Source organism: Passer domesticus, chromosome 4, assembly GCF_036417665.1.
Source record: "Passer domesticus isolate bPasDom1 chromosome 4, bPasDom1.hap1, whole genome shotgun sequence".
In the NCBI taxonomy this organism is placed as follows: Eukaryota; Metazoa; Chordata; class Aves; order Passeriformes; family Passeridae; genus Passer; species Passer domesticus.
In genome coordinates this window covers 54,427,102-54,715,459 of record NC_087477.1, presented here as the reverse complement: position 1 = coordinate 54,715,459, position 288,358 = coordinate 54,427,102, and the positions used below count along the sequence as shown (strand labels likewise).

The following is a 288,358-nucleotide window of genomic DNA, read 5'->3' as shown; positions in this document are numbered from 1 at the left end:
GCGAAAAACTTTGGGCTGATGAGCCATTTACAAAAAAAATTCCTAAGTATGGGATCCCTGTCAGGCTTCATTGCAAATTTTTTGCATTATACAATAAAATAAACCCAGGCAAGATCTGTTCATCTACATTACTTTGAAAGATCAAGACTTACAAGATTGGCTTTTTCTTTGGCTATTTGTTTTTGTTCTTCTAGTTTCAGCTTCTCACTCAGAGAGTTGTTTTCACTTTTTAGTTCATCGATTTTTTTCTGAAATGTAAATATATTGTATCATTAGGCCAAGAATTCAGTGCACATCTCCAAACTGCTTTTCAAGTTTTAAACTGTTACAATGAACCCAGCCCTTAACAAACCTCCAGCAACTCCTGCTTCTCTTTAAAGGAATCTTCAAGTGACTTCCTTTCCGATTCATGGGTACTCTTGAGCTCTAAAACAAATTATTTTTGCAGATTTTTAATACCACATAAGATGTGAAAATTCTTTTTGAAAAGAAACAGCCTGAAGATCCAGCCTACAAATACATGCTTGGATACAGTTGATGCCAACACAGAACATTTATCATTAGCATTTATGAAGTATCAGATTTATTCCCACTTCAGATTTGCTGATTGTCCCCTCACATATGCATTTCATTAGCCTGTCAGTTTTGGGAGCATTCATCTGCATCCAACAAATGGACTTCCTAAGCACAGGTCACATCTGACAAAAGTTCAGTTTATGTAAGGAAACACAGGAAAAATTGAAATTGTGTCTCTCACAAACTTCTAAAAAAAATTTATTTTCTTACTTCGGATGCCCTGCAGAGAAATTTGCTCTTTGAAAGCAATAGCAGCATGGCCAGTCTTCAAGACAAAAAGTATCACTGAAAATTTAGCTATTATGTGGAGTTGGAAGGAGTATGGAAATCATCATCCCTTAAATCAATGAGATGCAATGTCATTTAAACCTGAGCACGTCTCCACCCCCTCCCTGAAAAACACCTCTGCCACAGTGTACAGCACACAGTGTGTAATATTTAACACATCCATGTTGTTATGGAAAGCACACAACCCTACTCACCCTCATTTTCAGTTTTGAGGTGCTCCTTACAGAACTAGGGGGTGGGAGGAAGTATTCCATCACTTGGGATTTTGAGGGCAATTCAATTCAGTCTTTTATTGCAAGAAAAAGTCACTTTCACTCAAACTGTTTATAAAGTTTCATTCAACTACAATGAGATCATGGTTTTTGCTGTATGTAAAATAAGACTTGTCAGTTCCAATGGAAGGAATTCAGCCAATGTTTTTAAAGATGGCTTACTACAACGAACAGTGAAGTGGATATAATGATCAAAATGCCTGAATACTTTTGTTTGTGACTGGCAGTAGTATAGCATACATACTTAAATACAAAATACTTGCCTGAAAAAGAGGATTCATACTCCTTTTTCAGCTCCTCTACTTTTTCTGAGTGTCTGTTTTCAAGTTCCAGCTTAAAGCTTTCATGTGTGGTATTTAAATTGTCCACCTGCAATATGACAACATGATTTTTCTCCCCTTACATGTATCATCTTAACCCTTGTTTAAAGCATTGTTTCAATGGCTTCATGCACTATGTCAAGTACATTTAAAATGGTCTAGCAGGATTCAAAAGCAGAAGCTAAGCCATGTACAAGACATAAGAAATGAGAATGATGCCTTACAGTTTACCACTACCAACAGGAAAACGTGTGCATCTCTCATACACATGGAGTTGCAAAGCAAGGTCAGAGGACAGGTGTGTTTCTAGAAATCTTAAAACTCAAGCTGACTCAAATACCCCATGGACCTCTAGAAATAACTTAAGCCAGCAGAACACAACCAATCTCCACCACATTTAAACATAAGCTTAAGGTCTGTACAGCTTATTGTGGTAGTATTTTTATTGCTGCAATGAAGTGGAATTTCACTTTAAAGTAACTGTTATTAGCAAAACCCAGGATTCTCTGAAGGCTCATTTGTAGCAGAAAGCACTTGCTAGAGAACTTTTCTACTTTGAGTGTTACAAACCTGCTCCTGGAGTTGGGCTTTGTACTTTTCAGCTTCCTCAATGCAGATACTTCGGAGTTTCTCACATTCTGCAGTGTAAAACTGTTTAAGCTTCTCCTCCACCTCAGCTAAGTCATCATTATGCTTCTGGTTTAACTTCTGCAAATACCCTTCATAAGCAACTTGCAGTTCATTCCTGTCTCTTTCCAATTTCTCACAAGCTGCAGAAGTGGTTACTGAAGATGTCAAAAGAAAAGAAGAAAAGAAAAAGAAAGGAACTGGATCAAGTTCAATACAAAAGTCACATCTTCATTTACAGGTATTAAAAACAGTGAACACATTACACAGCAACATGGTTATATACAAAGACAAATATGATTTATCCATTAAATGTGTGCCTCCAAGGACACATGAAGAGATCTTGACAAAAATATCAAATTCCATGTTTCTTAGGCTGAGAATTAATTGAACCTAGTTAAGCCAGGAGTCCACATAAAAAGCACAAGTGTGACAGATTGACATGACATGGAAGGAGGCATGTCTCATGAGAGACACTGAAGAGCTCCAATAAAAAAAATAATTGCATTTGCTACTTTACCTTATTTGACCCCATTCAGTACAATATTTGTCAGAGTACTTCACTTTTTGACATATAATCCCCTTAGCTAAATTTGAAATTCCTAATTTCCTGAAAACCATATGTTTAATGACACCCATACTCAGATATACAGCAAAGAAGCCTGACATGGACCTGATACAGATCTACCAATCTGAAAGGTACTTTCATGTGTTTATGCCTGAGATATTTAAATATGGAAGACAGAGAATGGTTTTAGGCAAAAAGTGGACAGTATTAAGAAAAGAGAAATGCTGTGCAATTCTCTTTACTTCTTTAACACAGCACAGCATTTAACACAGCATTAACACAGGACTGGTAAGAAGACATCCTAGGTTTGTCTCCCCATATTTGCAACTGCTTGAAATGCAAAACAGAAGTTAGCAACTTGCATTTTTGAGTTTGAAATTTAGCATTCCCAAGTCCAGCCAGCCAGGCCTGAATAGGAGGAGTCATCCTCCTACTGTTAACATGACTGCAGCAAACGCCTTGTGCAGTTCCACTGCACCCAAAGCCTGGAAGCAAGGTGAAACAGCATCTCAGTGTGGTTACTGACCTTGTGCAAAACCGGTTCTATACAGACTCTAGTGCTATGGTTTAAAATAAATTAGTCAGATGAGTGCCTGTTTAAGAGAAAAATCAACTAAAATGTTAACTTGATCCTCAAAGGCAGGAGAAGTCATGCATGCATGCACTTCACAGCAGACTGGCACACTGCCCCAACAGTGTAAATATAAACTCTATGTAAAAGCATGGGAAGAGGCAAGGATTTTGTACAGGCAGTACAGGAAATTCTCATCACAACAGTGTTTGAGCCTTAAGATAAATAAATTACAGTATCCTCAGGGACTGATTCCCAAAGTAGTAATGGGTCAACTGAAGGGAAAGCAGCCTGCCCCAGCAAAGTGCCTCAAGTTACACGTGCCTTACTCTTCTTTGCTATAGCTCATTAAAAGCATGTGAGTAACTTGATGGATGATACTTTCACTCTCTTTTAAGGGAACTGTAAAGAGTCCTGGCCCTGCTACCATCACTGGGAACCTGCAGTGGAACAAGAAAGTGTTAAGAGAGTGAGCTGTCCTGCATGGAAATCAATCTACATGTGTGTCTACCTGAATTAGGCTTAACAGCAAGCTTAGCTATGTCGGGTCTCTGCAAAAGATGTGCTGATCTGGACAGATTTAGGCCAAGCTCTTCATTCCCTGACTGGCAATGATGCAACAGAGGCTCAACTGAAACCTACCACAACATTCTCTGAAACTCAAGCAGATTTCACAGTTTTTACTACTTTCTGCAGCAGCACCAAAATAAGTTTTTGCTCCCCTTTTTATCTTTATTAGAAGTTTCACAAACTTCTCTTAAAACTGCTGTCTTAGGGAAAGGAAAAAAAAAATTAGCTTTCACACATCTACCACACTGCAGGGGCATGAAGTTATTGAATATATATATATATATATATATATATATATATATATATACTCTGCATTACCACGTTTTTGGAGAAGAGGCAACATCATTGTTAGGGGACATTATATTACAATGCCAAGAACCAGGCAGCAAGCCAACTGGAGGTATTACACAGCCAACCACGTGCAGATGGAGCTGACCTTCTACAGCAGAGTAAGGGCATAGCTGAGAGGCAGGCGACTTGCATTGCTCAGCTGAGGTAACTGTAGCAAAATGCTTCAAATGATCCACTTCATTTAAAACCAACAGAGGAAGAAGCATCAAATTATTTATTTGCAAGGCCAGAGCTATTCATTTGCCTCCAGTTAGCCAGAAGAATGTGCTGCCTATCGTTGCCTTATCTTTAAATGTCAGCATGCAGAACTTCAGATGATGCAAAGCACTTCAGAAAAAAAGCAAATAGCAAACCACGCCTTTGTCAAAGAAAAGAGATGCATCAGTTCCCCTTCAGGCAGTTTGCAATTCAGATTTATGAGAGGACTAATGTTACAAAGGCAAACAAAACACTTTTGAAATTGCACTAGCAGTTAAAAGCTGTTACCATAAAGGTAACTCTAGCCTCCACAAAGCTGGAGGCTGCAACGCCTCCTTGCAGATCACAAGCCTGACTTATATCCCTGCCATCCAAAGAAGAAGCAGAATTCCTACACAACCAGTGAGCTTCCAGTATCATGGTGGTGCAAGAAACTGACCATGTTTTTTTCTGACTTCACAAAAAATATCAACTAAAGAATTGTAAATTTGAAATTACGAGATGTCCCATAAACCAAAGCTTGTCTAAATACTTGAGATTGAAATGTGTGCAGCAAGTATTTTGGATAGCCCTATCCATGTGCAGACTGAATCATGTACTTTACAAAGGCTCTGCTTTTTTTAAACAAAATGCCTTTTTCATGATTTGTCACAAATTCCTTAATTTGTTCATTTAGCCACTGACTAACCAAACTGGATTGCTGCTCAGATGAAGAGTATTCTCACTGAACTCATGCTAAACATTGAAGAAAAATTTGTAACTGGAACATGTGCTCTTACAGCAGCAAACACACAAATCTATTTCAACTTCTTGTCCACTTCAGAGATACCTGAAGTGCATACTTCAGAGTTTTTGTACTCTAATACTGTGTTTCCTTTCCCTTCTTGAAGTGCTTTTCTCCACAATTCCGCATCTTTAGACCACAAACCTTGAGCAAAAAAAAAAAAAAAAACCCAACAGGAAACAAATGGTCCAACAGCAGGCAAAAATCAAGCCAAAGAGATGAAAAGATGCACTATTTGTTTGTCTGTGAAGTTTGCTCAATTCTACCTGTAATACTAAACAGTTTTAAGGATGGTGTATACGGAATGCTATACTTGGCAGGCAGAAACAATCTTTTTAGTTCTTTATTCATATAGCATAGCCATTAATTTATTTTTTCCCTGAAAAAATTAATATTTTTTCTCCACTTGGTTGTCCCAGCCTCTCTTCCCAACCATACAACTGTCTCTCCCAATATCAGTACAGCACGGAGCAAGATTAATCAGGGTTTTTAGGCTTCTTAACACTTCTAATTATAAATGAAGAGCCTGGTTCTTTTGGGCCCAACCACAACCTTTAGAAATCATAGGAAGTTTCTGAGATATGGTAACAGCAAATCTTAACAGCAGAAATGCTGGTTTTGACATGTAAAATTACCCTTTATTTGTAGTAGTTAACATCATCCACTTGCATCTTGGGTATTTCACTACAAAGCTTTTTAAGTGCAAAAATCATAAAACAAATGCCTGCAAGAGCAGCATGGAGAACCAGGCACATGGCAACTCCCTGCATAATGCAAACAGAAGCACATCCAAACCACAGCAACAGGGCCTGCAGCTGAAGGAGAGGACTACAAAAGTTGCCTTTGTATCTCCAAAAAAGCTATTTTGTATTTTCATTAAAAGTGATAGCCAAGATATAGGACCTTAAAATTATGCAGCATCTCCTTTCAGTTTTTTTTCTTGTTCTAATTATAAAACCATCATCCAAATCCAGCCCTTATGGCTGAACAGCTTAGATGAAAACATTTTTCAACTTACATTCCCCTAAAAGCTACCATAACCATAGTTCTAAGATAAAATACAATGGATTTTTTGGAACCCTGAATTAAATGGTTTGCAAATGGTAGTTATCTTTATAAAATTGTCCAAGTCACTCACTGGCCTAGTTATGATTTATGAAAAGGCATTAGACTGTCTGAAATTCTAAACCAGAGTTCACTAGGACAGTAAACTGTCAGGATTTTAATAGATGTGGGGGATGTGAAATGGGGATAATTACCACAAAAAAAGCCCAAGTATTTGGTACTACATGATACCACACTGCACTAACACTTAATTGCTCAAACCTTGTATTTCACACTGCAAGCTGTATGTTCACTTGTCCAGTAAATCTGCTACAGACAGGCTCATTTCCTTCTCTATACACCACATATTTTTGTATCTAGATAGTAATTAATTCATGGTATTGGCAGATTCTCAACATTGAAACTTCTTCTACCCAAACATGCTTTCAAGTTTATGACCAGGTTTCTCTTGGTGTTACTTCCATAATGAGACTAATTATACAGGACATTAAACCACATTGCATATTTTTGTTCTTGGGCAAGTTAGACAAGGCAGGTAGCCAAAAAAGCCTGCTTTAAGCAACATTTAAGCAGGTAGGATTGAATAAATAACGTGAAGAACTCACTTCTCTGCTGGGAAGTAAATTCACATCCCCTGTGCTGCAAACTCAAGTGACAGAGTGTTCAAGGAGGCAAACAGGCAGGTCTGTGAAGTGTAACAAGTCAGGCCCTGTCTCAAATAAGTGAAAGAAGCACCTACCTATTATTAAACATTTTTAAGGATCACCTTAACCTGAAAACCAAATCACATTCACTGTAAAACACAGCAGCCTCTTCTATCTGAACTTCCAAAGCATCTTGAAGATAATTTAGTAATAAAAAAAGAACATGAAGGTATTCTGAAGGAAATACAGTTTATCAATTGCCATGCAGCAGCTGGAGGTGAGAGAGAGGGGTTTGGCATTTGGCTGCCTGTCCAGGGTACACACACGGAGAAAGGCTCACGAATCGAAATGTTCAAAGGGCCAAGGTTGGCGCCAGCTGAGTCAACTTTGCACCTGCTATTTTGTAGCAGGACTCAGCTGGATCACATCCAGCATGGTTGCAAGGAGGATCAGAAACAATTTGGAGTGCAATTGATTCAGAGGAATAGTTTCGTACCTCTCAAGAAACATGCAGCCCTTGCAATTTCTACTGACATAATTAAACAAGTAACTAGAAGTTTACACACTAGCTTGCATCTTGAGAAAAGAAAGAGTTGGTCAAGCAGGACATCTGGTTGCTCCAGGCTCCCTGAACTATGGTGCTTACATTCAAACTACAGAGTTTAGTGTTTGTAGCTGGAGATTTTAAGGAAGTCCAAGTTCAGAACCCAACTGTTACCGAATTTGAACTCCCTTTGGAAAAACCCATCCCCAAACACCTATCACTGCTAATCCTTGCCCGTGTTTCCAGCTACTAAGTGTAGAAAGCATTATCTGGTAACCATCATCCCCTGGCTGGCACAGTCACATTTGGGACAGGAATGACTACTTAAACCATTAAACAAAAAGGTGTTTTGGTAGAAATGGTCATTCACAATAATCCAGTAAAACAAACCATCTGACAGCAAGTCAATTTGTTCTTGCAAGGTAAATCAAGGAGCTTGGGAACGTGCACAGATAAACTTCAAAGTAAGAAACTGAGATGTCTAAACTGTACAAGCTTCAGGATACTCTCAAACTCAGCAGCATGCAGGGAACAGGCTCCACTGGGCTGTGCACACCTGATTCCTCTTAGACTGCCTGTCCCCAAACTGCAAATCAACAGTCATTAAAAACGTGGCAGCTGGGACTCCACAAAACATCTACATGGCCAAAATAAGACTCAAACTGCACTTAACTTTCCCAGCAAATGCATGCTTAGATAATACTGAATGGAAATCCACAGTACTTACGTCAAAACAGTCTATGGAAATCTTAAGTACAACTGTATCAATTTAACAGTGTCAACAGAAAGCTGATTAGCAGGTATGTATTTAAGCAGATTATTTTCAGCTAAAGCTACTGTTTTAAGAATGCTTTTCTCACACCTTGTCAACAAATTATTAACTTCAAAAAACCCAAACCAAGTTCTTTTTCAAGGTAGATAGTATTGAAGATGTGGATAGTTTTTCACTTCTGTAATTAAATCCACTCCCTTTACATGCTGAGGAGAGCAGTACAGACAGGCTAGACGTGTGACGTGGTTAAGACAAAGGAGCTGCATGAAGATAAATAAATGCTTCATGAAACCATAATGCTTCCCCTTACAAAGGCAAGTGAGCCCCAGGCTGCCATTCAGATGCTCCTGCAGAACTGACCCAGGAAGGTCAGCTCTGTGAGGGGAACAGCTGACAGCAGCAGCCAGCATCCCTGTCTAAGAGCTCCGGCCATTCAGGTGTCACACATCCATCAGACACAGCTGCATTTGAGGTTTTTTTTCTAGTTATCACCCTACTGAATGGCACATGCTTGCAAAGGGAGTTTCATTTATGAGCTCAGCAGGCTGCTAATCAAAGCAGGAAGATAACAAGTTTATGGAAAGCTCACTTAAGCACGAGGCATCCTTACAAAGAGCTAAGCATTCAAAAAAAAACCCCAAACCCCACCAAAACCCTCAAATGTGGTAACGGGCAAAAGTGTTGGCCAGCTTTTGGTCTACCCATCTAAGCAGAATTTTCCCTTTCTAGATATGTGATAAACATAGTACCTAGGATGATAAAGGAAAAATAATGTTAAAGATGCAAACCTAGAGAAGGAAAGAGACTTCTTTGCTCTGATAACAATCCTTCTGAAGTCATTTCCTTGAGGTAAACAATGGGGTTGCTCAGAGAATCACATTAAGTACATAAATAAAAAGAAATCTGATTTATAAAGTTTATAACACAACTTCTAAGTGATGCAAGAAGGTCTTTTCCACATTAAAACTCCAGTCCTGTTGTCACTTTAGGGTAATAGAAACATCAGTTGCAGCTGATGGGGGACACCACCCTTGCACACTGCTACTCCTCCCTCTTTTTCTGCTCCAGTCCCAGTATTCTTTCAGTCACGTACTGAAGTCAGGGCAGGCAGCTTTGGCAAAACAGCACTACCAGCCAATAGTTTCAGCTGGCTTAGGTCCCCAGGCAGCTCACTGCATTGGTGGGGACATAGCTGCCCCTGCAGCAATGCTGGCACAAGGAGGACAAAGGGATGCAAGGGCAGGGGAAGGCCAGGCTCTTTCAAAGCCAGCCCCTACTGAGACCTGCCTGGATCATCTGCTAAGATCAAATACATTACATGGAGCTACCACTAAATGCAGTTAAATCAAGCTTCAAAGTTGGCAAAACCAGCCCCTGCACATAATAGCTCCATTTTATGTTATAGCCATCCACTAGGATGAGTTCAAAGATTTAATCTCATCAGCCTGAAAGCATTTCCTTCTGTTAATTTTACACTCATTCACCCACAGGTCACTAAGGCAAAAATGCAGATTTTGCACAGTATGTTTTACAGGTTTATGAATTTTTTCCCAGCAAATCTCTAGAAGACAGCATACAAATGAGTTAGGGATCAAGCAGAAGTATGTATGCTGTCAGCTATCCTCCCATTTTTCAGAAGTGAGTGCTTTGGTCATCAGATACATGTTTTGTAAGGAGGCCCTGCAAGGCACAGTCAGATCAGTGCCAGGAATTCGGTGAACCTGGGGTCATGCTGTCAGGGCTCTGCAGCACTTAAAGCATCTGAGCGGAATTCAGTCAGAGAATTAAATGACTGCCATTACAGTACCAGGGCATCTGTCTTCTGCAGATCTCCTTTGCTGCATTTCTGTTCTCATGATCAATGCACAAATAAATTCTTACCTAGTTCTCCTCGAAGGTTAACTAGTTCTTGAGATAACGCTTTCCGCTGCTTCAGTGCTTCTTCCCTCTGCAGAAAAAAGAACAAAAACCCCCAAATGTTTGGTTACTAGTGGTCTGAGCAGGGCACCCTCCAATAATTAACTTCCATGTGTTCTGTAGGAAAAACAAGAGGCAGGAACAAGAAGCCAAGATATGACTCATTTAGGATAACAGTTCAGCTGTTACAATATACACAGATGTTCTTCTGTTGTTAAGGAAGTTATACTTTAAAACAAAGAACAGCTTTTTCCAGGACAGCTCTGCAATTAAAATCCTACTTTGCAGCAATTAATTATATATTTTATGGTGGGTGTAACAACATAAGCCTTCAGAACAAATCAAGTGGTAGATGTCAAGTGCACAGAAGTACAGTGTCTATGTGAAAGAAGCATGCATTAAATATTTATCTTAAGCTTACTCAAACAGAAAACCATCAACTTTGCTAAATGCTTAGTCTTCCATGAAGAAAAGGCACAGCCCTGTTCGAAGTTGAATACAACCCACCCCACCGCTCGCAGTTCCTAATGTTAAGATAGATGGTGTTTCTTATACTGAGAGAATCACAAGGCATGTGTGAACAGACCACAACAAAGCAGAAGCACCCATCTCGCTGCTCTCCCCGGGAGCTGTGCCCTGGCCAGGAGGCGGCGGCCAGGCCGCGGTGCCCCGGAGCCGGGCCGGGCAGAGCCGCTCCGGGCACGGCCGGGCAGAGCCGCTCGGGCCCGGCGGTCACCGCCTCCCGCCACGCGCGGAGGTGACGAGGTCCACGCGCCCGGCCGGCTCCCTGCGAAACAAGCACTCATTACCCTTGCTGCAGCACACTGAGAATAGAGGCACAGCTTGCTGCTAGAGCAGCCCATCTTCCAGCGCCGGCAGCCCCCCGCTCGGCCCCCCGGCCCTCATGGGCGACGCGCGGGTGGCGGCGGCACCACCGAGCCGGGCAGGACTGGCCGGGGCCGAGCGCCAAGGCTGGACCTTGCCTCCGCAGGTTATCCTGCGTCCGCGCCCAGCGCTCCCGACAGCGGCAGATACTGCAGCTTCTGCAATTGGCACAAGCAGCCAGCGATTACTTAAAGCCACAGCCCTTCTTTTATGAAAGGCGAGCCCAGACATTAGATCGATCGATCTCCACTTGCTCCGGCGGCAGCCGGGATCACCGAGGGAACACTGCCCTTCTCTGCAGACAACCGAGCGTATTTTTAGCTGTTTGGAGCTTGCTGTACGCTGCTTTCACACTTAATTTGTTGATGCAAAAATAAGCCACAGGAGGCCTAAACTGAATGGGAGAGCCACAGATAGAGCAGCTTTGCTGCTGTCAATGCCCAGGCTTAGGTTCAATAGCCCTGGTGCACACAAACAGCTTGAAACTCACCCTGCAATCCACAGACTTGGCCACAACTGAGCACAATAGATGAATTTGTAAGAGTGGTCGAGCCACACCCACAGCTGGTTCTCCCCAGGGAGAACCTCACCTTTACAGCAAACTCCCCCTTTGCCCTCAGTCACTCTCACTGCAGCCTGACCACAGGCTTACATCTTAAGAGCATCCTGTCCTGGAGGCAGGGAATAGTCACTGAATGTCTGCAGAACAAATAAAGCAGTAAAATACACCATTCTTAAGAAAAACTCGAAAGAATAAGCACCCAAAGCCCAGTCATGTATTAAGGTCTGACACAAGACTAATCAAAATGAGCAATTTTTATGCTATGCATTCATTTGCAAGTTTTAGGAAATTATTATGCAGCTGTAAAGGCTGGTTAGAAGAAACTGCCAGCCCTTTACCAGAAATATTTGTATTTTTGACCTTGTATGAGAAAGATTCCCCTTTAATCACTCAATTTAAGCAGTCTTAACAATTCCTTGGACACTACACTTTGACAGGTCTATTAAGCAGCTGTGTTGCAGTTTTATATTAAGCACTTAGAGGCTTTTTACAGTGTCAGTGGGCTGAGACTGAAAACCACGCCTCACCTCCACAGTAAATCCTCAGGAGAGCAGAGAGCTCAGTTATTGAAAGGACTTGCCCTGCTCTTCCCCACTTCTCTGCTCGGAAGGGAGAGATGAGTCATCTCACTCCTGTTCAACTTCAGTGCTCCCACTATGGACACAGCATCTGATGATGAAAATGGGAATGCTACAGTGAGTTACTTGAGCTGCATCCTTGTACACTGGGACACAACCTGCTTTTTTCCAGCCCACTTTGTCAGGGAAAGATCTCAAATTCTTCCCAGTGGCTGTACCATGCTGCAGATCCTCTGGACATGCAAACATTTTTGTTTAGTGTTTCCAAATTGGCTTCTTCATGGTCTACACATTTTGTATTTGCTTTCAGTTAAAGAAATTTGATGTGAAAAGGGTATGTACGATCAGCATATACTGAGGACTAACAAGAGGCTAAGACTAAAAATCCAAACCAAAATCAAATAGCACTGCCTTAGTAATCTTCTTCATGTTTCTTGCTGCTCCTAAGCCCTGCTGCTTTTTACTGGTAGTGTTTAACCTGTTGCCTCAGTTCATCTTGCCCATTCATAGTTTAACTAATCAAAAAAATCCAGATGGGTTTGTATCCTCACCTCCTGCTCTTGAATACCTTCAGAAAAAAGGTTAGCCTGAAATAAGAAGACCAAGTTGCTCATATGGATAAGCAGCCATCTAAAGTAGTCAGACTGACTAGCAGTTAACTTAGTACACTTTCATCTAAGTTCTGAGAGAACTGAAGCTGCAGGTATGGGGGTTTCCCCAACAAAACTTTAAAGTTTCCAAAATCTGAAATCTAAAGGCAGTAAAATACCAAAAGTACTTGAATAATCTAGTAAGGGCCTATCTTCAGTATCTAATTTAAGGACAGGTATGCATATGCTTTGGGCTGGAATATCCAGCAACCTTCCAGCTTATGCTTAGCATGATTCTAGTTGAAAAATCCATACCAGAAATTGGAAGAGCAGAACCAAGTTGACGCATACAGGATCGAGCAATTTTGGCATTGTTATCCAGATATTTTGGCATTGTTATCTTCATACCCCTTTACAGTTTCTTCTGGTACAATTTATGAATTTATGTGAGGATCAGGTAGATTATTTGGTACCTATTTTTTTCTTTTTTACATGGAATCTATTGCAGGTCGCACTTTAACCAAAACTCCCCTCTGCCATAAACACAGAAGTTGCGGAAAGAACAAGAAGAGAGTTTAGGGATAAAACATTTGCCACAGGCAACATTAGAGCAGTGCACCTCTGCCATTGAATACTACAAAAAGTTCTCAGCGTAATGAGGGAGACCTGGACATTTCTTGTTCTGAGGAAAATTAGCCAGTTAAAAAATCCTTCACATTTTCAAAATTGGACAAGTTCAGGTAGACATATGCCCCACAGCAAAGACACTTGGGAAGGTGAGGCCCAAGGTAGAAGGTTAAAGAACACAACAGCTTCAAGATGACAAAAACTACCAAGTCAGGAATGGAATAAATTATGAAGTTTGTCATTGTTTGTTTTGTTGGCAGTTATGCAGCCCAATTACAGACTTAAAGTATTTTTCCTGGCAACTAGCTGTTTTTGCTACAGCCTGAGATTCAAACAGACCAGCCTAGGGTCATTTTAGATACAAACAAGAGTGAGGATGTATCACTGTCTGAACAGTTTCCATTGCTCTGCTTTGAAAGCAGGAAGCTCTACAAAAGTCCACATTCCAGATGAGCAAGAGGGATATTTGTACCAAGCACACAAACAAACAGCCTTCCTGGCTACATACCTATATCAAATCTTCACATAAGACAGACCCAAGTTACCTCCAAGACATCAGGTTCTGAGCCACTTGGGCATTCCTCAAGTATGCCACAGCATCTTTGCAGACCACAAATACAAGAGCATGAAGTTTTACAGCAAACTGGCAACTTTGTATTTCCTTGAGAGGATATGCAACTAGCCAGACTAACCATTCCAGGTTTCCCAGCACACTCCTGCTCCTGGCCAGGTGGGGTGATATTGGAATGGGAGCCCCATGCTCTCTGCCTGCAAATCACGGCTTTGAGAGCCATGGTCAAAAAGTCCTAATCACCTTTTGTAAGTTTTTCCTCAATGTTGAAGCTGCAAGTCCTTCAACAGTTACTCAACATAAAAAAAAGCAAATCAGGGCAGAAAACGGGTTTTAAGCATGTGTGTCCAAATAAGCTAACATTGCCCAATCTGGTAGTAATTATCCAAACATTACAGTTCACGTTTTAAACAAGCACATTCCTTTGGGAAACAAAATATGTACTCTTTTGGAGCTGTACTGAAGAAAGAAAAATTCAAAAGAACCAGTAATGAAAAGTTCACATTTGCAAACCAAACTACAATAATTTGCTTTTTAAATTTCAAGCAGCTATACCACACTGATATCTATGTGATAAGCCACCTGCCACAGTTGCCTAGTCTACCCCAGTAACAGATTCAGAAGAAGCATTATAGATTGCTCCAACCAAAAACTGCAAAGCACTGGTACGTTGCGAAGGAAGAGACAACTCACTTTGAGGCCATGAAATACCCCGGGGAATCAGGCCATGTTGTGGGAATCTTCCCATGACACAAATGGAGCAGCCATCCTGGAATGTTCATCTCAGTGCTGGGATGCAAGGTGGTCCCTGCCCAGGGAAGGTGGAGAAGGGCTCTGACAATGCCAGTACCGAGCCCCTGCAGTGTGCAGACAGGACAGGCAGCTCCAGACTCAGGCAGAGCACAGCAACTGAGCCTCTCACTGGTGTGACTGGCAGGTGGGAACATCTCTGACTGGGAAGGCTGTCATCAGCCTCCTAGTTTCTATCAGCAATAAACAAGTAATTTCAAGACTTAGAACTTAAAGGAGTAGAAAATTAAGTGTTAAATATAAAAGCATCTCAATGCTCTTTTCAAAAAGCATTTTATTATAACAGACTAAATAAAATTTGTTCAGAGTGCATAAAACAAATTAATCAATGCAAAGAACGGAAGTACTTAAATATGTTTTACTATCATACACAGGGCCAAATTAATTCTATTCTTGGAAAGAAGAGTCTGGTTTTTGTAAGCCATTTAGTGTCAAACCAAACCACAAGCACTTACTCCTAAAATTAAACTTAGAGACAAATGCTGAGCATTTAAAAAACTTAGTAAATTTGCAAGCACTTCTGTAATATGTACGGTTACACCCTACTGGAGATATGCTGAGGTTGTATGGAAAAAATCATAATTTAAATATTTTTTAATACTGGTACAGTCTCAGTTGTCAACAGGATGTCTTTCTCATCCAAGAAGATATTCCTCTTGGGTATGAAGCATTAGAAATTTATGTCTACTCCATTCTTGTGCTGCTCCAGTCATAAAAACATGATCACCACCATTGGCTGTAGTGTAGAAATTGAGTCACATCTTTGCATAAACTCGAGTCACTCGTGTGTCATCAGCTACAGCCTGGGGATAATTAGGAAGGGACAACAAAAGGGCCATTCATATCCGCTTTGAAGTATGACATTTGACTTGAGGATTTTGGTCCTTATACCACAGTATTTCTACCTGTCCCTGTTCCTTCTTTCCTAGGAAAATCCAGTCCTCTAAGTAAGTCTTCTCATTAGATATTAACAATTTTAGAAATTGATTTCTTATAAACTCACCTACTCTGTACCTCACTTAACACCCCCCTGCAGTGTCAGTTCCTTTGCATCACTCAATGCAAAAGCAAGCTAAAGACATGAGCCAAGGAAGCAGTACAACAAACAGGATTTACACTCTGCTCCATGCATATTTTTGAAAGGAGCAGCAGATTATTACTGTGATAAAATAGAAATGTCATTAACCATCTCAAATCAATAAATATACAGTGAAGTGAATACTTCTGATTTACTCTTGGCCTCATTTGTGTTATGCACTGACTTCTTACCACATGAAATATGCCATCAGTTTTCACCCTGACATACTTCAAGCAGAATTCAGCCTCAGAATACAGCATTTACATGATTAGCTGATAGAGATTTACTGTGATTTCTAGTATTTTACTTCTTTTATCTACTAGGTACATCTATGGAGAATCAGATGGTTTTCCCTGATGTTTAGTGTATGAAACACTAAAGCAGAAAACACTACAGCAGAGAACCAGCCAAACAGGCTTCCTATGAGTCACTATGTATTTAACACATTTACTTGCCGGCTCTTTATGCTTTTGCAAGCTTTACATAGGATCTTAGGCTGGCAGTGATCTTTGTTTTCCAGTTTAGAAGTCATGCCCACCTTCATGCAATAGCTCTGCAAAGATAGGTCCAGATGTAATAATATGGGCTATTTGATTTTACTTCTCTATAACAGACTGTTTGCTACTTTACAGTTTCTGAATGCTAACATTAGTTCTTAATTCTCACACAGAATGACTCCTTCCTTCCCTGTAGAAACTCCAATCTCATAAAAACTAAGTTTACCTCATCTAAGTGATTACTTATTTCTCAGCATTTTGTTACAGCTTTCTGTCTCAGTCCAACTCATCTGAATGACACAGTAGCCACCAGATACCTTATAACTTTGACAAGTTATACTGTCACTATTTTTGTCACAACTATAAAACTGTTATTACCATTATAAAGTTATTCAAAATGTTGTAATAAGAGCCTATGCTTGAGCATAATATGCACTATTAATTTAATTTTTAAGACTGTTTAGATTTTCACCTGAAAAGGTAGTACAAATCAAGAAGGAAACAAGATTGAAACCTGTTGCTTTCTTTCTTCTACTAACTACTCCCTTAAATTTTGCAATAGGTATTCTATTTTGTTCCTGTCATTACTTCTTCAGCTTCTTGAAAAAAAAAAATTACAAGAAATAACAAGGTAGTCATGAAAATCAGGTTCTTTGTGGAAAGCAGCGCTGGTTGCCTGAAACATGAAGTTTGTTTCAGTCAAAGGTGTTTTTTTCCAAGACACCTTTTGCTAGGAGTAGCTACAGCACAGGACTCCCAATTCTCTTCAGCTGTAACCCACTCTGAATACTCAGGTGTACCATTTACATTGCTTAACTGACACATCTTCTAAAAGGTTATTTCCATCAGAGCCTAGTTTCAGAGTAATTAACGGATTAAAATGTTTTTTTCTGGATGTTAGAGCTCACAAATTTTCGATCTGTTGCCAAAACATTCTTGTTCATTCATACCATGTTTTATAGAGACATTGAGAATCATCTGAAACTTCCTTTCTTTCCAACTGCTACCCATCAGAAACAGGCTTCCAGAGCCTAGGTCTTCTGTACAGGGGGAAACTACTGCAGTGTTACTCAAATACTCTGGTACAAAACAGAAAATATCTGCATTCCTCAAAATCAGGATATTACATTTTGACTTCTAACTGATTTTTCTTTTTTTTTTCAAAGTAAGCACAAAAATTATCTCAGTCACATATCCTTATTTTCTCTTGTAAAAAGTTATGTCCATATTTTGGGAAGCCAAAACTGGTATGAAAATTCTAAAGAAAACTGGCTAAGTTTGATGTTAACTTGCAGAAAATCAAAACTAAAAGTTTTCCTCAAAGACAGCTGCTCTAAACAACAGGACATATAGGTCAAAAGATGACTGTTCCAAAACTCTTGGGGTTTAGTGACGCATTGTGTACTTCTGCCCTTAACCTAGATATGCACTTCTCATTTGATAAATATAAACATTTTCTGCTGAACTGCCACAAAGGGCAGGACAAACATTTCTGATAGATGTGCTCATGTATTCCGAAATGGAAAAAAACCCAATTTTAAACTGCTAAGTTCCCAAGGAAACGAGTATCTTGACTCTTACAATCATGCACATGTCAGGAAGTGCCAGTTATAACAGGTCATATACCAATGGTTAATTTCTATTTCCACCTAGAAATGCTGAAGCCTGCTCAGTCACACCATTTCTAGCATATTCCTCATGTTGTTTCCTGTGTCACAACCACAATTAGTGTTACCCACTGCCAAGGCTCTATATCCTCTCAAATGGCTTTTTCCTCTATTAAGGAAACTTCTTAAAGATGGCACCACAACATTCCCGAGTAAAGTCTGACCAGTAAATAGCAGCATTCCCATGACCACAACAAGAAAAGCACAACAGTGAAACTGAGTTCCTTTTCATCTCTATAGCACCCTGTTTCACAGATACAAATTTGAAGCCCATTTCCATATCAGAATCTGGAGAGAATTACTGAGATGCTTAATTTGGATTAATTCATTAAACTATAAAAATAAAAATTGATATTCATAACTAAACATCTTATCATATAAATATTTTAACAGTTTATGTAGTAGTTCTGAATGTAGCAGTTTATGCATTAAATGAGAAAATGAAATATCTATCAATTTACACTTTGAACAAAGATGTTCTAATTACATATTACCCTTTCCTTTGACAGCTAAATCTGCCTTAGACAAATTTGAACCTAGATTTAAAACCAAGCTAGTACCACACTGCTAAAGCAATCACCCTCCATCCCCAAAGACATAAGAGTTTATGCACAGCAGAGAGCTGGAGGTTAGAACAGCTTCAGGGCTCACACAGCCTTGGGGGGCAGCCCTGAGGCAGGGGAAGGGGCTGAACAGCTCTCAGGAGGCAGGAAGCAGAGGCTCAAGCAGGAGCTGCCACAGCCCCAGCCTCATCAGCTGGTGATGTACTGGGATTTTTTGCTTCCCAAAGGAGCAGCTTGCTACTAGCCACAGCTGCAGACCTCTCAGGCACACATTCTCACCCCACCCCAGCACTGGCAGTTCTTCACTTCCACTCCTTCCCACTGTGAAGCACTGCATGGGGACATACCCAAAACACTTTCGAAATGGACAGATCTGTGAAACTAGATCCACAGTAATTTTTTTTACTGGCTTCTCAAAGAAGCCCAAGCATACACAAGGGCTAGGGAAGAGAGGCAAGACTGGCATCCCCAACCTGACTTATCACAGGCATGCTAACCACGTATTTAAAGCATCTCTGAACATATCACTTACTGAAGGGACAATAAATTCAAAATTAATACTAGTGGAAATTAAAAGATAACTCAAATGCAGTAGTGCAGATTTCAGAGCTCAGTGCAGTTGAAGGTTAATGGAAAACTGCTTTCCTTGGCACTTCATGTGCTTATTGTAAATGGCCAATTTCACCATTTCCTCTGTACTGCCACTTTTCATTTCTTGTTTGAACTTAAAAAACAGGAAAGTAGTCACGAAGTAACAGGAATTACCAGGGGATCAGGGGAAGCGCAGTACTCTAGAAAGACTCAACTTGCTTTTGTGATTAGTGTGCAGTTTAACCTGTGTTCCTATCACTGCCAGCACACACACAGCTGTCCAACAATGGAAAAACTCCGTGTTCTCATCAGCCACACTTTTCATTGCCATCAAATATTCTGGATGCCAAGAGGTTTTCCATCTAGCATTAACCCAGTGCAATAATATCTCCTGTGAGGTAGAAATCAGACTTTTAGGATTTTTTAACTCAGAAGAGCCTTGGTAAATGTAGCTAAGCATAGACACCCTCCCCACCCTCCCTAAAGAAACACCAACAGATCAAGTGGGAAGGTTTTATCATCAGAAACAGCTGTTACTATTGACAGCTCCAAGGTAACTCTTGCAACAAACAGGTTTGAGTTCAGGGTTTTTTCAGAGATTGCTGCTCAGCTAGAAACATCAGAGCAGCATTGCTCAATCTCATTTAACCCTTTGACAGAGCCACTCAACCTCACTCCAATGGGCTAGCTGCAGTTTTGACAGAAGTCATTGCCAGCAAGTCCCGATTTTGTTTGCAGCTATCTTCCATTTCAAATGAGCTCATAAGAAATAACTTTAATCTTTTGCGCAGAAACACACTTAGAGCCCTTGGAGCTCTTGGGGGAAGAAAAGAAAAAAAACAGCATGACAGTAAAACCAAACAAATCTAACAGCCAAATCATATCATCACTTCAGCTTTGGAAGTAAAGCTGAGGAGATGCTGCAGCAGATTTTGCCAAGAGGCTCACGCTGGACTGCCCAGCCTTGAAGTGACCCAAGTGCTCACTCCAGTACTTTACTCGATTTGGCCAGGCAGCCTTCACCCCATCTCACCCTCACATTGGCTCTGACCAAAAGTTAGGAAAATCCACGTCACCACCTGGCAAAGAAATGCTCCTTTATTATGCTGGTTTAGCTTTCTGATAGTGGTGGGCTGAATTTGCTTTCTGTAGAGACAGAGCAGCACCAGAGGAGCCAGAGCAAGCTGTTTCTTAGGCTGCATCATGTCACTTCACACTTGCTCCAGTGGGAAGAATGGAAGCACAGCTTTGTTCCTCGTGTAATCAGCTAAGCATAGTTTTTAATTTTTTTTTTAAAGACAAGAGAAGCTGAGGCTACTTTCAGTTGGCTCTGCAGTAGTTAACCTATGAAAACCTACCTCATGAGTTAAAACCTAACTTGAAGTTTTTCCCTGAGTTTATCCGGAGTTTGAAAACTACATCAAAGGGTTCCCCAAATGACACTTCAGGCAAATAATCGTATGGGCAGCTAAGACTGTGAGCTATACCAGACTCCACCCCTCACCATAAAGGAAAAAACTCAAACCAACAAACAAAATTAAAACTACTCTTCACAGTGTTCCCTTGAACAGTGAAATCCTTCAGGATGTTTCCCTCAGCTTACTAACAAGTAGTGCTGAAGTATTCCTTACAGCACCATGGCAGAGGAGTCCTTCTCATCCCTGTGGTACTTCCACAAGAGTAAGGCAATGAGTCTTCAGCATTTGTCTTACCCCAAGAAAGGAGAGAGCAATCTCAAAATCAATAACTATATGAAAATACATCAGTGTGTCATATCTACAGTGTGTCATGTGCTCAAACTTAACTGTCCAAGAATACTAATTTTATATAATTTTACAGATATTTTTTCTTTCCATCTGCAAAAGACTAACAAAGAGGAATAAGGAGCAAAATCACTAGTTTCTTCCATGCAGTTCTCTCTTCACTACTTGAAAATCACTTTTTCCTTAATTAAACCCCTGAATAGTCTTTAAAAAACCCCACATTTAGGCTAAAGCAACCTGTAAAATAGCCTAGAAGAAGCAAATTAGTATGATGGGATTCTTCTTGCTAAACATGACATTTATAAAGTATTTGTGAGTTTTAAAATGTTGCAACAAAAATATTGGAGAGAAGAAACTAGGCCAAGACATAAATTGCAAGAGTTACTGAAAAAAATCATTGTGCTTATTTTACCATGATAAGAAGATTGTGCAGAAATTTAGCGGGGAGAATTTCACTTAAAATTTCGCAATGTCGTGTTAGATGAGAGGCATCCAAAAATCCTGTATCAAATTGCTTTGAAGATCTCAAACTAGTTCCTTAGGCAGAGAAAGGTGTTTCAACAAAGAGTTTAAAAAAACTCAACCAAACCCATCCCAGAAAACTGGCTAAAAGCCACTGCTCTTAGAGTTGAACCAGACTAGGAGATAAATGCAGTATTTTTAGATTAAAGGAAAGCAAGCAGATATTATCCCATGAGAAAGTATTCTGGCAGAAATGTAACAGACAATTTAGTGCTTTTTTGTATACAGACTGTAAAATCACCACATAGCAGAGGAGTTGAAAGGAAATTGATACCAATCTTACAACATTAGTTATAAATGCAAGAGAAACGAATATTAAAACCTGCATCAGCTGTGTAGTATAAATCCATAACTGTAACTGTTATAATTTCCTTTGACTTCACATTTTTTCTTTTCTCAAAAGTTTTCAAAGCAGACCAACAGTTTCTAGTGTAGTATCAAACTGATTAAGTCATTACATATTCCAAACAGATTAGAAAAATTAAGAACAAGCCACATCTGATTCATTCCACTCTATAATTCCAGATAAAATTACTAATAAAAATACAGAAATGTAAGACCCCATCAACAATGTAGGATTCAATAAATAAAACTGTAACAACTCAGACTTTATTCTGAGTAGCTCAAAATCACATCCACCCCTTAAATACTCTTCCATCCAATGTCAGATAACAAAGCAAGGCCATGTAGATTATCTGTTGAAACTAGTCTTTCCTACAGAGGCAGAACTTGAAGTACATACTTGGAAAGCTACTCAGCCCTGAAAGACTCTCTGACTACAAACATTTAAAAACTCTTTTAAAGAGCATGTGAAGCATGCAGAGGCCACAAAGCCCAGTGTCATTGGTCTGATTCTTTTTCTAGCCAACTAATGCTGGAAGTATAACCCCCATAGGAAAACAGAAACCACTGGAATGAAAACACAAAATTTAGTATCAGTATGTTAATATTTTCTGAAGCCCTTACTGAGAAGAGTTCAAACAATTAAAGCCAAAATTGATGAGCTGTAAGTGTTTACCTCAGACTGCAGGTGCTGGATGACAACTGTTAATGCTTCAAACTTCTGGTTACTGGACGTCAGGAATTTTTTCAGCTGCAGGATGATTCCACTTTGGGTCTCACATTTTGTTTTGTACTGTATCAACTCGGCTGCTTTAGTGCCAGGTGAACGTGCATCTGTGGAAGCTTGAGTCCGTACGCATGAGCTCTTGGCACTCCGCTGCTTGCCCTTGTCAACTAAGAAAGCAACAACAATGAATCAATATGCATTTCATGCTGAAATCTCACCACAATGTAAAGGACAGGTGCAAAAGAAAGTAGTTATAAATTCCTACAAACACTTGCTGAAATACTAACTAGGAGAAAGGGTTATTTCAGTAGCATTGCAGAGCAGGTACTATCAATTTGTTAATTCCTAACACCATAACCTTGGATACCATGTTCTGTACTTCATCCTCACCTTCATGTGTTCTGTGGCATACTTTCCAACATACTCTTCACACTGGGCTTTGGAAAAATACTTTTATAAAATGCAAGACATCTGTCCAGCTATCTATTCAGTAACTTATTTCTAACACAAGAGTGGTCCTCTCTTGTGTGCAACACAGAATTCATATTTCCTGCACTCTAACGTACTGCTGAAGACAAAACCATTTTCTCTACATTTCCCTTGTTATCCTTCTTCCTTTTAAAATTTTAATTGCAAAAACTCCCCTCCCTGCAGCTGAGGCCTGAGCTTTATTAACTAGAAGTCTTGCAGCATTTCTTAGTGCTAGCAATTTTCAGTCACAAGGATAAGACTTTAAGAAAGCTCTAAAATGTAATAGATTTCAGTATATATTCACAGTCCTGAAATTACACTATTGATTTAATATTCTTAGTTTTGTGGCAACCTCAATGCTTTCACAGTACACAATCACCTCACATCAGAGGAAAACAGATTACATAAATCAGCACTTGACTCAAACACTGTATTTTCAGGTTTCTCTGCTGCCTTCAGACTGGAATGGGAGTACAGTACTGTTGTGCAGATAGGGCCAGTCTTCCCCCCTTGATCACAAAGGGAATGAGCAAACAGTTTTGCAATGAAAGGCTGATGCAATAGATAAATAACCCTTGGCAATTTAATGAAGACATCTAAGCAGATTACTTTGTACAGTTTTAACTTAACAAGATTTCTTCATGATAGAGTGAAAAAACCTGAGAGGTGAGATCTGGATAAAAGAAAGATAGGAACATGCAGAAAAAAAAACAGGTGACAAACTAAGCAACAAGACTCAATCTTTTCTGAATCTCAAGCACCTGGTTTGAAGATTGTCAAATGACCCTAGAATCATCCCAGCAGTGTAAGGTTCAATCTCACAACTGGAGAAAGTATTAAGAACAAAAGCTTTGATTCTCAGTTACTGTTAGTCTGACTGACATATTGTATTAATACATCAGCCTTCCACAGCCTGCATTTGCTTTTAAAGTCCTTGAAAATGGTTTTCCTGTTCAAAATACTAAGGTCCTCTATGCCATCCTTACTGAGCCTGGTATAAAGTGCCTCGCAGGCCTATTAATTTTCCAGATAAATCCACTCTGGGCAAGAATTTATGCATATTGTGCTTTATAATGTTCAAATGCCATTGTATTCTTGGAGATTTCCCTACACTTCTGCTCAGAGATGCAGACTGTTAAAGACTGTTAAAATTAGAAACATACCATTGTGCAGTTTAATATTAGAGCTATTAAAAGGTGTACCAACCCAAATCAAAATATAAATTTGTAGGACAAAAGAATCGAGCTTGGCTGCCAGTTCCAGTTATTTTTACCACTATTTAACTAACATGATCACTTCTTTTCTCACTGTGTAACAACGTCTTTTAAGTAGACACTTTTACACAAATGCTTGTTCACATCTGAGAGCAACCATGTCAAAATTTCCAGCAATCTTATGGACGATATTGTGTGTAGAAAATTACTGGTTACCTTCTGAAGCTCCTTCAAAAATCACAAGAAATAATAATCAAGGTGGGGAGAAGAGCAGGGACGAGAGAATAAACATATAGAAGTCAGTTCTTCCCTTCCCTACTGCCTTACATACTCCTACTCTCCCATATATTCCACCTCCCTTCCTGAATTCTTCACTTATGACAAATAGAGAACTAGAGCATTATCCTTGATGTAAGAGTATTAGGTAAATTCACTGATACAGATGCTAGTATCATAATTTAATTAAATATTTGAAATCAGTTTTACAACCATCCCTAGGACACTGACAGAGCTGTGTTAAATCTGAACAATTGCAGACAATTTTTACGCTAGGGAAAAATTACATCACACAGTTAGTTACCTAACGAAGAAGTTTCATTTAAATACAGTGATACAACACCTAACCACAAATGACAAAAGGCTCCAAATATCTATTGTTTCCAGTTCAGCCAGCCCTTATCACATTGCCAGTTTCATACCACTGCTTTTATCCTGCTGCCCAGACCACCAAGTATTTTCCAAGAAGCTCATTCAAGCATCCAACCAAGCCAGCCCCTGATACTACACTAAAAAAAGCTGAACAAAAAACATGCATGAAGTGAAACTCAGTGACATTCCTGTTGGCAATTTTATCATAGACGTGTGCTATACACAGCCACTTCAAATGCTGAAAAGCATGAGCCCTCTGTAGCATGAACTGCCTCTACAGATTAACACCACTGACACTACGATGTTTATTTATGGCCTACGTACCTCTGGGCAATGACAGATCGTTTCCAGATTTGTATAGAAGGCATGCTGTGGTGTCAAAACAAAAGCCATGCTTTCATTAAGACAAAAGCATCATGAGTCTGATTACTGACACCACCACATCAATGGCAGAGTCTAATTTAAAGATGGTATTGGTCAACAGCCCAAGCCCTTCTCACTTGGGCCTGGTCACCTGCCACCTCTATACAGTCAGACTTGTAACACAGAACAATTTCCTCCTTTAAATCAGGTTCTAGACACCTCTCCAGCAGGCTCAAAACCCCTTTACCCAATGGAAAGATTGGTAGTTGGAAAGCTTGGCTTTAGAAGACAGAAAATCAGATTTTCAAGTACTGCATGTAGTACAGTAACTGGACAGAATCGCCATCCAAAGTCCTATCCTTCACCAGTAAAGAAAAAAACAATAGCAGTGATTTTGCAAAGACTAAGCCTTTTGATGATTGAATCATTCACTGAAGATGTGATCTAGATCTTGGAAAAGGTCCAGAAATCCTCTCACTCCCCCAACAGCCATTATACGGATGGCACAGCAGTCTCCAGTTCACTGGGGAGAGCATTAGACCCACTCCAAGCTTCTCCATGAAGCAAACTGCTTCTCATACATAGCATCTCTAGTTAACAGCCGTTCAGACGCAAGAAATACACAACTGTCAGTACATAGTGTGTGTTCCATAAAGTTACATTTAGGTGCTGGGGTTCTGCCCAGTACTTGGCACAGTATTTGTCTGGCTGGCTACCTCAGAGCTTGCATTGTGCTACTGGTTTCCTGAGCTTCCTATCTTGTGCATTGTTGCTGGATTACCAGAAAAATCTCTAACACACTTTTTTGAATTGCAGAAACAAATCAAAGCCTTCCTTTGCATATCATGTACTAGGAAGCTATATGTAGTAGTATTAGTATCTACACTAACTACAAATTATTTTAAGCAAGATATTCAATTTCTAAAAACAATTACATTTCTTAAAAGTATCCAAGATAAACAAATTTCTTGACAAGCACAAATAGAAATAACCTCACTTCTCTCCCCACACTTACAGTCACAATTGTCTTACCCCCAAGCACCTTCTTTTCATATTCATCATCCAAACTGTTAACTTCCACAGGTCTTTCAAAACCCATATGCGTCTGGTGTAAGCATTTTTCAAACAAAAATCCTTGCTCAACATTTTCTCTCGTGGGAAGATGCAGGCTAGTAAAAACTTTCTGCCTCTCCTCCATTTTCTGGAAAGCCTTGTCTACACATGTTAAATTGGTGCTCACTTCTTTGATCAGTAACACCAGATCAGCCTGAGTATTTAATCGAGCTTCCATTTCTTCTCTTACTCGCTGGATTTCCTCAAGCACAGCTCTTATATCCAAGTGACTGGACTTCACCTCTGCTTTGAGATCTTCTTTCACCTGTTGCTGGCTCCTCTGCAATGCTAACACAGTTCTGATTTCCTTCTGAGACATTTCCACATCATGCTTTAGTGCCTTCTGCCCAGCCTGCATTGCCTCCTGGCTAGCTTTCACTTCTGCCAACAGAGCAGCAATGCACTCCATCCCGATCCCACGGGAGTCGCAGGACCTCTTCCAGTGTCACAGCTTCCACACAGTCAGGGACATCTGTGAGCCAGTATCAGATTTCCCCTGATGGCAAGTGAGCAAGCACACAGCCCTTGGTATGGTGTCCTACCACAATTTACAGCACCCTGCAGTGAAGGCACTTGGTAAAAGTCTCGTACAAGGTGAGCCAAAGGCACTACATGAAAGACTTCAACAGGCAGGGCTGTAGTCAGAGCTCCTTCTCAGTGCTCAGCCAGAGCACTAATCAGTTTAATTGGCAGATTATGCCACACCTGAATTTTTTAAAATCTTTCGCTGACATCATTGTACGTGGGACGTCACCCCGAAAGCCACTCCCAACAGTCACTTGATCTGTGCATCAATCAAAGTACGGCTGGGCATCAGTAACCAGGTTTGTTGCAATGCAGCCAAACACTCTGTGAGAACGCACTGGCCCTTCCTTTACGACACAAAGGCTCAAAGGAAGCCTGAAGTGCCGGCAGGAGCTGAAAGCCAAGCAGTTCAACAGTGTGTATTTATTTCAATTGTATATTCAACCAGGTGATTATGCACCTATCCTGCTAATGTGAGGTTCAGGTGTACATCTGTGGACATGTTTGATAATACCCCACTCTCACTGAGCGCTCTCCTTATTCACACAGCAAGCAACACCCTTCTGGCAATCTCTGGAAGAACACAGTTCCTGAGGAAACCCTCTAATCCACAAACAATAAAGGCTTATCACAGCAATATGGGGAAAATTACTAATGAGATATTTTTGCCATGTTAAGGAGGCCAAGCCTTTTAGCTACCAGGTCTGAGTGTTAACTTTTCTCTGGAAAAGCTAAGGCTTCTTATTTTTAAGCATGAAACTCTTAATAAGTCTAGGCTCCATGTGAAAACAGATAGATTAATGGCACCAGGCTGTTGGCTGTTGTGTTATACAGCAGTTTAATTAAGCAGTCACTGGATTCAATTTGGAAAAAATGACCAATACCTTGTAGGTCTTGGTCTACAGAAGATGTCAGTCTCTGCTTTCAAAGAGGCGAGAAAGTACTCAGTACAACACCTAGTAGAACAGGACCCAGACAACACAAGCTGGAGCTCAGGAGAACTTATACACCACACCGTTGGCCCTGTCGTGACTCCAGGGTGCTTTAAGAGGCAGTGGTGATCCCAGAGCACAAACCCATGTTATCTGTGAATAACTGCAATAACTCCCCTCAGTATTGTTTTGGGCTGGAAAGCATCACTAGGAACGCCAATAGCCCATGCATGCAGAGATCCACAATTTCCCAATCACCACAGTGTTGCTGGCCAAAAGGCCAATCTGGGGACTCCTGCCTCCAGTGAAAGTTTACTGCTGGTTTGCCAGTGCTCCTCCTACACTAGCCCAGGCACACTAATGGGACCAGGAAGGTATCAGAGATGCACCCTCCGCATAGAGCACCTCATAGCTTGCAGGTATTCCCTGACTCTTTTGCTATGACAGCCCCTGGTAGACACAAAGCTGATGCTGGAGGTTTTTTCCAAGTCACTTTATCACCTGCCAGAAGGCCAGACACGGATTTTCTGATGGGATTTCCCAGCACAGCTACAGGCCACAGGTATAGTTTCTTCCCCTTTTGGCTCCTTGCACCATTCCTAGCTGAATAGCTATCCCAAGAGCTCCCAAGCATTATTATTATTCACAGTCACCACTAAAGACTAGCACATGGCTTGCAGAAGCCCAGTCTGAAGCCTGAATCCACGTAACATGTTTGACAAAAGATTTCTGTAGGTGAAGAGAGCCAAGTAAGAGCAGTAGCAGTACTTCTGCACCCCTTGACCATCAGCTGCAGTAATTCAGTTATGCAGTGTAATTTTCACTCCACTCTTCACCATACCTTAGCGGTTCCTAAAAATCTCACTTGGTGAACCATTTGCAAAGACCTTGTCAGACAGCAAAATCCATATGATATTACTTCCCCTAGTTCTGTTGTAATAAAACTGGAAAACAGGTGAAAGGGAGGGTATTCTCAGACTCATGGATGTAACCTCCAAGATCTAAGTATTCCTAGAAACTTTAGGCAGCTAACATGAATCCTGTGTTTATACCAAGATAAATAGCTCAAGTGCCATCATGCATAATTTCACTTTCTGATTCTTTTAAAGATATAGCTACACAAAGAGTGATTCCATGAAGCAGTGATTTCAGCTGAGTTAACAAAAAACCAAACCAAAAAACCAAAACCAAACCAAAACACCCACAACAAAAACAAGTGTTTGGGGGTAAAAAAAATTCTCCCACTGATACCCCTTGGTCCCTCTGTAGTGGAACAGGTTCCTGCAGACACTGACTTAGAGCAGAATCCTAACTACAACATCAATGAGTGCTTGACAGAAGCCTTTCTCTACATAGGCTACATTGAAAGCCTGGCTGATGAAGCTCAGGTGACTAAATTAGGTGCTGTAATTGTCATTTCTGTCCAACATCACCAAATCCAAAAGCTGCAGCTTGTTTTCTACAAGTGTGAGCACCCACTCTAATTGCCAAATGTTCTCTGCTCTGATGTAATACACTGAAGAAAACCTGTTCTTGGAAGCTGGACTCTTGCTCTATATGAATACATTAATTCTATCCAGAATGCAGTCAATGTGTTTGGTATCTTCCTCACTTAAACTAAGATGGGCTGATTGATCATAAGGAATCTTTGTAAAGATCACCCTCTTGTCACAGATTTCAGACAGATTTCTTTTACTTTTCTCCACTCTGGAAGAAACTCTTTAAAGTCTTATCTAAAATTAAATTTATAGATTAATATTACAAAGCAAATTTTAAGGCCACGGAAGTTGCTGCTACTCTGAAGTTTACAACCTGTCTCTCAATAGGAATACTTGATAGCCAACAACAGATTGAGAACATTTTATGAATGTACAAATTTCAGAACCTAGAATTCATTGTCTCAGAATTACCTATTTCACCTGCTGTACATCAGCTGTCTCTATCTTTGATGCATCTCAAGTGTGTTAACAGTTTTTCCTGTTTAGGAAACTCCTGATTTCATAGACTAACATCAACCTCTGTTGAGGATTTCCTCTCAATTGTACATTAAGAATTAGGGCAGAACAAAAAAGGACTTATTTTATTTAAATTAAATCTGGTGTATTTTGTGTGAGATACATTTGAGGTTTTTTTGGGGGTGTCTTTTGTTTTGTTTTTAAGGGGTTTTTTTTTGCATTACAGAGACACAAAAATCTTTTAGACAATTGCCAACCCGCAAACACAAAGCACCCCTATTTCTACAGCTCTAATTATGCCTTCCTCCCATTACAATGCGTAGAAGTTATTTAAGCAATGCAACAGGAAGACTGATTTGCCATTTAATCTCATGGCTGTAATTTTAAAGTTTGCCTTGTGACAAGCTATGCCCATTAGGAGAAGACAACTTAAGAACATCCATGCAAATAAGGAAGCTGCTGGGTTTATTCTGCAGCAGTACATACATCATGGTTGAGAAGACCTGAAAATTCAGCTAGCTGTAAATTACCACCTTAAATTCTTCCAAAACTCCTGCTCTGGGCTATAATATAAGCCAGGTTGGACAAATACACAAGAATAGCAGTCACAAAACTAAATTAATGGTGTCTGCAGACAGCTTGGCAAGGCTGGACTTGGATGGAAGTCTTCAAACCCCCCAGGCCCTTCACAGCTTGGTCAACTGTAATTTTTGCCTGCATCCATCTTGGCAAGTGGTGAACACACACCTTCCTCCTGTGCCTCTCACAGTCCAGGCTGGTGATTGTACAGACTCCTGAAGAAGTGATGTTTCGTTTCTAAGCTCTGCCTCAGGCCTGTCTGTGTAAGCTGGTGCAGACAGTCCCAACTGGCTCTGTTCACGCTTCAAGCATGACAGTCAGGAGCCAGTTCTAGTTCTCGGCAGAGAGACTTCATTTTTCAGAGCTGTACCTGGATCATCTGCTCACCTAAAATGCTTAAGATGCTGTACCTCAGAAGCTTCTTTATCTGTGGTCTTATCTCAAAACAAATGGGTGAAGAGAAACAACACTTCTTATCTTGCATCTCCCCCTTCATCAACACGATGTGAAGCCCAAGACAATTAAATGCCTCCTAAAGCAGTACAGCAGCTCTCCTTTTCCTCTACTCTAAGCCCTTGAGTTTCCCTTCTTTAATGTCAAGTACTAGCCCATGTCCAGGAACACCAGCTTATTTCAGCTGTCATCAAATCCTTTTCAAGTTGTTCTGAAGAAACCAATCAGCCACCAGAGAGCCTTTTAAGAAAGATGCAAGAACTTAACAAAATTTAACTGCAGGTAGGTGATACCTGACCTAGATGCTTAAACTGACTCAGCAGGAGTAAAACACACAGCAGAAATCTCTCTGCCTTTTTTTTTTCCAGGGGTACAAAGGCTCTTCAGCATGTATTTTTTAAATGCTGTACAGCCTGGAGGGGGAGTGCAGAGCCATCACATATTACTCAGTGCCTGCATCCTGGCATTCAGTTTGAAGTAGTGTTCCGGAAGTCTCTGTCTATCCTCACCCACTGACTTTATTACAGCACTGCCGTGTAGCCTCAGTGCAATATTTTAAATCTACCCCTTTTCATTCCCCGTTTCCAGCCAGAACTGGATATTATCTTTATACACACAATAATGAAAAGGAAAGGGAAACCTCAGAAGTATTTATGTTCTTCTAAAATCTCACTATGGTTCCCACAACATGCACCACAGGTGTGCTTTAACAGAAAACTAGTTTAAACTAGTTGGGCTTTGAACACCTACTACAGAAAATGATTTTGCCTCTGCATTCACAATGTATTTTGTCAAGTTTACAGGAACTGTAATATGTAGAACTGAATTAAGTCTTCATAGCTCAGTTGGTTAGAGCATGGTTCTAATGATAGGGTTGTGGGCTCAATCCCTCTATGGCCATTCACTTGGGAGCTGCAGTCAATGACCCTTGTGAGTCCTTTCCACCTCAGAATATTCTGCATGACTGTGTGATCTAGCTAGTAAATAGCAAGCACAAATATGAGTTGCATGTCTACTACTAAGATAAAAATATTAATAAGCTCACCATACATTCAGAGATGACAACAAACAAAACAAACAAATTTGGAGTGCAATGCAATTCACAGAAAACAACTCTAACATTCACCAGATAGGCTATCAGTGCATCAGGGTTGTCCTGGTTATTTTCCAAACAACCAGGATGATACTGATGCTTGATTTTATTTTTTTTTTAGCTTGTTCTGAACTAGGACAAAGCCTAACACATGTTAGTTACCCATACAGTGCTACATATCACTGTCTGGGGGGGGAAAAGAAAGATGGCAGAACTAGTTTATTGCACTAGAAAGCCTAGAGCATGGGTATTTTGATATTAGAAGGACTGACCATATCTACATTAATGAAACTACTTCATACACCTCAAAAAACCCCCACTGTCATCCATTTTTAATGAAAAAGATGATAACAAGATGGAAAGTAATTGCACGGAGATATTACACTGCGCTGATGCTTTGGCCAATGAAGACTGAACTACATCTCAATGTATTATCCTCAGTTCAGGTATTTGAACTCTGCTACATCAGTTCATCATATACATTACAGACAACCTTAAATCTTTGAATATCCTAACTTTAAAATATACAGTATACTGGAAGCTATTCTTATTTTACATAAGGGGTTTATGTTTCAGTAAGTTTCTAGTTCAGGTATTTCTCTGATTAGGGAAAGAAACACGTGAGCAGTTCTCCTTTTTCTTATAGTTGCAGCTGTGCCTTGTCATCCATGAAGTACACAACTTCCCAAAAAACCAAGCCCAAGCATAGAGTGATGTTGAAGATTGGTGTCTCTCCCTTCTACTCCTATTTCCTCTGAGTCTGTTCTCTCCCCAACTCCTGTACAAAAAGTTGCTCCTTAATGTCTGGTGCCCTCTACTGCTTCATTTCAAGTACAGGATATGCTGCATTTCTGCTCTGTGTTCTGCAGCCTCTGTCCACAAAATCAGAGTCATTGGGGACAGGGGTCCCACCATGATTAGTTCATACTGCTGGCAAACCTTCCCAGATCCAAGGAATTGTCTCCTCAGTACAAATCCTGATCCCTTTGTTTCTCCATATACTCTCTGCATACACTCAGAGAGTGTTTGTGTTATAAACATGTAGAAATCCTCACACAAGACCCGAGAGCAGAATGATGCCAATACAAGCTTCTTCTTCCTGTTTGAGTCTTAGTGAAGATCCCAGCCCTCACACCCTACCATGGGTGAAATGACTGAAACACAGTCAGAAAGGAGGAAGCCATTTAAGCTAAAACAGTTGAATATATTCCTTCTTTAATACTAACATGCTCAGCATCAAGAATACAGGGCTGGAAAAAGCCTCCTGAAACCACTTACATCACTCCTTGTTGAAGCAACTTAAACACTATCTAGATATAAAAGGCATTTCACTGGACTGCTCAATTATTTTACCTCAAAAAGTTTTTTACTGATCAACAGTTTCACCTCAAGTGTTATCACAAAGAAGGTAAGACTTTCTGTATTTTTTTTCATTGTATGTTTTCTTCCACATGAAACCCAACCTGATTTCACATAGATGAAATCACTGACTTGAGTTTTTCTTCAAGCCACATTTCACACAGATGCTAAAAGGCTAGCTGAGTTTTCTCTTCTGCTCTCACACACACAGAGCAGTCTCCTAAGTTCTGGAAAGTCAGATGTGAGACCACCTTAACTGTTTTTCAGCTACTGTTTAATGTGCTTCCTTCTGAAAAAGCTGGAAAGCACTATAAGGTATGCTAGGGATAAACATGAAGTGACTGGAAGAGACACTGTTACTTACAAACCCAAGTAAGAGAAGTTAACAGACTTAATTTTTTGCATCATAAATTAAATTTATATCTACATACAAAACCTGGCTTCAACAAACCAAGAAAGGACTAGGAAGAACTCCAAACAGGACTCTTATAGCATATACAATTAATACTTTAAATTTGCAAACTGCTTTTTGCTGTGTACCATAGAGGTCTACTTTGTTGCAGTAAAGACAAAGAAAACCAGCAAACCAATCAAATCAGAACAAATTTGGAATTTTGACTGAAACACTGAACTTCACTTTGTCAATTGTGCCTGCTTCTAATTCAACATGGTAATTCTTTCTTCACAACCAACATATTAGCTAACACTCAGAACATATATTAGCTCAGACTAATGTTAGATTCAGAACTTGATTTTTTTTTTCTCAAATACTCAAAGTCCTTCAGAGAAGAGCATATGTAAGGCTTAGCAATTTGCAAAGAACCATAATCTTCCCTTGAAAATAACTGTAGAAAGAAGAGACTTGAAAAATACATTTTTGACCACAAGACTAGCACATTAATATGCAACATTTTTCCTTGTGCAGTATCTGCAGCTATCTTGGCTAGAGAGGACATAATGGCTTCCAGTTTGAACTCAGAAGCTATTTATCTAATCACACTAGTGTGAGCTGATGTTATATGACTCTAACAAATGTCACTGACTTAACTATGGCACTGAAATCCTGCCTAAAGGATATTATGGAAGAAAAAGTAGGGCAGACAGTAGGAATTTAGAGAGCCTCCAAAGCCTTGCCTGCATTATTGCCTTTGTACCAAAAACGTTTCTGAAGCTAAAACACATCTTCCTGTGTTCATGAAACTCTACAGCCATTTAAAAGCAAATTCAGATTAAAAATCAAATTTGCTGATAATATTCTTTAAAAAGCAAGGTGACAGCACTTCTAAGCATGTAGGAATCACTATAATGAGGGCTAAATTATCCAATGTAATCATATTTTATCTACCAAAACATCACTGAGGAGTTAAATTCTAAGACTGTCCTCAAAAAATTCATGGCCACAGTTTGCAATATCAAGTTACAAAACAGTTAGCATCCAAATTCTCTTTTTCGGTACATACAGATTCACTTTGTTAGATTAGTCACAAATTTCTGAGTATAAAATAGAGTACAACCCAATTCAGAGACAAAGCTAGTACATGAATTTTTTCCAAGGATTAAAAAAAAAAAAAATCAGCAATGATATAGGCATGATTAATCTTATAGGCTGGAAATGAACTAAGAAAAGTAAAGTTTATAACAACTGATCAAATTCCCAAATCCCTTCAAGAACCAGCACTCTTAGGGGCTATGCAGAAAACACTGCAGTGGTTTCAACATTGTTGACTATGGCATCACTCAATGACTTTGCTCCAATCATTATCTTGACAGGTTCTAATCACAGCCCAAAATGGTAACCCAGCAGGCTGCTCCTCCCCAGCTGCACTGACTTCATTTGACAAGTTCAGGATCAGTCCCAGATTTAGTGTTTTCCCACGACTAAAAAATAACCAAGCAATTACCTTACAAAAAGTGTTAATTTGTACCATAATTTCCTCACAACAGGGCAGAGACAATCCATTACCCTCTTGGCATATGGCTACCTTGGCATGACAAGATCCCATAAGGGAAGTTGCAACAAACTTTTCTGTGTCTAAGTAAAGGATTACCTATTTCTACATTGTTTCACAGCTCAGTTAAGACTCTGAGTTACTCCAGATCAGTACTGATTTTCTAAAGCACTAAAAATGCTTTTTGCACATAATCACTCCTACTGGGCTGGTTCACACAAGTGAATGTCATTTTTCTAATTTGCAGTTTAAGCACTTGTGCTTTTCATCCTTTTGATTACATATATCAGCACAATTAACATTAAGTCTCTGAAGAATAAAAGAAAATTTAAACTATCAAAATTAAACCCACAACTTTAGGAAAATATATTTAAGGAGACAGCAGGATAGCATGTTTTAAGGAATACCAACATAGATGAACATGTGTGTAAAACTAAACTTGAAATGGTACTTTAAAGCTACCCTAGCAGTGAAAAACCATTTGCTGGTCAACAGAATAGAACAGCATCCTAATAGAAGCACTTCAGTTGCTGCTGGTTAAAATCATTCATGTGAATTCAATCTTCCACGCTTCACTGTAAGTTCAAGACAGAAAATATTGCATCACAAACGCCTCATACCAGCTCTAAGTGCTGCTGGAACTCCACATTTTCAAAAGACACAGAAAACGTGCTTATATAGATCTTGGCAGTCACCACATCAAGGACTTATTTGTGTCTTTCCTGTCATGTTAAGCACTTTTCCTGCTATTAAAGCGCAAAGATATCTCCCCAGGGACATGCCTGGGACATTGCACACCATTGTTTCAGGAACGGCCTAAGTGCAACATATTGGAGCCTATTTGAAAACATCTTGCCAAGCTGAAAACAAAATAGAGAACAGGGCAGCATCCAGCACTTTTATTAGCTAAAAATATATCTCCACCCTTTGAAAGGCACGAAGTCCTTCTGCTGCTTGCTGAGCAGTTAAGGGACCTCTCTTTCCAGCCACTCCTAACTAAGCTGCACAACTGAAGACCACTTTGGCAAACTCTGCCTGACAGCTACCAGTACTTCCCTGAAGGGGGGACTGCTTGTCATGCCTGCTGTGGAGACCAAGCAGTTCCTGTGGAAAAGGTTTAAAACATTCTGTGCAGTTTATGTTCCCCTGAGTCTCTTCTGTTCAAGCTAGCAAACTACAAAGATGGCAGACATTTTTGCTTAACTGGGTGGGGCTGGGAGGGAGGGAGGGAGGGAGGGAGGAAAGACAACAAATCTTCTTGAGGAGCTGACACCACAGGTAAGTGTGGCGTTCACTGGGGCATACCCATAACTTACCACAAGGACCAAAACCTATATGTGAGGTCAATCCTCAAGAAAAATCTCCAAATATGAGCACCTTTACTTGTGCCACTAAGAAAGGCAGCAAGAAAAATATTCACTGCACATTACACACACATCTTGCTTTCCTTTACCTTAAATCCTAACTGAGGTCCCTCCTGAAATACAGAAATACAGGTTTAATAGGATTATGCTACTCATTTTGTATCAGGACCTTTTATCTTTTTAATTAGCAAAATGTCCTAACTTGATAAGTGAGTTAAGCAGGTGGCAGATTGTACAGTAATACTTGTGGAAATAAGCAAGCCTTATTATATTTGTTACACAACATAGCCATGTTTAAGGCTAAGAAAAGCAAATTTTTCCTAGTCTTCTGTTTTACTTGGAGTAGAAGAACTGCAACTGTCTTTCTAAGAAAGTTCTCTTCTTCTTTTGCAGAAAACATTTCCAATAATCCTGCTTTACAACTTAAAATAGCTGATAAGGCTTAGTACAAAGCCTATTCTTGTAATAAATACCAACAGAATATTTTTTATAATTTGGATGCTTCTGATATAAGCACTACCTGAGAGTCTAAAATTATTATTACAGAAGTTAAGTAATAAATGAGTACCATTTGTAATACATTTGAGAAAAGAATGGGTTTTCATTAAAAGAATTTTACCACAGATGTTCCCAGCTGTTCTATTTCCTGCCTAACTAGAAGTATTTCCATAACATCACATACAAAGTGTTTACACAAGGATCCTGAGGAAGATCTTTTATTTGCTATTGCATACAAGCAGCACATTACCATGACAAGAAGTAGCAAATATAAATTTAACCAGGAGCTGAACATAGGACCCCAGGTTATTTAATGCCCTAGCTACAATTACTACACATCAGTAAAGATGATACCAATGAAAGGTTTGTAAATAGCAACTGTAAAGCAACATCATGTGGAGATACAATTCAGGTTATTTAAGGTGAGTTATTTCCACATTTGAGTATTTGGACAACTAAATTACATGGAATGTTGTTTTTTACACTATTTGACACTATTTTAAGTATGTAACACTGTAATAAGATGTAAATAACTGTAATAAGATGTAAGTAACACTGCCAATACATTCACTTCTCAGCAGATCAAATGCTATTTTGTTGTCCCCGTAGCAGACAGAACAGAAACCACACTCTGTGATCTGTTGGTGGACATGGTAGAAAGGTGCTGGTGATAGTGCTAACATTTTTAGTTGTTAACAGTAACAGCTTTTAACTTGTTATTGTTTAACTGTAACAACAGTTAGACAATTCTATTCCAGCCAGACTGTTTGACCATTGCAGCCTTCACAGATTTCTTTTCCTAAAAGACAAGCCAGGAGAGATAGAGGGTGTGCCTGCAAATAATTTTCCAAACAAATTAGGTTTTGGCATGATATTGGGCAAAATAGTCAAGAGCTGTAAAGATATCAAATCATCACCAGGTTATTCCTATGCATTGCAATACTGAGAGAATACAATTTTTTAAAATAGTAAAAACATTAGCCATGCTGCTTCAGTACATGATACTAAATTAATAGCAAAATCTCTACAAACAGAAATTGCCATTTCTTGCCATTCATGGCAGTGAGAATGGCAACTGTGGTCCCAATCTACACATTACTTAATGAAATTAACTAGAAATTGAAGAAATTCTATTCTTCGCACATCAGTTTTCTGTGCCAGTAAAGAAAGAAGGATAACACAAGACTGTGAGACAATTGGCTGACACTCAAAATGTTGCATTCTACCACTGAAATGTCATGGTCTGTTCCTCAAAAGAAAGCTATTACTGCATGTTTTAGAAAGTCCAGATTAGAAGAGCTGAACAAGTAGTAAGACTTCATTTGTCTGAATGGTGCAAGCTATTTCTTCTATGGTAACAGTCATCTGCTAAACTGGAAGAAGCAGAATTAGAAGTATAAGCCTTGTTTTACCACACTGGAAATCCCCTGAAGTAATTTAAAAGCTATTCAAGTTTTTAAGTGTAAGTGTAGCTGCCTGTCATTTTGAAACCCTAACCTACTTCACAGCAATAGAACTTGCAGCCAGACCCTATCCACCTATTACATAAGTGGGAAAAAATGCACACTTAGAATATGTAGTAATACTAGTAGAGATTATTTGTTATGTCTTTTATATTTACTCTCCAATTTACTCTCCAATTTTCTTTTATGAGGTTGAGCTTGAAGCAACAATTTTATTTATTTCATATTGGCAAATACTTGGGGCATCCTTCACATATAATTAATATATATAAGTGAAGGAATAACAAAATCCAACATCACTTGTTACAGTGGAGTAGAACACAAGTTGCTATGCATCTGTTTTGCAGTAGCATACCAGTTGTTCTTTCTCAGATTTTTTGGGGCAAAGCTCCCCATTTCAATTCTTTTTCGTACTTTATTAAATAAATGCCTAGGTTAAATGTTAACATCACATATAAGTTACTCTGTTTTGACTCTGGCATGTTTTCTGTTGGGTTGGGGAGTTTCTTTTGTTGTTTAGGGTGTGGGGTTTTGGATGAGCTTGGCAGATCCTTTCTGCTACTGAGGCTACCTTTGAAATTACTAGTGCTATCTTTATTTCATAGCTATTGTAAACACATCCATTGGATGAGACTTGCATAGGGTATAAACTGTACTTAGAAACCCTGAAACACAGAGCCGTCACACCTGAAAATAAGAATCTCCATTCAGTTATCATGTACATGCCTACTGAAGTTATGACCTACTAAGACTGAAATCAGGCACATCAGGCAGGTCATTTAGTACCCCGTCTTGAATAGATTAAGTCAGGAGCAGAATGTCACTGACTTAAACAGGAACATGATTAAATTCAAAATCCCCCATGATGAATGGTTTCCAGCTATTCAACTTCTTTTGCTCAGAACAGATAAGCTGGCTTTACTTCTGAACCATTTCTTTTCCTTGATGGATAACATAAATATTTAACATACTTGTCCTGTATAAAAGTTCTCCAGCAGACTTCTGGATGTAGACTAGGATTCAGTGTTTTGGGTATCTTCCTATGGTGTTGCATTAAACTGTAACGTCAGACATTTAACCAGTACTTCACTTAGTCTCCAGGGGGATGGGAAAAAAGTGATATGAACAGTTAAGCAACTCATGACATCTCAATCTTTCGGAAATCTTTTTTAAGAGCCCTGCTTTGCAACATGCAGAAGTAATTTTATAGCTCCCAATGTGATCAAAGAACAGCTTTGGGAAGAATTCATTGAAAAAGGATGTCAGCTGCCCAAGTAAACACATTTATGATGTTTGCTTGTTATTAGCCAGGGAGCTTTTAAAACTGATATTGCTGAAAAGACATGTTTAGTGAGCAATGGAAGCCACCTGCAAGACAAGAGCACCAAGTACAGTTTGCTTAAGGGAAGGAAAGAAAGAGGAAAAGAAGCAAGAGGCCTTGGATGAAAACATTTTGAGACAAAACAATAAACATTGACAAATTCTCAACAAAAAGCACAAGAGCTTTAACCTCCATTTGCAAAGATAGTTTCTTGTCCAGACTTTTATCTTTATACAAGAGAAAACATTAGCAATTCAAGACTATATTTTGAACCATTCATAAGAGAATGTCTTCCTCTCACAGTTTATAGAGAACTGATGATCTACAGAGAGATGATGATTTACTCTGTCACACCACTGAAGCATGAAGAACATAAGAGCACTTTAGTTACTCTGGTAAAAATCCTAAATGGTTCAATAAAGGGAAGCAAACATAATATTTCACCACTGAAAGACAGTGGTTCCCACTCTCTCTCCCATGTTTATGCAGTTCTGAAGTGTTTAGATTTTTGCAGTTACTTGCTACAAGTAAGTTTTATAAGTCACAGGATGGGAAAATAAATTATTTCCTTAAGGTATCAGGATTCTATTTTGCTGAAGAGGGCACTCATTATATACAGCTAACAATGCAGGTGCTGAGCAAAATGATACTTTGATGAGAGAGAAGAAACTTCTGGATATCCTGACCTTGAAGCAGTGCAGAGCAGAGTCATGGAAGTTAGACACAAGGCAACATGCTGAAACACCTTAAAAAACATTTTAAATATTACATTAAATTTCACCTGGATTTATTCCCTTCCTATGAGAAAAACATCTGATTTTATTTGGCTTCCCCTGAACAGACTGCATGGTTATGCTGCAAGATATCTGAATTACTCTAGGTACTTTGACACCTCCACATGAATGACAATACAAGTAGTGCAAAGATACCCAGCCCAAGGATCCATTTAACCTAACCTAACCTAGAATAACCTAACACCCGTGTAAACAACTCTGTGTAACCTCATGCTTCATGTGTAGAAACTTTATCAGGCGAACTACCCCTGAGTCAGACTGAAAACCCAAGAACAAGTTCCATCCTCTTCCTCCCAACAGCACTTACATTCTAACCTCACCGAGTTACTGCACTGCAATTGTCAAGCAAAATAAGACAACAGAAGAATCCTATCTGACCTGTGCTCTAGATTACTTTAAATTCTACACTTCAACAATTGCTGTAAGTATCTCAAGGATGGTCTATAGTAATAAAGACAGTCGATCTATGCTATGATCAAAGGGACCAAAGAATGAAATTCATGATAATGCTTATTAGAATTGCAATCTACATCAAAACGGGAATTCAGTGTTTACATAACACTCATACATATTCATGTTCCTAGATGGACCCTGAAATTCCTTCTGGCAGTTATCCCTTCCCTTATTTATTGACACCCTCTCTACTGTTTATTGTCCCTACTGCTCATGTGACCTTGGAAAGAAGCCACACGTCATTTTAATCAAATTAAACCACTACAAGAAAAGACAGTCATATTGCTGTTGCAGAACTAAATATGGCTCCTCCTGGCATTTAACAGCAACAGAAAATAACCTTTTATGCTTGTGATATACAGTCATTGCCTCATGTACTGTTGCTGAGTTTTATGAACCTGAAATAATCACTAAGGAGCTTTGATGCATTCTGCTGTTTCAAAACCTGCAGTATTATCTATACATACTTGCATTCTCCCCTACAGACTATGACCTGGTTTTCATATGCCCTACTTTTTTGGTATACTCAGCTCTAGCTAACCACTGGTCAGCTTTCTGCTAACATACTAACTTCCTACAAGACATAAGGACAGCAAAGCAGAACAGGGAAAGAAGGCAAAAAACTCAGAAGCTTTGGAGCTGTATTATTAGTCTGTACATACTGTACATAGAGAAAACACACATTAGGTCCATTCAGCACTTCTTATTTAATGTAGTGCTGCTCAACTAGAACACAGGGCTTGCAATCTACTTTACATCTTGTATTTCACAGAGACCTTCAGGTAGGTTTTGCTTTCACATCCACTCAATGTGAAAAATCACAAAATAAATGAAACCAAAAGCTGATTCTTACAATTGTAGAATTGTCTTGATACACGCACTGACATTTATTTTTCCAAAATTACAGAAATTTCAGTAGCACTTAATGAACATTTGGAAGACTGAACATTATCTCCCTTTATCTTCTCCTTTAGGATTTTTCGTCCTGGAGTATGTGTTATGTTGAAATTCCACATTATTTATATAGTTATATGCACAAAGATATCCTTTACCTTGGCATCAAGGTATTTAAATCCTCATTTAAAGCCAACAAAAGCAACCTGCAAACAGAAGCCTATATTGTACAGTTGGCAGTATTATGTTCATAAACGCATTTATCGTCCCAGAAGAATTTTGAAGCTGGATTTACTTTGGCAAGGATAAGAAATGACAAGGGAAATGGCTTAAGCTGCCGTGTGAAAAGGCAGGACAGTAAGGAAAGCTGACTGGTAGCACTCAACTCCAAGAAAATAAAAGCAGAAAGGGTGGTATTCAAGTGAGAGAGGGAAGTCTTGAAGAGCTTCTGCAAAACTAGCTTATGTAGCTGCTTGCTCCCCTTTAAGTAAAATGAAAGAAAATTGTAAATAGTACAGTGGAGAAAAATACTTATGCAAGATGCTCTTGGGTATCTCTAGACGTCACCCAGCTCAGTTCAAACAAAAATCATCTTCCACCACTCACCCCCAAAATACACATATATGTCATGGAATAAAGCCCACCTTCCATAAACTTGCTTTATTTGCTTCGCCTGACACCGAAAATAAAAATCAGGTCAGATGCAGCTGAGAATTTTGGGGGGGGGGGTTTTGTGTTCTTTTTGGTTTTTGTGTTCTCTGTGTTTGTGTATGAATTAAACACACACACACACACACTTGTCTTCAGTGTCTCAAAACATTGTATCTTTTAGGTTTGTCTGGAAATAAGAGGCACAAAAGTTTGTCTGTTCCACTTGCAAGTAAGATGTATCTAGCACAACTGTGATAACAGATATCTACAGGTAAGTATTCATATATTTCCCACAGACAGAAAACCACACCATGACAGCCTGTATTCATTCCACTTCCCTCCCTGATTCCCTCCTTGCACCCAATCAAGATACAGAAAATACAGTGCTTCCAGCAGATAACCATTAAAATTATTAGATAAATATTTAATAGCACAGACTTCCTGATACTATTTTTGGATTTGTGAAAAGAAAGAGCAAATCTCAATTTGCATTTCACAAACAGAATAACTATCTTCCAAACAAGCAGCTCAGCATACATGCAGAGGCTCAGAATATGAAACTACTTTGCTTGAAAGTCAGACTTCTGTCTGAAATTCAAAAACTTTCATGCCCACTACAGTTCTTACTTGCTAAAAATAAGATGCTGTTGAAGTAAACAAGATACTCACTCAATGCATGCTCTAATCATCATATTAAAAACACACAAACCTGTATGAAATATAACAGTGCTTTTCTTGTAGCCAGAAGGTAGACGAATGTTTCGAAGCAATCCCTTTGCTGTCAGCCTTATGCGCATGTTGGATAAGGAAAATTTCGGGGACCATAACATGTCTTCAGTGAAATTGGAAGACAAACAAGCAAGAAATAGCCTCCATGTACTGTCACATACTATGCTTTTAAATCACTACTGGCAGAAGCGAGCAATTCTTGTTAAAGAAAACAGGCTTGAAGAAATAATCAGGTCTCCATTCCTTTGCTGTTACTCCTTCTGCACAGACAAGCAAAAAATCAGTAAAAGCAGATATCCACAATGTAAATGCTGCTGGCAGCTTCTCCTCACCAGATGTTCTGAAAACAAAGCTTGTCCTCAGAATAAAACCGACTTAGTGATTTCGAAAACCAACAGCCTCTGAATTGCATCACAGCACCAATGCTCGATCTGCTATGGGACTCCGTGGGCTGGGAACTGGAAAAGGAGAAATGGGAGGAGGAGGATGAGGAGGAGGAAGTGGGTGGTCTCGTCAGCTGAATATATCATCCAGCAATGTCACAGTCCGTGTAATTTTTCTTTGGAAACTGTAAGGAACATTATTTGAATATTCCTGGAGGCATTGTTTAGCTTCACTCTCCAAAAATCTTTTCAGGGTGCACTTTTTAAAACTGTTTCTTTCAATCAAATATTATGTCCACATTTAAAGTGCTAACAAATCCAAAGACACATCTATTCTCTAAGAACAATTCAGTATTTGAGAGCTGCTTAAGGGAAATTCTGCTTAGCCTGGCAGCTCAACACTGCAGATGCTTCCATTTATCATCAGAGGAGAAGGATTCGGGCATTAATTCACATTAAAACAGTTCTCTGCCAGCTGGATTTTGAAGGCACCCAAACACTGAGGCAAATAAGCAGTGTTGGAGGAATTCTTACAAAATAGACGTTCTTCCCATAGTTGATTAGCCCTCATATAAAAAATTTCCTCTTACTATTTAAGGAGCCGAAAAGTCTGCATATACTTTGCTGAAGTCCATTGCCATTAGCAAAAATTAAATTAAAAATAAATTTAGAAAATAAAGGAGTAACTATTTTACAGATTAGAAAATATCACATTTTTTACCTGCAGCCATGAATGGACATACATGCACTGGCCACCTTCCTGTGCAAAAAGAAACATTTCACTACTTTTTCTGAGGTCAGCAGCTGCCCTACCAGGCAGCCGCTGCAGCAGGGACCACACAAGTACTCTCAGCCAGTGTTGGAGACCAGACAGTAGCAGTTCATACTTCTTTGGGGTTGTTTGAAAAGTCGGCCTCCACAGACTTTGTCACTCTTTAGAGACAACAAAATTAGGTACTTTCCCATTGATTCTGCACTTCTACCATTTCAGCAAACCGCAGCCAATGTTCTCTAACATCTCTACCTTTGAACAGTTTTTCTACTTCCAGAAACAATTAACTCAGCTTAGTCTGAAGCAGGTATAAGCTGAATCAAATATCACAGTGACAGGTCTCATTTCAGCAGTGCCTTACCTGTCCTCTCTTTACCTCCACAAATCTAACCTTCGTATCTTAATAGCATGTCTTACTTGCTCAAGATGCACTTTAAATTCATAGAGCTTATTTTCCACATCAGCTAGAACTAAAAATAGCATTTTGTTACTGTATCTGGGTATCTCTAAATCACGCAGAGCTTGGTGCAGTGACAGTGAAGCAGATGCTCACTGTATGTAGAGCGGAAGAGCTGCAGCGCAGCACCGAGACAGACCCATCAAGGCAACCTCCACAGCAGACTGTGAGAATACACCAGCATGTTTTCAAAGCAGGTACCAAAGTATTTACTTCCCAGCACACTGATGAAGCACCAACTCTGAAGTACTACAATACATCTTCAGTCCACACAAAGCCATTCAAAATAAGTACAAAGACAGTAAATTGGGGTTTTTTGTTTGGTTCCCAGGGCAGTCTCTGCACACAGCAGGGCATGCATGTCATTACTGCTATAAAACCTCATCTCTTCCATCTAGTCTGAAGAGCTTTGGCACAAGCAACGTGTGTTCATCTATCTTTCCAACAGCCTGCAGTTCCAGACTCTTTCCTAATCCAATACTATTATCAAAGATGTTGCCCCTTTCTGGGCTGCATTATTATGATGCTTGAAAACCACACTGAGCAGTAAACCAGAAGGCTTGTTATAGCACAGTTCAGTAGACTTGTGTATTCACACATACACAGTTTCATTAGCACATCTCATCAAATATTAGGTCATTATTGTCAAATCCTTTCTTAATTAAGGCATTTTGAGATTTTTACTGGGCATACAGCCAGTCTTCAAACACCATTTAGCACCCAGCCACACCAAGTTTTACCCTTTTGTCAGGGCACCCCCAGAAGAACTACCTTTTATTTCCCTCCTATTCCCACATTTCTCCAAGGGAGAAGCTGCCCTATGTAGTAAATATTCTCTCACCTTCCCAATCTGATGCTCTCAAAAAGGTGGAAACAATCCAATCAGGCTAAAAAAAAAAACAAAACAAAAAAACCAAACCACTGCAAACCAACAAAACACATCCAAAAAACAACCCACCACTTCTCCCCATCCTTGCAACAGTGCTTAGGAGAAAGGTAAAGAAGTCCTCATTGGCTGTAAAACCAGAGAAGATGAAACACCCCGCTGAAACATCCTAGGAATAGGAGCTAGAACAAAGAATCTCTACAGGGGAAACATGATGCAATGAACCAGTTTGGAACCTGCAGAAGGAATGAATCACCATACAAAATTTGAGCAGACCAAAGCTCTATATGGACATCAAAATCCTTTTTGGAAAGACCAAAACTACTTATAATACTTTTACTGCCTCTTCTTTCCTGCTCTTTGTTTGGGTCAAAATAGGCCATGAATAAACAGATACATCGTATTACTTGCAAAAACCTTCTAGTTTGACAAAAATGCCTTTCCAGCCTCTAGAGTTTTAATTCTATTAAACCCCAGAAACCTGAAACAAGTCTATGTTATTCAGAAGCAGACCTGACAGCACAAATAAAGAGCAATGGATGCATGTCTCATCTAGTGCCATCTAGTACCCAGTGCTCAGAGTGCTCTGACAGCAGCCAGCAAGAGGACTGCCCACGCCAGTCTGAACAGCTCCCAGGCAAGACTTAACTTGCAGAGAGGCTCCTCCAGTCATCTTTCCAGAGCTCAGTGTCACACCACAGTACAGCCCCACTGTGGTGGCTGTGCATGTGCTAGCATGGTTTCCTTGGCTCAGGAAAACAGCACCTTCCACTCCTGTCTGCACTCCCACGATAGTCATCTAGGGCCTCGTGCTGCCAGACTACAAAGCCAGGGCGTAATCCATGGGATCTTAACAGAGCACGCCAGGAGCATGCACTGTCTACATTTCATGCATAACATGAGGATCACAGACAGGTGTTCCTTGACATTAGAGAAGGGTAACCAAAAACAGCACCAGAAAAGAACAGAATAAAATAGGAAGTAATATACAAAGGACAAAAGGACAAGACAGATTTTATTTACTAGCACCTCACTGCTGGCTTCCCTCTGACTCCAAGGGCAGAACTTCTGATTAACATGGACAAAGGGGCTGTATCCTGTTCTGACTGTGTAATTCAGTCTGGGTTGCTAAATGCATCAGTACCTGATGACACCATCAAACTGATGGAGGGGCCAGCCCCAGCAGATTTGGTATATCTGCCACTCCTGGGAACATCAGCAACATGAAAAAAGGGAGCAAAGTGCACTGGCATGTGTAGGCTCTCAATTCAGCCTCAAGAGGGCAAATCCACAGTGTCTGCGTTTCTGCTATCCCTTTCCCTCTCTCCTCATCCAACAATCTCTAAAAATGCCATTGGAACATAGTTATGTGTCTCACTGTATAAAGGTCTAAATCAGGAGCTAGATATTTAGATCCAAGTAGTCCATGTAAAGGACACTTGGCTTCATGTCACAAGACAGCAAGAGCAGTGCAGAGCAGATGGATTTTACTGGCATGCTTTACTTCAGGAAGAACTGAAGGGTAATTGCTTATGCAAAGAGATGCAAAAAGCAGGAACCTACTAAGAGCCAAAGGGTCATCTGTGTCCTCATTTTTATTTCTGGAAAATGACTGCTCCCACTCCACCTTCCTGTGATCTCCTTGCTCTAGCCAGTGCTCCACTTTGAAAAGCTAATCGTCCTGTAGGCAACAGTACCTGCTGCCACAATGAATGCAAACTGCAGCTTCAAGGCTAAGTTTAAGCTCAAATCCTCTCCTGAAGAAAAAAAGGAAACCTCTTCCTTCCTCAGAGCAGGAACTAAAATCCTAAATAATTTATGTTTCTTCTTTCTGTGCACAGAAGCTTTTAATCATTATGAATTCAGCAGTCTGTCAAACTGAAGGTGATGCCGCAGTGGATTCCCAGGCAAAGTGATAGAGGAATCAGGCTGATCTGTGTCTCTCAGATGCAACAGTGGTATTTACATTACCTTCAGTCTTTTGTTATTGAGAATAGCCGCAAAACACTGCAAGAATAATTTAATTTTTAACTTCTAATTTAAGGGAAGTGCATTTGCAGGACATCCCTTTCAAAATGGTATTTTGGTTAGACTTCCTCAGTCAAAATCCTACAGAGCTACTACTCTACAACACTGTACAATATCACTAAGGTTAGAGTAAAATGCCCTAAAATTTGAAGCTTCAATGATCTGGCCAGATGTGAAAAAAACTCGCAACTACCTCTTTGCTACCATTCAGAAACAGGGTAGGTTGTGAGCTCAAACCTCAAGCAACAGAGGAAAAAGAAATGCTTAAATTAGGCCCACAGCCTACAGATGTATTAATTATTTATTTACACAACACTGATTTATATTCCCCATGCACATGTATTTCATCCATGGCCTCACAATAACACCCAGAGAGCCTCTAATAAAGGTCAATATTGTAAATAAAGTAATTTTGGCAAGTATATGCCCTAAGACATGATAGTAGTTTATCTGGAGAGCACAAAACACGTTCAAGATAGCACACTGTCCTTTGCCTAGCTGTGTGGGCTTTGTACACTCTCCCTTACCCCAGACATGCAGAAAAAAAAGAGAGATGTACAAGTTGTTTAAGCATCTTTGGCACAAGTTTCACATTTCTGTGACAGCTCAATGATGTTTCAAGTATTATGTCCACTGAAGCCCCTAACAGGGTCCAACAAACTCCAGCTCCCAACATGGGAATTTTCTCTATCTATCACTTGGACTGAGCTGATGTAGTATGTAGATGCCCCTTTCAGCTGCCCTCTCTACTCACACAGTGGCTGTCCCAGCCAATATTTAGACAAGTGTGAGCAAAAGCTCTGTGATTTTTTCCTGTGTGGCTTATTATTGTGAAACATCAAAATAAATATCAGGGAAGAGAACCACAGACATTCCTCCCCACAACAGAATAAATACCACAGAAATAAACTACAAATATTCCTGCTGTAGAAAGCCTGCATACTTCTGCATCACCACTTGTTTGGAGTATGGATGTGTGGAGCTGGAGAGCAAGAAGCAACTTCTCACAGAAGTTTGGAACTAAATAATAACAAAGAACTCTGAAATATCTAACTTGTAATCCAGAAAGCAGGTCCTCACTTAAAAGCATTAACAGAAGAAACAGATCTTGTAGTGTGAAAAACATTTTGGTTGGGCTACAAAAGGCCTTAATGAATGATCGTCTGTCATGATAGCAAAACTGATAAAACCCCTACCAAGTCCTCATTGCTGGAATTTTAAATATAATCCCAACATTTTCAGTCCATCGATCTGACAAACTGCCCACACAATACTACTACCACTTGAATTAGATGGCTCCTTTGTTACTCCATAGCAAGCCTTGAGGTTTTGGAATTGCTGGGTTTTTTGTAAAAATATCTGTTGAAGGCACAGGGAACAGTGTTGATTGTTAGCACAGAACAACAGACGACCTTCCTAAATGGTTAACTTTCAGAAGATCAAATTTGAGAAGAACATAAGGAACATGAATGCAAATACACTGATAGACTTCGCTGAAGGGACCAAATCTGGAATATGTTACACATGATGGTGTTGTCACGTACCACTGTTTTTTTTGCATCCTATTGCCTATTCTAACAAACATACTACATCAGGAAAACACCATTTATTTAATTAAAAACAGTTAAACCAAAAAAACCATCTCAAAACAGATTACTTCAGAGTTTAGAGTGGCATTCTCTGAATATCAACACCAGCCATTCCACTTTGAAGACTTCTGGAGCATTCTAGTTCTCACTCAAGAAATTAAATTCTTAGATCAAGTTATTGTACTATACTTTATTTAGTAACAGTGTAAAAATCTGGCCAGGAAGGCAACAGCTATTGTGTTTCAAAGATTATCTCAGGTTTATAGATATTTCTTTAATTCTTCAAAATAAATATCATTATATGTCTCCAATGACTACAATTATTAAGAAACTCCAATTCACACATTTAGATTATATGCATTTATTTATAAAGAAGTGGCAAAACAAATGCCAGTTTTCATAGCTAGTTCACATGCAGTAGCTACTCTACTTAGCTTTGCTGTCTGTTTATAAGAGCATTAGCCTGAAGGTATTCTAATGTTAGATCAGGAGAAAATTGAGTCATTCAGATAGTCCTTACAGTTTATATGAATGAAAAAAACATCTAAAAAAAGACTATAGCCAGCTTTTTATTGCAGCTAGAAAGGCAACAAAATACTCCAGCCACAGTAAAATATCTGCAAAAAGAAGTTTAAGCCTGATGTCTGTTGCTTTTCAAAGGATAAGGTGAAAATATTAATTTACATTGTTCAACTCCCAGAATTTCCAGTGTGTAAAACATTAATTGTATTAAATGAATACAGAATCGAATCTTGTACTAATCTGGTAACCTCAGAACAAGTTCTTCTGCAGGATTTCCTGGCTTTTCTTTTGAGACAGGGACAGAGACAGAAAAACTGATGAACCCAACTTACTTACAAATGCTGAAGCTCTTAACACCAGAGACTGAGATCCAGTCTATCCAATACATCTGTATTGAAATTCCCAGTTAGAGCTAGTCAAAAGTCCCACTTCTGCAATGTGGAAGACTGGACCTCTTGGCTGCCAGGGCATTTATGTTCACATACATATCAAGGCCTTTTCAAATCTCCAAGCAACACCACTGCCTGCACAGTGTCCTCTACACTTGCAAAAGCTCTTAAAAGCAAATACACTCCACTCCCCAGTCAATAACAAACCCCTAAAGATCTTCTAATCAGATACAGAAGGAGAAACAGAGCACGCATGAGTTACTTGAGCAGATATCCCTCATCAGTAGGGGTAATTTGCCATTGCTGATCGCCACAGTCAACTGAAGACCTAAGTATTTGGCACTCATAACAACGTGCATCCCCAATTTTTAAGAAAAATACATATTTTGACACAGTATAGCATATAATTTTAAAACATTAAGTCTTGTTTGTTTTCAAAGCACAATCACAGTGTGATAAACATTAATACTTGTTTTTCAGATGTGGAAAGTGCAAGTATTTTGAAAGTAACCTATTCTATCAAAGAATCTACAACATAAGAGCTGTTTCCTCTCGAGTTTCAACAGGGATGACTAAGACAATGAAAGAAAGGGGTGTAAACTGAACCTTAAAGTATGCCTCCAACTTTTGTCTGAACCAGAGTATTTTGTTAGCATGTTATCCCAGTATAAGGGTTTGAGTGAAGAGCCAGACCCCACCTTAACAACCTGTTCCAAGGGACAACTTCTTAGACTGTTATATTTATACCTTATTTTTCCATTTGAGCTTGATCATCACTATCACTCACTTTTGCAATAAGCCCCCTGACTTAATTTCTTCCTTCTCTCAGTGTTATATTTTCTCACAAATGGTTGAACTAAAACAAACATCCTTTATGTGAGTAAGAAAACAGAACACCATGGTGGAGCATGTACCATTTTCTGATAAAGCTTCTTTGGTTTTCATGGCTTCTGCAGCCTTTAGTAACCAATTCCATGCTGCATCATAGTGCTAAAAGATACAATATAAATCTCACTGTTCATATTTAGTAACACTTTACAGGTGTATCCATCAGTTGTCCTTGCTGTTTTCCTGACAATGGTCTTATGCTGCACATGTAAGTCTAACTTGTTATCCGTAATACATCACAGATCCCTTTCAGGGTCATGGAAAAACAGGCTAAGCCAAATATTCACATGCTTTATTCCCAAACTGATTGCTTTACCTTTGGAACTGCCAAACAGGATATTTGTTTTTGCTTGGCTCATGTGGGTTCAGAGATTACTGTGTTGTAACTTAATGTTTGGCCAGTAACAGAGACCTGAGATGTGAATACCCACTGCATCCACACACACTGCACTGTAATATACTACAGAGGGATTAGACACAGCCAGCTTTTTCTGCAGGGAAGCTAAAGTAAAAAGGAAACAGCACTTACTTTATGCATTTTAGAGGCAGTTTTGCATATAGTTCAAAATTCCATCTCATAAGAGACAACATTTGTATTCATATTTACATTAAGACATTACAGTAAGTGCACATAAACACCTTTACCTGAAGTTAGCAAGTTAAGAAGCATAATAAAGCATTCCCAAGAACATAATTCTGCCTTAGCTTTAAAGCTAGTGCTGAAGAAATATACCACAGAACTTGTAGAACTTATTTGATGCACTGAACATCACCCATGAAAAATACAGAACTCAGAAGCCTTGTGAATGTTTTAACACAAACAAGAAATGAACAGCTGCAAACAGGCAAGTCTGTCCAGTTTTACAGGCACACTAGCAGTACGTTGTGGCTTGCTTCATCAAGCAGATTCTGGCTGTGCATCATTACTGTAAATGAATGGAAAATGGAGAAACAGCACCAATGTTAAGGGAACAGAAGTGTATGTAGAAAAGCCTGCCATTTTTTCATCATTGAAGAAATGTGAAAAGCAGCATGAGCAACAGAGCTAGACACTTAGTTAATACCTTAATATTAGTTCTGATATTAAGAGTTAATATTTTAACTCTTAATTAAGAGTTAATCAATTATCAGAGTTCTGCTGTAACAAATTAGCCCTGGGCACACTGGTGGGAAATAGAAGTGAGGTTGGAACTTCTAACTGGATAAGCCTAAAAACTGTAGACTTAACTATGGCACTGAAATAAAAGAACAAAAGCTTTATACTAGCTGCAGTCATTAGAACAAAGCTTCACTATAATATCAAAGCCAAAAGGAAAAAAAAAAAAAAAAAGATAGTGAGCCTCATTCTACATGGTACTGGCTGGCATTATTTCAGTTCATTTCAAAAAAGATCATTTGTCTTTTCTTAAAATGTAAGACATTGTACTGCAGAATATCCAAGCAGTCACACAGTATTTTTATTCTCCAAGAACTATCTGTAACTGTAAGGATGGAAAAAAACTTCTTTAAAGTTCAAAATACTCCACCAGATAGCTCTGCATTCATAAATGGGATATTATACCAATTCTCTGTACAAATTAGAAATGTATTAAGTTGAATGTCTAGCATCTCCAGTTTTGGAAGCCGACTCAGTACACTAAGCAGTTCAGATTTGTTAAAACAAACACTGAAATACAGTCATTTTATTGGCAAAAGTATGAGTAAAGAGCATTTATTTAAATACTGCTAAATATTATAGTCATTTGGAGTTTATGGCTGTGTTTTTCAAATCCAACACTTCAAAGTTACGTAGCAACAACCATTTTTTCGTCAGAAAAAATGAATCATAAGCAAAGCTCTACTAAACCAGTAAAAAAGGGGAGAGGACACTACTTTTCTGGAAAGTAGAGAGAACGTGTACACTGAATTTTGGGTAATGAAGTTATATTTTGAGACTACCATAAGCAAGCATAAGAGAAATTTACTTTTCTAGTTTCTAGTCCAGACATGGATTTTATTGCTTATTAGGAGTTTCCTCAATTGAGCTGATCAAGACATTATGTTGTCAGCTGAATCATCCCCTACATGACTATACAATAGACTAGGTCTGAGCTCTAGAAACTCAGTGTCAGGTTTTACCTAAACTAGCATTAGTTCAGTCAAATACCATTAAAAGTAACAAACAGAACGAATGTTGGGCAAAGTCTGACAGAAGCCCTGACTCATAACAGAAGATATCAAAGTACTCAGCCAAAATTAATATGAATATACTTGACACCCAAGAGAGTAAAAGACAAAAGCATTAAATGCATGTTATGACTACAGGAAATGTAAAAAATACTGCCACAGTACCAGAGTTACAGGTCAGTACTGATTTGCCTAGTGATTTCAGACTCAAATTTACAACATCTGCTTGGCTACAGCACCTCTTTCAGAAAGACATCTGCTATTCACTCAGGGGGCACAGGGCCTTCCGGTGATCTTCAGTATCTTTCAAAAAGGGCTTTTCAATGAGTAATTAATTACAAGTAGCTTTTAATTCAACAAATACACACTGATTCTCAGGAAACTAATTTAGACTGCCAACTCTCTTGAAAAGACCTGGAAACTGCTGCAAGTAGAAGCATCATCTGAAGACTTTTCAGTCTCTTGGCAGACAGAAACTGGCACCAGGTGTCCTGACTGGCGCAAACACCAAAAACAAACTCAATATGAAGTCCTTAAAACTCTGCCAGATTTTGCAACGCCATCTGCCACTTAATCAGCTGAGATTTCTCCCTCTGCCATATGAGCAGACACACATCAACATGCTCCGGTAATTTCAACTTCTTACACAAACACAGTCTACAGTGATACACAAAAACAGCTCACATCGACAGGGGATCTACAAAGAACGTTCCAGAAAAGGAAGGTTATGCGGGATTCGTCTATTTATTTGGTTTGGGGTTTTTTTAATGCTGCAACATATGAGTTCATTCATTATTTACTTTGGCTAAAAAGTAAAAATTACACCCAAATTTCATTTCCTTTTTTTTTTTTTTTTTGGCCTACTGTTTAAACCTCCTTAGATTTCACTGGAAACAGAAGAACAGAACAGACTGTATAGCCTAAGCTGGGTAGACAGAAGACAGGAAGTAGACAAAACCCAGGAAAATAGGCTTTTTTCCATATTCCTTGAAACTAGAGTCAGTGATAATTTACACAATTATCCATTGTGCTTCTATTCCTCCCAGAAAAGAACCAACATACTAATAGAACATACAAACTTAATTTGAGTTGCACCACAGAAAAATATAAAATGTACTCAGAAAACTCACCAGGACCCAAACAAGATAGGCTTTGGTGTACATTTCTTCCAGGACTACCTTCAGAAAGGAAACAAACAAAAAATTATACTTCAAGCCAGTAAGGGGCAGTAGGCCTGCCTTTTTTTAAGATTCAAGATTCTTTCCACATAAGCTCCTCAAACTTCGCAATTTCAGCTTCTTTCTTCTGATGGCATGATCTACATCAAGATTTAGCATAAGAAACTGTTTGAAAAATGCAGGATGCATTCCCAATTACAATTATATCATTACAATTACTATATTTCATTTAAGTCAGATAGCACTGTTTCACTTCACTCATTCAAAGAGGACCACAGACAATGAAAAACTATCATCTATACTGGTATTACAGCATTTTTTTTCCTTCCGTATGCTACAGTTATTTTATTTGCATAGAGCAGCAATAAATTAACAACATTCTCAAATGTGCTAACAGTCAAGTTAGATATAAATGACAGCACTGAGAAAGTTAACCCACCCTTCCTGTATTACTTAAAAGTTATGCAAAATTGACCTACAAACTTTACTATTTTGAAGGATATTGAATGAAAGCGATCTTTCGGAACACTGTGTGTAAGTGCAAATGTTTTGTGCAGAAGTTCATAAAAGGTCTTTTGACAACACTTCTCTGCAGGCTTTAGGAATAGTGTGGATCCTCTGGCACAGGTTTCCTCAGGAAACAAGCTGCTTTGTATCACCACTGTATTTGTTTTCCCCCCACCTCAGACTTGCAAATAGCGCTTTGCTCCCAAATTGAAAATTTCATCTGACAAACCTTGTCCTAAGGTTTGTATCTGTTCTTTCGATTCACTCTGGCAGAAAGGACTAATTTTAATTCAAAGTTAAAGATAAAACAAACATCTGATACAGAAACATAAAGCGGAGTAAATATCCTCAACAGGCAGAGCTGATCAGCATGTTTTCACAAGAATCTTGCTTAAACTAAACACAAATTTGGCAAAATCTAGTCTACACTGTATCTTGCAAGCATACAACCTTATAAGCAGGTGACAGAACATAATTTAACATACAGATTAATTATGCTGTATTTTTAATCCTTATGGGATTCAAGTTTCAAGCAGACAGTAGACAATGAATGTCCCTAAAGCATTTGCTTTAGGTAAGGTAAGGAACAGAACCTTGCAGACCCAGTGTCCAATCTGGTGAACTGCAAAGAAAATTAGTTAACTATCCCAATTATTTTGAAATCAAAGCATAGCTGCTCCTTCTCAAGAGAGAGAGATCCAAGAAAAAGTGAAAAATTGACTACCCAGCTGGTAATTACCTCTAGTCTCACTGACTTTTCTTGCTAAGTGTAGAGGCCCAGATGATTTTGGTGTGCACTGGCTCAGTGAAGCAGACCTGGTCTTGGATCCTGAAAGTAAAAGCTTAGATGAACTTTAAAGTAGAACTATTTAAAGTTGTAAAGCAATTAAAGACATATCTTACATTTTTACATTTAAGTACAAGATCCACAAATCCATTCAAACACAAAAAGAGAAACCTTCTAGAATGTTTAAGGTGTATTTAAACTTAGCTCTGCTTTGCCAGAACACACCTTGGAAGAAATAAAAAGATAATTCTAAAAGCCTTTTAAGCAGGAGAAAATGTTAGTAAAGATTTCATATTAGCACTAAGATCAAGTTACTGAATCTCAAAACAGCAGCAAATACAATGCAGCTAAGGAAACACTGGCTGGAAGAGACCTCCAGAAGCCAGATATCCACACTCCCATTCAGAGCAGGGTCACCATTAAGACGAGATCAGCTGACCATGCTTTGTCTAGATGTTTCCCGCCAGGAAGGGTGGTTCCACGGCACCACTGGGCAAGGGTGCATCTCCCACTCTACAGTTTGAAAGCATTTCTGATTGCTACATGATCTGGTGCTACTGAGAAGAGTTTGGCACCATGACCTTTATAGCTGTCCTTTTCAAATTATTGACTGCACATGCTCAACTCCCTCTTCTCACTGGACAGAGACCCTACCCATCTTCTTAAATCTCCACTGGATCTTTCCAGTTTCAAAACAACCCTCTTGGTTTGGGAAGGACCCAAAACACAATACCACGGTCCAGGTAACACTGATATGAAGGGGAATGCCAGCTTCCTTTGGCCACACTGCTCCTGCAGGTGCTCAAGGCACACTGCCAGGTCACTGAGGACAATGAGCTATGCATAGTTGTGCTGCATGTGCTGGACCCTGATAGAAAGCATCAGCTTGTTAGAAAGCCATATGATTCATGTTGGTTTCAAAGTGACTTATAATTTGTGGCAAATTCTGTTTCTTTTCACTGTTTACTCTTTTAAAGCATGTCATTACAGCGAGACATTTGGCAGGCATCTCTTATTTATTCTCTATTATGTCAGATACCAGCTTAAAATTTAAGTCTAATGCAGGAGTACAGCATTTAATTAGGTTTATCCAATTACAATAACCAGTTCACCACAAAGATGGTCAGAAGCAAGCTGATTACAGCTAGGACTTAGGAAAGAGACACAGCAAGCTTATTTATCTGCTCCCATTATGTCTTTAATTTTGGTCAGAGAATGACTTGTCAGCTGCTGTTTGTGGCCTGAGTGGACGTTGCACTGTTGGCCAATCAAAATTCCTAGCTTGAACCAAAATAGGAAACTGAACAATCTTTAATATAAAGTCAGGAAATACATTTAATGTTTCTTTTAGCACAAGATGATAAAACACAATTAATTGTCTCATCTCCATTAAAGCTTCTAATTCAGCCCCAGAAGAATACCAAGAAAACGCACATGGAAAAGCTAAGTTTCTGTGACTCTTCCCTTTGAAAGATGGGACAGTGTCATTAATCTACAATAGAAGCTACATTCTAACAATATCTTATTCAGAAATATATCCCCATCCCCCAAGGCCCTTTCAGTCCTGAAAAGGGTGTACATAAAGACAAGAACAACCATACACTCAGGATAAATTCAGGTATGTATATTCTGCAATTACCAGCAGTGACAGAGCCTGTGACCTGAATTTTCCAAAGGAAAAGAACTTTTTAAAACAACACAAACCCCATGCGATGATACCTGCCATGTAGCAAGGTACATTTAGTCCCTGTACCATGCAAACCTGAGCTGTACCACAGCGCAGACCTCTTCATTTCCCTGAAATACCTCCATCAATTATGGAAATACAAAGAATATTTCTGCCTTCCTATGACGTCTTACAACACTTGAAGCACCACTGATGTGATTTTACCTCCTCTGGCTACAACCAGACTCATATACCTTTTGGAGTTGATCTCAATGAGTGCAATCTAGGTCTTGGCAGTGCTTTCACAGGGACAGACCCTGAAGTGCCATTCTGGCAGGCTGGTTTTGAAGGCCATTCTCCATTCCTGATGACTGTGGCACTAGCAGCTGCAAAACAGAATCGCAAAGGAATTTGCTCTAAGCATATATAGTTTAGAGAAAATTAAATCATAAGACAAGTCAGTTTTAGCAGAGACTAAACAACCTTGAAAGAGGTTTGAGTTTATGATCACAACAGAAATTTTTCCTCAAAAAAAAAACCCAGTGAAACTTTTGGAAACATTGTTTCTGTTGTCCAGAAAAATATGTGAAAATATTTCTAAAGTACGTACAGATTGAGTAGACTTTGTCTTGGGGCCTAAAAATTATGTATACTAACATGTTAAAGAGAATTCACACGGCATTTACCAGAGACAAGAAAAAATTAAGTCACTGTGGAATTGTTTGTCACAGCACTGCTTTTCTCTCTAGTCATTGAAAAATAAAAGGGTGGGAGAGGGGGAAGCTTCTGTCATATATTACCAGGTTTGCCTCAGATAAGTATTTTAATGAGACTGGTTTTTTTTAAAGGCAATGTGAACTACATGTTTAATATTGTTCATCAAAAGATGAAGCATACAGTCTTGAGATTATTTTATTGTCTTTAAACAGGCTAGTATAAACCATGTAAGTTAAGTACTTCAAAAAGATGCTTTTGGTCACTAAATATTTTCTACCACAGAAAGAGGATTTCCCTTTAAAAAACACATGCAACTGAAGCCATAATCTTTTTTTTAAAAAAAGGAAGTTGGAGCCTCTCTAAAAACACAAAAGCTAAATATTTGCCAAAAAAAACTATACACGAGGAGCAATTTGCATAACACATCAGCAACACAGTTATCGTGTGGAAATCTGACCCTGATCAACATTATATAATTAAAAGCAATTTGTTTTAGTAAAGCACAAGGTGCGAAGCAGTTCTTAATAGTTTTTGTAAATCACTAAATTAAGGATGTTTGCTCAGAGTTCACTGCAAGCAGTTAACAATTGTCTGCAAACTACTGTTCTACTTCCTCTTCTAAATCACCAGCACACCATGGTAGTAACCCTTTGGGTGTGCGAGCAGCCTTCTGGTGCAGGACTAGTTAGGGAACTGTTCTCTCCTATTAAAAACTCCAGAGTCAGCTAACCAGGCTGTGTGCAGGAATCAAAAAAAAAACAACAAAATGAACCCATGATAACCTCCCAGGTTTACAGACTTTGGTCACTTTTGGATTCAAATTTGGAGCACCTATTGCAATCCTGAATAAAGATGGACAGGTGTGAAGTGATCTCAGCCCAGTAAAGATTTGAAAACTCCACTCATTAGAAGAATTTTAATGAAGTATTGGCTGTACAAAAATGCAGATGCAGGTCAACTGCTAGGATCAGCTTTTTAACTTTTGAAACACTATTTACTATATATACAATTAATATAATGCAATTAAAATCTGGAATCTTTTTTCTTAACATCAGAGTTAAACATTTTGGTATGTTCAAAGGATAACATTTTCAGCTCAGCACTAAAACTGAGATTACTTTAAAAAAAATCTGACTGCATACAAAATATGCTTTTAGTAACAACAGCATTTCAAACCTCGTGATTTTTGAGCTTCTCAAATAAGAAGTCATTTTAGAGAAAAGAATCATAAAGTTCAAGTGTTCATTAGATAAAAAAAACAAGCCCTAATGCTGCCACATGGAATTACCAATCCAAGGACATCCCATAACAAAGGGCTGAGCTGACAAAGCAGCAGAAACACTCTTGCCGTTTTTTTTTCTCTGCTAACAGAAGACAAACTCCTAACAAGCCAAGCACGTTTTTGATTTAATATTGTTGACAGGATCACAGTAGTTTGTCATACATTTCATGACATACACATCATAAGCCTCTCATTCTGATCTTTGTGTGTCCCACCAATCTAATTAAACCACTTAAGCTTCAAAATTTTTTTCCTGAAATTATTACATAGTAGACTGAATAAAAAACAAGAACAGTGCTGTACTTAGCATTAGAATACAAAGAAAATTCCTTACTTCTTTCCAGTTTGATTCAAAGTCATAAAAATTTCATTAACATATGAAGAATTACACAAAATCTTAGGTCATTATACTCACAAAACATTACTATTAGATATAAATAATTCTTATCAAGTGTAAAAAATTCCCTAAAGAAAAATATTACAGTAAATCAGCAGATCAAAACATTGCATATATTTACCAACCTCCACAAAACAAAATACATACTTTAGAATAGAAATAAAAGGAATGCAACCTACTTCTCTTCCCAGTAAACGTGGCTAACAAAGGAACAATACAAAAGCTGTAAGACCCCACTACCAGCAATGTCAGTAAGGTGATATCATAGTGGCTTCCTGAGTCAGTCGGTGGTGTTAGTGTAGAATTGAAGAAAATAATAGGAGAAAAATTAGTTTCTGTGCAACTGCGGAGTCCTCCTGGTATAGTCATTTAAAAAAGATCTAAGCAAGCTTAAAAGTCTACGAGACTGCAGCCATGTTCAACCTCTCATATTGCTCTTGCTTGGTCTTCGTGAATCGGAGTGGAAAAAATTGTAAGCTTGAAGGCAGTGTACAAAACAGATTACAGCAGCTAGCAAATCAGGCTAAATAAGGAGTCATCTGTTTGGATACTTAATCTGAATACACTCCTTTGTTATGAAGCGATGACCCCTTCCTTTGTTACATGAGGGAGCAAAACGAAGAGAGGACAAAGCTGCTTAGCAACTCCAGATACAGTCCTAAACCTGAACAGCAAAAGTCAACATGGCTGTCACAGTATCAGAACAGATCTCACTGCAGAGCAAGATGCACATGCATATTTTATTACACATACTCTTATTCCTTTGAGGAATATATTAGGCTTAGTTTAACGAAGGCAGTACGAGGAGGGGGGAGAAGAATATGAGAAAATGTAGTTATGTGTGCATGCATATGCGCATATATAAACCACAGACGTGTGTTAAATCACAGCTCTCTTTTTCAGTCCATTGAAGACAGATTTAAGTGACATCTGGCACAAATAAAAGGCCTTTGCCTAGTCTTCAAGATATAACAGGCAATTCAAGAGTAGAAGAATATTTTAATGTACTTATTTAAATATGCATAGTTGGGAATACTAATATATCTGATAGTCAGCTGTATGTTATTTTCTTAATATTTTTCCCTCTCAGAATTCCTAAGAACTGCTGTAGAACTTCAAAATAAAGCAAGTCCTGGTATTTTTCTCACTAATTTTAATCAAGCTTCATTTGGTTACACCAATGTTTATGGCTACCTTAGAAATTACAGAAGTCTGCCCACACAAAGGTTTCTCTTCTAAAACAAGTTTAACTTACGTGCCTTTAATTTGATCTACATATTTTGTCCTAAAACTCTGAAAGCAGATATAAACTGGTTCAAAAAAACATTTAGCATCAAAAAACACACTGTAACACACTGTTCCAAATATTATGACAAGTAAACCATTCTGTCCAAACATATTACACTACATGCAAACATTAGGAAACTCTTGCTTAAAAAGACATGCTGATTATGTAGTGTTTAAGGATGGAAGAGAAATTGTACCAAAATCTCTACTCATCAACCCAAAATCCAGGGCTCAGAACATTTTCAGACACTATGTCTCAAAAAGGAAAGTTCCAAGTAAAGAGGCAAAAAGAGTAAGACCTAGAACTAACAAGTAGTACAATCAGAATTAAACACAGGTACTTGTCAGACAGGACTCCCTTCCAAGAGGATTTTTACCAACAAGCAATTGATGTGGGCTATCAATCAGTTAAAACCCATAACCCTCACATATACTTACAATTAGTGCTGAAAAGACTTTGCTCACTCTGAGCACTGCTGACTGATGAGAGGCTAGGTGTTCTCTCAAGCACTGATCTTTTGACAGGCACTTTGGATTTGGCAAGGGATTTACCAATGCTAGTGCACAAGGATGGAGAATTTTTCACTGAGGCATGCCTTTCTCCTGGCAAAGATCCTACACCTGTCAATTAGGGGGGAAAGAGGAGGGAGAAATAAGAACAAAAGGAGTAGAAAAGAAACTTAAATGATTGCTTCTTTTGCACATATGCCTACAAATAAAAATATTTACACAATAAAAATCCATATAAAATGGCTTAATCTACTTCCTACTGACATGGTTATAAGTGCTGTAGATGCAGAAAAACAGTTCCAAGGACTTAAAGCCTTAGAAACAAGTCAAGAGCTTAACAGACTTGCGTTCAGTGCAGACATCTGCACACATTAAAAAGTCTTTCTTTGTATCTTCCTACCTCACCTTATGGATCGTTGTACTGGCAATCCCACAAAAATATAACCTCTACTTCAAAGACAATCTAAGAAAGGATTCTTCTGTTTGTCCCTCCCCAAAACAGATCCACAACCCCACTCCCCTTTGACAGAACACTCTAAAAGTATATAATATCCTTTCAAGGAATAAGACAGCATGAGAGCATCAAATTGCTTTGTACTCATATAATAAATGTCTTGAAAACTGAGTAGTTCTACATAACTAGTTTAACAGCACTTCCAAAACCAACTTCTTAATGGCCAGCTGGTACAGAAATATTTCTGTGTTAAGTCCAGTTTTCATTTGAGCTTGTTGAATACAAACACCCAACAGCTAAGCTAATCAAACAGGAAAAGCACCTACACAAGAGATAAGTGTAGGAGGAGCTCACTCTTGTATTACTAAAAAGCAAATACACTTTCCACAAGAAAAATCTTAGTTTAGACAGATTAAGCTTCTACTTTATTCCCTGAAAAGTGTGCACCCAGATTAAAATTTCAACGCCCCAGAGAAGTTATACACATAGGTTTCTCTTGCCAGCTCTGAGTTTAGTCCTGCCAGCCCCAGTATCAAGATGTTAGTATCAGCTTTCTGAATATGGGTAAGAGCTTTTCATTTTTGTACAAAACCAGAGAAGACAGACTTATATTTTTTAGAAAATATTTTGTTATTTATTATAAGAAATATATCTAAAATATGTTGATTTTTATGTCACTGCCATTTTCAAGGCTGACAGTTTATCTTAATGGAAAAGAAGCAACTACAGTGTCTCAGACTTGACAGAGAACAATCCAATTTCTATTTAAAGGGAATACCCTTCCCTTGAGTCTTGTTACTATTAAAAAAACAATTCAACTTTGCTTAAGCTAGAAAACTGATGAAATATGACAAAACTAGCTAGTAATTTGACCTTAAGCAACACCAGCTTTACTACAGGATTTCTACTCCTAAATACTAATAACCAAGAAACCTGAAATTTGCACCAAACCCAGGAAGTCATGACATTAAGGGGATTGCATTAAATTTTAGACAAGACAAACATGCCCAGTGTCTGCCTTTCAACAGTAGGTGGTGTGACAGGATTAGGCAACTTGTCTCAAAATATCCTGTATCAAGTAGACAAAACCAGGAACAGGACTGGTAAATGAAGGTACGTCCAAGACACTTCCCTCAGTTCAGAACAATTCAGAAACAAAAGAGAAGCTTCACAATATATACTAAACCTGCATTAGCATATTACATACTCCTGGTCACAGAATATAACACACAAGCTTCAATGAGCAATTAAACAAGCTTTGCATCAGATGTCTCTCATAGGTGTACTTTTACTATCTGTCATTACTATGCAGAACTCTGATTCTGTATATAGCTTTACTGTAGCCTGGTATTAAACCTCTGAGACAAAATAATCAGCCATATTTTAGAATTTTTTGAAAGTTACTGAAAGGGACAGCTGAATACATGGAATATGCTAAAAAGCGTACAAGCTTTGTTGTGTTGAGAACACCACAAACCACAAATTCATACTTCTTAAAAACACCTCTGAAACAGCACTCTAGACAATGTAACAGAAATAAATTTATTTCAGTATTTGACAAAAAAAGTTTCTGACCCATTTGCATGTCATAGAACAAACCTGACAGCTTTATAAAACTTTCCACAATGTTTTCTAGATTTTTCATTAACGGGTTAACATACCAGGAAAATAACTAATCCAAACCAGTTAGAATTCCTTTTGTAAATAGCCTCCCAGCAAAACAAGGTACAAACCCAAACAACTGCCCCAAAAAACAAACAGAAAAAAGTGTCACTGTACAAACACTGTGTGTTAAGTTTGTATGACTTAGTGAGTTAAAGTTCTACATTACAAAGGGAGCTAGAGGAACAAATGCATTTTATCAGCTGTATTTGATTACTTAAAGGTGAAGGTAACATGTTTGATTGCTATTGTGCTGGACTTATTCATCCAGTCCAAAACATACAGGAACAAAATCCTGTTTTCTTCACAGGGATTTTCATTCAAGAGGGATCAAAGTAAGCATGTGAAAATCTGAGTCTTGTCTATACAACATATACATACTCTCTATACATGATCTGCAGCAAGTACAACTTCTCTGCAGAGGCTGGAGTGCAGCAGTGCTCTGAACTCAAATCCACCAGTGAGCACAGCAATCTCTAGGATGTCCAGTTTCAAAAACATGTCAAACTTTTTCTAGGCAGATGGTCTTTTCTCTTAGTTTTTCTGCTGCTTTACTTGGTACTTTCCTATAAGGCTTCTATTAAAGTAATTACTCAAGCACTCAAATATATTTTTCAAAAGCCCAGCTCGAGGGAGAATTTAAGTCATGACACAAGATGATTAAGCAACTACTCTAGGTATTACTTCAAATAATGGTTTTTAAGGTTTTTTCAAGTACCATTCCCTAAGAAAGGAGTTACACAGAGGTAAATTCAAAGGTTTTAAAGACAGAATCAGGAAGATATGGAATACAAACAAAAGTATTGGAAATGAGCATAAAAGGAGGATATTTAGTCAACCATTACTATAAACAAAACAAGCAGTAGCATCAAAGTAATGGGCTTTCATCAGTTATTTAATCTAGTCACTGAAGTGGGATACCAGAAATACTGCATTCCTCTACAGTGAACTAATGAGTTGGCAATTCTTTAGAAAAAAGTCTCCATGCAACAACCATGTTACTTGAATGATGTTAAAGTCTCTCTTGTATTGGAAGGGAAATAAGCAAAGACCAAAGCTCATTCTTCAAAAAGCTCTGAAGTCAGCTTTCATATCCTTAGTCAAATAATCATCTTTTCATATCAATCCATCATAGGTTGTTATTGTCCAGAAAAAAGCTAAGGCTTCCTTGAAACAGTACTGGAGCCTAAAAAACCACACATTGACAGAATGTTGACATGAGGCAGACTGTAAAGCCAAATACGTATTCACAAATTCTGAAATTTCATGTCCACTATTTCAAAATACGTCAACATTTTACATCTAGAGCTGAGCACTGAGCAACTGGCATTCACTCAGCTACACGACACCTGGAAATGAGTTGCTGGAAACCTTTTCCAATTACAAATTTAGGGCACACTAAGTGCAAAAGGAGTTTTTTAAAGGACACTGTTTGTTGTTGCTGCTTTTTTTTAAACCTAAAGCTAACATTAATAGTTGTTTTGGCCCTTCAGTGCCTGACCTCTTGAAAATGTTGAATTTTGGATTTTTGCTTAATGCATTTCTGATTTTAAAAAGCCAAACAGCTCTGTTTTAAAAATGCTAAATTTCTTAGCTGGTGAAAAAGCCCTGCCTAAGCCTACCGTACAAGGTCTTGATAAAGCACAGGGAGCAAACCTCCAAGAAAACATGCTTTTTTGGCACCTATTGAAAAGTGCAAGCAAATAATGGATAAAACAAACTGGACTTTGGTATCGTTTCCATCAGACCGATCCTGATATACATGTAAGAGCGCCTACGGCTGCCATTTTAAACAGTGCAAAGCAGTAGCAATATTAACAGTTTTCTGATGGCTGCAAGTTCCCCAGTTTGCCTGATTAGCCATTCAGCATTATTAACTATACTATTATGCTATACATGTATCAGTGCTCCTAAGGAAGGAAGACTGGTTACAGTATGTTTTGCAATTTTAAGGTTTTAAGGTAATGTCTTTCTAATTATACCTCCCTTTTAAAGTCTCAAATTACTACCAAAATTACCAAAAAGGCAGGATACAGTCACATTATGTTGCTATGAATGCTTAAATGTACAACATAAACATGGAGAAAACCAGGGAATTTCAAGTTATTCCTGGGTCTTGAAATATTTATAGGAGAGAAATTTACTTGTTTAGCAAGTAAATTTTAGCTGTTGCTGGTCAGAGAACAGTTTATATACTAAGGCAAGATCCAATTCTGCATTGATACAGACTTGGACAGCATTCTTCCCATTCCCCTACAAACCTCAGACAGGTAGCAAGGAACCAGTAAGCCAGTGCCAAAAATCTAACTAGGGTGTCAGTAGCCATGCAGGTAGGCATTTACTTGTTCTTCCCCTCTCAGCTAAACATTCTTGGACTAAAAGTGCAGAACGGATCATCACTACTATAGAGTATTTATAAGCAGTTACCAGCAACCAAAACACCACTCTTTCTTCCCTCAAATGATCCTACCATCAAAAGAGTGATTGGTGTGTTTTGAGTTAGAGGAAGAGCAGTGTCTCATGCATGCCTACTGTTCAATTTCACTTTTCCCCTCCCTAGGTCCAGTTTTGAAATGTGACAGATTTCCTCCCAATTAAACCCTTCCACAATCAGAGACTTCTCCCTTCCTCATTCTCCTTTCAACCCTCTGCATAATGACCTCTCCAGCACCTATAAACAGCCCTTCTCTACCCTGGCCTCAGGTTTGAACCCACACCTGCTCTCTCACCTCCTGTCTGCCCGTAACGATGCCTGCTGGATTTAGTCCATCTTAGGTTTTTCTTTTTGAAGACTAAACTAGAGCAGACCCATGAGAGACCATGCAGTCTACACAGTCATGCTGCCAACCTCCTATGATTCAAGCAAAGCCTGTCTCTGGACAGCAGATAGTTTTACACCAGCTTCCCAGGCACAGTAGCGGCAAAGCTTGCCCACTCCGGTTTTGCCAGAAGACTCTCACAGGCTGCATGCTGACTTAATCCAATCCCAACCACTAGCTTTAACACAGCTATGGAAAGCTCAGTCTGTTTAGGAGTACTGGGCACAAGAAGTCAAATCAATGTACTGCAAGGTAAGCTGAGGCAAAAGAAAACCACTGGATTGGTGGATGGGGTTCATCCAATCATGCTTTTCATTATTGTCCAGTTCTCCATACCACACATCCTTCATGTTATGCACTGAATTTTGTTTGAATTAGATTGCAGCTTTAAAATTCACATTATCTACAAATCTTAAGTTTTCTGTTGCGGGACTTCATGTGTTTCTTGAATGAAAGAGGAAGCTTGCTGCAGCAAAACAAATACAAATGTCTTCAGGCAGACAATTAGGTGTACTTCCCTCCTCCTTTACACCTACCCTGACAGAATTCAGAACTAAGCAGAACAGGTAAAGAGTTATTTGAAGACACACCAGCATGTCCTTGCAAGTAAATGACTAGGCACCAAGAAATTACCCTGCAGGGAAGTAGTGCACACCTCTCTTCTAAAGGAGAATATTCTTATAGATATATTCACATTTCTGACAGCATCAATATGCTGACTGTTAGAATCAGTCTTGGCAAGTACGATCATGCTTCTTGGTACAGGTACAACATACTAAAACTTCAATGGGGCTAGTCACAAAATTGCCTGTAAGAAGTCTGGGAACACATGTGAAAAATTAATTTTCCTAACTATGGTCACTGATGGCACCTTAAGCAAATCTGACAGGATGAAATGCCCCCTTTTGAAAGCCATATTATCTGAATTACTCATAAACTCAAATACTTCCAACTCCCTCTGCCCCTTCTCCCTCATCTCCTCAGAGAACCAAATTATACAGAGATAAATAAACCAGCTTGCTTTGAAATCATTCACAGCAACAGATCCCATACTACCTCACAAACAAAATCCCTTTCACTTTTACTTGTTTCTCACGGTCAACTTGACTTCCAAAGCTAAATAGGAAGTATTTTATTCCAAAATAATTTTTTATGATGAACCCTGTGAAAGGCTTGCAAAAACACAAGCTGAGCCTCTCCCACCGGAAGAGTTCCTTGTTAATGAAAAGTAACAAAAGAAAATAGGTGTCAAAGTTTTGGTAAGCTTTTCTGATAGTGTGCGTAGTCAAGGCTAAAAGCAAATTGACAAAGCTACATTCAGATTACATCATTTTATGGCTCCTTTCTGGCTTCAAATTGTGAATTGACCATTTTGTAGCTGAATGATCAACACCCGGGGCAGGAATTTAACAGTCAGTACTCAGCACAAGTAAATATATTGCTCCAGGCAGCTTCCAGCAAACCATTCCTGTTGCGGATGTCCCGGAAGTAAGGGCGAAGTAGACTGGAAACATTACCAGGCAAGTCCAACTCAACTGACTGGAGAAACAATAAACAGCAAGGCTCTCAGGCCCTTACAATTAACACTATTTTCTGAACTCTCACAAATTCTTCAACTGGACAAAAGTCCTTTTCGATACACTGAGTAAGTTTTTCCCCAGTTTAGTGAACTGGTTACAGATACAAAATCATTATGCAGAGATGATGTCTGGATTATGATGACCAAAGAAGGATCATAGATAAGCCTTATCGCATACTATGGACTACAGATCTTGTGTTCTGTGGAGACCCATGTATTAGTTTCCTCCTTCCTATACCTCTGAAGGGAAACATGCAAGTTTCAAGTTCACTTTTAACACAGGTTTAAATTAGTACACAGTTTAAATTAGATATATTAAAGAAAATGAGACTGAAACCCACTAATCTCAACTAAGAAGGACAAATTATCTTCTTGGGTAAGCTAGTGTATGAAGAATCTGCTTTTAAGATCCATAAAAGAAGCTGGTTCTGTAAAAGAAAAGCGTAAAAAGACTGACTGAAATGAAATTTTAAGCCTTATTAGTAGACCCTGGTGCATTCCAGACTAGTTCATATAATTATAGAGAAAATATATTAACACCTTTACAAGTGACTGTCTATTCTAGAATTTTGAGTAAAGTCATAACTGTTTCAATCCAGAGAACCTGGAAGTTATGTTGTTAAGTTTTGAAGTTAAGTTTTCAAATACTTTGTTTCCCCTTGGCAGTATGTCAATCCAGCTTTAAAGAGTCATATGGTAGATAACAGGAATGATACAAGCTGAAAAATTATTTTCAGTACTATATTTGGGTTGGCTCCCAGTTCAGTGTCAGAACAAAGACTCAAGGACTGTGGGAATGCTTATTGGAACTAAATTGTTTTGGTCCTGCTCCTGTGTTGTGAAAGGCTGTACCAAGAAGTCCTGAATTACCAAGCTTATATATGTCTCCAGCTGTATGAAAACTGACTGAAACCATTTGGTTTGAATTTTCCATCTGAGGAGCCTTTCTTTGTGCAATAAACAGCAGTAACACTCAGTAACAAAGTGAGTCTTAATCTGCCACTGTCTGTTCTGTTTAACTATGGAAGCTTCTCTCAATCACATATTTAATGTATGATCAAGCCAAAATTCAGCTGCAGGAATTAAGCAATTATGAACTAAAAAGATAATCAGTATTTAAAAGTATCACTAAACCTGCTTACACATGTTTTTTATACCATTTGGGGAATTATTTTTCCCATGCTTCTGGTAGTTGCAGAACACAGGAAAAGTCCTTCAGTATGATCAACTTGTCGTAAGGGAATGGTTTCACTTGTTCAAAAATATCTTTAAGGAAACACAGAATTTATACTTTAAAGCTTCTCTTTATCCAAGCTTTCATTGATCTTGTTAAATGCTATGAAAATACCCTCAAGAGAAAAAGGGAGTGACCACTGCACTAGATTAATGGAAGTTAGAAGTAAAGCACAGGGCCACTATACTGCTGAAGGAATACCAGTGATTTAAATCAGAGACAAAAGGGTACTTGAAATGTCAAAAAACCCCATCACATAACAAGAGACATTTCTGTTACACAGATTATTTACATGGTTTCCATTTATTTCTGCAAGTCTTTTAACCATAAGCAGAGGAATAGTATTACTGATACTTTCAGATTCCCAAAGAGTTTCAACTACATAGAAATCTTGACAGGGCTCTCACCTTGACAGAGCTAAAACATCAACAAGAATGTGAAGTTTCTTACAATGAGAAATAATTTAAAGTAATGGTGTAATTTTAAGACAGAAGTGGAGATGAAGTTATAGCGTATCAGAAGTCTTACTTGCAGGTAAAGCTCCTCTCCCTTACATAATTTCAGGTAGGTTGTAGTTAGAAAAAGAAGGTAAAAAAGGCATTGGTGGGCATATACATTTTCAGATTTACTGCAAATCATTTAGTTTTCTATTTGATGCTGTTCAAATAATTTCCTGTGGCTCAAACTGTCACAGTGCTTTTGTTCAACTGCACAGGTGGTAATACTCAGTTGCTGGGATAGGTGTGATATCAGAAAATCTTGGAGTGATGTTCCATGGGAACACCAAAGCTCCTTGGCTTCTCCAATCCCCTTCAACTCCTCCCTTCAAGTGAGGCAAAGACACGACTCTTCACAACCCATAACACCTCAACTGTTATCAGGCTATCACTCCTCCACACTGGCTAAGATACATCCAAATCAGAAGGCTCTGTGTATTTCATGGGAACAGAAACAAGAGTTGCTTTGATTTTGAAACTAGTTCAAAGTCCTCTACCAGGGCTCCAAAATTATAGATCCCTTCCAGTAGAAATGGGTAAATCAAACATGCTATTCTGTGTCTTGAATTCTAATAAATGTTTTCATTGACAGAAAACAAGCATAGCAAAAGACATACAGCCTGCCACCCAATACTACAGAAACCTACACACACCACCATGGAAAAATTACCCATAGAGAATTAAGATTTTTGTCTTAGAGTGAGAGTGTCATCCCCTCTTATGAAGAAAGACATAAATAGTTACAGAAATAATTTTGAGGCCCCTAGCCTGCAGCAAATCTGGAAATCCGGTCACAGTTGCAGAAATGGGGCTTCATCATTTCCCAAATCACTTTGGTACACTGGATTTGTCTTTTAGAGAACCTATTTCTAATTCAGAAAAAAATTTCAAGTTCCAGCTAAAATACACCAATATTGGTGAACAATGCTCAGTAACCATTTTGAAATAAATAAACCCAGTTCTTTCTAGCTTAATATGCTCTGCAAATAACCTCACAAAAATACAGTGTTTGCGATATGAGTTCTGCTCTCCTTCTGCCGTCTTCTGCTCAGGTGAGAATCAGAAAATTTCCTGAGAAGAAATTCTCTCTGTTGGGGTAGTATGCTACCACTGAGTAATTCAATTTTACAAGTGGAAAAAAAATTACCAAAATCTTAGCTCCTGACAAGTTCCAAGGATCTTGTAACTGTGTTTTGTACAGGGCATTTTTTTCTTTCTTGAACAGCCATTCTATGAACATAACCCTCACAAGCTCTTAATTATTCTAGGAATAATACACACACTAGTACATTTTGGACAGATGCACCACTTCTGTCCCTCACCAGACACATGTGAGAGTTGACACAGAGCTAAACTATCATTTGTTCAGAGTATTTAATGCATGCAACTACATAAACTTCTCTTGTTGCCCAATGATCCAAATACTATCAGTAACTGGATAAGAAATAGCTGCATGTATGTTAGTACCTCAGGAAAAACCAAGTTCATTAGGATTTGGATATTTTTAAAACTCAACTTGACAAACAACTGAACAACCTAGTCTGAATTCAGTAATGACCCAGTTACAGGCAGCTGGGGCTGGACTAGGCGACCTTCAGAAGTCCTTTCCTTTCTGGATTTAGCTAGTCTGTCTGTAGTCTGACAAAATCCTGACAGCAAACAACTGTACAGCTACTGAATGATTTATCTGGGGGCTGGAGTTTAATACCAAAGTGTTCAAATGACTCCACTGGAAAAAACAGTTATTCCCTTCAGGAATGCTTTAGCCTAAAGAGGTAATTGAGTTTGGTTTACAAACTGCCACTTTGTCACAAAAAGTATATGTACAATTTTACTTCAAAAATGTTTAAAACAGCAGTAAGTATGGTTTTACCTGAAAGGTATGGATGCATAATACCGTGGGGCTTTAGCAGCAATCCCAAATAACTCCTACTTTGCCCCATATCCCACTTCATAATCCTATCCTATGATCTGCATCAGTACAAGGTCTGCCAAGGAGCAAGGACACATGTTTAAAAACTCCCTTTGTAAGGGATGGGGAAGTTAACCTGATGCAGTTGAATGCATCAAACCCTACTTTGTAGTGCCAAAACACTGCATAAGCAAGATGAAGGGTAATATGTGCTAGGACCAGTGAAACTGGGAACTGGGCATGGAGAAAACAAATTTCTTCTGCAGCATTAAAGTTCCAGTCTTACTAGATCACGCTACAGATTTGAAATGTTGAAGTGCTGCTTTTTGCTTTTAGTTTAAGCAGCCTTTTTCCTGTAGGAAAGATCTGGAAAATATTCTACTGACTACTGTCATTTCAACATATATCGATTGGCTAAGGAGTGACATGTTTATTTAAAAAAAACAAATGTGGGGAATAAATGCTTTTATTTTCAACAGCAAATGACTTCTGTTTCTTCTGAAAGTAATTTTTTTTTTTCTGAAGGAAAGAAGTTAGTCCTGTAACTCACCTGTGCTTACATTTATTTCTAGTGACAATATCATAAATCCTATCTGGATTAATAACCTAAAGGAAAACTCTATATCTATATCCATCTCTCTTCTTCTAAGGCCATAATTACAGACAGGAAAGGTTTGGGTTGGTATTTAGAGGGGTGATGAGTTCTCCAAGAAACTGGCAGCCTACAGCTTGGTGTCTGGTTCACTGAGCAAGCGCCTCACATGAGCAAGCCTCATGTGGGAGAATAGCCTATACTCACTTTCTTTGAGGGACTCATCCCATAAAGGAATACATATACAGATTTTATCACACTTCACTGCCTGTATATAATTAAGAGGAGTTTTTTTTACTGTTTTATAATCTTAGATTGAGTGGGTTAGGAAAAAAAAAAAGAACAGGTTTTACTGGGTATAGCTGGGTGTGTACCTTCCAAATTACAGTGCATTGTAGTGTAGTCATTCATAGACAGGCTACCTTTGCAACTAGTTAGATTGCCACACTTGGTTAAAAAACCCCAGCACATAACTACCAGAGCACTTCTGAATCCCTATAATACAGTTACAAAATGTAGTTTCTAGTCATGAGATTTGAGCAGCAGCCTACAGACTAGATGAGAGATTCATCCCTGTCCTTGCTATTAATCAGTCTGAGCTTAATTAGCAGCTCAAGCAGCAGTCTCACCTTCAATTATGTTCTCCCTTTTCTAGAAACTACAGTGCTGCACTAAAATTAGGTTGAACAAAATATGTTATGTCCTGAAATAAGTACTCATCCCATTGGGATACCATGTAGTTGCTTATCACAAGAGCATTGCACCTGAGCACTCTATTTTCTCCTCTTGTACGTAATTGTAGTTGTAATTTCACAAAATACTATAATATAACCAAATATAAATAATATTTAATATTGATTTTTCTAATAGCACCACACCCAATTTACAATTTGGACAGTATTGTATTTAATACTGACATAATAGCTCTGTACCACCCTAAAAGTTGAGTCAGAAAGTACATTAAGTATGATACCTTAATTTTAAGAAACTGGTTAAGTGGTAATATTCCAGTGAAAAATTTTCTTACCAGAGCTTGATGACAGAAGAGCTTCTTTGTGAGAAGGTGTTTTAATAGTGCTGATAGTTTTATTTTCACATCCTCTCTTCAAGGTCGACACAGATTGCACCATTTTAACCTTGGGAGTTAATACACTTCGTAGTGTGATTTGGTCTTTCTTTGGTATGTTTTTCCCTTGTGTTGTCCCATCTTTCACAGAAGGCATCTGTTTTAAGGAAAAAAAAACAGAAACCAAAAAGCCAACAATTCAATCCACACACCATCGTGAGAAACTAGAGAACTCCCTCTGCAGCATATGTAATGAAATACTGACCACCCCAGTAGGAAACATGCTTAGTCTTTATCCCATTGTCCACATCTGCAGTTCAGAACCTCAAGAACAATCTCCTGAATGGCCTTCAGCAATGCAAACCTATGAGTTTGAAGCTAATCATTAGTAATGACCAACACACTGAAAAGAGGTTACAGAGGTCATCAGAATTTCTTCCTCTTCCTCCCCAAACTCTAATTAAACCACTTAATTACATGACTACACCTACTCTCAAGATCTTAACCAATGAACTACACATGCTAAGACCCTGGAAAGTTAGTTGTCCTGTACTACCTGAAATGTCACAGTCCTTGTAATTAGTTTCCTGATCTAGGTCTTATGTCACAACAGCTTAAAATCCTTCACATTGGGGTGCCATAGATAAAACATAAGTGCAGAAGTACATCCAGGAAAGGTATAAAATAACTGGTTTATATGTGTGAAACTCGTTTATACATGTTTCACACAGAATTCTTGCTCCAGTTTATACAGCCTTTAGTTCATGGCCACTCCAGTCAAGCCTATGAAGACACACTTTACAGTTCAGCTCTTCACGTGCTCTTCTGTGACTCAAGCTGACTACAGCAATTCGGTCAGAGTACCAAACTTTCTATTTTTTACTACAATCCTCATCTTCAATTTCAGATGTTAATTTGTACTTTTCCACTTAAGAAGACGACCACTTCTTAAATTTAATCCAGCCGATTTGTCTACTGCACATTTTATACAAATTTATCTATTGCTTCTCCAGGTAGAAGCAGAACAATTAAAATCACAAAGTTTTCCTTTTTGGCCAAGGAATGAATTAAAAGTATTCTCTCCAACTCTTTAAACCAAAAGTAAGGCCTGATAAAGAATGCAAACTCTTAAAGACTGTAGAACTAAAACAGACCATCCTTGCTTTCATGCTTACTTAGGTTTTCAAGTTAAATTATTAGTCAAGTAATAGTACTTTTATTACTTTCTTGTGCAATGTTTCGAAAATGTTCTAAGTAGCTTCCCCCATATACTGAGCTTCACTGAATTTTTCTGGCAAATCAGTAAGGCCTGTCAAAAATTCAGGCAACAAGAGTTTTACCAGTAACAGCTGCAGCCTGCATTCACCAATTTAATGTAAGCTATTTAATCCACAAGCCAGCAACAGGAGAGATTCCAAAAAGCACCAAGACTCCAATTCTGTGTTGCTATCACACCTCCTGAAATCCTGGTCAACCCAATCCTGACATTCTTCCCTTCTTTCCCCTTCTCCTTTTCTTTTAACCTTCTTTCAGTGCACTTGAAAGCAGCACATTTCTCCTGACAGGCAGCTGACTCATCCCAAAATATTTCCCAATCAACCAACGCATGCATACCTCCCGGCCAGGAAGTTTGCACCTTCCAGCTGGCTGACTGCCTAAAACCAGGTATATGCCCTCTGAATGAGAAATATTTCCTGACTACTCCCAACTCTTCTAATGAGTCCCAGCTCTACTTCAAACAAATAAACTCCCAAATTATACAAAGGAGACAGTGAAATTAAGATGTTAAAAATAAAAATGTTTCACCAACTTATTGGTCTCTGGACTTTGTGTGACTTAACGTTACTGTTCATATATGCACAACATTTGCACAACTAATTTTAAAAAGTCTACTTTAGTTCTAAAGCGCATTTTGAAAGAAAAGAAAAATTCCAAACCGAGCAATTTATCTCTAATGTCTATCAGAAGTTACAGCACCACTAGAATAATCTTGAAGAAATGTACATTAAAAGCTGTATTTAGAAAACCTCACCAAGTTATGCTAAGCAATTTTACAAGATTGACTAAATTAAGACTTGTTTGCTTTTATTAGACATCTTACAAACTGTATTGTCTTAAAAAAAGACTGTACTAAAAAAAAATTGTGTTATGGAACAAGATGAAGGTGGAGACATTAAATTGCACTTGAAGCCAACTGCAACTAATCTGTAAAACAATACTTCACTGTCTTTACTAAGGCGAGACTTCATGTAGAAATCAACACTACAGTTACATTTGTAGACACCAAACCCATTCCACAATTTTCACACAGTGCAATACTGAATTTCCTTTTTTTGCAAATGTACAAAGCATACAAGTAAGCATGAAAGCAAAAAAACTTACCAAAGGAACAGAGTGCACTTCAAATGTTTCATTTGCCATATCTTTTATCAATGTTGCTTCCAGAAGCACTCCCATGTTGCTGCTTTGCTCTTTTTCACCTTTGGTCAGGTCGATATTTTGAGAGCAAGGTGTCATTTCCATTTTATCGATTAACATCTCTTCTGAGCTCTCTCCAGATGCTGGAAGCGCAGCAGAAGCCAAGGAGCACAACGGATGGGTAGCACTTGCTTTGTCAACCTCTTGCAGACTTAACTTTAACACAGGTGTTTTTGAAACCTTATGGGAAGCATTTCTGGGATGTGTTGTGGCATGACCAACCTGGCTAGTGAAAAGGTGTTTGTTAACATGCAGCTTATGGGGCTTATTTACAGGCAATTCCACTTTAGTATCTTTAGCTGCATCTACTGTTTTTTTCAGCACTTTTATAGAGGATGACAATTGCCTTGGGGAACCAACCCTTGAAGGTGAGGAGAGAGATGATAGTTGAGGGGACTGGGGAGACTTTTTTAATGCTGCACTGTCTCTTGGCTGTGGCACAGGTCTAGACACAACCTTTGGCTTAACATTTTTAAAATTAGGTTTGGGAAAACTAACTATCTCTGATTTCTTTGCTTTGGTTATTGTTGATGCCATCACAGACCTGCATATTTCTTTTCTTGCAGTTTGATCTGAACTAGCTTTAAGCCCCGATCTGTTATGTCCTCCTACAAATGCTTCACTTTGTCTTAGTCTGGAAGACTTGTCTCCAAGTTCTTCCAAAGCTGGAACAGAGAAAGTCCTATTTTTTGATCGTTCTTTAGGAGTTGAAGTACATAGAGATGAATTGCTTTCATCAGCTGTTGGACTGAAGACCAAAAAAGTTGCTTCACATTTCAACTCAGGCATAACCGTCTTATTTAATTTTGGAACACTGCAAGATACAGAAGGAATGTTGTGCATATTCTGAAGAGCAGCATTTCCAGAGATACTTTGTTCTTTGGTTAATGGTTCACTAGTTTTGTTTGATACTTGTTCTCCATCCATTTGATCTACTGGGACAAGGTGCACACTATTTACAACACTATCCATGCATGTTTCAGCACTGGAATTCCCAGTTTTGTCACGGAAAGGAGTAATCTGCAAGGATTTCACTTGGTCATCCTCATTAATATTAATGCATGGTGATAATGCATCTAGCTTATAAGGATCGATACATCCAGCAGATAGTTCTACAGCCTGTGCTTCTGTTTCCTGTGATTCATTATCATCCGTGATAGTGTTTTTTGGATAGTGTTCAACACCTGCAGAGATGAAATTAGGCGTTCTTTCTGAGCTGGTTCTATCAAACTTCTCTGAGATACATACTTCAGAAGAGACCAAAGTTTCCTGCAGATGTGTGTCATCATTTTGATCAGTTCTCAGATTTTCACCTGTAACATTAGTAACATCCAATGTGCTCAGCTGGCAGCATGCCCTGTCATTTTTCAGGGACTGCAAGCTCTGCTCTGAAGCAAGAAGAGTTACTACAGACTTAGAGTCAGTCTGAGTGTAAGGCACTGAGTGTTTGATACTCTGATTTTGTATTTTTGCCATAGCAAAATCACCTTTCACTAAGCTTGTTGTTGCTTCCAAGCCACAGTTCAAAGGACACATACAAGTCTGTTCAGTCACAGAAGACTTGCATGCAGCATCTGTATCTCCCGATGGAACTCCTGTGCAGCTATATTTACCAGGCGTCTTCTGCAGATCAAGTACATCAATACGCTGCTGTTTTAAAAGACTTTTGAAGTCACCCTTATTTTCAAAAATGGTACCATCTTCATGCTCAGCCACTATATTTTGGGCAGTTGAATTACCGTGTATCTTGGTGGCACAATTCTCTGAGGAAGGTGTACCTCTGTCACATGCATAGCTATTTCCATTTTCATCCCTTATAAGTAAAGAAGACTTCAAGCCATTCTTTGCTTTGTCGTCGGACTTCCCAACATTCATTTTGAAAGCTAAATTTTAAACCGTTTTCATTTTATAATTCTTTAAAATCTCAGAGAATGCAGATTCTTCTGAACTTTGCAGGAAAAAAAACTTATTTTCCCTGGAATGTGTCAGTTGTCCTGGAAGATATTTTAAAAGCAGCTCTTTGTTTTCATGTTTCCCAAGAAGATTCAAATGTTCTGGAATTAAAAAGAAATTTTAAAAAGTTAGCCAAACCCAGATTTTAAGACAGTAAGCATTCCCTAGTCTTCAGACATCAGAACAGCAACACAGAAGTAACAACCCCACTGAAGAAAAACTTCAGTCCTCATCCCTTGATGCAGAGCACCTAGAGACTGTTGTTTCTCTGGCCTGAAGGCCTTTTTCCTGCCCTTTGAGGCAGGAATGCATAGCAGAGGCAGCTGAAGATTTCAAAAGGGTTATTTAAGACATCTGAGTTGAAATAGAGAGGAGAGGGAGGTTTGTGATCAGCTCTGGGGCTGCAGCAGTACCCTGTCCCCATGATGGTGAGGCAGCTAACTGTAGATGCACGTGGGACCCCTTCAGAGTCACTGAAATGCAATTCCTTATCAGTTAACTGTCTCCATCTTCTACAAAGATGACACAAGATTAGCCAAATGACAAAACAATTCCAGTGTCCTCTCCAGCAGAGCAGAGCCATATACCCTCAACCAAAACCCAAGAGAAAGGTAAAGGGGTGGGATTGACATGGACTGACGGTGGAGGACAACTTACCACACATGGGGTGGAGTTTCACAAACAAAAAACAGCACAGAACCCTTGCAACATACAGTGACAAGCTCCTAACAAGCACCAAGACTGCACCTAAGTACCAAAACTACAAGGATGTGAATGAAAGAGAAGATCAAACAGTCCAAAGGAGCTGGATGACCTCTGTAGCACTCCATATGAAAGGCTCCTAGTACTAAAAATGAGCCCAGAGGCAGGAAGAACTTCAGAATTATAACATATGGTTGCAGTGGGTGGGGAGTTGGCCAGAAGGGGGCTTCCAAAGCAATTAAAACCTGAACGGGTAGGAAGAAGTTCACTGGATCTGACAAGGGAATCTGGCTGAAGATGCATTCAAAGCTCAGCTTCCCAACTGAAGAAAATGAACACCTGTTGAACACCTTCACCTGTCTGGAATGACAGATTATACTCCAGTCAAAGAGCAGGAAGGACGACACTTGTTGTCAAAAACAATGAGCAAACAAACAGGTCTCTGGTGTTTAAACAAAAATGCAGACATCAGAGCATGGTGTCCCCAAACAAGGACACTGATATAACGATATATTTGAAATATGGTGCAGCAGGACACGTACATCAGGATTAAGTATGGACAGTGGGCAGAATAACTCACAATTCACATAAGAATTATATAAAAGTTCAAAATTATTTCACTGTTTCAACTATGGTGACAATACTGGATACAATACAAGACAGTTGCAACAAGATCAGAAAAGATTATAATAATATTGATAATACTAATATTAGACTTCTGGCATAGCAACGTTGATTAGGTACATGAAGAATAATTCTGTAATCATATTTTTTGTAGAGGAATCAAAGACTTTGGGAAACAAGTTTGTTCTGAGAAGCAACTCTTGATTTGTTCCTTAAGAAGTAAGTTTAAATCCTCACAGAAACCATATAAGCCATTCTGGAAACCACAGCAGGGGAAAGAAAATAAACTCTCATGCACAAATACTTTGGAAAACATAAAATGAAGCCAGCACACTAAGTAGGGTAAGGTAAGTTACTTCTTGCATTATTCAAAATTCACTTTTTTCCTTAAATCTTACTTTCTTCAGCTGGAAGCACAGCTTGAGTGACTACATTCAAAACAAAGCCTCTGTCATACTCATGAAAAGTATAAAGCCGCAGGGCCCATAAACAGTTCTGAGTACAAAACAGTAGTGTCCAAAGACAGACTACTGTAGAACTTCAAGAATTTGTCTGCTCACTATGAACCAAACACAGAGTGGATTCTGGCCCACAACCTTGTCTTTACATGGTACTTTGAACACCTGACTCAGATTGAAGGTAAAAAGACCATGAAAAGGGAAAGAAAAAGATACTGAGATTAGACAGCACACCTTCCTCTGCCCCGCTCCGATCCCCAAGATGAAATGACTTGACTAGCTAAAACATCTCCTGGTTCTTCAAGGCTGATCTAGATCTTTTGCTTACCGACTATTATTCAATCCCTGAAGAAACATAAACAACTGTAGTACCCTCATTTTCACCTTTAATTAGGAAACTTAAGGCAGATTGAAGAGTTCTTTAAAAAAAAGTCTTCCCTGAAGGCAGGGCAAGAATCTGTTCTGAATAATTTTCCATTAGTTTAAGTCAATCACAAAATCAACTGCTGAAAAATATTTGCAAACTTTGCTTTCACTGTTGTTTTGACACATTGAAACTTGTTTCTGCTTGTCTGGATACTAGCCCTTGACACAGCTTGCTCACCTAGTCATGCAACAAAAGTTGATTCCATTTTGATTCAGCAGTAGCTCAAATCAAACCAGAAGTCTTACCTTTTCCAAGAGCTTTCATTCTGCAGAAAATAGGCAACTTCAAGACTCAGCAAGAATAAAACTGAAATAATTTAAAGAATGGTGCATTACCTTACAATATATGTAGCTAATAATGCCATAATTTGAAACAGCACAGGTAGCTAAGTGAAGTTTATTTCAACTGATGCAGAAGTAGCTCCAAAAAAATAAAAGCAGGTTTGTTACTGAGTAGAGAAATGAGGAAGCACATTAAAGTTGCACATACCAAGGTGGACATATACATATATAAGTTTGTTACTCAGTACTCTGGACTTTAACATAGCCAGAGCATCTGTAGAAATAAATTATTAATTCAACTATTTTTAAAGCAAATCATCACTACAGTAATCATTACTTTCATGAACAAGTAGAGCAGTTTAAAATACAGCTTCACATCTATATTTAGAGTCCTGAAAGCATCCTGCATAGAAAGAGAGGTATTCCTGAGGATCTGCTATGCTATTTAAAAATCTGTAATCTAGATGAACATTACTCCTTAAAGAATTGACATTCCATAACTTTCCATATAACAATATGTTCATTAAGCTTATGAAAACACTTCCTGGTGATGAGAAATTCATTAGTTTTAGATTTGCCATAGAAGGCTGAATGAAAAATTAACCTCAGCCCAGCATCTCCTCCATGGGGGGGGGGGGGGGGTCAGTAGCAGAAACACAGACACAACAGATGCTCTCGCTGAGAACACACTGTTCCTGGCAACTAGTGACTGGAGGAATTCTCTAAACTAAATACTAATAAATTTGCTTTGACTTGGTCTTACATCAAGCATTATGAATGCCTGGCCTCCACAACACACTACAGTGCAGTGCAAAACAGTCCAGCTGGTTTTGCCTTCAGTAAAGCTCAGCTTACCAAATTTTAGTTGGTACCTCCAGTGCTTACACACAGCAGAAAAAGTCTTCAGTACCTGAGCTCTACGTTTCCCCCTTCCTCAACTGAAATTAGAGATTGGGGTAACAGCAGTACCACTTGGAAAACAACAACAAAACAATCAAACCAAACCAAAACCAAACAAATACAAACATCAACAACAACAAAACCACAAAAGAAGCTTGACAAGTAGACTCTCCTAAAAAAGAGGAGGGATTGACTGCCAACAGCCCCAGATCCAGCAGAAATACACTAAATACACTACAACATAAGAACTGGGCTCAGAGCAAGATCTTGTCACTTCCACTAATCAGCAAGAGGTGTCCAAGGGTGTGCTGTTAAAGGGCAGGGGGACAGTCATTGTTCAGTGTGAGGTAAACAGGAATCAAAACCAGATAATTACAATACATTATTCATCTCACAGGTTGACAAATTACTACAAGAATTCCAGTTAGTTTGTGTTAGTGTCACAATGCAGACATTAATAATTTTTCACTTTTCCTGGTACTCCATCTGGAACTTGATTCTTTCAAGCAAATCATCACAGAGTATTTACGCAAACCCATCAGCTGTTTTGTGAAGCCTGTATGAAGGGGGGACATGGGGTGGGGAATAAATCTGAAAGGAGAGGGCGTGCCCAGACATGCAGGGAGGCTGTCTAGAGGGCTCTAATTAACTGAACATGTTTTGATACCAGGTAAAATGCAGCATCAGCATTTCCCCACAAAAATGCAGTATATGGTCATGATTACCTGAAATTAAAAACCATGCAAAGCATTTCATATGTTAATGTATTACACTACAACCAGTTTACTTGTCCATGTCCTGGAACACAACATAATGACAGAAGTATGACTTTTTCAGCACATATACCTGAAGGCAGAGATGGCATCATCCACAGCAACCAGGCATCCCTCCCAACATACTGTTCAGTGTTGCTTGAATATGCCCCATAAGAAAGCACCAGGAAAACACAAAATGGTTCAGGTAATGTTGCATTTACACAGAACTGAATATTTCAGAGCTCTCTCTGCTGCCTCACTAATGTCATATTCTAATGTAAACCAGTCTATTGCCAAGCTAATTCAAACTATTCTAGCGAGGACTAAGTTAAGCTCCTGTAACAACTGCACACAAACATTTATAACATTACAAGGACAATCTACTCCTAAGAGTGGATTACATTAAGTTCTCATATGCTCATGGCATTGATTGCTTCAGAATACACAGTATCACCAGTAAGTGTACTGTGAAGAGGTTTATAAAAGAACAAAAAAACCCAACAAACTACCAAATCAAAAACAAACCCACCCCATAGGGTAGCTAAGCAATATCTGTACACTTCAGTCAAAGACATTTTATAAGTCAAAAACCATGTTAGACAATTGATACACTAAGCAGAAATAATGTACAAGTTATGTTTGCAAGCAATCAGACAGGCATTTTTGATTGAAGAGTACTAACACTTCCAAAGGCATAAACTATCAGGTTTTGCCTTCTACTGGGCTATTTGCTAGGCTGTTTAAAGACTGAAGGAGCAGCAAAATCTGAAAGTTACGGTTATCAAGGAGCATTAATTTTAATCAGTTACATCTTGGCTCTAAGATATGGAAGAAATAAAGTAGAACAGCAGTTCCACTGCAGAAATGAGACATCCTGAAGCTTTGCAAGAGATTTTGACTTCCCATAAGATGTTCAAACCATGACACTACCATCAGACTACCCCAAAATGTGACAACTGATCCTAACAAGTACGCTGACCCGTGTAGTTTGTCCTAGTAGTAAGTGGTTGCTTGAGAGAGCAATGCTAGCACTTTTCCCAAAATCTCAGCCTCCAGTGATTCACTCCTGAGAGTGTTGGTTCAATTGTAAGTTTAATCAGCTTTCAAACCCTTCTTTTCCTTGCCCATAGTCATTGCTTTGCTAAGATGAAAAGTCCTTACCTATTTAATTACTTATAATCTCTGACCATCCTTGTTGTCCTATCTTGAAGGATATTGTGCTGTTCACTCCATCTTCAATTTCAGACTATTTGTAAGCACATAAGACACAGAGATACTCCAGCAGATTTATACAGTGTCTTAATAACACTGTTCTTCCTTTAATAATTGACAACTTTTGAATTTTAATGTTAGGTAAGTTTTAGGAGAACTCTGTATTCAGTAGTGGAACACTATTTCAGTAATTTTTTTTAAAGAATAAAGCCCATATTTTACTTAAATAACCAAGATACTTAATAACATTGTCTAGAAATGAAATCCAGCATTCTAGGGAGGTACATGCAACCTCCTAGACCTGTGTGTTCTGCAAATGCGTATGTCTTTCTCCACTCTGTTCTACAGCAACTGCCAGGATGAAAGTCACATAAGTAAGAGCTAAACAAACACCAGCTACTAACACTGTAAGTAAGGAAGTGTATTTTATTGTCTGAGATTAAGTGCATGATCAAACAAAACCAAAGTTTGCACATCTGAATGTGCAAATGAGAATAGCAATAAGCCCCTCATATGAATAGTCCAGCACACACTCATAACTTAATCTAACTCTCATTCTGCAGCTTCATTAAGAGAGCATTCATTACTAAAAGTGTCGGACTACTCACAAGGTTTTTAATTTCACACATGGTCAGTTATATACTTAGTTATAATTAGTTTATCCATTGCCATCATCAACAAAGCCTGTGCATGGTTTTCCAGATCAATACTCAGTCTGTTCCTCTTCAGGAACTTGCAAGAATGCCATTAAGTTCTTCCTTAATGGTAAATTAGACATTACCTTTTCAGAAAGAGACTTTGGGGGATTTTTTTGTGCTATTTTATCACAACTAAAATATTTAGCAAGATCATATGCTATTGTACAAGGAAGGATAAACTTTCAGGTCAGAATGAAAGTAAGGAGCTGCAACTGGAAAAAACAAACAGTACATTTACTATGGCACTTCCTTGCAAGGTCAAGGTTCAGGTACTTGTTTTTGAAAGACTTGACTGAATAGGTAAACAGAAACAAGCCTGAGACTGTCAGAGCTCAGTGTTCAACAATCCTCACCAGTGTTCAAGTTATTTGACTAGATAGGGATTACAAATCAGATCACCTTCTCTGTTTCCTGGAATTCTGCTAAACTGGTTTTGTCCACTGCTACCATTTAAAGGGTACATTCATACATTTTGGTATCTTGAAGCTATGAAACAGTGGGCCAGGATTATTCACAGAAATTTCCCCTCTGATTGAAATATTAATCCCTACTGATGGAAATACTACCAGTATAGGAAGAAAGGCAATAATGTATTATGCAGAACAAAAATATTTTGTGAACTCTTGCTAGGTCTATCTGCTCACATAGACCAAAGAAGGTTTGTGCTCTTCAAGAGTGTCTTCAATTTTCAACCTAGTCTTCAGATATCCAGCAATTTTCCTGACCCCTCTCATCATACATTCTTGATCATAATTTCTCATTCTCTGACAAAATTCCATCCATCCATCAAGGACCCTTGATGGTCCTTTAAATCAACTTCAAACAGTCAAAATAGAAGTTGTTCCAAACTAACAGGTCATTCCTCCCACCAACCTTTCTAACCTGCATTATATTTCTCTTCTTTTACAGACTTGTCAATCCTCTTAACTTGCCCCATGTTCTTTTCTCATCCTAGCTAAGTCAAATCTAGTAGAGAAGCAGGTACACAAGGAAGCGGGAATAGTCATAACACCCTGGATTCTCAAGACAAATGGCAAAGTGTTTTTGCTGGCGGCTTTATGGTGGTTTGTTTTGGCTGTTTTTTTCCTTTGTTTGAATGTGATTTTTAAAATTTGGGTTTTTGATATCCTGATTATTTAATAATATTTAAGCGAAGACTATCTGCTGTTAATCTCCTCCTGCCTGACAAGTACAAATCTTTCACAAAAGCAGAAATACTCTGCAGCAGCAGCACAACATTGCAAGAGTAGCTAAAATGCCAGTTGTAACCTTTGGAGGAAAAAAAAAAAGGTGGTAGCTTCCTAAGAATGAACCACGACTTGGCAGGTGAGAGTAGAAATGGCTTTAACCATTACCACAATGTGCCAGGCAGCATACACTGAGAGTTCTTAAGGTTATGTGCTAGCTTGAAGCTTTTAATGTCCCTGAACCTTTTACAAAGCATCAGTGCCCACAGCCCTAGTGTGAGTACTACAAACTTGGAGCTGACATTAGCAGTACTCGCTAATGGACTGTATGGACTGTATCAATGGAATCAGACCGCTAAAGACAGAGAAAGATTCATCTGCTGTCATGCATCTCATGTCCTTCAGATCTTCACCTACAACTGAGAAGCCTTTCAGCATTTGGCTATATTTAACACAGACATACGATATGAACTAGTTTACAGAGCAGTTGGAATACTCTCAACCTGTAGTGAAGACACTCTAAGTACAGCAGTATTACTTAGTTCCAATGGAATATTCTGTGCAATAAATCTATAACTTCATTAATTTCTATGAAAAAGCAGACCAAAATGGTAACTAATGACTGAAAGTGCAGCACCTTCTCCATGATATTGCTTTGCAGTAGAAATTGAAGAATTAATCAATATTCTTAGGACTTCTCATATTAACCAAGTCAGAAATTTAACCAGCTTGCAGTTTTTGCAGACTCAAAAGTTTTTTGCTGTGCAGAAATGGTCATTTATTCAGTAAAGACTACTGCCAGCCAAAAACAGTTTCCACTGACACATCAAGTTCTACCACTGAGTTAGGACTGCACTTTTGCACAGCAACATCATCACAGCAGAATTTAATTCTGAAGATGGTGAATTTGACAATTAAAGAACAGTGCTTTTAAACTTAAAAATTACTTAGGCTATTGATTCTACACAGTGGAAAAAAAATCTTACAAAACTGCAATAAACTGGTTACAGGAAATAATATTCTGGCAGCCAAATAGGAAGCAGCACTGACCCAATGATTAGAAGTCCTAAAGGTTGTTAAAGATTTTCAGTAAGTATTGCTGGATAGCAGTTTAAATCCTAACAGTTATGCCAGTATTTCACCTGCAGCGTTGCACAACTGAGATCTGGAGCAAAGATGCAATTCACAGAATCACAGAATAATGAGGTTGGAAGAGACCTCTAAGATCATCAAGTCCAACCTATGCCCTAACATCTCAACTAGACTATAGCACCAAGTGCCATGTCCAGTCTTTTTTAAAACACATCCAGAGATGGTGATTCCACCACCTCCCTGGGAAGACAATTCCAGTGCTTTATTATTCTTTCAGGGAAAAATTTTTTCCTAATATCTAACCTATACCTTCCCTGACGTAGCTTCACAACCATCATTTCAAATGTTGTAGTCTCAGGCAAAAAAAAAAAAAACAAAACAAAACACATTTGGTTTTCGAAATAAAACCTTGTTATTTTTTCTACAAAGGAAACAACACTTTTACACCTTCTACATTTTTTGGTTGTTTCTCTTTGAACCCAGGAGACAGAAGTCCCCAAATCCAAAGCTCTGAGAAGCTACATACAGCACTGTACCTCTGCAACAGACAAATGGCAAGAAATATGCTGTGGCAGTTTTCCACAGCTGGTTAAAAAAAAAAAAAAAAAAAAAAAGCTTGATTTATGCAATGCTATTGGGTTGGAGGCTGATGCCCTCTGGAAAGCGTGAGCTCCCCATGCTGCTTGACACAGCTGACGACAGGCTGCTCGCACAAGGGCTGAAATTCCACCACGACCTTGAGAGTGAAGGACTGGAGAGAAGGGCAAGCTGGGCACATGTTGCTTGAAAGGCTGCCAGGGCAAGGTTACCCAAGGGACCCCCTGAGAGAGATCCAGACATGCAGGCTTGCTGGTTATGCCCTGCAATTTCCCCTTGGCTCCTGGGATAGGGCTCCATTTGAGCCCTCAGCAGCAGCACTCCCAGAAAAGGAGTGCATCTGCAGGGCAACAGCAGAGCTGTACAGAAATCATCCTGTCAGTCCATCTGAGATCCCACAAGAATGCTGTAGTCTAGCAAAGAATTATAAATTTCTTCCTTAAAATTCAAGTGGTAAAAATTAGTTTTTAGATATTTTTTCTTTAATCAATTTGCTTGAAGTCAAGCATAAAATCCAAATGGTGCTTGTTATAGACTACATATTGTTTTACAGTATAGTCAAGCCTCTTCCAAAACTTCCTTCAGCGAGCTGGATGTTATAACTGCAAATGTAAACTCCTCAGAAAGTTCTCCCCATTAAACTAATAGCTGACTTGCTAACTTCCCACAAGAGTAAAGTGTATATACATCATCACATCATTGCAGATATGCTGAACCTACAGTGATATGTTATATGGGAACATTAGCATTGATTTCAACTCAAAACTGACTAAAATAAATGCCACAGGCAGTGACAGAAGTGTTACACATGCAGTGCCACTTTCATACTTGATGTTCCCCAGTGAATTTCATCTTCTGTACAGACTTCCATTAGAAGAGAGATATGCACAGCTAGACGACATTGCACATTCTGGCACCGTCTTTGTCCTAACAAGTGAAAAGGCAACCCTCTGATTTTACAATAAATTAGTTCGTAACCCTTGAATAACTGACAACCTAATTGAGTCTCATGATTAACATGCAAAAACTGCCTCTCTCTTGCTCTGGCTGGTTTTTTCAGAGTCAGCTTTTTTTTTTTTTGCAAGGACTGATCACACATTAAGTTGTGCCATATAGTAGCCTCAGTCAGGCAATCCACTCATATACATGGATTGGTCCTCTGCAGTCTTTAGGACTTGCTCACCCCACATTTAACCTTTTTGGCTTTCACTTCACTGGCTGTAGAAGCCTGATGGAGTGAAACTGCATACAGGCAGTGACAGCAGCACGATGATTTAGAAGTCATCACTCTGATCTGGTACACTTTCAAGCAGTCATTCTACCATCAAATATTTAGTCTTCTTAGCAGCAGCCTACACAATATCATTTATTGGGCTTAAACACATTTAACACATGCAAATCTGCAGCAGTAAATACCTGGAAGAACACAGATAAAGGAGCTTCTCAATACTACTATATAAAAAATGTCTTAGGAGGAAAAAAATTACTGCACGTTCTATAGATTCTGCACAGGGACAGGCAAAGATTCTATTTAAATGATATCTTTATAGTCTTACACTCAAAATTCAAAGCTTCCCTGGCTCAAAACTGTAGAGAACACCAGGGTTTAAAGCATCACTGTGCACAAGCCGTGCTATGCAGGCTGTTCATCCAAGGACATAATACATATCCATCATTAACTGAGACAGAATATTACTTCTTGGATTTATGTGGATCACAAGGTCTTCGTTATTTAGTTCCGCTAAGTCCCAGCACCAAATGGCAGCTTCTGGGTCAAACAGTCACTTAACAGTACAGAAATCTAAGGAACTACCATCCATATCAAAGGCAAGTCAGAAACACTGATAAGGCAAGTATTTCACCACCCTGCAGTGCAGGTGGAAAGCTCCTCCACAGAGCTAACAGGAAGCATACTTGAGTAACTTCATACAGCTGACATTAAGTTTGGAACACAGATAAGGAACTCTGCATTTCAGCTTAAAGAAGCAAGAAAACAATTCTCACACACAGCCATGTATTTGGGCTGCACATTGCATGGGGCGGGGGGGGTGTTAGGGAATGAGGAAGAAAAACTGTTGGAAAAAAATAAACCAAAAACTGATGCTCAGGTATCTAGTAAAAGTTAATTAACCTTGCACAACCAAATACTGTCCTGTGAAGGGTAACCGACTTCCTTTTGAAAACAATCTCAGTTTATTTAAGTTTGCATGACGGAATTACTTCCTCTACCAGCAGCAAGTTCAACAATGTTGCAGTTTCTAAATTTTCATCTAGAAATCCACCAATTCACAGGGCACAAACAAGGATCCTCATGTGCTGTTCAATCAGGACTCTGCATGCACAGCTTGTTGATACAACTCTGGTAAATGAAATCCCAGAATGCTGGAGCAGGCTAAATACAAAAGAGCTGCCGATGTAGGCGTAGTGGGGGGAAAAAACCCCAAGAAAATAAAAAAGCCCAAACCACGAAACACACCCAGTGCTGAGTAATCTTAGAAAATAAATAGGGGGAAAAGTCATTAAGCTTATCCTGGTGGAAAATGCATAGCCCTAACTGCCAAAAAATTGAGGAAAAAAATAGTTAAACTGAGCAGAACATCCAGGAGAATCCACAAGATCCACTGGATCTCTTATTTATGTTTCTCTAAGTTTAGAGACTATTTAAGAGTGCTTTCTTCCTCCATCAGGTGTTGCAGGATATTCCTAGAAGAAGAGGCTGTTTCTACCTTGATGTTTTTCCTTCAAATCCACCACTGGGGTTCTGCTCTCTCTGTGCCAAATTAAACATACCAGAGGTGTTTTCAGAAGCCATTTGGGTAGTATACTGCTGACAAACGTCAACTACAAGCCATTTATGTTGCACTGGGAACTTTCTTCAGAGGAAATTGCCTCACAAGAACTAGGGGTGGAAAGAATTGGCAACTGGAAACCACTTGCTTCCATCCTCTGAAAAGTCCAGCTACAGAAAGCCTTCAGGATTGCAAAGCAATATTTGGTGGTTAGACTTCAGTGTTCAGAAGTTTGCTGAAAGAAGTAACAAGGAACAGTAGTCTGCAAAATAGTTCTAGGAAGAGGATGGTGACAATAAAGTTCCTTGGGCTGAATTTCTTCCAGCCACAAGGAAGTTCCTAATCAAAACGAGGTATGTCAGAAGTCAGAAAGAAGGACAGCACCCAGGAACTGGAACAATTACCACGCAGGAGGCCATGGTTCAATCTGTGGGCAAGTACTAAGTGCTCAAGTTAGTCCTGCTCTTCTGACCTTGCACATGACAGCCTGACTGGTGCACTGAGTCCTTAATTTCTGACCACTGACAAGGGTTTTTAAGAAAAATAAGATTTTTTTTTTTTTAAATGAAAAGGGAGAAAAATGTGTACTCTTAAATGATCCCATGAGAGGTAAACAACCTCTACTGAGGCATACATATTGGTCTCAAAATCACATTCTGCCAATCAAGCCTTCCATGGCAGAAATTGACAGACTGAGTCCTTTGACTCTTTTCTTCACAAATCATTGCAATAACAGAGAATGGCCAGCATGAAAGTTAGCAAATGCAACTGTTTTCAAAGTAGTAACTTGTAGTAAAGTCTTCTGAACTGGTTCACAAAATCTTCCTCTCCCCATCCAAGGCAGAAGCAAGAACAACTGCCTGCTTAAACTTCCAGTTTCTGAAAGTTTTAAGTCCTACCAGTTTACCACCCACCTCTCTCTTAGTAGTCACACCAAAAATGGTGTGTGTTTCTCCCCATCATGTCCTTGAATTCCAAGTTTACATAACAAGATTAATTGAAAACCCAAATTTGACATTCTCATACACATTTCAAATTAAAAGTTAGCTACTAACAATTTTAAGTGCTGTGGACAAGCTACTTTCATTCCTAAAAATTATTTAGGTATTCAAACCTGCATTTCCTGCATGCACAATAAAGAAACTACAATTTCACATAGCAGGTGATAATACAAACTAAATCCAAGGCCAATCACATGTTATAGCAGAGAGGCTGGAAACTCTATGAGAACACTTTTTATATCCAATATACTTGAGGGATTCCCACAGACTCCACTGAAAGAGCAAAGACCCTTATACATAGAGAATAAACTGGCATTCACATACCAACAAGCCAGAGAGCACGTTTTGGTTTAAGCAGAGTAATCTTTACAAACACAAGAATACTGCTACCATCAGTTCTTTCTCCTGTTCAGTTCTGTGCTCAGGCTTAGCAGCCACTTTTTACATCTTCATCCTACAACATGGTTCAGTTATTTTGCATAGAATGGACAGAAAACAAGAAATGCCACTCTTACACTGTGCTTACTTCAAAAAGCTTGCTCAGCATTAGATTCCACATGCAGAAATAAAATGAAATAAAACTCAGTATTCCAGTTTATTTGTATGTCAGTACCTGTATGTTTCCTTATATGACCACACAATGGAAAAGTACATTTTAAAAGCTATTTGACAAAGCAATCACAAGTCTTATCACAACCACGGATTCAGTGCATAATACACTGGAGCTTGCAGTTAGGATAACTTGATGAATCAGATGCCTATCTCTACCTTACTCTTTGATATAAAAAGCAACTTGTTTATAGTGTACAAGGACAAAATACAATTCTAGAATTTAAGTATACCATGTTCACTCTTTCAACAACACAAAATATATTTACTAACATCCCTGTTAAGTTTTCAACATCAAATATATATGTAAATTAACAGTTAGATCAGCAAATAATTTGGATTCCAAACGAACCACAGGTGAATTGATTCTGTTCTGAACCAAACTATGTAATAACAAAGTCAGGCTCTGCTAACTGAAATTACAGCACCAGAACCATGAGCAGAAGCTGGCATTTGCATAGACTCACCCCATGGCCTGGGCAGATCGATCTTGCATGTACCTAGAAGGTCACTATGCTCAAAACGTTAACTATGGAAGGAAAAACCAAGTATCAACTTAGAGAACATTCCTGTGGTCTCACCACCAGGCTTCTTTCAAATTGAGGCTACCAAATTTCATGTCTCTCGTATTACATGAACTACACGAGTCTGACAGCCCTGGCATGACATCCCACCTCTTTGCCAAGATGCACAGAGCCAGCTGAGGTCCAGGAAAGCTGACAGCTTCTCCAACACAAGCGGAACCACTGAGGCATATTTAGCAACCAAGCAGATGCAGTGGCAGCAAACACAACTGCACTCTCACTTGAAGAGTAACAATTGCAAAGAGTATCATCAGGACAATGGGACACCCCAATACCAGACTCTCCTGACTGTAGGCTGCTGCATCTTCCCCATAATCAGAATAAATCCCAACAAGTTTCACAACTTTTGGGAAAAAACCCAAAAGTTCTAGTCCAAGTAGGAAGAAAAGTAAAGGCCCCTTTTGGAAAAGGGTGTCTGAATAAAAGTCTCCACTCAGACAAGAATGGCAAAGCTGGTTTTCTGACTGACTTGGTGGGGGGAGGAGTTAGAGGTGAGTCAGAGTTACAAGAACACATTTTGCCTAACAACGTACCATACGCAGAAAGAAACAAGATGCCAGTACAGGCACACGTATTTAGAAAGAATATATACAGAGAAACACCAGTCACTAGGTGCTTCTGACAGAAGGTACTTTCATGTATTGGTTACGTGCTTTAATGGCAACAGTGTATTTCTTCCACAGAATAAATTCAGCCACTATACTTACACAAATACAAATCACCTGCTTTCACTAACTAAAACCTCATGGGTAAATCAGAGTCAAGTTGAAAGCTGGAAGTCAAGAGGCTTCACTTACAAGACAGGCGGGCACATCTGCTTTACAAGCACATGAATGAGTTGTCACAGAAAGCCTCATCTACAGCAGAGTGACCAGGAACAGGACAAGATGTACAAGAATCATACAATTCCGGCCAGCAATTGGTACTGTGCAATAACCTCAGATCCCTCAGATCATAGTAAGGGAAACAAAGTTCATGGACCCCACTACTGTCTCCACAGCCTGCACTCCCCTTCACTCCATCTGCTGAGGAAATTATCAGTTTTGGAGAGAAATGAAAAGCTGTATGTTAGTGAACCGTGACAATGGTTTCCCTTTCTCAGTTTGAAAAACATACCTGTGCTTACACAGAGAATAGGGTACAGGTCAGAGTCCAGAGCGGTTTTGTTAAACATTTAAGGAGATTCAACTTAATGCACTTTTCCAGACCTTTTGGCTGGAGATGTTAGCTCACTATGTTACAGGCAAAAGCTGCCTGGTTGTGAAGGACACCTTCATACCAAGCACCAGCTTCCACTTTGAGTGCTTAAGTGTTTAGGACACTATTCCTCACATGCACACACTCTTTTGCATGCACTATTCACCTTTCAGCATCAATAAGATAAAGACATTTTATTAAAAAAAAAAATCTTAAGCTTTTTGGAAAAAAACATTGCTACCACTCCTACTTGATGACAACAGAAAGCCATAGGTGAAGAGGTGAGGTATAGAAATGCAGGTACAAAACTAATTCCTCCTCTACTATTTCAGGATTGGAATTTAGAACACTGAAAAAGGATACTATTCTTAAAAGACTGTTAAATAACCTATAAAAGAGAAATGTATATTTAAGATACTGTCACTTCAGTACAATCCTTCAGAAGCTACTTCCAGGATTCATTTAGAAATAATTACTACTTTCATCTAACGGAGACCCATATGCAGACTGCTGCATCCAGCATTTCATCCTGCAGAGTTTGGGGTATTTTACCTTTCTTACTGAAACAATCACAGTTAAGCTACAAGTTAATGCGAAGCCATGGCTAGTTGCTTGTTTGAAAAATCTCTGCACCACCAAAAGACTGAGGCAGCAAGAGGCAGCCAGCCCACTATCACTCAAATTATGAATTTTTACACAGTCACTGATTTGCTTGCCCCTGGTGTGGAACTCTGTGCTTGAGCACAGGATTGTGCTTGTTCATAGGTCAAGTTAGTCCTGCCTACAGAATATTTATTATAATTCAATAATACATTCAAGTCAGTAACTGTGTTGGCTTGAATACATTTTGCAATAGTAATTTCCTCTTTTTTTCCCATTCTAGTTTTAGGTAATCCCGCCTTCCATAAAGAGAAACAAATTACACTTCTTCCTTTATCACCTGTAAAGGTTTGATTGATATTTCCATTTAATTTTGTAACCAAATACTGGCAGATCCTGTTTCAGTATTTTAGCTTAGCTAAAGATAGCAGGATCAGAAAAGATGAGACATAGAAAAGCAATACCTTAGCATGCAAAGATCAATGATTAAAGACCACTTCAAATACTGAGAATAGCAAAAAAAGGCCCACCAAGTAGAGGCCCGTTATCATTCCCAACTGTCCATTTGAAGAACTGGAACTTGACAGTCCTTTCTAAACTTCTAATAGAAAACGGCATATTATACTAGTTTTGCCAACACATCAACCAGCCTTCCAGGAAATAGTGTGTCAGCAACATACTGAAACTACATGAAAGGGGTTTTTTGGCATTTGTCTGTCAGCCTGGTTATGTCTTTAGCCTTAACTACAGAAGCCACTAACACTTCTGGTTTAGCTGTAAAATTTAAAACACAGGGCACATGAAATCAATGATAGTACATGTTTATCATTCAGTACAAGCCACCAAACCTCACTCACAAGTACTACCATCTTCTATGTAATTTTTATAAGAAAAAGGTTTACTTTGAACCACTTTTAAGCAAACAGCCTGAGAAAATGCCAATAATCTTTTCAACCTCTAAGCAGTAAAGAGCAAACTGCAAGTGTCGCATGTTTCTATGTTTATGGAACAGACAACTTAAAGCAATAAACCTGGGAAGTTATGTGGTGTATAACAGCAACTTACACTAGGGCACAGTAGAAAGAAACATACCCCACGAACTACTTACTTAGTCAAAGCACAAGCCTTTCAGAAGAGACAAGTTGAGGCTCAGTTAGATTAGTCATCAAAAGCTCTCTGCAGTGGCATACAGCAGAGTACAAGAAATCAGTAGGAGTAAGGGAAGAAGAACTAAAACAAAACCATAGAAGCCAGATTAGAGAGAGTCCTCTCACAAGATTCCAAGTTTCAAAGATCAGTTCAGCCACGCAGCAATAAAAGACTCAGGCTGAGGAATTTTCCTTAGACACTCTGCCAGCACTGCATCAAAAACTCCCTGCATGCTACCAACACATTCAGCAAGTTTGAGAAGGACTTCACAAGTTTGACAAATGCTATTTGTTCACAGGTCTTTTCTGTCTTTTCTTGGATCATGTTCACACTGAGGGACAAAACCTGTAGCTAACAAAATAAGCACACCTTTGCCTGGGCAGATCTGAAGTAAGAGGCAGATGGATTTACTCAGCTCACTTTTTTTGCGACTGAAGAACTCAGAAGACTTTAACACCACAAACTACTGTTTTTGTAAAGCTGTGGGCTACCACAACTCAAATACAGTCCAGCTACAAAGTTACTTCAGAGCAATTGCTGTGCCCAGGAGTTGCTGCAGCCGAGCGCAATTAGTGCTGTCTGCACAAGGCTCCACAAGGTGCTGGGTGCTGAAAGCATACAGGTGGGGCCATGGTAAAACATTGAGCCTGTGCTCCAGGTCACAGAAAAACACACACACACACAAGCAGGTGTTTCCCCCACTGTCACTGCCCTTCTCCTGTGCATGACAAATTACAACATACAGTTCCCTGGAAGAGAATTTTATACTGAAATGTCTGCAGAGCAGCTTGGATAAACGTAATCTTAGCCTACCTTCAGGCAGCCTGAGAAAAGAACAGTTGTTTTGAAAAGCCATATTGCAACATGTCAAACAATTATACATTTTGCCTCATGGAACTAACAGCTCTCTCTCACCGTTTTTAAGGGACATAAACTGCAGTCTCTTAACTCCTGTCTGCTACATGCAAGTAAAGGTGAAAATGGTGCTTCCAAAAAACTGAAGACTTTCCTTTACTAAATTAATTTAACCACATCATAGAATTAATCTGGAAGTGTATAACTTGCTGCTAAACCTATTACTCTAGGCTTCTAAATTAATTCAAGATTGCAGGAAAAGTGGGAAGAGAAAAAAAAAATAGAATACATTAGTTATGTGAAACAGTGTTAAAATTACTTTCACCCTCTGAAAATATTTCTTTCCTCAGGCCATTAAAAGTGGCCTGAGGAAAATACAAACAAGTACATTTTAACAAAGTAAATTGAAATGTGGAATTACCATAGTTATATTAAACTTCACTGTAACATATTCATAATTTAAATTATGCCATTTGAGTGGTATGTGCTCACTGACACTTTTAAACACAGACAAACCACTATGTTTGGGTACACAGATTAACAGTTGAAGAGTTAAATATTTCAGAGTAATTTCTCTTTTTCAGTGAGAACTTTCTTGCATTCATTTAAATTATTCTGTTCAATGTCTGAGTTTTCAAGCTATAAGGAATGAAGCCAATTGCAATCTCGTAAGAGATCACAAAATTAAACACCTCTTTTTTAAAGCAACAACCTCCAATATTTCAGAAACAAAGTTATGAATCTAAGGTATCCAGTGGACAGTGGGCATCCAGTTGGTGATACAGAAATATTATAAGAAATGATGCAGTTGTAAGTGAGAATTGGTAATGCATCATTATGGAAGAAGGCACAGAGCATCAACTCACTCTTTTGCCTTTAGAGAACAGGTGATAACTATTACATTACTAAGACATTCTTTTAGCAATAGAGGCTAAATGAATAAAATGATTGCTCTTTGAAGAGGAAACAACTCTTTCAGCTATCCCATGTTCTTGGATGACAAGCTCTCTATACCAATGAGCTTTTTAGCAAAGTTCTTCAAGGTGTCAAACTACTTTGGCAAATCCAAGTTTCTCTCTGCCTTGCAAAACTTAAGTGGATGGCAATAGGCTTCAAACTCCATGTAACACACAGCATAATACAGCTCGATAGAGTTACCAGTGGAAGAATACGATACTGGAAGGGCCAAGACTTCGGCACTAGTTTGTCATTCAGATCCCCCCTCACAGCCTCAAATACTGACTACCAGTTCATTGCACATACCATCAGAAAAACACGATGTCAGAAATTTTATAGAAAAATAGAGAGTTGACCACCTACAGAATAGGAACAGCTGTCACCAGGTTGTAATCATCAAGGCTGAGAGAACTGGGATTATTCAGCCTGGAAAAGAAACTTCAGGGTGACTTAATTGCAGCCTTCCACTACCTGAAGGGAGCCTACCAGAAATATGGAAACTATTTACAAGAGCATGTAGTAACAGGCCAAGGGGGAACAGTTACAAACTGAAAGACAGTAGGTTTAGATTAGACATTGGGAAGAAATTATTTACTGTGAGGGTGGTGATGCACAGGTTGAACAGAGATGTTGTGGATGCCTCACCCCTGGAAGTGTTTACTGCCAGGTTGAGGTGAGGCTTTGAGCAACCTGATCTAATTGAACATATTCCTGCTCATGCCAGGGGGTCTAAAACTGGATAAAATTTCCAACCACTCCATGGTTCTGTGATCTCTCAAAGAAAAACAAAAGCAACACACAAAGATGCAGAAAACAGAAGGAACGAAAGCAATCAGTATATAGCTATTGACTAGGAGGATACTAAGGCTGAAGAACCTCACCCTCAGCACCAAAAGCATTCTGCATTCAGAATCACTGGGTGGTGAATCCGGCTGCTGCTCAGCTGGCACAAAGGACAAGGCAGGGTATGTTAACCACAGCCATCTAACAGCCACATGCTAACACCATCCCCAAAATAAAAGCAACACCAGAGGAAGCTTGCACACACAGCCCCTTCCTCCCCTACTGTGCCAAGCCTGCCTCATCTCATCATTACCTGACTTTCCTTGGTTCCTAGTTGAATGTGTTATGGCTTGGTTATGACTTTAAGGATTTCTTAAAAGCTGCTCTTTAAGGTTACTCAATACTGAGCTCTGGACTGATGCTTCTACTTCATTACACCCGTTTTTGCCCATAACAGTCTCTCTCAGGGAGATTAACATACTTTCACTCTATTTAAATACAGTGCAAATATCTCCCTGTAAAAAAAGTGATCACCAACCATCTGCCCTCCTTCTCCTCTCCCCTTCAGAACAGATCCAAATTTATCTTCTCTTTGACCCTTTCATTCATATTTTGTAAACAGATTAAATCTGCAGCCTGCATGCTTTCCTGAACAGGTTTTTCTAATTTCTTGCCTACCACTTTTGACTGCTAGATTCTTTTCCCTAATGAAAAGTTTTCCTATACTAAGGATGCTAAAGAGTGCTGCAGGAGCAAGCTGACTATACATGGCAGCACCAGGCACAAATCACTGTAATCTTTTAAGAGTTAAGCTGACAGTTTGAACATATTGTTCTCCTTCATCTCATTTAACAAGCAAGGGGTAAAAAAGAGCATTTTTCTTCAGAAGTAAGATTTGAAAATTTCATATTAAAAGCTCCTACTGCAAGTTTTCTAGCTGAGGTATTTAATGTGTTGTTTCTTGAATGAAAAACAGATTGTCCTTTTTATACCCATCTATTCAAAAGTAAACTTTTCTTTGTCTTGATCTTCCCTTTACCTCTGAACCACCAGCAGGAAGAGGCTGGTCTATGAAAAGCAGTCTGTCTGTCCTCCCTTCCTGAAATGGCCCATGAAACAGTTAAGTATAAATTTATTTTTCATTTATAAGGAAATCACCAAATACATTAAACTGTGATAAAATTGTATCCAACTACTGACATAGATGATATAGAAGAGTAAGTAGTTAATAACCAGTTTTAGAGTTGCAGCACTCATGTGGAGGATGCTTTTGGTACTGTGCAGATTTCCTAACCATTTATGAGGGGACCCCCTTTTAGTTCACATAAATCACATCATAGTATGTGATGTATGAATTCTGTGCTGGACACTTGCAGTATCATTCCTTTCTCTAGGATGTAAACATGAGCTCAAACAAATACCTAACATTGGCCTAGACAATTTCACTTCTGTGCTGTAGTATAAATACCACACAATCTGAGTTAAGCAAAATACTAGTTTGTCTGGGAAGTTGTTGCAAACTCAAATACTTCTTTCATAGGCTTGGAGTTATGGGATTTCTAATTATTTTGATTAAGAGCTCGGAAACGTGAGGTTTCACATCTATACATGAAAAATTCACATACTTGTTTAACTTGAACATGAGATTTATATAAGAAAGCATGATGAGGAAAGAAAATTGTCTCCCCTGTCCAGCCCAGCTTACTTTAGCATGCCTTGAACACTGCTTCATTCTCTCCACTACAGACAGCATGCAGTCACCAGTGCAGAATGTGAAGAAAATGAGAAAATCCTTGCAATAGTTGGCAGAAAACCTGGGTTTGCATCATTTGGCACGAGAGGCAGGAAACGCTCCCCTGAGTGGGATGCTTTTAGCAAAGTTCTTGGTAAATTTAAGGTCAGAATCTGACTGGATTAGAGACGCAGTCTCAAGGCCAAAGCTCCCACCTCTCTTCCAGGCACTGTAACCCAGCCCTCTGGATTAAGGTAGAGAGCACTGGAGATGTGAAGAATGCCAGGTGCACTTGCTCTTGCCTTTCTTCTTTAAATTCTTCCATTTCAAGTTGTAAGTATCAAGACTCCCAAACTAAGCTTTACAGGCATCAAACCTTTGTTTAACCCTTATGTTCCAACCCAAAGAAAGAGAACTAAAAATAAAGTCATCCGAATTTAGCAAGTTACCCAGTTTTCAACAAGTTTAAAATTACTTCATGCAGATCAGTACCCTACACCAGAACTTGTTTATACTGGACTTTGATCCATAGGTGAGTGCCACCACTTAGCCTAAGAATGTCTGTAAAAAGTTCTGATAACATCTGTAAAAATTGCCCTCAACTAAACAGAAAAAAAAAAAAAAGACAGATATTCCTCCTTTGGGATAACCCTGTTCAGGATTAGGGTTAAACTACAATAATTCAATTTACCAGATCACTGCACTATTGAGTAATTCATTTATTTCTTTGGCTACCCAGGGAACTGTTTGAGTTTCAGGTTAAGCACATTCTGTTCCACTTAAATGGCAACATGCCAAATACATTTAAATATTTAAACATTAACCTCAAAGTCACTGGTTTGCAGAAAGGCAGCCGTTGGCCAGAGAGATTAAATTTTTCTCTAGGCAGTATCATTGAGTACAAAGGCCATTCTGCCTCTTTCTGAAAGTAATTTCTGGAAGAGCTGAAGAGCCTGGAAAACATATTACAGCACTCATAATTGCTTCAATGATAGACTTCTTCGCAAAAGTGGACAGATGCACTGTCTGAAATTTGACATTTTCCCTTTCCAACACTACAGATTCATCTTCTGTGTTTAAAAATGCTACTCTTTTGCTGAATGAAAAAATACAGGGTTGCTACGGTTACTTTTAATAGTTTTATGTTGTATGGGTATCCGGTTATTCAATGTTACTTTGAGGCACAAAGTAAGATGAATTTGCCATCTAAGACTTCTCTACAACAAAAGCAGAAAACAAAACTTATACACTGAAAGACTACTAACAGTTATGAGATTGAAGAACCTGTCTGTAAACTGTTCCAAGTGTTCACTCATAAGTAAATAGAGATGGGATGGACATGAATACTGCATTTTAAAATGTTTTTTGGTTTAGATGTCTGTTGGTTTGTTGTGGGGTTTTTTTGGTGGGTTTTTTTTTGTTTTGGTGTTTTTGGTTTTTTTTGTTTTTTTTGTTTTTTCTGGGGGGGGCAGGTGTGGCTGGGGGGCAGGGGGTGAGACCCTCATTGCAGGAAGTTCAGGGAAGGAGCCAGTCCACCACTTTGCAATTTTGTTGTAAGCCACCTTCTGCTACCTGCAGACCACGATTAGACCTGGAGATTGAGAAATTTAATTCTGTATTAACTGTATTCACATTTGACAACCACAAGCATACTTTTATATGAAGCCATTGGTGGGCAACACAAAACCACCACCCAACCAGTCATCAAGAACACACTGCAACTGATTTTTTTTTTCCTAGAAACCTCTTCCCCCACATTTTTTTAAGAACAAAATTCTAGACTGCCCCTCTATGGGAAGCTTGCATTCTCTGTGTTTATAAATAAGTAAGCAGTTTGTAACAGCAGCTTTATTCTGACACCAATCAGATAAAAACATGCACTAAATATAACTTACGTAGATATTATGGAATGATCTCTACAGAACCAGACATCTTCTATCAGTGATATGCACCCTATTCCAGATTAGAGAACAGAAATATTGATCTCAAGGTTTGCCACACAGTTTCTACATGGCCTTCAATAAGAAAGCAAAACAACTGGAAACATCTGAAAGCCTGTGATGGAGTGACCTTGTAGAACACAAAGCTCTCCTGCTTATTTCACACTGTAAATAGCCCATTGCAGGGGAAAAAAACACCCGCACCACACAGGCTTACTATATTTAGGTGACACCTTACCAACAGGGTAACCCCTAGGAGAGTAAAGGCTGGAGGCATGCCCACATGCCAAGCTACACCACTGAAGTGTCAAATGTTCTGCTGGGAGAGCTGCTTTAACCACTGCAGTTTCTTACCTTCATTCTTCTCAGTTTTGAGTACATTACAGTCGTTCCTTTCAAGGCTCCACAGTGCTTATTTTGTCTAAAAAGTGCGTTTTTTACAAATGTGTGTTTGTGACTACACGTTGTTGTAGAGTGAGGCTAACACACCAGCACAACAGTGCTGTGACCTGTGTGAGGCCAGCAGTTCAGCTTACTGCAATAAAGATAGCTGGGCACCAAGGGGAAGAATTACAGTCCTGATTGTCACTAGGCTGAGACAGGGGGAAAAAGCCAAATGCTGAAAAACATCCAGAGACCCCAACTAACACAGCATGCACCACCACCTCGCGCCTGAGGCACTTGCCAACAGTCATCTGGGCAAGCAGGGAAGTTACTGGTCCAATACAACAACAACAACAAAAAAAACCATGCTCAATACTTTTCTTGTTGAAGTAATAGCTAAAGCTGCAATACATCTTTCAGTAGAGGCAGCTTTTAGCAAGACTTCAGAAGGTCTAATGATACAGCCTCTGCATGCAGGAAACTGAAGACAACTCCTATTCAATTATCACCTTGCAATTAAGATATTAAATGAACTACCAGCTCAAGCTGGCTGAAATTTGGAGTCAGATTTAAACTAACTTCTTCAGTGTTGAGATGAAGCTTGATTAAAACAGAGAAGCATCAATAAATTATATCCAATAAAACTATTATGAAACTTATGAGAAATCTATACCACAGAAGACTGGCTTTATGGTATTTGACTTTGGAGGCCACTTGCTGAGCAGTAGTACACTTTATTACACAAAATCTATGGCACACAAACCAAAACAAGCTCAGGGCAAGGAAAGAAAGGTAAAGATGAGTCTTAACCACATACAGAAACTTCTCAGATATCTTGATCTGTGTGCTTGTGCAATAAAGTGGAAGCAAGCTTTTACCACAAGCAGTATACATAATGAAGTGGATGTCCAAAAGCATGTCCAATCTCCTGAGAAAACTGCCAAGCTCACAAGGTTTGTATTACCTGCTATTACAGTATCAAGGATCTACAGAGCACAAGGAATCCTTAGGTGAAGCAGTGGTCTGCACAGCTCCAAAACAGAACCTGTTCATTACATGAGAGCAGAGCAAGAACATTCATTCTGTTACTATGGATTCAAGCACACGAAAGTAGGTGACCTTCCCAGCTGCTTGGCAAGCCTCTGCCGTCCCTCCAGGCAGATACTGAGAGTGCAAACACCTAAAGGCATCCAGCTGCCCAAGGCCACCAACCTATGCAGACTGCAGAACAGCCTTCATTATCTCCTGGCATCAAGGTTCTGGCTGATTATAATAATGTGTCAGGAGACAACACCCAGACAGTTCAGTTTCATAACACTCAACTATAACAATTCCTCAACAGGCCCTATGAATTGTTTATGACAATGAAACAAAGCAGAGGAAACACAGATGCACTACAGAGAACATCCGTAGTTCTGAGACGCTTCAATACTGAGACACAAGTAAGGATGCAAACAGAGCAAAATATCCAAGGAATTCCTTTCATTTAGGGAAAGCTCGCAAATGAACAACTCCAGCAATCCACCTGTACATACAAAAACTTTCATTACCTAAAACTCAGCAACAAATAAAATTACTTGTACAAAATCAAAAGAAGCATCAAAAAAAGTACACGGTAAGTAAGTAATCTACTATGTGATACAAAAATAATTCTCAGACAATTCTGGCAACAAATTCATTAAATCAAGTCACATGTTATAACATATATGAACTACGAATCATACCAACAGATTTTATTCCAGCACCTTAGGGCTGCTGATGGCAGCTGCTGCTAACAGAGACCTGAAAGGGATGAAATTTCAGACAATAAAAACAGTTGATGTTCCTTCCACACTTCTTGAAAGATAAAGGAGTAAGAATAAAGTTCCATAAGTTTGGCTTGTAACACTAAATGAGGAGCAAATAAAGCATACAAAATAACATTCTCTTTGGTGGAAGCCTGCAGTAAGACTTCAGCTCCTGCAAACTTACACCTGAAGTATTACTGAGATGATACAGCAACATACAGGCTGCCCACTTAAAAGTATCTGGTAGAGAGCACACCTGAAACACAGAGTTGTTCAGATATTACTAACATAAAGAAACACCAAATTTCTGCAAATTTTTGTAGATACTTTCTAGATATCTACTGTGTAATAAAATGGTCAAGTCAGCACCAAGGGCGTCTTGCAGAGGTGAAACTGGCAGACAAGCCATGCAATTAGGTAAGATTGCAACAGTAGAACAGCAATCAATAGGCTTCCCAAGATTAGATAGCAGTCAGCCACAGAGTAATGGTTTAAGAACCTCGACGACTGATGGGAGAACAGCAATAACCAGTGCACACATCAGATGACAGTGCACTGCAAGAGACAGAGACTGTTTACACTGCCAAGAACTGCTAGGCCCGTACATCCAGAAATGGTCTGTATCACACAGCCATCAACCAGCAGCATGAAAGGTGAGCTGTCCTGCAACTCAACATAGACACAGCGGAGGCAGCATCAGTGCTTCACATGCTTAGACAGCATCAACAAAGAAGCCACATGACCATTAGAGCTTCAGCCAGGAGTCAGAAATAATCACGTACATGGCAGAACTGAAAGATTAATGTCCAAAAGGTGGAAAGGAACAGTTCAATACAAGCATTTCTTCTTTTTTTTCCTCCTCAAACGAATAACCAGAAAGAAGTGATGAGTCAAAAGGAGACATACAATAATTCAGTAATGGTTTGAACACCAGCACATTTGCAAAACTAAAAGATGTCAATCCTCTTAGAGGAAATCACAAAGTCCACATGCAATGATGGACAAAGCACCATCTAGTTTCAACCAACGCTTTTACAGAAAAAACCTCAAACCAAAATAACAAAAAAGCAGGACAGGATCACCTTCAGTAAACTGCATTGAGCCTTACATGTTGAACCTGTACTTGGCATCAAAGACAACAGAGGAGGCTTTCTTCAGCACCCTAAGTACAGTTGTCCAATCTCCACAGAAAATTTTCTAATGAGTCAGGCTAGATGTCTGTGCTGAAAAACAGTATGAGAAGACAGTTTCAGTGCTAATTTCAGAGAGGAGCTAAACAAGCCACTCTTTCAGTACAAAATGTTGAGCACAATGTATACTCCCAGGAATTAAGATAGATGATCACTAATAGAAGTTAATTTTTACATTCCACAAAGCGACAACTCCAATACTGCATACACCTTGCTGCAAGAATTAGTTCTTCAAACAACCCATCCTTTCAATCAAGTGGGTTTTGGGTTTATTTAAGCTTTAACATGTTTAATTGTCAGGTCCTTCACCAACCAACGTAAGCTTTCAGACAAATGTGGGCAGCAAATCAAGGCGCAACAGTTTGCTTTTTATTACATTTAGTTCTCCAGTTTCTGGGAAAGTTATACACTGATTTATTGATGGGACTGTGTTTTTTGAAAACTGTGACATTTAAGTTTGCTGACCTCAAAGAGCACAATTTAAGTATGAACAAAACCAATTCAAATCTGCAGAAGGTTTAAAAAAATGTTTAAATAAAGCCAGGTAATGAAGATGTTAGGGAAGTTCATGCTTTGCAAAAGGTAAAACTCCATCAACAGAATACCAGAAGAGTTTAATCTCCATAGTGTCATCACTATGACACTATGTCGTCTCCAGAGTGACATCACTGCAGATCACATGACAGTCCAAAAAGCACTGCCTGTGTCAGAGTGGAGTGTTAAAAGCCTTTCAAACCAAATTTCAAGTTATTCTTCAGGGTTTTTTTCCCAAAAGAACATCACAAAGATTCAAGAGGACAGCATCCTGACACTATTAAAGTTTTATGCTACTTTGTAAGTTAAACAATGAATTAATATTGATACAAATAATCCTAATATTGGGATGCATGCTGCATGTTTGTTTTCTGTATCAACCAGTATCTCCCAAAATGAACACCTACCCAGCTTATTTACAAATATTCATGGTGAATGACTTTGCCATAAGCTATCTTTTTAATTGAGCAACTTAAAGGCCAAGACAGACACAAGCAAACTACCCATACGAAATACAGCCACTACAGAGAAGTGACATTAAATAACACAGAATTAAAGACATCAACAGTAATAAAATAAGCAGGAGAGTGAAAAGCAACTCAGAGTGAAAAACAGATTCAATTTTAACAATTTCCAATCAAACAACCCCTTATATGCCTCTAAAACTGGACACCCAGTTTAAAAGTAACAACAGCTGTGTATTGTTTCTTTTGCTCCAGAGTGGAAGCTGTTCTGACCACTGCAGAGCACAGGTTACCAGAAATCCAAAACTTTTAAATAAAGCTTGCAAAGCCAAACTTCCAGTTTTACACACTGTATATATGCCACTTTTCTACAGAATAATTTTCATCAAGCTATTACTTCTATCTACTAAGCAGTCTTCCAATTATTCACCATTTATCAATCTATCACTAAAAATAGTAAAATTTCATGCTAACTTCACCCAGAAAATTTGGAGATTTTTTCCCCCCTCAAACTAAAAGCAATGCTAAGGACATCTGACACATCAAAACTTCATACAACTGGATGAAATGACAGGCTCACAGGGGAGCATATGAGAATTTCTTACAGCAAGAGGCAGCATTCAGAAAAGGGCAAAACTATAATCTTCTTGCAACTCAGAGCTGTAACAAAGGCTTGGTCCTGCTCAGGGACGGAATTAATCATCTGATCAGCATCATTTCAGAAGCAAGGGCCATCAACAGTTCACTTTAGATCAATTTCCTGGAAGGTCTCAGTGTTTCATCTGAAAGAGTTCAGTACCAAAAGCAGGTACAATTGCCAACTAACTTCTATAACACTTGCCTATAATCCTGTAAATGGCTCACCATCCATCCTAGTTCAAGTTATTTCTTTCCTTACACAAAGTTATTTGCTAGATTACCCAAAACAGGTTACAGAACCTCCAGCTACAGATTTGCAAGACTCAGCTGCACCCTGCCATGTCTGACCTGATTTAGCACAGGCTGTAGTCCTACTTGTTTGGAGGTTGGAAAAAAGTACTTCCCAGGCAAACTGTAATTCTGTAAATTAGAACACCTTTTAAAGAAAAATATAAACCTGAGGAAAATATTATGAAAGTACTTCCTGACTTCCCTTTTAAAGTCACATCATTGGTATTTCAAATACCTCTAATAATAATAGCAAAAAAAAAAAAAATTCTCTGCCACTAAAACATTTGAATCAGATTTAAGAGCAAGCAACTCAGATCTGTCCAAGAACTGATGATTCTTGTAGATTATGCATTAACAGAATGCGCACTGTGCATAAGCCAGCACAGCAGCATCTTCCATTTATATCTCCCATTTAAAAATGGTCTCCCACCATAGTCTTGAAATAGTCCAATGATCTTACCTTTAGCATCCTCAGGTAAGAGTAATTATATTTGGCTCACTAGAAGCATACAGGTAAAGCACCAAGTAAAATAAGAAAGGCAGATCCACATTAATTGTGAGAATGGGCACACAAACCATAGTTCATGGACAACTCATAGTCTTTCTTGTTTAACGGTAGTTTATTCATCAGCTCATAGTCTTTACCACAGTGACCTCAGACTACCCAATGGCATACAGATCCTGAGTTCCCAAACCCTCCTGAAATGATGGTGCAGCAAAATCCTCCTATTTTTTTTTAATTCTTCAGTGAAGATTATTCAGTCTGCTGCAATTCAGCGCTAGAGACATGACAAGGCAGCAGCCTCAGCTACAACGGGATAAATGGAGGCAAAACGCAGTCTCTAACACTTGCGTGTTAGAGACTCTAGCACCAACTACTCACGCTCATCCAAGAGTAGTACAGTCACACTCTTTTAGGAGCCCAGTGATGTTAATAACTTCTTTTTTGGCCAGTCGTATACGTTTACAGCTGATCTCAGAAAGACAAAAGGAGCACCATTTCACAGATCACTCCATCCAGACCTCACTGGTGTCAGATAATGCTATCAAACTGAACTAAGCCCAGAACACACTACATGGACCTCATAGTTGACAGGAGACCAGGGGGAAAAAACCCCATATAATGTATCTACAACCATATTTTTTACAGTAATGCCAATTCCTCCTTCAATACACTTGTTTTGCTTGAAGAAGGCTTGTCCATTTCTTCATTGACATGAATGGAGCCTACACAGCAGAGAAACTGACTCCGGAAGAAAGCTTGTCCTATTTCTTCCTGTTAGACACATTACAGAGCATACAGAGTAAAAGATATTAGCCATACTAGGAATACTAGCCACTAGAATGAAGTGCTACACCACACACATTCCAACTGTTTTACCTCACCTCAGGGATTCTGCCGTACAGCTGATGACCACTGTTACTCTGAGCACACAGACAACTCTGTATGCACACTCACAGGGGTCTGCACTAGAACTAGTTCACCAAAACCCACTGTAGGTTACAATATCTCAACTCCCAGTGCCTTGATTGCACTAGTTTCATTTCCCTGCATAATTACTATATTGCAATATTTAAATCCACATTTATATTAAATTCAAAAATAGGCTAGTTTTAATTTTTAAAAATAGTCATCTAAGATTGCAAAATAAAAAAATGGTGAAATGTTTAAGTATTTGAAGATTGCTGACAGCACACTGGCAACACTTAGCCAAGTTGGAAAGGCCCAAATAAATTCTATGGCAAAGCCAAACAAAATGACAGACATTAAGGGAACCATCTAAAGTGGAATGATAACAGACACTGGGAAGTCAATACAAGTGGGCAATTCACAGATCACATCAAAGTCATCCACTAAGAGCAGCTTCAGTTTTTCTTGACGCAAAAACTAAACAGAGTAGTAACTAAAGCAGCCTGAGTTAACTTAATGTAAAAGGATTAATGCAATTCATTCAAGGGAAGAAGTCCATGAAATAAAACTGAAGTTAATATAGGTGCTAAGGATGGGAAAAAGGAAATTTCCCACTGACATAACTTTTTGGCACTGAAAAAGCCCACTCATGTAGAAAACTATGACTCATAATTAATAGAATAGTTTTACTTGGAGGACTCAAAATTATCAACTAGCACTGACTTTTTTTGTCAGATAATAAAGCATACCTATGCATAGCATACTCTGTGAAATCATCTCCACAACAACAGAGAAAACAGGAAAGGAGAAAAACGTTCTTCCCATGCCTCCATCAGAGCAACTACTGAGTCTAAAAACATCTTCGTACGTAAATCAGGAAAAGAAAAAAACTCCACAGTGCAAGCACTCCCTTAAAAAGAAGTAGGCTGTTATCTTTCTCACTTTAATGTTTGCATAGAGCAAACTGTACAACAGCCAGTTCCATGGCACAAACACTGAAGAAGCCCTAATTCTTGCAATCAAGTAAAGCAGAATAAAGAGCATTAACTTTTCCAGCTTTAACTCCAAACTACTCCATAGAGTGAGCATTTCACGAACTCACCAGGTAATCCTCTAAATTAAAGGGATAAAGGCAACTAAAAATGCTTGATTTTCCAAATTAAACAGTAAATCAGGATACTTCATGAAACTGAATGAATAGAGCAAAATTACTTGAACAGAAATAGAGACTTAGGGCAGGCAATCACTTCAGCAGCTTCTGTTGAATCATGCATACCACACGTGGCACTTCTGATCACATAATCTGATCTCATCATCAAACAATCAAACTACAGCAGTGGTGCACTTTCACATCTTGTATGAATAGGTAATATGCCACACTTTATACAAAACATATACATTTATACATGTACATGGCACATATATATGTATAAAAACATAAATGCATCTTTATTTCTGTAGATTAAAAAAATCAGTCCCACACTATCCAGCTGGCTAATCTGTATTCCACAGTTCCTATTAGAAATCTTAGCAATTATTTTGCTAGATTGTTGAGACCATTAGCTACCCAACATGTTAAATCTCAGCTCAATAGTAAATCCTAGAAGATTAAAAAAAAAAAAGCCTCCTTAGAGTTGACATTTTTGTACAAGATTCTTGGCTCTGCCTAAAAAAGAAACCCACTTCTAACATGTGTGGTTGAAGACAAAAGTTTGAAACCCCAAAATGCAAGACTTAGAAGCTCTAAATGCATTTAGTGTCATTACTCTGTCAAATGTTGACTTTTTCAAGGCCTTGACACTGCACTTCTGCAGTCAGTCGGTTCTCAGATATTGATTTCAGCTGTAAGTAAAACACATGAGAATAAGGAACAATTATGCATCCGGCAGTAAGGCTCTTCCTATTTACTGAATCACAACTGCTTAAAAATATCATAAAACCAAATTAAGGGGTTAGCCACTAAAACTTTAACATTTGTTCAAATATTTTCAACTTATGGAATCTTTACATACAGAAGAATCATGCTTAGTCTGAATGGAAACTCACATTAGGTAAAGTTTTAGTATCAGATTTACCAGATTATGATCACTGTTTCAGCTACAGTTCCAAAGCAGACTGATCTCAGCCAGAAGTCAAAGCTTTGCAATATTTTAAAAGTGACTATATGAATTTTTAGCAGAGCCTTGTTACCACACGTACAATTACTCCATAAAAGCAGAGCTCAAATGCAATCCATTGCTCACCCACGATAATTAGCACTAGGAGAACTAAATTAACCCCAGTGGCTGGTGCGCAGTCACGCGAGCCAGCCGCTACAATGCTGCTCTGCAGTTCCACCAGAGCACGCTGCATGTCACGAGGAATAAACAATTTTTAATACCAATCTTATTTAGCAATCCAGAGAGGGAGATCTATATTAGTTATCACCATGCACTCTGAAAATCTTAGCAATATAAGCGATGATAATGACTTTAGAGAGATGTGTAACTGTGTACCAAATTAATTCAGAAAAAGAAAGAAATTGATTACCCATTAATATATATATTCAACAGCACAGGTATCATCCAATTTGTCAGACTTAGTGTCAACAATATTTTACATTATAGCTACTCTAAGACCTTACAATGCATAGGCAGTGACCAGTAATGATTTTTACCTAAGTGAAAGTCATACATCTGCCAGTATGTGACTTCATCTTTCAGATAATCCCCCAGTGTGGGGTTTAACCAGCGGGACTGTCCATCACATCACAAGCATAAAGCAAACAAGTAATAAAACCAAAGTACAGGCTTAGAACCCATGCAGAACATCACCTACATACCCTAACCAGAAGGGGATGCTCAGTTCTCTGCTTTTAGATCATGCAGTAGAAAAACAGAGAGGGAGGGTGTTTTCACGGGGTTGTTTTCTGGGCATTTCTTTGTTTTGTTTTATTTTAAATACCTGCACTCTCTCGCCTTGGAACAATGGTATCAAGTTAAAGCTCAATGTCCTTTTCAAACTCTAGCTCTCCTCTCCTTGCCAACCTTGCATGGTATAAATAGCAGCAAGTAGAGGAGAGAGCATTAAAAATACTCCTCCAAAATCTCAGGAGTGTTCGTGCTTGTAGTGCAGGACCAAAGCACTCCGGGTGCACGAGAGCGAGCTGTAGCACATTTTACACATATCAAACACGGTGTCAGTGTTCATCTAGCTAGAAGGAAAAAAAAAAAGAAAAAAGAAAAAAAAAGCTGCGACAGGAATATACAATTTCTGTATCTCTCAATATCGAAAACTCCAAACACACAACCTGGGCCCGCCGAAGCTGTGACCCCTCAGCCCAGGGGCACGGCCCCTCGGGGCGAGCCCCGCTGCAGCCGCACCTGCGCTGCGCCCCGAGGCCGCGGCTCAGCCTCACCTCACCGGGGCCGCGGAACGCGGCGGGCGGCAATTGCCAAAGAGCACAGAAGGAAAGTAGGCTGGAGCGGGACGGAACGGCGGCAGCGACCCGCTTCCCCTGGGCAGCCGCGCTCCGCTCCCGTTACCCGGCCACCCCGGGACGCCCTCGCTGAGAGAGCGAGGAGAGAAGGAAAAGGAAGAGAAGAAAGGGGAGCATTCACACTTCTGTAAAAGACAGTAAGTCAGCACTTACGGCGGCACGCACACACTGCCCCTCACTTGTAGATCGGCGCCGCTGCAGAAAACTGCGCCGCGGCCGCTCTCGCCGCCGGCACCGCCCCCCCCTCCGCCCCCGCGGAGGCCCCGGCAGCGCCGCGCCCGCACCAGCCCGCCCGCTCCTCGCCAGCGCCGCCGGCTTGCCGTTCGCGGCTGTCCCGCCCCGGGCTGCGCCCCTTCAGCAGCCCCGCGCCCTCTCCGGGCCGTCCGGTGCCAGGCGCCGCCGCCGTTTCCCGGGCGCACCTGCCCGCAGCTGCCCCCTCACCTGGCGCTGGCCGGGCGGCGGGGCCGGGCCGGCCCTGGGCGGTGCGTTTGTCGGCGGGGGGGCCCGGCCGGGCGGTGAGAGAGGCGCAGGTAGCCGAGCGGGGGAACTGGGTCAGCGGCTAAAAATACCCCACGGGATGGAGCAGGATCCGGCCGCGGCAACCGGGGAAGCGGCCGGATCCTCCTGCGGGCTGTCGGCGGGACCGGGGTGGCGCGGGTCTCGGGGGATGGTGGGCCCTGGCCGAGCCGGGGAAGCAGTGACCTTGCTCCAGCCGGGCAAAGTGCGCTGGTGCAAACTCACAACCGACGGCGACAAAACCTGCCTGGTCTCGTTTCAGTTCCTAAACCGCGTGTGGCTTCACGGCCGGCGCGCGGGGCGAGAAGCCGTGGGATGCCCCGGTGCTGGAGAGCCGGGCTAAATCACCCGCCCGGGGCAGCGCCGGGGCCGGCCGGGCCGCATTCCCGCGGCAGGGCCCTGCCCCCGCCGGGCCCGGCTGCCATCCCTGCCGCCCCGGGCTGCTGCGGGAGGCGGCGGCATCGCTCGCGTGCCCACTGCTGCCGACCCGACTGAGGGAGCGTGGAAAAGAAGTTTATTCCTGCGAAGTTCCTGCAACATACTGCGATGGCCAGGGAGGCAGGGGAGTCGTCGCTCCTGGAGATGCTGAAGAGGCGTCTGGATCCGGTGCCTGGTGATCGGGTTTACTGGTTACAATGGCAGTGCTGGGTTGACAGTTGGACTTGATGATCTTAAAGGTGTCTTCCAACTTCGAAGATTCTGTGAAGCCAACTGAGAGCTACCTTAGCAAAACGGTGTGTAGCAACACTAGGGCAATGTCTATGTTACAACAAGAAGTCTCAGGAGGTTCAGGCATAATTTTCTTGATGGCCTAAGCTGTGCAATGACAGACTTGGGCTAAGTTTGTGTTTATGCAGAGTGATTTATAAACGCAAACCAGATAGCAAGTGTGTGAGTTTAGTGATTGGCCACAACTTCAGACTCTGCCGTAACTCTTTTTAGCATTCTGTCCATGATATTATTTGCTACCACTTCTTGGGGCTCAGCATCTTGGATTTCAGTGGTAGTAGAGCCAGCATTTCCCTCCAGGGTCTGTCCACTCGGAGTTCAGTGGAGAAGGTTCATATTTTGGTAGTCTCCCTGACACAGTGGAGTAGCTGCTGGGCACCTAAGTGTCTTCATGGTGGTGGCATTACTCGTAACGTAAGGCAGAGAGGAAAAATATTCTATTCATTATTGCAAAGCCCTAAGAAGTAAATTATGCCTGTGTGATTTCTGGGGAAGAGAATCTTCCAAATGCCAGCAAGGTTGGAGACGCTTACCTGGCATGTCTGGTGCATGAGGGCACAGCTGCCTTCAGGCTCCCTGTGTGCCAATGTAGGAGTCTGTATCCAGGACAGATTTGGTGACTCCACAGGAAATGCTTTCCTGACATCAAGCTAGTTCCCTGACCTTCCTCTCTGCCCTCCTCTACTATATACAGTTGCTGGCTATTTATATATGTGATGAATATGATTCAGAATTAAACATGCCAGGAAGACACTGCTTCTTTCAACCTAATAATTAGAATAGGAATACAGCATGATTGCTTTGTTTCATCACCACATGAAAGGGAACTATTTATTGTGGTTGGCTTAGTAGTAATAAACAAAATATTTTATTCCCATCCATGAAAAGCAATCTTGTGTGTCTTTATGGGCTTCATCCAAAGTGTGCTGGAGTCAGTACTATTATGTATGGGTTTTCAGTTAGCACGTGATTGCAAATCTAGTAAACTGGATTAGAGCAAGAGTGATTTTGGGCTACAATACTGAGCATTGTACAAAACTTGAGCACCCAGGATCGTCTATATGGTGCTCCAGACCTTGGGAGGCAAACACTCCAGTAGCACAGCTGAAGCAGCCTGGCATGAGTTTGCTGCTGTGGCTGAACGTGTGGAGCAACGGACATAGTGAGATTTTTGTGGTGTCATTAGGTTACTGCTCATGTGAAACTGAGTGATAGATAGTTTACATAGCCAGCCTTTTAGCAAAGTTCACAGGCATGGCTCCAACTGTATGTATCAAGGCTAATCTCAATTACAACTTAAAAATGCCTCTGTCTTTGTCACCGTGGGGATGGTCTGGAAAGTATCGACTGATGGCTACAGCTGAAAGCTTGTGATGTTGATCTTTATCCTGCCAGAGATCACAGTTCATTCAGTGTTTGCTGCAACCATTCCACTCTGATGGCTCTTCAGTTTTTCCTGGTTTTGTTGTTTGTCTAGGCCTTTTATACAGCAGTAATCAAGGAGAAAAATCAAATTGAAAACCAGATACTTAGATTTTTTTTTAAAGAGATAATGACTTTTGCTTCTCTGCCTTTTTTTTTCCTTCCTTACCTCTTCTGGTCCATGCATTTTTGAGCTTTATAAATGTAGGAGGAATACTGCAGGATCATGTCACTGAATGTTGAAATTGGTGGGAAGGAAGTGAGGAAAAAAAGAGGGAAGAAAGATAGAATCACTTAAATAAGGAAGATAATTGAAAGACAGAGGAGGACAAGGGAGAGAGTAGCCTGGATCCCAAAGTAGAATAAAGCATGGGAAAGAACTGGAGACACAAAAGCAAGAGGTGAGTATCACAATAGATGGGAAAGGGAATAAATGAAGTAACAGGTCTTTTTTATATTATTTCCCTGTTTCTTGTCAGTAGGAGTAGTCAGGAGCAGGCTCCACAAATGGCTCTGAAAGATACTTTCACATACATTCATACTCCAAGATGAATGTATGTCTGTCTTTAATAATAGATATGATTGCAGCAGGTATAAATAATTTGAAATAGTACCAGGTAACTTGAGTATCAATAACAGTAAAAATGCAGCAGCACAGGATGGCCCAGTCTGTGTCCTGCTGGTATCCAGGGTAATGGATGGTTTTGAATAGGCTATTAGGGAACTCAGTTTCTGTTCCTGCCTCTTAATAGTTGCTTGTGTACTTTAATATTATATGGTAATTGCCTAGAAAAGCAGTGTTGTAATAGGAATTGAAATTTCAATTTCCCTACTCCCAGCTAGAGACCTTAATTGTTGCATGGCAAAGTGATGCCTTGCTTCCCTGGTCCAATGAATGTGGATTAGATGGTTCAAAATAACAGACTTTTCAGCAGGCACAATGAAAGACATTCCTCCCAGCTAGCCTCTGGCCTGGTGATGAAGGGAATTTCCTGGGAATTGTCAGATAGGACTTCTGACTTTGTCAGATAGGACTGTTGTCCTCATGACCTTCCAGGTCTTACATCTGCCTGTTTAGCTGCTGAGAGAACCTCTCCTTCCTCCTGTCATGTTTTTGAAAAATGCCAAAATCTAGGTGCAGACCCCACTGAAGCCTAACTCACAAATTAAATGCTTTAGATGCCAAGAAAGCTGTAGTTGGAATGTCAGTAATCGACAACTCGAATGCTTCTCACCCTACTTATTGGAGGTTCTGGTCCAAGGTACTGCTGCTTCTGGTGTGGTGGAGAATGGGGGGCATATGGCCCAGGGCTGTGGCTCCTGGGTAGCAAGCTGGTGCCAGAACTTGGGGGCTGCAGCTCTCAACACTCAAAACAGCTTGGCTGTGGTGGATTTATAGTCTGTGGTAAGTCTTACTCTGGCTGTATTTGGGGAAACACCATGTTGTGGATTTGTTTATGTTACACAGCAGTGTGTTCATGGGTGATTCGCTGGCATCAGGAGGCTGACTTGTGTCAGATGAAATCCCTGCAGGCTGGAGGTTAAAACACTCTGTTGTGTTGGTTTGGGTTTTTTGTTGGGATTTTTTAGGGTTTTTTTGTTGGGTTTTTTGTTTTGTTTTTTGAGGTGGAGAGAGGGCCACTAATGACTGTTGATAACTGCATTCAAATTCTTTAGCAAGTGATGAGTACTGTTCCCCATTGCTTATGCAGACTACTTAAATGGTACTATTTAAAGTACTGCATTAATACAAACCAAAACTTTCTGCTGGCCGGTGCCAACTTCGGTTTAACAAATGTATATCACCACAGTTGAACGTTTTCATTATCTTCTGAGGCTCAATTACTAATGACTATTCTTTAATTTTTTTACCACAAACTTCACATTCATATGACTTACTTGAATTAAATTGTATACTGCCTTAACAACATATTGGTGAGGTATGCCAGGGAAAATAATTGAGTGGTGCTGCTGAAAATGTTGAAAATGTCTTTTGATAGTAATTTGGGTTTGATCTTATAATTTTGCTGATTATTTTCTCTGTAATAGCTAAAAGTACCATAATTCTAAGGATCCTTGGTATTTTTCCTCCACAGTTTAGAAAACAATCAGACAGACTGTGTATATGCTCGCAAAAAGTACTGGTGAACAGATCACAGATCTCTCGGCTAAATTAGTTACATGTGTCATTTTTCTTCCATATGCTTTCCAGTAAAGCAAGGTTCAGACCTACTTACAGGCAGCTCTGGTGAAGAACTAGAAAATACTCTGAATGCTTTAACAATTAGACTAATTGTAGTTTACTTGATTCCCTAATGTAATAAACTCTGTCATTCACAGGCCATTATTTGTGGGATAAACCTCTACATTGTACATGTTATTCATTATTTATTCCTTCCATTATTCTTAAAGGGATATTTAAGAATGGGATCACGGTTTCTAGCACAATTCATAAGAACAAATCTATTCAACAATTTTAGAAAGCATTTTCTTATGGCAAATAATATAATTTTCATCTTCTGTGCTGTTAAAATACCTCCTTACTGCTTTATTCCTATTTATATGTCAAGAAATTAATATTGCTTTTTTTCTTTCTGATATTAGTGATTGAAAATATATGTGTGATATTCTTCTAGAGGATTTTAATTACTTATTTTGTAATTAGATAAAAATGGGCTTATTCCCCCCCCCCCTTTGGTGTCATTTCAATGAGTTTCCATAGCCATATGCAGAATGACAACTGTACTGTTCTGTGCCAATTATTACACCTTGGCATTTTCCACGTACACTGTTTCCTAAGCAAACACACTTTCACTGAAGCAGATTTATTAAAAATTATATATATAATAAATCCCAAATATGGCTATTTCTTATTCTGAGAGGAAGTGGGGGGGAAGCTTGCATAGTGAACATGATGAACCAGCAGAGTTATCTGTAACACAATAGCTTCAGTCAAGAATTTAATTGCCTTTGTCAAGTCCACGGGGAAGGGATATTACAGCAAGGAAGATGGGTAAACCTTGGAGAAGTATACTGGCAGAGAGGATGCCTGCTAGGAAAGGTTTAATCACATATCATGTGAAGATGTTTGAGAGAGTCATATATTGCCACAATGTCAATATTTCCAGTCCAACCTGCCCACTTCTTAAGAGAGTAGTGGTGTTCTTTTTAGATGTCAAGAAATGACTGACCAGAAAGAACATTTAGAATCCTGGTTTTCAGTCATGCTGAACTGGAACTGGTACTTAAATAACCAAAAGGACACTGATGTGATGAGTGACTTGGTCAAAGGAGAGAGAAGAGACCTGTAAAAAAAGTGCCAAGAGACGCTAGCTGATGGGGTTATTTGATGTGAGAAAGAGACAATGGTTGACAATAAATTTCTGTGGCACCTGATAACAAATAAGAGGTGACAGTAGAGGGTTTCTTCAAGCAAGATGCTGGCAGATGAGTCAGAAAGCTGGAGAAGTAGGAGATAATCTAGCTGTTAGAGACAGCACAACACATTCTTACCTTTTTTTGTTTTTGGGTTTGGGTGGATCTTTTTGGGGTTGGGTTTTTTTAGTTTTGGTTTTGTTGTTGTTGTTGTTTTGGTTTTTGGGGGTTGTTTGTTTGTTTATTTAAAGGAAACATTTTTTCCTTAAAGTCCTCCTTAAGATCTTTCTGTTAAAGGAACCATCAGTGGCAGAGAAATGAAGGTGAAGAAATAATTCCAAGTGCACAGACCTATGTGAAAGTGTCTTGCCGGAAAACAAGTGGTTCTGAGCCTTTAGGAGCTGTGTCTGTGCAACAGTTCCAAGCCTTCAGCTATGTAACAGTGGTTAACTGGGAGCTGCTGAAGAATGATTAGCACTAAGATTTATTTAAGGGAAATTAATAGAAGGAAAAGATAATACAGGCAGGGGATTTTTTCCTATTTTTCAGTGCTTTCATCACTAGCTCCCTATAGACCTAATGTCTTTAAAAATTTTGCTGAATTCAAAGTAATTTCATTCTTATCTGTAGCAGGTCAGCTGCTTAAATGGTGCTGAATATTACTTGCTTTTGTCACTTTTCTATGATTACAAAACACATAAATAATATTACTATTGCAGCATCTTCCCAGTATGAAGCTTGGATATGAGATTAAGTTAGCAGGATTTAGCAAGTATCATTTGCACCGTGGTGAATGTGGATATGGGGATGAATAGGCTCTTAGCCAGCAGCAAATACAGGGTGATGTGACTCCTTCTGACAGGAGAGGAGACTGAGCAAAGTTGCACAGGGTTTTCCAACAGCAAATGCAAAGTAATACATGCTGACAATTTCTGCAGATCAGCTGATGCACAGTTAATAGGTGCTAACTTGATGGTCCCGAGCTCACAAGACAATGTAATGTTGTGTACCACACTACATCTTTTGCTTAGATCCTGTTCTATCAGTAATGGCTTCTATGGGTATCACATCTCTATGTATGTGAATGTGTCTTTCATTAGACACACAGTACCTTAATATTGCAGTTCACACTGGCTGGAGTAATTAGAACCAACTATGGTAAATGTAAGAGGACAGAAACAACAGGAAAATTGGAGTAATTGTCAAAATGGTGTACTAAACAGAAGCTTGCACCAACAAAATAGAGATGAAAAGCTTGAAAACAGTTCTCTGTGGCAACAAGATGTCCCCTCCTGAGCCTTACTGAGAAAGGACAGAACAAAATGCTGTGGGGAAGCTGTCCTGCAGCAGCCTATGACAGGAGTTAGCACTGATTGCTCTAGGTCAGGTAACTGGGGAATTAAACCCCTTCCTCTTCTCTTCCCATTCCCTCTAACATAGAAAGACGAATTCAAACATTTATGCAAGGATAGCACGTGCTTTTGATTTGGTGATTCAAATTGAGTTATGTTCTCTGTGCATGAAAGGTAACTGAACAGACAGTAAGACATCAGGGAAAAACAAGAAAAAACAAGCCTTTTCTGCCTGCCATTTAAAAAAATGTTATTAATCCACTGGGAGCAAGAAAATGAAAATTAATGTAGTATTTTTTTTCCCTTCTGGGTGGTAAACCACACCACAAGGAAGAAGGTAAGGAAATACAGATGGAATTTAGAGTAAAAATAATCCCATGGGGGGAAAAATGTTTCTTATTTGCACCTGATGTGTTTTAGCCCATGTTTTCTATAGCAGCCTAGATCACTTAGAGATCTTAACATGGACTCATTTCTGAGCCAGTCCTTATTTTCCTTACAACAAGCCTGATGTATTTCTTTTCTTTCCCCCAAAACTTGTAACTGATCAAGGAAGCTTTGCTAGGGAAAAAATCCTAAGTCTGTGGTTCTTGGCATAGTATTAATGGTTGGACAGACTTTACACAGGAAAATTTATCCCTGTCTAGGGTGCAAGCCACTCACCTTTACAAACTGGATAAAATTACTGTTGAATCAGGTGTATCTGAAATAACAACAGCATTATTTTTTTGGAAAATTGCAGATGAATGAGAGAGATCAGGCATGTATGATGTGTCTACAGCACTCTTCACGTGGGATTTAGTATGATTTATCTGTGAAATTATGTGTTGTTGGTATTTCATATTGTAATGACAATGTAAATATAGTTATTAATAAAGCAATAAATGTTGAATTAATATTTTAGATGCCTTATTTTGGTTATTGTGCAGTCTTAAGTGTTAACTGGAAGTATAATGAATTGTAAGAAAAAAGGAAAAGCCAGGCATACAAAGTTACAAAATTATTAGCATTAGCAGTGTTTGGGCAATCTATTTCTTTGGTTGATTTAACTTCAGTTATTTTTTCTGATAGGTCAGTAGTCCTGGACAGTAAGAAGAAAAGTTAAATTTGTAGAGGAACAAACATACTTGTTTTTTTGTGATTAGCTCCTTGGTTTCTTATACCTGAAATTAAGACTGGCACACAGATAAGTCACCAAGATGCAATGTTGGAGTGTTTTGAAGGCACATGTCAGTTAATTTGCACAAGGAATTATAAAAAAACATGTTTTCTGTTGTGATGAGCTTCTGAGTCAGAGCTGGAATGTGCAGCGGAAGAATACTCATCTGTGCTGTCCCACATGGCGCCCTCCTTAACCACAATGTCTTGCTGAACCTCCTATTCATGGGCATTTTTCAGGTTTAATAATTTTCCGTGGTCTGAAATGGAAACTGTGGTAAGAGATAGCATTTTCTAAGCCTAGAATGGCTAGAATTCCCCAAGGAATCCCTGTATACTTGGGGGTTTTTTTCCTACTTTGTATGTATCATAGAAAATTGACTGAAATATCATACTATGCACACTAACTTGTACTTCTGGGTTTCATTTGCCATTTACTATGAGCAGCTTGCAGTGTTTAAAATGGGTCTAACAGGCAGTGCTCTTATTAAGAGTTACTGGTCCTGTATCTGTGAATAGTGGTGGTGCCAACTAGAGCTGATTAGTTCTTCCTCCTCAGTGCTGCTCTCTCCGTGGAAGTCAAAACTGCAGATTTCCTTAATTAATCCTGCCAGCTCAGAAACTGAAGATAATAAAGGCTAAGTACAGTGGAGCCTTTTGGTATAGTCAGCACTGCTGTCTTTTACATACACAGATTGGATGCAAGCTAGCAAAGATAATCTCTCAGGGAGAATGGTGGGCATTTTAATTGTACTCTGGAACACTTTCGCAGTACCTCCCTCCCAGGGACTGAATTAATCATTGTGTAAAATGCTTCTGAGAAGGAACTGTTCTCCTAACATAAACCTGTATGCAAAAGGTACACAAAAGCCTTAATCTCTCTTCTTATCTTGGGTATATTTCAGGAACTGCTGTTAATAAGGTTTTATTCTAGTGAAAAACCTGAAGAATTTTGCTTATAGATGAGGCTCAGACAGAATTATCAGCACAGGCTACTAATAGAATTAAATATAATTCTTGAATTGCATGTTTCCTAAAGAGGTTTCAGTATGCTCTGTAAAATGTTTAAATTATATTTCCCATACATGAGGGTATTATGAAAAAATTCAATTACTTGCTACATGATTCAGAGAATATAAGAAGTCATGGGGAAAAATGTTAATGTTCACTTTTACATCTTCAAATTCTAGGTTTCACTTCTTAAGCTGAAAAAATATATATTTGGGGCTTATTCTTTATATTTAAAAAATGAGATCTATGAGTCAGAAGTTCCAGATGAGTTCCAGAGTTCCATGAGTTCCAGATTTTCCTTGCTTTCAAAATCTCTCCGTCCCAAAGAAGGGATTTTCATTTTGGTCACTTGTTTTCTTAACAATGATTGGATGATAAAATAGGCAGTGAAATAAACACTACTGCAGTACTTTTTCTTTCAGAGAAGAATACAGGCTTTGCTTAAAATAATGTAAGAAGCACATTTGTATCTGAGGATGTATGTCACAGCATTTCCAAGAAGCAGTGTGCTGAAACTTACTTGTTTTTAATGAGTAAGCATAAGCACACTTCAATGAAGGCTTTCTCTGATATCACAGCAGACTTGCTTGCATTTAAATTATTGGGTCAGCAAGAAAGGACAGTGGAACCTTTTATTAGCAGCTGACTTCTCCCAAGTCTCATTTTACGTTTTGGGTTCCAACGCTATTCAGCTGAAAGGAGATCCTGTTAAAAAAATGGAGGTGAATAACAGAGACAACAGCGACAAGGCAGCTGCCAGACATCAGCTTCCACTATGTACTTGAAAAATATCAGTATCCTCACTGATATTACACAGAACCATAATGTGTCATCTGTCCTTGTGAAACAGGCGGTGTTTTGTATTTTCTGGTAAGAGCTTTTCATGAGAGAAGTCTAGGATACAGAGTTGACTATTTATTTTAAAGCTGTCTTATATAAAGAGGCTGCCCATCAAGTAAGAACGAAAAGTAAATACTCATTTAAATTATATTCCACCTGCTGAAACCACTATGGTGGTACTGTTTCCTAAGGAAGTCTGTACTATTTCCCTACAGTCACTGTTTGATGTACCAAAATATCTCAACTGTGAATTTCATAACACTCTTTCTTATTTCAGTCAGGAATTTTTCCTGTGTTGGACAGCCTCATTGCTCATCTTTTCTGATGATGTTCTTTGAAAAGCTGTAGGATGTCTTGATTTCACTTGAATTTTGGGGTTGAGGGTTAATTAGTGTACAAATGACAAAGACACCATGTGACCTCTCTACAGAATATATAGCCTCTTACCACATGGATCAGCAAGTGCATCTGAGATGTTTTGGGCCCTTTCTCCCTTGTCTTCTTGGCTGGAGCTCTTCCGAGCTCTTGCTGTACATACACAGATATTTGTGTTGTTCTAGCAACATGAGAGAAGGTGGTTGATCATTAGTATATGATGAATTACAAAGCACATACAGACCAACAGGGCTGCACTCACTCTAGAATACTAAATAATGAATGTGGTTGATATCTTTTTAATGAGAAAGTAGAATAACAGAAAAGGTCTGTTAAAGCTGTGTTTTCTTTGAGATACAATATAAATGAGCTGCTTGAGAAGCAGATGACATACATAATTAATCCCCAGTGTAACTTTACTGGACTCCATTGATTTGCATGAAATTAATTTTCTTAATTCTTTTGGGAAGAGAAAAAAACATAGCAGGAAATGTGTCCAGTTATTTTCTTATGTATGAAACTTTTATGTCAGATTTAGTAGCTCAAGTGCTTTGGGAAGCTGGGAATGTTAAAGGGAAATAGAAAGTAGAATTTAAAGTTATTATCGTGGATTGCAAATATTTAATGACTATTTTTTCCAAGTTGTATTATTAACGACTTGTTTTATTCAGGTTGTGTAAACATAAGAAGGAAGCCCTTCCCTTCCTTCAGTATCCAAGAGCTTTTTGCTTAAAAAATTTTAGCTTGAGAGGCTTGTATTCTTCCAGATGGGTATGATTTTTCTCTTTTCTTTTTCTCCTACACTGAGTCAGAGGGTTAGTGAAACCAATTCATAAGATATTTAACCCCATGTTAGGAAAACTCACTTAAGAGAAATAGATGAGAACTGTGCTGAGATCTTTCATTAAGCTTGCTGTATAACAGGATTCAGTGACAGAGGACTGGAACAATTTAAAATAGCCTCATTTTAAAAACTTCAATGAGATATTTAAAATTTAATACTCAGAGTTATTAGAAAAATTTTTATAAAGAGATACATTGCAATCATTAAAACCCCTTTTATCACAAGGCAAAGTGACTGCACATCTTGCAAGCATTAACAACTCAAACTTAAATACTACCCTACAGAGTAGGACTTGCAAGATATCTAGCAGTGACATGCAGCATGAATTTTATATTTGCTAAATACCACATGAATAACCTACTGGTTTCTGTAAGGAAGCTTTTCCAGATAGGTCTATGGCATTTTGGCAGGAGATGGATCCCTGTTCTCCCTGCAGTGAATTCAGTATGGCCCAAGTACTTATTTCATCCTGCTTGTGCCACAAGTATTCACATAACCTCAGTTTCTTGGTCAAATGCTGTATTATTTCTGTTGTGATATAAAGATGGGCCTCACTTCAGTGAAGTTGCCTTGAATTTCCTAGTAGTTGACATGTGAAAAATAGAAGATATCCCAGCAGGGAAGACCATAAGAGGAATCACAGCAGGAATGCAGCAGTACAGATAAGTTAGTTCAAGTAGTGTTTGGAATTTACACAATTTTGTTTCTGCTTCATCAGAAGACACAAACTACTATTGTAATGCAAGACTTAAAGAACACAATTTAACTACCCAAGCGAGCTGTATCTCAAGTGAATTAGATGCTTTGAATTTCTAGCATTTAGGTAACCTCAGGTACTCATGTATTATTTCAAAAATTAGTTAAGGACAAAGTTCACCTAAATATTTTTCCCTTATTTTTTATCATTGAATAATTAACTTAATCAGGACAAATGTTGTACTGGTTTACAAATGTAGTATTGCCTAAGAAAACCCACATACAGAGCACCATCTAGTGCAGGATATCACTAACATAAAAAGCATTTTGGCTCATATGCCACTTGCCTGTGTTCAACTAATGTTCTAAGTTCATTTAATATGACCTATCATGTTGCATAAAGTGCCAGACCAGGGCCTCCCATGGCAATATAATTTTGCAATTACAAGACAGACCACGGATTGAAAATTGTGACCTTTTGCAAGGACTACAAAACTGGATGCACTGAAATTCAGGTAATCATTTGTGAGAACCATTTACCTGTAAGAGTAATCTGTTTATCTTCCTAACAGTAGTGTTGGGTGACATATTCATTAAATAATTCAGTCCAGTCTCTTCTCACAACTGCCATTATAGGTGCCTTAAGAACGTTCTTTACCTTCTTGGAGCCTTTGCTCAGGTTCTGCAGAACCTCAGAGCTACCCAGGTTCCTTAAGACAGACAGTCAAAGGTATGCAAAGCACAACTAACAGGTCTTTAATCTGACTGTCATTAAGACAGGAAGAAAAAACCCAGCTTAATTCTGTACAAGAGAATACACAGGTGTTTATGGCTTGTTAAGGAAAGACAGAAAAGTGAGCTACAAGATGGTTTGCTTGTGGTTTTTATGCAAAGGCCATATTTTGCTTCTTCTGCAAGCAAACAAACATGAATTTAGCCCCAAGGTTGCTTATTCACTGTTTGTGTATCAGCATTATGTTTCTGATGCAGTCTGTTAACTATTAGGGTGGGATTAAGAGGAACTGTCCTAGTTAACTAAAGATGTAGCAATGAGAAACTGGATTGCATCCTGCACTAAACAAAAATTAAGAGGACCCTCAGGTGCTTTGAAAAGAAAAAAATTGATGAACACTGTATTCAACAAAAAAAATTTAATTAGGCATCAAAAAAGCCACTATCACTGTAAAGTTTTATACCCTCTTTGAAGAAGCACTTCAACAAAGATTTGAACCTTCCTCTGAGCATGTGGATTTTAGCTAAATGTTTGAAGCATTACCAAATTCGCAATTCTTAGACCTGCTCTGAAGAAACAGCAAGCATACTCACACACATTTTGAAGTACTTCCTGGTTTTGAAAGCTCCATTTTTGCTTTCCAAGTTGGCCATGTCATAAATAATTTAAAAAACCACAAACACAAACTTAACCCCCCCAAAAAAGCCCAAAAAACAAACACCAATCACCAAAAACAAACAAAACCCCCTCCCCACAACCCAGAAATAAGTGCAAATGTTTCTAATTTTTCAAAATTTAGATACAGACTACTGTCAGGGTCGGCTGTTACTCGTCTCTGCCCCAGCACAGGAAAAGGTGGTTCTGGGCAGGCCACACTTTGAAGAAGGAGTCTGGACTCTTGCTTTTCGGTCTTCAGTTGAGTTTATTGTTCCTTATCTACAAAGTTTTTCTGTCTGTCCAGGCAAGGTCTGATCTGCAAGACAGCCAAGGGCACTCTCTCCCGCCCACAGGGCGGTTGTCTCTTTTATAGTAAAACTACATATAAGATATTTACCTTCTATTTCCAATACTGTTCACCCTTGTTGGCAAGTGTACCTTCACCATGAACCAATCCACACATGCCAACATCATCCTGAACATGGATGCCAAGGAGAAGAAAGAAGAAGGACAGGGCACGCCCAAATCCCTCCATCTTGGTACTCCTGACCCTCATGTACAGAATTCCAAACCCCCCTGTACAAGGTTCAAAACCCCCTGTACAGTGCTCCAAAATTTTTCGCTTCACCCTGTGATTCCTACTACTATGCTACTTAAACTTTTGTGACCTGTAATTCTTCATATCAGGTTGGCAATTTGCTCCATGAATTAAGATCAAATTTCCAGGTGTCTTTGGCTTCCTGACAGGGTCTTTGAGCCCCTGCCAGGGCTTTGAGACATCCAGAGAGATGTCCTGGGTTCTGACAGACTACTTCCCTGGATACTTCTGCTCTTTCTATCTCTGTTACAACTGCCAAAGAGAACTTACTGCTGAAGGAAAATGAGAAAAAAATTAGCTTGTTCTTCTGAGATGAGAAGTGAACTAAAGGAACATGATAGGAATGTTCACGGACTGGGCAACCTGTGGTTCAAATCCCCTTTCTGTGTGTACCATTTCAACAGCAAGAAGAAGGAGCTCTAACAGAACAAAATGTTATACTTACAAAAGGCATTCAGATATTTGTGTGAGGAGTAACAGTTTTGGGAATGGTGAGGAGAGGTAGACTGTAGAAAGGCAGTAGAGCGAAGAGAAGAATCTCCAATGGAAAGCCAAAGACCAGACCGTGGTACCTCAACTCTATCCATGCATTCTACATATTCTAGGGAAAACAAATGCTGTAACATAAAAGGCTCTGTTACTGCTCATTTAATTCATCTGTGATTATGGTTTCCATTCTTTTACTCCCCAATATGTTGAGGAAATGCAAGAACAGAGACATAGAAATAAAATACAAGAGTGTTTCCCTTGAACAGATACTACAAAAATATATATTTTTGATTCCACATTACTGGTAGATATCATTATGTCCCTTATTAACATGACTAACAAAACATTTTCCTTGTTATTTTCTCAATTCTTATTTTTCTTCTTCTGGGTTATATGATTTCTATGAAATAGACTGTATTAATTTTCAGCTGTTTGGGAACAATGTTCTGCCTAACACCAGAACAAATAAACTGTTCTGCTATCTTGTGTTCTGCTATCTTGTAATAGCAGTCTGTGTTCTGCTATCTTGTAATAATAAAGACTATTTAGAACATGTTTGTACCTGTTGAGAAAATAAATTCATGTGAACAGGCAAGCCTGGCAGAGGAAAGAATTCTCTTCCAACCTTGTGTCTTGCCTGGTAGCTATTAAAACTTCCCTTTTGGAAATAAATGGTTTGTTTATTTAAGAACAATTATATGACCATTTTTAATTACAACACTTTCACAAGCTTTTCATGTGGTCAGAAAGATTTATTACACAAAGAAAGGCCATGGAAAAATGGTGGAAATTAAATATTTGTATATTGCTGACAGTATGCTAGATGCTTCCTGGTTCAGAAAAGCATTCAGTCCAAATAAACTTCTAAGTGCATTTGAAGATGTACAAAGACAGATTTGAGTCTTCTTCATTTTGTGATTTACAGTATAGAACAGGAGTCAAATTTTATATCAGAATATGTCAAAAGATTTCATTAGGGTTATTTTAAATAAATAGGATAGATTTATGCTGCAGTATATTAAAAATTATCATAGATATTATGAGCACAGTCTGTAAATTTTGAAAGTCTTTTTCTTGTGTACTAAAAATCCAACTTTCCTATGCATAAATCCTCCTTTTATTTTGGTGGAATATGATCTGCCTTGATACTCTCCGAATTCATGAGTTAATCTTCCATTTTCTTGTGAAAAACTAAAGATGTTTTTACAACTTCTGTGTAATGGCATTCTGGGTTTTTTTTCCCAAATAATTAAATCTTTCTCCTTTTAGATTGGAAAAATAATTTGAAAATCATTATGGGGAATACTATACTTACAACATTTTTTAAACTACTCCAAAACTTCTATCACATTATTAATAACCCATACCTACAGATATATGCATAGTTACATAGGAACCCAATTTAAGATATGTAATAAAATTGAATAAAAATACTTTATCAGATTTTCTGGTTTAATGTTGAATTTCTTTTACTTTCTCTTTTTGTCTCTCTCTTTACTTCCCTCCCTCCCCTTATCCCCCTTACACACACACATGATGGGCCTTCCTCCCAGATATCGAATGTAATTTGGTGTAACTAATTAAACAAAGTTCAAAATAAACAGTTGAATAACTGTTCATTGGTCCTGTCTCCCCTCACAGGGATGTGCTAAAGGCTAGAAATCTCTAGCACAGTATCAGTTGATGCATCGAGAAAAAGACTGGATTATCTAGAATATCTGCTATTACCACAAAAAGAAGAGACCTTCAAACATCATTACTGCAGATTTTCATTGGCACAATTTTTACATTATAACATGATTTTAGCTACCTGAACCCTGTTTTTTCTCCACACTTTTTTTTGTTGTTGTTTAGGTGTAGCATGATTTCTCTTACTGAGTGAGATTGTTTCAAAAGAACTCTCTTTCTTCCCCCCCAGTTGTTACAAACATCCTCCCTCCCTTACTCCATGCAATTGTCTCAAGGATTCTTTACAAACTTTTGTTTCGGGAGGAAGAAAATGGAAGGGGAAATTGCCATGCAGAGGGTTACAATTCAGCTGTCCTGTATTCATAGCAATGTAATTATAAACTGAACTTAACCAAATCTTAGTTTCAATTATTTTACGCATGACTGAAAGTGGCTGCCCTGTTCAAAACTGTATTTGGACAGGGGGAGAAAGTGGCAGATCAACCACAAAAGCAAAACTATTTTAGGAAAGCTTAGGTCCATATTTTCTTTGAAGTCTTCATTTGCATCTACTCAGCAGAAATGGACTACATTTCACTGGATAGCTTTCTAGAGAGTATTCCTATCTTCTCCATGGCAGCAAGCACTAATCAGCAACTCTTGTTATTACTGGCTATTAGAGTCTATTGTAGTGCCAGGCACAAAAGCCAGGGGCAGGCAAAGTCTCTCTTACCATTATTCTTGTAAAAGAAAAACATGGATATGGAACTTGAGGTGGAGAAAAGCCCAGAGAACTTAGACAAGTATAGAGGGAAAGGAGACGAAGTGACTGGACAGGACATTCAAAATTAGAGTTGTAAAGTCTAACAAGAAAAAGAAAAAGAAAAAGAAAAAGAAAAAGAAAAAGAAAAAGAAAAAGAAAAAGAAAAAGAAAAAGAAAAAGAAAAAGAAAAAGAAAAAGCATTATGGTTACCAAGAAGGAGAAAAGCATAATTACCAACTATCTAAAAATGTTTTGAAACATTTGAAAATTATTGAAATGTTGTGACCAGCCCTGGAAATGCCTCAGCAAACAACAGATGATCCACTTCTGTATGCCAGCATCCCTTCTCTTTCTTCAGTTCCCTGCCTCATTCTTTAAACCTTTTATGTATATTATGTACACAACACATGCAAACTTTGCATCAGAGGAATTTACAGGGAACTCATTTCTAAAGTCTTGAACCTTTCCAAAGCAGGCATGTTCCATCCACTGAGTAAATTTTATGCTTCTATTTGAGCAGGGTTTTTTTAATTGTGTGAGTACAATTACTTTTCATTTTTGAGACAGCACAGTAACTGTTGTTAAAAACTGTTGTTTTTAAGGGTGAAAGCAGTTACTAGAAAGCCAAAAATTTGCCATCTTAATAAAGATGTCTTTATCCCTAGGTGAACACTTGCCTTTTTAAAAAAATACCTGGACCCATTAGCATTAATATTTGTATCTAAAAGTTCATAGGCTAGCTTGTCTTTTCGCTTACATCTCATAAAACTACTGCTTGAAGAGGAATGATTCCAAATTTATATATGCATAGATTGAGAAGTAAAAATCTGCCCATTTTAATTTGGAATTAACTTCCTAAAATAGTAATCAGGTGAATCATGTTAATAGCATATTTAAACAATATTACATTCAAAGTCTGCAGGTCTGACCTTCATGACAACAGATTTTAGGGAATACCACCACCCATGCCAGGTGTACCAAACAATCCCGTTGTCCGTCTTGGCAGTGTAGGGACCTTTGTAGTACAAACCATTCAGGTTGGCAGAGTGACACCTGGTGGGAAAGTAAAGGGAAACAGCAATAAGGCGCCCTGCTGAAAAGTTCCACACATTGGTTATTTATTTCTCTGCGAGCCAAAAAATTTTGCCATGTTGATGCCAGCCTAGTTTGGCAGCTGCATAAATTTGCATTTTTGGAGTCTGTGCACATAAACAACAGTGTTTTAATTAAGGAAGAACTGCAAATGTTTTTTGCTTCTTTTAACCAAAAATGCTTTTTCTTTCCATGTTTTATGGCATTACTAGCTCTTGGAGTTTCTCCTGCTAATTTGTTTCAGTGGAAAATTTTTCCAGAGTTGTTCAGGATGGAAGACAGCAGAGCATACACCACGCTCTGGGAAAGAAATACCGTTGTGTTTTCCTGTTGTTCCAGAATAGCCCCCCCTTAAGTTTTCCAGTTACACCAGTATTTTGTATGTCATACAAAATACACCAGTATTTTGTATGACAAAACCTGAATACCACCATCAGTTTTCATATCCACCTGTAGACTTGTATTTAAAAAGATGAATTCTGATTGCTAATTACACCAATTCACTGGATCACCAGAGCTGGCATTTTATTTGACTACAAAAAGTTGAGGGAGTTTTGTTGTTTTTTAACAGACTCAGACAGAAATGCAGTTATAGCTTATAAAAAGTGGTTGAAACAAACAAAAAACCCTAGCAAAACCCAAAAGGCTTGAAAAGGAAACAGCACAACCTTGATATTTGCCTAGTTTTTACAGTAAACAAGCTTGGATCTTTATGTAGAGAGCAAACTGGCTGTTCCTTTTGCAGCACATTGTGATGAATCAGCTTGGTTTATCTGCCAGTTCAGTATTTCATTATAAATGCTGTTAATATCTAGCTGTTGAACACCATGATGGGTTCCAAAAGCAGACTTCAGAAATTATGCACACAGAAAACATTCAAAATAAACCTTATGAGTTTTACTACTGGCAAATCTTAGGCTTTTTGGCTTTGCTTACACTTCATTAACAAAATTTTTGAGAATTGAGATAAAAACTATGAGAAAAACTCCATAGGAAAATTCTCATCTAGATAACCTTATTTATTGCTTACAATTTTCAAGGCAGTTTTGATTATGTGTTGAAAGCTTATAAATTGTGGACATCAAAAGTTTTTGAGAATGACAAACTTGTATCAGAGCTGACATAATCTTTCTAATCATACAAATTCTGCAATGAGCAGGCACTCTGCCTACTTTGAATCAAAACACAGATTTCATTAAAAGAATCATAAGAAGGCACACCATCATTTTGCCAACAGCAATATGAGCCAGTGAAAAGTCTTCATTAGTGCTGGGAAGCATGAATAGTGAAAATTAGAGTATCCAACTAGATGGCATCTGAAGTAACTGTACATACTAAGTTAACAACTGGCATGTGATATGATATTGTGAAAAAACACTCATTGTTCTCAAGTCAATAAATACCTTAAAGTTAGCCTGTGTTCCTCCTATCTTTTCAATAGACTAATATAAAGTTAAAAAACTACACTGCAGAAGTTTCAAAAGTACAGCCGACTCTCAACTGTCCATGGATATTTTATCTGAATTATGTATTAACTGTGTGACAGATATGAAGAAATAAGAGTTGGTTCCCTGAAGAACCCTTTGAATTCTGTCTGGATTTATTGACTCCACTGACCCCACATGAATGTAGTTATGCAGTCTTTGGGATGATTGGTAAGGCAGGGAACTTGAGTTAGTGATATCTGGCCCCAAGTTGTTGCCTAACAGATCCCTCTTACCATCCATACATGGTATAACTAAAAATGGGAGTGCTGGGAGAAAATAAGCTGATGTCCAACTGGAATTGTGCACTCTCACTACTTATGAACCTTTATGAACTTTATCTCACTACTCATGAACTACTTACGAGCTTTGCAATGCCCTAGGTACTGGAAAGCTTATGACCTGCAGGTAGTACCAGAGTGAACCCAGCTCTGTGGACTTGCATTCAACCTAAGAATCTCTGTTACAGCTTTGCTTACAAAAGGGACCATTTTTCTGCAGAAGTCCAGGACAACAAATGCTGAGCTGGAGCGAGACTGGTGGCTTTAAACTCTCTCTGAGCTACTTCCATGTGGCCTCACTTGTGTCACATCCCTTGGTTTTCATATTATCTGGGCTTTTCTGTATTTCATTAGTCCTGATAGCATAGAGCTGGCTATAAACAATTCCTTCATAGCTGGGAGCTGTTATGAAAACCAGCCAAGAGCACTAATTCCTTCTATATTTGCTAATCTGTGCATGACAAATACGTGTTTCTGAGTGCTTTCCTTTCGCTGCCAGTACTGTCCTTTTGAGTAGGACTTAATGATACTGACATTTTCTAGTATTTTGCAATGTACAGTTTTATGTTAGGCTGAACATTAAAAATTCAATAACAAAGCAGTGAAATAACACTATTAGTAACTAATTTTCATTATCAAGCTAGACTGTCACTTTAAGAGCATGAGCTACACAACCATAATAAGAACCAGCCTAGTAGGAGTCAGCTATCTTTAGAAGTTATGTAGCACCAACTATAAGGTATAAATAACTGTCAAGTTCCGCTGTGCAGCTACTTTTGCAAAGTGGTCATTCTTTTGTCCAGATAAATCCAATATTAAAAAAAAGTTTTTAAAAGGCAAAAAATGTATTCTGTGGTCTAAAAGTGATTGGTAATTCAGTCTTAATGAAATCCATGGCATGATATCAGTTTTATGTGATTTGAGGTCCAGATACTCCTTTAAATTTACAAAAGCTCTGATTTCATGGGAAAAGAAGCTTCAACAAAGTTACCTTTTCCTTTTATATCTTAGCTTTCCTGAGAAATGCAAAAAAACATTGTCTACATGTGACCTTTTCCAAGTCTCAAACATTCTGCTGACTGCCTATCCATGCAAATATATTAAAATGTATTAAAATAAGTAGTTAATTGTGAAACACCGAGTTAATGGCTACATCATATCAGTAAAGGTGGTCACAGACTACTTATGAAAACAGAATTTGGCAAATGAGGAGTTAAAAAGAGAAACAAAGGATGACACAAGAGAAACAATGGAGTTGATCCAGCCTGGCACCTCTTGCCAAGTGAACTGAGATCACAGTGAGAGAGTAGTGTGCTTCCCTGAGCTATATTTTAAACCTTTCTATTACACAGCTAGATTGCAGAGTTTCTCTTCATGCCTGTGTTTATTTAATTAATTACAGGAAAGAACACAGCTGATCTGTACAGGCTAAGGCTACCATTTTTATTATTTCTTTTTGATTTGGTATATTGCATGTTAGTAGAATTTTAAATTCTCTTATTCAACCCTATTTAAAAAAATCTTTCACTCAGCCCAGATATGCACACTGACAGAAACTGAGTAGACACATTACCATCTCCATTTGGAAAGAATAACAAGAGTGAGGTACTGTGAAGTGAGATGAAAAAAATTAGTCTTGATAACCTGGCACTAGTTTAGCTTGTCAGATATTTGCAGTGCTGCCACATCTGGTCTAGTGCAACACATGAGAAATGCAAGAGTGAAGTACAGCAGGGATGTATCTGCAAACTCTACATGACCTACTTGTGTAAAAACGAGTTACCTCAGAGGGGCAGAATGATCTCCTCCTCACTGCCTGACAACAAAGATGAGCTGTGGCAAATGCCATTCTGACAGACCAGCCTGAGCTGCACAGTAGGTACTGTCCCTTCTAAGGTGAGCCTCACTCTTACCAGCACTGAAATCTCTGCTAGGGGACAAGGACACATTGCAAATAAATGAACAATTCCAATCTATCTTCTACCATATGTTATTATTTTATGAATACATATGGAGCAGAACAGTTGACAGTACCCATATAGAATCAAAATACCTGTTAAACCACCAGCCAGCCTTTTCCTCTTCAGCACAGTTCCCTTCATAGTTGTCATTATCCCTGTCTCTAGTACTGAATTTCATTCCTCGATGATCAGCCCACCATTTTACTTCAGGATGAAATCCACCAGTAAGGGAATCACCAGCTGTACCAGAGTATTCACCACAACTCATCTCATAAGAATGCTAATAAAAAATGTGAAGAAAGAAAATTAAATTCCTGTATGTCTTTAGCCCTTAACATGTCAGAGAGTAAAACCACAAACAAGAACCTAGCCTGTTCCATTTGCTGCTATTTTTATGCTAAAAATGTCCTGCCACTTAAACACTATGTACTTAATACTGAAAGGCTATAGAGATGCTTAACAAGAATATAATTTGTCATTAACCTTATGTATAAATGACTTAATAAAAACAACATTAGGGCTAGTTTGCACTATACATTAGCAAATCAGAACATCTTCTACCGTTATTGTTGGTAATATCAGCAAACATAGAAAAACTGCTTTTATCCATGTCTGCTACACCTAATTATTTATATCCCTTACAGAAAGTGTGAAATTAATGTATCAGAGTAAACCACTTTTATTAGGTATTTGAAAATGTGCAAGCAAGAAAAAAACATGTGCAAGAAAGAAAATATGGTATTAAGGCTCTACACAAATATTTTTGGAAATCAGGGAACCTATATGTTTATTGTTTGTCTACAGAATCCACAGTTTCATTAAAACCTTTAATCATTTAATATTTTATTACCTCTTCTCCTGCAACTCTGAATCTTGCATACTGTGCAAAACGCCGTTCTCCTTCAAAATCAGTTAGATCAATTCTTAAAGAATAATTCCCTTAAAAAAAGTACAAATTATTTCAGTTAAACTAGTACTTTTCAGAACTTGGCATTACAGTAGAAGATTAAAAGAAAATGTTTTCATCATTAATCTCTCAGCATATTTTATAGGGTTTATCTTCTTTCTTTATGCATACTAAAGCATATATTGCTATTCTTTGCCTTTATTCAGCTTAAAAAAATTAGAATTATTCCAATACAAATTTTCAAATGTAGGAAAAAAACTGTAAAAAAGATGCCCTTACAGGTTTTACATTTTAGTATGATATTTGAGGTGGTAATGAAAGCATAATGAAAATTCATCAATAAATGTTCAAATATGAAAATTAGATTTTTATACTCTGAAAATAAAAAATTATACTAGGATCACATCCTGATGTCACTGATCTTCATATGATTTAGCTGGCTGAGCCAGTGGGTAAGTTTTGTATCTGCAGCATTCCACAACAAAGCAGAGTGACTATTAGGAAGATGGAAATAACTTTCTACTACTGGCCTCATCAACAGGACTGGACTAGAATTACTCCCATGTAATAGCCCACACAGCTAAAAAGCCATGAAAAAGTGTTTTGGTACAGCATATTCCTGTCTCTGGACTGTTAGTGATGCTGATGGATAGAGACAATTCTTTTAAGGTAGACTCCTGTCTCCTGTTCCCTGTTTCACAGTGGCTCTCAGTATGCCAGAGGCCTAAGGACAGTTTTGAATTGTTTGTTAGAAAACATATATTCAAGTGTGGTTTTTTCTGAAACTTAGAGAAGTCCATGTAGACTAAAAACAGAACGCAGGATTTATGATAACAAAAAGGGGAAACAAAAAAAAATGACCTGGAAAGAGCAAAGAAAGAGAAACAATAAGACTGTTGTTACAATATAAATCTTACCTTGATTAGTCAAATAATGAAGATTTTTGTTTCCAAGCCAAAATTCACCATTTTTCAAAACAAAATTTCCAAAGCCTTCTTCATAGTCAGCCCAGAGTCTGAAATGGGTATAAATTATTAATTTCTCAAAAAAGCAAGTTTGTTTGGATGTTTTATAATACAATTTTAGATCACAGAATAACTCAAACTGGAATGAACCTCAGGAAGCAAGCTAGTCCAGTGTCAGTCTCAAGATAGAATCAGGCATGAGATCAAACCAGGTTGTTCAGGGCTTCTCTATTCAAATCTTGAAAACTTCCAAGGATGGAGATTGCACCTTCTCTTTGGGGAACCTGCTAACTCTTTTCATGGTGAAAAAGTTTCTCCTTACATCCAGTCTGAACCTCTCTTGTTTCAACTTAGGTACTTTGTTTCTCATCCTCCCACTAGACATGTTTCTGAACATTTTTACTCAAAGAACCCTCAAATTACTTGCTTTTTCTTTTTTTTTTTAGATTTTTACTAATTGCAGAAGACAATCTAGTCCTTTCCACATCATTAAGAGTCCTTGCTCCAACAGTTGTTAAGGCATTTGACATTGAAGTGTCCTTGTGCCAAATGCACAAGTTGTCAGAAAAAGATTAGAACAGATGTCTCACAGAAGACAGCCAGAACCAGAAGTGGTATTTGGAGGCTGTCCCACAGAATAACCATTCCTCCCTTTTATCTGGGATAACAACTTACTCATACACTTCTAAAGTTCAGATTTAACTTAGCACCATCTGGTTTAATGTTTCTTCACTTTGTTTCCAGTTTTAATTACCAAATCTAGTACCTACCTATCAAAATTCTGGCTTCCATCAGAACGTCTCTGAAACACAGTCCAGCCACCTCCTTCAGACATGTCACAGAACGCAAAGAATTCTCTGGGACTCTGGACTGGTTTTATTTTATAAAATCCATTTTGCTTATGGCCTTCGTTGTAGATTTCTGCACAATCTGTTCACACAACATTAATCAGACACAACATTTTTAGTCCTGTACTTACTGGCAAAATTAGAAATCAAGTCAGTAATGGCAATCAAGTCATGTTATGTAGAAGTCACATATGAACCACACTAATGAAACTAAATGTCTCTGCAAACACATTTCTTTGACTTTTGGGTATTTTTTTGTACTTGTGTTGCTCTAAAGCTTTGCTGGGCTGTAATTATTTTGATATATCTTTGAAATATCTTCACATAGTGAAATAGTACAATTTTTGTTTCTACTTGACTAGCAAAATAGTTCCTCTGCTTTAAGTGGTGTCACTTTTCATTTACAGTGGTATCATCCACATTAGAATCCTGAAAATTACATGTAACATACAGTAACCTTTAAAAACAGACATGTACTTCTATGTCTAGAAACAAAAGTATGGAATCTCCAGTGTTAAAGACTGAAACAATTGCAAGGCCTGATTTTCCTGTCCCTTCTATCAAATAGGTGTAAAAATATACAGAAGATTACACCCAAAAAGTGCAGTGTATGTGTAAAATGATACCACTTTGGCTTGGTACCATTCACAGTCTGGTCTGCATTGCTGTTGATGAATATAATTTACAACAATAACAAAATTCAGAGCTCATGGAAATATTACAGCAATGTAATTGTATAATCTTATATTCTTTCCTCTAGGAATTAAGAAATGAAATGAGTTCTTTGTTTATATATAATCTACCATCAGGCTGTCATATAGAAAAGACATATAATTTTCAGCATTTCTGTTTTTTCTGGCTAAGGTAGAGCTGATTAACTTGAAGGAATTCTCTGAATTGGCTGAACTTCCAGGCCTGCTTGGAACTTTATGAACTATTATATTTCTGTTCAGTGAAAGTGTCAGTGAAGATTAGACATGGAAAATAAATACTCTATACTGAAAACAAATAGCTATGCCAGAATTTGAATAAACTGTAATAGAAAACATGATTTAAATAACAGCTAAGTTGTCTTTATAGAGAATGCGTGATTGGCTTAGAGAAAATAGCTCTTCTTGTCTTGTCAAAACACAAGCATATCTTAATTTTTAGCAGGTGTATATAGTGTGGAATTTCCCCCTCACTATCTAACTCAAATTATCCAGCTCTGTTGATATTAAAATGCTATAGCAGTTTGAGAAAATAATACAGTATGAACAGAGAAAGGCATTTTCCAAGCTGTAAAGAAAGTGAAAAAATAATAGGGGAAAAAAATAATCAGAAACAGGAACAAGTTAGATCTGTTTTTTAGGATAACATTGTAAAAGAATAAATTGAGGCTTATGCTAGGAAAGGAGAAATACTATTCAGAGAAATGTGGTTTTAATAATCTTTTTCAGTAACAAATGAGTCAGCCCTAATAATAAAAATAAAGTGTTCCAGAATGCTGAGTACATAAATGCACAGCTAAAATTTTTATGTCAGATTTACAACTGCTTTTAATTTCATTTTAATGGTGTTATATTATATTTGATGCCTTGGGATCAAATGTTATATATATTGCTATTTCTTCCAGCAGCATAAGCACTACAAGCATATTGAAACAAGGCTATTGAAAAAATAGTATTTAAGACTTTCTAGAATTGGATCGATAGAAACAAACACCACCTAGAAGTCAGTCTCCTAAATTGTATTTTCAATCAAAACTATTGTTTTGGATGGTGTTTTATTATATCAAAAGTTTGGATAATGTCTTATTATATACTTCCACTGTATTTATTATAAGCCTTCCACTGTAGAAGGAGTGGATCACTACCACAGTACTGGTGAAATTAGAAAAAAACTTTAAACCAGGATTTAAAAGGTGTGATGTCATGAGCTGAATCCAGCTCAGTGAAAATGTTATTAAAGTGAGATGCAGATGCCATTATGCCAGGCTTAGGTGTGTAAATATGGGGGTCTCAGGGACTGGAACAAAGTCAGTTGCTTGTAACCCAGACAGCCATTTGAATGCATGAATGTGAATGAACCCTGTTAGTTATTTTTGAAATTGTTAGAACTTCTGACATTAGTCAAAGAATGGTGTTTAGAAATCTGTAACTCCTGATTAACATTTTGTAAATGTATATTATTGGCTTTTATCTGTTGTATTGCTGATATTTATGCTTCTTTTAAAGTTATGATTGTTAACTGACTGTTTTTAAGTTATGCACTACTAATAAATCAGTAAACTTCTTACATGCTGATTTATTTCTACAATCTGACATTAGCAATTTTTCCCTGCACAGCAGATGCAGGTAAAAGCTGAGCACTGTGTTTTAAACAAACATTCTACAACGAGTTTTTAAAACAATAACTCAATAGGCCCAATTGTGCTAAAGCTTCTGGGTATCATTACAATGAATGGAAATGAAAAGAATAGCTCCATTTCTAACCTGAATACTGTCTTTTTCCTCCCAAGTCAATGACACTGTTTTCATCTTCTCTGTCACTGTACTGAATCTCTTTCTTCTCTAGGAGCTGTATAATTTTTAACTGCTGCTGTTTCACACGATGTTCCAGAAGCCTCACCTGGCCCTGAAGTCTTATCTGCTCTTGAAAACATTTCTGTAAATCCTAGAGAGGAAAACATATCTTATTGTAAAATCAACAAATTTTATGTGATATTTAACATGTGACACAAAGAGCCAACCAACCAACCATAAATAAAATTAAACTTGAATAAAATATTTTGGTCACAATTTCCCACAGACACCATGTTGGCTTCCATCTCTCTTGCTATTTTGTTTTAAATTATTTCATATGTTACTGCACATATATAAAGCATACATATTATGAATGCTTTGCAAAGAGACCTCCTCTTTAGTGCTACCAGCTCTAACTGCAAACATGCAGCGGGGACTTTGGGGGAAAAAACTATAATACAGACCCTATCATAAGGAGGCCCCATCTCTATCATCTTCCATGCACAGAGATTTTCTATCCAGAGAAGCCTGCTACTAACATTGTGAAGGTTCTAAAGAGTTTTCAAGAAATGCAAACCACATGGATATGTTTTCAACTTCATAGTGCATTTTTGAATGCTTTTAAGTTACACACTTCTTATGATAAGAATCCTAACCTTGCCAACATAAATATTGTTAAGTTTTAAGCTCATTTTTGGAATGCTAAAATAGTCCCTAAGAAGCCCTGAATATACATGAAAATTGAAAGTTAAAAGAAAAGTTAAAGTCAATGCTGTCTGCAACTTTTGTGTTTAATTTTCCAAGCAGAGTGGGTGAGAAATGTGGCAATTCTGATACAGTGTTACCTAGCACTCACCTGACCCTCAAGAGCTGGAAGCTGTTCCAAATTCTGACATGCTGAATGCATGCTGAGCAATAAATAATTGGTTTTAGATTAAAGACTACAGTAAAATAGCCAAAGTGAACAGAACCAGACCTGGAGAACTTAAATCCATCTGTATGGTTTAAAATACATATTAAATAAATTTGATTTTAGTGTGAGGGAGAAAAGCCTTTGGAAACATGACATAGGTTTTGCATCAGTAACACTGAAATTTTATATGAGCAGAGTTCATTAGCTTGTAAAAGAGCACAATTAGCACTGTAAAGGCAAAATCAAAGGGTGACTTTCTGGAAATCTGACATGTAAGATCAAATTTGCAGTAATTCTAAATTGGTGTTACCTTATTCATAGGGGACATTATTTACATGTAGACCTACAATATCTGCCATTCATATGGAAGAATTGATATCTCAGAACATTGCCCTATCACACCAAACTGCAATAGCAGACTGCTGTGCATAGTGAGGTTCACCTAAGTGGTGTCTGCATACTTGCATTTGCATCAAGCTCAAGTTTCACCCATTGTCCACGAACACTTCCAACAAATTCTTCCATTTGTCTGCAATATTTAGTTCACTGAAAAATTTCATCATAAGACTGTGCAGAGCAATCCTGAAGACAGACTTCTTCCTTAAGTATTACTGACGTGTATCAGAGACTTGCTTTAAATCATAGTTAACTGCAATCTAAAATACACGGTGAAATAAAAGAATGGAGAAAAAAACCACATATGTGGCATAACTAGGCAGTTTGTCAGTGACCTGTTGGAGAGGGAGAGGTTCAGCAGCCTGTGTCTGGGCTGCCCACGTCGGGCTGCTCAGCCCGCTGTGCGCCCAGCGCTGAGCCCTTGCTGGCCCAGGAGCTGCCGGGGTACCATGACAATGCTTGCCCACAAGGGCACAGCCTCTGGCTGCAGGGCCAGAGGCACATTTCCCAAACACCTTTTTTAGTGTGACACAGCGGCCAACGACCCAGTAATAGCTCAAAAGTTCTATCTTATTTAAGAACCTTTGCTTGAAAATCTTTCTTCCGTTGTTGATAGCTATACAAGATGCTTAGCATATCATCCTTTTCTTCTAGCAGGAAATGAGAGAAGAAAATAGTTAAATAGATGAGCATGCAAAGTTGCTACAGTGGCTTAGAGGGATGTTACTTGACTGTATGCACTGGTTAATGTGAGACATATTGCATATTACAAAGAAAAGATGCACTATTTATTGTGCAGCCTTTCCAGGGTGGTTGTCTCAATTGTATCTGCAGCTTCATACAAACCCTTGACAAAAGCTGAATTTTCTATTCAGTGGGAATGAATTCAATGGGAGATTCAGAAGAGGCTTCCTTGACAGGTGACTGCAAATTATCAGTCTGGTCCTGTGTGAATACAGAAAATTACAGAGGACTGCAGAGCTTTAGAGAGAGAGAACGAGATGTACAGGTAGATTGAGAATAAATTTAAAAAGTATTCAAAAAATATTTCCAGGCTCACCCTCATGAGCTAATGCTAACCGTAAAAGAAAAGCTGTCCAAAAACTCCCATGTTCCCAGTCAGAACAAATGTTTATTCTAATTATACTAAGTTAAGAGTGATAAAGAAGTCACCATGCCAGTTACCAGTTTTACTGACAAAGGCTAGCCTGTATCAGTCTTAACTCAGTCCTCCCAAGCTTGGAGAACATGGTAACATGCAATAGGAGAGACCTGGAAATGGTGGCCCCCATTGCCAGGCCCTCATAATTTCAAAGACAAGCCTTCAGGTGGGTGACCTCTGTGACAGTGGCAAGATCTGAGCCACAAAGAGCTACCTTCCATTCTAGAAAGAGCAAGGGACAGGGTATTTGAGGAGGGGCAGCTACAGGTGTTTCTTTCAGCTGAAAGAAACGCCTCTATCAGTTCCCCTTTCATACTGCTAAAAGCCATTCTCCTGCTGTGATTAAATTGTATAGTACAAGTATAGAACTTCTTGAAAGAATATCATCTTACCTTAGAAAAACTTGGTATCTAAATTCAGTATGACACTACTTCATATACCATAATAAAAGATCCTTTCCTTTGAACCAAATAAACACAATTCTGCAACAGGCTGTGTCTCTAGATAATATTCTTAAATTTGCATTTAAAATCCATCTTTTGTTGTTGTTTACTCTAAAATTATTAATTAATTCATAAAAATTAATGACTATGAGCTGATTCTCGTCTGCTTTGCAGACAATACACTCATGATGGGGTGAACAGTGATATAGCTACACTACATATAGCAATTTCCTTATTTAAAAGGTTTTAACCCCTTAATGCTTAGGAGGTGACAGTAAGTTAGAAGTGATAAACAAGACATGAGTAGCCCTACTGAATAATTACAGCACAAGAAAAAAAAATGCTTGAGAAGAAACAATTTTGAAAGTAACCTACATATGAAAAGTACTGGTATCTGATACTTTCTCTGCTCTCCCTGACTTCAGCCTTCTCATTGATGTCTCTCTGTCACCCATTAGACTTTCGCTGCTGAACAGCAAAACCACAGTTCTCATATTTGGAATTCTATGTCTATTTTTTTAATGGGACAATCACAAGGTAACTGTAACTTCAATTGGATCAATGTGGCTTTTAGATCTTCCATTTACCAGACTGTTCTTTCAATGTGCTGCTACACTTTTTTTTCACAGGATAATCCTTTAAAAACCATTGAAGTTAAACCAGTGCACAGCTGGAATAATAAAGAAGCAAAATGTAAATTACAGTTCTCACATATTGCTATTCCATTTGTTAGATATGGACCAAAGTTAAACCATTACAATGTTGAAATATTCAACAATATGTGGATTTTACTGTGGCTATCTCCAGTGTACAGTGGTGCTCACTGACTGAAACCAGACTGAAAACAACCTGTTCTGTCTGTTTCAGTGAAGCAACTGTTTGCACTACACATTGAGAAGCAATTATCTAACAACTGCTGACAGCTCTGCTCTTGGACACACAGTGCTACATTTAACCAGCTGCTGCAATTAATGTGCATTCACTTTCATTATTGTATGAATTATTTAGCAGCCAGTGACCTTCCATTAAAATTATTGCTACAAATTAGACTCAGAATACTTCATGAAAACCATAAAAATACAAGGTTTCTACCTGTGGTGCTATTTCCTATGCTTTTTAGAATATAAATTAGCTCCAAAATAACTCTACATTGAAATTAGTGTTTTAATTAGATTAAAAGGTGAAAACTTTGAGACAAAGTTCTGAATATTCCCAGTTTTGACTCAGAAGATCAGCTAAGTCCCAAATATTCTAAATTAAAAATAATAATTAAAAAATTAGTAAATGCATTTAACTGTGGTGCCTCTTTTTTCGTAGGACTCTGCAGAAATTTAACATTTTTCTCCACTGAACAGAAGTGATTAGAGAGTCAAGTGCTTCCCATTCTGCCTCTATAAAGCTACTTATCTGAACGAAAGTTTTCCATAAGGTAATGTAAGCCACAAACAATAGTTGCAAATTCAACAACTACTTCCACCTAGGCAATTATGAATCAAGAATTCAATCCCTTTAGGTCTCTGCTATTTAGGACCTGGATATAAAACTAGTAAGGATAGCCATGACATGCAGTGCAGTGTTGGTGAGGCTAGAAGTATTTTAAACTGTGGCGTAAGTGTGATTTTTTTTAGGGTTTTTGTTGCAGAAACAGAATGTACAGGAGAGGGTTTTGGGAGCTTGAAGTGAAGGAGCTTTGATTATTGTTCCTGAGTGTGAACTACAATGTAGATACATGGAAACAAGTAAGAATATGAAGTTATGGGTCTTGTTTGAGAAGAAGTTGTAGGGCAAGTGGACAAGGTGGAAAATGATGGAAACATTCTGCATACCAGGTGTCAGTGCCCAGAAACAGCACTGCTGCAGCCACTGCTTTAGGAGTTCCTGTGCTTTGCTTTTCTGTAAGTATGCTCCTCAAAATGACAGGTGTTATTCTCAGTTAGCATTATGCCTAAATGTACAACATGTATGCCTTCTGTGCAATGTGCCTCCATGCACCATATGATATCTGTTTTAGGAAATATATACTGTCTCCTCTTTCACATGAGATGCAGTCACAAACTGACTGGATTTCTTTCTTCTGTGCCATTGCCTAGTGATTTATCTTCCATTGTAAATTTATGCATTTGTTTCCTCTTTCCTTATTGGAAATTTGTCCCCAGTACACACCATTTGAAGATATTTCCTCATTCTTTAATTTCTTGAGGAAATCTGGTATTTTCCATCAAAGGTTCTACCATTGTGTGTAGATATTGTGCACACTATAGAGGGGATGTGCATTTTGAGCACGAAAGAGGATAAGGTATTCAGTATTTAGAAGAAACTCTGCAGAAATATTTAATTACTAGAACTTACAGAGCTGCCAATGACATCCATCAAGCTAGCTGCAAGGACAAAATCAATCATTATCAAAATCTTCATTTTGGAAGCTGTGAAGTAGAGGAACAAAGGAAACACTAGTTAACTTAAACATTAAAACTAAAATTTACACTTGACATCTTAAATCTTATTAAAAAATAGTCTATTTATCCTAGAATTATTTTCTTGCAAATTGTAAATATAGCGTGCATGCAGGTTTCATTACAAATGTCTAAAATAGTCTGATAAAGTACAGATCCAAAAGCCAGTAAAATAACAAATTTTTCCTTTTAGGCCACTTTGTATTAGAGCTCTCCATGTATTTTAGGACAGCTATTCAAGATTCAAAAGCACGTATTTTATTTTCAAGACAAAAGCAGAAACATTTAAAGCAAGCTGAAAAACAGAGAAATATTCCTTGTTGGACCTTTAAATTTGTGAGAAAGGTCCCTGTCATATACAAGTAATTAAAATCTGAATTGGGCTAGTTATCCTTGGTCTAACGATTTGTGCAAATTTTGTGCACCAGGAGAGGATCAAGATAATTTTACTGTCATAAAGTAATTTGGGGGAAAAATCAAAAACAGTTATCAGCTTTTATTCTAATGATGACAAGAATAGCATATTTAAACTGGTAGCTATGCATACTTTGCACTGTATGACCCACAGCATTTTAAACCCCATTTTTTCATATGAAAATTATTTTATAGGCCAAACCAATCACCAGTGTATCTCACTGCCTTGCAAACATTAGCTGATAGAACTTCAAAATCGTTTTGTAAGACAGAGGTGTGCTTTTCACAGAGGAGAAACCAAGGCCTCCAATCAGTAAAATATTTACAAAGATTATACATAAACTATTCTGAATTAATTACTTAAACTTCTACAAGTTATAAACTGAGGTTTTTTTCTTTGTAACTACCAATATTTTCATTTAGCATTGTTAACAGCTAATTAAAACAGAATATGTGTCTACTCTGCTTTTCCTACCATTGAGTTATTAAGGAAAAGATCTCCATGATCATTGAGTTGAGCCATTAACTTAATACTGGCAGGTCCACCACTAAAGCCTGTCTCTAAGCACCACATTTACATTTTTTGAATGCTTCTAGGAATGATGACATGTTTAAAGCATTTGTGGTTAGACAACGTGTAAAACTTCTAATAGAGATTAATTATTCAATACCAGCATGTGTTTATTGAAACACCAACTTTATGAAAATTCCCACTCATGTTTCTATAGGAATTAATATAAAATATGAGAGGAACTTTGGCACACTGTGTTTTTTACAGTACAAAGATAAGCAAGGTGCTTATGAGAAGTATGTTTTTAAGTTTGTGCAAAATTGAACAAGTCCAACTGTATTTTCACCAATAGCTGAAAACTTCATGCAAGACCAGAAATTACAGTGCACACAAATCTCAGATTTCAACACTTACCTATAAAATACTTACGATGCTTTTTAAAATTACAGCTAGTAAAATTACATTAGTAATTATAGCTATTACAGTCACTTCTGTTTTGAAAGCAGCTGTTGCCATCTGTTGGATGGCACTGTCTGTGACAGGAGTGACCAAAGAGTACATTAACTACCTGACAGCCTGCAAATGATCTGCTAACTGCTGTCCTGAATCCTTGCATATTTTAAATATGTTTTCTAAGAGAGAAGGGACTCTATTTTCTTTACTGGAAGATTCATATTTCATATACTCTACTTCATCCCTGTTATTTTAATTATGAAACCACAGTATCTTCCCTTACATTAGTCTTAGTATTTGAACTGTTGTATCATGATTTCACTGACTGTGAATGCCTGATTACCACAATCAATCTTAAAAAAGCCCCAATCTTAAATGGATTGACAACAGTATTCTTATTTTTTAAAAAAGACTGTCAAATAAATCTTGGATACTGTTCAGAGAAATTTATGTTAGTAAAAAAAAAAATAGAACACTGTGAGGTACAATCAAGGCAGGTAAGTCCCTCATAGCATGTATGAGCTGCTGTGAGCAAGCTGCACAAAAAGAATGAATAGCTGAGGAGTGGAGTGTGTGCAGTTGGTTCAGTTTGTTATCTTTAGATGAAGTCACCTTTCTATTTAAGGATGCCTCTTTCTATAGAATGTTCCTCTTGTGCAAAACTTCATAAGGGCTGCACTTGGGAGACAACTTAGCATGTGAGCTTTAGTGCTGAACTAAAGCATGCTCAAAAGACACAGCAAAATACAATAACAGTCTCATAAATTTCTGAATTTGACAATGTAAATAAATTGGTGAAGATATTTTTATCCGGGGTTTCATTTTTAAGAAAGCAAGCTGGACAGTAAACCCAAGATGGAGTATTGATCCTGTAACCACTCACAATATAAGCTCACTATGAATGTAAGACAAGAGGCTTATAAAGAGGGAGAACTGAGGCTCCCATTTGGCAAATCCAGAAACAGGGAAGACTGAAACAGAGAGGACACAGGGTAAAAAAGCCCACAGAGGGACATCTAGTAGGATAGGGAAAACCAAAATCTTTATGCTGGTGTCCTCCATAGAAAGGGAGAATGCAAAAAGGAAGAGACCTGAAACTCAAGTTCTGAAAGGAAATGGGTGACTTAAAAGCATTTCTCTGCTTCTGTCACTGCCCAGCAGGTAGACCCAGACAAGTCAGAGGACAATCAGCAGTACTAGTCCTGGACCTCATACCTTTAAGCCGGTTTCTCAGCAGGCATAAACTCTTTAACTCAAAAAACATGCAAAAAATTACAAATTTTTATCAGTCACAGATGAACCTGAAGAGTTAACAACTGTTGAGAGACTTCCAAGACTAGTTTTATAACACCTGTGTTGATTTAACAAAAAGAAAGAAAAAAAACCCCCACGAATTTGTACAGGGGATATCCCCTTCCAGGAAAATCTTAATCTCAGACAGTAGACATGTGGATTAATTATTACACATCATATGCTAGTGTGAGAAAAACTTTTATATTTTCAAGTTGAAACACAAGATCCTAAGAATTAGCAGAAAAAAAATCATTTTCTGTTTTAAAGAAATTAAGTTCAAATGCAACTCTTCTGAAACCTTGACATTTTATCCCTGGGGCTACTCATTTATGATTCCAAGATTACACCTGGAATATGCATTGTACAGTTAGGCAGTATTTTTTTTCCAAAGCTATAGAATCAAAATTCTAGAAAGACGTCTTTTTTTCTTCTCCGTGCCTAGGCTTTCTTTAAAGGATACACACAGAGTCAATCCTATATTCAAATTTCTCCTGAATTTGATGTTTCTTCCAAGTCTTTAAATAACAAATTCCTAAATAAATTTGATGACATTAAAGAAGTTCTGTACTATGAAAATTTTGGACCATTACAATGTTCTTATGTTTTTTGAATTTAAGAGAGATCAAACTAGATGGAATACAGATGCCTGTTTATTTCTGTTGGCACAGTGTCAATAAGACTTGCTTTGCTAATAAATAAAATAATAGTAAGAGATAATCTGCCAAAAGGATAGAAAATAACTGGAAAGCATTTGTTTCCTTTCTTAAAATTCAAATTATTAAACTCATGCACAGATTTTGCTTTGTTTAAATTTGGTGCTGTTATGAATATTGCCCTGTTTTCCTCATCTGAAAAATAATTCATGATTTTATTTACTTTTAGGTTCTAAAAGCAGCCTTGTTCATATAGCCCATAATAATACAAATTTAGAAACTGCAGATTCAAATAGTGGGTTTATTAACTACCTAGAAATGCAGGAAAATACCTAGATCCTGGTAAAACATCTGTACATCATTATCAATACTACACCAGTTATAAGGCCTTCAAAAAACAAATTACTTTTAAATCATAACTATAGAAATTAGCCATACGTCTTCCTTCTTCCCTCATAGGTACCCTAAATGTTTACCTTTAACTTCTGGACAGAACTCAAAGTAGTTAAATCTTCTTAAACTGATGCAAATAATTCCAGAGCCCTTCCCAAGCTGCGATTGTTTTTGCTATTAAATTCTGCAGAGTGGAGGCTTACATCTACTATGAGTCACTGGGCTGGAATGCTGCTGAGAAGTTGCAGTTATCAAGACTAAATTGCAACATAAGAAGGAGATGACGGAAATTCTGTGCCTAACACAACACTTCTGAAACAAAAATAAACCAAAAATAACAGAGGATCATCTATTCCCTTTCGCTGTTGTGGTTCAAGGAATTGCTCTCTGTATCATACTCAGCTTTATACTCCAGTCCTTTCCATAGTCACAGAGCAAATCTCAGGCTTCAGAGATAGAGAGAGAATGTAACAGATTCAGTGGATATAGGAAAAAAAACCCAATAATCACTCAGACTAGAAGTTACATGTCAGAAGTGTAGCAAAAAAAAAATATACTAAATAAAACCTAACCTAAAGTAACAAACATAGTACAGATAAAGCTGAAGGGATCAAGAAAACAGTACCAAAAAAATATTGTCTGATGTATTTTTTAGTCAAGGCACTGAGAAGCATAGCATCTCAGTGACTTTGTCAGACAAAATAATTTTCTAGACAAGCTTTTTAGAGCCAGATGAATACATCAAAGAATGTTTTAAAATACAATCTGAGTATTTGCTCTTCTATGCTGGCTCTTTCCAAAGAGTTCTGTAAATGAGTATGCTTAAAGGAATGTGCTGGAAAAAAATAAGTCTTAAGGAAATACTGAATAGCAATAAAGTGAGCTTTACATTCCACAGTCTAATCATAGAATGCCCTGGGTTGGAAGGGACCTTAAAGGTCACCCAGTTTCAAACCCCCTGCTGTGGGCAGGGACACTCTCTACAAAACCAGGTTGCTCAAAACCCCAATCATCCTGGCCTTAAACACTCCCATGGATGGGGTATCTACAATGTCTCTGTTCCACCACCCTCACAGTAAAGAATTTCTTTTTAATATTTAATCAAAACTTACTCTCTCTCACTTTAAAGTCCTCCCCCCTCGTTCTGTCACTACATGCCCTTGTAAGTGGTCCCTGTCCAACTGTTTTCAGAATCACAGAATGTTCTAAGTTGGAAGGGGCCCACAAGGATCATCAAGTCCAGCTCTTAAGTGAATGGCCCATATGGGGATCAAACCTGCAACCATGGCTTTATTAACACCCACACTCAGTCCAGCTGAGCTAATCTCAGGGTCTTGTATTGCCCTTCATGTACCTCCTATTGAAGATTAATACTTATTGCAAACTTCCTCAGAATAATTTCTGGTGCACTATTTGGAAGCTGGTTGCCTGGCAGTATTTCTCTTTACTCTTACATTACATCCACTAATTAAATTTATATTCTGAATTTCAAATCTTTATTAATTACTCCTGAGGAACCTACAGTAAGAAACATTCAAAAATTCAAAATCATTCAGCAAATAATTTTTACTGAGAATCTTAATATGACTAATGACTATTTCAAAGAGGACATACCGGTTCATAGTTTGACTTCCTACCAATAGTTACTCAGTGGGTGGACTCTGAATTTAAAAAGTGGAAAAAAGGCATAGCATTTTACAGTTGGATTTTTTAGCAATAATTAAATTAAATTAAATTAAATTAAGAAAATAAAATAAACATGTCAGAAACTTTAATGTGGCCAGTAAATACTGGATGTTCCCACAGATACTCAAATTTTAGGTTCTTTGAAGAGTTTACACAGAAGTGAAGGAAAATATTGGATCATTAATAACCCTTCTATCATTTTGTCACAGAGTATATATAAAGGATAAAATGCTGTTTTTCACTTTACTAAACCAAGATGTTTAGACTTCTTCCAAGAAAAGTAAAAACATTCAGATGTATTATATCCACTGTATACCTTTTTTTGATGTTAACAAGAAAAAGCTAGCACAAGAAATGGCCTTTTTTTTTCCATTATATTAGCACTTGCAGCTGAGTACCTCTCCAGGTATTTTAATCTGACAAAAGTTTAACAATTTAGGGCAATCCCAGACATGGATACCAGCTGGTGATGGGTGGATTGCGAGCAGATCTTAAGAGATGGGCTTTGTGGATGAAAAACTAAATATGAGCCAGCAACACATGCTTGCAGCCCAGAATACAAATTTAATCCCAAACTGCATCAAGAGAGACATAGCCAGAAGGTCAGGGGAGGTGATTCTGCCTCTCTAACTCCACTCTCATAATAACACCTCATCTGGAGTACTGCATCCAGCTCATAGGCATCCAGGAGAGGAAAGACATGGCTCTGTTGGAGCAAACCCAAAGGAGGCCACAAAGATGATCAGAGGGCTGGAGTATCTCTTTTACAAAGACATGAGAGAGATGGGGTCATTCAGCTTGGAGAAAAGGAGGATCCAGGGGGATTTCATTACAGCCTTCCAGTACCTAAAGGGAGCTTACAAGAAGGTTGGAGAAAATCTTTTCTCAAGGGCATGCACTAATAGGACACGGGGTAAGGGCTTTAAGTTGAATAAAGAACAGGTTTAGATTAGATATTAGAAAGAAATTCTTTACTGTGAGGGTGGTCAGACACTGCAACAGGCTGCCCAGAGAAGCTGTGGATACTTCATCCCTAGAAGGGTTCAACACCAGGTTGGATGTGGCTTTGAACAACCTGGTCTGGTGCAAGGTGTTCCTGCCTACAGGAGAGAAGTTGGAAGTAGATGATCTTTAAAGTCCCTTCCAAGCCAAATAATTTTATGATTCCATGATTGTAAAATCAGCAAATGCAAGATAAGGTATTCATAATATGATTCTTTATCATTCAGACTCAAAAGGAATTGCAAGCATACAATAAGCTTTAATAATACAAGGAACCATAGATTCTTCCCGTCTGAGTTGTTACACAGGTGTTAAAAATGAGAAAAAAGTATACCATTATAGATTATTTGTATGATTTTTATTCAGGATTGTTTTAAATCACCTTCAGCTGTCATTGCATGAATATGGAAGGGTCAAAGATTGTACAACCACAACATGGTGATTGTGTTTGTCAAAATGTACTCCTATCTGTCATAAATTAATTTGTCTATGCTCTTCTCTGCATTGTTTTCATTTGCGTAATGCTAAGGGCAAAATGGAGAATATGTAATGCATTTAATTCTAGGATTGGCTGAGATTATGTATTTGAAAATGTGCATCCAACACTGCACATCCACCATAATGAAATGGTCTTTCACATATGCTGAACTGTTACAATAATAAATGGAAAATTTGACATGGAATACAATGCTTAGTTTCATAACTTAGATGCTAGGCTTTTTTTTTTTTTTTCTGAGGGGTAAAAGCAAGTAAACAAACAAACAAAACAACCCCAAAACCTATCCTGACCAGCTCTATCAAAATCATGATGTCTGAGTAAATTTAACTTTGGGTGTTTTTGACTGCAAAACCAGCACATTATGAAATAGTAATGATGTGAGTACTCCCATACCAATATTTTGTTTCTGAAACAGAACAAAGCTTAAATAAAAGATAAGCTGAACTCAGCGTTATGACTAAAAACCTCTGCAGGTTAATGTTTTTAAAGGCAGCCTTCTTTCCAAAAGTGTGTATTTTTTAATAAAAAAAAAGCTTAACGATATTTTAAACTCCTTTGTTTTTAGCATGTTGTCTTCAAAATGCTTGACACAATCCTAATAAAAAGCAGTGGTAGAAATAAGTTGCACCAAAAATACAGCAATCCATCTATAAACTTATGAAGATTTTGCCATATTTATATATTCACCAAACATGTTGCACATAGTGACTAGGGCCTATTACTGCAACCTGTGTATGTGTTCTCTAAAGTATGCGATCTCTAAAAGTTACATAATCACATGATCAATTTGAAATATTACATCAATAAATGCAATTCCCTAATGAGATAAGCAGAAAAGAACTTCCTACCTATTCTGAAGAAACAGAATGAAGGCACCTTATTTTCCGACGTATCGATAAAATATAATAAAAAAAATTCCATTTTAAAAATAATTTACCTCATTTCTGTGCAGTGTTTTAAGAAACAGGTGCATAACTCAGTGATTTCATAATCTGTCATTTCACATATATAATACAGAAATCAGCAACATATCATTATCATGAATAATAGGACCAGTAAATTCAACTTATTTAGACATTATTTTATCACACACCAAATATGGGAAAAAATCCCCAATTCTTATTAGAAATATAAAATAAGCAGCTCCTCCCATCTTTTTCAATAGGCAGTAGTAAAGCAGTGTAACTAGCATAGAACAATAGGAACACATCACAGATTTTGAGACCTAACAATCATCTAGGTCTGTACACATCTTTGCAGAATTTAGAAAAAAACAGTGGACTCCGAGAAAGCCCAGAGTAATTCTAAAAATAAATTATCACAGCAAGTTCCATTGCTAGTGTTTGTCTTCTATTCATAACCATCAAAATATTAACAAATATGAATTAAAACTATGCTGTGAGGAAATGTATCTGGCAAAGTGACCTGCTCAAGATCTTAGTGTGAGTGCCAAGAAAAGAACATGGCCCATAATCTTCTGCCTTATTTAGAAGAACAGCTTACACATCCTGCCTTCTCCTGCCTTCTTTACGCAGGAAGCTTCCTGCTGGCCTCAGTTTTCCTTTTGCCCTCTTCAAAGACATCCTTCTCCTATATTCTACTTTTTGAAAAGTACGGAATGGCTTTGGAAAGCTGCACCAACTAATCCCTCTTCCTTGGTATTGATCAATTTAGTTGTTGTCCATCTGTACCAGCCCTAATCAACAGCAGAATTGGAACCACATAGCACCAAATCTCTATCACCAGAAAAAGAAAGGAACCAAGAAAGTACGCAAATTACTAATGTGACAGAAAGTTTTAGATTAGAAAGTTATTAAAAATCTTTCAAATTTACTCTAGTTTAAATTCTTGCATATATATAGGCATGTGTGTATATAGTCATTGGACATGTAAGGCCATCATACTTGGTTACTTCTGTACTTGCAAAACCAGTATCACAAAAGCAAGTATCTATTTCAAAAGCATTATTGCCATAGGATAAAATGCAGAACATCATAAAATTAATCAACTCTGTGTAGCTACAGTGGAACTCCTTATAAAAACTTTTTTATTAGAAGTCAGCACAATTGATTATGAACAAAAGGCCACATAATTATTTGGAATTTTTTCTTTTTGTGGATTGGATGTTCGCTAGCAAACCGCTTAGTGGCTGTAAAATGACCCACAACTTCAGCAGATTTCTTTCCATTTAAAGAAATATAAACACATATGAAAAAAATACTAGGTGGCTTTGAAAAATTCACTGTAGCATGATATGCTAACTATTTTAATGCTGGTAAGTCTTCAATGTAACTGAAGCCATACAGTATAGAGAAAGCACTTAGTTATGAATATACAGGAGTGACTGATATCAGATACACTGCAGATTGCCAGCTACAAAGCAAAAAAACAGGATGAATCTACAACCTTTTCCTCTTAGAATTTTAATTTGCAAATGAGAATTCTTGGTTCTGATTATTTCTCTGTGTGTGGTGGGGTTACATATTTCTTTCATATTCTTGTTCTTTGAATCAATTCAGAGACAAAAATTTATGTGGTATTCTTAAGCTGTATCATAATTTTATCTTTTTCCTGTTCACTTTTTAATTTACTTATTTGTTCAATGTAGCACATATTTATGTTATGACTCCAGAAATCTAAATAATGTGGAATATTTAGGCAATATCGTTGTCTTAAACAACCACCCAAGATATTGTGAATTAAAGATATACCTGGTTAAGTCAAATCTATCATTTCAGAACAACTGAAGTTTTTTGTTTCTTCTTGGATTATCTTTGTTGGCCAAGGAATAAACTGAAGGTGCTAATGGACTACAAATAGGGAAAAAAGAAAGATTAGACAATGTAATTAAGAGTACAATATATCAAATATAATGTTGAATTAAACAACATAGAGAGACATCTGGATTAAACCCCATATTTGTATGGTTCTTGTAAAATTTTATTTGATTTATAAAGAGTGAAATAATACTCATAACCTTGCCAACTTCTGTGCTCTATGGACCTCTTTTAACAGAGTTTTTAAAACAGATTTCAATGGAGTCTGACTTCAAAGAGGACAATGAGAAAAATGTGGTCTTAGGTATTCTAGGCAGGGCAGCACTGGTGATCCCGATGTGTGCTGGTTGTGTGAAATAAGTGTGTTTAATAAAACAAATGTCTTGTGGGTCCATCCATCACTTTATCACTTGGTCTGACTCCAGTCACTAATATTTTCTAGAACATAATACCTGGAGTGCATATAACAGCAAATGTTACAGATTGGTGAGATAATAGCACTACCAAGAGGATTACTTCCTGCACTCTTAAGGATGTGAAAAATGTTTACAACGGGGATCCCGTCCATTCTTATCCAAGATTTTTCCTGGGATCTAAGTTAGCTAATACCTATCTTCCAATTATTCCTTTTTCCTTTATTGCTACTGATGACTGTTTTGCTTGAGTGGATCATCAAAAATGGTTTTCTTTTTGTCCTAGTTTCTTCACTAGTATGAAACTCATGAATGTTGACCAGCCTAAAGCTTGGCTTTGTGGTCTTAAATGCCTATGCCTCTCCCCTTACATCTGCTTAGCTTGTTATCAGACCTCATAGAGATCAGTGGAGACTTCATCTTCCTATACAAATCAACTTGAAACTCTTTGCCTTAAAAGATTTTTTCCAATCTAAAGATATGCAAAGAAAGAAAAAATACCTTTAGTATAGTAGCTTGGTAGTCTGTGTGTGTACATATTATGGTAGGCTGGTCATTTTTGGACAGTTTAAATTTTGCAGAAAAAGTCTCTTTGTTATAAAATCAGGGAAAAAATGGACAACTACTGCTTGAACCAAATGCACAATTAATTACTATATCTGTTTAAGGGGGTTTTAAAATCTCTCCCCCCACATTCTTCTCACATCTCCTCTGTCTCAATAAAACATTAATCTTTCACTTCTTCCTGTCTCCAGTCCATCCATGCCTGTATTTTGTTTGCTTTCTTTCACTTTGGAATGATAAAGAGAAATTAACAAGATACAGCCAGAAGTTGTGTAAGAAAAATATAATTATGTCTCTGACATGGCTTTCAATCCTAATTAAACTGGGCTATCTCAAAGATAATCTATTCAGTTTCTGTGGGGATGCACTTATTAACACATCACTGAGGGAAGAGCTTTTCACAGAGATCTTTGTAGGGGGGTTTAGATGCTGTCTGTTTAGAGGGTCATTAGCATTGATGCAGCATTTCCCTCCCTCCCCCTCCCCCAAAAATATTTATTTAATTAAAAAGACATTTTTTAAGTAATACGAGTTTTGCCTCATAATCATTCCCAAATCCTGAGATGTTATTTTACAACAGTAGTGGAGAACCACCTACTGGAAATCATGCATCTTGCAGTGCAATCCACTATTCCTTCGTGCCTGTTCGTATCTTTTCGAATTCTCCATCCCAAATGACAAATGGCTCTGAGGAGCCATTCTGAAATACACAAACAAAAAGAAAAGAAAACACATTAACAAGTTTGCAGCCAAATCCAGAATAGGGGCAGAAAATAAGGACAGAAAAATCATCCTCCAAATGTCAAGCAAGAATCAGAGTAATGATGCTGTAAGCTCATACCGTGCAAAGGAAAACATGCAGTTATGACATATAAGGGACTACACTAAAATACTAAAATACTCCATTGTTACTGAAACATACTACAGTCAATTTGATTTTTTTTTCCCCTTGACAGAGTATTACGTTTTTTTATGTAAGTTTGTTTGGTTGGGTTTTTTTCTGCAGGAAACAATAGGAATGAGGGAGCTGTATTTTAAAAATAAGGCACAGCAAAAAAATAAATTGTAGTCAGTGTACTAACGGCAGTATTTTCTCTTAAGTTCTGCCTCCGCCTGCCATGCTGTGGGAGATTTGTCACTGAGACAACAGAAAGCATCTTGTCAACAGCAACACTGCCAATGTAGTGATGACTATCCAGACATGATACCCGAGTTCAGAAAAACGGGACATTAGTTAAAAGTATAATAAAAATGTCGATAAACTAACTTCTTTATTAACTGAAGAATTGCAGTAGAGATTGATAAGATATATTCATCACAGAGAGAGCTTCCCTCAAACTGTTGTAGATTGTTTTCAAAATAATTTCACTTGTGGCTATACAGTCAAGCAGCTCGTGGTAGAAATGGGAGAAAAATTCTGCTCCAACAGGCTGTGTTATGCTCACCTCTTTCACTCAGTATTGTCCAGAACTTTGGTATGGGGGAATGTGCTGGAGATAGCAAAATTACTTTTACTGAAACATCTTTATTTTGATGCTTTTCCAATTATTTAGTTCCTTTTCTAGATTAAAGATTAATGGATCATTGAAAAGGATTCATGTCTCTTTTTTTTTTCTTTAGCAAAATACATTAGTCTATCTCCTAATATGGGAGAGATGAGGACTAACTACATTTCCAGTTGTTCCAGTAGTAAGTTTTTCTAACAGGATCAATTAGGAGGCCTATGTAAATGTGAAATGCTTTTGCTTTAGAAACTCAGTGTAATGGAAATGCTGAAAATGCTGGGGGTTTTCATAAGGGACCATCCCTCCGAAATGAAGGTCATATATGTGATACCAGCTTCACTGAAATAGAAATCCTGAGTGTGACATCCAAGCATATTCTGTATTTCTTTTTAACTTCAGTTAAATACCAAGCACAGCACACAAGCTTTTCACGCACAACTATGGTTTTTTAAATGCCAAACCCTCTATTTATTTTTCCCCCCAAAAGGAAAGTATAAAGAACCTAGATGCCTAAACTCCATGCCACAAATGAAGGAGCAAAACACGCCGAAGGCTGACACTAACAGAGCAGTCGACACTGCACCAAACGAGGGCAAGAGCGGATCCTCGTCCACGCTTAGGGTTTCGACATGATTTTACTTGTCTTCCAATCAGCCAAAAGCATTTACAGAGTTCACCGCCGCTTTCGTATTTTATTTTGTATGAAAAACACGCTCGGCGGTTCCGCGCCGGCCGCACCACAGCGCTGGACGCGCCCCACTCCCGTCATGGGGCGGGGGAGTGCCCTGAGTGGAAAACTACCATTCCCAGGAGGCACCGGCCGTGGGGCCACCGCGCCCCCGCACAATGCACCTTGGGAGTTGGAGTTTCCTCGCCCTCCGCTCTTCTCCCGCCCGCCCCGGCGGTTGCGCGGGGGATCCTCGGGCGCTCCGCGGTCCAGGTTGGGCGGGGCGCGCGCACTGCGGAAGGGCATGGGCGGGCGGAGGTTACCAGGTAACGGTGAGTGTGTCTGTCTGTCCGTCTGTGTCTGTATCCCTCCGCCAGGAACCGCCCCCCGCGCCCCCGGCGGAGTGGCGGCCAAGATGGCGGCGGTGGCTGAGGCAGGAGCGTCGTGAGCGCCTCCGCCAGCCCAGTCCCGCCGCGTCGGACGAAGCGAGGCCGCGCCGCTCCGCCGCTGCCCGAAGGCGAAACGTTCGTCCGGGCAGCCCGGGCCCCGCGAGTGGCGGCCGGCGGTGGAGGAGGAGCCAGGCCGGGTGGCCTCCCCTCCGGCGCGGGGTGAGCCGCCTTCTCCTGCCCCTCGCGCGGCGCGCTGCCCCTTCCCCGTCCCTTTCCCCTGGTGCGGCGGGGCCGGGCGGCGGCCCGCGAGGGTCGGGACGAGGAGCGGGCAGTGGGCTAAGGAAGCAGGTGCGGAGCGGCGGGGAAACCGTGCGGTAGCCGCGGGCTGCGCGGGCCGCGCCCCTCGCACCGGGCAGGGCGCGTTATCCGCTCTCCAAGGAGACGCGGCCGCGTTCGCGGCAGTGGAGGCGCCTTGAGCAGAGCCCGCCTACCCACGCACCCCGCGGCGCCCGGGCTTTGGCGCCGGGAACGAGCGGGATCTCTGCCCGCCGCCCCCGGGCCTGGAGCGCCTCGCCCGCCCCAGGCAGCGAGCGGTGAGGCCGGCAGAGCCGCCGGGCCATCGCCCGCTCCGCCGGCCCCGCCGGCGCCGACGAGACCCGCCGGGCCTGCGCTCGGCGCTGCCGTTGGGATCGGAGCCGGTCGGGACGGCAGAGCCTGCGGGCGCTGGGGAGGCCCCGGCGCTGGAAGCTGAAGTGCCGGACACACCGCCCATAGCCAGGGTGTGTGAGTGCGGCTCGTGTGAGCGCTGTCCGGTGCGCCAGGAGAGGATCTGCTCTGGTGGCTGCTCCTGTGTGATGATACTGTATGGTTTGCTTTTAAGGAGTTAATGCTCAGTGAGGAGCGCGCGTCTTAAAAAGCTAAACTTAAAAAGAAATGTTTGGCCCCATTTTTAGCCTTCATGGTGCTATGATGGCTTTTTGCGACTTTGTTTTCCGTTTATTTTTTTAATTGTCAAAAGTTTTCTCTCTGCAGTATTAGGTGCTCTAGAGAGCTCGTGCATTCACATGAATGCTATAGGAAAAACTTCTCAAGAGCATCTTACTGTAGAAAAAAGCCTTTTGAAGTACGTACCTTTATTTTGCTCGTGTGTTAAGCAGTGTTTCTTCTGTGCAATCTACAGATTGCTGATACATGTGCAGAATGTTTTGACTCTAATCTTCCGTGTTTTGCCTATAATTCTACATGTTATCTGAAGTTATTATTACTCTAGAAAGTATAGTTTAAAGTCTTTTTTTCTCAAGGTAAATGTTGTAAGGCAGGAGGCACATGCTCTAAGCTTTTGTACAGTTCCTATGACTTGCAAGAACCTGAAATTAGCAATAGGTTGCTGTAGTTAGATGGACAGGTAGATAATGGGCAGGTAACAAAGTTTTTAGAAGAGGATTTTTTTGTAGAAATGGCTGGTAAAATTAAAACAAACAAAAAATGCGTATTGGTTAAATGTGTATGTGGAGGTGGAAAGCACAGCTTCGTGTGAAAGAAGAAAAAGCCTGGCTGAACCTCTGTGTTTTTGAACTGAGTTAAGGATCAGAGCTCTCTGATCTTAAACTTGCTTGATTATAGTTCATTTGGAGGTATCAAAGACTATAACAGGGATGTTTAGAAACTTTCTTTTTGGTAAGGGGACAGTTCTGTTAGAACACTTTAAAATCTTGCTGGAAATAATGAAGGTATTTTTGAGCCGTGTTTACCAGGGCATGTTGGTGTATGCTGGGTCTCCTTGTTCAAGAGTCCTCTTACTCAGAATGTTCCATCTGGGGCACTGAATTTACTTCAGAGGTGATGAGTCTCCTACAGCAAAGATAGTTGAGAACAGGTTTTGTGAAAGTTTTAAAATAAATAAATGTTGAGTAGTTACTTGTATTATGTAAAAAGGAATATTGCAAGGAAAAACTACTTTTGGTGTGGTTTCAATAGAATTATATAACATGATGATGAGGAAACGGCTTACAGAATGGAACTGTAAACCCAGATGGCCTCTAATCCTCCTCATGCTTGGTGACATAGGTCAGGATACAGTGCCAGTTGAAATGTTGGGTCTCACGCATCTACAAAGCTGAGCAGTTTATCTGTAACTGGAGAGTTCATTAAAATCATGGCTGCTTTTAAACTGATAACTATGCATTTGCTTTGAATGCTTGTAAGTTTTAGCATGAGCTTCCCTGCAAACTTTTTATAGGATGTACCCTCTGGTTGCATGGCCTAGTGGGCACTTCTGTTGGGATGAAGAAGTGAGTATGAGTTCTTGAGCAGGGACAGAAAGGCAGAGTTCCCAAAGCAGCAGGCACTTAGTGGATGTTGCGATCGTGGTTGTGAGATGCAGAAGCAGAATGACTCCGAACTGCGTCACCGTGACCTCGGCTGGCACACTGCCGAGTGGAGATGTGGTTATGGTGGGAGGGCCATGGCTGGTAGATCCCATTTCCTTTATGATTTGGTAGTTGGCTGTGTTTGCATAGGACTCTGTGAGTGTGCCTCTTGAGAGAGCTGTACTGTGTGATTTTGATGGAATCCTATGCCAAAGCAAGATAGGTGTACTAAGACAGCTTTTAAACTTAGTTCAAGATTAATGTTTTCCTTTCTGGACTGATATTTAAAAAAACCAACAAACTTTTTTAATACTTCCTAATCTTTAGTTTTGGGTGATTTCTTCACCGCGCTCTGTGAAAATTAGGAGTAGATAGTTGCAGTAAAATGTTGAGAAAGTGGTTTGTATCAACTTCTAGATTTTTATTTTTTCAGTTAAGCTTAGGGTTACGTCCTAACAGTGGTGGAAATGAGCTGGAAAAAGTAAATCTCTGCAAGACTGCTTTTCTTCTGTATCTGGTACAATTTTTCATAGGTAAATTTTGTTGCTTTCTGCAGTGGAATTGTGCCAGCAGCACTTAGCAAATACAGTTATGTGTTCTTCACCTTTTGGAACAGGTTAATTTTACTCTCATAAAGGAATACTTCTCCTGATCTTTCACTTTAACAAATTTTTTTTAGTTCTGATGTCAAAACAAGAAGTGAAAATGAACACTTTGAACATTTAAAGTTGCTTTATATTGCACAAAGTGACACTGATAGAGAGCAGCTAAGCTCAATGAAACCCACATTATTTTGTTTGGTTTTGGTAGAAACTGTAATGTAAGTGGCAGGTCATTCTCTGCTTAAATAGCTTAATGAGTGGTAATAAAACTAAAAATCCTTTTACTGACGTCTGTTTTCCTTGTATTTTTTAAGTGTGTCATTCAGTACTCTTTTTTCAGTGTCTCAGTATGAAAATGTGGAAGTTTGACATTCTGGGTCTCCAAAGTAATTTGTTGTATCAAATAGACATCACCCTGGGCCTGTGAGTGTAGGCTTTATGAATTACAAAACAGTCTTTCTGAGACTGTATAATTTGTTTTAAAGTGAGGACAAGTGAAACCCTCAAACCCAAACGAAAAAACCCCCAACTTTCTTTCATAGATCAGAGGTTAAAAAGCTCTAAACCCACACCTATGTTTATTTATTTTTTTAATGCCAGTTTGTGTTCTTCTCATTGATACTTTTCTAGTAACAGAGCTTAGTAAAGGGGGAGTTTAGTTTCCTGAACAGCTTTATGTTTTCATCTTATAATGAATATGTAGTTGTCTTCTCATATCATGAATCTTTAAAATTTCCTATGTAAACTGATTTTAATACACACATTTCTTTCAACTCCTTCTTATAGACAGCTTTTATTGATCGCTTGTCATGGCAGCAGGAGGTGGTCCCTTTGAAGAAGGCATGAATGATCAGGATTTGCCCAGCTGGAGCAATGAGAGCCTTGACGACCGGCTGAACAACACAGTAAAATTCTTCTTTTCTTCAAGCTAGATTCTGTTAGTGGCAGGTAGTGATACAAACCTCTAAGCCTTGTCATGCATGGCCTTTGCATCCAGTGCAGCTTTACCTGGAAAACCTGAGGCAGATGTAAGCAAGCAAGGGGTATAAATCAGAGATTGTGGGCTCTATAGAGGTATTTATGGCAAGTGTTTTGGGTAAATAAAGTAGCTAGACACAAAAGCATTGTAGGTGACGGGAAAGTGAAAGCTATAATTTAAAACGTTCTGAACTCCTGAAAGTGAAAGAGTCCCCAGCAAAGAAAAATACAACTTGAGCTTCATTTGAAGTTAATTTAATACATTTAGGATGAAATTGATTTTAAATTTCCTGACAAGCTTTTTTTAATTATGTAGTGGAGAAAATTTTATTTTGTAAAGTGACATTTCCTCTAGAAAACTTAGAGCTTATTTCAATATGGCTTGCTATTTTTACTTCTAAAATGGAAGTAAACTCTCTCACAGAATGCAAACATTTGCTTTTTGTCTGTGTGGATAACAAATATGATTTTTTTTTTCTCTCTTCTTCCCCTTAAGGACTGGGGAGGTCAACAGAAGAAAGCAAACAGGTCTTCAGAGAAAAACAAGAAAAAGCTTAGTGGGGAAAGGGAAACAAGACTTACTAATGACATATCTCCAGAATCTTCACCTGGAATGGAACGACGGAAGACCAGAACTTCTCATAGCTTTCCTCATGCTCGATACATGACTCAGATGTCTGTTCCAGAGCAGGCTGAACTAGAAAGGCTTAAACAAAGAATAAACTTCAGTGATCTGGATCAGGTTTGTGTGAATACTAGCTCCCACTAGAAATGTGACTCCAAAATGTATTCAGTTATCGCTTAATAAAGTGACAGTTGAGTAAAGAATCCTTTCATAAGTGATCAAGGTAAAAAAACCAGAACTTAGAGACCCCATGACAACCAAATCAAAATTCTGGTTTTGAACTTCAGAAAATAAGGGAAAGTTCAGGACTGTGGCTTTCCTCTGTGTGTGATAGCTGTCTTCACTTTCTTGCTCTCAGCCATTAACAAATTCCTGTGTCCTGAGAGCAGTATTTCTTACTCATCATACTTGTATGCTACCTGAAAATAGCTGTTACCTTATTTTGAAAGTCTATTCTCAAACTGCCAGTTTGTAATCCTGAACATTCTTACCCTTGTGGATTAAGCAGAGGAGTATCATTAAAAGCTGCTCTTCAGTAGAGCAGAGAATTTTATGGCACAAATTCTTGAGCCGTAACTACTTTTTTGGAAATACAGCACATTCATCCTTCCCTTGTCCAAAGCTAAGGAAAAATAGGGATTGATTCTTTTGGAACAAGGCATAAATTTGTGCTAACAATTTCGCAACAGAGCCTAGTTCATCTTTACCAAAGGTTGTTGCTAACTTCTTTGGTTATGATGACTTCTTTCCAGTGAGATTCGTTATGATGACTTACAGTTTAAAGGCTGCGCATACCTTCCTCATCAAATGTATGTTAGGGCAACATATTGCTGTTCACAAGGTTTTAAAGAAAAGCTGAAGTTCTGAGGTATTATGTTCTGCACAGGAATATGTTACTCTTTTATTACTGTTCTTCTCTCAAATGTACCTGGAGAAGTGGAATGCCTTTTGCTACAGTAAAGGTGAAAGTCACAGGAAAAATGTGGAACTAAACTCTGAGAAACTACAAAAAGTTTTTGGTTCTCATTTTTCTGGGGGGGATGCATTTGCTTTCTGAAAACTTTATGGCCAAAAATTATTGGCACTGTCTTCAGCTAACTTTTGGCGAGTTGGCGACTGATTAGGTAACTTTAAAATCAGTCTAATAATACTGTAGAAGTAGTAATACAAACAGGGAAATGAAGCAGTGTTGAGAACACATTGGATGAAAAAATAAAGCAGTTGTTCTTTCTTTTGTTTGTATATAGAGAAGCATTGGAAGCGATTCTCAAGGCAGGGCAACGGCTGCTAATAATAAACGTCAACTTAATGAAAACAAAAAGCCATTCAACTTCCTGTCACTACAGATTAACACTAACAAAAGCAAAGATCCTACCTCAGGTTCCCAAAAAAAGGAAGGTGAGGTATCAGCGCAACGTAAAGAATTGTTTGGAGCTGCTCTAAGCAAGGATTTCTTGCAAAATTGTCAAGCGTCTGCTCAAGAAGATGGAAGGGGAGAACAAGCAATGGATAGTAGCCAGGTATTTATATAGCCTGTGAAGTCTACAAAATATTGACTCTTCAGTGCTTCTTTCTAAATTTCTTCCAAGTAAAAATCTTTATTGGAAATATTTAACTTCCTACTCTTCTGAAACTTGAAGAAAATGTGAAACCAAACTTCATTATCTACTCTTCTTTAGAAATCTGCTTGTTGGTAACAGAAGTAATAATTTTCATTTTAGAGGTTGATTCCCTTTTATGTGCCTCCAGAAAGTGCTCTCACAGTTGGCTGTTTTCCTATGTTGATGAGCTCAGTTGTGTTTTAGCCTGTGTTGACCAGAAGCTCTGAGTTTCAGCCTTGCAACTTCCCGCATGCATAAATTTATCCTTATAAAGGCTGTTGACTTTTAACCACTTGTGGAAGAGTGCTTGGAGGAGTGAAAGTACTAACCTGTCCCCCTTTCATTACTCCTTTGCTGTTGCTATCACTGTGTCTTGTGCATTGAATACATTGCAGTTGTAGCTGAATGCATTCAGTAACTTCAGTGTCTTTGCAGATTGTGAGCAGACTAGTTCAGATTCGCGACTATATTGCTAAGGCCAGCTCCATGCGGGATGATCTTGTAGAGAAAAATGAAAGATCGGCCAATGTTGAGCGTTTATCACACCTTATAGATGACCTTAAAGAGCAGGAGAAATCCTATCTGAAATTTTTGCAAAAGATGCTTGTAAGTTTGAGAACACAATATGTTTGTTTCTGCACTGTAAGCTTTTTTTAGGAGTTGACAGTTTATGTTTTGATGGTGCTACTGAGGGTGTTGATTTTGGTGTGTAGTGCCTTCCATAATTAATTTTTGCTGCCTCCTTATATAGCTTTTGATTTGTGCCAATGAAATATTTCAGGCTAGAGAAAATGAGGAGGATGATGTTCGGACTATAGATTCAGCTGTGGGATCTGGTTCTGTAGGGGAGAGCACATCGCTAAACATTGATGTGCAGTCTGAGGCTTCAGATACCACGGTAAGCTGACTTCTAGCAATTAAGGTAGAAATGAGGGCTTTTTTTTGTCTTTTTTCATGGGTCTTATGATAGTGTCATAATCTGCAGTTCAATTTAAAAATAGTAAATCCCTAAGCACTCCATTCAGGAGGTGTCCATGCATTTGTGGATTTATTTTTTTTAATATGAGAAAAAAAGTAATGATTCTGTCACAACAGTCTGAAGAATCTTTTAAATCTTTATTCTTTCTTCAAAGTACAATGAAGAATTAAATGTATACTTTGGCAGAGAATTCATTCCCTTGATGTAGGAAGAAATACCTTTATATACAATTTTTCATCTCTAAGTTTGTTCCTGTTAGTGGGAAAAATTTTTGGGTGTTGGGTGAGGGGAGGGTTAGAAACGTATCATTAGTGGGCCATTCTCCAAGCATCTTTCTAGTGATAAGACAGAAGTATTGACCTGGCACAACAGTTTCTCTCATTTCTTGGAAAGAAAGGGGCACCTCTTCAGAAAATGTGTCCTAAATTTAGTGCTGAGATAAACAGTCCAATCTTCCTTTCTGTTTATAAAAGCTTTTTTTTTTAAACGTGGTGAACATACCTTGTTGTAGATACAAAAGCATTTTAATAACTTAAGGTTTGTGTCTTCTGTTCTGTTAGACTGACGAAAAGTACCAGAGAGCAGGTATTCTTTCTAGCCAGTTAGCACACTCAATGTCCTATAGATAAGGAGAATTTACCTGGTTGGAAATAAAACAGTTAAAACATTAAGAAGCTTTTGTAATTATTTTTAGCTTTATAAGAACCCTTTCTGTCTCTGTAAGGAAATAAAATGATAGACATGGAAGATGTACTTTTAACTTAAAAAAAATTAAATTTGGAAAATGCAGAAAGAGGCAGGTATGTTTTTTAAGAAGTGTCCATGTAAACTTGCAATTGTCTCAATATTTGCAAAATTTATGCTTAAGTTTTTTGTTTGGCTCTTAATTTTCTATCTAAGCTCTCTTTACATGCAGCTTGAATATTTTACATGCAGAGTGCATACTTCCGGTTGTATAATGTTGATTGCTATGTGGAGCTTTATTGTGCAAATTCTAAGAATGACTAAAATTGTCTTCACTCCTTAGTAGATGTTACTAGATACTAGTTTTCATTATTTGACAAGATAAAGTGGGTGGATTTGTAACTTAAAAATGCATGCTAAGTTGGAGCACATTTTCAAAATCTAACATACTAAACTATTCAATATAGGAGGTATCTTTTAGTTTGAGTTGTCGGCCCCGCATTGAGGACAATCTAGGGAATTCAGCTGCTCGAGAACAGGTTACAGACATTGATGTTACACCAAGCCCTAAAGGGAAAAGTGAGAGAGCTGCTCTGAATGACAGGGAAATCTGGCCTTGTGGGATTAATAGCCAGGATCATGGATTGCTTTCAAAGGTACACTTCAAAATGTTACTTTAGCCTCAAATAGGGTTTATACAGGCTAGTCTTCCCCATCCCCCCCCCCCATCTCCCTTATTAATTGCTTCAAATGTACTTGTTACTTAATGAGAATGTTCCCACTGGATCACTTATCTGTATCCAGCTGTCTTTTCACAAATTAGTTGTCTTTGCCTAGAATATTTTTTTCTTTGAATAGAAATGTTTCACAACTTTGTCTTCTGAATTGTAAGCATTGAAAGTTAGCATTGATGTAACTCTGTACAGCAGGTTTTATGGTTTTCTGTAGATGATCCTTCTAATTTTTATTGTTCCCTTATTGGGAAAACATACTGTAAATGTGACTTGTCATGGTTACACTAATAGTCTGCTAGTGCACATTTAAACTAATACCAAATACAGAAAAGTAATTAGAAATTAGTAGCCTTAACTTGTTCCACAAGTGTTTTTCTGTAGCTGTTGATACAAATATTTGGTTGGAAGGAGGAAAACTTTCAAGGGGCACAGTGTCTAAAGTGTTTTTTTACCCATTGTGGGCTTGTCTGTATCGTTGTCCTTCCTGTGATTTAATTTTAAAAAAGTCTTTAATTCAGTCATTTTTTCCCCAAAAATAAAAGACTTAAATATTTTGTCAAGTTTATTAGTCTAAATGTAGAACTAAGTTTGAAAAATTTGTTAATGCAATTTTCATGAACTCAGGCAAATCTGGTACAATAGATAAAGCCTGGATTATTTAATAGGTGAGTGAGTCTGAGATATATACCCTTGTTCCCTTTCTTCCCCTTGTTCCTTTCTGTGCTGATTTCTGTGTGATCTATTTTGACTCTACTCTGCTGTTCATATGAAAGCTGAGAGTTAAACAGCAATCATCAGTGTTAGTTGTGGTGCATCTTTTAGTGACACTTTGAGAAGTTTAGAATTCTGGATGCTTTCAGCTTTTTCTGCTGCAAAGCTGAGCATTCCTTAGTACCCAGAACTAGTTAGTAAGATGCCTGCTTCTATTCTGACATTTGATGCAGAGTATTTGGACTGAATTTTCTACTTTAGAAACTTAATATTATATGGATAGAAAATTATGCTTTCAAGTTAGTAGTGTTCTATGTAAATGCTTATTATTTTCCATTTTTTTCATGTGCAAAGTGCAATAGCGCAACTTCAGACAAGATCAGGATATTAACTGTGGATGTCTCATTAAAATACTTAATTTGAGTAAAAATTTTGATGCAAATCTCCAGCTCCTAATTAGCATTGGATGAGGAAAATAACTGAATTTTAATATATTTTAACTGCTCAGCATGCTTTCATTCTTTCAGAAATATTTCAGAATACTGTTTGAAAACAATGTAGTTAGGGTTCTGTGTATGTTTGTGTTATGAAAGTTATTTACCCATAAATATAGCACACTGAACTTAACACCTTATAGGTTAGAAATGAGATACTGCCCGAAACATTATTCTGAAAATTTTAGAGATTTTAGGCTAGTAAATCAATTGACATCTTGTGTTTTATATAGCTCTGTGATGCAATGCCTTACCTTGCTTACCTTTAGCAGTCTTAGAGGTTAATACCCTCTGTTATGATTTAAAAGACAGAGGGAGGCTTTGGTTAGTCTTTGGGTCACATTAGGGCAGCTGACTGGCTTTGTAAAGAAAAAGAAAACTTAAACCCTCAGGAGCTATAAGCATGTCTTGGTGGTACAGGTTTCTTCCTGTTGCATGTCTGAAGTTTTTTTTTAAACAAAACTGTCAGAAAGGTGGAGTTGTTTCATTTTTACTTTTTTCCATTAACCAGGCTGTTAATTTATATGCAAGTTGTTCTTGCTTTGAGACGTATTCTACTACTTCTCAACAGATAAACGGTTGTAGTTATGGTAATCGTGCTCCATCTCTTGCAGGCCAGAGATCCTCAACAGGAAGCTAAAGAAGAGTTGGAGAACCTGAAAAAACAGCATGATTTATTGAAAAGGATGCTACAACAGCAAGAGGAATTAAAGGCTCTTCAAGGAAGACAGGCAGCTCTTCTTGCTTTGCAGCATAAAGCAGAGCAAGCCATTGCTGTCTTGGACGATTCTGGTATGTGGAATGATGTTGTCTCTTATATCATATTAGCATGCTGACTGAATGGTTAAAGCTGGAATTGTGAAATACACATGAAAAAGTCTTTTTTTTATTGCAAAGCTTCTGTTTCCTCAAGAGTTGACAATGTAACACGATAAAATGACTTCTAAAACCCCAGAGCTGATTACTGTGGTTTACCTGTAAAATCCTAAAAGCATGAGTTTTTTTCCTAAGAATTGGTCTACTCAATGTTAAGATTCAAATTCAACTTACAGCAAAATAAATGTTTTCAAAATTTGAAAACAGTAAGACTTTACTATGTGTGTAATGAAGTAATAATCTCTGGGGAAAAGAAATATTTGTGTTTGACTTTCTTATGAGCTGTTGGTTTGTATTTGGGGGGAAATAATAATTTGGATCTTTCAACTGCCACTTGCATATTTAGTATTGTTTGAATATGGACTTTGAAACAAAGGCAAAAAATTTTCTTTTAAATTTGTCTCACAAAGCTTCTTGAAGAACAAACTTCCAAGACTCCATTTGCAGATGGAACTATTGCAACTTACACCACGCTTGGTGTCCTATTAATTTATTATTTTGAGAAAGTGAAATTACCTGCACTGTTGTTAGTTCAGCTAGTTAAATAATTGCATTTTTATTTCTAATAAGTTTCTATCAGCCTTAGACAAATTGGTTGTTTTAGTTTTCCTCTGGTATTTTTAACAAAACACAGAGCAAGCCTAAAGTCCTTTTGTATGGTCCTTTACAAAGCAGCTCTGAGTTGTCTTGTTAGTATTTTTGTAGCATAAGTCATCTTTCAAGAGTAACGCTGGTGGAAAGGACACAAAATTAAAAATACGTGCTGTATTTTTAGATGGTCAGTATATTGATGTTGCTAAACCACACATTTTTATTTAAATAGCCTTTATTTCATTGCTGTGGAAAAATATTTATATTTTCCCCTTTTTCTGAATGCCCAGTTGTAACAGAAACTACAGGTAGTGTTTCAGGAGTGAGTCTTACATCAGAACTGAATGAAGAATTGAATGACTTAATTCAACGCTTTCACAACCAACTTCATGATTCTCAGGTTAGTCCTGAGATTGTACTGTATAGATTTTGCCATTATCAGTTTTATTTTCTATTTAACAATGCAGTTCAGTATTTGTCTTGCTCATTTGTGTTGCATTTGCTAGTGAAGTTACCAGAGTTTCTCCCAAACTTGAAAACTCAGTAAACTTGAAAGTTCTTAAGGGTTATTAGCTGGCAGATCTATGCTTTGTGTCTCATGGGTTTCCATGAAAGTCTAAAGAAGTAGTTTCTTTATTGCAATTTAATTGTTAACTCAGTATATTATTGGGATGTCATTAGAGTGTTATCAGTATATTTCCCTTTATAATATTTTTTGTTTTGGTGTTGATTATGGTGTTGTGTTTAGAAGGTCCAAAAGAAAGCTTTTTGTTTCTAACATTTATTACAATTTATTTACCTTTTTTTGTAGTACTTTAAATAAAATGGAATTACTCTTTTTAGACACAATCTGTGCCTGACAATAGAAGGCAAGCAGAAAGCCTTTCACTTACCAGAGAGGTTTCACAAAGCAGAAACTCTTCAATGTCTGAACACCAGTCAGATGAGAAGGCACAGCTTTTTAACAAGATGCGAATGTTGCAGGGTAAAAAGCAAAAGATGGACAAACTATTAGGAGAACTTCATACACTTCGTGACCAGCATCTAAATAACTCTTCCTGTAAGTCAGTATGGGCAGAACTCTATTTTTTTTCATGAATGCCATGTTTTTAATGTGCATGTTTTGTAATATAGTCTTTCAGTTTGCAATTGGTCAATGAAATGCTGGTGATAAAAACTTCTGGGGCAATATTATTGTAAATGGTTCTTAATGCTGTGTAAGTTTCTGCCTTAACGAAAAACTTTACAAGTAATGATGATGAGTGTGTTAGCACTTAATGATGATGAGTGTTATTAGCACTTTTGTTTATAACACTGAAGTTGACTAATGTGAGGATGTTATGAGTTTTTTCTTCAAGGCTTGTCTGTGACACATCCGGCTTGTGAAAAAAAAGAGCCATAAGAACTTGAGCTTTGTGTGATTTTATCACAGTATGTCTGCATTTGTGTACTCCACACTTCATGTGTTAGTAGCCTTATGGCAATATGGCTTTGCTCCCTCTCTGTCAAAGGGCTTTCATACACATTCGTGGCAGGGACTTCAATCACAGGCCATTCTAGAGGGCTTTACCTGTCTGACTGGACTAGAGCTTTGGCCTTTTCTTTTAATGGCTTTGTGCTCTGCTCATTGATGCACACCTGTCCACTTGCTGCTCTCGCTCTCTTTCTAACAATGCATTGATACTGGTGACATTTGTCCTGTGGCTGGAAACATCTGAGGGGTGATCACAGCATATTCTGGTTAGCATTGAGAAATGAGGCCTTGAAGTACGCACTTGGAGAAAGACATGCTGATTTAATAGTTATGTTACAGTACCCCAGTTTTTCTGTATGTCTTTAATGCATATAATATGAACATATTTGGATATGATTTCATGTAACTGGAAGAAGCAAACATCCAGTTTGTTGTACAGCAAATGGAGAGAAGAACTTAGCAGAGGTGAAAAATTTGTTAGGACTTTTCTTTTGATCAAAATTCTAAAATGTTAAATTTTTATAAAAAAGCAATGTAGCCTTAAGTAAACCCTTGAAAAAACTCTATGGCAGATTCACAGCATGAAAGCTTCTGCTTCTGACATTTGATAAAGCTAAAAGGGAATAACTGAAATCTTGTTGGCAAAAGCCCCCTTATTGCTCACTGCCTATTGACATTGCATGCAATGAAAGTTAAGAACAAAATTTTTTTTTCTAAGGAAAGAAATTAACTGCTGTTTTGTCTATTGGTAATGTTTTCTGTCGTTATTCTAATATAATTCAGTTAAGCAGATTCCTTATTATGAATTGTTCACATAAGCTGTATTTCTTTTCTGTAGTTTTTCCTGCTTCAGGTTCTCCTCAAAGGAGTGTTGATCAAAGAAGTACAACTTCAGCTGCTTCTGGTCCTGTAGGCATAGTAACTGTTGTCAATGGTGAACCAAACAGTCTGGCATCTGCTCCCTATCCTCCTGATTCCCTGGTTTCTCAAAATGAGAGTGAAGAGGATGAAAATCTAAATCCAACAGAAAAGCTTCAGTAAAAGTTCTTTAATTTTTTTCAGTGTTTGCTTTAGTAATTTGGAGTGTTATTTTTTTAGTTAAGTAACTATTTCCATTTTTTGATCTACCTAATTTAGTATTACAGATTACTTAGTAAATAGTCTAATACAGTTAACTGAATTCAGAGCTTCAAGTGTAAAGTTCTTATAGCTTGGAAACTGTCAGTAAACTCTAAGAACTTTAGAGTATATGTATTCTTTTTAACTCTACACTGATTAGCATAATACAGCAAAATAGGTTAAATACTCTTTTTTTCCTCCTCAGGAAGCTAAATGAGGTTCGTAAGAGACTGAATGAGTTACGTGAGTTAGTTCACTACTATGAGCAGACATCTGATATGATGACAGATGCTGTGAATGAAAACACTAAGGAGGAGGAAGAAACAGAAGAATCAGAAAGTGATTCTGAACATGAGGATCCACAGCCTGTTACAAATATTAGGTTGTTGTATATTTTGTTATCCAAAGTCTTTGTAACTAAGTTGTTGCTTCAGGAAACCTGCAATGCTTTCTTTGAGTCAACCAGAAGTAACTTAAATCTGTGCTTATTACATTAAAAAAATTACAGATGTTTTAACTTGAGGTAACTGTTACATAGATGTTTAATAATTATCTAATCCTTGGTGTCTTATTCATTTTGATTATCATGAAAATCACTATAAGCCTTCAGAAATCTGTAATTCCTTTGGGTTTAAGTACTGAATTATGTGTATGGAATCTCACTGGAAGATTACAGTCTTAGACTAGAGAATTGGAGTAAAAAAGCCTTCAGTTTACAGTTATAGTCTGGCACCTGTATGCATTGAGGACCTTTGCCTGGTAGAAATGAACAGTCACTTAGCTATGCATCATATAAAGGTTTTATAATGTAGACATATACCTGTAAGACTTAATGTATTGTTGCAGATCTATCAGGGGATAATTTAAAGCTGTTTGTTGTTTTTTTTTTAAATAATCTGTTGGAGAGATCAATATGGAAAACTCCCAATGTCTGGATGGATTTTATATGGGATTGGGGTTTGTTTGTTTGTTTGTTTGGGAGTTTTGTTGGGTTTTTTTAGGGGGACAGGTCAGAACATCTATTTGTAAAAAAGCCAGGTAGAAAAAGACCAAAGTAAAATATCCATAAGTATCCATACCAGTGTTTAAAAAGTTAACATGAGTAATTTATTTCACCCTAGAAACCCTCAAGGAATCAGTAGTTGGAGTGAAATAAATAGCAACTCAAACGTACAGTGTGGAACTAATAACAGAGATGGAAGACATCTTAATACAGACTGTGAAATAAACAACCGATCTGCTGCTAATATTAGGACTCTAAAAATGTCTTCTGCATTAGGTATGTTCTAAAATCTTCCAGTAATTTTACTTATTAGTGCAAATAACTCTGATAGCTGCACAGAGTTTGGGAGATCCTTGTTTGATGAGAATATGAGCCTTATCATTAAGCTAAATTTTTCTCATGTCCAGTAATTACAGTGGACTTCAGAAGTTCAGTAACGTGTCTTTGGTATTGTTTTGTTTCCTCCTCTCCCTGTTTCCAGACTGTCATAACAGGGAGAATGACAAACACCTTGATCTACCCCAAGGTGAAGATGATGAAGTGGAAGAAGATCGAGTTAGTGACGATTCTATGTCTAGTCACAGAAGTAGCCTGGGTGATGTGGCTGGAGATGCTGAGTTTGAGCAGAAGATCAATAGGCTTATAGCTGCAAAACAGAAGCTTAGACAGTTACAAAACCTTGCTGCTATGGTGCAGGTATGTTATAAATAAAAACTTGTGCACAAAAATTGAGCATTCGTTGTTTCATGTTATTTGTACTTTTTGGTAGGGGAAAACTGCTTAATGCAATATTTAAAATGCTTATTTTGTAGTCTAGGGGAAAAGAGATGCTGTTTGATTTTTCTGATTTTAAAGGTGCTACTTCTAAGGTTCAATTCAGGGGTTTTCTTGGAGGATGCTAGCCTAAGAGAACAGTGGTCTTTATATTTAACCTTAGCACTGGATTACAAAATACAAACCAAGAAGTAGATCAGTATTATTTTTTAAAATGGTAGACATTTTTAAGATTATACTGAGCATTCAGCACCTTTAGGTTTTTGAACCCTAGGTTTTATGACGTTGTTCAGTCAATGAGGAACATTTTTCATTAAAATCTTTGGATGTTGCATTATATCTTACTTGCAGTATTTTGGTTTGGAGGCAGTGGTTTTATTTATTTTGAGAGTTTTGAGGGCCAGCTATAAGTTGGAAATGTTTTTAATATAGAATATCTCATGCCAGTTTAGTGACGTTAGCAGCACAATGTCATGGATCCAATGTCCCTTCAGAATGCTCGCCATCTGCTATAATGTCTGCATACTGAATACACATAGGTGTATCAGAAGTGAAAAGGCTTTATGTGAGAACTTTAAAATCAAGCTCAGTTGGAACCTATGTTTTACAATAGCAACAGTATAAACACAATATTGTTATTTCAAGATAATACTCCTGTATAATTTGTCAGCATCTAGATCAGTGTTGTTTTTTATCATCACTATAGAGATGCTAACTGTGCAGTGGTATAAATCGGAGTTAGAGATGGTTCAGCGGCTTCCTTGATAAATAGCCTAATTAATGGCATATCTTCAATCATATTTCCAAGGCTTGTCATGTGTATGTAATATCAGCAAAGATACAGTAGGTCTGTGAGCTGTGTCATTCTTGGTCACCAGTGATCTCCTGTTCAGCAGTCTTTATGAAGAATCATTACATTGGAAAACAAAAGCAGGAGTGGCTAAGGCTTTCATATGTTCAATTTCAGAACTGAAAATACAGAAATTATGAAAAAAATAAAAACAGAATAGAAAACCAGTAGGACTTTCTTCATAATACTTTAGATTTTGTTTTCAAGAGTAGTTTTGTTATTAAGTTGTTAAAAATAATATTTAACTTCACTGACTGCAGTGAATAAGCAGTCTTGTTCACCTCAGTCTCCTTCTGTTCCTCTTTCTTTTTTCTTTGTGTTTGTATGTTTGTGTCCACTGAGTCACAGGCAAGTGGTTTATGCTTCCAGAATGAGACAAATTATTTGCATTTAGAATGGAAGTTTCAGTAGTTGAAGTTGAGCTAAATAAATTCTCTCATTAATGCAATTTATCTTAAAGTCATGATGCCATGGTGATAATGACTTCTCAGTTCTTGGTTTGTACTAAAGATAAAGCTATTCAGACTGATTCGTTTTGAAAAAATTAGACCAGACAAACTAGATATGTTACTTTTTTTGTAGTATCAACATGAAAATAGTCTAATTGCCTTTCTGACATCCTTTTAGGATGATGATCCAGAACCTCAAGGAGCAATTGCAAATGCATCTAATATTGGTGACTTGTTGGGTGAGGTGGAAGAGACAAAGCAACAACCAAACAATGTCCGAGCAAGTTCCAACAAGTTAAAAAAAGATGTGCGACTGAATGAAAAAGCAAGGTAAGCCTTTGTCAGAGGATGGTAGAGCTATGCTTTAGGCAACGTCTTGCCAAGTAACACGTGGTTAACTTATTTACACAGAGAGAAGTTCTATGAAGCTAAACTTCAGCAGCAGCAACGGGAGCTTAAGCAGTTACAAGAAGAAAGAAGAAAACTGTTTGAAATCCAAGAAAAAATTCAAGTGTTACAGAAAGCTTGTCCTGACTTTCAAGTAGGTAGAATGTATTTCTTTACGGTCTTAAGGTGTTAAGCAAAGAAACATAAAATATCTTCCTTACCATTTTTTTCCTATGAAAATTGGAAAGAACTTAAAATTGGTAATACTTGTGTGCTGTAAGAAGGTGGATTTTTAAACCGAGAGTTCTGCTCATGTCATTCACTTTTCAGTGGTCCTTGTTCAGTAGTTGGTACGTCTTGATTTCGCTGTAGTTTGTCTTCAAAAGCCGTGATAGAATCTTCAAAGATACAGAACCTTCTGTCTTATTCTTAGCCTGAAATTTTTCTGTTTGTACCGGTCAGTCACTGCTTCTTTAACTTCCCTTAGTAGTCATTTCCTGGTATTTTGGAATGATGCTATAACTTGTAAGCATGATCAACACTTTGTTGCATTTTAACTTAACTCTACAGGGCTTTGCTGTTTTACATGGTCTTTGAAGATTGACTTCTTTCTGTGACTGTGAAGTGAGCAGTAAATTATCAATACTGTCTATCTGGAACATTATATAATAATACATAAATTAAGTTTTGTTGATTCCTAGGTGAGTTTTGAAATAAATATTTAGCCTTTATTCAAAAATCCTTTTCCCAGGATACTGACTTTCTAGCCTCATAAAGCCTTAAATCTGTTGGATTTTAACTGTAGGTAAGTTTTAGAAATCATTGTATTGTATTTTGCCATTTTGCTTTCTCTTTCAGTTGTCCACTGGCCTGGGTAACTGCCCAGCAAATAGACAGACTTCACAAGCAACATCAACTCCAGCCATGAATGAGTGTAACACAGCTGGCAAGCCTTTATTTGATTGTGATGAATCTGTACCAGTAGGCAATGAGGTATTTCATACTTGATATGCAGTGACTTTAAAAGGGTTTAGAAAGAAGTTACAGGTTGCTTGGACACATTTTAACTAGCTGTCCTGGGGAGCTGAGTAGTAGCTATTTCAACAAACCATGTATAGCGTCTTTATTTTTTTTCTGGAAAGAAGGAAATACTGACTTGAACTGGCAAGACATTCTCCTCCAAATGTAGCAATTGTACAGAATGTTAATGTAAAAGTTTAATTTTGAATTTTTACCATGAGCGTTGGATATTGTATACTGTAGGCAGCTCGTCCTTCAAGAAAATGATGAAAGTATGTGTTGAAACCTGGTTTATCTTTTTGTCTTTCTTCACCTTTTCCCCTGAAATTGTCTTTGATATTGATCTAGATATTACTTATTCTTTCCGGAATTTATGCTAGCATTGTATTCTAATTCTTCCATTTTACTGCAAGCAGTTATGGTCTGAGATGAGAAGACATGAGATTTTAAGAGAAGAATTGCGACAGAGAAGAAAGCAGCTTGAAGCTTTAATGGCTGAAGATCAGAGAAGGAGAGAGCTTGCAGAAACAATATCTGCTGTTGCTGCATCTGTTAGAAGTGAAGGGTCAGAAGCTCAGTGTACTCCACAGCAGAGCAGGACTGAAAAGTAAGAGCACAAGTTATTCTGTATTCATCAATGGGTGTTTCCATTGTTTAGTAGGATGTCAGTGTTGAGGGCACTTCCCTGTGTTCATCTGACCATTGAATGTGATGATTTAACAGAGTAGGAAATTTAATTTCTTGGCTTGTGAAGTGACTGTTATTTATCAACTTGCCAGTTTTATGGGTTTTCCCAGCATATTTAGTCTCTTCTGTTCTACCAGTGGGGAAAAGAATCACCTAAGAATCAAAGTAGTTTTTTTTTTTTCATGTTTGCCCACTTTATAGCATAGTAAAGTCTTGTCTCGGCAAAGACCCCTTGTGTGAGGACATGAGGCTTGACTCCATTTTCATCAGAAGGCTGATTTATTATGTTATATATTATATTAAAATACTACATTAAAACTATACTGAAAGAACAGAGAGAGAAGAAGATCAGAAGGCTACCAAGACAAGAATAGGATAGGAATCAATAACAAAATCCTGTGACTGCTCACAGCCTTGGCACAGGTGGCTGTGATTGGTCACTAATTGAAAACAATCCACATGGACCAATGGAAGATGCACCTGTGGCATTCCACAGCAGCAGACAGTTATTGTTTACATTTCTTTCCTGAGGCTCTCAGCTCCTCAGGACAGGAAAAATCCTAGCAGAGGATTTTTCATAAGATCATGACTACAGTAAAGTAATACATTTCCAGTACAGACAGTAATTTCATTTATCTGTCCCAGTATTAGAAGCAGAATGCAATTTTGCACTGGTGAGAATCACAGAATCAATTGGGTTGGAAAAGACCTTGAAGGTCGAGTCCCACTTATGGCCTGATACCACCTTGCCAATGAGACCATAGCACTGAGTGCCGCATCCAGTTTTGTGCCACATCCTTAAATTCCTCTGGGGACAGTGACTCAGCCACCTCCCTGGACAGCCCGCTCCAATGCCTAGTCAATCACTAATGTCCAGCCTAAGCCCTCACTGACTCAGCTTAAGATTGTCCTGATGTCATGTCACTGGTTGCCTTGGAGATGAGGCTGACCCCCCACCTGGCTACACCCTCCTGTCAGGCAGTTGTAAAGAGCAGTGCGGTCTCCCATAAAACTCTTCCAGGCTAAATAACCCCAGCTCCCTTGGCCACTTCTTATAGAACTTGTGTTCCAGTCTCTTCACCAGCCTTGTTGCCCTTCTCTGGAATTACTCCAGCATCTCTAAGTCCTTCCTAAATTGAGGGGCCCGGAACTAGACACAGCACTCAAGGTGCAGCCCAAGTTATGCCAAGTACAGGGGAAGAATGACCTCCCTGGTCTTGCAGGCCACACTATTCCTGATATGGGCAAGGTTGCTAATGGCCTTCTTGGCCATGTGGGCACACTAATGGCTCATGTTCAGAACAGTGCAATTCTTTTTGGTGCACTCGATTAATTGCAGATAGACTTGCAATTGTCAGCAGATTGTTTTAATAATTTGTCATAAAGTTGAAAAAAATACTCTTTTTCCAAACACCCCTTTTCTCCCTGACCCTGCAATGTTCAGTAGGACAATGGCTACCTGGGGAGGTTCTACCCAGTGTGCCCTAGAGGAAGAAAATGGAGATGAAGATGGTTATCTCTCTGATGGAGTTGGTCAGGCAGAAGAAGAGGAAGAAGATGCGTCAAGTTTGAATGACAGTTTCTCTATTTATCCCAATAACAACCTACCAGAAAATGCCTATTTCATTAAAGGAAACAAAGATAGGTTAGTAGCATTATTTGTTGATCTGATGCTTGTCTGAATGTATTTGGAAGAGGGTGGAAGAAGCATTGCATTAACTACATGGCATCCTCACCGCAAAGCAAAATTCCTTTAGTGAGTTGTGTGTAGCGGCAGTTTCTTGTCTGAGTCTTTGTAGCTGCAATGCATGTAACTGACGGTGATTTTTTTTGTTTTCAGTCTTACTAAAAATCTGCCATTGAGCTGTCCAGTTGTATGGCAGTGGCTCCTGATGTTGCCATTTATTTTTGATCAGCTTAAAAGATAACCAGTCTGTGTGAAATTTTTGCTGTGATCAGTCTCTTCAAAAATAGTAGTTCAGAGAATTAAACTAACTCTGAAATTTTTCCTTCTAAACTGCTGGCCTCTATGGTAGTGAAAACTATTTCTTAATTATTGTGAATAATTTTAACTCTTGTTTACCTGATTGACTTCTGTCATAACATTTGTATGATTAAATGAAAATACCATGTTAAAAAGAATCTATATATCTGCAGTTATCTCTTCTGCTTTGGATATCAAAATGATTTTAATAGACAGTGGGCTCATCAGGGACTGGACTTATCAATGTATTATGTTGGTGGCTTCTGTTTTCATTGAGTACATGTTAGCAGTAGTGGGAAATACTGAAAACAAGACCCAGACACTTTCATAGCCATTCCTTTTTTCAAGTCTTACTCAGATGAGGGTCTCCTGTTTCCATTTGTTTAGGATAATGTTGGATTGACAAAATGGCACGTGTGATTAACTGGCCTGTGCCATGTGAGTTTTTGATACAAAACTTTAACCTAATTTGAATAATGGGAGTATCATTAGTTGTTTGGATTATCTGATTTTGTCCTCATTCTTCAATTTTTCCCAACCCAGGTGGAAAAACTGCCGTCCCCTTTCAGCAGATGGAAATTATCGTCCAGTGTCTAAGGCCAGGCAACAGCAAAACATAAATATGCGGCGTCAGGAAAATTTTCGGTGGGTGTCTGAGCTTTCCTATGTGGAAGAAAAGGAACGATGGCAAGAGCAGATCAATCAGTTGAAGAAACAGCATGAATTTAGTGTCAGCATTTGTCAAACTTTGATGCAGGATCAGCAGGTAGATATGAAGAGCAGTTATTTTGCTATTCTTATTTGCCTTTTAGTCTCCTTCTAACTCTTTCTTGCAATAGCTTCTGGTTTTTGTGATTTGATCACTGTTACATATTTTCTTTCCACAGACCCTCTCTTGCCTTCTACAGACTTTGCTCACAGGCCCCTACAGCATGATGCCAAATAATGTTGCATCTTCACAAATACATCTTATTATGCATCAATTAAACCAGTGTTACACTCAACTGACTTGGCAGCAGAATAATGTCCAAAGGTTTGTTGACTGTTTTAGTGTTTAACTGTGGAATTTGAAATGCTTCAGTAGCAGGAACATGGTTCTGTGAATACAAGATTACAGATAATGGTTAAATATGAGACTCTTGAACTGCTAAATTTATAACGAGCTTTTGAAATTGTGTGCAGCATTTCTGGTTGTCATCTTTTTCCCCACCACCTCTTCAACACCTTTAAAAGTACTTTACTAGTAATCTTCATTGAAGAGAACCAAAAGTTAGCAAAAATCTGTTGCAGAAGTTATTTTCTAATATGCTTTTGTGTCTGTAGTCTTCAATAGACTACCTGGTAAGATTCTGGATTGTAATGGTAATATAGAGCAAAAAAGCTTTTTGCCCTTTTTTAGTGTTTTCAGTTAGACTTTTTGCTTCAGAATGTAAGATTCCATGATGCAAATTATCTTTTTTAAAAAAAGATGTAATAGTCATTTTAATTCGTTGCATGAAGGTTGAAGCTTTTCATCTCTGTTTTGTACTTGGTAGGTGATATATATGTGCTGTCCTCTTACACAGTTTTTAAAATAAATTTTAACCTAATTTCTGTAAATACTTTGTATATTTGATTGTTTCTGTTGAAGTTTTCAGCTTGCTTATTTCTTTAGAATGTAGTCAAGTTTTTTTGTTCTTAAAAGGATGTTTAAACTGTCCATGCATGACCACTAGTACAGAGCAGTTGATTTTAAACCAACTCAGGATTAAATGTAAGTAATTTTTCTCTTGAGGTTTTTTTATAAGCTAAATAGAGCACTTCTTTACATATGTTACATGGTGTAGGTGAAATAAAATGAAGCTCAAATTACTTGACTATAAATTTTCAGTTTTCCCAAAATATTATTTTTTTTCCCTAAGTTGTTATTTTTTCTTATTTTCAAGGTTGAAACAAATGTTAAGTGATCTTATGCAGCAGCAAGAACAGCAGTGTCAAGAGAAACCATCAAGAAAAGAGAGAGGCAGTAGTGCACCACCGCCTCCATCTCCTGTTTTCTGTCCATTCAACTACCCTCCACAACCTGTGAACCTCTTTAGTGTTCCAGGATTTACTAATTTTTCCTCCTTTGCTCCAGGTGAGTATTACTGTAGTTGTGAGAAGTAATATGAATTTCAAAAATTGACATTTTCTCATGTAATTGAAATTGTAGTGTGAACTTAATGAAATTCGGTCACTTTTCCTTTATATTGAAATGGTCTTAGGCAGAAGTTTACTATTTATTGCTGAATAATTGTATATTTTTACTTCAGTATGAAGAGCAAGGCTCTCTCAGTATGAAGTTAGTTATACTTGAAAATACTCATTCCATGTAAGGTGTCAAATGTTCTACATCCAACATAGAAAAAGCAGTGTTTGAAGCTTTTACATACCTTCAGCAATCATTTCATAGTGGAAATCATGTTCTGAGTGAATCATGTAATTGGAAGGTGCCACTTGGTAATTTTTTCTGATTTTCTTAGAACTTCAAACACTCATGTTTGTTATAAATGCCTGTGAATGGAGCATGTTAACCAATTTTTGTTCCCATCAGAGTTATACAGTAACTGTTGATTTGGACACAGTATTCCTTATCTCTTTCTCTAATCTGCTTTTGTTGTTGGATTTGGAGGAAAAGAATGTAGGTATTTTACTGTATAACTCAAAGTAAACAAAACTGTCTTAATATATTTCAGTCTTATTAGGAAACCAGGAAATAGGCATAGACCTAGATTAGAACTTTCAAATGGCAAAGTCTGTTTTCTGTTTGAGAATGTTTTTAAAATTATATGGAACCTACCCAGAAGTACAGTTACATTCAGTTTGCCATTTCCATAAAGATTCTGATGTAAAAATTGTAGTATGAATCTGTGACTTCTTTGGCTCTGTAAGTACCTGAACCATTGGAATTTTCTTGTCAATTTGATGGTGGTTGAAGTATTGATAAGGTCTTCAGGCAGACAGAATTCTGTCTTTTTTGTTGTTGTTATTTTTACTTTCACTTTTAGGAGCTCTTCACTGGAAGAGTTTCTTAAAGGACCTTGATCTCCACTGATGGGATTGTACTATCCAGTAGTGCTCAAAACCTGCACTAAAGATAAATTATGATTGTTTACAGTGCCTTCAGGATAAAAACAGTTCTTGCTTACTTCCCTAATGTATTTTTGCTTCATAATTTCATGCTGCCACACAGTATGTCTCAGATTTGAATTTTACTGCACAAACAAATGAGGTAGTATCTTCTGACTCTCTTGTTTACTTTGTAGGTATTAACTGTAATCCAGTGTTTCCATCTGGTTTTGGAGATTTTGCACATAATGTTTCTCCACGCAGCAGTGAGCAGCAGGAGCAACAACATCCTCTAGATCATAATACTTCTGGGAAAACTGAGTATATGGGATTCCCCAAACCCTTTGAAAGCAGTTCCTCTAATGGAGCAGAAAAACAAAGGTATGGAATATCAAAATATAGCTCTACTTTAATAATTTCTCCTTCCTTTTCTAGGGTTTGTGGGAATTCATCATTCATTAATGGACTTTATTGTCATAGAATTACTATATGAGCTTGACTTTAGTAACTTCTAGTTTATTTTTTTCCCTTTTTTTTAGTAGTGTTCTGCTTTTCTATATATTAATTAAAGTATAATTTCATGAAAATTTAAAAATCAGTCTTGGAGTGGTTTTCTGACTTTCTGTAGGTGGAGTAAGATTTTGTTTCTGTGGGATTGTTTTGAAACTTAGTTGTTTGAATAACTAGAGGATGTCATTTCAGTGTATGCTTATTTTTTTTTGTGCTACTGTAGATTGTACTGAATGTTGCTTTAAGAAATGTTTTGACCTGTGGCACAGCAGTAGCTTCATAAATGTATTTGTGTTGAAACCAGTGATAGATAAATGTGAAGTTCCATTTTCCATTTGGAAGGGTTCTCTGGAGTTATTTATTTTGCAATATTCATTTGATGACTAAGTAACAAGGGCAGATAATTTGCATTATGGATAAACTGTTTGCCTGGTAATACATTATGTTTCTATCTGAGAGATTATGTTATGATATATTGAGATTGGTCTGTGGGTCTTTTTTTTTTCCTGACAGAAGAAATCATAGACAACCTGAAGAGGAAATGGAAAAAAGATCAAATTGGCTGGATGATAGCCAAGAAATGAAGAAAGATGATCAGTCTCAGCTGAATGCAGGTTTTGCAGTTTCAGTACAAAACATTGCTTCTGGTCATAAAAATCAGTGTGATGTGAACCGGAGAAGAGAGTTTGATGAAGAGTCTTTGGAGAGTTTCAGTAGCATGCCTGATCCAATAGACCCAACTACTGTGACTAAAACATTTAGATCTAGAAAAGCATCAGCGCAAGCAAGCCTGGCATCAAAAGATAAAACACCCAAATCAAAGAATAAGAGGAAGAGTTCTTTGCAGCTAAAAGGCAGAATTAAAAATACTGGTAGGTTGTAAAGTAGTCTTGGATACTGTGGCAAACTTGGCTTGGATTATAATCATTATATTCCAGAGAATTTGCTCTCCATAAATGGTACCTATAATAATGAAAATAAGTTATTGAAATTACTGAATTGTATATAATACAACTGCATAAGGCTTTTTTAGGATTTCAGTAAATAGAAAATAAATAACCAATTGAGAGGATCATGGATGCAGATATATGCAGATTTAAAATAACAAGGAGAATCTTCTTCATTGTCTTAATGTTCAAACTGCATTACTTGCTGAAAAATAAGCTTCATTAAAATTCTGAGAAGAGAGGGACAGTACTAGTTAGTATAGTAGTACTGTTAGAGTTGCTGAGGATTTAGTACTAATGTATGGCTTCAGTACACAGAGGAAGATTTTAGTATAGGAAGAATCATTAGTATTTTGTATCTTTAAGAGTGCCCTTGAACAAATTTTCTAAAGTAATAACATTTTGTCAGCTGTTTCTTAATTTCTTCCTTTTCATTTCCCCCATTAGGTTATGAAAGTGCAAGTGCTTCAAGTGTGTGTGAGCCCTGCAAGAACAATAAAAGCAGACAGTCTGATGACGTGGTTCATGCAAAGGTGTTCAGCAAAAGGAATCAGGAACAATTGGAAAAAATAATTAAATACAGTAGATCTACAGAAATGTCTTCAGGTACTCTTCTAAATGTCTATTTATTTTATCAACTTATGGGAGTTAGGGACCTTACTTGCTAGTGTGTTATTTAAATGCAGTGTGTTTTGACAGGAAGACAGGACTGCATATTTAGCATGTGGATTTTGCATTTTAATTTCTAAGGATGCTGTAAATGTGTAAAAAGTTGGATATTAATTGCTTTTGGGTGTTTTCTGTATATTAAATACTTGATTGAAGCAATTTAGAAACCTGTTACCATACAATAACCAAAAATGTAGCCGGTCTCACCTATTTGTTGGTGATTTTATGGAAAGTAACTGTAAAACTGATGAAACTTTGCTTAATGTCTAAGCTACATCCTGTACTGCATACATGTTTTCTTCCTATTCGTGCTTAAGTGAGCTACATCAAATATCACTCAAATTCAGTCTTTTAACATCACATAAACATTTTTGCCATCTGCACTGCTTTTCTGGTATCTAGATCATAAAAATTCTCTCTCCTTTGCCTTTTTTGGTTCTGCCATTATTTCTGTTTTGTTTAAGAGATGCGGAAATTTTAGTCGTTGTAGCACAAATATAAAGCTTTGCCAGTGTAGCTATGTCCACGCTAAGAGCTGTTTATTAGTGTACATAATAAACTTCACTGGTCAAGTTCTCATTCTCACAATAAGCAGCTCTGATGTGGTTTGGATGACTAAGCAGTCTTCCTCCTGCTGTTTTGTATAGACCCTGTCTTTATTTCTGGTGCGCATTTTTGTGTTTATCACTGTCTATCCCCACTTTCCTACAGCGCATGCTAGGAGAATTCTGCAGCAGTCTAACAGAAATGCATGCATTGAAGCGCCAGGTAATGCATTCACTGCTTAGCTTCAACAATATGCTATTACTTTTTTTTTTTCCTTCTCTTATCTTTGGTCCTATAACCACTGTTTAGCAGATGTTCAAGATTAGTGCTATTGCAGCACCTTCCCTATAACCAAGACAAGAGAAGTAACCTTGCATGGAGTGTGCAGCATTACAAACTGCTTTGAATTACAGTTGCGGAGAACGTGGTTACCACGTTCTTGATTAGTAACAACTACAAATAAAAAATACGGGCACAGATACTACATCCAAAAATTAATTTCAGTAGGCATTTTTAGTATGTTTAAAAGCTGCTATTATATATTAGTAATGGGGGAGGGAAACAATTTGTGGTAACTTTTCAAAGGTTGAGAAAGCTTGTCTGTGCTTAAAAAATTGGTAAACTATTTGCAGATAATCAAATTGCACAGTAACGTTTGCTGTATTGCTAATAACTTAATTAACTTGAATACTAACAATTGCACATCTGTTAAACTGAGTTTTCCAAATTTACCTATGTTTCCATTGAGCAGTTCCCAAATAATGTATGTAATAATTTGATTGTTATGATGCAAGGATAATCCTTAATTTCCAAATGAATGGGAGATTTATTAGGCAACTCGTTGTCTTATATGTAATAGGGTTTAAGAGTAGGAGGTTTTTTGTAAATTTGGGAGTGATACTAGACATGTATAAGAATGTAGCATTTATGTTGGGAAAGAGTGGCTTTCTTGGGTTCAGTCTGAAGCTTTCAAATGCTGCTTGTGTTGCAGAAGTGTGGACTGCTTGTGTTATATAAACCTGAGGCCCTTCACTATCTTTCTTGAAATGTCTTAAAACTCCATTTTCAATGTTTAATACTTATTCTAAAAGCATCATTGTACTGTGTGCAATATTCTTTTATAAACAATACTTTCAAAAGGTATTGTTCAGAAGTGTAAAGAAAATAATTTTTACAATTGCTCTATATTGTTTTTTATATATTGAAGATTGCATAAGGCATAATTTAAGAATGTTTGCCCTTTAGGAAATTAATAAACTTTATGAAAGCAGCTGTATTAGGGAATCTGCAGTGATGCAATGAATTGCAATGAGACATAATTTGTATAAGCATAACTTGCATACCTGATAGCATGTTAAGTGGATGCCTGTCATGGACTTAACAAGTTCCTTTATTTTTTCTACAGAAACTGGTAGTGATCTTTCTATGTTTGAAGCTTTGCGAGACACAATTTATTCTGAAGTGGCAACTCTTATTTCTCAAAATGAGTCTCGTCCCCACTTTCTTATTGAACTTTTCCATGAGCTTCAGCTGCTAAATACAGATTATCTGAGGCAAAGGGCTCTATATGCTTTACAGGTATGCACAGAATTTTTGGTTTTATTTATGAATCAAGCAAACATTAGATCTTTTTTTATAGCATAGATAATCTTTTCCAGGATATAGTGACCAGACATTTATGTGAGAAAAATGAAAAAGGGAAGTGTGCAAAATCACTGAATTCTGCAACATGGGTGGCATCAAATTCTGAACTCACTCCTAGTGAAAGCCTTGCCTCTACAGATGATGTAAGTTTTGAAATTCAGAAGCTACTGGCAGCTTTTTCCTGTATTTCAGTTTGCACACAGATATGCTTGTTTACTGAAATGTACTAGGGATTGAATTTGTTAAAATTGGTATTGACTTACACAGACTTTTCTAAATAACTATCAGCAAGAGTATCAATGCAAAAGTGATAAAATATGGTAGGATTCTTGGTACTGCAGGTAGGATGTCAGGGCTGAATGAAGTGTGGAGAGGGATGTAAATTGGAAACTGATACATTCAGAAAGAGCCAAAATCCTCTTCTGAGTAAGGTAGGGGCAAGTACTGATCAATGATTCCCCAAAAATATTTGCTTTTTTGTATTTAAGAAATCAATTACACCTCTGTACAGTTTCTTACATGTTTTATACTTGAAATATTTGAAGTAAGCATGGTAGATTAACCTGATGGATTTATAACCAGAAAGTAGGGTTGTTCTCCAGTCAGGCAGTCTGATGACAAACTGTGATACCACAACAAGTCACTGAAAAGAATTGCAGGCTTGTTCACACATTTGTAAGAGTATGGTGTGTTTCTTCTTTGTATTCAGTTATCTGGTATTTTTTAGGAAACTTTTGGCAAGAACTTTTCTACAGAAGCATGTCAAGATTGTGAACAGCCTGATCCAGACAATGGCAGTACTATGTCTACTTCTTCAAATTTTGAACCCTTTGCCACTGATGACCTTGGTGAGAATGATGTCGCTTAGTGTTTTAAGTGTTACTCCCTCCCTCTCTCCCTTGATGCCTGCAATTGTCTGCACTTTAGTACACTGTTATTTGATTTTTAGTGTGTAATTACGTGTTTTGTAAGACAAAATGTAATTACATTAGCTAATTGTGAAACACAGAGTTTATCAAAGTGTATAATAAAATATTGCAATGAGTTATCTGTGGTTTTCAAAACTTGGGGCCTTAAAGTCATTTTAATCATTGTTTATTTGTCTATCAACTGAAAACTTTTTATTTAGATTAAAAAGTGTTTTTATTCTAAATATAGGCAACACAGTGATTCACTTAGATAAAGCTTTGTCTTGGATGAGGGAATATGAGCGTATGAAAGTTGAAGCTGAAAGTACCCTTGACTCTGAGGGCTGCTCTAGTAATTTTCAGGGTGCTTCTGCTGCTAAATTAGAAGGTATGCACATATACATATATTTTGCTTAGTTTTAGAAAATAATTAGAGTAACTGTCAAGCTAAATTGCTTTCCTCTTTATTTATATTGAAAACTTAGCAAAGTTTGAAAGGATATTTACGTACTTAAGGAAATAAGATTTCCTTTTTCAAATAAATTTTTGAAAGTGGTATTTCTTTAATAGTAATGTTGAATGTATTAAATGTACTGGTTTTTCTTTTCTTTTTTTTATTAAAATGAGATCCAGGTACCGGTGAATGTCAGTCTGTGCCACAGTCAGGTGATGTTTCTGCAGTTCCATGTCCTCGTATAGATACTCAGCAGCTTGACCGGCAGATTAAAGCAATTATGAAAGAGGTCATTCCTTTTCTGAAGGTGAGGGGTCTTTATAATACAGCGTGAATTAGAAGAGTAAGAAAAGCACTAGTATAATTGCACAGAAGAACATTATTTAAAATCTAAAACTTGCCTCTCAGAAACAGCTGCCAATAAATATGTGTTCATTTGCAGACTCTGCTGAAGATGAAGTAAGAATTAGATATTCCACAGAAAGATTCTGTGTCGTTTTTAATAGGAGAAATAAATGGCGAGGTTTCTAGATTTCATAGGGCAGGCGGACTTGCCATGAAAAGAATAGAGGTTGCTTGCTTTGGAGCTGACAAAATTAAATACAGGAATGTTTGAGAATGTACTTCTGAACTATTTGGTGCCTTTTAGCAGACAGAACAGAACAAAAACTGTTACATGTACAGTAATAGGGTAATTTTGAAGATTATCTCTGAGTAGTTGATTTTTAGCATTATTTTCTCCTGTTTAAATATCTTTAAAGTTGTTGAGAGCTTTTTAACTTCTGTGACTACAAAGAAGAAATGTTCTTTAAAGAAGGAGAAATAGTCACAGTTCTCCTTTGCAAGGTTGGCGAGCAGAGAAGATGGAGTTGCTTAAGGCATCTCCCTGTTCCCTTTTATAGTATGCACAGTGTATAAGCTTAGGTTTGTCTAATGAGGTATTTGGTGGTACTAAGTTTAAAAACTGTATATTGTTGACATGCCAGAGTCAGAGTGCTTGAAGACTTGTTCTTTATTTGCAATTTTAAGGCTGCATATAACAGTAGATGTCTTAATATACACTTTAATACACTTGTGTACACAGCCACAATGTATGAAGCTTCTTAGTTTGGCCAAACATTTTAAGATGCCAAGTACTCATGTACTGGAAAACTGAGATAAATCTTTGTGTCTTGTGACCAAACAGTCATTCATGAAGTATGGTGTTTGTGAGTTGATCAGGACTTTTTGGTGGTGTGCTGTTCGTTCAGTGGACAGATGGGTTTTTTATGAATTAATTTCTGTATTTGGGTTGATGACTAGTTTTTCTTTTGAAGTGGTAACAAAGCTTGTTCTGTGATACTTGTGTAGGAACACATGGATGAAGTATGCTCTTCTCAATTACTGACATCAGTAAGACGTATGGTCTTGACTCTTACGCAACAAAATGATGAAAGTAAAGAATTTGTGAAGTTCTTTCATAAGCAGCTTGGCAGTATACTTCAGGTTAGTAGCTTTTCAGTTCTGTTTTGCAGCACTCAAGTTGGCTAATGAGCCAGCTTCTGTGAAGTTGTATTTTACACCTTGAATAGCATAGCTGCTGTTCTCCCTCACCTTTGATACAGTGATGAGGTATTACCTTTGTTCCTAAACTAATGATTTACTGCACACAGAACATCTTTTCTGTCACAGACAGGTAGTGAGAGGTGTATCTCTGGCCTGTGGCTGTCTTCAAGGAGAGCTGTGGTGATGCTTTTCATGGACATCTTGTGTAAATTCCTGAAAATCTGTAGTTTGCACTTTTTCATTCTTCTTTTTTTTTTTTTTTTACAAGCATGGAGATTAAATCATGAACTTAATAATTTTGTGTTATGTGACTAGAGATTCCATGTAAAATCTGTTTAGGACACTAAGACCTTAAAAATATGAGCTTATATATACATAACTAATTTCAAGTTATTAGAAATATGAAAAATACTTAGTCTTTAAAGCTTGAAAGCCTGTTTCAGAAACTGAAGAATTATTTCTCTTCACAGGATTCCCTAGCAAAATTTGCTGGTAGAAAATTAAAAGATTGTGGGGAGGATCTTCTTGTGGAAATCTCTGAAGTGTTATTCAATGAATTAGCCTTTTTTAAACTTATGCAAGACTTGGACAACAACAGTATTTCTGTAAAGCAGAGATGTAAACAAAAAATAGAAACCACTGAAGTAATGCAGTCTTATGCTAAAGAGGTTTGTTTTATTTTATTTTTCAAAAATTTAGCTTTTGTGAGATTGCAAAATATGTGTATTTTCTAAACTAGTTTGATTGCCTTATTTTATACCTTATGTATATGTTTACTTACTTATTTTACAAGTTCCTGTGTAATCACAGTATTGCTTGTGTGGGAGTGTGAACTGAGTGTGAACCTCAGGAATGGTAAGTCCTGTGTTACAGATTAGTATCTGTTACAGATGTCTAATTGTATAGAGTTTGTTTGTAATTCAGAGGAAATGTTCTAATGGTTTTATGTGAACATAGGAAGGAATTAACAAGTGTTGAAATAGTATTAACACCTGGGGCCACTGAGTAGTTTAACCCCAGTAGGCATCTGAGCCTCTCACAGCCACTCAGTCCCCTCTGTGGGATGGGGAGACAAGCAGAAGGGTAAAACAGAGAACACTCGTGGGTTGAGATAAAGACATTTGAATTGGTAAAGCAAAAGCTGCACATGCAAGCAGAGCAAAACAAGGAATTCATTCACCACTTCCCATGGGCAGGCAGGTGTTCAGCCACCTTTAGGGGAGCAGGTCTCCATCACATATAATGGTGACTTGGGAAGTCAAGCACCATCACTTTGGATCTCCCCCCCTCCCTCACTCTTTGCTCAGCTTTATATGCTGAGCATGATGCTGTGTGATGTGGAACATCCCTTGGGTTAGTGAGGATCATCTTCCCTGGCCTCGTACAAGTGCTGTGCACTCTGACCTCTTGCTTTTGGGGTGGGGTATGGAGCAGAGAAGGTCTTCACTCTGTGGAATGCTGTTTGGCAGTAATGAAAACATTCCTGTGCTTTTGACTGTGTGTTCAACACAAATTGAAAACACAGCCTCTATCTACTGTGAAGTTTAACTCTATCCCAGTGTATTGGTTTTGCATGGCCCCACTACACCCAGCTAAGTATTTTGACATATTGGAGGTCCCAGTTCATTATATCTTTAGTTTGCTTGCTGGTTTACTTGCATTATCTTAAAAAAATTAGAATAAATCTTCTGAAGTTGTCATGTAGTTGGTTTGTTGGCATATGCTGCAAGAATCAGTTTCTGGACTTGGTGTGTAAAATATATATAAAGTTTTCAGAAATATTTGAGACTGTAGGACATATCCTTGCTCTAAAAAGTCAGCTTTGGCTAGATTTTATACTATTTACATTATTAATTTTAGTATTGCTGTTATTGGGAGCATAGCTGCAGTTTTTGAAGTTATATGATCTGTTTACAAAACAATAAACCAGATCACGTTCATGTATTTATGATTTCCGTATCCTTTCATCTTTCTTCTAGAAACACAAATACCAAAACATACCCTTAATTCATTTGTAAATGCCAGCAGAACATATTTTTTTTAACCTATTATAAACTATAAAGTCCTACAAGTATTTTAGGTGTGCCACCAGCTATACTTCACGATAATAAATTTAGATATATCAATAGTATGGCTGGTATGAGGCAGACTGTGGAGTGCCTTGTAAAGAGGCCAAAGGAGCACACTGAATCCAGAAAGATTTAGAAGTTACTGTTTTATCTGAAGTTACCCATTGGCATCTCAGAGCAGGTATAAACTCAATCTCATAGCAGGTATAAATTCATTTACCTTTGTTACATAAAGAGTTGGGTTATACTTGCTATGAGAAAGCATGGAGCCAGCTTAGATGCAGCATTTCTGCTCTCCTGCAAGACAGCATTAGGGTTACAGTCAGTGTTTGCCTCATTGCTGTGGCAGAGGTTCAGATACAATAAAGCCAAAGATGAGTCAGAAGTGGTAGGTCCTGGTTAATTTGTACAGACCTTTGCAATTATCTCGTATGGTCTTTCACAGCCCTCAGCTCTGAATCCTAATGCAGACATATTTGATCTTGCTTGATTTTCTGGGTCTCTTGAGGCCAGTAAAGTAACTGCTGAACACACAGCTCTTTGTCCTGATCAGAGTTAGAATCATGAAGTGGTTTGAGTTGGAAAGGACCTTAAAGATCATCTAGTGTCAACCCCCACCTGCCATGATGTATCAAATTCTATGTGCTAGATATGATTTAACCACAGACTGTAGGATTAGTCCAATATAAATGTAATTGTTTAAATAAGAAGGGTTAGCACTGATTTTTTTTAATGCTTTGCAACTCTGAAATTTTGAAGACATCTGTGTGTACAAAAGTCCCTGTGGCTTCCTGCTGTTTTAAGATAGCAATTCTTAGTAAGATTAGCATTTCAGCCTGGTTCTCATGAAGCCACAGTTTGATTCAGTATTTCCAAATTATTTCAGTTTAAAATTGAAGACACTTTGTGTTTCTTCTAGGCAAAAAAAGGTCTTCAGGTGGATGTTTGTTCTTCTGTTGAAGATGTCGATGAGGACAAAGTATGTGTATGCCTTTCAACTGTCTTTATTCCTCAGATAATTTCATAGGTCACTTAGTCTTTATCTTGTCTTTTATAAAATCAAGTATCTATCTGTAAGCAGCCCATTTTCCAGTCTTTAGGAATTTATTAATCTTGTTTCTGTTATTTTCAGTCATTTATTTTATCGAAGTTACAAAGTAAATTATAATTTGCATTTCTAAGGACGGCTTAACTATTTTTAGCAGATAACATTTTCTTTTTTAATGGTATGGGACAAGTTGATTTGCTTTCCATCTTCAGGAGAAGGTAAATGTTCTGAACTGGGACATGCGGTATTAAGGTCTCAGAGTCCAAGCTTGACTGTGCTCTGAGTATGAAATGTTTTAAACGGTAAACTGGAATGTTCAGCTTTCTTCAGTCAAGGGAATGATACAGGTATATATACCAAGCAGAATGTTGATTGCTATCCTAAATGGATGTAGGGGTAGGAGTAGGCATGTGTGGGAGCAGAGTCAGTGCTTTCTTCTAGGGCTTAGAGCTTCTGTCACACTGCTTTGGAAGTAAAAGTAAGTTGTGCATCACTTGTTACAGTTGCTGTAGTGTAAAAAAGTCCTTTCAAGATTTGGAGCCAACCTCAGGGCTTTACTTGAGGTTCATATAGGAATGCAGAATTGTCACATTCAGCATATTTAGCAAAATATTCAGCAGGGAGACTGCTGAGGAGATACTGCTAAAGAAATGAGAAGCTGCAGTTAGAAGTATTTTTACTCCTCATTTTGGAAGAGCAGGGAAGTTGCTGGAACATCATAATGCAGAAGTGTCTTGATAATGACAAATCTAATTTAAAGGGGTTTTTTAACCTAGCATGCTGATCACTGTCAACCTTTTCAGATAATGACATACTCAGTAGTTAAGAGGTTCTTGAAGGCTATGAACAGTGCCATGTTCTCCTGCTCTGTTTTATTAGTATTGTTCTGCTGTATTCATTTCAAGGCTATAAGGGCTACCTAAACTACTTGGATTTTTAGCAAATACTTTTTAACTTCTGAGAAACAACTCCTTTATGCAGAAACCTTAGTGTAGTCTTTAGATAAATGTGAAATTGCACAGTATTCCGTGTTCTCCTAGGACAAGGATGAGACTGAAACTGCCAAACAAGTACCGGACTCAGAAGTGTGTGCTGGTAATGGAGTGCCTGAAAGTATCAGATCTGATGCATCTGATCAAGAGGAAGATGAGGAAAGTGAAAGCGGTCCAGTAGCAATCAGTAAGAAACTTTTATATAGTTGATTTCTCAGTGATTCCACTGTAGTTTTGAACAGCTAATCTTAGAACAGGATTTGCATGAATTAGTGCTGTGTAGCACCTTCTCTCCCACATTTTATAGTCAGTCCTTTGTCAGTGAAAGTTTTGCAGTACTGTATTTCCTAGTGTTATGTCAAGGGTTAAATATTCCAATTAGAGGCAGTAATTTTTTTCCTAATCAGTAGATCTGTAAAAATATATTAGAAACTGATTAATTAGGTTTTATATCCTGTCTCAACTTAACTACAGGTTTCTCAGCCTTTAACCTGAATGATGTGAAAGCTGTGCAGATTTTATGCAGCTTTTCACTTAAATAATGTGGCTTTTTTAAATGTGCTTTTACTTTAAAGTAGAGCTTGCATTTAATTAATTAATTCATTATTGTCCTGTTTTTTGTCTTAAGCCAACTACTTCTGCCTTGGATTCCTTTACTGTTTGCATTCTTTGCACCAACTTGTTCAATAACTTGGACATTTCACACCAACGCAGGTGTTTGTTCATAATACAGCTGATGTAAAACATACAGGTGTTTGAAAGTTGAGTCTTTGAAAGTTACTGTATCTTAAAGAATGTTTTGAAGTAAGGGGTATCATTGCATTAAATTCCCCAACAGTATTTGGCAATTCAGAGGTGATTTTATATTGATTTGTCTTTAGGTTTATCAAAAGCAGAAACCCAAGCTCTGACTAACTATGGAAGTGGAGAAGATGAGAATGAAGATGAAGAAATAGAATTTGAGGAAGGACCTGTTGATGTGCAAACATCACTACAAGCCAACTGTGAAACAACTGAAAATGAACAGGTATAGTCAAAATTGTAAAAGCAGAACAAACCTGTGCCAGTGCACAGCTTTGCAGTATATATTTATATGTAACTCATTTTTTCTTGTTGCACTTTTTAGTACTATTAAAAGTAAAAGAATAATACAGTAAATTGTAGGATGCCAGTAGGTGCTACATGCAAAATATGGCATTCCTCACCTGAGTTTATTACAGCTTATGCCAAAGTGTATGGATGGACAGAGACAAAACTAATGTTTACATCTGCTATGAGAGAGGAAAAATGTTAAGCTGCAAGTGAGAAGTTAAATTTTGAAAAAAAGCATAATTTCAAACCTTAAGTAGTTCTTTCTCCGTGTTTGCTGAGATCAAGTTCTAATTGGGAGTAATTTACTCTTGTATTCTAATGTGTCTTTTGTTTGTTTTTCTTCCCTTTTGTGATAATTATTTCTGGAACAATGGTTAAATGTTATTCAGTATGATTGTAATTTTACTGTTGGTTTTCTTAAAATTTTAATATGTGTGACCTGGTTTTGGAGAATTGTCAGTTCTTTACATATTAAATAACATTGACAATGTATTGAAACTTGGGTTTGCTCAACAGGTATTAACATTAGGCAAAGATGTAACTGGAACATTTTACTTTAAAGGCTAAAACAGCAGATCTTTTAAGTGGAACCAAAGAGTTTACCTGGGAGCTACTGCAGTGAAAAGAAAATGTTCAGATAAAACATGCCTATCAGTGTTAATGGTTTTGTAAACTGTGCTGACTAGCTGGCAAATAGGACTTGCTATCTTTACTTCAAACTAGTGAAAAGACAGATTTGTGGAGCAAGTGTACAGAGTGTTTCTAGTTAGTAAATTAGCCAATAAGCTATGAAGCTGATCAGTAAAATTTAGTTCTGACTCATTTTTGCCTTCCCCAATAGACTTCAAACCAAGAACTGAGTAAGGCAAAAAGCAGTGAGATTTTGTCATCAGAACAAGAACCTGTTAAAGGTAAGCACTGTATGCAGTACAATTCCATATGAATTTGCATATGGTGAGAATTGTCTTGGACAGTGCCTGTGATACATGTAACTAAGAGAAAGATGATCAAATTTACCAAACTGTCTTTTTCATGGAACTGTATCAGTTGCCTGGATGTACCTGTGTTGATATTGACACAGTAAAGCTTTTAGAAAGGAAACATGGAATAATCTTATTCAGGTAGATGTGGTTTTGATGCTTGACATGAGCAAGAATTTTAGCTGATTGTTGCAGCTCTTGGCACACAACTGTATCAGAATTAATATGTGTTAGTGTGTTTTGATGTTTAGCTTTGTCTTGTACTTCTTTTTTGTGCTACTACCATTTTACCAGTTATTGAAATTTATATTTTAACTTTTTTTTTCTGTGAGTAATGTTGTAACTGATTAAGAGCAAAGAAATTATTTTCCATGAAAAGAAGGGAACATTACTGGGCTGTATGTTATTTCTAGTGTAACTGTTGTTATTACCACCTTCCCTGTGTTTTTCTGTTTCAAACACTAGTTTTCTTCTTGACCTTTTTTTGTAGACTAAAAATCAATATTAGAGTGGCATAATATTAAGGAATTTACTGTTCTGTATTATATCTCCTCATACCTAGAATGACTATTTTGTAGTAGGTCACTTAGTTCTGTAAGTTTTTTGTGGGTTTTTTAAAACCTTGTTTTCAGTCAGAAATCAAGTCACATACTCTGATGGGATAAATTGCTTATACTTAAGGGTAAGGGTACAAATAACTGATGTTTTACTTCAATCAGCTTTGTGTTGTCTAGGAGACTATAATTCACTTTCATTGCTCATTTGTAGCTTTGGATCATAATTTTTAAAAGAAGAATAATAATAATTTTTGTATGTTCAGAATATTTTACTATCTCTTCCTAGTTAAAATGTAATTCTGTGGCTTTAGGTGAACAAGATGTGTCTGCAGCTGTGCATCATTACCTCAGTGTCATGGAGAATACACCAGCTTTAACAGTCAATACCCCAGAATCCTTTATAACAGCCACTGTGAAAACTGAAGGATCAAGCTCATCTTTGGCAGTGAATGAAGCTCAAACACCAGATACCACATGTGCAGAAAACAAATCTGGTGCAAGTTCTGAAAGCTCCATGGCTGGCAGCCCTGATACGGAGTCACCTGTGCTAGTGAACGAATATGTGTGTATATTTCACTTAAGAACCATCCAAGAGAAATTATAAGCTTTTGTTGTATTTCTGTGTTATTTCTGGTATGCAGTCTTGTTTTGTTTCTGTCTGTGGATTTGATAAGTGCATTTGTTTTTTTTATCTACTTTAATAGTTTTGGAGTGAAAAGAAAACAAAATAGCAATTCTTAAATACACAATTTTTATTAACAGGAACCTGGTTCTGGAAATGTAAGTCAAAAATCTGATGAAGACGACTTTGTGAAAGTTGAAGACTTGCCCCTCAAACTTGCTGTGTATTCAGAGGTATTTTGCTGCTGTTTGTGGGATTGTTGTTTAGAAATGCATACTGTAAATGTCTGTGTTACCCAGACAGCAGCAAGAATTATCCAGAATTTTCAAATTCGCTTTTTCTGTTACAAAGGCAGATTTAATGAAGAAAATGGAAACAGAGGCCCAAACCAAGAGTTTGTCTGATGAATTACTGGATGGTGGTGGAGCTCAAGATCAAGAATTAGTAGGAGATGCCCAAACATTGAAAGAACCTGGTAATCTTTTTCTATATGCTGCACACATATTGGGAAAACACTGTAATACTAGAATTGAAATATTGCTGATTGAAGTAAGCAATTATTGTAGTGCAGTAAAAATATTGGGCTTTGTTATAATGGATTTGAAAGTGTTGTATTGATATGAAGGGATTTTATCTTGCTGTCCATTTCCCTTCTATATACTTTTTTTAGATTCTGTGGCTGATAAATTAATATTTTCAAAGTGCATGTCACAACATAATGGTTTTAAAACTTAATCAAATGGAGTGGTATTTTTGTTTCTTGTTTCACAAGCTTGGGTTTAATAATAATGTAAATTATAATTGCTCTTATCTGATTTAATAACAGTATAATTTCTTGATAGACTGCGCAGTGCTTTTGTGATAGAAACTTTATGCAGATACAAAAACTTAATTATAAAGCAGGTCAGAAAAAAATGTTGGGTTTTTTCTGTAATATTGTGACAAAATTACAGTATTAAAGACTTCCATTTTATTGTTAGACTTACAATTCTCCAGTGGAGTGTACAGTAATGTCATATATGAAGGGCATGAACTGGCTATTCTGATAGTAGCAGTTTTCTGCTAGTGTGCCTCCTTCCAAGTCCTCAAGTAGTATAAGCTGATGAACCTGCTTTTTATTTAATGCTCTGGCAGTGGCAGCACAGATTTTTTCCGGAGCAAAGTGTGACGAAAGGTGCATCTTTCCTTCCATTTTGATCACTGCCTCTTCAGCATTCTGCTTGTCACAACTCTGCCAGCACAAGCCTGTTGTGCCCATTTGGTGGGTACTGATGCCCAGGGCTGCTGTGGGAACAGTCTGACCAAGAATGCCATGCCACACCAAAGTTGTAGCTAGCTCTAAGCCGTTCTTATGGGGGGGATGGCTGTTCAAGTAAGCCATGGCTCAAAATGCTTGCGAGGATGAAATAGCAGTTGAAGCGTGGTCATGAGCTGTTTGATACCTTGTAGATACTAGACAATGATTTTGTTCTTATTTTACAGAAACTTTTGGAGCTCAGAATGCATAAGAATTACCCGAAGATATCTGCATTAATAAACTCTATGTATACAAATGCATATGGAAGATCAGCATTAATTTCCCAGAATTCTGGAAGTGTATAAAAATGTAAAATTTTAACATGCTGCCTCTTAGGATAGGTATGTGATCTTCTGCCTGTGGCAGTTTAAACAGCTGGAACTGAATCCACTTCTGTTCAGTTTTGCTGCACTGTTCTTTTTCTGTCTTAATTTTTTATTTTTTATTGTGACTTGTTTGGTAATTTTAAAATTGTTCAAAATGGTAGTTTTAAATAAAGTTTGGACTTGTCTGTAAGTTTTCTCTTTTGAAAAATTTTCTTTGGCTTACAAACTGGTATGCTGAGTTTGTTGCCAGAGGTTAATTGACTTGCTGGCATACTTGTAGCAGTGTGCTCTTCTCTTACAAGAACACTGCTAATTTTCCTGGGACAAGAAATTCTCCAAGTTTCTTGCATTTTCTCAAAATACAAGGTATAGACAGAGTGCATACTTACATGTTGTCTTTATAGCCTAGAGTATAGCTTGTCTGTAACAAAAAAGTTCCTGTTCATGGCCTGTAGAATTTCTTTCTATCAGCACATTTATCTGAGGTGAAGTTGAATAGCCCAGGTTTGTAGTTTACTGCAGAAACCAGCTTTATTTTTCTGCATTTGCTGAATCCTTTTGATGTTCACATAAACCTGTCTGAAAATGTTAATATCTTTTCATAGCTAACTTAAAATTGCTGCAATTGAAGGTCTGGAGAATATGTTATAAAGTGTTTGACTTTAATTGTAGTTTCCTAAATTTCATTACAAAGTCAATGTTTTAAAAAACAGTTGAAGTCAGCACCTCCTGGAGTATCAATGTAAAGATAGAATTACAGAAAAGAAGATCAGAAAACTGTTCAGTTTTTCAGGTCAGAGTGCTAATAACACTAAGTCACAAAACTGAGCTAGAAGAAGCTTATTCAGTGCACCTGCTGCATTATAAAGATCCTGTTTACCTTAAACACAAGGCTTTTCTGAAAGTAGCTAAAAAGCACTGGTTATCTTGAATTCAGGATTGTGTTGCTTTTGAGGTTAGTATGATAATATGGTTATATACTGTGGGAGACAGTATAGTGATGGTGAAGCCTAAATATGCTTGAAGTTTAAATAAAAAGAGATTGTAATTATTCTGTGATTTTTTTCTAGTTTGTTTGGAGTGTCTCTAGGTTTTATGAGCAAATTTTGAATTGGCAGATTATGGTCACATGCCTCTCGTGCAAGGATGAAAGTAGATTAGCAAAACATTTTAAGATAGTTTAGTTACTCTGAAGGCTTTACACTGGTGGTACTGCTGTAGGCAGAAAAAAGTTACCATTTTGAGGACCAAGGAAATATATTGTGACAAAGGCAAACCTGTGAAACTGAAACAATCAAACTTCTAATTACTAATTAAGCACAAGAATCACTCAGACCTAAAAGAGGACATTTTTTAAAAAGAAGAGTGAGATTATGTGTGCAGCTTTGAAATAAGGCTAGTTTATATGTTGAGTCATTAAATTCTAAGTTGAAGAAAGAGCCTGAGCATTCAAGCATTCCTGAATTCTTTCACTGGAATGAAGGGTTTAACCCCAGCAAGCAACTGAGAACCAAGCAGCTGGTTTCTCACTCCCCAACCAGTGGGCTCAGACAGAGAAGTGGAAGAGGGAAAACAAAATAATTCATAGTTGAAAGAAAGATTAATAGGTAAAGCAAAATTACACATGCAAGCAAAGCAAAATGGCAAGCAAGTGTTAAGCCATCTCTAGGAAAACAGAGCTCTGTGCTGCATAACAAGGACTTGGGAAGACAAATGCCATTACTCCAACTATCCCATGTTCCTTCTTCTTTGAGCTCTATATACTCATGATGCCCTATGGTGTGGAATAGTCCCTTGGTCAATGTGGGGTAGCTCTCCTGGTGGTGTCCCCTCCTAACTGTGCATCTGCAGCCTTCTTGCTGGGGGCACAGGGTGATGAGCAGTCAGGACTCTGCGCAAGTGCTGCTCAGCAATAAGGAAAACATCTATGAGGTATCAACACTTATTTTCAGCACAGATTCAAAACAGCCCCACACCAGCTACTGCACACAAAATTACCTGTCAGAACCAACAGTATGCATACATGAAAAATGCATCAAAATGGTATTTCTTTGGTCATATCTTCTCTGTACTGTTTCATCATGGAATGGTCAGCAGGGACCTCTCAAGGTCATCTTATGCCATTCAGAGCAGGGCCACTCAGAGCTGTTTGCCCAGGTGGCTTTGAGTATCTTCCTGGTGGGAGACTACCACCTCTGGTCAACCTGTGCCAGTGTTTGTCACCCTTACAATGAAGTGTTTCCTAACATTCAGAGAGAACTTCCTGCGTTTTACTTTGTGCCCTTCTAGTCTGCTTTCATTATCACTTGTTCAAGTAGTAGAACTGCTGATTAAGTTAAACTCTGACTTATGCCTAATGCCAGTCCTTCTACTCATATAGTTCATTTCAAGCAGAATTTGTTTCCTGCTTAAAAAGAACACTGAGGAGTATGGGAATGAGAGGGAGAAGCCGAGTCTTGTGCTTGATACATTGCTTGCTCCCTTACTGATCTGGACAAAAATGAATTGCTACATTTTACTGTGCAGTATGCCTTGCACAGTTCCCCATTCAAGACAGGGCACTACAGAACTGAGTACAAAGAATTGGAAAAATTATTCTTAGGATAAAAGTTCAGAGGCCAGAGTTGCTTCTCATCTATTGGTAATGCAATTTAGTAACAGCTCATCACTTATCAGGAGGTTGCTGTGTGACACCTGTCCTTTACTGCTGTACAGTGAGTGACCTAACCAGTGGAACACATGTATGGAATGAAACCAGCTCATACTGGATTTGGGCTCATTTTCACTACTGGAAGTAACTGTTACTTCTGGGAGAGAGGTGGAGTAATTTATTTCTTATTATAGATTGCATCACTGCTTTTCAAATGTTATTTTAAACAGATCCAAATGTGTCCTGAAATTATTCGTGCTCCAAAACAAATTACATCATCCACAAAGTCTAAGCATTACAACAAAAAACAACACTTGCTATGGCTGCAGTGATAATACTTGAACTGTAGTTACCTACTATGAGATTGCCATCTTGCTTAAGAGCAAGTTCAAATAAAACCCTTCAGTGGTAAACTTTGAAGAACATAAGTCAGAAGTCTTCGTCCAGTCTATACAAGTTCGGATATTCCTACAGTAGTAGTTACTCAAAGACAGACTGGAACATTTCTTGTCCTACTTTTATATAAGCGTCTCTCTCTTCCTTTGTCATGAGAGACACAAGCTCTGGGTTTTCACTAACTTGGCCATATGAGCAGGGCTGGCCAGCTACCATTAAAATAGGACCCAGAGTTTCCTGTTCCTCCTCTTGTTCAAAGTTGCTGCCTGCTGCTTTTGTTCCTGCTCCTCTTGAGTGCTTGGCATCCTCTTCAAACTCACTGCTATCACTGTGTGATCCATGTAGCTTGCTTTTGACAATCGGAGCCTGGTCTGTGCTAGATGATGACTTGGATTCATGGATCAGAAGAGTCTTGATGATTTCATTATCAGTGACAGTTTCTTTAACATTTTCTTCAGTTTCTTCAGAAGCATTTACTCCTAATACACAACACTAAGTGTTAGAGGGATCAATTGTTTACAGTTACCACATAGGCATCCTACATAGATTATTTTTTTCTACTCTGGATCTTTTTTACCCACACTAGAATTCTCTTGAAAATACAGACATCTCTGAGAGCTTTCCACTGTAAAGATTACCACTAAAATTACTGCATGGCTAAAGCCAGAAGTTTTAGGACACACCTGATCTCTTGCTTTAGGAATATAACCTCAGTCAGTCTTAAAACTAGATTTTGGAAACTAAAGTCTGATAACCACTAACACAGATCTAAACCAAGCTCACTACATTTTCAGTAGGAAAGCTGTATTTACACTAAGGATGCAGAATTAATTGGTGAATTTACTAAACTTACCAACACTATTGTTTGTGGCTGTTGCTGCTCCTTCCACAGTGCTTTGTGACAACCAGATAGGTTGCTTTTCAGTTGCTTTTTCTCTTCTTTTCTTCTCGTGCTTTGAGTCTTGGACATCGATAGTTAAGCTTTGGGTGTATGTAAGACCAAAAGCGGAACTTCTGTGTGCCCATTTTTCAGGGCGGGTGCAGGATTCCAGCACACTTGAGCCCAACTTTGGATCAAAGCTGAATGAGGTGTCACATTTTGAAGAGGTAGAATTCTAGAATTCAGGCAACAACTGTGCCCCCCCCCCCCAGTTCCTATTAAAAAAACCTGAACAACAACCACAAACAAGCAAACCCCAAAACCATGTTTTGTCAGCAGACTAGCTTTAACAAGTGCTCTAATAATTTACATTCCCTTTTACCTCTCAGCGGCAAGTGGTTCTGAACCACTGATTTTTGTGAGGTCTCTTCAGTAGTGCATCTCTGGATGAAGCACACTGATAGAGAAATATTACTTTCTTATAAGAAGGGCCATGAACATTAGCTGAAGGAGTAATCTGGGAAATAAATTACTTTAAAAATACATTTAAAAAATAAAAAGGTAGAGCAATAATTTAGGATGCCTTAGATATTACAGACTTCTTCATTAAACAGCTGACTGTAATGAACAAAGCAGAATGGAGTACATAGGCTGCAAGTTCAGTATTTCAAAGATTTTACAACTGTTAAATTGTTGGGAGGATTTGTATTGGTCAGAAGTTCTAGGGTGATGTTCATACCTTTCTGATAATTCTGGTATTTCTGTTGGCTGAGGTTCCAGCAAGTCATAGGGCAGCACAATATCTTCGGTCTCACGCAGCAGCTCAAATACAGGCTCAATCTGCTCGTTGAACTTTGCCAGCAACGTTCGAGCATCGTGCTTTGGAAACACCGAGCCATCTTCCTCTACTTCAGTGTTGCAGTAAGTGCAGCGAAAAGTCTCTGCAACGTTTTCCAAAGTGGGAATTCTCATGTTCATAGAATGCAAAAAGATCAGCAGGATGTTGTTAAGCAGCCTGCGGCCTGGACATTCTGGCTTTATCCATTTGTTCACATTAACTAGGGAAACTCAATTCTACAGGCAAACTTGAGACAGACTGGTATTACACACTTTTTATGCAAGTGAGAAATGTTTTGGGAGAGAAATTTAGGCTGGATAGACATGTACTATCATCAGTTTATTTTTTCCTTCTCCAGTCTCCTCATCTCAGTTCTTAATGTAGTAGAAGACTTTTTCAAGCAAAAGTAGCATCTGGTTTTAGTTCTAGAGTCAGAGTCAAGGCATATGCTAAAACCCCATATTTATGTCTTCAGGAAAACAAACAAAACTTCAAGCTTATTGTGTGAAAATCACCAGCTTCAATGTTTGCATTTCCGTAACTCGACAGAGCCCCTCCATTTAGAAGAAAGGGATGATTTTGCTAACTGGCAGAATACAAATTTCACCAATGGCATTTCAGGTTAGTCATATATAAAGCTCATTCTGCCTGGCTCTGGCACCCTTTGCAGATCCCATGACCCAGATGTCAGCACAGTAGCTGTGCTCTGAGTAATGTATTGCACTATAATGCCATTTCGACTCATTTTGAAATAATACTCTAGTTATTTTGATTTTAGAGAAGAAAAATTCACAAGCTCTGACACCACTTCTGCTGTGGATGTGTCATGGTGACCTGTGAGTAGTCTGAACTTCCCAGCCCAGGAGTGACAGAACAGCTCTGCTCTGGTGCTGCTGAGCTGCAAGATGCTTAGTACAGTAGGTGACTGCAAACATTTTACCCATCTTGTCCAACTCGTCAGTCAGAAGGATTGACCACACAAATAGATTAACTAAGAGATTCAAAGCAGAGTAAAGACAGTACTGCGTTCATATTTTCATATGAGGAAGTGAGACTCACAAGACTTGGATGAGTTAAGATTACTCAACCAGGTTCAAAGCAAAGCTGGGGCCTGGAATCTGATTCTCAACCCCAGCTCGTACATTCAAGATTAATCTTCAGGTTTTTTGGCATGTTCTATAGAAGCAGCACTTCTCTTACCCTCACCTCCCAGCATCCCCTGTTCCAGGCCCTCATTCACCAGCAAACAAGAAGCACATTCTAACAAACATGCTTTTGTTGCGAAGTTCACTTAGGAAAAACAGTTTTGTGCTATCAGGGTTATTCTTTAAGATAAGAGCAAATAAACAATATAAGTAACCCACCTGTAAATGCATCAAAGAGCTGATTGACTTCAAGGTCCGTGTACGTGCTAGAGCAAGATGGACATTTAAAAGAGGATCTGGTCGTTGAATCCCGCTCATCTGCTTCTATTTTCCGACGTACATGATCCAGTTTGTATTTTACCACATCCACCAGCACCTTGTAATTGATGTAGTAGTAATTGTGCCTCGTGCTCTTGCCGCTAGGCCCCGTTTCAACTCGCATCCGCAGCCTCACCAGCTTGTCCGCCTTGAGCGCGTTGAGGGCAGTGCGCAGTTGCTTACGCTCGTACTTGAGCAGCTGTAACAAGTCCTCCTCTTTCACACAGGGGTAGCGGATCAGCACATCCAGGGCCAGGGAGCACTCCACCCCATAGAAACCACGCACTATGTATTTGGCCAGGCGCTTTAGGGCTGCCGGCACCTCGCTGGGAACGTTGTGCTGCTCCATCAGGAGCTGACCCACTGTCAGTGGAGAAGTGCTGTACAACAAAGAGAAGGGAAGGGAGCTGCAGTAAACCCCTTTTAGGGAGGTTTTGCACCTGCCTTACACAGGCAGGTCTAAAACATATCATTTGCTGTGCTGTATTTCTGCAAGAGTCTTCACTGAATAGAGGAATTTAAAATCTTTAACCTGCATTGGGTATGGGAAAGGTATTAATAGGTATCAGAAATTATCTAATCTTGAAATATAATGCTTATCCCTGAAATATTGATATCTTCTTGTGTAAAAATCCTCTTTTTGTAAAAAAATGTGTAAAAATAAGATATCTAGGAAAATGTGTTATAGAAAGTTCATAATCCTCCCAGAAGACAGCACATTTAACTTGCATGTCTTGGTCTGCCTGTTTGCATTCACAGCCAGACAGATAAGAGCAAAAATAAAAGTAAAGCCTTCAAAAATACAGCTCAGCACAAGAAACCTTAGTTGAAATTGTATCTGCCTTGCAAAGCCACAAGAGACATTTGAGCACCTGTTCACATGCTCTTTGTGATATTTCTGCTGGCTGCTGTGATCAGACAAAGATTTTGCAAAGCTGGGGCACAGGATGCTCCAAGTTATCTGGCCCTCAGCACCGGGTATTTGCATAGCACATTTTATCCCTTAGTGCTCTTCTCATCTAGAATTAAGACTTGTGCCCATATTCCTAATCTCATTAATGAGAATGTAACTAATTTTATTCGGCCCAACTGTCCTAACAGTTTCTTATTTGTAAAGAGGGAGAAGAAAAATATTAAGATGTGTTTCAACAAAGCCTAATGCCAATTTCCTTCTTTGAGGCGTGTTAAAATCCTACAGTAGTATTTGACACTGCTGCCTCTAGCCAGATGGTTTTGCAGGGTGCCATGCAATGCACATGCAATGCTGGTGTAGCCACTGGGTCAGGAGCTGGGAGGGTAGAGGATGCAATGTTATGGCACACTACATCCAGCCCTAGCACCCACTGCAGTGGATGGTAAAGCTCCAGCCCAGGTAACTGCATATTGCTATCAGAGCTTCCAGGGTACCTTTATCAGAAATCCTAGTTAAACAAACAGAACGACTTGCACTAGCCTAGTACTTGGACTGTAATTAAATTTGCACTTCACAGGGTGCACTTTATGGAAAATAAAGACAATGGAAACCTGCTGGTCTGAGTCTGGAAACCCTGAAGGTGATAGCACCACACTGACCTAAATTTCCTACAGGAAAAGTGAGGGAACACTGGAATGGCTGTCCAGGAAAGAGGTTGAGTCTCTGTACTTCAACAGGACAAGGGCCAGAGCAGACTGACTTGGCTTTGAGAGTAATTTTGCCATGAGAAATGGACCAGATGGCCTCCAGATCCTCCTCCTAACCTAAACTCTTCTGTTCCAAGAGAGTTAAAGTTAACAACAGTAAGGAGTGAAGCTTTGGCAATGTCAGTCTGTTCCATGACAATCTTTCTCAGACTAAGAGCAGTATTTCTGTGCTTTTTGACAAAAGCCTTCATGAATAGGCACTTTAAAAAAGTTGTTCTTTTTGTTGTTATTATTCTTTTTGTGTTACTCTTTCACTTCTTCTTTGTCCTCCCCCTCAAAAGGGTCTTAACAAATTTAATCCACAGAAAAATATGCTAATTTATGCTTCTCTTTCTTCCTCTTTCTGGCCTAATTTTGAACTTTTTTCTACACAGTGCTTTATAGTTAGCAGTAAGGAAAGGACAGACAACACCTTCAGCCAGTTCCAGACAAGAGTAGCATGGTTTTGAGTTTCCTCAGGGAAGTGCTCTGGAGAGCACTGAGCCTTGGCCTTCTACTCTGGGCAGAGTCCACAGAATGGAGGAACTGTAGCCTCCAGTACAGGTCCAAAGGAAAGCAACTACTATGGAATTCTGCAACTCAGCCCAGCCATGCTGAGGAGCACCAAGGGCAGCCCCAGCATCTGCATGGGGAGTGTTACCACTCATGTGCATTGGTCTGGGATACATCTCAGAAAGGACTGGGGTACCCTCTACGTGGGTTTGTGTCATATGACCTCCAGTTGGATTGTGGCAGTATTAAGAACAAAACTGTTTATTCATCTAGTTCTTGGCTAACATGTCTGCAGAATGCTGGCACTTAAAGGACTTGTATTAGGTACAGTTCTCATTACTCTTTTTTCTTACCCCAAGTCAGATACAGAATGAAACTATTTCAAAGAGAGTGTGATAAGTAGTTAACATCATTAGGGAAGAAGTGGGACCTGAACTGTAAGCAGGAGGTTTGCTGACCTATCAGTTCTCTGGATGACTCCTTAAGCTCAGACTGGCACTGCGTACTTGCATCTCTAAAGCGAGCACTACTCTGAAGTGTTTCTGAGCACTTTGATGTTGAAAGCTTCTCAGGTACAGTCTTACAACCATGTAAAACAGTCATAAAAAGAAATCCAAACAAACAGCCAAACACACAGAAACCCCACAAACTCCAGAAAACCCCACCACAATCATACAACAGAGCCTAACCTTGCCCCATGCCATACCTAAACACATACTTTAAATATCATGAACATATTCTGGGATACAAGTGAGCAGCTTTTTTCAAAAACATAGAACTCACTGTCCATTTGCAGGGGAATTGTAAATATGCAAGCCTTTGGTTCAAAAGAAAAGGAAATAGCTTTCTTTTACAAAAATGACTGAATTTGACCTGAAAAAGAGACATTCATGGAAAAAAACAACTCTCTCAAGAAATCTTCCTTTAGGATACAAAAGAATGACCTTTGGATGTATTTTAAAATAAAAACAGGAGGAAGCTTTTTCTACCATGCTCTTCTATATTTGATGTCTTATTTCTCCAATGCACTTTGAAAAACCTCTCAGTCATTTAATCACCTAATTTGAAATCTCACAGTTCATGCAAACTACTGATTTTTAAAAGTTATTGTGTAGTTTTCACTTGGCAGGCAGCAGGTCTCTTTTGAGAGGAGCTGGAGACCACCCTTATGAAGGAAAGGAGTAAAAAGTGTGTAGCCCTCTGAATCCAGAAGGGCTTTAAACAGAATTCTGCTCTGCAGCTGAGCTACAGTCTGTGTTAAGGAGACAGGTATTCTACTACTCACATAGATTCTTCCCTTCCTTTTTTTTTTCCCCCAGCTGATAGCTGGGGGAAAAAAAAAAAACATGTATGGACAAGATATTCTAGAAGTCAGAGTTTAACCTTGACCTTCCTCTGCTTTTAAAGTATTTATTTTTATGAGGGTAGGAGCTATCTTCTTAACACATTTATTTTAAAAATTACTCAATAACTTAGATGTTTGAGTGGCCCTGCTGCTTCTAGTTTATATGGAGCCATTCCCATAATCAGAAACTACATTTAAGATCACCTTTTTGCTGTGGGAAACCTACTCAGAGTTGCTTGTTGTGCCAGCAGGCAACTATTAAAAGCAGAATTTCAAGTCAAGAGGCATCATATGGAGCAAGTTCTGCAAGGTTTCTCTGAACCCAGTTGCTTAATTAACATATTTTTGAGCTGTCTGAGAAGACAAAGTACCCATCTCACAATTTAAAAGGCACTAAACCAGAAAGATTTGATAGGATTTTGCCAGACTTCATACCCTATCACTTGCAAATCAGTTAAAAACCTTTTCGTTACCTCTCTTGTATGGGCAGAAAACTTCAGGCTGATGTTGTAGAGAAATTGCTCCTTTCCTAAGAGCTCAAAGCAACTGCAAAACAAGCTTAAGTATTTCCCAGCCTTTTCCTAGACCTATCTGTGATAAGCCCTAATCATCACACAGCTGGTGCAAGAGTCCCCAGATCACATTTCATTAGCAACTGAGTGAGTTCAGCCTTATATATGTTGTGTCATGATGAAGCTATAAATCTTATTGCTCCATCAAATCCACCTACAGCAGGCAAGGACTGAAAATGTGACTGCAATCTTTGATTAGTGTTTTCATTAGCATAACTTTAAAAGACTAAAAGTGATATAATCATTAAGTCCTTTTGTTGTTGTTGTGAACCAAGTACTTAGGATAAGTAATTTACATAATTTGTTTAGAAGCTTTCAGAACCAAACTGAGCTGGAAATTTTAATATCTTAAAGGAAAAAGTGGAATGGTTACTAGTTCTCATATTTTTACTTGTGAATACTTTTAGGTGGTTTATGTCTCCAAAAGGAAAGAAAGAGCAATTTTTCACTGTACCTTTCTAGAAAACAAAGTTATGGATACTATTTTATGGGTTAGATATCTTTGATTAAAAACAATGTTGAAATAAGGTTGCTAGACATTGTACAGTATAGAGTTAAAATACTGAATTATATTAGGATTGTAGTCATCACATTTCAGCTCAAATCTGTGCCTCTTTCAGAATTTTTTGTATATCTGAACAGTGGAGGCTGGCGTTTTGTAGTGACATGACTTACAGCTCCACTGTAAGTTGACCCACATGCTCCACATGTTGTAGCATGTATTGTGCTTTTGTTACTGCTGTTTGTTGCTGCATTTCTTACTCTCTGACTTGCCAGGCACGTGGGTCCACTGAGGACTCAAGGTGTGGGTGTTTGTCTGCATAGGACAGATTGTGGGACTGGCATCTGTAAATGTCATTACAGAAGGTGGTGTCTCTGAGAATTGGTGGATACCAGGAAAAAAAACCCTCGTATTTTAACAGTTGTAAGCAGGAATTTAGATTCAAAAACTGCAAAGGGTTGAGACTGCTTTTTAGAAACTGCAAGAAGAGGTGACTGTAAAAAAAATTTCTGATATTAGCTCTGGTCTTGCTTTGTAATTTATAGCAGTAGAGATTGGTTTCATCCCTTATGCTGAGAAAAAAATCTGCTATACCTCTTCCCCCCCCCCCCCATTAATAAGAATCCACTTGGCAGATACTCAGAGCTGAGAAGTATATTTGGCATAAATCTGCAACTGCAAACGTAGAATGTCCACAGGGTAAAATTGAAGAGTTATACCCCATTCCATATAGTGGTTCTTGAGCATGCTCCTTTGTTATCATGTTACAGCAGAAAATGCAGGGGAGCAAGACTGCTTGCTGCTACCTGTTGGGTTTAGTCTGTGGGAAATGTTTACAGTAAACAATTCTTGTGGGTTTCCATGCCCAGTGGTTTGAACAGGGAAAGTGTCGTGTAACCTCAGTGCTGTTATTCCAGTTAGAGCCCTCAGTCTGCATGTGGAAGTGTAGAACCAGATGACAACAAAACAGCTATCTAAATTAAGGAGAGGGATGGTGTGGCTGGTAACACTGCTTTCAGAAACAGGAAACGGCTGTCACCTGTCATGCTGTGGCTGACAACTCCTTTGGCAAGGACAACTAACCCCCATGTAGCAGACAGAGGTGCTGGCCCAGCTCTGCACACTCAGAGCCAAGCCAAAAAAAAAAAAAAAAGTGTGGTATTTATTTAAAAAGAATAAAGAAGGTATTTCAGACTGCAGGTAGCCCTGGCACCAAGGGCCGTGGGAAGCAGGATTTGTGCTGGTATGTTGTTGTGATATTGTGTAACACAGACATTACTGAAAGTGGGAGCTTGAGACGGGGATAGGCAAAGTCTCTTGGCTTCCTTTCAAAACCCGTTTGGGTGGCTGGGATGTTTATCTGGAATGATATGGGCATGCACTGCACTTGCAGGCTACTTGAGAGGAAGGAGGCAGATAATCAACTGAGCAGTCACAGGAGGAAGAAATAAATATAGAGTCTGATCAGAGGTCGGAGGAGAAAATTAGTGGGTTGCTGCTGTGGCGGGCAAAGGTACAAGGAAGATCTTCACAAAGCAAATGTAGTATGCTTGACCTATTGCCAGAGCAGAGGCTGGTGCAGATGCCATGGTGGGAGGTTGTGGTGCACACCTTGAGTAAGTGGGATCTGTGTCAAGTTCCTTTATTGTCTCTCTTGCACAGGATCTGCTGTATCTTTCATTCTCCTCATCAATTAAAATCTTGACCTGTCTAGCTCAGACACTTAAGCACTGCAAAATGAGAAAATGCCAAAATCATAGTAAGTACTTGTATGTAACCTGCTGCCCTGTGCTTACAGGGCTCTTAATCACACAGTCACATCTCCTCTTTTTCCCTGTGCTGGGCCTTTCACAATGTGAATGCCTCAGCCAGCATGGGGGTGTCTATGTTCAGCATGCTCTGAGCCCTGCTTATTTTGTGAACCAGACAAACCTTGCATTGAAGTGATTAATTTTTTTTATCAGTTTTCCTATGGTGCTCTCCCTTCTGTGATCCTTGAAGACTTGCTGGGATCAAACTAAATCTACTTTGACAGCTTTAGACTTTTTACATTAGTTTATCTTCCTGATAATGAGAAAAGTAAGGGAATATTGTGCCTGTGTTGCATATGGAGCTCTGACGTACACAGTTTGAAATCAAGATTGCTGGATAGTTTTGAGAGACTCAACTGATATGTAAAAAAACATTAGAATTCACTTTACAGTACTTTATATGATTGCAGCATAGCTCCACTGTCTTAATTGCCTTTGTGATCAGTACTTCCAAAATACAACCCCTGGTATCAGACTGGGTAGCAGCTAGACACCACAGCCAATGCCTGTGCAGCATCTGGCAGAGCTAGGGTGAGAGTTTAGTGGACCCAGTAGACACTGGGATGTGTCTGGTCTGTATCATTATCCCTTTTCTTAAAAGAGAGATGTCATGAAAACTGGAACAGCTTTCTCCTTTGTTATGCTGTTCTCATTCTTCACAGGAATGCAGCCCATCAAGTGTAGTGAGCAAAACAAGGGATCTCTGCAAAGGGAATTTTGGGATCATACAAAGAGACTGTATGATTCTCTCTGATTCAAAAAGAAAGGGGAATGAATGGCTTCTACACTTCTGGCCACTTCACAGCCTGAGTATACTTCTAATGCAACTTATCTTGATTTTAAATCTGAAGAACAGTTGTTTGAGATAATATGTATTTGTAATTTCAATGTTCTTTTCTAAAGAATCATTTTAGATCTACTGTTTCTCAGCATAATTCGAAAATATATGGTAACAGCATTAGCTGCAGATGAGGAGGCACATTTTGGTTGGGGATTCAGCTGACAGCAAAGGAAGGGTCAGTAGAGGAGTGTACTGCAGTTGCTAGATCTTCATAGCCTGCCACTATTGTCTGTTTTCTTCTGCTGTTTCACTTTTCTTTCCTCTGACATTTCTGGACTAGCTCCTGCTCCTTTCACTTTTTTTTTCCCCTTCCCTGTTTTCTCCTTTCCATCCAGTCACATTTACTTCTTTTTCCCACCTGGTTCACACAGAAGGCATGAAGGTTCATGGAGCTGGATATGGCTGTCTTAAGAGAACTGTTTCTAGCTCTCAGGGGATGGTGCATGTACACCTCTTGCAGAAATGCAAATGTAGCATTTTGGAAACTAAGCTGATGCAAATTATATGTAACTACTCAAATGTTTAAATACTGGTGCAATTCAGATGGTGGGTGTAGCCTGAGAAAAGACTATATCTAATCCAAACATTAGACTATGTCTAATCCAGGTACCTGAATTAAAGCTCCACTTTAAAAAGATGGCAACTCTTTGCTACAACTGAGTGCTTGTGATCATCTTTTTTAGTGCAGACAAAAAAAAAAAATCTTTCTTAATGAGATGACCCATTTTCACTGAAATATAAAGAGAAAAAAAAAAACCTAGGGATATTTTGATGGTTTTTTTTTTCTACACTGTGTATCTGCCAAATAGAGAAAACTTAGCAAGTTTAGAAGAAAGACAAGACTAATAGTACAAAACATTAAGGAAAGACTGGAGTTACCTTAAATGCAGAATGTCCAGCAGAGGCAGTCTCACTACTGGGATCCTTCTATTGCTCATGTGTAACCCTTGAGCTAGGAGAACAAACTTTGCAAAACAGATTAGACTGAGATTGTCCCACATACAATTAATGTAATTCAGAGCTGATTCACTGTAGATCAGAAAATGTCCTAAGTATAGTGCTTCTTGGTATGTAAACAGGCTAGCTTTTTTTTAATTATTGTCCTCTCCCCTACGTAACTGTGTGGGAGCAGACATAGTTACAAAGGACCTTTAAAATCTTTGATTCTGCCAAGTTACAATGGTCTGAAAAACTGGTAGGCAGAGCTTGAGGGAACAACCACATGGTCTGCTTGGTTCTAGATCACAGCCTTTGGCCAACTGGTATGCTCAGTTTCCAGACTCTCTTAACTGTCAAAGGCAAAAATGCATAAATATCTGCAGTTTTCTTCCCAAGGCAAACTGTGGCTTGTGCCACTTCTTTGATTGAGCACTACTCCTGGCTCATCTCGTTCTTCTGGTCCAAAGGATGAGAGGTTTTACTGCTCACAGGGCTTGGGTGTGCCTTTCTCACTAAGAGTTCTGGTCTTCCAAAAGCAGACGAGTTTGTCTGATGATCCATGCCATATGCAGGATCTTGCCATAAGCTGATGTTGCCAGTCACTGAGGTGAAATCCAGCTTTTTCTTTGCATTTCTTTCTTCTTGCACCTGTAGCCCAAGGAACTGGCTGTGTGAAAGTGGAACACGAGCTTGTGCTGGGAAGGAGTATTTTCTTAGTTGTGGAGCCTGTCTGAAGCTCTCACCTGCTGCTTGTCCATCCACTCTCCATCATGCCTGCTCACTCCATTGAAAATCTTTTATTTACTCTTGCTGCTTTCCTTGCAGGTATTTGCCAGGACATCTATGGGCCCTGCTCTGGAGCTTTGCTTCTAAGCAAAGCATTGACTTGTAATTGACTCTAAAGCAAACTCACTTGCATGTGTGTCCCAGAACTACTGCTTGATTTTGTTGAAGATTCAAATTCCTGCCTTCTCCTGTCCTCATTAACTGCCAAAATTTTGCTTTTTAACATGGGAGATGCCATTCTTTTTTCCCCTGAAATAATATGGGGCTTCACTGTATGGATTCCTGAAACTGTAAAGGTAAAAAATTTTCTTTGCAAACTGAGCTTTTTTTTTTTTTCCCATTTAAATGCTAGCACCCAAAACAGCTTGGTCTCTTCTTTAACACCTTATTTAATTTAGTTTATAGTAAACTGGATTAACTCCTTGTATTTACATAAACAGTAAATCTGCTAGAAGCTAAGACTGACGGTTTTTCTAGAACTAGGCTATGCAGTAATAATAAAAAATTAAATATGATTTTCTTGTTGCTCACATATTGACCTTTTTTTTTGCAACAATTTTGTTTTTCACAACTGAATAATTAGTAAAGCTGCATAAATCTCTTATGTAAACTTGAAAAGAAAAATATATATGGATGATTACTGGACCTGGAAAAAACAAATCTAAGAAAAAGTAATCAGACCATCCCCTCAGTGTTTGTGAGGGATCTCAACTATGTGTGCAGCAAATTAATATGAAAAACTACACCCATTACCATTATATCTTTCTGTGTAAAATAAAAGGAGGCTACACAAAATCCCAACATTGCAAGTAGCTGCAAACATTTCTTCAGTGAAATGGTCTTAGCTTCCATCACCGTACCTAGAGCAGCAGCAGCAGGGGGGAGGCAGTTAGCTGACATTAAAAATAGGTATGTCTATCTGTAACAACAGCAAATTAAACTTTTTCTCTGGCTTGAGAAAACTTTCAGACTTGACAGGTGAAGGTTGAATCAATAAGGAATTAATCACATTCATCACTTTTTGTGTATCAAGGCAGATACAGTAGGACAGTTGTTGGGGATTTTGTTTTTAAATAGCTTTGTTTATTTTAGTCAACAGCAGCATAGGAGTTCAGGCTCTGGACAGACATCTATGGAATTTAGCTGTCCTTTTGCAATTATAAAGCAATTTCAAGTGTGGAAATGTGGATTGTCTTGCACAAGGGACATTACTTAATAACTGTTACTAGTCTACACTGCCTTGTTCTACATATGCTAAAGTGGGACAAGACTAATTAAGCAAGTAAACTGATTTTTAAATTACCCAGTAATTTGATTATGGGTGTTACACAACTTCATTCCACATAAATCTGAACAATCCCCTGGCAGGTTGAGGTGTGCACTCAGAAACATGTGATGGGCTCCTCACACTACAAACTGCAACATCTGACTTGGTTCAATTGTCTTTTATGAATCAAATGGCCCAGGAGATGTGCTTCACACATGAATTTTTCACTGATTTAAATTGTGTTGTGATATTTGGTTTCAATGGATTCAATATTCATAGCTGAGATTAGAAATAGACCCTGGTAGTACAATCATGCTAACACACTTCTGCTTGCATGCTTCAGTTAAAAAAGAAATTAGATGTACAACTAGACTGGCCCTTGTTTAATCAGGGGATGTTGATTTCTGTGTGCCCTCAATTTGTCAGTGTTACATCCCCTTAACTGCTTCTTGCTGTGCTACTAGAGGCATTGTTCTAAGGCCTAGAATATCAACACTTCAATTTCTTCAACCAGAAGCCGTGTTTCATTATCAGCTGCTAAAATTATTTGATAAATAGCATTCCTGTGTAGAAAACACAGGAGCTGGAACTGTAATCTAGTCCCAGCAATGCAGCCAGTGGCACAGATAAAATTACTGCCTCCTACATTATCTGCTTCCTAGGATATTAGGGTGCTACTACTTCTCTCTAAACAACCTTTCTTAACTTGAATTGCAGACAATGGTGTAATCTAACTTGGCTTCCTTTCCCCACCTTCAAAAAAACCCAATGAATCAAAATCCTGCCAAAAAAACCTGATTGCCTTATTATGATAATAGTTTTAACTACCAGTTTACAAAATCAGAAGAAATTGGTTTTTCAGACACAGTCTATTTGGAAATGAAAGCACTGTAGTATCTAACATGCATGATGTCTTAGACTGAAGTATGAAATCAGTACATGTGTATTTTGGTGACAGAAAGTACCTTTTCTTTATTGAATTAGTATTTTGTTTGAGACAACAGAAGAATGTATTAAAAAAACCACATTTGTTAACAGGCCAAGAAAGAGCTTCAGCAAAACAGTTATAAATCAGTAGCAAGACATTCTTGGCTCAGATCTTGTTTTAGGTATTTCCTCAAGACCTTGTTTCTGTGACTATATATGACAGTGGTAGATTATTTTATAAAAGGGCATATCAGACATATCCTCATATTATACCAGAACAATAGCAATTAATTTTAAGTGCTTATGAAAGAATAACAGAACTGTACTGACCACATGGTCTTCTTATACCTATTTTTTTGGATGCTTGGCAGGTGCCATTATAACTTGTGTTCTTTAGAAGGATTTTAATCTAAAAAACCAAACCAAAAAACCCAAAAATTAACAAACCCCCAACCAACCGCACACGAACAATACTGCCAAGACTGAAGAGATCTAGAACTAACTGCTGAAACTCATCTGGCAGAAAGGGCTGGAATCACACCACACTCATGAGGATACATTTCTTGTCAGCAGAACTGCTGATTACAAAGCAAGAAAGTCTGCTGTGAGATAGGGTCCTTCACTGTTAGAAGTGCTTTGCCATTTCTATAGAGCCATTAGATTTCTGAAGAAAGGAGTTAGACTGAGTAATCTCTTTCCAGAAGCATTTTCTCGTGGAGGACTGCCAATTGGGACAAGCAGCTTCCCAGACGGAGAGGTACAGGGCTACCAAGGACTACAGGGATCTGGGCATTCCCGCAGGTAAGTCTCTGTGTGGCCATTGTACACCTCCATCAGCGTTGTGCACACCGTCAGCTAATGGCCACAGCCGAGGAAGAAGAAAAAAGAAAATAAATGACATTAGAGGAATTAGTAAAAAACTCTGATACAGCTGAACAGTTCTACTAAAACAAGCATTTACCTTCTTCAGTCAAAAACATGCGAGTATGAATTGTCTGTGTTCTCAGTCAAGAATGCTCCCTCCACTTAACACAGGAACTAAACTTCATCATTGAAGAAATCTTAAAAACTATTTCCTTCAGATTTTTTTTCCTAAACACAAAAATTTCAATTCCAGACTAAAACCTCTTGTGTTGCAAGAGTAATGTGCCTGTAGTATGCCTAAATAATGAGGTGTGTTAACTTGTTTTATGTGAATTACAAAAACATAGATCACACCTTAATTCTGGTTAGAAGGGTGCTCAAGATGTCTGCAGAGTAGCTGCTGCCTGAAACCTGGGCCAGCTACGAGGAAAGGGCTCAGGCTACTGAGAATTTTAAAGCTGTATGGCCTTTGGGAAATAGCTACTCTAGCAATTACATTTTGCTTTCACAAAGTAATGTAAGGTTTGTTTTTACATACATGTTTTCACCTAAAAAACTCTGAGTGTACCACTGAAGCCTCCTCCTTACAGGTACAGTAGTTAGTGGTCTGCCCCCCACTCTAAACCTCCTGCAGAAATAGAAGCATTACCTTATTGAGGACAGGCTTTGTGGAGAGAACATCATAAATTGCAGGTAAGGAGAGATTCTGCAAGAAAATAATACACTGATATTTAGGGGCATTACCTGTTAATGTAAATGCTGAGAACTAACTTTTTTACACCTCAAATAACAAGATACAGCTGTAAAAATACAAGATACCCATATCAGAAGAATCAAGGCTGCAAAAATTTGACCAGACCAGATCTTAGTACAGCATGGCACACTTAAGTTTGTTTGCTGTCCCAGAGTGTGTATTTGAATTTCACTGGTAAAACTACCCTAAAAACACCAGAAGTCTTTCTCAAGGTATCTCTGGGTGTACCCTCCTGCATATGCAGCTGCTGAAGATACTTTCAGGAAACTCACCTAGGAAAAGAAAGCCCGAAACAAACAAACCAACTAACCAAACCAAAAAGAATCCTGAAAACCCAATCCTCCCTAAAATCACCAGCAAAACCCAAACCAAAAAACAAAACAATACCCAAAAAAACCCAAACAAATAAACAAAAAACCCACAAACCTTCCCCATGTAAAAAGCCAGCTTCTTCTAACCCAGAAGCAGAGACAAGTTACCACAAAATCATCAGCCACTTGTGTCATTATAGCTGTGCTTGAAAATAACCCGAATGCTTCTGGCTGTGTAAGGTCAGTACTGCAACCTGGGAATTTCAGAGCAGCAGGATATGAGGTATTTGGAGGATGTTTACCTCTTGTGTTGTCTGGTTCAGGCATTTCATTGCAGGTCCTCTACGATTATCTAGCACCAGTGGAGGCTTCCAGCGATCATAGTTGGTTTCTAACACGTACCATGTGCCCTTCTTGATATCAAGGCTGGAAAAGAGGTTTAAGTTTGTGTTTTGCTTCTCTAAGTATATAGTAAGTACACATGTACAGTATATACTATATACAGATGCATTATTTTTTTAGGCTTGCTGTGGTATTTTTCAATGATGGTAAAGAAGTCAGTTCTTGTGCAACAGAAGTCACAAGAAACAGAGCACACAATTATTGGTGGAACCTGTCCTCTTCTGGAAGGCTGAGTCAGGTGTCAGGTCAAGCATACTCACTCCCAGATATCCAGAGCAGCTGTCCTGGATCGAGTTATCACACACCCTTCTCCAGAATTTTTTCCACCCAGAATAAAGTAAGCTGGAGCCAGCAGTCTTGTTTTTGCCAGTCTGTCTTTGGCATCCTGGTAACTGTGGGTAAGAAAACGTTGGACTATTAAATGCTGTAAATGGTTCAAGTACTGAAGAGCAAGTTTCACAGACCCAGGAAAAGTTTTGGTAGTTAAGGTTTTCTTCCCTTTTCACGCACAAATGAGGAGACAGACTCAGGATAAAGGAACACATTTAAGTAAAGCTTCTCATCTCATTTTGTTCTTAAAGTATGATTAGAGGTGCTCTCTGCACTTTTTCTACACTTAAAACATGAGTAAAATGATGACATACTGTATCACATTCCACTGAATTGATTTATTGCATAACAGCTCTGTTTCTGCTCACTTCCTACAATGTACTAGTACTGTTGGATGTGCTTTGATGCAGAATGCTGTTACGCATTTAGATTGCCAACAGGCTCATCAGGAAAAAAGAAATCTGAGAAAAAATATTTGAGGAATCATGTGTAATGTTTTGCCTCCTGCACCAGGGTACCAGCAACACCAGAACTATTTAAAGTGAAGACCACTAGGAAGATATCTGTATCACTGGATATTAAGCATACATCTACAGTATTCATGCTAGTTGAATGCAAAGCGGATTAAAGATGGATAATATTTAGAGGGAGAAGGAATACCTTGTAGCATTCTCTAATACAGTTCTTGTAAGAAAGCCCATCCACATACCATCTCTTCTACCAAGAAACCATTCAAAGATTCCTGCAAAATATCAGAATAATTTGTTTTCAGACAGTTCACTCATGTTATTCTAACTTTCACAGCTGGTTTTAAAATAAGCTGCGTTTTATCTAACGCATCTGCAATCTTTTTTCACCACTTCTGTGCTTATTTATTAAGGTAACTGGTTTGCCCAAGGTCTGGAAAACTTGTGCAGAAATAATGAAAGAAATGAGCATTACTCACCCACATAACCACCATCAAGACTGAAACGCTCATTCATTGTCAGAGTGAACAAGTTCTGAAAAGCATTAAACAAGCCAACCTTCAGCCACTGCCAGCCCACGAGTACCAGTAATAAACAAGAGGCAGCACTGCAATTCAGATGTCAGCTGAGCTTCTTGTTTGTTAGACTTTCCCCCTTCGAGTAACAGACTGCAAGATCAAGCTCATGTAGAAAAGAACCTAATTTATCAGTGCTGAATAAGTATAAATGAGTTTTTTGACCTGGCAGAAAATCAGCAAGGCATGCTTTGATGCTAAGCAAGTCAAGCCTGTGGCCATTTTTGTCTCTTGGTCTGTGTTGGATTGCTGAATTAGCAGTTTTCCTTTCCCTGCTATATTTCACCTTCTTCTCAGACCTCTGAGTACTATTCTAGTTTGAAGGCAGATTTTTAAGTCCCAGTGCTAAGCACACCCTGATATGTTACTGCTGTTTGCATGGGCATGCAGCTGCACACACTGCAGTCCATGGTAACTGGAACACACAATTCAAACTCAGATCTCAGTCTTCTCCAACTAATGTTTCAGACAAAAACTGAATTCAGCTACCCCAGATTTCAGATGCCTATTAAATGAAAACCCAACCAAAAAATCTTAAAATGCAGGACTGCCTTTTCCAGTAAGGACTGGAGAAAGTCTGCTGTTTCCCCTCTGGGATCACAGCATTAGCTATTAGCCAGCAAGAAACTCTAACCACTTGTTCAACACTTCGTATTCACTCCTGTTCATATTCAAAATTTAATGCTGTTTTTAAGAACTGTCCAAACAGAAACATTTTATTTAAGCAATCTCACAAGGAAGGGTGCAGCATTTTCTTTATCTGTCTTCAAGTAGCTATGCTGTGCACCAGAACAACTTAGAGATCATTTACTGGAAAAAAGGCACAGCATGAAACCAGAAAAATTTAAATATTAAAGGAAAGTCTGAAGCTTTGTAACAAATTGACAAGGCTCCATCCCCATACTTACTGGTTTGACTCCAGACACCATGCCTATGTATCCTGCAAAATTTGTGGACTTGAACACTGTTTTGTTGTTTCTCTGAAAGTCCAAGAGCACCACTAAAGGCTTCAGTTCCCGAGTTAATGTCCAGGAATTATTTTTAACATCCCACCTGCAGGAGACAGTACAGCATTTGAAATTTCCATCAGTAGTTTTCAAAGCTTCCCTTCACAGCATGCAGACATCCTGTGTGTGATGCCTGTCCTCTGATCCGACTCACGTCAGGCAAGATCACTGCTCTGTAGTTACCTGAGCAGCACCAGCAAGGAACAAATAAGAAGTCTAAATGCACAGGCTGGCAGTGAAAAGAACTAAGTTTTGTTTGAACCAAGAGCATATCTATTGCTCAGGATTAAACAGCACCACCTTCACAGCTGGTTTGTTTTGAACACATAACTTTGTTCTCTAACTGCTGGCAAAGGGAGCCACACGTACTGCCTGTGACACCAAACCTCAAATTCTTATTTTTCAAAGGCAGAAAAGAAACCATGTGCTACTGGATTTGCTCCACATGAAGAGAAGTACCAATTCTAGTTTGTAAAATAAGCCAGACCAGTTTGTAGGCAAAAGGTTGATACAGAGCAGTTAGCAGACCGTTAAACTCTCTGCAAATAATCCAGATTCTGGAAGCAGCTTTGAAAGTTTGCTTAATTTTCAGGAAGCATTTCTGGCAAGTCAGGGAAGTCCAACACAAGCCAAACCAAGGGACAGGTGGAGTCACAGTAGACAATGGCTGAGTTTTTAATAGGTAGGTAAGAACTTTAATAAAGATGAGCATTTAAATTCCAATTGTGTATTGAGCATCATCTGGATGAATGATGTTACAAAATATACTGGGGTAATAGAAGCAAATGCTGAACTACCTGATGAGGGGCATGAAAAGAGAACTAATGAGTGCTGGGCAACAAACTACAGAGTTTGTATGGAAATGAAGGATGATGGGAAGTGTCAGCAGAGCACAGTAACTGGGGGGAGGACTGGGGAGGAAATCATTAAAATGGCATGCCCCAATCCAATCCAATATGCAATTTCACTGCATATATTAAAATGGATGCTTTGCCCCATCATGTAAAGAGCAAGATATACTGTGCCTCAGAGATCAAGTTACATGGGCTGTTTTTTGGTTTGACAGTTTGAACTGGAGCTGAATAAAAAATTAAGCAGCAAAACGCAGCTGTTCTTGATGCACTTGGGGCAGTTTGACTTAAGATCAGCAAAACATCCCGATCTTTTCATTTCAGCATTTTTTCACAACACACAATGGAGAATTACTTGTCACAGCCTTACAGACATCCAAAGAAGACTCAAAGAATGTATGTAGCTGTTGAAAGCTCAGCTTGCTTTTTGTCTGGGTTTAAAAAAAAAAAGTCACAAGTTTAAACACTTACCCTAGGAAGAGTCCAAAATCCAGGTTTCTGGCATGGTACAGTTTCCCTATACAACAATAAAAAATTAAATATAATTTTCCAAAGAAATAGACAAATTTCAGCTTAGAAACCCAAGAAATGAGTAAGCAGTCAAATACAAGAGAAAGTCTTCAAGGAAAATAGCATTCTCTACTTGCCCTTTTCATAATCCCAATATAATGATGGGTTTTTATTTGTCAGAGAAGTGTTTTACCATAACTGAAATCAAGTAATCCTGCAAACTGCTGTCCATCTCAGCCTCTAATCTTTCCACATAATCTTAATGTAATGGCAACACCTTGAGCTTCCTCTAAAAGTGAGATGTTTGCAAACCCTCTGAGAATCCCTTAGAAACTTCCTAAGTTGGAACAGGTGCAGACAAGGGCTGCAGAACTAAGTAGGAGAATGAAAGAATCTCTTTTCTTAGAAGAGATTGTCCATTTTTTCTACCAGCATACACATGCAATATCTAAAAACTAGATGCAAAATCCTGCATAGAACTGGGAAAATTTCAGGTGTGTTGCTGGTGTTTCTTTGTCCTAGAAAAACAAATACCACCTCTTAAAAAAACCCCAACACCCCAATCACAAAAAAACTCACTATCCAATAAAACCAAACCCAAACTATCTTTGAAAGTATTTTTGTCCTTTTTTTTAAAACCCAAGATACTTATGAACTCTTATTCCCTTTCTCAAGGAATACCTTCAATTATCAGTCCTTAGGCATTATTATTACCTTTTAGTCTCTTTGTCAGACCTTATTGCCTGCAGTTGAGGAGGACTGTGTGTGCATAACTGAGGTGGACCCTCTTCTATATAAAACTGTTAATTATTTTGGATTACATTACCTGTTTTATCTTCTGCCACTATTGATGTACATACAGTAAAAATTTCATAAAAAATGTTAAAAATAACAATTTCCCCTAAAAAAAAAAGAAACAAAGTTCAATAGTTTGAATCTTGCCATGAACAGAAAAAAAAAAGGTTAGAAAAAAAAGCATAGTGCAAAGTTCAATATTCTGTAATATTTCTGTTAAACATTTCAATTTAAATCTCCTTTGATCTTTAAAATTACTGGTTCAGCAAAATCAAGAGCTTCTTAAAAAGCAAACAGAGGGGTCAGAATCCCCTGACCCTCTGCTTTACCATGCACAAAGCTGACAGTCATTGCTACTTCCTCCTCTGAAAATTCCAAAACAAGCTATAAAATTCACTTTAAAGAAAGGTGCTATATGCACCACTACTGCCACATAAGAGCTGCTGCTAGCAGCAGGTGTGCTGCTCCTGTATGAGGGAAGCAGTGCAAACAGGCAGTGGTCCTTCTCTGTCTCAGTTCTGGAAGAACTCAGTGCCTACTCCTCACCTGGAATGGTATTCTTTTGCAGGGGTTACAGAGGGAAGGCAGAAGGACATGGCAAGAACCACAAGGGAAAGAAAGCACAGCAGAAACTGAGCCTTGACTTCTTTCTATGTCAACAGCAGACACACAGCAGAGTGAAAAACCAACAAGAATAAAGGATTCCCTCAAATTTTGGTGCACAGGAGCTGAAACTTGCTCCACTTCCCAAAAACTAGGAGTGAGAACTTACACCTCAGTCCCAGCCTGATAAAAGGCTTATGTGATTTATTCAATTCTCCTCTAAAACACTGTTTTTGTTTAGTGTGAGGTGTAATTTATTGCTTTAACTAGTTAATTAATGATTTGTTAAAGTCACAGATGGCTACAACTAACAGCATATTAGTAAACACACTAATTTTAAATGAGTCTGTATTCCAAGCTTTCCACTATGTTAACAAAGTGTTGCAAACTGTTACCCAAAGGAATCCCAGACGAATTTGCAATCCCTTGGAGCTCTTCATTGAAAGGATAAGGAAGTGTAGCAGTCAGATGAGCCTGAAAGGAAAATATATTTTTGTATGATGTAAGTTTAAATTAACAGTATTTTTTACTTACAACAAATGTCTCCTCAAGAGGCACACTTTTCTGCCAACTGTTAAGTGTTTAATTTTTCTACAGCCTGTAGAATTTGAGGATGTTTGCAGAGTACTTGGAAGACAAGTATACACTTAAGGGAAGTAAAACTCCTACTTATTAAAACAGTGACGTGAGCAATGGACATGAGCACAGCCTCTCTGAGCAGCAACAGACAGAAAAGTGAAGTGGGACTTGTGTATATTAAAAGCTCAACTGCAATGGAGCTCAATCTGTGTGTTTATGGGCATCCCTGACTTTCACCCATTGGCATGGCAACCTGTAAAAGCTGCATTTATGTCCACTCCACTCAGGCACACAGGGATATGCTGTAACTAAGATGGGGTAGAGATCTGACCTTTTGCTGTCTCTAACCCTACACTGCTTACCCCTGTTCTGTGCCAAAGCATACTTTAATCAGAATCAAATTCATTTTTAAGGTGAGGCCTGGTCAAAGCTGTCCCTGTAACCAAACCAGACATTTATTACAATTTTCAAAACCTGATTTTACTCTACTCTTTAAAAGAAGTGGAACATGGCAAAAAAATTTCAGTCAAGTGTTTTGCTACAGTAACCAAGGCTGTTGCATATTTGTCTAGTGTTATTATAATCCAAACTTGAAAAGGCTTCAGGAAAAATTAGAGAAGGAAGAGACCTGCATTTTTTGTTTGATGGTTTCAGTCAGAGTAGACAACAAGGCAAAATTTCAGAGTGACAGTTTGAAATAGTATTTCTCTTCTGTTCCGGAAATGGAATTAAGAACTTGTAAATTAATAACTTTGAAAGTTCTTAATTGCCAGATTCAGAAGCATTCTAGTTGTGTAGTCAGAGCATACAGTAATTAAATAATTAAGCTGAAAATACTTACTATTTTGTTATCCACTATGTCAACAACTTTGCCACTAGGGAAGAAGGTATTTGCGATATCTTTAATATTCTGGACCACAGTCTTCAGCTAAAAAGAACAAGGGCTTTTGTTGAATAGAAGATCTTAAGCATAAGAATTGCAGGAATACTAACAGAACTCCTTGACAGACTTTTGAAAAAAAATTACTTTGTTAAGAAAAATACATATTTAAATAAAGTGCTAAATGCTACCTTCTTGGTGAGACAAATAACCCTAAGTCCCCACTAGAATCACTCTTCAAGCTTTGTTCAAGTAACATTATTGATTAATTCCAATGTGTCCTTCTGCCAGAAATAACAAACTACAGGAAAACCATCCTCATCTTCTGCTCCTTTGAACACTTTTTGATACTCTGCACTCTTCTACTTTTCAGAATGTTAATTTCAAGCTCTTTGCTTAAGCACTGATGTTACTGAAGACAAAAACACTCAATAAACTTCTTCAGAAAGCACATGCTATCGATCTGCAATACGTAAATGTCGCAAATAAGAGCTCCCCTCCATGTGATCTAACTCCAAAGTACACAAGAGATAAAACTCTTCAGAATTTAAGGCGAAACCTGAAGCTTCCAACACCTTTTAAAATAAATATTAGCATGTAAGAATTTGTCTGGCTTTCACAGTGGAAAGGCAAAGTCAAGGGATAGAGAAAAAAAAAAGCCCTAGACTTATTTGAGAAATTAAAAATTACTGAACTCAACTTTCATCTATCTTCACCACAGCTGTTTTAAGCAGTTTGAAATAGGCTCAAATATTAAAAAAATTATTTGTGCTATGTAAACACCAGTGCTACAACCAGCATTCCTGAAAAGGGCAGGAAGCTCTTAATTTCCCCCTTGCCATTTCATCATCTCCCACAGCATTTTGAGAGAAGTAGGGAGGTGCAGAGAAGAGATGCTGCCTCAGTTTCACTTCAGTTTACCAAGGCTGTTCCTCTGGTGTATTACTCCCTCTTCATTGTGCACCACCTCATGACTAAGGAGATTTGATAAATTGAATGGCACACACTTGTTTATGCCACACTGGTTTTTACAACTCTATACCCCAAACCAGCGTCTCTACACTTGATGCTGCTAGCTTAAGTGTTAAACAGAAAAAAATTTACCCAAGCAATTATTTTGAACTGGAATAATATTAGAAAAGTCAACAGGAAATATTATCCCTTTCAGATACTTTTAGCACAGGTATTCCTTTAAAAACTTTTCTCAAAACAAAAGGCTATGTGCTAGTTTTGTATCTGCTAAGCTTCAGAGCAGCTCTGCATTTCTTACCTCTGTCTTTTTGTCGCGCATCAAGTCATCCCACCTTCTGCTGGGAGGTAAATCGAGATTTATGACATAGGTGGGTATATTACCTTTGAACCTGAGAGAAAAACACCAGAGATCAAATTTAAGGAAGACTCTGAAAAAACATTTGACAAAATAGGTGCTTCCCACCTGTTACTAGCATTTTTTAGACCTGCAACAGGAACAAGTTTCAATGAAAAAACCCTGTTCAGACTTGCAAATCACAATTTGCTAGACAAGTTGAATCAGATTACTTACGTTGGTCCTGAAGGAGGGTACATTTTACTCCTACACTCTTCTCCATACTGCAAAGACAATGAAACATTACTATTTAGCTTCCTTGTTAAAATACCATCATTCTAGTAGACTTAGTTTTGAATTCAACCTTTAGGACTAGTCAGTTAATTCAAAGTCTTGGGACTTTGGAAAGAGGAAGATACAGGAGGAGGGACCAGCAGCAACTTCCCCATGTTGTCTGACAGACCTCTAGACAACTTGTCTAATGTAGTCAAGGCAAGCACAATGGTATGATAAATATACAAACTATATATTTTTACTCCGTGTGATTTAATGAAGAGCACTTCAAAAGCATATTCTTTATAAATTTCAGGAATCTCAGATCTCAGTATGGACCAGTCTGTTTTGTTTGTCCAATTCATAATCCCATTTTATGGTGTCATTCCTAATTATGTTTAGTGTTAAGCTGCACTGTACAGCTGGAGCAGAAAAAGCATAATGAATCTTGGGCAATCCCTCAGCCGGTGGAATGAGCTGAGGATTCAGTGTGGAGAAGTGCTGCTGAAGTAGTGCTAAACATTACACAGGATGCAATTCAGAAATGTAACTAAAAAATATACCTTCATTCATGGGAGCATGGCTAGTTAAAAATGAAAGTTTGACAAGTATTTTAGATGCACTCAAAGTGAATGCAAGGTTGTTTTTCTAACAATTACATAAAGCATGCATATAAATATAATAAACATATGCATATACATGCCACAATTGTAATTCCATGTTCTACCCAGTGACATACAAGCAAATGCCTACTGGCCACCCACACTTGTGCTTCAAGCCACTTGACAGCAGGCCAGGTTTGGTCCCAAAACTATGTGAGAAGTTCAGTAAGCTCCTTAGAGTATTATATATCTCACTAAGAAAAAGGAAAGGTACATGTGCTGTTCTGGGAGCCCACAGAAAAGCCCCCAAAGCACAACTGTTTGGGAGAGAGAACACAAACAAAATATGGAGCGATCCTTCCACCACCACTTCCCTTCCTCCCCACCCTTGATTTCCAATATTTATTAGGCTGTATTAATTAGATTACTAGTGTGTCCTTGAAATGCATTCTGGTTCCAGTGAAAAGTGTGACAACATCTTCAGCACCTATGTAACTGGGACAAAGAAGTTAACTCATGTCAATGTTCTCTTTGGGCTAATCTCATTATCTGTTTTTAATGCATTAGTATAGAAAACACAATGTCTTACACAATGCCATGGACCTGAAACACCAGCTGAATCTGTTACTACTGGAAACAGCAATTCTAAATTGGGATTGATTTCTCTGTGTTATAATTTTATCTCTTTCTACTGTTTCCTGTTGGTGGGAGAAAGCATGAGACAAATTTTGCTTTTCCAACACATGATGTGAAGGTATAGGACCGGAAGCTTTGTGCTTCCTAGATTTCACTGCAGTGCAGTTAACAGCTTTTGCACAGCTGGAACAAAAAGTCAAACACAAAAGGCCATTTAATTCTCAAAGCGAGAAAGCGTCAAAACAAGGAGGGTAGGAGGGATGTCAGATGACTAATTAGGCAACAAAAGTCAGAGGATTTGTGCAAAGCCAGACAAATACTTAACAGTATTGACGCAACTGTCTTGTGCAATTTTCCATCCTGCAATTCTAAAATCCATCAGAAAGAACTGACATTACATATACATCCTACTTCAATGGATGTACAGATTTGGACCTTCAGGAAATACCTCAAATGAAATATGTTTCCTGACAGATAAAGCTTCTAACAAAAAGTTATCCAAAGTGGATCAGAATTCAGCTGCTCTGCCAGTAGAGTCCATGGTCACAGAGGAAACAGTGGCACCTGTGCAAAACTGATTTCAGAGGATTTTAAGCTGAAGGTGCTAAATGTTATGTCACTCCTGGCACCTTCCCCATAGATTTTAATCCTGTATCTGCACCTATTTTTATCTTCCCAGTGCTCTGCAGCTTAAGCTACAAAAAAAGGGTGAGGAATGCAACAGATAAAGGGATAGAGAACAGAGAAAATGTTCCCTCCTTACGTGTGCTATTTTTAGATTTCTAACCTGCCTATGTATAAAGCAAGGTAAAGAAGTCAGTAATTCCTAAAATAACCTGTACATCTTTCAAAACGGATTGAAGTATCTGAAGAAATTAGAGATAATATTAACTGTTTCTTTTGGTTAACTATTACATCATAGAATCACAGAATATCCTGAGTTAGAAGGTACCCACAAAGGATCAAGTCTAACTCCTGGCCCTACATGGGAGAAGTCCAAAAGTCACGCCCTGTGCCTGAGAACATGTCCAAATGCATCTTGATCTCTGACAGGCAGTGCCCCACCAGCCTCGGTGAAAAACCTTTCCCTAATATCCAGTTTAAACCTCCCCTGACACACCTTCAGGCCATTCCCTCAGGTCCTGTCATTGATGAGCAACAAGAAGAGATCAGTGCCTGCCCAGTGCTTCCCCTTGTGAGGAGCTGTAGACTGCAATGAGGTCTCCCCTCAGTGTCTTCTCCAACGAGAACAAACCAAATGACAGCTGTGTATGGTTTCCCCTGGCACATAGGCAGAAACTTAAAATGATGTCAAGACAACCAGAAAACTAGAAGTGGGGTGTTTTGTTGGTTTTTTTTACACGCAGTTCTAACAAGGAACAAAAAAACTTGTTATTCTTTGCAACCAGCTAAAGATTATGTGCAAAGCTTTCTGAGAAGGTTAAAATAAAAGACACATAAAGAATTTTCTGGCAGCAGCAGAAAAAAACATCAAGCACTTTTTATAACCAGCGTAAAACAAGCAGCTGCAAAGTTACTATTGTGGTCAGTGGGGTTCTCCTCTCTGTACAGGCTTGGCACTGGAAGAACAACAATAAATGCTGCCCAAGAAAACCAGGAACATCCTCCCAGTGTGACTGAATCACCTTCAGTTTCCAATGTGACAAGCCAGAGGTCATCCCCTAGAAAAAGCTATTGAAAGTTGGACCCAACAGCAGATTACCATGATAAATGTGCTTTTCCAACACACACTGTACCCTCTAAGAGCAATACAGCTCTTCTTGAATGGTGATTTAATGCTCCCTTTGTTTTGCTCTTTAAAATCTATTCTTACCAGCAGGTTGCATGTCTTGATTATCTTACATACTGCCAACTTTGAAATGGAGATGTGTGTAATGACACAAAAACAGACATGTGACAGCACAGGATCGAAACATTAACAGGAAGATAACACAGTGGAGGAGAAGTAGAACGTGGTATGGAGAAAGATGGAAATAAAAAGTGGAAGTAGCACAGAAGATTTATATTTTAACTGATTGTATAAAAGTAAAGTGGAATAGAAACCAAATAACTAGCAAGCTGTTGAGATGAATTGGGTGAACTGTAAAAAAATATCAAGTAGTAACAGTTATTATTGACTGGAGTACAGAAAATTAATGCACAGTTTAATGACTGCTGAGTAAATATTTTGACACCTAGCCTGATTTCATGAATATGAAATAGACTGAATGTAGCTTGTTCAGTCTAAGGAATACCACCACTTCCTTTATTTCTTTATTTTTGAGGTAGACCCTTTCTGGCATTCGTCCTTAATATTTATGTATTTTACATTTTTTACCTTCCTAGTTAAAGCAAATAGAAAACTACCTCTTTGAGCTATTAAATATAATTCCATATTTTCAGTCAATCTGTTGTATTTAGCATCTTTTGGTCTACGAACTCTGTGCTCTAACACATTTTCCTCTCTGCTCCTCTTCCCTCATGGGATAATGCCAATGCTATTGTGCTGCAGGAGTCCCAATGCTGTTCAGCCTTCTGAACACAGAGGATACAAGTACTCTTGCAGAAGAAACATGACAAGACAACCTAAACTGCAGTTTGGACAAAAAAGTGAGTAGGGTTAAGGGGGCCTCAAATAGAAGCTTCTCCAGCATGTGATGCAACCCTGCATCTCAAACAAAAATAAAATATCCAAGCCTAATATCTGGCTGCAGAGCAGACAACCTGCAGCCTGGATACACAGAGGATGTTGTGCAAGTGCAAAGGTGTACCAAGAGAAATTAAATGCTCATCAAGCTCTAATGCTACTACTTTGCTAACACCTGGTACTTTCGCCTACGACTCCATACTCCAGGATACTTTTGGCTAAAATTCTGAAGGTGTTTTAAGCTGCAGATAGCTTATAGCATTAGGAAGCTGCACTTGGCCAGTAGGATGGGACTAGAAGAAGGGAAGAGAGGGGAGAGAGAGAACCCAAATCTTGTGTTATTAAAAGACACTAAGGGAACATTGGCCCTCCAAATGTCCACAGTAACTTCCTGCAGTTCTCCCTTTTCACAAAACCCATAATAATTTTCCCGAAATCAATGCAGTTTGCTAAAAAAAACCAAAAAACACCAAAAAACTTGGAACAAACTAAAGAATAGAAAAGGTAGTATATTCCTAAAATATTTAAAAATAGATTGCAAAAAATGTTTTGAAACCCAGAGATATTTAAAACCTGTTCTCTTCATAGAGGACGAATAAATTCAGGAACTTAAGAGACGAAAGAATGCCTTGCTGCTTCAGGAATACACCAGGAAACAAGAGCAACTGCTTACACGCCAGGAGATGGAAGCCAGCCTGCTCCAAACGACTTCCCCAAAGCCTTCCCAGCTTCCCAATTCCACCAAAAGTTAAATATTTCACTTGTTCAATTAAAAAAACCCAGACGGCCGAAAGAGCAAGAGACGACACACCAGGTCCACCTGCTCTACGCTCCTCCCCTCGGGTGCGCCACAGCACACACTCAGCAGATTCAGAATCCTGCGCTTTTTCAGCAAGCCCCTCTTAACTTTCCTTCTGGAAATCGCTGCTGCGGTGTAACAGGGCGACACTGACATTGCAGACGAGCACGAAACCGAGCTGAGCAGCGAGCAAGGACTTGTACACCACCGCGGCGCACAGCCCCTCCCGCCGCCGGAGCGCTGCCGGGCTCGGGCGCATCCACAGCGGGCATTCAGAGCCTCGCCGGCCTCCCGCCTCGGCAAGGGCAGCGGCCGCATGCCCCCGCCGGCCCCGCAGCCATCCGCTCCCGCCGCCCCGCCCGTCCCCCGCCAGGCTCACCGGGTCCGGCGCCCAGGCAGGCTGCGCCAGGACGAGCAGCGCCAGCAGCGCCCGGCCGCGGCCCGCCATGCTCCTGCCCGGCTCGGCTCCGAGCGGCGCTTCCCGGGGCGGCGGCCACACGGCAGAGCCCCGCCCGCCGGGGGCGGGAGCGGCCGCCCGGCCCGGCCCGGCCCAGCCCGGCACGGCACCGCCCGTGCGGTTATGATGAACCGCAGCAGTTCATTTTCAGTCGCCCTTCCACAAAAGGCAACTTCCGCACAGGAGAGTCTGAAATAGAATCGCCTCTCCTTAGCAACGCTGGGGAAAAACCCGTGGCACCAGTTTTCACGTTGGCAGTAGTGCGATTTTTAATTACTCTGTGTCCTGCGCAGATTTTAGGTAGGCGGAGTGGTGATGCCTATATAACTTAGGTCAAAGTTACAAGGTGCTTATATAGCTTGAGTTATAAGATATCAATATAATCTGATATAACCTGGATCATAGCTTTTATACCTATATAATCTGATATAAATACTTTCCTAGACAATGTAATGGCTGGTACATGGTTAACTAGTTGTTTAATGCTGAATAGGCAAAAAAAAGAAGAAAAAACTCACCAGGTGGATGGCTTTAGACATTGGTAAGTATAATACTAATAAAAAACTGGCAAATGTAAAGCCAATTAGCCACAAAATAAAGAATTTAGACTGATTGGGACCAGACAGACCAAGGAATGCCGTAACTGTGCGTGCTCTGAAGACACAGGTGAAAAGTTCAGATGTGAAGGCCTTGGAGGCCTTCATAAAGACCCCCGATGACCCCCAAATTGGGGAGATGCAAGCACAGTGCAAAAGAATGATATAATAACCATCAGATCATACCAAGTAAATTAGTTCCAGCCCATATGTGATGATGTTGTAGTGACATAGCAATACTAAGCAATACTTACTGTATAAATATACCACAGCACTTGACAAGGGTGGGTGAGTTAGGAGGAGATATCCCCCTGGCCACCAGCACTGCAATAAATACCTGCTCTGCAGACATCAGTCTATGGAGATTTATTTCCAACCTATCTTTCAAGCATCTGTAGTAGTGAAAGATGCCAGGCAGGCATGTTCTTGAGGAAGGCTTTTTCTCCATCTTGCACCTTAGGAGTGCAGGAAGTGGGCAACTGGGGAGACAGACTAATGAGAAACACAGGGTCCAAGATGCATCCATCTATAAGTGCTCTGCCTTCTAATTATTATTTAAATGGTATTTCGTAGAACTGGAGAATGGTGTGAGTTGGAAGGGACCTTAAAGATCAGCTAGTTCCAAGCCCCCTGCTATGGGCAGGGCCACCTTCCACTAGACCAGGCTGTTGTAACATCAAGTACAAATCAGCAGCCCTCTTAGGTTTGTCCTGTCACTTTAGTACGAGCGTTATCATTTCAGTGTCAGCAAATGAATGCTTCATGAGTGTGTACATTTGCAACAGTTGGTGGAAGCACCGTGAAAAAGTACTCAAAACTTTCCAGGATGCCTGTGTTTTAGCTTGTCTCATGTGCTCTGTGCAGTGCCTGAGCCATGTCATGTGTTTTTAGGCACACAGAAAAGAAGTGATGCAGTCTCTAGATCGTGACTTAACTGCCTGTGCAATTAACTCTCTTACAAAACCAGGTGGGGGTGGCACAAAAAAGAAGGGAAGTCCTTGGCAGACAGTTGATTGGAAAGCTGTATGGAACTGCAGAAATTAAGAAACAAGAAAGGATAAAAGATGTACCGTAGCGTGGGAAAGCCTCAGGAGGAGAGCATGCAGCAGAGTAGTAAGGAGCCAGCTCAGAGCAGGTGCTGGGAATTGCATGGAGCTTTAGAGACCAAGGCATAAAACATTTAAGCACTGGTGAAAGAAAATACGGAACCAATCTGTGGATTTAGAAACTGAGGAAAATTACAGTACACCTTGAGATTTTCAAGGGAGTGTTTTTTAAAAACAGGACATCAGGCAGTTCCTAGAGGGTCTGGAAAATATTTTCAGTTGAAAACAAATACATGTAAGACAATAATCCTGTGTTTACTTCCAGATATCTGAATAATCTATTATGGGCTACGGTAAGAAAGAGTCTGATTAAGTTGGTCCTGATACTTTCTGAACACCTGCAACCCCTTTTGGTCATCTTTTATATATGAAGCAGACAGCTGTTAGGGACTTCATTATCTTTGTTTAGATGCTTTACCACCTTTAGTACATTTTTAACAGTAGAAAATAAACAATGACTTAGGAAAATTAAAAACTCTTTCCAAATACTCTGAAGACAAAATTACGTCATTGTCATATTACACTGTACTTTTTTGAGGCCTCTTCGTGATTCTGGTTTAGTTCTTTCATTGGTAAAGAAATTCTCAGTTTAAGAAATAGTTATCTTCCAGCACCAGTCACCTTCTCTGACTATGGCTATTCTGCTGTGTTCCTGTCACAATGCCTTGCCTTCAGGGTCCATAACAGCACCTTAGGCCCTCCATTTAGCCCAGGTTTCTTCTGTCAGTTTTCAAAAATCTAAGGAAAATGTTTAAGACATACAGTTAGCTTGCTAACTGTACTGACAGCTGGTCTCACTGATACTTACCAATTACATCCACCCTTCTGCTCCCTCATACTCATCTATCCAGCACTGTATTACCACTCTCCAGATCTGTTCCTTCCCCCCCTAAGTAGAGGCTGCCCAAATTACTTCCCCCTTTTTTTCTGTTTCAGTTAAATTAAAGCTCCTTTTGCTAATACTACTGTCAGGATGTGGTATCTTCAAAATTACTCCATGAATACCTCCATTGGGAAAATATCCAGAAAGACTCCTCCATAGCAACAATTAAATACCAACACTGATCTTCACTGTTTTGTTATACCTTTGATTTCATTTTCTTGAGACTGGATTTTCAGTGAATTCCCCAGATCCCTGATTCTGTGCTATCTCAGAACACATTTTCTCAAGACTCTAGTGTATCATTAGTCCCAACATACCGGGCAACCCCATCATTACTAAAATACCCTTATTCTCTGCAAGGCTGCCAGACCCTTGCCAATTCTAGTACTTCCTCTCCTACCAGGGACAGTCTCATTTCATTTGTTCTGCCATTGCTTTTTACTTCATTTACTCACCTCCCTGTGACAAACACACCTCTCAGTTCCACTTGTCACTTACTATCACTTATAGCTACTTGCAACACACTGCATTCTCCTATATACACTAATATAAAATGGAAAATTCCCTTTCAGGGGTAATTCCCAGGCTCTTATTCTGCTGCTGAGCAGTCCTTTCAGGATCCTTCCGCACCAGAGCATACATTTCTGCTTCCAGGTGTATCTGAGTTATCATTTTTGTGGGTTCTACGAGGCAAGTTTTTATTCAAACAATATATTCTTGAAAGGAAAATAGATGCTGTAATATCAATCTACTTCCACCATCAGCATTCACTTCAGATGTATTTAAGACTCACAGTGACTGTGGATCGATGACACCTGCAATGACCTTCCAATAAATAGTTACTCTGGCCTGCAGCTTGCTCCTTGCAGTGCTTTTTCTCGGTGTTTGAGTGTAGTTTTGGCAGCAAGCCACAGCAGCACTGTGAAATTCAAATGCCTCCTTGTACGTTTCTGGAGAGTGATGTGTAGTGTGGTAGCTACAACAACTAGTTAATGAGCCCTAATCCCCAGTCCTAGGCCAAACTAAGGACCTCTGGAGAAAAATCAGTAATGTTTTTTCTCCCTCTCGTCCACAGCATACCTCACAGCTATACTGCATTTTTATCCCAGAATTCCTGACTCTGGCCAGGAACATTTGCATACAATCATTTATTTATATCTAAATTTTGTCCTAAAGGAAACTAAAAGCCAGGGAGCTTTCTCTCTGGACTAAATCAGTCTACAGTCTGTCTCCCAGGGGTTAAGTTACATGGCAAATAGCTTACCATTGTTAATTGATATACCTTTAATTTTTGCTGGAGCTGTTCCCTTAATACAAGCCAAGTATTCACACGTGATAAATGGGTTATTAATATTTGAGAAAATTTTAATACAGTTCCTGAAGATACTTAAAAAATGCCTTAAATAAAAAACATCTATAAAATATTTTACTCTTTTTCAATTTGACGCTGCCATCAAAGCTGCAGAAGAAAATGGGCCAGCTGGATGTCACTTGCAGTATCTATCTGCCTTCACTTTAGCTCTCCTGTATGGGAAGAGTGAATGAAACAAGATTTACATTAAGACCAAACACAATTACATCTGGGTATTTTATCTGCCTCAAAGTGTTAAGGATGCATTGAAAGCAATTTTTCTTAAACTTTGCTTCAAAGTACATATAAAGGCCTAACAACACTTTGGATTTGTTAATTAATTTTGTTTTCCTAAGGAGGTAGAACTGCAGTGTCTAAAGTTAACCTTGACTTTCCCTTCAAATAATCGTAATTTCGTTTTGTCTCCCCTGAGGAATGGAATTCAGATTCAGCATGATCTGAAGCTGACCACCTGTGAGAGCCCAGGAGTGTTCTCTCATCACTTGCAATTATCAGAAATAGTTTTTTGCATTCCACCCACTGAATTAATGCAAATATTTATACTATATACTGACATAAAAGGCTTTAAAAATTCAACATGGTTTCTTTATAAGGGAAAAAAATTCCCACTAGATAACATGAAGACTGTCCTTAATAAACACTATTTCTCTTTAAAACGCAACTTCTGCCTCTCCAAAATATTCTGGTATCATAGGCATTAAAAATATTAAAAATTAGCTCAATTTTCATGATTAAAAAGATTAATCCCTCCACAACTCCATACTAAAAAACTGAACAATCTAGTTAAAGATTTTTAAAAGAACTAATTTACAAGTAAATTCAAACTTGCAAACTTCAGTTAAAGAAGTGAAAAAAAAAAAGAAAAAAGAAAAGGTGGCAACCCCCAGGACTCAGGCACAGCACTCACCAGAGGAAAATGCTCAGGAACCTATCCCCCTGAAATCTAGCCCTCTTTTGTACCCCAGGTTTTACTGTAATTCCATCTCCCAGTAGTTTTTTCATCAATACATTATTTCTAGCACTTTGAAGTACCTGTCAAGCAGCATTTCATGAAAAGTGCCTTCTTTTCTGGCTTTTCTAAGGGCTTTTGTATCTTCTTTGCTTATTTTAAGCTTTTTGTCTTGAAAACTTTGGAACTTCTTCCTGTAAGAAAGAAGAAAAGGGGGAAGGAATAAAGAACTGAAGCTTTTTAAAATTTTTATTTTCCAACATAACAGCAGCTGTGGTAAGAATCTTAGGTCCTACTAAAGCAGCAGATAACTGACCTAATAAAATCCAGCAAACCATCCCAGTAGTAAGGTTGCACTAAGGCTTCTGTAGGTGAAAACTATTCAGGTTTTGGTTATTTTTGGCAGTCTCAGTAGGAATGTCCCCTCTGTGACTAGCTGAAGAGGCTACAAATTCTAAAGAGCCCCTTCTCCAACTACTAGCACAAGAAATCAGGGAGCAAAAGTGTACTGTGGATATAGTGCTGACTGTAGGGAAGCTGCAGCACTTTTCTCTGTGAGAAAAGGCCAGGGGCTGACCTGTGCTGGACAGAGCTGGCTCTCAAGACATCCACTACAGGACACAGCCAAATCCACCAGCAAAGCTGGTGACACTCCTGTGAAAACGTATTTAAGATAAGACAAAATGCCACACAGGCAGACAAGGGAAAAAAAATTCCAAAAACCTAAAAGTGCAAAATGACAGTGCACAGAGAAGGAGAGGAAGGAGATGCTTTAGGCACTGGAGAAAATATTACCATTCAGCCCATGAATAAGACTGTACCAAAGAAGGGGAAAAGCAGGAAAGGAAGGGAGTGGCTGAAAGAAACCACTGTATATTGACAGTGCCCATCTGGCTTGGAGGAGTGGGTAGAAGAGCCTGGAGAGAAGCTGAGCTTGAGAGATGGGAGTAGGAAAGGTGGTGTTTTTAAGTTTTGTCTCTCAGAATCTACACCCATTTAAAAGGAAATAAATTTAAGTAATTTTTCAGTTAACCCTGGGACAGTATCTGGTACAGCAGCTCTCCTTTATCTCAACCAATGAGCTATCTCACCCTATTTTCTTTCCTTGTCCTGCTAATGAAACGTGGGTGAAAGGCTGGATGGGAGTTGGGCCCAAAGATACCCCAGCCAGAAGCAAAAAATGGTACTTGAGCCTGTTACCAGCTCTAAAATACATACACGTAATTGATTTCACACTGTTTAACATTTCCTTTGTCTTCTTGTGGAACATCATCTTTCTTCTTAGCTTCTCTTTCAGCACAAGTACGAATCTAGTAATTGAAACAAAAACAAAAAAAACAACCAAAACACAACAGAAAACACCTGTATTTTAAAACCAGTAAGTTATGGGTGAAAGATGACTACATATCCTTTGTAACAGAATGAGAGTCACAGTGACTTTTCAAGTTCACAGTGTTCAAACTGGTTAACCAGAAACAACTGCAAAAGTAAGAGCTGCCTGAACTATGGGAAATGTTAAGTGCACACTTGATACTATGATAAGACATGACTGCCTTTATCTCAAGGAAGCACTATTACAGTTCTTAATTTTGGCAGGAACAATTCAGAGATTGACTTAAAATACTATTGCTCTGACTAGTTAAGATACCTATCTCTGCTTGGAGAGTAGAGATATATTTCCCATGTTCAGATAAAGTCAAGATAGTCTTTTCAGATTCTCTTAAAATATCTCCCCTTCTGGATCATTCTGGTAAACCCTTCCCTGTCCCTGACTTGGTCATAATTTCTCTCTTCTGTCCTAAGCTGTTTAGAAGTACCTGGAAGATCACATAGACTCTTTTGTCCTCCTGAGTGGTAAAGTGTCTTTTTATCTCCATAGGAGGTAGTGAGAATTAATGCAGCCCTGGAACTCTTTTACTTTTCTTGTGGCCAGACCACTTGACAGCTTATAGGAAGCAATTGTAACTGTATTAACAGAAAATCATAGTACTGAGACACCTGCTTTTTGAGTTTGACTCCTGCCAATTCTGTATTAATTGTAGAAGTTATAGATTACCTTTATCATTTCTTCTTCCCCTGCAGTTTTGCTTTTGGCTTCTATGTCCCCCTCTTCATTACACCTAATAAAACGGCTGTTTGCTGCTAGTAATGCCATTTTCCTCTGCAGAAACAATATCACACATCGTAAGTATAATGAGGTTGTACATAATCCTTGATTTGTAACAATTTATCCTCTACAATATACCAAATGTCTCTGTAAATAATTCTTTTATGTATGGATACTTCAATAGCTAGCAATAGCTTGCCAGACTTGCTGACTCCATAATTTTTAAGATGCTTATAGCTGCCAAAATGCAGCTATTGAAGTATTTAAAAACTATCAATTACAGTAAATGCACTGCAGTTGGAAAATCGTAAGTCACAATATGAAAGAGATGGCAAAAGGCTTTTACTTCACAATAAAAAAAACCAACATCTACATAGATTAACTCAAAATACAGTCAAACACTAGCAACATCAAATAAACTACTCCAAACAGCTTACATCTTGGAAGACAGGTTCCCACTGCTCTCTTGATCCTATTGCATCGGAACGTCCAACAACAAGCCCGTCTGAATTTATACCAAGGTATTTGCCATAACCAGACTTGAGAGCAATCCTCAAAGAGAAAATGTAGAAAACAATAGTGCTTTTAATTAATGCAATTCACAACACCCAAAACACCATAGATGCTTTTAGTAGCAGACAATGTATTTCAAAAGAGTATTGAAATGCCTTCTCACAAAATCCAAAGATAATAAGTATCAAAACTTGAAACATTCCAGTAATTACCTTGTATCAGATAACTTTACTGCTGTAAACTGCTCAGGAGGACTAGGGCCTTCATCACCTGAGGAATGAATTTTCCATTAGTTAAGTATGAAGTATAAACATAAAATATATTAGCCCACTAAAATATTGCAGTATCAAAAAGAATTAAACATTGACTATTTCTAAATACTATGGAAAGTATTTCATTAAAAATTCCTTTTTGAGTATTCAAAAAGTATATTTTTAAAAAAGCAATGCAGGTGCTCATTTATGTTCATGTATTTACAGTGCTTAAGATACAAAATAAAGATGATCATAATTTAAATAAATTTATTATTAAGAATGTTTTGTATTTCTCCTGGTGGCTCTGAAAACCGTAATCTCCTTGTAATGTTATTTCTTTGATAACAAAATGCATTATGGCAATGGTAACTCAACTCAGCTATGGTAACTCAACTCAGTACCCTAAAAGCTACTGGCTTCTCCATCCCTCAAAACCAAAACAAGAGAATACGGCCATTATTGCTCTGATCTCTGTCTGGAGATGAAACACACAGACTGTCAGGGTTCTGGAACTGTCTATGTCAGAGTCATTGCCCTCAAATTCAAAGACCAAAATAATTATCCCAGCACATTAGCAGTCCTCCTCTTATGCAGTGACAAAACAAGTATATTAAGACAAGGATGCAGCAATAAGCACTAAAACTCATCTACCTTGAATTTCACTCTCCAAGTGACACCATAAACATTTTATAGGTTTTAATAAAAATTATACTGCTTTTTATCCAGCAAGTGGTATGGCCTTTAATAGGTAATCATCTTCAGTGCAGTTCAATTTATTGCACACATAAGCCAGCATGAAAGTAGATGAGTGAAACTGATTGGCAGTCATTAGGTTTAAGTCATCTGCATGCTTCAGCTAGAATTATTGCATTTTTTGTAGTAAACTGGTTTTAGCTGTAACACCGCTTGCCTTGAAGTGATGCTAGTTCTATGCTTTTAGGCACTTCATTATTAAAACTCTATTATTTTCAATTTCCTGGAACAAACCTTTATGTGGTGCTCCAAGTGTAAACAAGCCATTGTCGAGGGCATGGATGTAAGCTCCTTTATCCATTTCTATAGCTATGGTTCCTGTAATTTCACCAAAATTACTGACAGCCCACCAGTTTCCTGTAATACAAAATCATGACAGTTTATTAACAGAGTAATCACAACTTCTGATTACAATAGCCAAAGAGATTATACTTCTGGGTCTTCTCTGAAATTTTAAATTCAAAAGACAGCTATCTCACAATCTTTGTGCATTATTTTATGGTCCAGAGTCAATTTAATAGTGTTGCTGCTGCTGCTTCAGGAAGTCCTGCTCTTTGACCTGCTGTCATCCCTAGTTATAAGCTCCTGTGCTTCATCCCTTCTTTGAGTTAGTCCACAGACCAAGCTGATTCATTCAGCTGATGCAGCAAAGATACATCTCACAAGAAAAATATTTTTTTCCCGCTGGATCTGTCTCCTATAGTTTTGGGATCATACTAATTTATTAGATTCTCCAGCACAAGAGAAACAGAGATGCTATTTCATCTTGCCGTTAAATATGTTAATTGTAATCCTTAGACCTCAGTTGTTCAAACCAATCTGGATTTGAACATTTGACTCCTACAGAATTCTACCAAAATTAAAGGCAGCCCTTCCCATGTGCACAACTTAGAATTGTGACTTTTACATTTTTTGAACAGTAAAATTATCTCATTGTACACTGTCTTACAAATATTTCCTACCTCATTAAGATAGTAATGCCTTATTTTTTAATTACTTGTAAAAAACGGAATCCATCCTACTACTGTCACAAATTCCATTTGGAACCTAGGAAGATCTCCCAAAACATGTTGTGAGAAATAGTTATGTATCCCTGCAGGGGGTTACATTTACTTTATGAAGTCCTACAACGACCTCGTTAGCTTCTGCCACATCCCCTACAGCTTCCGCACTGTCACATAACTCCTGGAAAGCAGCTCACCAACAATATCGAGCTGCTCTGCCGCATCCTCTTCCCTTTTCCTTTTCTTTTCCTTGTGCTTCTTCTTGCTGCAAGGGGAGATGCAAAGAAGTGAGAACGAGCCGCCGACCCGGCCCTTGTCCCGCCCGGGCCCTGCGGGAGCGGGTGCCTGGCCCCGGCCGGAGGTGAGGGCCGGCCCGGCCTCATCCCTGCCCAGCCTCCCACACCGGCCCCGCCGCAGCGCGGGGCAGGGGCGGCGGGCAGCCTGCTCCTCACCTCTTCTCTTTCGACCCTTTGAGGACGAGCTTGGTGGATTTGACGCAGGAATACTCCGCCATGTCGGCATCCGGGAAGGGCGGGAGCACCGAGGCGGCTCTGCCCCCGGCCGGGCGGAAGCCCTGAAGCCGCGGCCCCGTCTCCGCCCGCCTGTGGGCGGGGACCGGCGGCACCCAGCTTCAATCCGCGCACGTGGAGGGCGCTGGATACGGAATTTGTACGGGAAAATAAAACAAGTTTAAAATTACATTTAAGCAGTCTGCCCCTGGCACCTTTCCCATCTAAGTCTGGCTTGGCTCCATTGCCGGACGGAAGGCAGAGAGTGCTAAGGAAGGAAGAAGGAAGAACCCACAGCTTCTACAGCCCGTGCGTGTCTGTTGTAAAACACATCATGGACATTGGCAGAGCTCTCGGACGTGAGAGCAGCAAGGCCAAGGGCATCAGGTCTTGCCTCTGGCAGGGTTACACGGGAGCTGGACACCTGGATGTGCTGGTGAAGGAGTAAAAGCTTCCAGGGACACCTATGAAGGCCAGTTGGGGAAATGCAGCTCGCAAGTGCAGCCCAGCTAAGTGCACCATGCTAGGGGTGAAATGAGGTGTGACAATTTTTTTTCCCATCCTGTTAGCCACTTCGTATTCCACAGAATAAAACATACCTCAGACTTCCCTCTTGGCATATAACAGTCTTTTTCTCATATTAATCTAGCACCTTCTAGACAGGCACCAATACTCCTTACAGGAGGAATACCTTCCTAGCACATGTGATTAGAATCCCAGTTACAGCAGTAATTTGTGTTTAGTCTTCAAAAGTGTTCTTCCTACTTCATACTCATGAGAGGAGGGGGAGCTTTGTGCCCAAAAAGTTGCCTGTTGATTATACTACCTGGTTAGCTGAAAAATACTACCCCTATCAAGGCTTGTTGTACATGGCTTATGTACAGGTACAGAGATGTTTGCATTGGATTGCTTCTTTTTGCTTTCCAAGTTAATTTCCTGTCTATGCTTGCAACTTTTCAGCCCCTCAGAGGTGTCTTCTACAAGTAAGAACTGCAAGTCTCATACATGTTTATGTCAAGGCTTTTAAAGTCATTGAAAGCGACCAGTTGATAAAACTTGGTGTGTACAACGTTCCAATCAATGAGTGGATGGTGGATGGCTGCAGGTGTCTTCCACAGATACTTTGGTTGGATCCAGAACCCTGACTCTTCTCACCAAAATTTCTTTGAATTTCTCTCTCAGGGCCTAATATGACACTACCTCCTGTTGTTATTTGTGAAATTGGAGTAGTTACACTTGCTGTGTAAAATGCAAACAGCAGTAATGAACTCCAAGGAGGTTTTGTCAAGTCCCCCATTTTGGAGCTTCGGGGGCATTGAGTTTGTTAGCAAAACCAATATTTAAATCAAGCTGCTGGTCCATGTAAAATCAGAATATTGTTTGCGTGTGGTTGTGTGTTGGATATGCTGCTTTCTGTAGGTGCATAATTTGTGGTATTTGGGAGTGGGGCTGTGGTTGAGCGTCATCCTCAGTGGGTGCAGCTGTGAGCAGCAGGTGAGCAGCACTGACAGCAATGAGCCATGGAGTGCCCAGGGGCTCTGACCAACCACCAAAGGGAACAGAGGGCACTCAGGTGCAGTGCATCAACGTGAGGGGTATAAAAGGCTGGGCTAAAGGACAAGAAGGGCTGATGCTTGCAGCCTTCTGTAGTGGGATGATGTTGCTCTTTATGAGCAGATGCTTTGGTATGGTGTTACTCTGAATGGGTTGATGTTTTCTGAGATTGTATGATGATACTCTGTGTATTGTGGCTGTCTCAACTGCGATGCATGCTTTGACAGCTTTTTTTTGCTAGTAAGTAGGAAAGTACCTGACCTCTACAGGGTTCTCTTTCATTTTGCAATTTGTCAAGAAGCTGCTTATCCATGCAGGTATACTGATGTTTTTGCCCAACTTCCTCTTTTTTGCAATGCATTGCTCTGAAGCTTAGAGAAGGTGATCCTTGACTAGTAATCATCTTTCTTGGGTGTGTCTTCCCTCTGGGGCTTTATTCTGTGTTACTCTCCCAGGCAGATCAGTGAAGAGATACAAATCCTCTTACCTGAAATCTGGGGAAACCAGCTTGCTGTTCATCCTCCTGGCTGCCCTAAGTATCTTGAAATCCACCATTTCATGGTCACTGCAGCCAAAGCTGTCCTTGTGCTTCACATTCCCCAGCAGCACGCCCCTGTCAGTGAGGACAAGATCCAGCATAGCACCTCTCCTTGTTGACTCCTCTTTCACTTGGAGGAGAAAGTTGTGATTTTAAACAATATATTCATATGTTTCCAGCCCTTTTAGGATTCACTTCAAGCCAACTTCAGCAGTGAGCAATTTTAACAAACAGTTACAGCTGTATTGGATTCTTATCATTAAATACTTTTTTTGCAGTTCTAAATGGCTATTCCTATAAGGCAGCTATTTTAGTAAAAGGAATATGGAAGAGGAGAGAGCAATTACATCAAAGTCAGAACAAAGCATAGAGGAGAGGAGTGAAGCAGGAAAAATGTCTATCAGCCACCCTAGCTTGCTACCTTGCCCTTCGGTTGTTATTTTGGGGATCTGAGTTCTTCTTGGGCTTTGATTCTGTTAAGAGAAAACTGTCGTTTTGTTCTCTTAACTATAACTTTAAAACTTCATTTATGATAGGTTCTAATTTTTTTGACTACTTAACTGTGCAACCTTAGTATTTATGGGGTATTTGTACATTTTTGTCAAAGTGGGCCTGTGTTCACTGGTAGACTATGACCAGCACTTCATAGTACACAAACACTTACCTGAGAGGTCAAATGAGGGAGGAAAAGGTAAGGATCAAAAGAGATGTAATAACTTTAAAGTTATTAAGGATTATCTAAACTGGGTTTTTTTGTGTTTTCTTTTTTCTTTTTAATTAAAAAAAAAGCAATTAAAGCAATTTTTATTTTAAAATACATATATTTTTGTTATATGCCAGATGTTCATTTTGCTATTTGTCCACCAGATGCTGCTATAGCCACAAAAATAAGTGCAGATTGAGAAGTTTTGGGGAAAAAAAAGGAGGTAGTTTTATTTTCATTACAAATGACCCTTACATAATCATGATCCTGGAAAGAATGATGCATGTGCTTACATTTTGTATAGGGAATAGTACTGATGAGTCCAATTAAACAGCTCATTTAGTGTAAAGTTGATCATGGTTGCAAGCTTTGTTAGGATGGGGCTAGATCAATTATGTTTGCTATTTTCTTAATTTGCTGGTCTGTTTCCATTTTTGTGTTTTATGAAGAGAAAGTAGGAAAGACAGAGATAATAACTATCTTATTTAATAGAAATATAGATTTTTTTGGGCTCCCATAATGTATGATATATTTTCTTGTTAATGAGTGTAATTTTATTTAAAAATTCATGTATCTTAGGTTTCTTCTTAAATTTAGTGACACCAGCAACAAATAGGCATCATTACAGTTTATGTAGAAGATGATAAAACCTTTTCCTGCAGGGCAAAGTGATGAAATAAATCTGAAAACTGTGTATAAAATGGTACCACTTTAGAAAAGCTATTTAGACTCTAATTTGCCAGTTAGTATTTTTGAAATTAAAACATTTCCAATATGTCCGGGCTGTGGTTGTTTAAAAAAAATGTAACCGTTCATTTTCTTTATGGGATGGGAAATAAATGGAGCCTTTGTGTTTGCAATTCTAGAAAACAAATCACTTTTTTAATGACTGGATTTTCCTGCCAGCTTGGAATTTGCCGCATGTGCGTTTTATTTTGAATGCCTAAAGAGTGAAATCATTTGCTGTCATTCATGCAGATGGGGCAGATTGGCTTAGGTGTCATTTGCAAAATGTGCACTTTCATCATTCAAGTTTGAAGGGGATCATTACAAAAATGTAGTAGAAGCTCAGGACTGGTGGAAGTGAAGGGCTGGGATCGAGCATCTGTGTCATAGTCTTGTGTTACATAAGCCTGGACCCAAACTTAGGTGTTTTGGACTTTTCTTCCATCATGTTTTGTTGTACTAGGAAATATTGAAATACCTCCCCAAACCAGAGAAACTTGAGGTAGCTCTCTTGATAGCCAACCTGACAGATTATATGGGTTTTTTTCCCCTCTTTTGTTTATAAATGTGGGCCCCTTGTGAAATATCAAAGCTCTTGACTGATGTAACAGCCAAGATCGATACAGTTTTGTTTACTCATTTACAGAAGGAGTGAAATCTGATATGAGTTAGAACCAGAGCAACTATATTTTAATTTTTCCCCAGTGAGACAAAGTACATACTCTGGAATGTTGTGGTTTGTCATAATGTTCTGCAGCAGTTGTGCCAGTGTCAAAGCATCCCCAGGACATGATGGTGCATGACAGATGTAAATAAAAAGATAATTTGATTCATAGCATTTTGAATACTGCATTCTGAAAATGGTTTTGTTATTACTTCCAAATTTTAAATGTGATCAGAATTTTTTTTTTAAGCTGAAAGTGTTAGGTTTTTAAGCACAGGTAAACAGATATTCTCAAAATTGCCTTTCTCCTATTTGGCTTATGGCTCAGTACTTGGAGTATTTGGGAAATAGGAAGGGCTTGTCAGCCTGTCAGGGCAGGATGGAGCCCCAACTAAGATCCCCCAATCCTCAGCATCCCTGGTACAGAAACCGTGTGTTGGTTCTGGCTTCTCAGCTTCTTCTCTTTTGCCTGATCACTCCATCACTTTCCTCTGCTGTCACTTTGTCAAGTTTTGTAGTGAAGTTTTTCTAGCTGGCCAGACCCTCAATATCTGCTTCTCCAGACACTGAGATCCTGCTCTAGAGTTTGTCAGGGAGCATTCACCAAAATTCCTTTCTGTTGCACACTGAGGGAATGTAAAAGAGAAATGAAAAAGTAACTGCAAATGTACAGTGGCTTCATGCTGATGCCAACTCTCTATGGTGTTTACTTGAACTCAGACCTACTTTCTGCTTGTCATCCCAAAATTATGCATGGGTACTTCTTCAAATTCTGTTATTCTTCTCTGGTAAGTGCTCTGTGTTTTATCCTGATTAATAAGGAACATTTTTATATGCATATAAACACTTTTGTTTCTCTGTTAGTCTGTTTCTTTATTAGTATTTTTTTAAACTGGCCAGATTTATACCTTTTTAACAGGCACAATCACAACAATGATTGAAATCTGGTGAGTTCTGATTCTGTTGTTAGATAAGTAGGAAAAAGACCTGTAACCTGTAGGGGTTACAACATAAATTCCTCTCTTACTAGTGATGGGAGAGAACATTTAGAAATCAGTCTATGGGAAAAAAATCTCCTAGTAAATCTAGGGCACTAATGAGTGAAAAATCAAACTGTGTTACTTCCAGTGCTTAAAAAAGCAGCCTATTGCTCTGTGCTGTAATTTCATTTTTTATGGATGGAAATTTGATTCTGTAAGTTGAGCATATGATTTTTTGATATTTCCTGACAAATAGCTGGCATGTTTGATGCAAGTATAGCCAAAAACTCATTTCCTTATTTACTGATACTGTATGGAAAATACAGACTATAAATTAAACACAACAGAATTTTTGTGGCAAGTTACCTGCTTTGTGCTACATGTTTTTATGCAGACTTTTCCCTTTCTGGGCATGTTTTTTTTTTGTTTCCAGTGAGCCTTATTTGCCTTGTTATATGTGGCTGAGTTTGTATCTCATTAGGAAAGCCACAGGATCCATGGGGAAAGATTTTCTATTTCATGTACACATATATCACTGTTGTGAGTATTCTTTGTTAACCTATAATCAAGTTTAATTTAAATATAGTTTCTGAGTAGCATCTTTTTAAAACTTTATTAAATTCAGTGTTTAAAAAAAATGTTTTCTTCCTTTTTGTACTTTGTTTGGGATTTGGTAGGAAATAAACAGGTGGTTGTTGCTAGTTGGGCAGGTTGTACTCGCATTCATAGCATTTCTTCTGCGAAGGGACTTACAACAATAACCCCCCAACCTTAAAATAATATGTGGCTTCCTTTTGGGCTGTATATTTTTTCTACTGTTTCCTCTGAGACAACATGGGTGTCCTTTAAAATTTCGATGGAGATATGGATTGGCAGCACTTAAAAGAAGAATGAACTTGTGGCAGGGTGTTCATTTTCAGTGCTGCTGTCCTCATGGCCATAAAACTGTACATTTTTTCTTTGTAAATTATGTGTCCTCTCTCCCAGGATTGCCATATAGTTTCTTTCAGCATTTTTTTTCCCTAACAGAACTGGAGCATGTACGTGCTATGATTGTTTGCATTGCCCATTTGAATTTGAAGAGCTATTACAAGTGATTTTCTTTTCTTATCCTCCATAGCTTCTGGTTCTGTGTAATTTGTCCTGAATGCAGATTCTCTTCCAGAAGAAGGAAATTTTTACTAATGCAGTGGCAGTGAATATCTTGTTAAAAAAGCTTTTGTGTGGACTTTTGGAGGTGAAAGGAAAACCTGTAGACCATTTCATGTAGAATAGGTATAGTTTAGGTCAAGACAAAAAAAGCTTTTTTCTCTGGAGCGAATTCTGAACTATTCATTATACTTGTCCAGTCACTTCCTTGTAAGTGTGTAAAATCTAAGTTATAATGGATCCACTTGTGGGTCCCCCCCCGGACAAATATCAAAGGGAAATAAGTAGACTTAACTCCTTTTCATTTTTGATGGTCTGACTCAAACTGTCCTACTTGTTTATTCATCCAGAGTGCCTCCAAATGTTGACAATATTTATTAGATTGAAGCAGTTAGAGATGAAAAGAAAATGTAGAACTTTCTAATCCTTGCCCTTATCAGGACTATCATCAATAACTTGTAAATTTTTTAAAAATGTATTTTGCCCATCATATCTAGTAAGTCTGGTTTGGCCAGCTTTTTGTCTTGTACTTTCTAAAAGCAGCACAAGCAGACAAAACAAGTTTACAATCATCACCTCCTTTTTGGCATGAAGTAAATAAGGTTTCTAACCCATAATACAGTATGGAAGCTGTTTTGAAATAGAGCAGCCAGAGATGGCAGCATTCACCATCCTAATGCTGCTTGACTTTTTTTTTAAAGCTTCAGTAACTTGAAAGAATGAATGATGTAAAAATTTTAGCTTCCACTGAAAAAATGCAATGCAAACTAGAATGTCTGTCCCCCTTGGATATGAACTGACATAAAACCTGATTGTAAAGGTTTAAAAATTTGAAAGGTAGAACAAAAGAAGAGCACACCTATATTTCTTTTAAATTCTGCTTCTGAAGCCATTGTTCTGAGTTTTGGAGCCTGACTAATGATTTTTGAGTGCTTTGCATTGGGAACATCTGTTGGCTTTTGTCCTGTCACAGTAGGTAAGTGAGTAGAAGTTGAAAGTGCTGATCTTTCCATGTTCTGATCCTGAGAGAAAAGGAAAGGGAACATTTCAGTATGCATCACCTATTTTCAGGCTGTTTTCCCCACAGCATATGGTTGGTGTACGTCAGTGCTTTTCTTATAGTCTAAGTGCAGCACAAGGTATTTTTTCCCAATTAAGGATTATTTTTCTGAAGGGGTGGCTACTGCTTCTGGAAATCCCAACTCTAATTTGGCAAAGATAGAAATAGTCTTTTTGCTGTCACAGCTTCATGAAACTATGTTGTGACAAGGCATGATCTGGTTTAGATTTTAAAAAGTGAAATCTGTGAGATTGGCTCAGTCTCACAGATTCAGTGCATCCCGGAGGACTAAGGAATAATCCAGAAGGATTTCTGACGTGTGCAGTAGATGGGGTGTAATTTATACAATTAACTTCTTAACAGAGTATTAAGGCATATCCTTACTGTTCTTTGGCCTTTTTGGAGGGTGGAATCCCTAGGGGGATGTGTGAGGTTTTGCTGTAACTGGACCAGAGCTCTAGACATGAAATTCTCCCTGACCTGTTCAGATGTATAGTACTATGATGGATCAAAACTGGTCTCAGTTCTGGTTACATTGGGGTCCAGGGGAAAAATTCAACAATTGTAATGTCCATCCATGCTGTTGCCTTTGTTGCAGATGGCAGAGATATAGCTCGGGTTTCGTCACTGCCTGAGGTGCCCAAAACTGCCTTTTCTAGGAGGTACAAAATGTCTACCTCTGCCAGACCCATGAATGGGACATGCTTTTTTTTTTTTTCCCCAAATATATAATGGAAAGCCACAAGTAGTCTAGTTAAAAAAAATACCACACTGCGCTGCAATAGCAACAGTCAATCTGTGTATCTATGGTTAGAGATGTTATCCACAATGTAGCATTGCACTTCATTTTCCTCTGGAGACCGGGAGAAAGATTCCTTCTATCCTGAGCAAGGCAAATGGTCCAACCTGGCAAGTACAGAGGCCCCCTCACCTGGGGGCAGGATGCAAGATGACAATCATTGCATCTGGTTGAAATTGGAGTGAAAATGGAAAAGATGTGGTTCTTTCCTCTGCCCCCTCCACACTCCTCCCAGTGTAATGGAATTTAGGGAACATGGTAATGTTGTTAAACTAGAGTAAATTTGTATTGTAAAAAGAACATTTGCAGTCCTGTGGTATGAGACAAGGAGTGAGTCCTGCAGGCCAGGTCAGTTAATAACCCTTCATGCTTTTCTGCTGTGCTGGGGCATTAAAAAGAAGAGAGGATGTTTATGTATAGGTCAGTCTTCTCAGGGACCGGCAGAATGTGTAAAGGACTGTCCTTCTTGGTAGGCATGTGTAATAGTCAAGATTCACAACCACATAATATTTCCAGCTATTGTTTGAAACACTGTTCATTGCAGTTTACTGCAACATTCTGGAAAGCTTCAACATCAGTTCAGACTTAGTGTGTTCCTATGTCATGCCTGGGTTATGGCCTGAGAGAGATTACACACAGAAAGACAACAAACAAACACTGATCACATGGTAAAGGAAATGAGAAACAAAAGCACCCTGTGGAATCAAAACGAATCCAAGGCATGACATCTATTAAGAAACGAGGGTTTTTAGCAGTGTAAGACCCAGCTCACTGCTGCCCACTCCTGCAAGTAGAACCTTTGTCCACCAAATGACAGTGACAACTCTAAAAACACAAAAATTAAGAGTCTTCTGCTGTGTGAAACCCCCCCTTCCTTGCTTTACCTAGCAACTGTCCCACCTTTCTCACCTGAAGGTACTAGGTCTTTTTCTCCCTGTGTTTCTCAGAGTGTGGGTACTGATAAGAGCTGCTAAGAATACTTGCAAGTGACACCTTTTGTTTCCTCTCCTGCCTGTGGAGGCATGTGACAGAACTCCCCCAGCTTGGTGCCAGTGATGTGTATTTTTAAAAGAGCATCTAAAAAAGTATTTATGTCTTCAGATGTGATGCTGGATTGAGCAGCAGTCAACCATTTTATTAGTTCTGCTCTCCCAGCAGTAAGACTGGCTATTGAATTTACACTGTCTGTGTTAATTCTGAATTTGTCTGTATCAGACTTACTGCTGTGACTCCAACTTCCAACAGGTTTACACCTGCTTTTGTACCTTACTGTGCTCTTCTCTGGAGTTGAGGTACTTGAGAGTAAATTCTTTTTAAGCCTTGGTAGCAGTGATGTGTTATGGGTGGGCATGTCAGTGTGGGAATGTGATTCAGGAGGTGCTGGGGTTTCTTAAAGATCACTTATAAGCCCCTTGCTAATGGAAGAAGTAGGTGCAGCTGGAGAAAACTGATTTTTTCAAATGCCTCCTTGGATATTGGTGACAGAACACTCATTTTATCTGGATGCATAGTGCTGTCCTATGCCTTCACCAAGTGTCTCTCTGCAGAAAGGCTGGGGAATAATCTTTGTTGTATTGATGATGTGGTTTTGGCTACTGCTGGGATTGTGGTCTGTTCTCAGCATGAGAAAGGCAATGTAGTCATCCTCTAGGCTGATGTCTGAAGGGGCAGATCCTTGGTGTTTCCATTCTTCTCTTCCTGAAGTACAGTAAGATTCTCTACACAGGCTGCATGCTCTAAGGTGCTTTTATTAATCTCTGAAGCTCCCAAATATTTTGCCTTCTATGTCTTCCCACCTCTCATGAAGTTGTAGACATTTTTTGTTTGTTTTAAAAATTGTTTTAACATTAATTTGGCCCAGATTTTAAATCTGTTACAAACCTCAGAATGGAATCAGGCATTTCCTCAACTGTGCACAAGTTTCTGGAGACTATGATGTGCATCTGACTCAGAGAAATATCCCTAGTGCTGGCACCATACAATACATCAGGCTACTATCTCAAAATGGTGAAATGGTATCATGAGTTTTTGAGAGGTTGTGTGTGGACAAGGATGTGGTGGACAAGTGGGGGTGGAATTGCTGTCCAAGTGAATCAGCAGCCAGCTCCATCTTGAGGGGAAGATGCTGGCAGACTTTTAAATGCTGAAGTCAGTAAGCAGGTGGAGAAAGGAGTCATGAGAATACTAACAAAGAGATGTTAAATACTTAACATATTTATAGGGCTGTTTAGGTTCTAGTGAAATACTAGTAATTTAACTAGAACATTACATGGAGAGGATTTAGCCTTTTAATCGTGCCAGTAAAAAAAATATGGATCTTGAGGCAAAAGCTTTCAACCTAAAATAGAAACAAGAGAAAGGACAGTATGTGATTGGGTTAGTATTGCTCATAGTTTCAGTTAGCAGCATCCTGTAGATGTATTTTCTCTTAAAGAGACATTGTGAAGGCAAAGAGCTATTTTCTGAGATGTTTTGAGACTTCATTTGGAAGTCTCATTTGCCTAGTGTGTAGGTAACTTTCTAGCTTCTAATTCTGTGTATCACATCATGACTAAACAGGATAATGCAGACCTGTGGATCAGGCCTAGTTTTCTTTTCCTGTATTTCATTGACTGCACAGAGGGGGTAGGTATGCTGGGAAGTTCAGATCGAAAACCTATTCTATAGCCTGGTTGGAACACAGCCCTCTAGTAAGCACTCAGTATTTCACCACAGGTGGTGCATGTAGCTGGTACTTGGCAGGTTGGTTTGTAGTTCTATCATCTTCCATTACCTCCCTTACAAGACCAGTAAGTGTGTTGTTCTGTTTTTCCAGTGTTGTGCAAAGCAAAACAATGAATGCTGAATCAATAAAGTAATCCACAGTTTAACTGCTCTAAAGTAAAGAAAAAGCATTTTAAACCTATACATTATTTATTTTTATTAAAACATTTTATTGGCACCAACTTTTTGTGTTTTACTTGAAATATCATTTGGATCCCATTGATGTGAAAGGCTTTATTTGAAACTCTTTTTCAGACTTAATAGATTAGTTTTAGTAGTGAGCCAGTTGGAGTTAATCAATGGAGAACAACTGTACAGAGGTTCTCTAAGCTAGGCTGGATTTGAAGGGTTTAATTTTAATCATAGTCTGGGAGCTACAGCTGCTTCATGTTTGTTTAGTAATAGAGTTGATGAGCAGCTAATTTGAAAGGAAAGCTCAAGCACAGGTGTTAAATTCCTCATGGGTGTAAGAGAACTGGGCTTGAATGTAAGAAGATGGTGCTGAACATATTGCTCTACAGCAAGGCAAAGAAATTTTTGTTTAAATATTTCTAAATTAGCAGGTTACATAAATCCTTTTACTCAAACATCATTCCCCTTTTTAATACCATTTAGGTGATCATCCAGTATGTCAGAGAGCAGGATTTGATACCCTACTCTGTCTGGTTTTGAATATGTACCTTCAGGTTCCAGGATTTGAGTCCTAGTGAGAACAGTGCTCTGAGCATGTCTTTAGTTTTTTCTATATGACCCTATTCAGATTGCCTGTAAAAACTAATAGGAATTTGATTTGAGGAACACCATTTACTAATGCCTGGTCTATATACATATAGAGGATACAGAGATGTGAATCATTATCCGGTCTAGTTGTCCTCATGCACTTTGTGGGGAGGTAGGCTGTAACTCCTGAAGAAAGGCAGAATTGAAAACTCCTGCTCTGGCATTTCCTACTCACCAGGTTACAAGCTCTGTGGGCTGTGTGCTTAGTTCTAGCAAACACTACTCTTTGTAAAGGTTCTGATTTGTCATCTGTGTCATACTTGCTGTGATTACTGTGGTGCTCCTGTAGCAGTTGCTACGAGTGATGGCTCAGAGATGAGACTATTGACTTTTGACAGCAGTCTCCTTAACATCCTGTGAGTGTACAGGCTACTGAGTTAGGAAGGCTGAGGAGATAATGTGATGTACTCTGTTCCCTAAGCCTCAGAATTGGTAAGCCATGTAGCAGGTGAAGAGGCTGCTACTCACAGGTACTGCTGTCAGTGTTGAACACTGCTGCACTTAGTGTTTGGGTGATTTCCATTGAGCAGGATTCCCTAGGGTGGCAGGATGTGTGAGACAGGTGGTGTAACGCAATTGCTATTGCAGTGTTGGAGTTCCTATATGCAGCCAGTCCCAACGCTACAGTTTACAGCAGGCTAACATGGAGGAAAGAGCTGGATGAGGTTCAGTAAAATGTCAGAAGAAGTTTAAAATGGTCCTAGAAGATTTTGATCAGAGTATATGTATAAAAACCAGAGCTGGCTCTCTAGTTCTGCAACGTAGGGACAAACTCATGTTGGGGAAAGTATTCTCCAAATTCATATGAAAAGCAGGAAAATACTTAACACATTAGGTATTTTAATAACCTTTTTTATTTTCTTGATCAGATCATAAGCAAAAGTACTATCCATTGCTATTGTAGTAAAAATTTCCCATGTGCTCCAAAATGATGGGCCCGGTCTTGGAAGTTCAATGCAATCACCACACTGGGGTGATGAAAAATCAGTTCTTTGGCTTCTTTGAATTAATTAAAAAATTAAGTTCTTAAAATAGTTTATTATTACTGAGGAATGTTAGCAGCATTTCTGTTGAGTGTATAGATGTTAGTGTACTTGTTATTGCAGACACTACATTAAATGAAGGCATACAGAGATGTACAGATATTCTGAAACTATGTGAGTCAATGATGAGGTGAGGCAGTGATGCGAAAGTCTTGAATTTAGTCTGCTGTGAAGCAATCAGATTCACTGTATTTCTGAGTGCAAAGTAATGCAAATCCTTTTGGGGTTCAATGGACATTATTAGCTGCATTTGAGGATGAGGGGAGAGACATACTTTTTCAGTTATAGGAACCTGAGTTGCTGCTGCTGCTAATTGACTCAGTTAAAAATACTTTCCTGCTCTGTAAGAGGAGCTTCTATAATTTGAAACATGTTTAGATACTTTTATAGCTGTGGATTACTAAGGTGAATGATGGACTCCACACTGTGTTAATATTGTCCAATTCTGGTGGAAGAGAGAATTTTTTCCAGTTCTCTTGATATTTCTAGTTGTCATGGTTATTGTACTGTGACAAAATTGATTTCATTTCACAGAATTTTCTTCATTTTACAAAAATGGAGAAACTGATTTTGCTGATATTTTAGTTTTGTAATGCCTGTCTTTGTAAGAGGAAACCACATTGTTGTGAAAGCCATTGGATGCAGTAGTATGAATAACATCCTGTGCCTGGAAGGCACTGTGAGCCACCGGAATCAATCCAAAAACCTTATCAAGTACAAGGAAACAATGAAATGAAACCCATTTATCTGAACCGGCAGTAAAAATGGACACTCAATTTAACCCTGTCAGTGCCAGCACAGCAGTAGGAGAAAGTTTTAGGCTTCTTCCCTTCTTGTTTCTCTTCTGTGCGATGCTAGGCTTTTCACAGAGGGAAGGTGTGTTCATATTTATGCACAGACATGCATGTGGATGAACTCTACAAGCCATCTTCTGTTTCAAACAGAAAAATAAAAACCTTGTTTTTAATTAAGGTTGAGAGAACTAATATACCAACATGAAAAAGGTAGTTTTTCATGTAATTTCTCACTCCTAATATAAAAATCAAAACCCAGTCTCTGACACAGTCTTAACCCTGTCTGTATGACTTGCTTTACAATAGGAAAGACTAGATGGAGTTTGTGTTTTGAAGGATTATCTGAAAAGCAGTTTTGGCTTCAAATGTGATCCGTTCTGCTCTCTCCACAGGCAGATACCTAGTAAGACAATATTGAGTTTACATTGTTTTTGTTCTGCGTTTGTCTGTAGCAGGCTCACTGCTATGACTGCAACTTCTAACAGGTTGACTGTCTGAGTATTTGCCTGCTTTTGTGTCTTGCTCTCCTAATGTCTGAAGCTGATTAAAATTGAGAGTAAGTTAAGTGTAAGTTAGTTTGGATATGGCTGGCAGTGACTGTGCTCTCATAAAGCCCCAAACATACAGATAGGTTTTTAGACACAGCACAGATGCTTTTAATGTGCTATTGGTAATTGCTTGGCTAGAGGCTCCAGAATCTTGGAGTTTTTGGCTATGGTTAATGCAATATTAATAAAAGTGAGTTTTATATTAGCTTTTATTAGTACTTGCATTCTAGGATCATTTTGCTGCCTGATAGCACTGCAAGAAGAGGAGATGGTTATATTTTAACTTGTTTTCATTGAGTAAGAGTCCACTGTGCTCCTGGCAACTTGCTCTAGTTCACCTTCCATGAGCATGCAGGTTGGACGCAAGGGATTGGATCTCAGGAGATCCATGCAGAACTTAATGATTCTTGGACTATAAACAACAGGCCAGAGAAAGTAACTATGGATTATGGTATAATGAGTAAATTTAGTTTAAATTAAATCATAAAATAAGTGATTTTATCAATTACAGGAGAGAATATGAATGTACAGTACATTCAGCTGTATAATCATAGAATCATTGGGGTTGGAAAAGACCCTTAAAGCTCATCAAGAGAAACTATAAACCTAATTCTGCCAAGTTCCCTACAAAACCCCAAGTGCCACATCTAAACCTGTTTTAAATACCTCTGGGGATTATGACACAGCCACCTTCCCTGGGCAGCCCATTTCAATTCTCAGTAATAGTTTCAGTGAAATTTTTCCTAATATCCAATCTAAACATCCTGGCAAAACTTTCTATTGTCTGATACTGCTGATACTTTGGAAAAGAGGCTGTCACCCACCTTGTTACAACCACCACTCAAGTAGTTGTGGAGAACAATTAAGTTCTACTGAGCCTCCTTTTTTTTCAGGCTAAACAAGTCCAGAGCTCAGGGACTTGAATGAGAACTTAGGAGAATGTATAGCTATTTAGCTGGATGAAGCTTGGAGAGAATTTAGAAATTAAATGGCAGGGCCTGTAAATGTACATGATATGTAATTAATGTTAGTGGAACTCAGAAACAAAACTAACATCTTTTAGGATGGAATTTGACAAGTTTGTAGAAGGCATTCCTGGGTGGGACACTCATGATATCAAGGGAATGAACTTAATTACCCTGGGTAAGTCATTACCCATTTGTGTTCACATATATGAGTCTGATGGCAATATTGGCAGAGAAATATCTCATTTTGTTTTCCAAATCAGTACCAGAAGGCAAGTAGGCTGTTGGGCATTACAGGTTTGTTCTACAATTTTCACATTTTTAATGAACAGTATCCTTTTGATCTGGTAACATCTACATTTGTCATTTTATCTTTGACTTCTTCAGAAAGCAAAATAGCTATAGCAAGAATTTAGTTGTCCCAACTGTAGTAGTTAGTACTTAGAATTTAGTAGAATTTAGTTAGTAGTTAGTATTTAGGCTTATCTTACCGTGTAATACATTTTAGATAGACAATGGGAAGATGAGGTTTTCTTATTTTGTTTCTTGGTTATAACCACATCATAAACACTTGGAATGGGGATTTGGTACAAATAAAACACCTAAAATTTTGGATGCACATGAGAAAAATGCTATGTATCCATAGATCACCTTACAAAAGGTGATCCAATTACAAAAATTGCTGAAAGGTCTGCATGCAATTTCAGATGTTCACTATTTTATCTCCTCAAAGTAAGCACTAAATGCAATGAACATGTTCGATGATGCAGCCCTGTGTAGTATGTGTATAACTATAGGTAAAGCTATGTGGGAAAAAAAGGTTGTAATATGATGTAAATCAAGGTAAATGCTGAATATGTTCCAAATGAAAGTATTTAGTGAAGGAAATAACATGGTCTGTCTAAGGTATATACTGTAAATGCCATTTTTGGTGTTGTTCTGTTGTTAATAAGAAAAGAAGGATCCATGATGGTGAAGTGTCCAAAGAAATCTAGCCTGTAAAAGTACTTTATGACCTGTGACAAAGTGGACTTGGGAGACTTCCAGATGCCCTCCCAGCTGCTCTTGCACTCCACCTTTTCAACAGTACCATATTGGTGCCATGATTTAGTTGAGGTGTTAGGGCATGGGTTGGCCTCTATGATCTGGAAGGTCTCTTCCAACCTAATCATTCTGTGATTCAGTACAGAGGAATTAAAAAAGATGGAAAAGCTTGTGGCTGAGATGAAGATGAGGGACCACTTACCTATTACCATCCTGGACAAAACAGACTTAGCTTGAAAAAAAACAAATATAACACCACCTTCCCTTGTCCCCTCTCTTTGTCAGGCTCAACCTCACTTCATTCTCTTACCCCTTCCCAACCCCTAGAGATGCAGGAGGATGGGGAATTGAGTTACAGTCAGTCCAAAACAGTTTCTCTCTGCTGTTCCTACCTCCTCATACTTTTCTGTTCTAAAAGCTAAAGTTCTTCAGTGACAGATTGCTCCAACCTGGGACCTTCATGGGCATCAGTAGCTTGCTCCAGCAGGGGTTTTCCATGGGCTGCAATTTTGTTCAGGGAGCAACCACCCACTGCAGTGTTGCCCTTCATGTGCTGCAGGGGCTGTCTGCTTCATTCTGGTGCTTTTCATGGTTTGCAGGGAATTTCTACTTTAATATGGTCTTCTGGGCAGGCTGCTGGGGGACGCTCTGCTCCAGCCCTGGAGCATCTTTCCTTTCTTCTCCACTGTCCTTGTTTGTGGGATTTTTTTTTTCTCACTCCTCTGATATCCTCAGCTGTGTCCTGCAGTGGGTTTGGAGCTGGCACTGGCTTCTCCTCACCCCCCTTGCCATATGAAACCAATACTGATCATCTCATCAAGCCTCTGACATCTGCAATAAAGCCAAGGCAACTTGGAATAATAGCCTAAAAAAAACTGTTGAAAGGGCAATACACTGAACTACTGAACTTTATTAGAAAAATAAGGAAATTAAATACTTTCTCTGGTCCTTATTACAGTTTTTGGCATTAATCAGTTTCAGTTAGTTTCTAGACTGGCAAAAGTAGTAGCTGATTTTATTTTTTTTTTTAATGCAGGAGTAGTTTTGATTACCTATTTTATGTAACACTCTCAGAAATTCCTTCACAATTTGTCAATTTGTAGTCTCTTCAAGTCTGGGATATTCTCTCTCTCTCTCTCTCTCTCTCTCTCTCTCTCTCTCTCTCTCTCTCTCTAGTGCTATTAGTTTGTGGCACTGGAACATATAGCAATAGATGAAGGACTTGAGTTTCCTTAATTTGAAGGCTATTACTTTGCAAGTGAAGTTCCATTCCCATCCTGGTGACTTGTTTTGTAGATGGGAAGCAGCTGAGACCACTGTAAGAATGGCCACAAACACAATATGTAGTATGTATTTTCCCAAACATACTGCATTTAAAAAAAAAAAAAAATCATCCTTTTGGTAATATGTGTTTTGGTGACAGTTGGTTTTAGAAAGCACTTAAAAATAATACAGGCAAACAGTGAGGGTTTCACGCTGTCATTTGGATAAGCTCTGTTTGGTAAGGCAGTTATCATACTTATGTGTCCTAACACTTTGGAACATGGCTTTGGTCTCTTATCTATTTAAAGTAAACTCTAGTTTAAAAATTGCTTTTCATGCAGTAGTACTATGTATACAAATTCTTAGCTAAAGGGAATAGTTTGTATTTTCAGAAGGATTACCCCCAAAAGTTCTTCAAGCTCTGTCCTATGTTATGACACATCTGTTTTTTCAGTCGTGGGAACAAACTGGAATGTTTGGGCAACAGTTTATTTTTCAGAACAATTTGTGAACCAGAACTATATTAAAAAAACCCCTAAAAATCACTGGTTACTTCTCTTTCTGACCTTCAGGTAAATATAATGAAGACATACACAGATATATTAAGAGGCTTTTAACAGGTATCTTAAAGCACTATTTTGCAGGTTTTCTCTTACCAACAATTCAGTTTCTTCAAACTGAATGATTGAGACAGAGGTATTTCCTTTTCTTTTTTATCAAGGTAGATGGAAGTGATTAGAGCAAATTCTGTCATCAGTTCCTAGTATTGTACTTTTATCTTGAGTCTTTAATAGGTTGGTTGTGTCAGCACACACTCTAGGTCAGCCCTTGATCTCTTCAGGCAGCTGTAGGCCACCCATGTGCTCAGAGAGATGAGGTGAGGTAGAAAGGTTTTTTTGAGACTGACACAGCATTGTGAGCTGTTACCGTGTCTGATATTTCTCCTGAATTTTCATGTTCAGGAGTAATTTCAATCAGAACTTTAAGTGAAATGTAAAGACGTCTAGTTCCCGGTTCCAAGTTAATTTCATCTGTTGGTATTGCTGCTGGCCCTATCTGAGGACCACAGTCCTGCTTTGAGTGCTGAGTCACACCTTTTCAAAGGTAGAGAATGTGCCATGTGGTCTGTTCAAAACTGTAGATCTCTAGAGAAGAAAGGGTTTCTGTAGCACTGCAGAGGATCCGTGAAAAGGGAAAAGGTGTTTTGATTCTGTGTAAGATGCATATGGGCCTTACAGCTGTATGTACTGCCACATGATGATTCTTGAGCTGGAGTCCAGGACTGGAGAAAGGTGCATTATCTGCCTTTCTTGTGAATTTTTTTCTTCAGTGAGTATTAAATCTTGAATATAAGTTAAGAAAAACTCATTATGTTGGCATATTGCTGAAAGCAATACAAGACAAGAAAAATAAATGTTAGCTGAAAAAAGGAAGCTTGTGAAAGACTTGTCTTTGAAATTGCATTTACATTAAAATTCATGCAGCTCCGTATTCTGCAGCTGACTACCCCAGCTTTACCTTTATATTAACCTACAGGTAACTTCTGTCAGAAAATCAAATGGGGAAGAATGAGTGTTTAGAAATAAATCAATTTTAAAGATTGAATGTTTGTACTAATCACAAGTTAAATAAATAGACCATCCATTTCCAAGTCAGTCTTTTGGGTACTTGCATTTAGGTAAACATTAGTTATAGGTTATTGATATTAGTAGTTGAAATCCAACACTGTACAAAGTGCTTTAGCAACAAGGACAAAAAAGTTTATTTACATGTTTACTGTGTGGTTAGAAAGTTTAGATAAGAGAATAAATGAGTTGTATTGAGAAGCATTATAAATGAAATTGAGGGATACTTTATGATTTACTTTAGATTTTTATGTCTGGTTCAGTTGTAACTTTTTTCTGTTCTAGAGCGTTGTAAGGTACAGAAAGAAGGGCAGATATTTATGTTAGCTTGTGAAAGATAAATTATAAATATAATGTTTCATAACTTTCATCTACTTGCAGCCCACTTTGTCAAATATATTTGTATTTGCTAGGCTTCAGCATCCTGGACCAATTTCAGCCAATCTGTGATAGAAGGCAATTTAAACAAATGGAGACAAGCAAGCCACAGTAAACATGGTATAGATGCAGCTTCTCTTCCAAGTTTGTGATTTACAGCCAGCACCAGAAGATACGTAAGGTGATAAAGTGAGGAAGGTACAGTCTTCAGTAAAAGTGACCCAGGACTCAAGATGAAAGGTGATTTCCTTTAAAGACTAAAAATTTCAGTTCAGAGCTAATTCCTGCAAGGAATGTGAAAAATTCTCTTGTTGCTTTTCCAAAAGAAAAAGTCTTATGAAATAAAATGGATTATTCTCAGAACAGCCTTCTTCTAGTGCTGTAGCTATCCTTGGGAGTACACTTAGAGCTGCTAAAATAAACAAATGTGTATTTTTAAAAGATTTGGTTACTTAAACACTGGCACTTTATTTTCTGCCAGGGATTTGGACAGTCCCATAGCATATGTAACAGAGCATTCCTGACAGAGTTAAACACTGCCAACATTTGTTTATGCTGGCGATCCCAGCTGTGTGCTTTCAAAATGGAGCACATGGTGGGCCAAATCCTGCTTGCTTTGTTAGATAGTCAGCTCTGGGCCAACAGATAGGAATTGATAAAAGGTTTTTCAGAGCTGAATGCATGAGCTGCTGCAACTTGATCACCAAGTCAGAGTTCTGCTACTGGGGCCTGTGTACATTTGTCTTTGGATGTGATTGATGTGAATCAGGCATAAAATACGTCCTCGCCATTTATTTAGTAGCAATTATTCTAAACTGTTTTAGTAATACAAGCAGGATTTTGAAAACCATTAACAATTTGAGCTAATAGATGTTTAAATCTCCCAAGGGTACATAATTAAGCCATTTGAGGAAACTGCATAGACAATGCAATGGGCCACAGGAAGTCTCTGGACTCTGTGCTTTGACAGATGACTGTCTCTGACAACAAACAATGAAAGGGGTAATATTTTGTAAGTGCAGGCACACAGACAGTTAATATTGTACCTTGATTCTTGTGTAAGACAACTTTATTTTGTCACTAAGTGATCACCTGCGTAGCTTAGATCTTGGGTTACAACTGAGATAATGAACAGGTACTGCATAGCTGCTGTTGCCACTCTGTCTGCACACTAATTTATCCTGTGGTAATTAGAGAATGAACAGTACCTATATAAAGGATAATGGTATGGATCACAGTCTGATAACAACTAGCTCTGTGAAGACCTCCTTCTCTTTATCCCAAATCCTCCATACCGCCTTTTGCTTCACTGAAGGTGTTCTGCTACTTTAACTTTGTGCAGTGTAGATTGAGCTTCATCCCCTGCAATCAAAGAAAATCTATTCAGCCTATCGAAGTCTTTCAAAGGTCACTTAAAAAGCAGTACTCGACAAACTGAACTAAAGCAGTGGTTGCCTCTGATTTATTAGTTTTCACAGCAGTCTGCTGCTACACCCTTTTAGTTTTCTCTTAGGCGTAGTTTGTTGCTTGACTCTGGGACATGAATGGATCAGGAACAACCCTGCTGAGAAGGATTTGGGGGTGCCAATGAGGCTGGACATGACCCAGCCATTTGCACTTGCAGCCCAGGAAGCCAAGCATGTTCTGGGCTGCATCCAAAGCATCATGAGCTGCAGAGAGAGGGTGGGGATTCCACCCCTCTGCTTTACTTGTGTGAGATGCCACTGGGAGTACTGAGTCCAGCTGTGAAGTCCTCAGCAAGGGAAAGATGTGGACCTGTTGGACTGGATTAAGAGGAAGACCATGAAGATGATCAAAGTGATGGAGCACCTCTTCTATGAAGACAACTTGAAAGAGCTGGGCAGTTGCAACCTCTCAGTGTTTGAAGGGCCTTATAAGAAGGCTTTTTAGCAGGCTTTTGTAATATGAAAAACAGAAGAAGGGTTGATTTAGATTAGATCTAAGGAAGAAGGCTTTTACAATGAGCATGGTGAAACACTGGAACAGGTTGCCCAAAGAGGTGGTGGATGCCCTTTCCTCGGAGACATTCAAGGTCAGATTGGGTGTGGCTCTGAGCAGTCTGGTCTACTGGAAGATGTCCCTGCTCAGTGCAGGAGGGTTGGAGTACGTGACTTTTAAAAGTGCTTTCCAGCCCTAACCCATTATATAATTCTATGTCTCAGAAAGCAAAAGATAAATTCTCTAATTTAGCTTGAGGCAGTGCTTTTAGAGTATAGTACAGGAATGTGCTTGTAAGTGCATGCATACATCCACATCCTGTAAATATGTGCAGGGCATGACTTGATGCAAACTCTTTACCCATTTAAGATTACGCATGAGAAACATGGAGAGGGAGGCAGTTTTCTATGTTTACTTATTTATCTGGAGGAAAAGGATTATTTTTTTTTGCCTAGATAACTTTGCTTGACTTAGAAAAAGTTGTGAGAGGGAAGATAGAAAAGGCAAAAAGTATGATGTGGTCTGCTCCTTGAAATACAAACAGAGTGGAATTGGATGGTTCAGTTGGAAGGGACAACAGTTGTCTGGTCTAACTGCCTGACCACCTTAGGGATGAACAGAAGTTAAAACACATTGTTTTCCAAATGCATCTTTGATGTATCAACCACCTCTCTAGGAAGCATGTTCCATTCTTTGTCTATAATTGGGAAAGAAATGTTTCCTAGCATATGAATATAAAGGGAAATAATGACTGGATACCCAGTGGTTTCAGTGGGTGTTTTTACACAATGGAGAAATCTGATCATAAAAGTAGTAGGTAAAAATATAACACTGGATCTACTTTCAGTTAGAGGATAATGGGATGGTGTAGAAGGAGAAATCCAAGAACAACTTCTATTTCCCAGTAGTATTCCTAGTTTTCCAAGCAATTTTTACCATTGTTTTCTTAGCTGCTCCCTGACTTGTATTCTGTCCCATGTTTTGTTACTCTCCTCACCTGTTTCTCAATACTTTGAGTGCATAAGGATTGGCAACATATGAGAAGGTGAAAAACCAGCAGGATGTAGGAAAAAAAAGCAGGTATGAATTATGAGAAATCACAGCTTTTTATTGTTCACTTCCCCACTCTCAGTTGTCAGTCCAGTATTCCTGTAACACTCCAAAAATTGGTGTTCATCTTTATTTTTACTTAATAGTCAGTTGTCATATGTGGTGAATATGCCAGCAACCACACAGCTTTACAAGCTTCTCTGATCTTTAAAAGAGGCAGGGTGATGCCGTGAGGAATCAAAGCAATCTGTTTTTAAACCAGAGTTTAGTTTTATACGTCAGGGACACTTAAACAGTTCTCTTTACCGCTTTATCTTCCTCCTAGCAATGCAAACATCCAGATTTCTCATCTATGGTACTTTAAACAAGTCTAAAGCTGTTATCTGGGAACATTGTTGACAAGACCAATTATTCCCACAGTTTTAATCTCTCATTTTTTTTCCTTTGGTAAAAGATGATTTTGGAGGGCAAAGGCTTTTATTTACTCTCCCCTCTCTGGCAAATGCCAGAACAGATCTGAAGACTGAAATAGAGATAGCAAAGAAAGTTTCAGATTTAGGTTAATCTTTCATTCTGTGTATTGATGTGCCGGCTTATACGTACAAGATGCTTGTCATTCTACTGTAGAATAATTGTAGTTAATCCTATTTCCCTAGCAAGTAATTTAAGGTAGTTACCTGCAGCTTTAATATCTGCTTGCTCTCTTCCCTGGCAACTATCAGAGCAGTATAAACCAGAAAGCAGTAGCTACTTTTGGCATTAGGTCTGTACTGTAGGCAGCTCATGCAGTAGTGCCAGGAAGTGATTAAAGAAGGTTGTCAAGGAACTCAGTATCTAATTTGGGTCTGAGTGTTCCCATATCAACACTCTACCAGTGTAGATCATAAGCAGAGGCAGAGATGACAAACAGATGTTTGGTGAAGAAAATAACAGCTCAACCAGATGAAATAAAACCACAGGATCTTAAGCAGCATACTGTCATTGTGAAGCTACTGCACCATCTTTTCCCCTTTGCACTGGATTGGTCCAATCTTTGTTTGACATAGCCCCTGTTGCTTGGCATAGTTGGGTGTTTTGTCTCAGTGCTTGATGGTGAAGCTGCCTTCACCTGCTGCCTCAGCAGCATTCTTTCCTAGTTAGCCCAGAATCTATTGTCTGCACTGTGTCCAATTGCAGGTGCTTCTGCTGCTTCTTCCCATAAATAAATGTTGATGCCTGGTTTTGTAATGTGCTCAGAGATGGAAAAAAGCCTTTCTCAAACAGAGGTAAGTTGGCTCCACAAGCATTTCTTTGCTGTCTTACAGTCATTGCAGTTGCAATAAGACATTGTGTTATCTTGGAGCTCAGAATCTCTAAACCCCTTGCAATCAATGCAGTCTTCAAGACAGAGGAAGTTGAAAATGGAGAATACATCTTCCTTTTCACTTAGGATGTAAATAACATTACAATATTAATTGAACCAGCAAATATTTACAGGATGCAGAAAATAGTAATAAAAGATACTCAGGAAGTTGCAGGTTTAATTCCTCTGAGTTATCTATTATGATGTCTGCACTCTAAACTGATCTCTAGGATGGGTTTTGAAGTCCTTTGGTTTTTCCCTAAGGCAGGTGACAGTGTTCTCTCACAATGTTCTTTCCCCTGGGAGAAGTTACTTTGTTGTGCTTCTTTTCTCTTCAATGGTGATGGGCGCACACAAATCTGTACTTTTGGCCTTTTAGCTTCTGCATAATGAAAGATAGATTCTGTATATATAGAACATAATATAACAAATGAAAGATTTATTAGATAACTTTCTAAAGCAATGCTTTTAAAATTTACAAAGGAAATGGTAGAATTACATAGAAATGCTCAATTCCCTTTACCTACAAGGAGCTTTTACCTCTTCACGATGCTAGGAGGAAGTTTGAAATTCTAGCAAAGATTATCCTGCCTACAGCAGAAAGAGAGTTGTATTAATCTCCTGCAGAGATGTAATTCTTTAGGTACTGATGAACTGCTTTTGTATTATAATGCAAGAAACACGACGATGGTATTTCCTTTTATAAGAGCTTTTAAAAGATTTTTCTACCAGTACAGTCAGGTAAGACCTATTAGAAATAATCTTAGATATGGATTGAAAAATAAGTCTCTCTACAGAAACTGTTAATAAAAGCATGCTGTGTAGTCCTTTTTTCCATATTTTGTGAAATTTTGAAGCATTAGAGGCTGATGGAGTAGAGTGGAGGATATGGTGCCATACTGGAAATAAGAAATGGAGGAACTTGTATTTTGAGCAAGAGGCAAATGAAGATCTGTGTATATTCATTTTTGACTTGGCCTGACAAGCCATGCTGTAGCTGTGGAGTGATGTCTCAGTAAAAGACTACTAGATAATTCACTGACCCATATCCTGTTCATCTGACATGATGCTTAAATGATTGTCTAGATGAAGACTGTTAATGAGCTCCTGCGAGCTTAGCATTATTAACAAAAGAAGAGCAAGTACTGCTGGTTGTCCACACAGCAGTTGTGTAGTTGTTATATCCAATTAATATTTAGAAAATACTTTGGTCTTGGATATTTGCATGATGCCAAAAAATAGTTAGCCAGGGAAAGTATTGTTTGTCTGGTATTGAGCACAAAAAGCATAAAGGCTGGACTGATGCTGTCTGAATTTTTCAGTAGTTTTATATGCAATTTAATGGTTGCTAAGTAAAATACAGTAACATTGAAATGCAACAAGATCTAAAAAATATGGGGAATTGTGTATCAAAAGGCTGTTAATATACATGATACTTTCCAGGCAAATATGCATAGGGAGTTACTAATATAAGGACAGGAACACAATTCAAGGGCCCTAGTATGGGTTTAGGTGAAAGGATATTCTGAGAATTAATGTGTGTTCTGAAACTGAGCCCCTGTGAGCCCTGGGGCATAAGTAATGGGTTTTCTATCCTAAAACTCTCCAGAATACAGACCTTACTGAACAGATGAATGAAAGTGAGTTCAGCACTTAACACAGTGTCTCAAAGAGGATTTTTAAAATAGGAATCATAAGAACGAATACTTACTTGATGCTTTTTTGCCCTTTCTGCTTTTGTCTCTTCTCTGCTTCCCCCCTGTATGGATATCCCACATAAATTTTTTCTTCATTCCTTCTTTGTAATTTAATTTTTTTGGTTATGGTTTTTTGAGGGGAGGGTCTGCTTCCATCCTTTCGTCTACCTTTTACTATTCTTAATAATAATATTAATACAGAAGGTTTTGGTAGATATAAATTGGAACCAGTAGTGTACAAGGTACTAAACTCACATCTTGCTCTCTTTACTCCCTTAGGTAAGTAATATGTCTGGAGAGAATAGAATGACAGATAATTGGGAGTTACTCTTAACAACTATTCGCTCTTTTTCTATGTATGCCTTTGCAAATGTTAGGTAGTAGAGACTGAGAGAATTTTTTGTTCCCCTCAATATTGAGAGACAATAACTAGGAGAGAATTAATTAAAGCTGGCTGAGGCTACATTAATTACCATTGGTTGTTCTAAAAAGAGTAGCTAAAATCTTTGTGCTTACTTTGATAGGAATTGGACTTTATGTTCCATTCTTATCAATACTGATTTTGATCTGTTGCTGTGAGTGTTGTCTCAAACACACCCAAGATGTGGTAAGTAAAGAAATAAACTAATTCAGGAACTGTGCCTTTGGAAATGCTTCAGGAGCATTTATCATGCTCCATAAAGCTTAGGCAGTGTATTTGTAATCCTGTATATTTATACACAATTTTGGAGTGAATAGGATCTGGAAGATTTTTTTCCTGCTTTTGAGGAACACATTCAGATACCACACTGTTGATGTACATTAGTATGTTAAATAGAGAAAAAACTCTGAACTTTAGTCAAATTTTAAAAGATGCACTTTGAAAGACAGCAAAGATCTGTTCCACTCATCCAGTGGAAATAAATGGTCTTCATCACTGATACTGAAAGAATGAAATGTTTGTGGTTATTGTTTCATTTTCTCCTGAGGCAGTTTGCAGTGGGTCTGTTAAAATGCTTCTCTCTCCAAAAGGAGTGATTAAGGTTGTAAACTAACCTGTGAGGGAAGCTAAAAACCATACTTTTCCCTCGTTTTCCATATTGTGAATGTTTCTAGCTTCAACTTTCATGGACACTTCTCATTTTACATGTGGACCTGCACAGCTGTATAAATTAGTCTAACTGGATTTAATTGAGGTATGTATGCTAACAGGGCTTTCCACCAGCATTATATGTACCTCTGTACAGTGTGTTATTGTCACAGGTGTGCTAAAAATGACAGGAACCTGATGGAGTCACATCAATCAAATCTGACATTAGTGTGCTCTATTTTTAGAAGTACATAACCACGTGATCTTGCCAGCTAGCGTGTTCATTCCTGTATTAACTCAACCAGTACTGCAGTAGGAATACTGTCATGATTTAATGCCAGTATATGTGACCCTGTGCTAAGCCAGAGGGACATACAACGCCCACTGGTGGTTGCTGTGCTCTGTAATTTAATTCTGTAATTCAGTAATGTTTAAAAAAACAACCAAATAGTTACCACATGGTGGAAAATTAGCAATAAGGGACTCAAATTTTCTTGTGGTATTAAATCTGCACATGGAAAAAGTTAAATATCATCCTCAATGCTATCCATGTGTTTAGTCACATTGAATGAAATGCTTATAAAGCACGACATTATTTAATGTTTATAAGGTTTCCCGCAACCAGTAAAATTTATTGCAGTTGCTTTGAAAAGCTTTGTGCAGGTGCCTTTTGAGCTGAGCTCACTCAAGTCAGAATATCACACACACTATGTGCAGTTAGTCACTAGATACCTAGCATGGTATTTAAGTAATCCCATAGTAAATTGATTTTTAGTAATCCAATAGTTTGGTGGGATCGAGTCTGTGTAGCTCACATGCAGAAATACTGAAATATAATCTTCAAAAAAGTGTGACATGAGAATTTGCTATGATGAAGAGTCTTTTGACATTGTACGAGGGGGTCTGTGGTTCTCTGTAGGAGTGCTCCTATTTCCTTATTTCTTTTCTCATCTCATTGTCCAGGGAAATAACTTCAGGAATACCAGCATCTGCACAGGAAAGGTACTAGACATTTGCTGACCTGGGTTCAGCCCTACACTGATAAGTGCTGGTACTGATACCTCAGGGATATTAATTTCAGGAGTCAGAAGGGGGGAATCACTTTTTCTCTGTTGGTATTGAACATGTAGTTGAACTTTCCTTTTCTCTTAGTGAAAGCTATTTGGTAAATTGAAGTAGCACAGTAATTTGCTGAGTATCCAAGGCTGGGGTGGCATATTAATCAAATCTTGAAATCTGTTTATCATTCCCTCTGTAATGTGCATGGTTTCCTTGAGTTTGAATAACAAGATTCCAGATTTTTTCTGTCATTGCTGTGATTCATCATCATAAAATGCAACCATCTCTCTTCTGGGTATTTTTGGTACATAGGTGGTGTTTGGGAACTTCTTGCTTTTCAGGGATTTAGACAGGACAGTATGCCTATATATGGAGTGTAGTTATTTTGTTCAGAAGTAAGTTGGGATTTGTTCCCAAACATTAAGTGAGAGGTTCCTATGGAGCCTGAAACTCAGTTCTACTGTGATTCATATCTCTACCTCCCTCATCAACAAAAATGATGGTACCTGCTAAGGGAAATTCTGAGGCCATTTTTACCTTTCTGAGTCTGTGGCAGAACACTATAGAAAACTGTCCATAAGGACAAGAGCGAGGTTATTCTCTAGTCCTTGGCTGATCAAACTTCCCTGCCCACTGACTAGTGCATACTCAATTTTCCAGCTAGGGGTTCCAGGAAGAGAGGAAAATGGACTTTCAGATACCAGTACAAAGGCAAGTGAGAATCAGAACTGACTATTTATCAAACACATAAACAGATGCATCCCTTCTGTGGCTTAGAGGTGGCCCATCCACCTGTCTTAGATAGTTTTGATGTGAATGAGCTCCCATGAATGGGACTCTTGCCATGTTAAAATCATGTCTGGTAATTAAATGTCAATTCAGTTAAAGTATTTAGACTGGAATTGGGTAAGGAAGAGCGTGTTGCTGCTCATTGCCCACATAAGGGTCTATTGGCATATGGCTCTACCTGCTTGATTCCTTCCGGGTTGCAACCAGTGTGGAGCCTCATGGCAGCAGAACACAGCAGCCCCCCAGGCTGGCCCCTGACCAGCGAGGGGGCATAAGCCACCCCTTTGGGGGTCCCATGGGTAGTGAGAACATTACCCCCCATGGTAGTGAGAACGTTACCCCCCAGAACGTTATCTGGCCTAACCACCTTGGGGGTCAAGGCTTATGCTACTCTCAATTAATAGGTTTTGCCCCTAGTACTCTAATGGTTACTGTGGGAATTGCTATCCTGGTTGCCTCCTAAGTCCCATGGCAGCTATTGACTTTTTGTTAGAATTCTCACCTTTGCATTTGATAGTGAGGATAAACAATATGTTGGCAAGAAAGGGTGTGGCTATTTAAATATGTGAATATATGGTAGACTATGGTGTCAATTTATAGCCTATCCTGTGTACTTGGCAAGTATCTGTATGGCTTTCTTAGACACCTAAGGCTAATGTAAGTTGCTTATTGGAGCAAGCACAGACAATTTATTTTACATTTTTTTATAGTAAGCAAATCCTTTCTGCTGGGGCGATTACAACAGAATAGCTGATGAATTCACAATGTGTGATTTAGCTGGTGTTTCAGTAATTTTTTTTTCTCCATCCATTCTCAGAAGGCTGACCTGTCCCCAGTCTCATCTTTGTCCATGAAAATTAGAGCTTGATCAGTCTTTCCATTGACATTAGTGTGCTTTGGATCAAGATATTGCCCTTTTATCTGTGTTAATATAAGCCCTTCTTGCTCTGAAAATGAAGTCTGGTGATTGCTTTCCATCAAGTTTTAGTAGCTCTATATCTTTGTAGATATTAATCTACTTGTAATTGGCTTGATTTTTTTTGTTGTTGATGTTTTCTCTAGTATTTACTTCTAATACTAATTCTACTTGTAAAAATAATTCTCTTACTGCACACCCAAGGCTTGGCCAAAGGAAAGTCTTTAAAAAAAAAGAAATCTTAGTTGGCTAAAAGTCATTAAAAACAATAAGGACAGATTCTTATAGTTTTCTGTGTATTGAGGAAGAAAATCTGAAGTCTCAGAGGTACGGTTCAATGTGCTGCAGTATGATCAATACCCCTTGCTACTCTTCCAGTGATAATATCTTCTTCCCAGAAACTGCTTTTTGGCTGGGAATGTTTAACCATATATCACCTCCAGACAAGTGGCAGGTGATCAAAGCCTTGAAAAGCTGCTAAATGTAACTACCTAAGTGTCAGTGGTTTGGATATATTTTTTTTCCCTCAACCGCAGCACTTTTTTTATTCTGAATTTCTTTAGTGTAAAAATAGAACCAGAACAGAAATTGTCAGAAAGCTGCACAGTGCAGCCACTTCACTTTTGAAGCTGGTTCTAAGATTTTTGTAATACTTTTTGAAAGTCAAACAACCAGAGTTGTCTTCACAAGCTAGACTGACAGTTGTTCACAAATAGTGATTCTGTAGTGTACTGCCCTTTTCTGTCATGTAGGCACACACCAATGAGGAGGTTATTTCCAGGGGAGTCTGAAAATATAAGTGGAGGTTTAGTAACAATATTTTTCAGACATTAGAGAGCTCTTTCAGTATTCCTTTTCTGCTTTTGAGAAAAGCTTCCCAGATTAGAATTTCCTATCTGAAAATATTGGCAGGTGAGACATAAAAACTGTATTAAAAAGAACACAGTAGGATGTACAAACTATCCAGCTCACCCACAACCCTTTACTGAAAATGACAGAAATCACAGATGTATTTTCTCTTTTTTAAATTGAGAGATCCTTTATTCAAGTTTTGGCAGAACCAGAAATAGTGATTTTACAAAATAGATATACATAATGCAGATAGAGAATGAAAACATTTAATTATAGTCAGTATTATATATTATATATTTATAGCTGTTATTGTTGTTAATAAGTTTACTTGTGCTGTGCATCATCACAAAATTAACTCAATTCAAATATGTTTGAAGCATTTGAATTCCCCTAAAAATCTTGTCAAGAAAACAGAAGCGGAGATAATCCAGTTTTGGGGTAAGCATTCTATTGGACTGGTTACCACCATACTCGTTTTATTCATCCTCACTGCTGAAGTTTGTATTTACACCCTGAAACACATGAGTTATTTTAAAGACACAGCCTTGTCATGCTGGATTTTTTTGACTGGAAAAAACCCTTTGATTGAAACAAGTGAAAATTAAAATGTTTGTATTACAGACTGAAGTGATTTGCCTATCCATGATGTTGTGCTTGGAGCTTTCCTATGAGAGCCCCAGGACCAGCATTGTTTTCACTCATTTTACACTGGAGTACAAGCTCAGAATAACTCTTCCATTTGAAGCAAAAGGTAGAAGAGGAAAGCCTGTGGTCCACAGAGAGAGCATTGACTGCTGAGGAGGAGGCAGAGCAAGTCTGCTGATCTTTTCCACACGGCTGTGCTTATTAACATCTCTGAATTGCATACTCAGTGGAGGTTCACTGAATATCTATTTCCTTTCCTCCTCTGCTCTCGCACCCCCTTGGGTACTTGACTGAATAACGATTATGGTATTGATGCATGAATTTGTCTGCAAATCTCCATGGCAGGGGTTATGAAGGAAGGTGGGTCAGGCTGGAGCTTTATAAATGCCATGTGAAACCTTTTGCTGAAATCAGTGGTTAAAATGATCATTTAGTGGGATTGGAATTTTAACTCATTCATCTGGGATCTTTGGATTTGTGTTTTTAACCTTTTATATGTGGGGGAAAAAATTGTTCTGTGAACCAGCAGACAGATCTTCCTTTGTGATTGAGCATATAAGTAAAACATGACACTCACACCATTCACAACTGTTTTCACTTGAGGGGGGAAAAAATACTGTGATTATTTTAAGTGTTTTGTGATTATAATGTCCCATTTCTTTAAGCCATATCTGCTGGAGGGTTACGTTTTGTAAGTGTGGCTGTCCAATGACATAAAACGTACCCAGATAAAGGCACAGGGAAAGAGTCTATACTGCCTAATTCAATTGTTTTAAAGTGAACTTGTTGTCTTTTTTCAACAGGTCATCTTCTCTCAGCACCTGAGTAGGAATATTTTATAGTGAGACACCTGTTCTGTATAAAAGTAATGCAAAATTGATAATATTTCATTGCATTTGTGCCCACTGAAATCTCCATGGAGCTCCAGGGGGATTCCACTCCTTTAGACTGCTGCTAGGAGCTATAAAACCACATGCCTTTAGTATTGCATGACTGGCTTCTTTGAAGGGAATCTGGTTCTATAAAAAATTTAAGTGATCATTTAGACAAGACATAATTAAGTGAACAGCACTAATGAAACACTGGAGAAGTATCATCAAATATGAAATTCCAAATGCCCCCCAATGGGCACTTGCTTGATGAATGACTGTCCAAAAACACTGTCCCTATCTTTTGAGAACATGTATTCATTTATTTTATGCTTCTTTAAATAATGGGGCATCCATGATACCTTTACATATTTAATTAGCACACATTTCCATCTCAGAGTTGTTCACTGAAGAATCCAAACCTGAGTCAATGTAGTAGAGACGTGATTTGTTCAGTATCTGAAAATCTGTGTTAGGCTTTTGTAAAAGTCTTATTTCTGAATATGTAGGCAAGCTCCTTTTTTTCATGTCTTTCTACAGGACAAAACTTGTCATATAGTGTTAGTAGCTGACTAAGCCTCATCTTCTGGAAAAGGACCACTTGAAAGTACTCACCTCACGCATACTTCTTGTGGAAATTAATGCTTATAGGTGAACTGTGGCTCTGAATCTGAGAACCTGGGAACAAGTTTATGTAAGTGACTTTTGCTCCACTTATATAAACCATATTATGTCACAGTATGTTAAATTAGAGTGAAATAACTATGGCCCTGCATTGGAGTGAAGCTTGGGAATAAATTTTTCCATGTTGTTGTGTGGCTGGATTTTCTAGAAAAGTTATTTAGAGTTTTTATTTCAATTTATGCACAAGACTAGAAAATACCAACCCTCAGGAAGGGAACAAAGGCAAACCTTAGCAAGTTTCTGCTTGGACAAGCTTCTTCATAGCAATGGAATTTTTGCCCTCATCTATTCATCTTTGGTAAAGCTGCTGCCATTCTTATATTTGTTTCATTCTACCAGTATAATTTCTAGCAGGCAAAGACTTGTTTTAAAAATAAAACCAAATAAACCCCAAAAAACATTTGGGAAACATTTTTATTTCATGCTCTACCTGTCAATAGAAATATACAAAAGTATGGCAAATAGGACAAGCTGCATATGTGAACTGGCCCTTGGCATTTTTACCTATGAAGGAAAGTGCAAGGGATAAAAATATGAAGATGCCCCAATTCATGTAACACACCCATATCTATGAATACAATTATTCCAAGAGAGGACAACAGAGTACCTAATGGCTGAGATGTCCTTGGACCCTTTGTTTCCTCAGCGATAGATCACAAGAAAAGGTAAAGGTCATAACAGAAGTAAATTCCCTTTAAAATAAGTGTTCCCTTTATGTATGTACAGTTTAAAATATTAATCTTAAAGACACCATGTAGGGGTATATGGAGAAGTAACAGGGCAACACCAACAATAACAATTGAACAGGACAGCAGGAGTTGCATGAATTTTTCAGTATAGAAGAAAGCCACCCTCAGTGTTTTGTAGAATACAAAAGTGGCATCAAAAGTGGGGAAATAAAGTATGTTTTCATGGATGAAGAGCATTTTGTGGAAATTACTTGAGATTCAAGACACATCTCTTGAGTGCTTATTGATGATTCTTTTCACACTGTCTTGGTGCAGTTGGAACTACTCTGCTTTTCTTATTCAAGCAGAACTGATGTTATTCTGATGTAGAATTCTACTAACCAAAGGGCAGAGAAATCAGAAACAGGAGTTTAAAAAATCTGATCAGTAGAATTTAGCTGAGGAATATCAAAAGTTGTGTTTGTATTTAAAATTTGCTTTTTAAGTAAGATCTCAGAGCAACATGTTTAGGAGGGTTAGTGCACATGTGCAAACACACATATACTTGAAGACTGCATATAAGTATAAAGCTATTAGAAGTAGCTACCGATAGAGGTGTGCCACTGTCTGCTGGCTTTTTTTTTTTTTTTCTGTCTCTCTCTCTGTCAGAGTCTTGATTTTAAGGACTTGTTAGGCAGTCTGTTTTCTCTTGGAGATTTCAGGTTCATTTTGGAAGCCCAGCAGTTTATGGATGATTTTTAGCACCAATTAAGAACATAATACAAGAACAGGAACCTCTCATTTTAAGTCCTTCTGGAGCATCGGGGTTTAAAAATCCTTTTAGATAGCAGAACTTATTCTCCTAAATATTAAGGGACGCTCGAGTTTATTAAATTGTTTGTTCACTGGCCTATGTTTGCTGTTGAAACTAGAGGGATTAAGTGCAATCAGCAGTATTTTAGTCTTCTGAAAAACTGAGGAGTTCTTTTCAACACCACTTTGACGTGAGTAATTGTTAGTGATGCAGTTGACTCAAGGTTCTTATCTTCTAGGACTTTAACTGCAATGATCAATCTGCTTGTCTGGACTCACCTCAAATGTCTTGTCAAATTCTCCCTCATATGGTCATATAAGCATCATTGTATATGTCACCAATACCCTCAAAATATTTCTAAGAGTATAGATATATACAAAACTATGAAGAGGTGATAAGTATTCCTAATGGCAACCTCGGAATCTTCAAGAAATTGTTGCATTTGATTCAAGCAGAGAATCTTGCTTTTCTTTTGCTGAGCTTAACCGTTGTGTTCATATAATGTCGTAAGTACACCTAAATTTGAGCAAGCTGTGAAAATTTTCTTTTTTAAGGCTTTTGATTTTTTTTGGGGAACAAAGGAAGAGTCAGATGTGCTAAGGACTATTAGATCTTTTCTGTCTCCTTTCCTGCTACTGTTTTAGGAGTCATATTCATAGCTGAAAGTGATGTATGCAATCAGTTTTGCCGATACCAATGGGATTTTACATGGAATAAATTAAAAGAAAAAATAAAGTCTCGTCAGCTTTTTAAAGATGCTTGATATTTCTCTCTGCCTGTGTTTACATTGGAATTCTACACACATACACATTTCAGTGGATTATCCTTTTACTGGGTTTCTAGGCATGAAATGTGTATAACTGAGCATAGCTCTCTCCCCTGCGAAGCAGGAAGCCAGTGTGCATTGTAGCAAACTCTATTAGGTGCATTTTCAGGCTAGTCAGGCTTCAAGAAATAGATAGTTTTATTCTCAATGAAACGTAATGGAAGGGCTAGATGGTGGCATTGTATATGAGGACTGATATGATGTCTCTAAAAGTCAGAGTTTCAAATGCTAGTTTCTGGTTGTGATAAAGAAAAGTAGCTCTTGTCCTGCTTAACACAAATCTTCTGATCCCTTCACAGAAATAAAAGTAATCTAGTGACATAGTTAATTGATTGCTCATTTTCTAGTTCATTATTACTGACATCAGCTGGCATTGAGAAATCCTTTAGGAAATTTGGAGAAAGATCTCTCTTCCAAAGAACCTTAGAAACAAAATTAGATGTGAAGTTGGCTTAGGTAATGCTGATGGTTTTCCTTTTATTTAAGTTTAGAGATGCCTGAATGCATAAATCTAATGTACATGATAAGACAAAGATGAACCTCAAGATATGAATGAGTTGGGAGTATTGTGTATCTTACATCTGTCCTGACATGATGGAAACTTAGGGTGTGTAAGAGTAAAAACAGAGCCTCAATCATTTTAGCACTCATTTAGCTGAGGAAGAAAGACATTTTTCTTACCATGTTTTCCCCTGAGTGGCAGCAGGAAGCACTTGATGTTCTTTTGGGAAAAGGCAGATGGGTTTTACAAGAGATTAATCTAGAACAGTGCTTGCCAGAAACGTCACTTAAAGAAGCAGATGGGATCAGCAACAGGGAATTTGACACCGGCAAGGGAGCCGACATTTCTGTCTTAGGATGTTGGGGTGTTGCAGAAAGTCCTGTGCCATATCAAACTGGCAGGCCCAATGATTGGAATAGCCAGCTCAATTAAAATGTGAATAAGTTAGGTTGTATCCTTCCCAATTTTTGCTGTTGGATCTGAGTACTTTCCTAGATTACATGTCCCCTGCTTTAGGGAGACACATTTAGAATATATGCTTATATTTTCAAGAGACTCAATGTAAGAGGGAGTAAGAACAGTAAATTTTATTCTGTTGTCTGTCCTTTAGCATCTCATGTGCGTAAAACAGTTGAATGTCTCCCAGTATGGTGAGACACTTCTCTGTGGAAAACAGTCTTTGACAACAAAAAGCTTAGCTTTTCTGTTCCACAAATGCAAAATATACTGTCAAAAATGTGTGTCTTTCAGAGTTTGTCTGTATCAGACTCGTTTGTCAGCCAGGCGCTAGCTGCACTTAAAGGTTTCTGAAAGTCAAATCAGGAAACTAGAATGTGGACAGTGTAAGATTCCAGAGAAAGCTCTGGGAATTACTGTGTATGAATGGAATAGTTGGTCTTACTAGTGGAACCGTAAAGAAAGGTTGCAGAAAGAATCAGATGGTTAGAGAGACAGTTTGATCAAAGAAATACAATATTCCTGAGAAGGCAGTCCTTGGAAGGAATGATGACTGATTATTTCAAAGCAGTGGGAAATCAGTAACATTTGAGCCAAGGGCAGTTCTTTAAGTCATCAGAAAAGAGTGCAGTAAGGCATAGCTGGTAAGCAGAAAAAGAAGTCCCCACTGACATTTAGCCTAATTGGAAAAAGCAGCAGTGGAAAGTGAAGAGGTGTGAGGTATTAAGAGAGATTTGTTAATGTCAAAGTATGGAAAATTTTCTTTTTTGTTCTCTCTAAAAGCTGCATTAAGGAAAGAGAAGTGTGAAAAGAAAGGCAGTACAGGAGAGGGGCCTAGGAATGTCAGCAGATTAGAGGAGGCGGTAATGTCTTCAGTGTGTTTTCCCATCTTAAGGATGAGGTGTCTACAAGTGTCAAGTTTAACCTTTTGTACAAAACAACTGTTACTTATAAAAATGGTAAAGAATGTAGGCTACAATGATGATTCTACAATGGTTTGTGATATTAACAAAGAGTGCTTTTGAAATTTAAAATAATAGATATTAGTTGTGTTTTGTCCCATACCCAGCTTTACTGCCTTTAAATGTTCTGCCTAAGGCAAAGGCAAACACTCATCTCTTTTTCTTTCCAGGAGGTGTGGCCAATAGTGCAGTGATTGCAAGTGAAAAGTTCACCAACAATGTCATTTCTACCAAAGTGGGGAAAATTCTTTGTCACATTTAGAATGTTGTAATTTTTATTTTGGACTGCACATGAGGTCTCAAAAGAATAAATTACACAGATTATAGTTGCATAATTGGAGGTTTTGACACAAAAGGGTACTTTAAACTTGAAAAATATCTGTATATAGATTTGCTTCTGTTGCATTTGTGATTTCAGTTGTAAATACTGCCATTAGAGTAATGCTAAGTTACCAGAAATGGCAGAGGAACCAGCAGAGGAGGTGAGTAAACAAAGTGAAGGCAACTACTTGTCCTCAAGATTTAGGATCAGCTAAAGAATTTGGACTTTGAACACTGTCTTGTCAAGTCTGCTAAGAAATGCATTTGAAGCTAGATCAGGTATCTCTCCATATCACTGTGTAGACATGGCCCTAGAAATAGGGAAGTCTTAAAATTTAAAGCTTAGGCTTTTGACATGTTTTTATGTCTGTGTCATCAAGGAGTTATGGGGTATTGTCAGAGTATGTCTGTCTGCTTCTGAAAACAATTCTTCTTCATTAAATGTTCTTGTATCAGTAATTTAGTGAATCACTAATGTCAATAACCTTTATAGATTAATGGCTTTGAATTCTGCATCAAACAGTAACAGGAAAGCCACATATGCCAGTGCTATTGCAATGTTGAGAACATGACAGTCTGTCATGATTTTTTTACATGATGCTTTTCAAAATACTAACAATTTTTCACACAGTTTTGAACTGGTACACAGCATTTTTAAAATTCTCTCTTCCTGTGTTGCTTGCTTAAAAAGTCCCCATAACTTTTCCTTGCATGGCAGAGATTTTCCTGCTTGGGAAGTTTTCCCTCGTGTTCACTTAGTTTGTTTTATGAAGTGGGATTCCTTCTGCTCCTCTCTCTGTACCAAATTTCCTGATTAGCATAGCTCCAAGTGCCAGAAAGAAAATCTTTCTGGGCCTCCTGTACTGGGACAGGGTCTCATTTGCTGTGCATTGATGTGGCTCTACAGTGACCCTTTGGATTCAGGAGAGATGAGGATGTTAGGGTAAGGCACTGCCTGAGCATGTTGGCCAGTACCGACCACCCCATTCTGGCAGTTTTCCTGCACGCCCTTGAATTGCAATTACAGTTTGAAGATTGGTCTCAATGGAAATTCTGTTCTCAGGAGACATTTGCCTTACCATCCATGTGCCAAGCCTGATGTTTGATGGGAAAGAAAGGATTTTCCTGTCACTGTCCTAATTAGACTTGTAAGTAAACGAAATGCTGTCTCAAAAGAAGGTTCAGCAAAGCCTGAATTTTGATACTAAAGAAATACTTCATGGCTGCTGCATAATTTCTTGCCAATTCTCCCTGACCATTCCTCTTCATTTTGGAAAAAAATCCTAAGAAAAATAAAAAGCTATGAAAATATTTTGTAATATTTATATGAATGTTATTACCTTGAGGCAAAGCTAATGACTGTGCTAACACATGGTGATAGGGGATTAAAAGTAAATGACATTTGGTTTCATATTTAGTATGAACTTCACTTTGTTTCTTCTTAAACTGATTGTGTGAAACAATATCAGTGATAAATTGCACAGTATTTGTTAGAAAGGAAGTGTTCAGGATCTCATAATCTTGATTATAAAGTCTTTCAGCACATGAGTTGTAGCACTACTCTACAATCAATTTGTGTACATGTTCACATTCCAATTTAATAACACTGCAGAAACATCAAGTAGTATGGTGATTATGATATGGTGTTGCAGTACTCAGTGCCAAAGATGTTAACATCCCAATTTCTGCATGTTTCAATTGTAGAATATAGTATTTCTGCCTCAGCTTGTAGATTCTCAACTAGAATAAATTACAGACAAACTTGAAATCACTCTCAGTCTGAGTGTCTGCTATATTAATCTGCTAGAAAGAAAATGACCATGAACAACAAATGAACTTCAAAGACGTGGCAACTGTGGGATCTGGTGAAATAAGGAAATTGGGACAACTTGATAGAAACAAAAGAGCTGGAAGTTGCTTTGATACGTTTCAGGTCAACTGTTGGAAAACTTTGGAAAGAAATCAAACTCTCCATTCTAGCCTAATCAAATCAAACAAGGTCCTGTTTGTATCTGCTTGTCTGGCATGTTTCAGAAACTGAATTAAAATAGTGAAAGAGAAATGCAGAGAATAAGATACATATAAATACATGCACATGTGGTAATATCTGTGGTGGGTGAGAAGTTTTTTTTTCCCCCTAAGTAGCCACATGCTAGCTAGCAAACATAATAAGGTACTATTATTTTTTCATTTTAACTAATTCAGCCTTGTCTGCTAATTTTCTTCCTCAGTCCCCCTTATTTGAGATACCAAAGTGATGAACAGGCTTCAGGAACATGTAAATAATAATAAGTATCTATTTTGAGAAGCCTGACTGCCTGGCATTATTTGCACAAGCTGTATTTGATGGAAATACAATTATATTTTAATCCATTTAAGTCGGAGGGCATAAGGCTTGGTTCAGTATGAAACCCAAACATGTATTTAATTTTAAACATGTGATTAAACCTGGTTATATGCTTAAAATTAAATGCTTTGCAGGTTAATGCCTAAAGTAACCAGGTTAAATAGACAGAAATATTGGAAAACACATATTAAAGTACTTGTTTGGTTTTATCCAAATACCTTTGCTTTCTCTAAATCTCTGCTTTCTATGACCTCTTAACACTTTCCTCCTCCAAACTATGTCAGAAAAAAATCCAACTTCCATAAGAATGTGCCATAATCAAAAAAGCTGAAGTCACATGTAATGCAGGTCAAATCCTTGTCATGCTTGTGGCATTACTACTTATGAGCAAACACAACTATTCAGGGTTTATGCTAAGAATGCAGTTATATTTATGACTATTAGGAGAGCATCTGTTTTTTTTCTGTTTCCATATTATGTACATATTAAAAAACAAAATGATAATATATCATATCTTACATGGGTATTTCATACCTCATACCTCATACTCACAGAATTCAAGGGAGGGAAGGCCATTTTATATTGGCCAAATCCTCCCCTTAGATTACTGACTTCAGAAGCAGTGGACTCAGACTCTACATGTTGAGATTAATCAAGATAACAAGGACACATTTTTTTAGAACATAGAAGAGCAGTCAAAAGGACGACGAAAGAAGTGTAACGAGGAGCACGGAAAGGGAAAATGTTGGAAGACAGATTTAGGTAAAGTAAGGTGGAACAAAAGTAAATCTTAGAACAATCTAAAAGTGTGAGCCCAAAATACTGGAAATAGTCAGAATAAATGTGGGGTGAATTAAGGAAAGATAAACAGAAAAGATGGGACACGCTGTTGCCTAAAGTATCGAACTTGGTGCCAGAATACCATGATAATGTGAATTAGAGTGTTAGATCTCAGAAGGTGTGGCAGTGTTAGTAGGGGCTGGATTTTAATCATGGTCCTCTTGAATTTAATGCACAAGTCTCGCATGATTTTACACTAGGTCTTGTATAAAAAGTAGAAGCAACTATTCACAAGATTTAATTTGCTGCAGCATTTTTATATGAGTGACGTTGGGATTCTAAGACCAAATTCTGAAATGCCACAGAAAAGTAAAAGCTTTTAATGGTTTTCAAGGAAATTATTAAGAATAATCTTGGTACTTAAAATATTATAAATATTAAAATACATTTTTAAAAATGAAACTAGTTGACTTAATGGTTCAGAAATAAGTTCAAATTCACGAGTAGTTTTCTGTCTCTATCAACATACCGAATAAGAGAATAAACAATACTTTAGCAAATATGAGATAAGCCACATTTGGAAAAAGTTAAGAATATTAATTAGATCTTAAAGAAATAGAAGGACTTAGTGGAAGATGTAGTATATGGAAGTTTTTGTTTGTAGATGGAAATGATGCAACATGATTAAAATTAATATGCAATTTTAACTTTGTAAAGGGTGAAAAATCATAAATTTACTGAATGTTAGTTTATAGCTTTCTGTCCTTTACAAACACTTCTAAATTATGGAACAACTGTTTGATATGAACGCTACCGTGTTTTGACTGTTCTGAAAAATCTTAAGAGCTTGTTTCACTGTGAATTTCTCAATTACTGCGGCTGTGACAGCTTCATATAGTGTATGTTTTGTGAAGCCATCAAAAATGTTTTTGATTTTCATACACCCGTAGATTCACTCTCTTTTATCGGTATAAATCAAATAGCTTCTTTTAGGCAAAATCACAGATTAAACAAAATATTTCAGAATGGCTCTACAGACCTGCTGCACTGAAGAGTGTGTTTGTTATGCATAACAAACACAAAATTATTGCAGCCTGAAGAGGGCAGTAAAGACAAAGCTTTATTTTCCTTAGCTTTTTGTTGTTTTCAGTCTATGCTGTATTCTGAAAGTGCATTACTAAACAGCACAAATTTACAGGTGTTATGTATTTCTGGAGCTTTGCTGCATTTGTTTATTCTGGAGAGGAGGAAACTTAGGGGAGACATTTTCCTTCTACAACTCCCTGAAAGGAGGTTGTAGACAGGTGGGTGTTGGCCTCTTCTCACACGTAAAAAGTGACAGGACAAGAGGAAATGGTTTCAAGCTGCACCAGGGGAGGTTCATGTTGGACATCAGGAAGAATTTCTTCACTGAAAGTGTGGTTAAGCATTAGAATGGACTGACCATGGAGTCACCATCCCTAGAAGTGTTCAAGAAGGGACTGGATATGGCACTCAGTGCTAGAGTTTAGTTCAAATGATGGTCAGTCAAAGGTTGGACTCAGTGATCACTCCAACCTGAATAATTCTATGATAAAATATACCATCAGGTGACTGAATTCCTGTGTTGGGATTTATCCGACACCTTCATGGGACAGTGCAGAACTGGAAGGTGTCCATCACTTACAAAAGTAGATTGCAGGTAATGAAATCCATGAGCCACCCTTGCTTCAACTGGACATTCCCTTAGAACAAAATAACATTGAATACTGGGTTGGATTAGAAGAATGATTTTCCAGATTGCCAAAAAAATGAAATGTTGTTTTCATGTTTTGTCTTAACCATTTCAAAGAAGCAAAGCTCCCTTCAGAAATGGAACAGTGGGATTTTATAAGAGGAAGAAGGTTTTATCCTTTGTCCAGTCATCTGACTTGGGAGCTTCCTGACAGCCAGACTTGTATTGAAACTTAGGTAATTTTCCTTGTGTTAAGGGGTGGTGAATTTTATATAGTAAAAAATTATGTGTGTGTTGGGAGGAAACTGTAGAACAGCAGATACCTAAATTGTTCTGAATATTCAATATGTTCCTTTATGACTAGGCATTGTTGTTCCTCAGGAGCCTGCTATTTGCTTTAAACTCAGGAAATAACATATCTTTTTAATGCTGACAGAAATGCATGTGTTTACATACTTTATTTGTATGACTACACACATGGCCAGTATTATGAAACTTACTTTTAAAGGTGTTTTGTATGTACAGATGTAGTGGGCTTGTGTGTATATACATTATATATTGTCATATGGCTAGAGGATATTATCCATATCCATTAGGAAACGTCTTTGGAGAAATTCAGGGAAAAATAGGAAAAGGGCTTGATTTCTCTTATTGAAGCAGATAATTGACAGAAGATATTGATTTAGTCAATAACTCCTAATCAAACAAATGATGCTGAAATGGATGATGTTCCATTAGTAAAGCAATGTCTAGCCAATGTAGGATTCTTAATATTTGCTGACATTCTTCCAAACAAGTCTTCTAACTCTTCAAAGCTATTTAGCTCAGATTGTCTTCAGATCCCTTCTCTAGATAACAATGCAAAGACTGCCAGGTACCCTCCCCATTACTGAGTAGAGCTGTGTCAGGGATGCACAAATTCTTTAGAATCATGGTAAAAAAGTAAGGTAGGAAGAAAATACATTGTGAGGGGACAGTACTGAGAGCTGAGAAAGAAACAATTTTCCATCAGAGAATTCAGAAAAAGCAACTTAGAATGTAATGTAGTGAATTCCTGTTCATGCCAATCTCTTGAAACTTGTAAATAACTGGATTATTCTAAGTTGAAAATTTCAAGTATTATTTTCTGAAAGAAAAGAAAAACCTTTGGGGGAGAGAGACAGCATTTTCACTAGTTTACTCTTTTGACCAAGACTCCCTATCATGTAGGATATTTCCCTATGAAATGTAGTTCAGTCATATTAAAAACCTCAACAGATTTTTTTTCTAGATTTTTTAAAATAAAAGTCTTCCCAGTCAGATGTTGAAGCAGGTAGTGAGCTGATACAAACTGGAGTGGTTCCTTTGAAATACAAGAATCAGCTGGCTGAGAGACCAGTACAGTTAAGCACATTTAATTGTTTGGAATGGCTTCATTTTGCTTGAGATTTAGCATTGGAAAAATCATAAGCAGAAGCTGAAAATAGTCCTTTCTCAGACACAGTTCAGTGAAACATTTAAACACAAGCTTCAGTTCATCCCTGTTTAATAATGTACTTAAATATTGTATTTAACTTTAGTCACATGCTGAACTCCATTTCTTTCCAGGGCTTTTATACAGAGCTTTCACTTTTACTCATATTAAAACGACAGAGTTGTCCACTTGCCAATATGTAGCTAAATTATATTTCTATTTTTAAAATGAGGTACAAAGACATATGAACCTCACACTTTCTTCTGAGGAAGCATAAAATAACACTGGAGTAATTTCTTCATAACCTAGAGTTTCCACTGACTGTATTTATTTGCTATATGTTTCAGGTGCCAATAAACAGAAACAAGTGCAGATTTGCTTGTATTTATTAAAAACATGTGCATCCTAGTAACCATCACTGAGTCACAGAATCTTTGAATCATGGAGTGGTTTGGGTTGGAAGTGACCTTAAAGATCACCTTGTTCCAGCACCTCTCTGCCATGTACAGGGACACCTTCCACTAGACCAGTTTGCTCAAAGCTCCATCCAGCCTGGTTTTGACCACTTCCAGGAATGGGGCATCCACACCCTCTCTGAGCAACTTATTCCAATGTCTCACCATTCTCACAGGAAAGAATATCTTCTTAATATCTAATCTAAATTTACCAAATGTATCTCTTCTCATAATAAGAGTGTAAGATGTGTTTTGGCCAAAAGTCAAAAATAATAGCACATGTTAACCCCCTGGAAATAGGTCAATATCCATGAATAAGTTGACAAAATATTTTTTCAGAGCAGTTTTACCTGTATGTCCAAGGGACCTTCTTGGGGTTCCAACCTCTTTTCTGAATTCAGAGATAGGAAATTTATTTTCCATTCAGGAAAGGAAACAAAAGCTTGCAAACAGAAAAGAACTGTTGAAGTTCTTTTCTGCAAAGAAGATAGGATCAAAAGACATGCAATTGAAAAAAAAAACCCAAAAAACCCAAGAAAATTGAGAAATTTAGTGACTACAAGAAAATGGACTGGGATTACATGAGATGCAGTGCAAAGGACCAACATATGCCAAATACCAAAGCTTGCCAAAATTAATTGCCTTTGAAATCCTGGAAACAGAAAAGAAAGACTTACAAACACTCTGCAATGGAGATACGATCAGAGGAAGTGCAACTGAGAAAACAAACAAACAAAAAATCAAAACCCAAATCTGAGAAATTTAGTGACTACAAGAAAATGAACCAGGATTGCATGAGGTGCAGTGCAAAGGGCCAAAACATGCCAAAACTGACCTCACAGATGTTGCAAAATCAGGAGAAAAAAATCAAGGAGGAAGACACAACTTAGAAGGGAAGATATGAGAGACATGGCATGGATACTGAAAAAAAAAAAAAAAATCTTTGCCAGAGTCAAAACCATCAAAAGGCATGGGATGCCATGAAGTGCAGGGACCTGGACCAAAGCTTGTCCAATTGATTCTCATTGAAATCGCAAGATTTTATTTCCATTCCTGAATGGAAATGAACTTAGTATAAATGCCCACTGATGAAGGTAAAACAAGTTTTATGTAATGGAGTGTCCTGTACTTAGCCATATTGCCAAATTAACTAAGTTGCTATTAATTAGGATGAAAGCTTTTTGTCTTGCATTATATGAATCTGTTGACAATTTCCATCTTTCAGTTATGCTGTGCATAGCCTGTGTTCTTCTGGATGGCATCTGCTGTAATCTGGATTTCTGCTAGACTGAAAATAATAGTGGATATTTTTCTTTTCACCTGAATTATTCTGCTATTGATTGTACTTAACCGCGTCAGACTTTCATTGTAGCACTCTTATGCTTCTTATATATCTGGTCACAAATCACATTCCAATTTTTTTATTTAGATAAGAATTATCTAAATAAAATAATAGATAATTGATGCATAGAAAAAAGTATAGAGCCAGTGATGTACAAATACATTTCCGCTTTGGTTTGAAGCCATGCTTCTTATAATTTTGATTTGAAGCAATATCTATTTAATTTTTTATAGAAATGTATTGAGATATTTTTCAAAGTATATGTTGTTTGTTTTTATATAGACATTCTACTTGTATACATATTTTGTTTGAGCAAATATCTGTTCTTATACTACCTTTCAAGAGACTAATAAATTTTTTTTTCTTTCTTAGAAATACAGGTTATACTGCTATAAACCAAACTGTTCTCTGATGCACTTTTTTGTCTCTTGTTGCATTTCTTCCTGTGAGACTTAGACAGGGCTCAGCTGCTGAGTGTATATTATGTTCAAAAGTGTGGACTTTAGCAGCCCAGTAGAATTTTTAAAAATAGGACAGTAGTCATTCCTGCAATATGGTAAAACCCTACCAGATTTAGAGAAGCTTTTTTAAGAGATTAAAAAATTTGGATTTTTTAAAAAATTTTTCCTGCTGGGTGTGTGCTATCTATTTATAGTGTTTTCAGGTTCTGCACAATAAAAATGGTTAAATCTTTAGTCCTTTTAGTAGCTCACAGTTTTATTACTGAAGTTATTTTGTAGATTTTATGCTTGGAGCAAGGTCAGTGTATTGCACTGTATAAATTATTCTAAGTAATTGCTCAGTTATTTTATAGCTTGGTCACAGGATTTTTTTATTATTGAACATAGTCTTTTCTTTAAGGCTAGGAAGAGAAGGTCACTATAAATCACATGGCAGCTTGCCATTTGGGGTTTCAGCTTTACCTGTGATAAGGATTTAATAACAATCTGGCCCAGACACCAGTTCCCTCTCAATTACCTTTCCACATGGGCATTAGTTCACACTGTTTATTAAAAACTCCCCTTGTAGTTGTTTTAATGGAGTGTTTCAGATTAATGGCCCCTATGGAGTTTAACTTCATTGCACTTCATTAAAGCTAGATTGTACAAAAGGTTACTTCAATTAAATCCAGAACTTGACTTTAAATTTGTATGGTTTTTTTTAGAAAATGTGGTAAAATTTCTATGCCAATCCTTTGAGATTAACAAGGGAAAATCCTTCTTGGTGACTGAAGTTCAAAATACGTTATATTTGTTCTAAATTTGCTTTCAGATTAATATTCAGATTTCAGGAGATTAGAACATGAAAGGAATTGAACAGTATATGATCTGTAAATGAATTGGCTAAGCAGTTTTAATTTTGTTAGAAATTGGACAGACTAAGAGCATTTGAGCACTTTTTTTACCTGTCAAGACATGTGCTGGATGTTTCACAAAACTTCTGTTAGAAAATAACCATTTATCCACAGTGCAGGTGAAAGTGCTTGTATAAACAAAACTCTCATATTTTCTCTGCAAAACCCACATATGACTGCCAAATACCCTGCTTCTTTTGCATGGGTAAACCTTCCAGGGCAAAAGTCTTCAGTGTTCTCAATTGCCCATTTCCTTTCCAATTGGCGTTGCAATAGCAGGTGTTGGGAGAGGTATCCCATAGCAAGGTGGAAAAAAAGGTTGATGCAGAACTTTGCTGGGAGTGAGGTCAGTTGGTTTAGCAGGGAGAAATGGGACAGTGGAGTGATGATGAAGTTTTCTTAAAGAAACAGATTAGCTCATTAGTTTTTCTGAAAAAGACAATGGTTTTGATGTCCTAGAAAAAAGGACTGAGGCAGTGAATTTGGTGGTGTGGAGAAATATCGCAATCTAAGTTAGGACATTTCAAGAAATATTATCATAGCAGTTTTTTTTTTTTTTTTTCCTTTTACTGCAAGTCTAGTTAAGATTTTAAAATAGGGTGAACATGCAGCAGAGAATATGTGTATGTGTTATATATTTTGGCAATTTTAGCATTTATAATATTGTTACTATGGTGGACTCCCAAAACTTCCATATAGATCTGATTCTAATTTTGCTAAGGATTCTTCAAACTGTGAAATGATGTGAGTTCGCAGAGTAGTTGAAGATGGTGTGCAACACATGTAAGTAGCAGAGAAGTTGTGTATACAATATTTCTAAATTGTACTATTGGGAAGAAATTGCCTAGCTCATGTAAACAATTGGTTTTGTTGGGCAATGGATGTGGCCTCCAGGTAAAGTGAGATAGACTTGATCCCAGGATTTACTGGGGGGTAAACTAATTTATAAATTTTGAGACAATCTCTTGGATAAAGGTGCTTGTTAGACATTTCTTTTCTGAATAGTGACTTGGCTTAACTAGCTAGCTAATATATATTAAAGAAAAAAAATCTGTCCTGTAATGATGTAAATCTGGAAGTCCAGTCTATCATATTCCTGTGTATAAAATGAGAATTATTTTATATTGTCTAAGGCATCTATAATTAGTATGGGTTTTCTTGAGTATCAGAATATTCAGTGTTGACAGTCTTGTCAATAGGTATAGTAATCTCTAGTTTGGCAGAATAGATGAGTTTTGTACTAAGAAAGTTTATAAAAATCTTTGTTAACAGAATTAACAGCACAGAGGGGAAAAAGCAATAGTTAATGCTTTATCTAAATGTAAAATTTAAAGTCTTGGTATTTGTTCACATGTATATACAGAAACAAAGAGCGAAGGCTTATAGCATTCCACAGATTCACACATACATCCTGAAGTTACTGAGATTAAATAAAGATCCAAATATTTAGCATTAGACATTTTGAAGTTATTTTTAGATGCAGTTCTCAAATGTTATACTTTAAGATATTTGTTTAGGAAAAGCTTATACAGATTTATATAAAACAGCATCTGTCCTGATCTTGAGAGCTAGAATCATATATTATTTGCTAAGGGAAAGTGTATTTCAGAT

At 38.3% G+C, this 288,358-nt stretch overlaps 6 protein-coding genes and 2 long non-coding RNA genes across 47 annotated transcripts in view; 3 read left to right on the top strand and 5 right to left on the bottom strand.

Moving 5' to 3' along the window:
- MTUS1 (microtubule associated scaffold protein 1) overlaps nt 1-112,414 on the bottom strand; it is a 119,166-nt gene extending 6,752 nt beyond the window's left edge. Inside the window, exons 1-13 of one of the 12 annotated variants that reach the window (XM_064418015.1) lie at nt 112,284-112,413; nt 75,870-78,019; nt 73,449-73,644; nt 61,601-61,783; nt 57,734-57,865; nt 55,766-55,855; nt 54,472-54,519; nt 22,390-22,607; nt 10,032-10,098; nt 2,027-2,241; nt 1,400-1,505; nt 353-426; nt 153-248 (exon numbers count right to left, since the gene is read on the bottom strand). In XM_064418015.1, coding sequence (XP_064274085.1) covers nt 153-248; nt 353-426; nt 1,400-1,505; nt 2,027-2,241; nt 10,032-10,098; nt 22,390-22,607; nt 54,472-54,519; nt 55,766-55,855; nt 57,734-57,865; nt 61,601-61,783; nt 73,449-73,644; nt 75,870-77,840 — 3,396 coding nt within the window. In that variant the 5' untranslated portion in view covers nt 77,841-78,019; nt 112,284-112,413. Of the gene's footprint in view, nt 1-152; nt 249-352; nt 427-1,399; nt 1,506-2,026; nt 2,242-10,031; nt 10,099-10,876; nt 11,066-22,389; nt 22,608-26,168; nt 26,674-43,241; nt 43,701-54,471; nt 54,520-55,765; nt 55,856-57,733; nt 57,866-60,054; nt 60,405-61,600; nt 61,784-73,448; nt 73,645-75,869; nt 78,020-82,156; nt 82,221-111,378; nt 111,468-111,666; nt 111,723-111,927; nt 112,083-112,283 lie in introns of those variants that run through there. The other 11 variants (XM_064418012.1, XM_064418013.1, XM_064418011.1 and 8 more) reach the window with 11 other exon arrangements.
- A 12,141-nt stretch (nt 112,415-124,555) lies between these two features.
- Nucleotides 124,556-147,828, bottom strand: FGL1 (fibrinogen like 1). Of its 3 annotated transcripts, none has more exons than XM_064418027.1 (8): nt 147,661-147,822; nt 143,757-143,830; nt 138,464-138,644; nt 135,912-136,071; nt 135,094-135,191; nt 134,120-134,208; nt 133,362-133,549; nt 124,556-129,504 (listed from the first exon to the last, which is right to left on the bottom strand). In XM_064418027.1, the coding sequence occupies exons 2-8, from the start codon at nt 143,820-143,822 to the stop codon at nt 129,345-129,347; spliced, it is 942 nt and encodes a 313-aa protein (XP_064274097.1). In that variant the 5' UTR covers nt 143,823-143,830; nt 147,661-147,822; the 3' UTR covers nt 124,556-129,344. The 3 variants fall into 3 exon arrangements, with proteins under 3 accessions (XP_064274097.1, XP_064274098.1, XP_064274099.1); XM_064418028.1 differs by lacking the exon at nt 147,661-147,822 and adding an exon at nt 146,454-146,497; XM_064418029.1 differs by lacking the exon at nt 124,556-129,504 and adding an exon at nt 133,103-133,238 and having other exon boundaries at nt 147,661-147,828.
- Nucleotides 147,829-156,888: 9,060 nt separating this feature from the next.
- Nucleotides 156,889-198,414, top strand: PCM1 (pericentriolar material 1). 26 transcript variants are annotated; one of them, XM_064417982.1, is made up of 41 exons: nt 156,889-157,016; nt 160,837-160,955; nt 161,525-161,770; nt 162,901-163,173; nt 163,690-163,860; nt 164,036-164,152; nt 165,385-165,573; nt 167,471-167,648; nt 168,614-168,723; nt 169,167-169,383; nt 170,636-170,834; nt 171,122-171,298; nt 172,038-172,195; nt 172,401-172,615; nt 174,171-174,322; nt 174,404-174,533; nt 175,238-175,372; nt 175,813-176,006; nt 177,531-177,731; nt 178,614-178,836; nt 178,958-179,103; nt 179,996-180,186; nt 181,355-181,538; nt 182,181-182,539; nt 183,062-183,220; nt 183,995-184,051; nt 185,235-185,407; nt 185,488-185,616; nt 186,201-186,321; nt 186,632-186,769; nt 187,009-187,142; nt 188,186-188,320; nt 188,851-189,048; nt 191,369-191,428; nt 192,538-192,676; nt 193,371-193,516; nt 194,423-194,492; nt 195,430-195,680; nt 195,881-195,973; nt 196,092-196,215; nt 197,223-198,414. In XM_064417982.1, exons 2-41 carry the CDS (start codon nt 160,860-160,862, stop codon nt 197,246-197,248), a joined length of 6,414 nt encoding a protein of 2,137 aa, XP_064274052.1. In that variant the 5' UTR covers nt 156,889-157,016; nt 160,837-160,859; the 3' UTR covers nt 197,249-198,414. The 26 variants fall into 26 exon arrangements, with proteins under 26 accessions (XP_064274052.1, XP_064274051.1, XP_064274063.1 ...); XM_064417981.1 differs by having other exon boundaries at nt 156,936-157,022; XM_064417988.1 differs by lacking the exon at nt 156,889-157,016 and adding an exon at nt 157,146-157,298 and having other exon boundaries at nt 175,816-176,006; nt 177,534-177,731; nt 182,184-182,539.
- Nucleotides 198,415-200,168: 1,754 nt separating this feature from the next.
- LOC135299245 (general transcription factor IIE subunit 1-like) lies at nt 200,169-207,736 on the bottom strand. Its single transcript, XM_064418008.1, has 5 exons — nt 207,581-207,736; nt 203,492-203,970; nt 202,029-202,230; nt 201,263-201,489; nt 200,169-200,888 (listed from the first exon to the last, which is right to left on the bottom strand). Exons 2-5 carry the CDS (start codon nt 203,937-203,939, stop codon nt 200,494-200,496), a joined length of 1,272 nt encoding a protein of 423 aa, XP_064274078.1. The 5' UTR covers nt 203,940-203,970; nt 207,581-207,736; the 3' UTR covers nt 200,169-200,493.
- Nucleotides 207,547-211,210, top strand: LOC135299246 (uncharacterized). The gene is made up of 4 exons (XR_010361271.1): nt 207,547-207,857; nt 208,300-208,363; nt 209,844-209,940; nt 210,896-211,210. It is a non-coding gene; the product is annotated as an uncharacterized LOC135299246 (long non-coding RNA).
- A 3,561-nt stretch (nt 211,211-214,771) lies between these two features.
- Nucleotides 214,772-230,490, bottom strand: ASAH1 (N-acylsphingosine amidohydrolase 1). The gene is made up of 14 exons (XM_064417977.1): nt 230,323-230,490; nt 225,224-225,270; nt 224,951-225,041; nt 223,642-223,728; nt 222,617-222,695; nt 221,650-221,724; nt 220,785-220,830; nt 219,364-219,508; nt 218,360-218,414; nt 218,074-218,155; nt 217,344-217,475; nt 216,984-217,107; nt 216,266-216,322; nt 214,772-215,607 (listed from the first exon to the last, which is right to left on the bottom strand). Exons 1-14 carry the CDS (start codon nt 230,389-230,391, stop codon nt 215,518-215,520), a joined length of 1,179 nt encoding a protein of 392 aa, XP_064274047.1. The 5' UTR covers nt 230,392-230,490; the 3' UTR covers nt 214,772-215,517.
- Nucleotides 230,491-232,347: 1,857 nt separating this feature from the next.
- On the bottom strand, nt 232,348-240,542 carry FRG1 (FSHD region gene 1). Of its 2 annotated transcripts, XR_010361269.1 has the most exons (10): nt 240,390-240,542; nt 240,135-240,202; nt 239,168-239,290; nt 238,139-238,196; nt 237,851-237,965; nt 237,363-237,467; nt 236,525-236,616; nt 235,390-235,500; nt 234,416-234,509; nt 232,348-232,840 (listed from the first exon to the last, which is right to left on the bottom strand). XR_010361269.1 is itself a non-coding variant. In XM_064417978.1 (9 exons), the coding sequence occupies exons 1-9, from the start codon at nt 240,449-240,451 to the stop codon at nt 234,473-234,475; spliced, it is 771 nt and encodes a 256-aa protein (XP_064274048.1). In that variant the 5' UTR covers nt 240,452-240,542; the 3' UTR covers nt 234,326-234,472. The 2 variants fall into 2 exon arrangements, 1 of the variants encoding a protein (XP_064274048.1); XM_064417978.1 differs by lacking the exon at nt 232,348-232,840 and having other exon boundaries at nt 234,326-234,509.
- Nucleotides 240,543-242,058: 1,516 nt separating this feature from the next.
- Nucleotides 242,059-277,472, top strand: LOC135299243 (uncharacterized). The gene is made up of 4 exons (XR_010361270.1): nt 242,059-242,131; nt 259,858-260,062; nt 264,008-264,096; nt 277,152-277,472. It is a non-coding gene; the product is annotated as an uncharacterized LOC135299243 (long non-coding RNA).
- Nucleotides 277,473-288,358: the final 10,886 nt, after the last annotated feature.

What these genes read in the sequence shown, in the direction of transcription:
- ASAH1 (XM_064417977.1), bottom strand. Translation starts at nt 230,391, where the DNA reads ATGGCGGGCCGCGGCCGGGCGCTGCTGGCGCTGCTCGTCCTGGCGCAG. An exon ending in AGTGGCAGAAGATAAAACAG is followed by an intron (nt 220,831 to 221,649) that starts GTAATGTAATCC and finishes ATTGTTGTATAG; the next exon opens with GGAAACTGTACCATGCCAGA. An exon ending in GATTTTGGACTCTTCCTAGG is followed by an intron (nt 219,509 to 220,784) that starts GTAAGTGTTTAA and finishes TGTCTCCTGCAG; the next exon opens with GTGGGATGTTAAAAATAATT.
- FGL1 (XM_064418027.1), bottom strand. Translation starts at nt 143,822, where the DNA reads ATGAAGATTTTGATAATGATTGATTTTGTCCTTGCAGCTAGCTTGATG. An exon ending in TGGATGTCATTGGCAGCTCT is followed by an intron (nt 138,645 to 143,756) that starts GTAAGTTCTAGT and finishes TTTCCTCTCTAG; the next exon opens with GATTTACAGAAATGTTTTCA. An exon ending in AGGAAAAAGACAGTATTCAG is followed by an intron (nt 136,072 to 138,463) that starts GTTAGAAATGGA and finishes TTGTGTGAACAG; the next exon opens with ATTGTGCAGAAATCTACAAC.
- FRG1 (XM_064417978.1), bottom strand. Translation starts at nt 240,451, where the DNA reads ATGGCGGAGTATTCCTGCGTCAAATCCACCAAGCTCGTCCTCAAAGGG. An exon ending in GTAAAGTTATCTGATACAAG is followed by an intron (nt 237,966 to 238,138) that starts GTAATTACTGGA and finishes TTTCTCTTTGAG; the next exon opens with GATTGCTCTCAAGTCTGGTT. An exon ending in CAGTGTGAAATCAATTACGT is followed by an intron (nt 235,501 to 236,524) that starts GTATGTATTTTA and finishes TCTTTCTTACAG; the next exon opens with GAAGAAGTTCCAAAGTTTTC.
- LOC135299245 (XM_064418008.1), bottom strand. Translation starts at nt 203,939, where the DNA reads ATGGAGCAGCACAACGTTCCCAGCGAGGTGCCGGCAGCCCTAAAGCGC. An exon ending in GCTCTTTGATGCATTTACAG is followed by an intron (nt 202,231 to 203,491) that starts GTGGGTTACTTA and finishes AAAACGTTGCAG; the next exon opens with AGACTTTTCGCTGCACTTAC. An exon ending in AGCCACAAACAATAGTGTTG is followed by an intron (nt 200,889 to 201,262) that starts GTAAGTTTAGTA and finishes GTTGTGTATTAG; the next exon opens with GAGTAAATGCTTCTGAAGAA.
- PCM1 (XM_064417982.1), top strand. Translation starts at nt 160,860, where the DNA reads ATGGCAGCAGGAGGTGGTCCCTTTGAAGAAGGCATGAATGATCAGGAT. An exon ending in AGGCAGAATTAAAAATACTG is followed by an intron (nt 182,540 to 183,061) that starts GTAGGTTGTAAA and finishes TTCCCCCATTAG; the next exon opens with GTTATGAAAGTGCAAGTGCT. An exon ending in TGCAGTCTTATGCTAAAGAG is followed by an intron (nt 189,049 to 191,368) that starts GTTTGTTTTATT and finishes TGTTTCTTCTAG; the next exon opens with GCAAAAAAAGGTCTTCAGGT.